Here is a 244,231-nt window from a genome sequence, read left to right as displayed (position 1 = left end):
ACATGGAACTTCCATTATACTTTATTAACCCTTCTCCGTGGCTCTTTAATTTTCCCTGTTTTATAGTTATTCTTTTAATCTTTCCATCTGGAATGTAAACTCCTTAAGAACAGGCACAGTAACATACTCTTTATAACGGTGCCTCATCAGTAATTTCTTCTTGAGAAATTCTGTGGTCTTGCCATATCAGACTATTTGTTATTCCCTGAACAACTCATGTTCTGGTGCCCTCTTTTAGCACAAGCCTGGGGGGAGTCTGAGTTCCAGGGTGACTCCAGGTGCCTGTGGGTCTACACTCACCCAGCAAGTATCCCTATGGCCAAGAGAGTATAACATTAAGTAGCAAATAAAAAACACTGTGACTGGTGGAGACACCACAGAAGAAAGGAAAATGTCTTTTTCATACTTCTTGAACAAGGGGCCTTGCATTTTCATTTTGCACCAGGCTCTGTAATTATGTAGCTAGCTCTATACGTATTCAGTTATTTGTTTCATCCCAGTAAAATAAAAGTCTGTGAGAAGAGGAGCTTTTTTTGTTTACTGCTATTCCCTAGTGAGACTAGCATAGTACCTGAACATTCTACACTCAGTAAATATTTGCTAATGAATAAAGCAGTTTATGATACTGTAAGTATCTGGTCTGTTTCTCCAAGCAGGCTGTAAGCTCTGTGAGGGTACAGGCTTCAGTATTCATCCCGGTATCCCGTCCACCTAGCCAAAATACTGGTGGACCAAAGGTGCTTAGATGTTTGTTTGGTCAGTGACTTTAACAGTGAAAAACAGACAGAAGAGTGAGTAGAACATCAAATGTCCACTTGCCCTTCCAGTCTCCTTAGGCAAAACTGAACTCGTTCTCTCCTCTGGAAAGGGATGCATCTGGCTTCACGTGAAATGTGCTCCTGGAGGACAATCTCAGATATGCTGAACTATGCAAGTGGCTTATGGAGGGACCCACCCTCTCTCTGATTCTGAAAACCTCCAAGGAGCCCATGATGGTGGCCTGCTTGGGTAAAAGAAAAAACAAATGAAGAATGGAAGTAGAATTCAATAATATTAATATTTACAGTTCATCGTCAGCAGTGTCACATTTGGTCTTTTTTTAAAGAGACAGTCTGTTGACTATGTTGCCCAGACTGGTCTTAAACTTCTGGGCTCAAGTGATCCTCCCACCTCAGCCTCCCAAGCAGCTGTGACTCCAGGCACTGCCGCCATGCCTAGCTCCATGTTAGGTCTTTCTAATTTCTGTTGTTTCATCTCTCCGTCCAAGACTGACTTATGTAACCTCTTCCAGAGTTTCCATCTATGCTGGACTTTTTTTAACCCTCAAGAAAACAAAACGAATTTTTATTGTATTCTGTCATTGTTCGCAATCACGCCTGTAATCCCAGCGCTTTGGAAGCCCAGGCAGGAGATTGCTTGAGCCCAGGAGTTCAGACCATCCTGGGCAAAGTAGTGACCACATCTCTTAGAAAAAATTTAAAAAATTAGCCAGGTGTGTTGGTGAGTGCCTATAGTCCCAGCTACTTGGGAGGCTGAGGTGGAAGGACTGCTTGAGCCAGGGAGGTCGAGGCTGCAGGAAGCCATGATCACACCACTGCACTCTAGCTTGGGCAACAGAGCCAGACCCTGTCTCAAACAAAAAAAAAAAAAAAAAAGTTGGTAAGGTTGTTCTACTTCTATAACTTTCTAAATATACATGTTCTACATATGTATCAGGATTTTCCAAATTCCTACGTAAGATACATCCTAAATACTAATGGATTATTAATGTCATAGCCAACAAAAATTTTCTTGAGCTTTTCCTCACTAGTATAAATAGTCTGGTTGCAGTATTGCTATCTTCCACAGATTCCAGGATGTTCCTCAATTTCCCTTCAGGCAGAGAATATATTAAATAAATATTCACTCTGCAAATGGAGAAATATTAAATAAAGAAATATTCACTCTGCAAATGGAGAAAACAAGCTTTATTATAATGAGATTTTGTGCATGGTAAAGAGATACACATGAATCCTGTTTCTCCTATGTTTCAAGACAGAATTAATTGAAAGTTTCATTGTAGACTAAAGCATCCAAAATACTGTGGTACGTATGTAGCTACGAACATACAAACACTTTGATGCACAGCGTTCATTCTTTTCTTTAAATAGGCAGTCAACATTTTGATTCATAAAAGAACAAATGACGAGAATATATCAGTATCAATGTCAGAGAGTGCAAGACTTAGTGTTCTATACGTAAAACATATGAAACAGACCTATAAAGATGGAATGTACAAAATCTAAAAAGAAAACAAAGCAAAAAAAAAAACCTTCATATTCATACATAGGCTTGAAAGTCTATAGAATTGAGGATGATATAAAGAATTCTATTACAAGAATACACTCCATTGATGACAGAACATTCCCATGTCATAAAGCAAAAGCATTGAGTTTAAGGCTGTGTTGCTTTCAAAAGTTAATGGAAGTGCTGTACATTCATTGGAACAACATAGCCAATTTATTAATCTATTCTAGAATATTAATAGCTTTCATACATTCTCCACAAACAGACCACACAATCACTGCCACACAATTCATCTGTAGAAAGTTTTTAAGCATCATGATTTGTAGCTTACTGTCATTGAAAACAAAACAAATAATTCTTTATTTATACCAAACAAATCTTTGATGGGCACTTAGTTTCCTTTATGGCAATACTAGATTTCTAGTTATCAAAAATATTAAAGTAATTATAAAGTTTAAAACCCTGCAACATTTACAGAAACCAACAGTATTACCACTTTCACTTTTAAGCTAAATTAGATAATGTTTGCATGAAATAGCTTTCATTTTTTCCTACCTGGAGATGTCTTGTTTTTAAATTATTAAATTATCAAACTAAAAATACTCCTCCCTTTCCAGAATCTAGTGAACAGAGAGGGTACTATAGAGTCTACAAAAAGATTTTTCCCATTTGAAGTAATCTGCAGATTACCTAATGTTTATTTACTACTTCCTCCAATTAACTAAGTAGGTATTACCAAAGCATTTCTGTTAACCCGTCAGTGCTAAGGATTCACAGATACTTGCTAGTGTACTGCTATTCCAGTTAACTCCATGTTAGGACATACCCTGTATATTTAGTAGTGGAAGCAAGTGTGTTCTAGCTGCATGGATCTGGAGTATTTATTTGCTTCAAATCTAGTCACAGTAAATTAAAATAAGGAAACTTAGGGACTTGTTTAGTTCTGGAGACTAAAGTTTGATCAAAATACTAAGTACCATTAAAAAAAATGGCAAACAGTCATAAAAAACTTGTAATCATGTATTTCTGGATGGTCAAGTGACTCTCTGCCTCCCCATGTCCAGCAAGGGGGGCTGGGGGTCTGTACTGGGAGGAAATGCGTCGTCACTGACCTTGAAATCCCAACCGGCAATATTTTGCCTTACGTGCCCAGGGGAAATTTGAATGAGTAATTTTTCAGTGCTACTTATCATGAATGTATGACAGGTTCTATACACTTGACAAAGAGAAATCAAACAATAATGGTAGCCCAGAAAAAAGCCACTTATTTTAATATGCTTCTCAGTTTACCAGAAACCATTTTCCATAGAATGTGACAAAATTTCATTTAAATTTTGTCTACTTGTATCATATCAGCAGCACTTTCCCCCAAAAATATGCTTACCAAGAAATACAGTAAATGCACATATGTATCCAAGTGTGAAATGTTATCTATACTTTAACATATATAATCACATATTTTTTGGAAAAAATATAGTGTTTCCTGGAGTGCCCATAGCATGTGTTTTAGCAACACGTAGTGGAGCAGGTCTGAATCAAACTATTCTTTCATTCCAGTTTGTGCCAATATTGACATGTAAAAAAAATTGGCTTTGTATTCAGTCTACTATTGAGATATCTAGCCTGATAGGATATGATATGATGGCTGGTTAGACTGTAAGTTAATTTCTAAGTTCACAAATATAATTGAAATGTTGTGCAAAAAAACTCTTTAAATCAACTAGTTTTAAGATCAACAGCCTGGGACAGAAAGAATCTAAATAAAAAGCCATTTTTACTTGTGAAAATAAAGTAAAATTAATGTAACCAATTTAAAAAGTTTCTTTTAAACAATCTAGACAAGAGTCTAGCCTGTCTTTTGTGCAGAACGTTAGTACATGGCAAAATGAAAATTCCCACCCCAGAATGTCAGCTCTGAGGGGGCAGCGATTTTTTACCTGTTTTGTCCATCACTGTATTTCCAGTGCCTAAAAGAGTACTTGGTACCTAGTAGGTACTCAGTAAATATGAATGTTTAAATTCAAAGATGTATCTCACTGATGTTAGGAAACAGTGTCTTCATTTAACATTCTAAAAAGTTATTGAATTTTATAGCTTTATCATGGACAGGCTCAAGTATTTTTTAAAACTCTACCTAACTAAAAAAATATTAAACCTAAATGTAAATCTTCCTGGAAAAACCTTTTTTCAGAGGTTGATTTGGGCATAATAAATTTAACAGACAATTTGAAGTAGCTAGATTTCCCTTCTAAATTTTAAGAAGTCCTATATAGAGAATGACTGAATTATAAATTAATAAGCAATAAACATCACATTCATATAATTATACATAGGGGAAATGTTTTCTTATAGTACAGTTCTAAGGTGCTTTCAGTGAAGAAGACCCCAAAGTCACTATCGAAAATGTCAAACATGACATCCTATTTGGTAGAACTGAGTAGAAAATTAAACAGTGGAAATAGACCACAGCTTATTTTACAGTACCAATGACAGATGAACGATTGACTAAATTGTTCTTAACATTTCTCAAAATGCATTTATATTTAAATTAAATGTAACTCAAGTTCAACTTTTATTTTGACCTGTCGGGTTTTTTATGTGTGTGTGTGTGTGTGTGTGTTTTTTTTTTTTGAAAGCACAGAAGGCCATTTTCTGACTAAAAGCCACCACCGTCATTCTTGGAAAATGGCAAAAATTAAATCTGCTTTAGGGCTTGCTCCACTAGGACGGCTTTAAACTGCTTAGTAAAGGAATGTGCTGAAGAATGGCTGGACGAAGCTTCTGTCTTTCAGAGTGCTGCCTATTTCAATACACCAAAGATTCAGCTATATATATGTGTGTGTATATATATATATATATGTATAATACATTCTATCTTACCCTAATCATGTATACATAGTCCCTTGACACCTCTACTATTCATTAAACAATGATAAATAACCATAACATGCCCTTACCTGTAATGCTTTCAACATAACACAACTTTGGTAACACTTGCTTTCTAAGGGGGAATCATTAATCAATCACATGCCTTTGGTTGACACCATCAGTCCTCCAAAGGGCTACTTATGGCTCTCTGTCCTAGGATACTGGTGTCCTACTACATGTGCTGACATTTGCAGGAGGTAAAGCTTTCGCTTTCAGGAAGTCGAAGAGAAGAGACACGTGTGAAAACATGGTACATAAAACATGACTAACTTTCTTGATTACATTCCAGTGCAATGATCTGGAGTTAACGGGGCAGTTTGTTTCCCAAAAGGTAGCATTACTTTTGTAATATGCTTTTCAAAGCATTAGAAATTTCAGGTTTCCCTGAAGAAGTACTTTGTTTGCTGATACAAGGTGAGCCAAAGGGGTGGTGAAAAGAACACACAAAAAAGGATCTTTGTCTAACCCAGAAAGGTTGAGAAATTTGCACTGATACTTAAGTTCTGAACTCCAGAGGCCTGCTAATCAGAGCTGGGATCATTTCGCAAGACAGCCTTACTTTTTCTAAAGTAATTTATATTTAGTTGTTGATAACCAAAAAAATGTCACAAGAGTAATACCTACTGTAAAAGTGAGGTTAGAAGATTCCCTGGGTCTTGTGACCTAGGTTAAATGAAGTATATAACTGCAATAGATTTTGTTTTTGTTTTGCTTTTGGAAGTTCTGTGCAAAAGCTACCATTCACAGGATTAACGAATACCTTTACATATGCTAGTTTTTTTAAGTGTCTGTTTGATTTGCAAAATTAGTTTAGCTACATAAATCCTGTCCCTTAAGCCATAGTTCACAGATGTAAAACTGCAGTTTTTACAGATTCAGTAGAAGAGTTTTTTTTAACCCTAAAGGTGAAATACAGAAATTGGATAAGTCATTTTTAAGGAAATTGTTACATTCAGAAATAACCTTGGAAAGTTCACCAATGATTCCTTCTGGCATAAAAACTCTAGTCATAATCTGGTCCCGCATTGAGAAATCCATTCCAGTTTATAGTGCAAGACCATGGAAGCGGGTATCCAGCTGCCCACCATTACTGTAAGTATCGATAGACTTTGAAACAGTGATTTCCAGAGTCTGCAACCACAACATGACCATCTGAAGTTAGGGCCAGGCCTTGGGGGCCATAGAGTGGGTCAGCAGATGTGTTAATGTAGGACAAAAATGATCCACTCCCATCAAAAACCTGTAAACAAATAGGAAGTCAGAATGTTATAGGAGAAGTTACAGTAATATGCTGAACATGGGTTAGAAAACTCTTGATGCTAATGTTTTTCTGTTTCTTTCTTTTTTTTTTTTTCTTTCTTTTTGACCGGGTCTTACTCTGTCACCCAGGCTGGTGTGCCGTGGTGTGAAGACAGCTTACTGTAACCTTTAATTCGTAGGCTCAAGCGATTCTCCTGATTCAGCCTCCCAAAGTGCTAAGATTATAGCCATGAGCCACCATGCCCAGTATATATGCTTTTATATTTAAAACATTAGCATAAGCCAGGTGCAGTGGCTTATATCTGTAATGCCAGTACTTAGGTAGGTGAAGGTGGGAGGATCCCTTGAGGCCAGGAGTTTAAGAACAGCATGAGCAAAATAGCGAGACCCTGTCTCTTAAAAAAAGAAGCAGAAAAAAAAAAAAAAAGCAAAATAAAAAAGCACGTAAGTAATCATCTATCCATCTATGGATATGTCTTTGTTTATGTCACTATCATATCTATAATCCTACTCTCCACTTACCTTGCTTTCTCTCCTCTCCCCATCTATTTCCAGGTGGTGGAGAAGAATATGCCATTGGCTGCTAGCTTTCACTTGTATTCCTATAGTGGTCACAACAAATATTGGGTGGGAAGGGCCCTAGATGATGCTTAAAAATGAATGAAGCTTATTGTTCATGTTAAATCTTCACTTATTCCACTTCCAGCCTCACATCCTTTTCCTCCCCCCCACTTATAAGGGGAAAAATCAGCAACTAGATGATGGAAGAATGTTCCTGAGTCATAATAGCAATGAGACAGTATAAATTATTTTTTCCTTTTTAGAAAAGAGTGGGTTGTAAGAGGTCAATGGTTCAACATGTAAAGCCATCCCCTGGTATCCCAGGAGACTGATACCAAAATCTTCAGATTCTCAAGTCCTTTATATAAAATAGCCTAGTATTTGCACCTAACCTGTGCACATCCCCCCATATATTTTAAATCATCTCTAGATTACTTCTAATACCTAGAGCATTGTAAATGCTATATAATGTAAATAATATTATGTATTTTTACAATTCGTATTATTTTTAATCATTGTATTTAACAAATTATTTTTTCTGAAATTTTTGATCTGTATTTGGTTGAATTCACAAATGTGGGATTTGGGGGTACGGGGGGCTGATCATATGTTTGGATGTGAAATCACTTTCTTTTGGTCTATCGGTTTCTGCTTTGTTACTTTTGTTAAATTTTTATTTTGAAATAATTATAGATTCATAGGAAGTGGCAAAGATAGTAGAGAAAGGTCCTGTGTACTCTTCACTCAGTTTCCTCCAATGGTCACATCTTCTATAATTATGGTACCACACAAAACCCAATACATTGACTTTGGGTTGTGTGTGTACAGTTTTATGTCATTTTATCGTGTGTGTAGATTTACCACTGCAACCAACATACAGAATTATCCCATCAACATAAAGATCTCCCTCTTGCTACATCTTTATGGTCATACTTACTCCCCTTTCCTCACATCTCTAATCCTTGCCAACCACTAATCTGTTTTCCTTCTCTATAATTTTGTTATTTTTTTGAGAATGGTACACAAATAGAATCATATAGTATGTAACCTTCTGAAAATGGCTTTTTTTACTCAGCATCATGCCCTTGAGATGCATCAGAGTTGTTAAGTGTATCATTAGTCTGTTCCATTTTAATGCCAAGTCATATTCCATAGTATAGACATACCAGTTTGTTTAGTCATGAACCTATTGAAAGATATCTGGGTTATTTTCAGTTTTGGGCTATTACAAATAAACCTTCTACGAACAACAATCAATGTACAGGTTTTTGTGTGGACGTAAGTTTTCATTTCTCTGGGACAGACAGCCAGGAGTATAATTTATGGGTTGTATGGTAAGTATATGTTTAGTTTTTAAAGAAACTGCCAAACTATTTTCAAGGCTGACTGTGTAGTTTTGCATTTTTACCAGCAATGCATGAGAGATCTGGTTTCTCTACATGCTCTCCAGCGTTTGGCATTATTAATATTTTTAATTTTAGCTATCCTTATAAGTGTGCAGTAATATCTCACCATGGTCTTAATTTGTATTTCCCTAATGTCTAATGATATTGCACATCTTTTTATGTATACATCCTCTTCGGTAAAATTTCTGTTAATGCTTTTTGCTCATTTTTCTTTTCTTTTTTTTTTTTTTTTGAGACGAAATTTCACTCTTGTCACCCAGGCTGGAGTGCAATGGTGTGATCATGGCTCACTGCAATCTCTGCTTTCTGGGTTCAAGTGATTCTCCTGCCTCAGCCTCCCAAGTAGCTGGGATTACAGGCACACACCACCACACCTAGCTTATTTTTGTATTTTTAGTAGAGACGCAGTTTTGCCATGTTGGCCAGGCTGGTCTCAAACTCCTGACCTCAGGCCATCCACCCGCCTTGGCCTCCCAAAGTGCTGGGATTACAGATGTGAGCCACAGCACCCAGCCGCCTTTTGCTCATTATTCTAATTGGATTGTTAAATTATTTTACTGCTGAGTCTTGAGAATCTTTACATATTCTAGGTATAATTCCTTTGTCAGAAATTCAGTTGGTAAATATTTTCTCTCAGTCTGTTGCCTATCTTTTTATCCTCTTAAAGAGATCTTTCACAGAGCAAAACGTTTTATTTTTTATGAAACCCAATTTGTTAATTGTTTTTCTTTTATGGATTATAGTTTGGGTATTATGTCTAAAAACTCTTCATGGAGCCCTAGGTCCCAAAGATTTTCTCTTAAATTATTCTAAAAGTTTATCTCCTCAAACATTATCTTCTAAAAATGTTATAGTTTTACATTTTACAGTTAAATCTACAGTCCATTTTGAGTCAACTTTTTGTACAAATTAATGTTCATTCTTTTTTTCCTCTGTGGTGGTCTTAGTTGTTCCAGTCCCATTTGTTGAAAAGGCCATCATTCCTCCATTGAATGCTTTTGTACCTTTGTCAAAATGCAATAGGCTATACAACTGTGGGAGCAATTTCTAGATTCTCTATTCTGTCCCACTGATGTATGTGTTTATTCCTCCACCATATTACATAGACTTGATTATGGTAACTATATAGTAAGTCATATAGCTTACTCTATGGGTTTGTAAGGGTAGAGTGATTCCTCTCAATTTATTCTTCTTTTTCAAAATTGTTTTAGCTATTTCCTTTGCCTTGCCATATAAATTTTAAAATAAGATTTATATCTGCAAAAAATCCTGCTGAGATTTTGTGTTAAACCTGTCTATTAATTTGAAGACAACTGACATCATTGTTGAGTCTTGCAATCCATGAACACAGTTGTTTCTCCATTTACTTAGAACTTCTTTGATTTCTTTTGCCAGCATTTTATAGTTTTCAGCATACAAATATTGAATATGTTTTGTTATAATATCTAAGTATATATTTTTTCAGTGATTCTAAATGGTATTGTATTTTTAATTTTGGTTTTCACTGTTAGTTGCTAGTTTATAAAAATATAATTTTTTTTGTTTTTTCTTAAGAGACAGGGTCTTGCTCTGTCACCCAGGCTGGAGTGCAGTAGCACAATCATAGCTCACTGCAGTCTCCAACTCCCAGACTTAAGGAATCCTCATGCCTCAGCCTCCTGAGTGGCTGAGCCTATAGACATGTGCCACCATGTCTGGCTAATCTTTGTATTTTTTTGTAGAGATAGTGTCGTCCTGTGTTGCCAAGGCTAGTCTCAAACTCCTGGCCTCAAGCAATCTTCCCACCTTGGCCTCCTAAAGTGCTGGCGTTACATGCATGAGCCACCGTGCCTGACCATAATTGATTTTTGTATGTTGATCTTATATTCTGCAATCTTGCTGAACTCACCTATTCTAGGAACTGTTTTTATAGATTCTTTGGGATTTTCTATGTAAACATCATGTTATCTGCAAACAGGGAGAGTGGTTAATTTCTTCCACTCTAATTTGTAAGCTTTTTATTTCCTTTCTACCTTTTGTGCTGGCTAGAACTTCTAGTATTATATTGAACAAGAATGGTGAGACATCCTTGCAGACATCCTTGCTCTGTAGGGAATGCATTCAGTCTTTTACTATGAAGTATGGTGTTAGCTATGGTTTTCATAGATGTTGTTTATCAAGTTGAGAGAGTCTTAGTTTTCTGAGAGTTTTGTCATGAATGGGTATTAAATTTTGTCAAATGATTTTTCAGTGTCAATTGATATGATCATATAGTTTTTCTTCTTTAGAATTTTACTATGGTGGATTATTACATTGACTGATTTTCTTTATTTTTATTTTTATTTTTTAAAGGGCAGCATCCCAAGCCAGAGTAGCTCAGAGACTCCCTGATTTTCTAATACTAAACCAGTCTTGCATTCCTGGAATAAACTCCACTTGGTCATGGAGCAATTTTTACATATTGCTGAATTATATTTGTTAATATATCTTTAAGAATTTTTACACACAGGAGGAATATTGGTCTGTAGCTTTCTTTTTTGTACTGTCTTAGCCTGGTTTTGGTATCAGGGCTTCAAAAGCTGATTGGAAAATGAGTTGGGAAGTATTCTCTTATCTTCTATTTTCTGGAAGAAATTGTATACAATTGTTACTAAATTCTTTAAACATTTGGAAGAATTCCATGGTGAAATCATCTCCATCTAGACATTTCTTTTTGGTGTTTTAAAATTATGAACTACATTTTCTTAATAGTTATAGGGCTATTCAAATTATTTCATACTGGAGTTGTGGAGTTGGTGTTTTTTGAGGAGTTGTCTATTTCATCTAAGTTGTCAAACTTGTGTATGTAGAGCTGTTCACAGAATTCCCTTATTATCCTTTTGATGTCTACAGAACATGTATTAATATTAGTATTTTGTGTCTTTTCTCTTATTTCCTTTGTCAGTCTTGCTAGGGTTTTGTTGGTTTTATTATCTTTTCAAAGAGCCAGTTCGCTATTTCATGGATTTTCCCTATTGCTTTTCTGTTTTGAATTTCATATTTCTTTTTTTTTTAAATTTTTTGAGACAGAGTCTCCTTCCGTTGCCCAGGCTGGAGTGCAATGATGTGATCTTGGCTCACTGAAGCCTCTGCCTCCTGGGTTCAAGCGATTCTCCTGCTTCAGCCTCCTGAGTAGCTGGGCTTGCAGGCGCCTGCCACCACACCTGGCAAATTTTTTGTATTTTTAGTAGAGATGGGGTTACACCGTGTTGGCCAGGCTTGTCTCGAACTCCTGGCCTTAAGTGATCTGCCTTAAGAGGCCAGCACTTGGCCTCCCAAAGTGCTGGGATTAAAGGCGTGAGCCACAGCGCCCAGCCTTTAATTTCGGCCTTGCTTCCTTCTGCTTGTTTGGGGTTTGCTCTTTTCTTTCTAGCTTCTTGAGATGGCAGCTTAGACCATTGATTTAAAATGTTTCCTCTTTTCTAATAGAAGCTTTTAGCGTATTAATTTCCCTCTCAGCATTGTTTTTGCTAAATTCCACAAATTTTGATACGTTCTATTTGCATTTTCATTCAGTCCAATATATTTTACAATTTTCCTTGAGACTCCCTCTTTGACTCATGGGTCATTTAGCACAATAGTGTTTTAAAATTCATAAAACAAAACACATGGGATTGTAAAAAACCATATTAAAATATAGCTATTGAAATATTACTAAATTATGATAGAGCAATATGTGTGTGCTTCTAAAAATTAGCACATTAAATAATAAGAAATAGTAATGGGTCTAATAATTACTGTAATTTTGAAGTAGTGATGAGAATAAGTGACAATTCAAGATTTTTGCAACAATATGATACGAAAATTTCTGTGATTTTTCTTGGTGACAAACTCATAGGCATTACTAAAATTACTATGATTGTTGCTTATATTCGTGATTAAGGGAAATAATAATTTTCAGCCAGAGGTTCATAAATATAGTAATGTAATATTTTTATTCAATGGCCCCCTTGAATTCTATCTTCAGATCCTTTGTGGGGGTCTGTGGGGTCCATGTTAAAACCCCAATTTAGAGGGTTTCAGTCTGGTAACATTTTTTCTACTCCATCTTGCTGAGTTTGGTCCTTCTGGTGAGAGTATCTATGGTCCTATGTCCTAACCAATGGAAAAGAGAAAACATTCCAGTTTGGGGGACAGCAAATTCTTCACTTTTAACAAATACCAAACACTCTAACCATATACATTAGCACATTGATCTACCTGGATCCTGCTGTTTCCCCAGTCGGCCACAATGATGTTTCCATTTGAATCCACTGCTACACCTGTTGGAGCATTAAACTGCCCATTTCCTTCTCCATTTGAGCCAAACTTCAACATGAATTCTCCTTCCTGATTAAACACCTGTATGAAATATTTTTAAATTATTTTGTTTTACATCAAAATACTTGAACCAACATGATGGATTAAAAAATATCTATTTGAGCAGGTTATTTATAACAAGACCTATGATTTAAGACATTCTAAAAAAAGAAAATGAAATCTACAAGACAGACTGCGTATCATTGTGGTTCCCCAAATTACTGTATAAATCTGATTTATCATTTGTTAAATCATCACTTTTTTGGCTTATATCTGGTTATTAAATCCTTATGTGAATGATACCTTTGTTGTAAAATACTGTACAAGTAAGTATGAGTAAGAAGTGCTATAATTTTCAATAATATTATTCTTCCCACCTTTAAAGAAATTGCTAAATTTCAAGAATGGGCATTGTATTTATATTTCTAACAGGATGGATGACCATTAAAAGTTGGATCAGCGAGTAGGAGTTTTTTGTTATGCCAGATGCTCAGAATTTATTATCATTTTACTACATCAACATAACTAGAAAGAGTAGGCTGGACTCCATACTTATGATGGGAGAAATTCATTGCATGTGTGTGTGCACATGTGTGGTAGCAGCAGGTGAGAAATAAGAGAAAGGCTTTTTTATTTACCCTCAGAAGATATTTTAGTTCGAGAGTTTATATGATCCTAAGGCTTTGATGAATATAAAAGTAGTTTCTATTACTGTATTTTCTATTACTCTTTTATCTCTCAGTAGAGAGACGGGAAGCTGTTAGAAGTAGGGGGCTAAACAGAACTCTTAAGCAAATTCTCTAACATCTGATATGGTCAAGCAGTGGAGTGCTGTGGTTAATTACATATTCTTATTAATAGAGTGCTACTAAATATGTATCAATACAGATCACTGATTTTGAAAAAAGTAAATGTTAATGTTTAATGATAACACTATAGTAAGCATAATTGTATCTTGATGATTCAAATGATACCTAATGGTTTTGAAATGTCTCCAGGACATTATTTTTAACTTCCATTGTCATGATGCCTAGATGCATAGAAATATTCATTGACAAATCTGAAAGTATTATGTACAAGGCACTTTGAGAGTAAGGTTTCCTCAAATGTAGAACTGAAAGAGCTCACTGTATTTGAGTATAGATCTTCATTTGGGGATGATCTCAAGACCTTTTAGAGAGCCACCTGTTGTCATCTCTGATTACAAAAGATCAAAATGACCATTACTTTTAGGTAAGTACCTTGGGAAAGTAGGACACTTCCATCTCTACAGGCTAAACTCACATTATGATAAAAAAGAAAGAGTCATGGCTACTTCCTGAATTCATTACATACTTGCCAAGAAAGCAAGCCACCTTTGTGGTTCTTTAGAAAGGACCAGGGCAAGAACAACCAGCTTTTACTAAGATGCCATATTTAAATTTTTTTTCTGACTCTTTTTGTCTCCTTTTACATAACACATTGTAGTTTTAAAGACCAGTGGGAACATGTTTATGCTGGACACAATTTATTATTCTCTATTTTTTTCCCGTATTAAGTCCTACAAATAATCATTTTGTTTATCTTTCTTTTTTTTTTTTTTTTTTTTTGAGATGGAGTCTTATTCTGTCACCCAGGCTGGAATGCAGTGGCACAATCTTGGCTCACCGCAATCTCCACTTCCTGGTTCAAGCAATTCTCCTGCCTCAACCTCCTGAGTGCCTGGGGTTACAGGCGCCCACCACCACGCCCGGCTAATTTTTGTATTTTTACTGGAGACGAGGTTTCGCCCTGTTGGCTAGGCTGGTCTTGAACTCCTGACCTCAGGTGAGCTGTCCGCCTTGGCGTCCCAGAGTGCTGGGATTACAGGCGTGAGCCACTGTGCCCAGCCTTGTTTATCTTTCTGAGTCAATATGTTTTCCTGGGCATAATCCAAATGACTCAAGTAGTTTTGCTTCATTTTGGGATAATGAAGGATGCCAAATCTAGTCTTACTTGTTTTGTGATGAAAAGAAAATATAGTCTGCAGATAGCTAAGAAGCTAACTAGACCCCTTGTTAGCACTGACCTATAGATACGCATTTTACACTTATCAACAGAGAAGTGACCTGAATTCAGAACTATTGCTAACTGCCCAGCATTACATGGGGAAGAAAAACCCAAGTATTCCAAAAAACTTATTTGGCAATAGTTGTCAAAAAGAAGAGAAACAACAACGAAAGGCTATGGTTTTTTAAAACAAGAAAATTGAGTTTAAATAAATAGCTAAAATAATCTACTTCTACCATGCTGAAAACTTGAAGAGTTTTCAGAATATTAAGAATTATAAATGTTTCATATTTTCTATTTTTCCCGACTAAAATGCCATTTAATTACTTAAAAATTATTCACATGAAAACAAATTAAGAGGCAGAAGTATGAGCTTAAATAGTTTTTACAGCTTTGCTTTTTACAATAAATATTTAAAGCAAGTTTTTTAAAAAAATCACCTTGATGATAGCCCTTTCCTGATTTCAAAATTCTGCTCATGTCAAATACCATCTCCACTTGGAAGTCTCCTCTGATCATCTTAATTAAGGAAATCTTCTCTTTTCTTTTGGAAAGTTAGGAAACTTTATATGTACCTATTATATGAAACTATTTAGTGCTACCTGCCTTGCATTTTGGCTACTTACATATGTTTTAGTTCTTTCTACAGTGTCAGCCAGGACCGGTAAATAGGAGCCGTCCCACATACCAATGCCAGTTGATTCTTAGAGGTTGCCTGGAGCACTGGACAGGAAAGGCTCTGAGATCACAGTTGCGCTTAGTAGAAAAGAGCAACTTGATTAATTATGACTGTCTTTCAGTTGGGAGTGGGCAGAACCTATGCAAGCATTTGCTGGCCTTTGTACTATTAGGATCTCATACGGGTTTCCTTCTTGCTGAATGCCCTGTAGTTATACGAATGATTCCTCTACAAAGTGAGTGAGAGTAGGAAGTATGAGAACAACCTGTGTTATCCTTTGACAGTTGTGCTCATTCTCCAGCACTGTTATAACTCCTGGGGAGGCAGTCCCCAGCCCGGTTACTGCTGCCTCTTTGCTCTCTACTTCCGTCCTTCTTTGGCTACCAACTTTTTCCACTATCCTATTCCTTTTACCAAGACACTTCCCATGGACAGTAGTGTCAGCAGAGAATGGAGATTATCTGCATTTGAGTGTAGGGGGGACCTATGCCACCATGTGAGCATCTCTGGAGAGACAATATGGCAGGGAGCAGTTTCAGAAAAAAGCAATGGTGGGCACCCTGTTCCCTTATCCTGACCCCATTTCCGCAGCCCACTGTGCGCTGTCTGCACAGGGACTTGGCACCCATCAAAAAGATCCAAGCCCTCTCCATTTACTCAGGTTAGAGGCTTTCCAGGATGCAGAAAGGACATCACAGAGAGTACCTTTGGGTGTTAAAAATCCTACCCCTTATCTAGCTATTGCAGTCATTAGCACTGATAAGTCATTATTAATTTTGGTTGCTCAGTCATTGTTTCTAAGTGCAAACTTTACTCACTGGTATACCATCCTCTGCTGTTTCCTTATCATTTTTCCTTTAAAATGACTCACCTTTTAAAATTTAGATTAATGTATTTAAAAGAAAAACTTTATTATGTCTGTAAGTGCAAAACAGCATCACTTGATGTAAACAAAAGGTAGCCCTAAAATAAATGCATAACTTAAAATAAAAATATCCACCAGTGTACTGCCTATGGCCACGGATCATACCTTCAGTGGAACATGCATCACACCTTGAGAAGCTTGATCTAGGATATTACTAAATATTTTCTCATCATTTCAGTAAGTGAGTAATGTGTTTTGAACCATTTTATTATTTCCTGATTTTCTCATAATAAAGTTCAAATCTCTCCCCTGGTACCTAGTAAGAAAGATACACTATAGGTCACTGTTTTCTAAAGAACACCAAATGTGTGAAAGCATTCTAAGAAGTATAAAATATACTGTATGAATGTATGCTAGGATTATCTCCCTCCCCATGCTGTCTGTTGTTGTAACAGAGTCGAACGTCTAATTTTTTTTTTAACAAAAAGATGCGGAAAATTGAAAAAGTGATTTTAATTGACTAGCCACAAAACATTAAGCTCCAGAAAGTTCTGCCTCTAAGTTCAACGAATTGCTTTTTAAAATTTAATTTTCAAGTTCTCTTCATTTGCACCAGTTTCAAATTAAGCAACTTATTGCCACCACATTTTATTCAATTTCCTGACTTTCCAAGGTCTGTAAGTCCAAGTTAAAACCGGCATCTTTGAGCAGAAGCAAAGTCTACTCTGCTGGTTAACTCCATTTGGTGCCATATGTAAGTATTGCATTATTTTCTCGCAGACCAATTTCTCCATAAAAGCAGTTAAAAGTTAACAACAACTCATGTGCTTGTAGTACCTTGACAGAATGATTATGGAAATCTGTAATAATAATCTCATTATTGCTATTTACAGCTGCAAAATGGGGACCTGCAATAAAGATGGAAAAAAATATGTGATGACTACAACAAAAGTGATTACATATAGCAGTTACTGTAACAAACAAACTTAATATATTAACTTAGTTATTTAAGAAAGTACAAAGAATCATAGACTCAGTCTTTGAAAGATCATTCAGCCAGACCTCCAGTTCCAGATAACATGGATCCTATATTATTCTCTACTTGCGCCAGTCTATTCTGACTCTTTCCCAAGCAGGCTGGGAGTTCTAGCAGCCCTAATGAAGTGGGAGGAGCAGTAAGCATCAGAATTCATTCTCCGTGCCACCATCTAAAAGTCACATCTGCCAGCTTCCCTGAGTATCTGTTAGTCATTTTAGAGCCCTCAGCTCCCACCGAGGAAAGACGTTGCAACTCAGCATTGGAAAAGAGACTCCAATATGTAATTTTTAAAAAATTGATTAGCTGGACATGGTGGCACATGCCTGTAGTCCCAGCTACTTGGAGGGCTGAGGCAGGAGGATCACTTGAACCCGGGAGGTCGAGGCTGCAGTGAGCTGAGATCACACCACTGCACTCCAGCCTGGGTGACAGAGCGAGACCCTGTCTCAAAAACAAAACAAAACAAAACAAAACAACAGAAAACCCACACTATAATTCTGGGTGACATTCAGAACCTTGGCAGAACTGGAGACAAAGCACAAACAAATATTATGCAAATTAACACTAAGTGCCAAAAGCATCCTTTCAAAAAGAAAATAAGCTATTTTCAGCCTCTTCTTGCAAATGCAAAAACCTAAATAAGCTTGTGATTGCAAAGTGCTACACCAAAGAGACGTAAAACAGACTGCCCTCCTTAAACCTAGCAAATATTCTAGACTCCTGTTCTCTTACAATAACCTAGAAAGGTGAAAAAAAATTCTCATTCAGTGGCTTTTTAAGCAAAGTTACAGCTAGGCTGAAACAGTAGTTATTTCTTGTTTTTCAAATATTTTTATTTTAAAATTTATACCTTATTTAATATGAATATTTCAAAGCTAGACTTCTGAGTTGTGAACTGCCACCAATCAAAACCACACATGGACTGCAGCTCAACTTACTGCCGGGTGGGTGGCGGTGACTAAGACTCAAACAACGAACCATGCTTTTGCTTAGATTTTATCCCCAGCATCTTTCCCAAAGCCAGCAAACACACTAGGGATGCGGTGTCTTCAACATGCTCCAACATCATGCAAATGTGAGCAGAAGAAGCATAAAAAAGGGGGTTTACATATTACCATCGAGTGTACCTGCAAACTGCCTGTCCCCATTTCCTCGGCTACCAAACCTGGTGACTATTTTCCCGTTTGGCTGGAAGATAAACACGCAGCACGCCTTGTTGTCCACAACAATAATGTGCCCATTGCGGTCCACAGAAACTCCTTTGGGTCCCATCAGCTTTCCTGATCCAATTTTTGTCTGTTTGAAACAAGTACAGAAATAGAAGTATAGTATAGAGTCAAAGTTTAAACCACTACAGAACATGAAGATAAACACTGTTTTGGTCAACATTTACCTGAAGGTTCAAACGGGTACACAGCTACTCATATATCACAATGAACTTCTGTCTTGGAAAACTGGCTTTGTCACATCCATTATCTGCTACTGATACCTATATAAATCCTTATTCTTTTATTTATTTATTTATTTTTGAGACGAAGTCTCATTCTGTTGTCCCAGCTGGAGTGCAGTGGTGCCATCTCGGCTCACTGCAACCTCCATCTCCTGGGTTCAAGCAATTCTCCTGCCTCAGCCTCCTGAGTAGCTGGGACTACAGGTGTGCACCACCATGCCCGGCTAATTTTTTTTGTATTTTTAGTAGAGACAGAGTTTCACTTTGTTGGCCAGGCTCGTCTTGAACTCCTGACCTCGTGATCCACCCACCTCGACCTCCCAAAGTGCTGGGATTACAGGCATGAGCCTTCGTGCCCAGCCCTTAAAATCCTTATTCTTAAAAGAGATCACCACCAAAAATAGTCTAGGATCCCCTAAACTGGGGTCACAGTTCCCTGCTGAAGAGGCAGTGTGATCTGGTGAAAGATCACTGGATTATGATTCAGAAGAATGACCTACTTCCATTGCTTGCTTTAAACACACCTGGAACAGCACATATGGATTTCATTTCCTTAAACTTCAGATTCCTTATACATTAAAAAATGTCCAAAAAATGACAACTTGACAACTCCCAATGGCATTTTTGGAAGATGTATTAAGTAAAATAAGGTAGGTAAAGGGTTTACTGTAGAGTGTAGCACACAGCAAGCAGTCACTGTAGGGAAGCCATCACTGTCATTGTTATAGATCATAATATCAAAATTGCCTGGCATCTAGCATTGAACTTTACGAGAATTAAGTTCTCCTTGGGCGGGAGTCACATCTGTTTTATTCACCATTGTGTACTCAGGGGCAACACACTTCTTGGTGCATAATAAATATTCAATGAATATCTATTGAATACATTAATTTTAAAAGTCTAGCATTATTATAGGGCAATCATAATGATTAAATTGCTCCACTTTTTATCATATTTTAAAATAGGGGAAAAGCATTTGATTTCTATCAATCATATACCATATTTTAAATTTTATTCCTGTTCCTGAGTAGACTGTGGTGTGTATTTAAATGTCTATTTGCCATGAGATACAGGTCTTGTACCTTTACTTTTCTTTCTATAGCTTCATTTTCTAGACTACATATAAAGAAGTGCTTCACTCATTCACTTATTTATTTCCTAATTCTACAAACACTGCCCAAGCACCCACTATGTGCCTGACATGGTATTCTAGGCACATGGCAAACAAACACAAATAAGACGTAGCTCTTGCCCTCAAGTATGTCTCAGTCACATTGCAGGGACAAACATGTCTACTGTATCTCTTTAAAGAGTGTGGTATTGAGTCTTCATTTTAATATACTTGGGAGAATTCAATTAGGCCATCTCAGAATGCATGTGAAGTGATAACTTGATGATGCCACAGCAGACAAGGAAGGCGAAGGACCATCCCAGGTGAGGGAACAGCAGGAAGGAATGTATGTTAAGTCAGGGAAACTATAAGAACCACAGTTCTCCCTGGCACCCAGGCTTGACGTGTTGGAGGGAAGCAGATCTATGTGTTTTTATGAAAGAACTCTTCGCCAGGCGCGGTGGCTCACACCTGTAATCCCAGCACTTTGGGAGGCCAAGGTGGGTGGATAACTTGAGGTCAGGAGTTCAAGACCAGTGTGGCCAAGGTGGTGAAACCCCATCTCTGCTAGAAATACAAAAATTAGCTGGGTGTGGTCGTGGGTGCCTGTAATTCCAGCTACTCAGGAGGCTGAGGCAGGAGAATCACTTGAACCCGGGAGATGAAGGTTGCAGTTAGCCGAGGTCGCGCCACCTCACTCCAGCCTGGGTGACAGAGTGAGACTCTGTCTCAAAAACAACAACAACAACAAAAACTCTCGGACATGCTATTAAACAAATTAAGGTAAGGAACAATGAGTGTAGTCTGAGTCCACATGTGTTATATGTGTGCATGTATGTACATAGACTTCTGGAAGGAAAAGTGAGAAATCAGCGTCTATATCTTAGAAAACCCAAAAAGTTATATTCTCATAGGTTACGCTTTAGCCTTCTTATTTTATCTCTCTATATTAGTGCTTTCTGATAGAAATATAATGTGAACCACATATGTATTTTTAAATTTTCTAGTAGCAGGATGGGACTTTGCATGATGAGAACTTTAGACTTTATATGCTCCTTTTATTCTTCTAAGTTTATAAATGATGGAGATTCAGATTTCATCTCTTTAGAGCAAAGGAACACAATTACTTAGGAAAGAAACAGTGGTTTTCTTGGCAAGAAGAACTGCTGTGTAAATTTGATTCTGATTCTCCAATCTAGCCCAAAGATCAAAGAGGCTATGGTGGGTAAAGAAATGGCATTTGTTGTTTCATGTCTAAATGGAGGGTAAGTCAGCAGAGATCAAAAGGGAGAGAAGGCACTTCAATGATTAAAACAAGAATGTCATTACTACCTAACATTATGAACACTTGTAGTTGCTTAGATGACTCAACCAAATAATATCAAATGGATAATTATCTAGAATAAAAAGAGAAAATAAAGGGTTACTTCCATTCTATCATGTAGTGATAACTAGGGCAGATCTGAAAGAATAACTTAAACATTGAACCAAAATTTCTTTCCACTTCCCTTCATCACTCCTAGTTTAGCTGCACTGGATTCAACCAAGTGAAAGGTAAGAATCCCTGCATTTCCCTGATTGTGTCAACCCCATCTTAAACAGAATAGTAAACAACAACAAAAACATATATATATATATATATATATATATATATATTTTGAGACAGAGTTTTGCTCTTGTTGCCCAGGCTGGAGTGCAATGGCGCAATCTCAGCTCATTGCAACCTCTGCCTCCCGGGTTCAAGTGATCCTCCTGCCTCAGCCTCCCAAGTAGCTGGGATTACAGGCGCCCATCACCATGCCCAGATAATTTTTTGTGTTTTTAGTAGAGATGGGATTTCACCATGTTGGCCAGGCTGGTCTTGAACTCCTGACCTCAGGTGATTTGCCCACTGCGGCCTCCCAAGGTGCTGGGATTACAGATGTGAGCCACTGTGCCCGGCCCAGCAAAAATATTTTAACCCTGCCTTTGGAATGGTTTAATCAGGGTATTTAACTCAACAAATAGTTCCTTAAATTGAACAGGAAAGAGATGAGATATTTTAGAGTAAGGTGGCCAGAGGTGTCTCCATTTGTTTGGTTAGAAAAGGTTTCTAGATGGGCTGGAAGATAGGAGGCAGTGGGGAAGATAGAATAAATTTAGAGGAGGCAGAGAGAAATAAAAATTAGGGCTAATAAATTGGTGGATAAAAGAAAAGGAGATAAGATGTTACATCTCTGGAACTACTAGGAATAAATACAAAGAGTCTACACTGGTGTTAAACGTGTGTCTTTCTCAGCACTTGTTTCATTTTACTGAGTCCCACCAAAGAAGAAAAAGAAGAAAATAAGTATCTCTGTCTATACCTGTGGATATTCCACTTGGATGAACTCCTGTGAGGGTCCTAAAGTGTTTTCACATGCTATCCTTTTACCCTTTGGGTTTTGAACACCTATCATAGAAGAGGGTATTGCTGAAACTACACCACCTCCACTCCCCCAATCCTCTAGGGGGCATGAGTGTTCTTTAGAGTTTATTCTCATTATTACCTTTAATATTCCAACTCTAAGAACCCAGTTCTTCTAAGAGTGTCTATTACAGATAGACTATTGAACCGCTGAACAAAAAATGCTTAGAGAGCCCTTCTTCCTTAGACATAAAACTCCTGTCTCCGTAAGTGAACCTATTTTAGTATTAGCTTCTGAATTTACAAAGACAGATCACGGTTTTGCTAGAGTATAAAACATAAACAAATGGGTTGCCTCCAAACTATATAAACATTTTCAAGATATTCAAGATATAAATATTCACATTAAACTTGTCATATTTGGGTATGTCTTACCACATATACAATTATTAAAATGCAAAAAAGGGGGAAGAAGTTAGAGCTACAGAAAGGCAGGAGATTTTTATGTATATGTGGTCATCATACAGAGCCATTAAATTTCTAGTGAAACCAAAAATTCAAGGGTGATTGAAGAATTGCATGCAATATTATGGAATAAAAAATGACAGTTTTTCAGTCTCCAAAATTGACAAGATGCTGCCTCACACAAAACAGAGGCTCAAATCTGAGAGTTTCACAACTACGTAACTCATTTCATTAAAACAATGAGAGGACTACAGCAGTCTGAAGACTTTAAAAAGGAAAACAGAAATTCTTCCCGTAAGAAACCAACGAGTACACTTTGAGTAATCTTTAGAATTCCAGAATGGATTATGAAAAGCAGCATCTCCAAACTCCTAGACAAAGTGATGACTACCAGGTGCCTGCGTGAGGACATGAAGCCCAGATCACAGCTGACCAAACAAGACTTCATTTTTTGGATAGGGTTACTAGTGGCATGGAAAAGAACATTCATTTCTTAGATCCTTATTTTGTATGTGGCACATAAAATCTCATTTAGTCTTTGCTTAAATCCTATGAGATAGGTCTTTTTTTTCTTTTGAGACAGGGTCTTACTCTGTCACCCAGGCTGCAGTGCACAGGTGTAGTCACGGGTGACTGCAGCCTCTAACTTCTGGGCTCAAGTAATCCTCCCACCTCAGCCTCCCAAGTGGCTGGGACTACAGGCCTGTGCAACCACACCTGGCTAATTTTATTTTTTGTAGAGGCAGGGTCTTGCCATGTTTCCCAGGCTGGTCTTGAACTCCTGGGCTCAAGCAATCCTCCTGCTTCAGCTTCCCAAAGTGCTGGGATTGCAGGCATGAGCCACCATGCCCAGGCAAGATAGATCTTTTTTTTTTTTTTTTTTTTTCTTTTTGAGACAGAGTCTTGCTCTGTCGCCCAGGCTGGAGTGCAGTGGCACGATCTTGGCTCACTGCAAGCTCCGCCTCCCGGGGTTCACGCCATTCTGCTGTCTCAGCCTCCCCAGCAGCTGGGACTACAGGTGCATGCCACCACGGCCGGCTAATTTTTTTGTATTTTTAGTAGAGACGGGGTTTCACCGTGTTAGCCAGGCTGGTCTCGATCTCCTGACCTTGTGATCCGCCCACCTCGGCCTCCCAAAGTGCTGGGATTACAGGCTGAGCCACCGCGCCTGGCCAAGATAGATCTTTTTTAAATCAACATTTTAAAAACGAGGCTATTGAAGCTCAAGGAAGTTACGATTTGCCGAAGGCCAAACAGTAATAAGCTGGGATGGCAATGTGTTGATCTGAGTTAAAACTCATGTTATCAACAGAAATAGAAGCCTCTAGTAGGCTGGACAGGGAAATATATAAGGCATAATGCGGCCAGGCGTGGTGGCTCACGCCTGTAATCCCAGCACTTTGGGAGGCCGAGGCGGGCGGATCATGAGGTCAGGAGATCGAGACAATCCTAGCTAACACGGTGAAACCCCGTCTCTACTAAAAATGCAAAAAGTTAGCCGGGCGTGATGGCGGGCACCTGTAGTCCCAGCTACTCAGGAGCCTGAGGCAGGAGAATGGCGTGAACCTGGGAGGCAGAGCTTGCAGTGAGCCGAGTTCGCGCCACTGCACTCCAGACTGGGTGACAGAGCAAGAATCCGTCTCAAAAAAAAAAAAAAAAAAAAAAGGCATAATGCAAATGGCCCTTACAAAGATCTTTGACGAGGTGTCTCACAATTTTTTAATGAGCAAATGTAGAAAATGGGCGGGCTGATACAATTCTTTGATGACACTTCATAAGAGAGATTTCTGTTATCACCAGAGGGCTCTCTACTCTTTGGCAATTAGGTGAAGACATTGAGTTAAATTTTTATTTGCAAAAAGCTGATGCTGGGAATGATAGCAAATATATCAAACAATGGGATCCCTCAAAGTGTAGCTCCACTTGCATTTTCTCTGGAAATTCAGTCTTTTTTTTTCCAAGTCCCATATTATGTACGTATGTTTTCAGATTGTATCAATGTACGACTCATTAGAGACTGACATAAATTGTTTTCTGTCATTTCTTGTGTGTGAGTCTTTTTTCCAAAATGGGCCTGTACATTTTTAAAAGGTGGAAACTATTTTTTACAATTCTGTTTCTCCCATATCATCTGTCACAGGCCTGAGAAAGTAAAAAGTACTTCCTAAGTGACAACATGTAGACTAATTTGAGAAATATAAACTGCCTCTTAATAACTCTTTTGAAAACCTTGTTGTTTTTCATTGAATTGAGGTAACAGGACCAGTTTCCCTCTAAATCTATGGTTTTAAAGAAAAAAAGTGACTGAGCAACCTAATTGCTTTAAAAAACAAAGCCACATTTAGGATATATACGAATAGATTTATGAAATTATCACTGTTACTCTCACTTCACAAACTTAGATGTCAGATATCTTTGTGTATGAAGAATTGTTGAATGTTGCACTGCATCTCAAAAAAGAAATATGCAATTTCATCTTGTATTTCCTATTCCTTCTCTCCATTGTTTAGTGAACAATTAGTAGTTAATCTTACCTTAAATTTCCCATCGGAGGAGAAAATGCTGACCCATTTATTATCATAATCGGCAATGATTATGTCCCCACTGGGATGTACAGCCACTCCTGTGGGCCGCTGCAGCTGCCCCGGAGAGCGTCCCCGTATGCCAAAACGACTTTTGAACTGGCCATCATTGGAAAATATCTGTAAGATAAATTACATTCATTGGAATGTGAACTAGTACAGGCATCGCTGAGGAAGGCATAGGCAAAAACATCTGCCATACATACAGAGATCAGAACACGCAAACTCTATTTGAAGAAAAGTCTACATAAACATAAGCTTTTTTCCTTATACCATGTATCTGAAGTCTAAAGTAGGAATATATGTAACCATATCTATTTTTATCAATATAAGTAGTTAAAGGTATATAATTAGGGGCTATACCTGCACACATTGGTTGTTACTGTCTGCAATTAGTATCTTTCCATTTGTAGATGCAGCTACCCCCTGAAGATTTGTAAACTCTCCTTTATTTCTTCCTTTGGTACCTAAAATAAATGATAAAATCATAAAAATTAAGCACTAAAGGGTTAGATTTCTCTGTTTCAGCAAGAGAATAATTCAGATTTCCACAGGTACCTGAGAATGCATTGTTTTTAAATATACTTTAAAAAAAGGGCACCCTCCCTCCCCAATGACCTAATCCATATGCTATTAAACCTCTCTTCCTGACCAACAGTCTCTGCAAAATCACTTTTTAAAGTAAATGTCAATCTTCTCTTATTAATTTGTAGCTGCATATTAACATGTTCAAAATATTCTTAGATCCCACAAAGACATCATAATAAAAACTAATACGGCCTGCCTTTATCTGACATGGCTTTCCCACTTTACCCTATGGCACTCCTATCTGCCAGGTCTGTGCTGCCTTGGGCATGGCAATAAACATTCTCAGCCCTCGTCACTCTGCCTCTGTCTTCTATCTTTGTGGATCTGGTTTGCATTTGGGGTGTGTGGGGCATTTGGGATGGTTCAGACTCAGTTTGGGTCCTGCCATTCTTGGTTTTAGTGGGAGAGGGAAACCTGGCAAAGGGGCCTTGCCCTAAGGATATGCAACAGGAAAGGGCCTTATTTTACAGTTTTGCCAAAATTCTACCCTCTCACTCGGCAGCTCTCGGAAGAAATGTGGACGCTTGGCTTTCAGTACATTTGACAAACCGAAGGCCACAGATGTTATAAAATTAGTAGGCGATTTTCATATTATGGATTTACTTATAGATTATTTTCAAAGATTCAATATCTCACAGGCTGGATACTCTTCCTGAAATTATAAAAAGATATTCTCACAGGGTGCTTTGTAGATTAAATAAGAAAGGCAAAAGGAAATTCATTAATCCAAGGAAATATTTCCACCCATACCAGATTCTTTTTTTGATTTGTTTTGTTTTGTTTTGTTTTGTTTGTTTGAGACAGGGTCTTGCGATATTGCCCAGGCTGGTCTCAAACTCCTGGACCTAAGCGATTCTCCTGTGTCAGCCTCTCAACTAGTTGGAACTATAGGTACATACCACAATAACCACCACACCTGGCCATACTAGACTCTCTTTTAAAAGAATAGATGAGGCAGCGAGAAAAACAGAAAATCATCTACAGGTTAACAGACATCTGGTTTTGTTTTAAAAGAACTTTTTATGATTTATTTCAATAGGATGATGTAAATATTAATGAATGGAAACAATGAATTTTGCTCAAAAATGACCAGGAAGAAAGATAAATTTTTCATAGAGAGAGAGAACCATTCTTCAGGTTTATAATTTCATTTATATTCAAAAGAGCAATTTGGGCCGGGAACAGTGGCTCATGCCTGTAATCCCAGCACTTTGTGAGGCCGAGATGGATGAATTACCTGAGGTCAGGAGTTCGAGACCAGCCTGGCCAACATGGTGAAACCCCATCTCTACTAAAAATACAAAAACTAACTGGGCATGGCAGCGTGTGCCTGTAATCCCAGCTACTCGGTAGGCTGAGGCAGGAGAATCGCTTAAACAAACATGGGAGGTGGAGGTTGCAGTGAACTGAGATCACACCACTGCACTCTAGCCTAGATGACAGAGCAAGACTCTGTCTCAAAAAAAAAAAAAAAAGAGCCATTGCTATTTTGTTTTTCGACATCAATGCAGTGCCTTAGGAAAGGGTAGACAAGGGTGCACTGGTGGTGGCTAATGTAAAACACCTGCTTAAGCACTGTTTGGGAATAGACTTGTCTGAAACAGATTTTTGGGTTTAGGAATTGAAATTGGTGATGGATTAAACTTAGAATAAAATCAACAACAAAATTGCTGGGCAGAATCATCATAGACGAGCTGGTTCTCACCAGACCCAGGTGGTGGTCAGTTCATTGAATCATGGACCCTATCAAGTTTACTCACTAACTCTGCATCTCATCTACTCGCACTAGCGTGAAAGAAAAATTTGAGATCCAGATACTGTCATATTTTAATTCAAATGTATCAGAAGAAACGATCTTTGGTACTTGATCCACATAGAATCCCCATAATATGCATGAATATGGAAGCAGTGAACACTCGTGAAATGGCGAGTTGTTTCTGGTAGTGGGGAGCAGGAAAGGAGTGGTTGGCCCTCGAAGGGCATATGTGCCAACATGGTTTGAAGTTAAGGAGAGCTTGAGTCTGTTTCCCACATGTAAGTTAAATCACAAGGTCGGAGGAACATCTGTTTGTCTAACGTTGCTTATATATTTCTGAAAGAATCTAGATGAAACGGGCACTGCCATTTTTATTTTATATTTGTTTTAAAACAAATATTATTTTTGGTCTTTCCCCCATGTCTGAATAATAGCTAGGTAACAGGTACAGCAAAACAGATGGGCTAGAAACAGAAACAATTCTAAAATGCTCAGCTTAGAAATAATTTTTCAAAGGTGGTATGGACAAGCCAGGGTCTCTTAAGAATAAAAACTTTGCTATTGTGAATAATGCTGCAATAAACATACGTGTGCATGTGTCTTTATAGCAGCATGATTTATAGTCCTTTGGGTATATACCCAGTAATGGGATGGCTGGGTCAAATGGTATTTCTAGTTCTAGATCCCTGAGGAATCGCCATACTGACTTCCACAATGGTTGAACTAGTTTACAGTCCCACCAACAGTGTAAAAGTGTTCCTATTTCTCCACATCCTCTCCAGCACCTGTTGTTTCCTGACTTTTTAATGATTGCCATTCTAACTGGTGTGAGATGGTATCTCACTGTGGTTTTGATTTGCATTTCTCTGATGGCCAGTGATGGTGAGCATTTTTTCACGTGTTTTTTGGCTGCATAAATGTCTTCTTTTGAGAACCGTCTGTTCATGTCCTTCACCCACTTTTTGATGGGGTTGTTTGTTGCTGCATTATTCACAATAGCAAAGACTTGGAACCAACCCAAATGTCCAACAATGATAGACTGGATTAAGAAAATGTGGCACATATACACCATGGAATACTATGCAGCCATAAAAAATAATGAGTTCATGTCCTTTGTAGGGACATGGATGAAATTGGAAATCATCATTCTCAGTAAACTATCGCAAGAACAAAAAACCAAATACCGCATATTCTCTCATAGGTGGGAATTGAACAATGAGAACACATGGACACAGGAAGGGGAACATCACACTCTGGGGACTGTTGTGGGGTAGGGGGAGTGGGGAGGGATAGCATTGGGAGATATACCTAATGCTAGATGACGAGTTAGTGGGTGCAGCACACCAGCATGGCACATGTATACATATGTAACTAACCTGCACATTGTGCACATGTACCCTAAAATTTAAAGTATAATAATAATAAATAAATAAATAAATAAAAAGAATAAAAACTTCATTTATCAAAAACATTTTATAGGCCAGGCATCAAAGCTCGTGCCTGTAATCACAACACTTTGGGAGGCTGAGGCAGGAGGATTGCTTGAGGCCAAGAGTTTGAGACAGCCTGGGCAACACAGTGAGAACCCATCTCTACAAAAAAAAAAAATTGATAAACACAAGCATGGAATTAAACAAGATGAGGAAATGAGGACCAATTAACTGAGACTGGACCATAAACCAAAGAAGTGACTATATAAAACCCAGGCTATTCTAGATTCTTGCTTATATAAAATTGAAAGTGCACCTAGGCTTAGAGGGCATACAAGTAAGGGAAAGAAATACTGAAAAACAGGAGAGAAGGGGCTAAAAAGCACCGAACAGAATAGATGAACACTGATTTACTGTCTTTGTGGTCCAGGTAGGGACAAAAACTGCCTGCTGCTCTCCTTCCTCTAACCTTCTGTCTATCCTGCTAGAATGATGCCTATTCTATTCAGAAGACCATGCAGGCAGTAGCAGCTGATAAAAGGAAGAGAAAAAAAAAACAGAGAAAATAGTGCTTTAGTACTAGTCAAGGAGGTGTCTTAGTCAAAAAGAGTCTGTTTTCCTTTTGAAAATATGGACATGATGTTGAAGGAGGCAAAATATGAGGAAAAAATACTAACACTTTTTGTTCTTTACAGAAATAAACAGACGTTTTTTCAGTGTGAGTAGAAATGGGCAATAGTTGTATTTTGGGGTATAATTTTAAAACTTGGGAAGATATTTAGTTGGATTCCATAGTAATAGACCATTCAGAGCAAGGAGAAGGAAGACTCTATGCTTAGCTTGAAATGAATGTGAGATGTTCTATACCTGCTAATACTAGGTCACAAGAGCAATGGACTGTGTTGCAAAAGACCACACTGCTGGAAAGAGGTTCCATGACCTCTGCTGAACTCAAGGGCAATGTGTTGGCCCAGCTCTTATTCTTGGTTTGAATTTAAGGAGAGCTCAAGTCTGTTGCCCACATGTAAATTAAATCACAAGGTCAGAGGAATATCTGTTTGTCTAACATTGCTTATATATTTTTGAAAGAAGCTAAATGAAACAGGCACTACCATTTTTATTTTGTAATATATGTTTTTAAAAAATCTTTTCTTTAAGCTCTATGGCTTGGTTTCTGAATGGCTGGTTGGGATTCCTGGTAACATCTCCTGATTCTTACGGTCCTCTTTTGTCGTATTGGAGATTATTGATTATTATTATTTTTTAAACTCTACCTGAAAGCACAGCAGAATCAGTGTGTTACTCCTGAAGATTAAAAGGACACCACTAGCATATACTTGGGAAGACAATTGATGCCGACTATTTTCACCAACAGTTAAACTAGAAATATCTTGATGGTGATGAAGCACTACAGCAGATTGTCATTATGCTGAAATGTTCAAGTGTTTGTAAAGTGTCTTAAGGCAATTCCAGAAGTTAGAAATAATTTGGGATCATGCCTTACTCTTCAAGCTTTTCAGTAAATTCTGTTTCATTTGTAGAAAGTCTCTTCTCTCTCTCTAAAGTATTCTAAATATATAATAAAAACTAGTTCTTTCACAACAGATATAAATAACACAAAACACATATAATACTTATAAAATATTTTTCTATCTACTTTAATGTAAAAGATTTCATTTGATGGTTACATATTAGCTAGTAAAATGAATAACAAGAATTTTTAAAGTAATTATAATCAATTTAACAATTATTCTATAATTCCATAATTAAATCATTTTGTTTTTCCAGATGCAAGTCTAGCCTATGAAGCACAAAATGAATTTTTAATTCAACAGCTTCTCACCCATATTCTTCCTGGTCACTTCCACCTACCCCTCCAGGAAGACTACATAAGGTGAACCCTTAGACTGAAATAGGGGATCAATAAATGCAGATTTCCTCTCACCACCCACTCCAACTTAATATGAAATTAATGCTGGCCGGGCACAATGGCTCACACCTGTAATCCCAGCACTTTGGGAGGCCAAGGTGGGTGGATCACTTGAGGTCAGGAATTTGAGACCAGCCTGGCCAACATAATGAAACCCCATCCCTACTACTAAAAACACAAAAAATTAGCTGAGCATGGTGGCACATGCCTGTAATCCCAGCTACTCAGGAGGCCGAGGCAGGAGAATTGTTTGAACCCAGGAGGCAGTGGTTGCAGTGGGCTGAGATCATGCCACTGCACTTCAGCCTGTAAGACTCCATCTCAAAAAAAAAAAAAAAAAAGGGAAGGTAATGCTAAATAAATCTAGATGTTTTGAATGGAATCATGCAACAAGATGAAACTGAGCCAAGTGTAAGATCTAACACAGGATCTTCAATCAAGTAGGTGCTTAACAAATGTTTGCTGGATGAAAAAGTGCATGAATAAGTTATTAATGAGTGAGTAAATTACAACCCCCATTATATCACTGGAAAACAAAATGTTCAATCATATTTATAGCACTTTCATGTACATTTTCTCACATACCATCCCATGAGATAGCAGGACAAACATTATCATCCCCATTTTATAGATGAGAAAGTTGAAGCTAGACACATTACCGAGATCATCAGAGACAGGGGGAAGAATAAAACCTGGTTCTCCTGATCCTTTACATAACACTTTTTTCCCCAATACACACATGGCTTCTTCTGGGTTTTGGGGGTGAAGATAATTACATTTTGGGCTCACATGAATCATGTTTTCTCTTTAAAATCCTTTAGAAAACCCCATCCTTTAACACATGATACTTTATTTAACTGTCTGTATCCTTCGCTACACTGTAAGTTGCTTGAGGGCAGGAGCAACATCTGTCCTGTACACCATTGCACCCTATAACACAGCATAGTGCCTAGCACTTAGTCAATATTAGTTGCATCTTTTTCCACTTGAAATGCAAGAAGAGTTCCCAAGGATGAGATTCTCAAGGATGGGGTGAAGGTCGCATAATGACCTAAGATGCCAACTTAGCATGACCTCCCTCCTCATATATTTTAGGGAGGAAAGGTGGTAGTTTGCAGAGGTGGGGCAGGGGAGAGTGGCATAAAATAATATATTTTCAGCTCAGTATCTGGGGACGCTCTCAGCTCTTGGTGCCCAGCCCAGCTTCCTTCAAAATGTCTACTGTTCATGAAATCCTGTGCAAGCTCAGCTTGGAGGGTGAACACTCTACACCCCCAAGTGCATATGGGTCAGTCAAAGCCTACACCAAATTTGATGCTGAGCAGGATGCTTTGAACATTGAAATGGCCATCAAGACCAAAGGTGTGGATGAGATCACCTCTGTCAACATTTTGACTAACCACAGCAATGCACAGAGACAGGATATTGCCTTCACCTACCAGAGAAGGACTAAAAAGGAACTTGTATCAGCACTTAAGTCAGCCTTATCTGGCCACCTAGATAGTGGCTTTGGGCCTATTAAAGACGCCTGCTCAGTATGATGCTTCTGAGCTAAAATCTTCCATGAAGGGGCTGGGAACCAACGAGGACTCCCTCATTGAGATCATCTGCTCAAGAACCAACCAAGAGCCGCAGGAAATTAACAGAGTCTACAAGGAAATGTACAAGACTGATCTGGAGGACATTATTTCAGACACATCTGGTGACTTCTGCAAGCTGATGGTTGCCCTGGCAAAGGGTAGAAGAGCAGAGGATGGCTCTGTCATTGATTATGAACTGATTGACCAAGATGCCCGGGATCTCTATGACACTGGGTTGAAGAGGAAAGGAACTGAAGTTCCCAAGTGGATCAGCATCATGACCGAGCGGAGCATGTCCCACTTCCAGAAAGTATTTGATAGGTACAAGAGCTACAGTCCTTATGACATGTTGGAGAGCATCAAGAAAGAGGTTAAAGGAGACCTGGAAAATGCTTTCCTGAACCTGGTCCAGTGTATTCAGAACAAGCCCCTATATTTTGCTGACCGGCTGTGCGACTCCATAACGGGCAAGGGGACTCAAGATAAGGTCCTGATCAGAATCGTGGTCTTCCACAATGAGGTGGACATGTTGAAAATTAGGTCTGAATTCAAGAGAAAGTATAGCAAGTCCCTGTACTATTACATCCAGCAAGACACTAAGGGTGCTGTACCTGTGTGGTGGAGATGGCTGAAGCCCGACACAGCATGAGCGTCCAGAAATGGTGCTCCCCATGCTTCCAGGTAACAGGTCTAGAAAACCCGCTTGTGACTAGCAGTCCCTGTGGCTGTTCCTGTGAGGATGACGTTAGCATTGCCCCCAACTTCATTTTAGTTGCCTAAGCATTGCCTGGCTTTCCTGTCTAGTCTCTCCTGTAAGCCAAATAAATGAATATTCCAAGGAGTTGGAAGTGAAGTCTATGATGTGAAACACTTTGCCTCCTGTGTACTGTGTCATAAACGGATTAATAAACTGAATTTGTACTTTAGAAACAAGTAAAAAAATATTTTTTTTCCTGTAAAGTCTCTGAATTCATGCTAAGCGATTTTACACATCCATTTTAAATTACACTGTTCTAGAGTAAAATGAGTGTTTCATTCAGCTTCTCATCGACTCATTAAGGTATGGTGTATAATGAATTAAATAATTTGAGACTATTCACCTGTAATTCTTTCATTCCCTCCCACATTATCTGACTTCCCCTTTGTTCAATGACTCTTTTTAGTATAATAGCTAATAAAACCATCTCATGGTTTCTAGTCAGCAAACTCTTTAACAGTCAAGGAAATATAATCCCTGTGTTTTAAATCATCATCAACAGATGCTCTAAGCTATTTCTCTAAACTCATTCAGGATTGTTTTCTAATACAATATTAGAGTAATGTAATAACTCACTCACAGTGGGCATACACTTAAGTTTTCAAGTATTAGAAGCATCAAATATATCAACTTTGGAAAACCAAATAGTTAAAGGGCATTTTCAATGAAGAGGAATCATTGTGCAATTTAAAAGGCAGGGGCTTCACTTCTCTAAGCTTCCATTTCTTCAACAGTAAGGATAATTATATGTTGTCCCAGTAATTTGGCTCTTGGCAGGGCAAGGACTGGGAGCCTGGGAGGTCAGGGGAGCTCTGATATGTAGCATTTCCCATTTCTATAGTGTAAATGCTTTCATCAAGGCCAATTGCAAGCTACCAATATGAAGTCACTGAATAAGCCAGTATGGCCTGGCTCCAGCATAACAAATATGATGCTGTAGGGTTATTGGGAATGGAAAGTATATTATATCTACTAAGAACTGTAAGTAGCAATTCTTGCCTGGCTCAGAGAATGCCTGTTCGTTTCTCCTGCTTCCATTCCCCATCTATTCCTTCTTGAACTACAACGCCTATCTTTGACATTTCACTGAAGCTCATGATTTAAAGTAATTTCTCTATACTTTTTGCTTCCAAATTGATGTCTCTAGCCCTGACTTCTTTGCTGAGCTCCAAACCTATACTGCAAACTGCCTACTATACACTTCAACCTAGAAGATCAAAACTGACACATATCTGCTCTTCATCTTGGCTTCCTTTTCTTGGTTAATAATGATAATGACAATAGCAGTCAATATTTATTGAGTCCTTACCATGTGCCTGCACTGTTCTAAGCCTTTACATGCATTATTTTAATCCTTACCATATGTGGTATACATTAATATCATTCCCATTTTACAGATAAAGAAACTAAGGCACAGAGAGGTTAAATAATTTCCCCTAAGTCATATGGCTAATAATAGCAGGCTGGGATTCAAACTGAGCAATTAAACTTTTTTTCTTTTTTTTTGAGATGGAGTCTTGCTCTGTCACCCAGGCTGGAGTGCAATGGCATGATCTTGGCTCACTGCAACCTCTACCTCCCGGGTTCAAGCGATTCTCCAGCCTCCTGAGTAGCTGGGATTACAGGCACCCGTCACCACGCCCGGCTAATTTTTGTGTTTTTAGTAGAGACGGGATTTCACCATGTTGGTCAGGCTGGTCTCAAACTCCTGACCTCGTGATCTGCCCACCTCAGCCTCCCAAAGTGCTGGGATTACAGGCGTGAGCAATTAAACTTTTGATCTCTGCTATAGTTTGAATGGGTCCCCCCAGAAAGTTACTGTTATTAGAACCTTAATTCCCAATGTGGTAGTGTTGAGAGGTGAGGCTTTTAAGGGGTTATTGTTTTGTGAGGGCAGAGCCCTCATGAATAGATCAATACCATTTTGGAGGGGTGAGTTCTCACAAGAATGAGTTGTTTTAAAAGGGAGCTGAGCTTGTTCTTGTGGTCTCTTTTGCATTTGCTCACTTATCCTTCAGCTTTTCCACCATATTATGATGCAGTACAGAAGCCCTAGCCAGAAGCTGCCACCATGCCTCTGGACTTCACAGCCTCCAGAACCATGAGCCAAATACACTTCTTTCCTTTATAAATTACCCAGTCTCAGGTATTCTGTTATAGCAACAGAAAAGGGACTGAGACAAGCTCTTTATCTACCATATTTCTATTTATGTTAACTATTAGTTCTAGACTACAACTATGAATATGCTAACTAGTACTACCTACTTTGCCTCTCTAAAATGTATTGGACACTATTTAATGCCAGGTATTGTTCCAAGCTTTTTTTGGTGTTAATTAATTTAATTCTCAAAACAAAGGAAACTTTGTAACTTTATAAAGGAAACCGAGGCACTGAGAGGCTAAGCAACTTACCAAAAATTGCACAGATAGAAAAGTAGCAGTGTTGGGGCACTCTAGCTTCAGAGTTCACAGCCTTAACTATCTACTCTACTGCATCACTTCCCTACAGCACTCAAGTCTAACAGCTGGGAGTTTAAATTGTTCACCAAATTTCTCTCTCTCCTTCCAAAACATTTTATAAACATGCTGTTTTCTGTCTACTCCATCACATCACTCTAAATCCTGGCCCTTATAATAGCTCATGTGGACTACTGCAAAAGCTTCTTAATCATCTCCCTGCTCCCTTGGGAAACATTTCCAATAGATCTCCTATAATGCCTCCAGGTTCTCTGGAAAGTAAATATCTTAGTAAGTCACTATACTACATTACACCATTCAAAGCCTTCTCACCACCTGTATAATAACTATGGTTTCCAAACCTTAGTGTGCCTAAGTAGCACTGGAGCTTGCAGAATGCAGATCCTTGGTCCATCTCAAGAGATTCTAATTCTGTAAGAGCTGTTTGGAATTCAGAGATTTAAATTATACCAGGCACCTCAAGGCATTCTCATGCATGTGTTTTATGGACCACACTTTGAGGAACACAGGTTCAAAGAACAAAGTCCCAGCTCCTTATCAAGGAAACAACCTCCTCTCTGCTTGTATCTCATTTCATTTGATGCTCCAAAATAATGGAATCATTTACAGTTCCTCAAACTACTCAGTTTCTCACTTTCAGGCCTTTGTACCTGCTTTCCCTTCCTCTAAAACACTCTTTTCCTCCTTCCATCTGACAAATTATTTCTCTTTCAAACCCAGCTTAAATTTAAATGTCATCTCAAGGGGCCGGGCATGGTGGCTCACGCCTGTAATCCCAGCACTTTAGGAGGCCAAGGCGGGCAGATCACTTGAGGTCAAGAGTTCAAGACGAGCCTGGCCAACATGGTAAAAGCCCATCTCTACTGAAAATACAAAAATTAGCCAGGTGTGGTGGTGCATGCCTGTAGCCCCAGCTACTTGGGAGGCTGAGGCAAGAGAATCACTTGAACCCAGGAGGTGGAGATTAAAGTGAGCTGAGATCATGTCACTGCACTTCGGCCTGGGCAACAGAGCAAGACACTGTCTCAAAAAAAAAAAAAAAGAAAGAAAAAAAAAGTCATCTCTAGGAACCTTCCTTAACTTCCTTCCACATGCCAGCCTTCTCCCCCCACCATCCTGACTTCTGTGCCTTGATTTATACTGAAGGCACTCCATCTTTTACATGTCTGTCTCCTTCTAAACTGTGGCCACTCTAGATCAGAGTAAGCATCTCATCGTCTTTTATAAGGATGACCTAACATAGAAGGTGCTCAAACAGCAGTCACATCCAACTAGAAGGCTGGATAATGAATGGGCAAAGATGAAAATCTGAGTTAAAATTACCCCAAAAAATATAAAGGTATTACCCAGAAAATGACAAATGTCATGAATCTATAAAATTAATACATGTATTTAGGGTTGTTGTATAAACACCAATACATGTTTTATGAAATGATGTATTTTTAAGCATAAAATTAATGCTACAAAAAGCTTAATATGTATGTTACCGGCTAAAAAGCAGAATCACCGTTGCCATCTCACATGTGTATGTGATTGGCTTTGAATGATTTCTGGATTACATGTGGCAGGCTTCAACACATGCACAAAATGATTATTCAATTCATAAATGTTCTGTTATCACATACCTAGCAGCACAAAGGCATAATTGTAGAAGAAAGTTGAACTCTTTTTTTTTTTTTTTTTCTGAGATGGAGTCTCACTCTGTCACCCAGGCTGGAGTACAGTGGCAAGATCTTGGCTCACTGCAATCTCCGCCTCCTGGGTTCCAGCGATTCTCCTGCCTCAGCCTCCCAGGTAGCTGGGATTACAGGTGCGTGCCACCATGCCTGGCTGATTTTTATATTTTTTTTTTTTTAGTAGAGATGGGGCTTCACCATGTTGGCCAAGCTGGTCTCAAACTGCTGACCTCAGGTGGTCCGCCCGCCACAGCCTCCCAAAGTGCCAGGATTACAGGCATAAGCCACCACGTCCAGCCAAAAGTTGAATTCTTTTAATGATAACATAAACTCTACTGATTTGTAGTCAAAGGTACGGATGTTGAAAAGCCAAGTTCTTAGGCCAGTGCTGTTTGATATTGCCTAGCATAGTCCCATGCGTGTGAATATGAATGATTACCCCTGCAGCTGAATGCATTGTCACCTGATCTATGTGTTCTTGGGCCTCCAAACTGGAGCGTGACAGTGGTGAGAGGGAAGTTAAATCATGAGGTAGTTCACAACTTATCCTATTCAAATGGGCTAAGTACTTATGCAAAGCATTCTTCTGGGTATTTTTTGGGAATTATAAATGATTAAAGACACCATCCTTGACCTCAAGGAATTTACCATCTTGGGTAATAAGACCCAGGCGTAAGTAACAATAATCAAAGTGGATTCTGAAAGAGAAGGTGGTTTTTGAGGGAAGATAAAATTGGGAAAAGAATTCATGCACAAAGGTGTGTGAGAGCACAGAGGGAGTTCAAGTAGCCTCCACTGCTGATTTGTCCAACCTCATTACTTTTAACTCCTTTGACGTTTTCACCCTATATGGGATGTGTCTCCAAAATAACAATCATGTCCTCTCCTCTTCACCTTTCTGTACTTCTTCACACTGGTCCCTTTGCCTGGGACACCAATTCTGCCTGCCAAACTGGTTAAGTCCTACCCATCATTAAAGTCCCGGTTTAAATTCCTTCCCATTTCTACAGCTTACCATCACCTATCTCATGCTGTTAGTTGCTCATACATCTATCATCCCAAACTGTCAGCTGAAGAGGGTGACAGAGATGTCATTTCCTTCATCTCTATATTCCCATCACCTAGAATAATGCCTGGCAGGCACTAGGTGCCCTAGAAATGTTTTTTGAGGTATATTATTGCATAGTGAGTGTTGTCTTTTGACTAGATACTGGATTTGAATGTAAAGTTAAAGAGGAATGCAAGAAAAAAAAAAAAAAACTAACAACAACAACAATGTAGGGATGAATTTAACCAAGGAGGTAAAAGATCTGTACACAGAAAACTGTAAGACATTGATGAAAAAAACTGAAGACAACATAAATAAATAAAAAGATGGCTCATGTTCACAGATTGGAAGAATATTAATAAAATGCCCATACCCCCAAGTGATCTAAAATGTAACTGTTATCAAAATATCAATGACATTTTTCACAGAAATAGAAAAAGCAATCCTAAAATTCATATGGAACCACAAAAACTCCCAAATAGCCAAAGCAATGTTGAGCCAAAAGAACGAAGCTAGTGGCATCACACCATCTTATTTCAAAATTGACTTCAAAGCTATAGTAATCAAAACAGCATGGTACTGGCATAAAAACATAGACCACTGGTACAGAATAGAGAGCTCAGAAATAAATCCATACATTTATAGTTGATTTTCAACAAAGATGCCAACAGCACACAATGAGGAAAGATCAGTCTCTTCAATAAATGGTGCTAGGAAAACTGCATGCCTACATGCAGAACAGTGAAATCAGACTTTCATCTCACACCATATACAAAAATCAACTCAAACTGGATTAAAGACTTAAACATAACACCTGGAACTGTAAAACCACTAGCAGATAACATAGGGAAAAAGCTCCATGACACTGTTCTGGGCAACGATTTTTTGAATATGAATGTGAAAGCACAGGCAACAAAAGCAAAAATGGATACATGGAATTACATCAAACTAAAGAGCTGTACAGCAAAGGATCACCAGAGTGAAGAGACAACCTACAGAATGGGAGAATATTACATCTTGATAAGAGGTTAATATCTAAAATACACAAGAAATTCAAACAACTCAATAGAATGAAAAAAATAGCCTGATTTTAAAATAGGCAAAGGTTGGCTGGGTGTGGTGGTGCATAACTACAGTTCCAGCTACTCCAGAGGTTGAGATGGGAGAACTGCTTGAGCCTATTGAGCCCAGAGTTTGTATTCAGCCTGGGCAACAAGGTGAGACCCCATGTCTATTTTTTTTTCTGAGATAAGAGTCTCGCTCTGTCACTGAGGCTGGAATGCAGTGGCGCGGTCTTGGCTCACTGCAGCCTCTGCCTCCTGGGTTCAAGTGATTCTCCTGCCTCAGCCTCCTGAGTAGCTGGGACTACAGGCATTTGCCACCACACCTGGCTAATTTTTGTATTTTCAGTAGAGATGAGGTTTCATCATGTTGGCTAGGCTAGTCTCGAACTCCTGCCCTCAGGTGATCCACCCACCTGGACCTCCCAAGGTGCTGGGATTATAGGCATCATCCACTGTGCCCAGGCCCCATGTCTATTTTTAAAATAAAAATAAAATTAAAAAAAAAACAGGCAAAGAACCTGAACAGACATTTATCAAAAGAAGGCATACAAACGGCCAACCAGTATATCAAAAATGTAATATCAGCACTTTGGGAGGCCAAGGTGGGTGGATCACAAGGTCAAGAGATCAAGACCATCCTGGCCAACATGATGAAACCCTGTCTCTACTAAAAATACAAAAATTAGCTGGGTTTGCTAGTGCGCGCCTGTAGTCTCAGCTACTTGGGAAGCTTAAAACTGGGAGGTGGAGGTTACAGTAAGCTGAGATCACGCCACTGCACACCAGCCTGGCGACAAAGTGAGAATCTGTCTCAAAAAAAAAAAATGTTGAACATCACTAATCATCACGGATATGCAAATTAAAACCACAATGAGATAATAACTCATACCTGTTAGAATGGCTATTACCAAAAACACAAACAAAAAAATTAGTCAGGTATGGCGGCACATGTCTGTGGTCCCAGCTGCTTGAGAGGCTGAAGTGGGAGGATCTGGAGGTTGAGGCTGCAGTGAACCATGACCTCGCCATTGTACTCCAGCCTGGGGAAACAGAGTAAGACTCTGTCTCAAAAAAAAGACAAAAGATATCAAGTGTTGGCAGAGATGTGGAGACAGTGAACCCTGGCACAGGTTGGTGGGAATGTAAATTAGTACAGCCATTATGGAAAACAGTATAGAAGTTCTTCAAAAAATTAAAAATACAATTATCATATGAACCAGCAATCCCAGTACTGGGTATATATCTGTTAGAAACAAATTTTCGGTGCCACAAAGAAATAGCACTCAAACATAAATTTAATTTTCTCAGCAAGGCAATTTTTACTTCTATAGAAGGGTGTGACTTGCAAACGAGTAATGGTGAGAGCACACCTGGACAAGGGAGGGAAGAGGTTCTTATTCCTGAAGCAGGTAGCTTCTACTGCTGTGTTGTTCGCCTATTGGCTAGGGTTGGACCACACAGTCTAAGCTAATTCCGACTGGCTATTTTAAAGAGAGTACGGGTATGAGCCAGAGTGGTGGGGTGAGTAGTTTGGTGGGAAGGACGGTTAGGAACAGGTAACTGAAGGTGACTTAGGTCAGAGCAGGTGACCAGGGGTGACTCGGGTCAAAGCAGGTGATCAGGATGAGTCAGGATGGAGCAGGTGACCACGGGAACAAATCTGAACTACCGATTAAAACTGATGGAAAAAGTTGTTTACTGAAACTACAAGAAGTTAAACTTTAAAATGGAGGATAAAGAACTGAACATACTGACATACTGATTCTTTGAAAAGAAATCTAGAACTCACTGTATCTAACATATCTAAAGAAAATGAAGTCAGGATGTCAAAGAGATATCTGCATCCTCATGTTTCACTGCAGCACTGTTCACAATAGGCAAGATATGGAATCAACCTAAGTGTTCATCAACAAATGAATAGATAAAGAAAATGTGGTATATATATACACACAGTCTTTCACTGTGTGTGTGTGTGTGTGTGTGTGTGTGTGTGTGTGTGTGTGTATATATATATATATATATACACACACAATGGAATACTATTCAGCTTCAAAAACTGAGGAAATCCTGTCATTTGTGACAATATGGGTGAACCTGGAGGACATTATGCCAGGCACAGAAAGACAAATAATACATGATCTCACTTATATGAGGAATCTAAAAATGTTGAATTCATAGCAACAGACAGTAAAATGGTGGATACCAGAGGCTGGGGAGGGTGGGGATAAAAGGACTGGAGAGACGTTGATCAAAAGACAGAAAAATTTAGTTAAATAAGAGGGATAAGTTCAAGAGAACTTTTGTAAATCATGGTGACTGTAGTTAATTTATTATGGCTAGGCATGGTGGCTCACGCCGGTAATCCCAGCACTTCGGGAGGCTGAGATGGGGAGATTGTTTGAGCCCAGGAGTTTGAGACCAGCCTGGGCAACATGGCGAGACCCAACCCCTAAAAAAGACAAAAACAAAAATTAGCTGGGCTTGGTGACATGCAACTGTGGTCCCTGCTACTTGGGAGGCTGAGGTGGGAGGATCACCTGAGCCCAGGAGGTAGAGGTTACAATGAGCCATGATCATGCTACTGTACTCCAGCCTGGCCAACAGAGCAAGGCCCTGTTTCAATAACAAGAAATATATTATATACACTTGAAAGTTGCTGAAAGAGTGGATTGTAAGTGTTCTCACTATAAAAAAAATGATAAATATGTGAGGTAATGCATATGTTAGCCTGATTTAGCCATTCAATAAGGTATACATATATCAAAACATCATGTTGTACACCATGAATATATACACATTTGGAGATTAGGTCTTTGAAGGGGTGATTAAATTAAAATGAGGCTGTTAAAGCGGGGCCCTAATTCAGTATGATTGGTGTTCTTATAAGAAGAGGAAAAGACAGTAGGGGCCGAGCCACAAAGGGATGACTATGTGAGGATGAGGCAAGAAGGTGGCCATCTGCAAGGACAGAGGCCTCAGAGGACACCAACCCTCCCAGCACCTGGATTTTGGACTTCTAACTCTAGAACAGTTCCAGTTTTTCAGAACTGTGAGAAAATAAATGTCTATCATTTAAGTCACTCAGACTGTGGAATTTTGTTACGGCAGCCTTAGCAAACTAAGACAGCATCTTTACTTCATTGATAAACTCAGACATCGTGCTGCATGCCAGGCACTGTTCTAAGTTCTTCACAAATGTTTACACATTTAAACACCTTTCCAGCAGTGCCAATACATCACTATGGCTGCATTTCTCAGTAGGTACGAGGGGAGAAGATATACCCCCTTGTCCCTGGGGTGGGATCTGGAGGCTCAAAACCATATAGTTTGAGCACAGGAAACCCCTGAAAGACATGTCTCTTTCCTCAAGTGGGTATCAGAGATGATGATGATGATGATGATGATGATGATGATGATGATGATGAATAACAAGAGTAAAATCTTAGTTAGCTACCATTAATTGAGCTCTTGCTGTACACAGGCACATACCAGGCATATTACAAGAATTCTCTCATTTCACCCCCAACAGCAACCTTAAGATTTAGGTAATATTTCATTCCCTTTGTTTTACAGAGGAGAAAACACTGTTCAAAAAGGGTAAGTAAGCCAGTTGTCCAGCTGGTGAGAAGAATCAAGATTCCAACCCAGATCTGCCCAATTCCAGTTCTGAGTCTTTCACTGCACATGGCCTAGGGGAGTAGCCTGGGATCACTTGGTGGGAGGTGTGGGGGATGGAGGTTTAAATGGGAAAATGAATTTGTTCGTAATGCAAGAGATCAGTGGGGAGCCAGCAAGTTTTTTGAAAAGAAAAGGTAGTAGGGATAATCTAAAAGCCTTAACAATTATATGTACAAAAACAATAGCTCTCATTCATTTAGCTCCTCCTACATGTCAGGCATTCAGCTTGGAACTTAGAATAGTTCTGATAAGCAGATATTTTTGTATTTTCATTTCATGGACATAGCAGATGAAGTACAGGGAAGCTGAAAGATTTGCCCAAGGCTCAAGTAAGTGGCTGAACCGGAGTGGCAGACCTGGGCGCCTCTCAGTCCTGCATCCACCCAAGCTCGTCCCTCTGCTCTGGTGGAGAGTCAACAACCCCTGCACCCATATCGCACATCTGGCTGTGAATGTATGAGGGCTTCCATGCTCTGAACAGACAAGTTACATATCATATCACGGTCTTTGCGAAGATTCAGCCTGAAGCATTAACATTGAGCAGCTCTGCCCAAGAACGTTCCATAGAGCCTTCATTTCCCAAGACGTTCCATGGAAATAGTTCTATGGTTGGAAGTTTGGATGTGCTGCCTGTTATCTATCTCTCTCCTGCCTCAGAGACCTACAATGCACATCAGCAGATTCTAAAGGTTTTAAGAAGTTCTGCAATTTAAAAAAGTCCACTTCCTTCATTTAGCCTAAGTTTTCCCAGATTTATTTGAACCATAGAATTGTTTTTCTACATGTGCCAGCTAATATACAGTGCAGCACTCTTTCAGAGATACTGCATTGTTAAATGGAAGAGGGAGGAAGAGAAGTCTGCTGGAGCTAGTTTTTGAAGCTAACTAAAATGCAGACTTTTCTCCCTTAAGAATCATCAAGCCCTTTGCTGTTTACGTTTAGTTGCTTTCTACTGAGAACATAGAAAGTTTAAAAAGAGAGAGACCATAAATCAGAGGAGGGAAGGGCTATTTGCATTCCTAACTCTCTTGGCTCATCAGACACCTTCTTGCTTCCACCCCAACCCCGCCTCAACCCCATTCTTTCTCCAAGTTTCCACCCCTCCTCCTCTCCTTGGGGCTGCTCTCCAGCTACACACAGCTGGAGGTGGTTGCAACTTGCAATGCACATAACCCCTCCCTCCTGCAATGCAGAAGCAGTGACAGGGAGGCATCACATGCTCTGCCAACCGTACAGCCTCAGCTCTGGTACAAGAAGACCCTCCCAGGGAAGAGGGGCGTTTCTGGTGGGGGTTAGGGGGAGGATTGCCAATTTTCCCTTTAAGATTTTCAGATTACGGGTGCTATGATTTTTCTATTTCTCTTTTTGCTTATTTTCAGCTTGTAATTTCCTACAATGAATATGCAGCACTTGTGTCTTAAGGAAGAGGAAGAAGAGAAAGGAGGGACTAGGGAGGAGACTAGAGGCGGAGGAGAAGGTAGTACCATCTTTGGAGCAGACTGCATAAGCTCGACTAACAACATATATCAAATTTTATAGCAGTACATCTCCTAACACCTGCAGGTAGAGTTCTGGGCTGCAGTGTTGCTATTTGCAATGACACGTGCCCAGTTACCCCTTAAGCAGTGCCAGCTCAGGCGTCGGGCACAGAAGCCCTCTCCTTACCCACTCGAAAGATCAAATCGTCTTCGATGGGATTCTCTTTTCGTTTTCCAGTGCTGTACATGCTTGCGGGTCTTTTCACAGCTTTCTGCTTGACGTGGCCGCTCCCCGGGGACTTAACACGCCTCTTCACGCCTTCGGTGGTGGGAGACACATCAGCGGATCGGATCACTTTCAGCTTAAACGGGCTGCCTCGGATGTGCTGGTCATAGAGTCTCAGAGACAGGGTAAAGTCCCCTTCCTTCTGGACAGTGTACAAAAACTCATAGGTGCCGTTCTTGTTGTCCAGGATCTCCCCGTCTGCCACGCTCCCGTCGGGGGTGCTCAGTTCGGCGGTGAGGTAGGCGTTGCCGGTTTTGCACAGCTCACCGTCTTTGTCCTTGGTGGTGATGGTGACGGACATGGGCTGCCCGATGATGGTCTGCCGCAGCCCCTCGCCCGTGGCCACTGTCTCTGAGGCAACGGCGTTGGTGGTTAAGATCGTCCCGAGGTTGTGGATGGACTTCTTCAGCCCCTCGGTTTCCACGATGAAATCCAGCTGGTCGTTCTCCCGCGGGTGCAAGGGGAAGTCCTGGTCGGCCAGCTCGTTCAGCTTCTCGCTCATCTGCTTCTTCACCAGTAGGACCTCGGTCTCCGTGCCATGGTTGAGGGCCTGCGCTGTGAAGTTGCTGCAGCTCTTAATGCTCTCCTGCCCCTGGAGCAGAGTATCCAGCTGCGACTGGAGGACCTGCGGGAAAACCGGAGGCCTGGTGAGCTCGTCCCACAGGGTGGGGCCTAGCCCGGGGCAGTGCCCTCCCCCGGCGAGAAGGAGACTCTACACCTGCCCACGCAGGTGGCTCTGAGCAAGCGGTGTTTGTCAACCCAGGGAACCCAGTGCTAACGCAAAGTCCTAAACTGCATTCCCAGTACCTTTTCGAGGTTTCCCTTCCGCCTAGCCCTCTCTTCCACACATGTATTTCTTGGCTCATGTGTTTTGGAGAGGGGAAAACAGAAAGGTCACTACCAAGAGCATAGCAAATTAATTGCTATGCCTGACATCTGAAATATTCATTATTCAGTATCTTTCCCCATGTCCCCATGTCCATCACCACCTAAAGGAACAGGAAGTAAAAAAATGAAAACTCTCCACACCTGAACATCAGAGGTTTTTCATCCCTGTTTTGTGAACAGACATGCAGAGTTAAACAAAGGCTGCAGTCAGGGTTCATTTTGAAGCTGACTAACAGGTTGGTGTGGGTGAGAGAGCAATTAAGAAACTATTTCATGTTATAATTGAGGAATGAAAACAATCCAGTTTAACTCTAAATCCTAAAAGCATTACATTATATTCAACCTTGCCTCTTGACAAATTATAAACTAGTACTTAAAGTCACAGAGTCATCGAATTTTGCTGAAAATAGGGAAAAAAATAGCTGGATATTACATTCAGTGAAAACTATAGTTTACTATACAATGATGACACTTAAGGACCCCTTGTTGCTATTAGGAAACAATAAGCTAGTGCCCTTGGATATCATGTATCTTCTAGGACATCTGTAATGATTCTGGTCTTACTTTGTGTTTGAGGCCATAGTTGACCTCCAATTCCATAAGCAGCACACTCTTGCGCACATTTAAAGTCTTCTGGAGCTCATCAAAGGTGGAATGAATGTCATCCACGATGCTGGCCTTTTGGTTGGTTAACTGATGAATGATTTCAGAGATGAACTGAAGAGCAGAATCTATTTCTGGGAGCCTGGTGGACAGTTGTTAAAGGTCGTTATTTAACCTCAACCCAGAAATATTCCAAAATCTATCTAAACAATTTTTTGTTTAAAAAAATTCTATGCCTTTCATCATCTTTAAAAAAACAATAACCAGAGAACAGAATAAGATATGACATAATCACTGCCTTAGAGAGAAGAGATTTTGTCTCTTCAGAGACAATCAAAATTGTCAATTTCAATCAATTGTCCAATTTTAATAATTAATTAAATCAATTGGACATCAATTGTCCAATTTTAATAATTAATTAAGTGTATAAAGACTTGAAGCTCTCTGAAAAGCCATTCTGGCCAGGTTAATTCTTCGTTGCAGGGGCCGTCTGGTGCATTGTATGATGTTTAACAGCAGCCTGTCCTCTACCAGATGCCAATAGCTCTCCCCGCCCTGCCTCCCTCTCCCCAACCCCCTGCCAAAACACACAGTTGTGACACCAAAAATGTCTCCAGGCATTGCTGACTGGCTGAGAACCACTATTCTAGATAGCTGTATCTTTTCCCTTAGCCACATAAAACATTTATCCAAACCCAGTTTCTTGAGAACTTCTCGTAAGTTTCCAAGTTCTTTGAATTACTATAGAACAACCACACTTTTCTCACTACAGCTATCAGTGGAGAGATTTATTTTGTCTGCTTTTCTGCTGGCTTCTCATTTCCTCTCTTTGGTCTTTTTCATGCACCACTCAGCTACTCTGTTCTTTCATTTCTGTGCCAAAGAAGGAACTTGGAAGCAGGAAAACAAGGAAAATTAGCAATCACTGCTCAGGACCATTTTGCAGAGCTTAGACAGAAAGGAGCCAATCACAGCCAACAAAATGGCCTGTATGTGTGTCAGGAACAGCAGATAAGGAAGGCTCCTCAGAGAGCCTGGTTTCAGGGATGAATTTCAGAACTCTCCTGAGAGCAGTTTATTTGAGTGTACTTTAATTCATATAATCATACTTAGGTACTAAAACAAAAATGCCACTCATAAGGAGGCTGGAGTTCTACCAACAGGCAGAAGACAACCTTCCTCACTCATTAGTTTATGACAACAAATCCATGATAAAAGAACTTATTTACCCACAAAGCCTGATATCTCAAGGGAAATATGAACCTACTGTTGTACCTAGACAAGAGGCCATGAGGCCAGGCCTCAAGTACAGGCAGCCAGTTGGGGGTTTGGGGAGGGGTCCCCCACCTTTTGTTGACAGCATCCAGCTGGACCTGGAGCGAGGCCTTGTGCTGTTCCACCACATCCTTGAGTGGAACTGTGGGGTGCTCCGCGTGCTCCCCCTCCGTGCACTCCCGACACATGGCAGTCTCACAGGACTGGCAGTAAAATTCCATCACCTGTGGATGACACAAGAAAAGTTCCTGGTTCTGGGCCACGGGTTGAGGGCTTACTCTACACTAAGCACTTGCCTTGCAGTCTCTCATAATTAAATGAGAGCCACCCCAGAATGTCAGCATTATTAAGTCCAGCTTCACAGGAGAAAAGGAAGGACACATTTTTATGTGACAGGTCTCAGAAATGGAGCTGACTTCTAAGCTGCTTCTATAACCATAAAACCAGCTTTTGGGTATCCACTGCCCCAAGGCAGTACAGTATAGGGCTGTGGTGCTCAAACATTTTTATATCAGGACCCCGTTATAATCTTTAAAAATTATTGAGGACTCCAAAAGAGCTTTCGTGTATGTGGGTTATATTTATAGATATTTCTTATATTAAAAATTGAAACTAGGCTGGGTGCAGTGGCGTATGCCTATAATCCCAGCACTTTGGGAGGCCAAGGCTGGAGGATTACTCGAGGCCAGGAGTTAAGACCAGCCTGGGAAACATAGCGAGACTCTGTCTCTACAAAAAATTTTAAAATTAGTATTTAATCAAATTTTTAAAAATTAGAACTGATAAAAATTTTAAAGTATTTAATTTATTAAAAGCAGTAATAAGCCCATTAAATATTAATGTGAATAATGTAATTTATGAAAATAAATATATTCTGAAAAACAAAAAAATGTGTGGGAAAAATGGTATTGTTTTCCATTTTTGTAAATATCTGTAGCGTCTGGCTTAACAGAAGATGGCTGGAGACTTGTATCCACTTCTGTATTGAGTCCATTGTGATAGCATACATCACATAGCCTGTGGAAAATTCCACTGTACACTCTTGAGAGAATGAGAGTGAAAAAAGCAAATAATGTCTTCATATGATTATGAATATAGTATTGACCTTGAAGACTGCTTGAAAACGTCTTGGGACCCACAAGCGTTCCTGGACCACACTTTGAGAACTGCTACTGTTTGGCTAAGAGACTTATCCAAATAAGAAGTCTGGACTGAGCAGTTTGTCTCCTGGCTTCACCACTTATTTAGCTGAATGACCTTGGACAAATTTTCAGCCTCACTGTGTCACAACTTCTGTCTCTGTCAAATGGAGATAGTAACAGTAACCTACTTCACAGGGCTACTATGAAGAATAAGTAGGTTAGTATGCACGAAGAACTCAGATGGCACCTGGCTTTGGTACATAATAAGTTCTTAATATGTAGTAGCTGCTGTGGGGATGATGATGATGATGATGATGACATCATCTGCTTATCTGAAAATAAAAAAATATTACCCTGACAATGACGAACTTTCAGTAACAATATAATATAAAGCCAGAAAATTAGCTTCCTTGCAGAGGTGTTACCTTGTTTTCTCAGCTGGAAATAATGTCTTCCAGTTTTCAATTCCCAAAGCACTTTTAGGAGGAACTTTTTCTTGACATATAACACAATACAGAAAAGGGCATAAATCTTAATGCAGCTTGATGGATTTTCACAAAGTGAAGGCAGTCACCAAATCACTTTTATTTATACCCAATTTATGAAATAAAAGACTTTAAATTCCTAAGCCCAGGAACTCTCCCACCCAGAGCCTAGATAATACCATACATTTAGTAGGTATTCAATAACACTACTGAATGAATAAATGAGAGGAGGCTCTTAGCCATGATTCGGGTGGCATGTGTAAGACCAACCAAGGGACACCTCCTTCCTCATTAAGACTCACTATGTTACATAGTGCTTTCTGGAGAAGATTCTCCTAGGAATAAAGCACTCAGCTTGCTCATACCACATGTGTTTTGGAAAAAACCATTTCTGGTGAACCAAATTCAGATAAAAGTCATTCAAACCATGTCCAAGATAATTTTAAATTTCATATTTATCATAGTTTCAAGTAGGTACATAGTAAGAGGTTTAGAAAGACACTTTTTTGTCATATAAAGACACTTTTTTGTCATATAAAGACACTTTTTTTGTCATATAAAGACACTTTTTTGTCATATAAAGACACTTTTTTTTTGTCATATAAAGCTGTAATTTCATGTACTTTGCTCCTCTGCAGGCCTTTTAGGAATAGGCTTGAAACATTAACTGGAAATTTCTTGTATGCATTCTCTGCTCAAAAACATTTCTCAGCTGGGTGCAGTGGCTCACACCTGTAATCCCAGCACTTTGGAAGGCCAAGGTGGGAGGATCACTTGAGGCCAGGGATTTGAGACCAGCCGGGGAACCACAGCAAAGCTCTGTCTCTACAAAAAAATTTTAAAAATTAACTGGACGTGGTGGCACATGCCTGTAGTCCCAGCTACTTGGGAGGCTGAGGTGGGAGGATTGCTTGAGCTTCGGAGTTCGAGGTTGCAGTGAGCCATGATTGTGCCACTGCACTCCAGCCTGGGTATCGGAGCAAGATCCTATTTCAAAAAGCAAAAAAGTATTCACACTTCTCATTAAAATATGTTTTAATAAACAAACTCAAATGAAAATTCAAATATCCCACAGAAAGACTATAATACTGGTCATTTGCACCTTATTTTGGTACAAGTCTGATACAATCCAGCAGAAAGCACAGCTTATAGAAGCTGTTCAATAATTATTCGCTGAGGGGCAATATGAGCTAAGGGGTACTTCCAAGGGATTTCCCCAGTGAGGGAAGACTATACTTTGGGTTGCATTTGTGTATCTTACCATATTGCTTTCCTTCATGTGTTCAGGAAATAGAATGATCTAAAACTATATGCAGTGTCAGCAAATGCTTGGTAACAATATATAAGCCTCATATCATAAATATTTTACTTGTTATTAGAAAAAAATTCTTAATCCAAGAAGTTTCCTGTTTTTCAAAGGGCTGGCAGAAGGCAGGATAAATGAGCATTCCCCACTAAATTCTGAGATTTCTTTGGAAAAATTTCATCCCCTGGGTTTTGTGAAACATAATTCCTATGAAGGCTGAGCTTCTTTATTACTTCATGGCTTCAGCCAGAGGTGGTTTACTTTTACCAGACATTTTATTTCTAGATTATATATAACTAGAGTAGCATTTACTAATATTTCATCTTCATGGTCAGTGCTCAGGAGGTCTCTTTAAAGCAGGTTGTCACTGCCAGTCACATGTACCAGAGGACAGCCCAAAAACAGAATGTGAAAAGACTTCTTCCCTCAGGTTATTTAGGGTGTTGGGGCAAATATAAGTGTACGGACTGAGGGAATATGCCACATTAACAGTGGTTAGTCAATCCAATGGCACTCTTCCCAAACCAATCTAGCCTGGGACTGAGTTCCCACATCTTCACTGGAAGAAGGGAGCATGGCCTCATGTCTAGAATGGTTCTAGACCAATGGCAAATTTTACTTGGGAATCAGTGTGCACATTGCATTTAGAAGTTGCAAATACTATATCATATTTGTTGCATTTTGTGGTCTGAGTTGAAGTTCCCCAGCAGTATAAGAAATGAGATGACAAAGAATACTCATTGGAAGACAGAAAAGGATGCAAAATAATATAGAGTCGCGAAAAATGTAAAAAATCCTCAAGACCAGAGTTCATCATGTATGAAAAAAGATCAGCATCCATTACTATTATTATCCTTCTTTTTAATTCATATTTTTAAATGGTTACAGGGAAGTGATGTTACTGAAAACAGCAGCATAAGAAAATCTATGTCAGGTCACTCGTTGGTAGCTAATCTACTGGAACAGACTTCATTAGCCACATATGACAAAACATACAAACTTTACAAAATTAGTTGCATTGGATAATAAAAGTAGGCAACGAAAAAAATATAAAATAATTAGTTTAGAAAAGTCACCAAACAACAACAGCAAAAAACTATAATAATCATCAACAAAAAACCCTAGGGAGAGGGGAGACTCTGATTTCCAGAGTTGCCACAATATAGTACTTTAAATGTTCAGTTTCCATTGGAAAAAAGTGAAGCACACAAAAAAGGACAAAGTTCACAAAGAGGAATAAAAGAAATTTATAGGCACTCTCCCTAAAGAAGCCCAGATTGGACTTACTTGACTTTAACTCTTTCATATATGCTCACAGAGCTAATGGAAACCATATATAAAGAACTATGAGAACAATGTCTCACTAAATGGAGAATATTAATAGAGAGATAAGAATTATTTTTTAAAAGCCAAATAGAAATATTGTAGGGTTAAAAAATATAACTGCAATGAAAAATTCACTAGAAAAGTTCCACAGAAAATTCAAGCAGGAAGAAGAAGGTTAACTTGAAGATGGGCCTATTGAGATTATACAGTCTGTGAGGCAGAAAAAAAAAAAAAGGAAGAAAAAGTAACAAAACCTAAGAGGCCCGTGGGACACCATCAAGTGTACCAAATATACCTAATGAGAGTCCCAGAGGAGAGGAAGAGAGAAAGGGAAAGAACCGGTATTTGCAAAAGTAATGGCTGGAAACTTCCCAAATTTGATAAAAGGCACAAATCTACACATCCAAAAAACTTAATAAACTCCAGGCAGGAAACTCAAAGACATCCAAACCAGGAAACAGTATAACCAAGCCATAAAAAGACAAAAACAAAGAGAGAATCTTGAAAGCAGCAAGAGAGAGGTGACTCATCTTGTATAAGAAATATTCCATAAGCAGATTTTTTTTTTCTTTTTTCTGAGATAAGTCTCACTCTGTCACCCAGGCTGGAGTGCAGTGGCTCAATCTTGGCTCACTGCAACCTCTGGCTCCCAAGTTCAAGCGATTCTCCTGTCTCAGCCTCCTGAGTAGCTGGGATTACAGGTGCGCACCACCATCCCTGGCTAATTTTTGTATTTTTAGTAGAGACAAGGTTTCACCATGTTGGCCAGGCTGGTCTCAAACTCCCGACCTCAGGTGATCCGCCTGCCTCAGCCTCCCAAATTATTGGGATTACAGGTGTGAGCCACCATGCCCGGCTGCAGATTTTTTAATAGCAGATATCTCATCAGAAACTATAGAGGCCAGAAATCAATGGGGTAACATATTCAAACTGCTGAAAAAAAATAAACCTGACAACTAATAATTTTTTATCTGGCAAAACTATCCTTCAAACATGAAGGAAAAATTAACACATTACCAGAAATACAAAAACTGAGTGTCTGTTGCTAGTATACCTTCCCTACAAGTCATGCCAAAGGGATTCCTGCAAGCTGACCTGATTTGATACACTACAAAGCAACTTGGGTCCACATGAAAAAAACAAGGAAAGCAGGTAAAGGTAACTACAACGATAAATATAAAGGTCAGTATTAATGTATTTTAGTTTTCTAACTCCTACATGACATAAAATAAAACTGCATAAAACAGCATAATCTATAATTACAAACCTATGTAGATGAGCATACAACATATAAATATAAGCTAAAAGAAGCAAGGATTTTACATACTATTGAAATTATGTTGGTATTAATTTGAATTAAATCATTATAAGCTAAAATGTTAATTATAACCCTCAGGGCAAACGATAAATAAAAATAAAAATATGTATAGTAAAAGAAATGAGAAGGGAATCAAAATGGTTCACTAGAAAATATTAAACATAAAAGAAGGCAGTAATGGAGGAATAGAGGAACAAAAAGATATGCCATACAGAAAAAGAATAGTAAATGGCAAAAGGAAAGAAAGCCTTTCTTTTCAGTAATTAAGTTAATTAATTTAAATGGATTAAACTCTCCAATCAAAGGGCTGATACTGGCAGATTGGATTGAAAACATAATCCAACTATATGCTCTCTATAAGAGACTAATTTTAGATTCAGAGACTCAAACAGGTTGAAAGTGACAGGATGGCCCAGATGTGGTGGCTCATGCCTGTAATCCCAGTACTTTGGGAGACAGAGGCAGGAGGATTGCTTGAGTCCAGGAGGTCAAGACCAGCTTGAAAAACATAGTGAGAGACCCTGTCTATTAAAAAAATACAAAAATTAGCTGAGCATAGTGGCGTGTGCCTGTAGTCCTGGCTACTCAGGAGGCTGAGGCAGGAATATCAATTGAACCCAAGATTATGAGGCTGCAGTGAGCTATGATCATGCCACTGTACTCCAGCCTGGGAAACAGAGCAAGACCATCTCTTAAAAAGAGAGAGAGAGAAAAAGGAAAAGAAAAAAAAGAAAGTGAAAGAATGAAAAAAATATTTCATGCAAACTGTAACCAAAAGGGAGCTAGAGTGGCTATTCTAATATCAGAAAAAATAGACTTCAGACAAAAGTTGGATAGTATATAATTGACAGAAAGGATTTTATAAAATTGATAAAACTTTAGTTAGACTGACCAGAGAGAGAGAGAGAGTGAGATGGTGGGGGGATGCGGGGCGGTGGGTGTGTGTGTGGCAGGGGTGGTGTGGGAGAAGAGAGAAAGAAGACTCAAATTACAAAAATCAGGAAGGAAAGTGGTGGGGAAATTACTACTGACATCATAGAAATAAAAAGGATTATAACAGAATACTGTGGATAGTTTTATGCTAACACATTGAATAACTTAGATGAAATGGACAAATTCCTAAAAACACACAAACTACCAAAACTGACATGAAGAAATACAAAGTCTGAATAGACCTGTAATATGTAAGGAGATTGAATCAATAATCAGGAAACTTCCAACACAGAAAAGCCCAGGACCAGACGGCTTCACTGGTGAATTCAACCAAATATTTTAAGAAGAACTAACATCAATCTTTCTTAAACTCTTAAAAAAAAATAGAAGAGGTTGAGGGGTAATACTTCCTAACTCATTCTATTAGGCCAGTATTTCCCTGATACCAAAGCCAAAGATACCACAAGAAAATTACAGACCAATAACCCTTATAAATATGGATGAAAAAATTCTTAATAAAATGCTAGCAAACTGAATCCAGCTGTATATTAAAGAGATTATACATCATGAGCAGGTGGGATTTATCCCAGGAATGCAAGGGTGGCTTACCTAGACAAATTACTGTATGTAATACATCACATTAATAGAATGAAAGAAAAAACTCATTATCATCTGAATTAATGTGGGAAAAGCATTTAACAAAATCCAATATCCTTTCATGCCAAACTAGAAACAGAAGGGAACTTCCTCCTCCTAATAAAGAGCATCTACAAAAAACCCACAGCTAACATCATACTTAATCAAGAACAAGAGGACATTCACTCTTATCACTTCTAGTCAACGGTGTACTGAAGGTGCTGACCAGGGCATTTAGGCAAGAAAAAGAAATAAAATGCATCCAAATTGGAAAGGAAGAATTAAGAATTTCTCTATACAGAGATGACATGATCTTATGTACAGAAAATCCTAACGAATACACACATACACACACACACACGCACACACATTCACACAATTAGAGCTAATAAATGAATTCAGCAAAGTTGCAGGATACAAGATTAACAAACAAAAATCAGTTGTATCTCTAAACACTAACAATGAATAATCCAAAAGTGAAATTAAGAAAACAATTCCCAGCTAGGCATGGTGGCTCATGCCTGTAATCCCAGGACTTTGGGAGGCTGAGGCAGGAAGATTGCTTGCCCCAAGACCAGGCTGGCCAAAATAGTGAGACCTATCTCTATTTTTTTAAAAAAATCCATTTACAATATTATCAAAAAGAATATAACATAGTTGGGAATAAATTTAACCAAGGAAGTGCAAGACTTGAATACTGAAAACTACTAAATAGCCAAAACAATCTTGAAAAAGAACAAAATTGGAGGACTCATAGTTACCAATTTCGAAACTGACTATAATGCTACAGTAATCAAAACAATGTAGTACTGGCATAAGAATAGGCATATAGATCAATGGAATAAAATGGAAAGTACAGAAAGAAGCCCATACATCTATGGTCAATTGATTCTTGACAAGGGTGTCAACACAACTCAATGGGAAAAATTGCCTTTTCAATATATTATGCTGAGGTAACTGGAAATTCACATGTACAAGAATGAAATTAAACCCTTCCTTCAAACCACATACAAAAATTAACTCAAGATACATAAAAGACCTAAATGTAAGCTAAAACTATAAAAATCTTAGAAGGAAACAGGGGTGAATTTTCATGACCTTCAATCAGCAATGGATTCTTAGCTATGACACCAAAAGCACAAGCAACAAAAGAAAAAAATAGAGAAATTAGGCTTCATTAAATTAAAAGTATTTTTGAATCAAAGGACACTATAAGAAAGTGAAAAGAAACCCCACAAAATGGGAGAAAATATTTGCTAGTCATATATCTGATAAGGGTATAATAATCCAGAACATATTAAAAATTCTACAACTCAACAACAAAAAGATAAACAACCCAATTCAAAAATGGGCAAAGGACTTGAATAGACTTTCTCCAAAGAAGATATACAAATGGTCAATTAGCACATGAAAATATGATCAGCATTGTTAATCATTTGGCAAATGCAAATCAAAACCGCAACAAGATACCACTGCATACTCACTAGAATCAAAAGTCAGGATCAAAAAGTCAAATAATAATAAGGGTTGGTAAAGATGCTGAGAAATTAGAACCCTTATGCTTTGCTAGTGGAAATGTAAACTGGTGCAGCCACTGTGAAAACAGTTGGTGGTTCCAGGCCAGGCATGGTGGCTCATGCCTGTAATCCCAGCACTTTGGGAGGCCAAGGCTGGCAGATCACTTGAGGCCAGGAATTCGAGACCAGCCTGGCCAACACAGCGGAAACCCCATCTCTACTAAAAATACAAAAAAATTAGCCAGGCATGGTGGTGGGCGCCTGTAATCCCAGCTACTCAGGAGGCTGAGGCAGGAGAATCACTTGAACCCAGGAGGCAGAGGTTGGAGTAAACCGAGATCACGTCACTGCACTCCAGCCTCGGCAACAGAGTGAGACTGTCTGAAAAAAAAAACAAAAAACAAAAAACAAAACAAAACAAAACAAAAAAAACCAGGCCAGGCACAATGGCTTACGCCTGTAATCCCAGCACTTTGGGAGGCCGAAGTGGGCGGATCACCTGAGGTCAGGAGTTTGAGACCTGCCTGGCCTCAGGCAGGGGTTTAGTAGAAACCCCATCTCTACTAAAAAAAAAAAAAAAATACAAAAATTAGCTGGGCATGGTGACATGCACCTGTAATCCCAGCTACTCAGGAGGCTGAGGCAGGAGAATTGCTTGAACCCAGGAGGAGAGGCTGCAGTGAGCTGAGATCGCACCACTGCATTCCAGCCTGGGCAGCAGAGCAAGTCTCTGTCTCAAAAAAAAAAAAAAGAAAAAAAAAATCAAGGCCATCCTGGCCAAGATGATGAAACCCCGTCTCTACTAAAAATACAAAAAATTCACGGGGCATGGTGGCATGCAGCTGTAGTCCCAGCTACTTGGGAGGCTGAGGCAAGGGAATTGCTTGAACCTGGGAGGCAGAAGTTGCAGTGAGCCAAGTTTCCGCCACTGCACTCCAGCCTGGCAAAAGAGCAAGACTCTGTCTCAAAAAACAGAAAAAAAAAAACAGAAAAAAAAAAAAACAGAAAAAAAAAACAAAAAACAAAAAACAGTTGACGGTTCCTTAAAAAGTTAAACATGGAATTACCATATGGTCCAGCAATTCCACTTTTAGGTACATACCCAGGACAACTGAAAGCATATGTCTACACAAAAACATGTACATGAATGCTCACAGCAGCATTATTCATAACAGCCAAAAAGTGGAAACAACTCAAATGTCCATCAACTGATGAATGAATCAATAAATTGTGGTATATCTATATAATGGAATATTATTTAGCCATTAAAAAGAGTACTAATATACCATAACATGGATGAACCTTGAAAACATGCTAATTGATAGAAGCCAGACTCTAAAACTCACATATTGTATGATTCCATTTATATCAAATGTCCATAAGTGGCAAATCCAGAGACAGAATGCAGGCTGATGGTTGCCAGGGATTAGTGGGAGGAGGGAGTAGGAGGTGACTGCTTAATGGGCATGGAGTTTCTTTTTGGGGTGATGAATACGTTCTGGAATTTAGACAGTGGTGATGTTTGCACAACTTTGTGACTATACTAAAAAACACATTAGTTGTGCTTTTCTAAATGGTTGAGACCTGGTGCAGTGGCTCACTCCTGTAATCCCAGCACTTTGGGAGGTCCAGGCAGGAGGATCCTTTGAGCCTAGGAGTTCGAGACCAGCCTGGGCAACATAGCAAAACCCATTTCTTAAAAAAAAAATTAGCTAGGTTGGTGGCATGCGCCTATAGTCCCAGTTACTCGGGAGGCTGAAGTGGGAGGATCACCTGAGCCTGGGAGATTGAGGCTGCCATGAGCCATGATCATGCCACTGCACTCCAGCCTGGGTGACAGAGTGAGACTTTTTTGTCTCTAAAAAAAATCATTATTAAAAAAAACCCAAAAAAAAACAGGCAAGGCTCAGTGCCTTAACACCTGTAATCCCAGCACTCTGGGAAGTTGAGGCAGGCAGATTGCTTAAGCCCAGGAATTTGAGACTAGCCTGGGTGACAGAGTGAGATCCTGTCTCAAAACAAAAAAACAAACAAACAAATAAAATTGTTGAAATATTAAATTTTATGTGATGTGAATTTTATTTTTTATCTTGTATTTATGTATTTATTTACTTTTGTAGAGAAAGGGTCTCACTTTGTTGCTCAGGCATGTCTCAAACTCCTGGCCTCAAGTGATCCTCCTGCCTTGGCCTCCCAAAGTGAGCCACCAAGACCAGCCTGAATTTTACTTCAGAAACAAACAAAAAAAAATTGATCACAGCTTTGAAGAGACAGCAGCAGACCTGGCTTACTATTCCTAGTTCAATATCTTAAGTGTGTCTTGGGAAGCCAAGGCCCTGAAATGATTTTGAAGTATCAATAGCTAGTCATTTTCAAAGGCTTGTGCTTCGGTTCTGACAGCTTTGGTTTAAGCTGAGAGCTAATTGTGTGGGGCGTGTAATTCTGCTGAGCTCATCCATTTCATCCATCTCCAGTGAGATGATGCTGGTGCGGCCTGGGGTGGGTGGGCAGGCCAAAAGCTAGGATGAGCTTGTTGTTGACGGATAGTCACCATTTATGTTCACCAGAAGAGACTGGCAAGATCCTATGCATTCCTAACATGCAAAAAAGATGGTCAAGGCCTTGCAGCCAACCCTGAGGCTTGGCTTCTTAAGGGCACTGACAGTTGATCCTGATATGGAAGTGGAAACTTGTTAGTGGCAGGGCAGTCTTAATGAGGACCTCTCCTTTGCACCTTTGACACCTTTGATAGTCAGGTGCCTAAGCAACCAATAACAGGGTTTAATGATCATCTGTGTTCCAGGGACCATGAGGCATGAGCTCAAGTGTCTGCTTTAAGTGCAAAGAACCTGTTAGATCACTGACCATTATTTTTCTTTTTCTTTTGTATTTGAACAATGCCACTATGGCAGTTTAATTAGAAGACAGATAGTGTCACAGCACTTAAAGTTGATGACAGGCTTTCATCCACACGTGCCAATCAGCATCAGACAGTGGGGATGGCAGCACCCTGCTTTATTGTTAATGAATTGATTTTATTAACCTTCAGATGCTTGGATTGTTTTTAAAGATCTACTCACAGCAACTAACTGCAGCAATTTATCTGGAACATTGCATGAATTTGGCTTGAATATGCAATGAAGACTTCTGTTTCAAAACAGCAGCAGTGAACTTCTACAGTCTATAATCAAACAATAGAATGATTTAAGGCACATGCTGCTAATTTGCCAAGCATTCTTGTCCCCTAATGTTGCACATTTAGATTATTTCCAATTTTTGAGCTTTATCTTCCGCTCCAGCTATTTCCTTAGAAATATTTCCACTGGTGGAATTACTGGATTAAAAGATGAGAGGTTGTGTAAAACACTCATTATATTTTGTCAAATTGATGTAAACTTTCTGAAGAGCAATTTACCCTTCCACCCACAGCATATGAAAATGTCTCACCATACATACCCTCAAGAGCACTGGTTACTACCTTTTAAAAAATTTGTAGTTAATTTGAAAGAACTGATTATCTGTGAAGCTTGACATTTTTCCATAAATGATTTTTAGGCATTTATATATCCTCTGTGGATTTTCCGAGTTATTTGCTCATTTTCTTTTATGATGCTCATATTTTTCTTAATTTGTAAGTGCTTTTACATATTAAGAATTTGCAGGCCGGGCGCGGTGGCTCACACCTGTAATCCCAGCACTTTGGGAGGCCGAGGCGGGCAGATCACGAGGTCAGGAGATCGAGACCATCCTGGCTAACATGGTGAAACCCCATCTCTACTAAAAATAAAAAAAATTAGCCAAGTGTGGTGGCGGGCATCTGTAGTCCCAGCTACTCGGGAGGCTGAGGCAGGAGAATGGTGTGAACCCAGGAGGCGGAGCTTGTAGTCAGCCAAGATCGCGCCACTGCACTCCAGCCTGGGCAACAGAGCGAGACTCCATCTCAAAAAAAAAAAAAAAAAAAGAATTTGCTGGGGGGCTGGACATAGTGGCTCATGCCTGTAATCCTAGCACTTTGGGAGGTCCAGGTGGGAGGATCCCTTGAGGCCAGGAGTTTGCAACCAGCCTAGGCAACATAAGACCTTGTCTCAACAAAAACTTAAAGAATTAGCCAGGCATGGTAGCATGCTCCTGTAGTCCCAGCTACTGTGGAGGCTGAGGCAGGGGTATCACTTGAGCCCTGGAGTTGGAGGTTACAGTGAACCATGATAGATAGTGCCACTTGCACTCTAGCCTTGGTGACAGAGTGAGACCCAGCAAAAAAAAAAAAGGAATTTGCTGGGGTATTTTAATTAATAATTTTACAGCCAATGTCATAAATTAAGCTACTAATGATTTTCTTTTTGTTCTGTCTTCATTAGGTTTTGGTATCAGGGTTATAAGCGTATCACAAATGAAATGGGAGACCTTTCTAGCTTTTCCTACAATGCAGAAATATATATACTATGTATTTAATAAACATACTGTACTATGTATAGATACTTCTGTTCTTTTCTTTCTTTGTGTATGTTCCATATGTTTATTTTATTACTCTTTTTCTAACTTGAGTTGAATTCTTTTTTTGGGGGGGTGGGGGTAGGGGCAGGGTCTCGCTTTGTCACCCAAGCAGGAGTACTTTGGCACGATCACAGCTCATTGCTGCCTCAGCCTTCTGGGCTCAAGCAATCCTCTTGCTCCGCTATCCCCCCCAACTTTTTTTTTTTTTTTTGAGACAGAGTCTCACTCTGTTGCCCAAGCTGGAGTGCAGTGGCATGATCTTGGCTCACTGCAATCTCTGCTTCCCAGGTTCAAATAATTCTCCTGCCTCAGCCTCCTGAGTAGCTGCGACTACAGTCATGTGCCACCATGCCCAGCTAATTTTTGTATTTTTAATAGAGACAGAGTTTTACCATGTTGGCCAGGCTGGTCTCGAACTCCTGACCTCAGGTGATCCACCTGTCTCGGCCTCCCAAAGTGCTGAGATTATAGGTATGAGCCACCGTGCTCGGCCTCATGTTTTGATTTTTTTGTAGAGATGAGGACTCACTATGTTGCCCAGGCTGGAATTCTTTTTAAATAAAGGAAAATACTTAAACCTATAAAATTTCCTGGGTAGAGATTTGACCCTACACATTGGATAGAAAAAGTTTCCACTTCCAATACTTTGTAAATAGTCCAATTTTCTATTATTTATATTATTTTCTATTATTTCTTTGATTAAATAATTATTAACTTTTAAAGAAGATTTGTTTTTTCCCCATAAACATGTGTTACTAATGTAATTTTAGTGCATTGTAGGGCAGGAACTTGCTTTACACAATGGGCAAATATAGTGGTATTTTCTCTGTGACCTAGTATAAGATTAATTTTAGTTGCTGAAGTTCTCACGATCTAATAGCTTAGCTTAACAGACTTTAGCACATGCCTTTTTATTTGTGGGAGGCAGATTCTTGAGTCAAAGAGTACTCTTTTCTCTGAAATTCATGCTGTCTTCCCCAGGCCCATTGATGCTATTCTAGTTCCACCTCTTATCTCTCATTTGGACAATTCAGTAAACTCAAAATTGGTTTCCCAGCCTTTAGTGTCTGCCACCCCATTCCTCCAAAATGTCAATAAAATACCTATCTCCTGTTCAGAAGGCTTTGATGCTTTTGCAATTTAAGAAATTGACGTCAAACATGTTCTTAATGATATTCACAGCTCATCCCAATCTCTCCACATCTATCTTTTCAGGCCCACCTGTGTCCCACCCTCAACTTCGCTGTCTCCATGTTCTAGCCGCTTCCTTGAGCTATAAGCTGTTGCCTGAATTTCATGACATTCTCACTTTACTTATGGAGGTAACATTTATTTATTTTTTCTTAATTTTTTTTTTTTTTTTTTGAGACAGAGTCTTGCTCTGTCACCTGGGTTGGTGCGCAGAGGCGCAATCATGGCTCACTGCAGCCTCAATGTCTGGACGCACAGGATCCTCCTACCTCAGCCTCTGAACAGCTGGGACTACAGGTGCAGCCCCATCATGCCCAGCTGATTTTTGTATTTTTGGTAGAGGTGGGATTTCGCCATGTTGCCCAGTCAGGTCTCAAACTCCTGGGCTCAAGCGATTGGCTTGCCTCAGCCTCCCAAAGTGCTGGGATTACAAGCATGAGCCACCATGTCTGGCCCTTAGAAACATTAGGAGACCTACTACAGACACTGGTGTAAATTTGGGATATGAAGGGGCTGTCATGTAGAATGAGAAATAATGACAGTTAGAAATATTAGCTTGGCCGGGCACAGTGGCGCATACCTGTAATTTCAGCACTTTGGGAGGCCAAGGCAGGTGAATCACTTGGGACCAGGAGTTTGAGACCAGTCTTGGCAACATAGTGAGACCCTGTCTCTACAGAAAATACAAAAATTAGCTGGGCGTGGTGGCATGCACCTGTAGTCCCAGATACTGGGGCAGAGGACAGGACTGAGGTGGAAAGATCGCTTAAGCCAGGAGGTCGAGGCTTCAATGAGCCATGATCGTGCCACTGCACTCCAGCCTGGATGACAGATTGAGACTCTGTCTCAGAAACAAAAACAAAAACTAAAAAACCCATAAAAAATAAAACAACCTAATGTTTCTAAGGCTTTACTCCTCTATCAAGTCACGTCTCCAGAGAGCCTCATTTTAAGGGGCACTCTTACACCTGATAGAAATACCTTCCCATAACTAGTATTTAGAGTGCAAGCTCCAGGCAAACACAGCCTCAGCATTCACTAAGCACCAGTGTGAGAAGTGGTCATGAGGAAAATACTCAACCTGCTTTCAAAAGCAGCATTTAAAAGTTCTTTTTACAAAATTTAGATGATCAATTTCCCTTGGCATAAAATGCATGGAAAACTGATAGCTATTAATAGCCTGGTGTGCTTTCAATTAAATTATTACAGATGTGTAAGCCATGGTGTCCTTCTCTTGTTTTGGCTACCAGAAAGCTCAGGATGCTATTTCTTCCAGGGCTAACTTTTACAATGTGCCCAGCAAGCTTTGTGACTTAAACTGTTCCAGCCTCAGTTTCTTCATCTTATAAAGTGAAAGTAACCAACAACTGCTTTGCAGAGGGGGGTTTAAGGAGCCAAATACGGTGTCTGGCAAATTTGTTCAACAAATATTTATTGACTTCTATGTATAAGACACTGCCCTCAGTGCTAGGGGTCTAATGACAGGTCCTTGCCCTCCCAGAGCTCACATTCTAGAGGGAAAGCCAGGACTAATAAGTACACAAATACACAGCTGATGGCAAGCAGACCACAGTGAGCACCAGGGAGGAAAGAAAGCAGGGACATGATGGAGGGTAACCAGCTGTAAGAGGCAACCTGTGTTAGATGGTACAGGTGGAGAAGACTGCTGTGTGCAGGAGAAATTTGCAGTAAGACTTCAAGGAAGAGAATAAGCTCACCACATAAAGAGGAAACAAAGAGCAACCCAGGCAGAAGGAACAGAACAGCCAGGCCCCGAGGAGGGAAACCATTTGGCAGGTTCTAGGAGGCTGGTGAAGCTCCAGCACAGTGTGCAGAGAGAATGCTGGGAGATGAGGTAAACAAACAGTAGTGTGGCTAATAAGAATTGCTTTGCTCTAATGATTGCTTGCTTGTCTTAGTGGTTTTGTTATACCTGGGCCTTTTGTTTTAAGCAGTTTCAAATACTTTTGAAGTGACCAATATACAAATGAGATGAATATAAAGTAATTAATGAAAAAATGTTAAAGCTGACATTTATCAAGATCCTACTATATGATTTACATGACTCGAACATTTAATTCTTCCAATATTCCATATGGTAAATACTATTGTTACTTTTTTTTAACTGATAAAGAAATGAGACGCAGAGAGTTTAATAAACTTACCAAAGCTGGCACAGGGAATAAGTTTAAGAGCAGGATTTGAATCAGGCAGCCTGACTCCAAAGTCAATGTCCTTAGACACTACACAATGCTGCCTCTTCAGGTTACATAGCTATTGTGAATCAGTTACTTGATGGTACCCACAGGTCCTCCTGAGCTTCTAACAGTTATTGTACTCACTAGTAGCAAGAAATATGTTTGGAATTCATAATCTATAATCTACTATCAGGGATTCACATAGCTTCAAATTCTATCTATTAATAAGGAATAAGGTCTAATGTAGCATGAGAAAATTTCCCTCCCAAGAAAAATAAAGAACTCTAATTAACATTTTAATAATCATTCTCAACTTACAGAACTTATCCATTGTTAAATCTGTATCCATAATTTATTACACAGATGTTTATGTAGGTCAGCTTGCAAATAGCTACTGGTTTGCTGTCCTGGGGATACCAACAATATGTGTGAAGGAGACACAGTGGAGATTGATTTCGTTATTTAAATAGTTCTGGTCAAAGAAAGTGAGCAGGTAGTCTGAGGGCTGGTAAAAATCTTTTTTAATTACTGATTTTTCCACATGGAGTTCTGTTTCAATGTGTAATCTCTGACGCACCCAAATCCTCCCCAAGGCCACAGTAGTCATGCTCCCGGGCAGTATCTGCCATCCCAGCCACTTACATTCCCATCGTGGTTTGGGCAAGAGAGAGGCTTTCCCGCAGCCACAGCAGTGACTGTCTCCAGGATGGAAGACTCCTCAGCGTTGCTGCCTGGAGTTCGCTGCAGCACGTCCATCAGGTTTGTGATGAAGAAATTGTTCTGGAGCGCGGCCACCCCTTTCTCGGGCAGGATGGAGGTCTGGCGGCACACTGGGCAGGAGAGGGTTAAACTGTGGGCAGGAATGTAGTTCTGCAGGCACCTGTTGCAGAAGCAGAGGTGGAGAGCTTAGCACAGTGCAGAACCTCCACTTCTCACAGGTGCCATACATGTTCTCAGTGACTACACAAGGTATTTGGCAGAAACTCCCATCCCAGTCTCCTTTACTAGGAAAATAATATTTCAGAAACCAACAGGTAAGCTGTACTCACACTAATGAGGCAAATGATTATGCTCAAGGAAATAAAAAATGTCATTGACTTTTGTAGTGTTTTCTAGTGCCTTGGCACACAAAGTGTGGTCCCTGGATGAGCAGCGTCAGCCTCCCTGGGGGGTGCATTTGGTAGAAATGCAGAATCTTAGACCCTATCGAACACCTGCTGAGTCAGCTCCCCATGTGATTTGCATACATGTTAAAGTTTGAGAAGCACTGGCCCACAATATCTAGCAGTGGGCTCATAAATGTGTAGACTTTGAAATTGAAAGAAACACATCAAATATTTTTGTTAGCAATAAAATTCTTCTTACGTACAAAATCATAATGAGATATAAAAAACACATCAAAGTGGAAATGTTTGCTTGAAGCAAGAATGGGACACCCAGAGTCAGAGCCACACCATCTCTTCTCCTTGTCTCTACTCAACAGGTATCAACTTAACTCATTTAGTTAAAGAAGTGTGTCACTAATAATGACTCACACATATGCTGCTCATTGAATTCAAAGTACTTCCAATGAGCCTATGAGATAGGTACTGTTATGATTCCTTGAGACACGTGATGCAACAGACAGAGACAGGCCAGCGTACTTGTCCAAGATACTTAGCTGGTCAGGAGCAGAGTACAAAGTACAAATTCAAACACAGGCAGTTTGGCACCATAACCTAAGCTCTCAATAATTAGACTATACAATTTTTTCCAGTACCTAGCCAAATAATTCAAAACACACCAACCTAGCCCCATTCCCCTTATTTTGCAGATGAATAGACCTGACATCAGAGACATTCATTGATCTTGTCTATATCACAGAGGTAGCTAGCCCTGAACCAATTCCAGACATGAAACAGCTTTTGCTAAGGTCATTAATGACGTCTGAATCCAGCAGATGTTTTTCAATTTTATCTTACTAGACTTCTGGGAAGTATCATTAAGCTTGATTATTGCTTTGCTCACCTTCCTTTTTATTGAAAAATTTCTCTTCCCTTGACTTTATGACACCACACTCACATGGTTCTCCTGTCTGCTCTATCTTTTCTGAGTCAATACAGTTTTGAGTTAATCAACGTTCCATTCATCATGAGACCTCTTCTCTTTCTGGAATATTATATTCATATCACAAGTGTGGCTACAAGCATCAGGCTCCCAAAATTATATTTCTTCCCACAGACATCTCCTTTGAGCCTCATTAACTGACTTCTTGACATCTTTTCTTAGATGTCTTGCAGGTCCTGAAACTCAACATGAACAAAACCAAACCCATGATCTGCCCCCCCAGACTGTATCCTCTCCCATTCCTGATGAATAGCACCTCCATCCATTTATTTAAACAAACCAGAAACTAGGAGTCATTCTTAAAACAGTAACTCCCTTACTGTCCTTCATTTTCCATATCCAACCCATCACCAAAGCATGTCCAAATGTCTACATATCTTTCTAACCTCTCCAGTTCTCTTCATGCCCTGCTATATTACCATCCTTGTACCCTCTAACAATTCTCCACATTGCAACCAGAGTGACCTTCTCAAAACTCAAAGCAAGCCATTTAAATCTCCCTCCCACACCATCTGAGATGAAAGCCATGCCATGGTTTCCACTTCCTCTGCTCTTACAACAAAGACAAAAATCCATATATGGCAACATGGATTACACATCTCATATGGCCTAGCACCTACATGCTTTCTGTCTCTTCCCCTCATTTGCTGCATACCAGCCACAGTGGACTTATTTAAGTTCTTCCCCAGTGTCGAATAACGCTCTCACGGTAGCACCTCTCACTCACTATAGCAACCTCCCACTACAGCACCTTTGCACATACCTGAAATTCTATTCACTCCCCTTTGTTTAGTTAATTTTTACTCATCATTGGGGTTTCTGCGTAATCATCACTTCTGCAAGGAAGCCTTCCCTGATTAGGGCAAATTCCTCTATTATATTGTTTCTTGTATACTTCTGGTGTACAGCACTTGTCACTGGTTTAATTTCACATTACTCTGAGCAATTAGGGGGTTAGTGACTGGCTCGTCCACTAGGCTGTGAGTTCCAAGGGGCCAGCAGCTATGTCTGGCTTTGCCCTCCTTCAAGCCCTTTGATGCTGTTTTGGAGGATGTGGGATAAGAGTGACTGTAAGGGCTGGGGGCGGTGGCTCAGGCCTGTAATGCCAGCACTCTGGGAGGCCAAGGCGGGTGGATCACGAGGGCAGGAGATCGAGACCATCCTGGCTAACACGGTGAAACCCTGTTTCTACTAAAAATACAAAAAAAAAAAAAAAAAAATTAGCCGGGCGTGGTGGCGGGCGCCTGTAGTCCCAGCTACTCGGGAGGCTGAGGCAGGAGAATGGCCTGAACCCGGGAGGTGGAGCTTGCAGTGAGCCGAGATCGCGCCACGGCACTCCAGCCCGGGCGGCAGAGCGAGACTCTGTCTCAAAAAGAAAAAAAAAAAAAAAAAGAAAAAGAGTGACTGTAAGGTGCTCACTGAGTAGCCAGTATGAATGTCCAGCAGAGGCTGAACATGGGGGTCCTAGAGCTCACTCTTGTGACAGTGAGACAAGCTGTAAAGTTTTGTCTCTGCATAAACAAAAATTTCCCCACCGGGCGCAGTGACTCATGCCTGTAATCCCTGCTCTTTGGGAGGCCGACATGGGCAGATCACGAGGTCAAGAGATCGAGACCATCCTGGCCAACATGGCGAAACCCCGTCTCTACTAAAAATACAAAAATTAGCTGGGCATAGTGGCGCATGCCTGTAGTCCCAGCTACTAGGGAGGCTGAGGCAGGAGAATCACTTAACCCAGGAGGCGGAAGTTGCGGTGAGCCGAGATCGCGCCACTGCACTCCAGCCTGGCGACAGAGCAAGACTCCGTCTCAAAAAAAAAAAAAAAAAAACTCCCATTTTAAGGAAAGTTGCCAGCACCTTCAACACCTTCAAACAGAAATCTTCTCGGCTGGACGCAGTGGCTCACGCCTGTAAGCCCAACACTTTGGGAGGCCAAGGTAGTTGGATTGCTTGCGCTCAGGAGTTTGAGACCAGTCTGGGCAACATGGAGAAACCCTGTCTCTATAGTCAGGCATGGTGGTGTGCACCTGTGGTCCCAACTACTCAAGAAGTTGAGGTTGGAAGATCTCTGGAGCCTGGGAAATTGAGGCTGCAGTGAACGGTGATTGTGCCACTGCACTCTAGACTGGGTGACAGAGTGAGATCCTGTCTCAAAATAAATAAATTAATAAATAATTAATAAAATAAAAAATAAAAGTAGAGGAAATCTGGCCAGGCGCAGTGGCTCTCGCCTGTAATCCTAGCACTTTGGGAGGCCGAGGCGGGCAGATCATGAGGTCAGGAGATCAAGACCATTCTGGCTAACACAGTGAAACCTCGTCTCTACTAAAAATACAAAAAATTAGCCGGGCGTGGTGGCAGGCACCTGTAGTCCCAGCTACTCAGGAGGCTGAGGCAGGAGAATGGCGTGAACCCGGGAGGCAGAGCTTGCAGTGAGCTGAGTTTGCGCCACTGCATTCCAGCCTGGGCAACAGAGTGCGACTCCATCTCAAAATTAAAAATAAAATAAAAAAGAATAGGAAATCATCTCAACATGCATAAGGCTGGAACAATTTTAACACAGAGCATTGTGTAAGGACTTGCTGTAGCAGAATCTCACAAATCTCTACCACCAGCTATTGGGTGGGGAGTGGAAGTGGGTTGGGCTAGATCTCCAAAGAAGATAGCAGGGGCAGACCTAGGGCAGCCAGAGTGTTGCTTCTCACCTGTCAGAGTGAGGAAGCAGGACCCAAACAATAGATAGGCTGGACACAGAATACTGGGATATGGGGCAATTCTGCCAAGTTCAGACTGAGTGGCTCTGAATGCACTTCTATAGAGAGTATCTGCCAAGATATGCCGACTGCTGCACATCAGGTAACGATCTTTCCATGTGTGCCCAGGACACATGGACGATTAGCTGGTATTCATGTTTTAGGTGCACCCATTAAGGGGATGGAGGAATCACACTCTAATTATTTTGTGATATGAATTACCAAGCACTTAAGCCAAAGTATAAAATGAATAAAGTAAAAAGTGCCCTATATACCACCACTAAAACAAACCAAAACCCATATACACAAGCACACGCACACACACAAAACCCCACAACAACCCAAAACAAACAAAAAAGCCACAACTACTAGTAACAAATCTACCTTCTCCTTCCATCCATCACCACCATGAAGGATATGGTTATTCTTTTGCAATTGAACCTTGCAAAGTAAATCAACTCAAAAAATGGTCAATCAGATAATAAAGACATGTTAAATCAGATATTTGTGTAATCAGCATAGATTTGAAGCCATTTGAAATACTGATTTCCAGTTCTATCACAGGAAGTAAAGCATTTTAAGTATGTATATTAAATAACGATAAAAATATACTTAACAAAATGCTATAAAACACAATTACCATATTTATTTTTAAGAAAGATACATAACTTTACTAGGGAAATATTTATAAGTAAGATAAACTAATTACTAACAAACTTATGCTTCATTGCTTACATGGTAAGTTAAACAATGGGGTAAAAGTATATTTTGATAACTGATTAATGCCCCTCTCCAAAAACAAATACTCTATCAAGAAGATAAATAAGGAAGTCTGTTTTCACATACAGCAAATTACATAGTCAGGTAATTTATTTAATATATATATTTTTTCTTTATCTAAAACATCATAGCATTCAAATGTGACATTAGTATGTGTCTGAAGAATCTTTGAAAAAGAAGCTATACCTTTTGAAGTAACCACTCATGTATTCAGATGTTTTACCTGATTTGTTATATGGAAGGAAATGATAGATTTTTTTAATTGACTCTCAAAGACCCTCTGTAGGGATCTGCTGTGGACAAAAATTGTTTCACAAAGAACAAAGGGAAGTTTTAAAAGATTTTTCAACTTAACATTCTTATTTAATGCTCCATCTCTTGTGTAAACGAATCAGTAGTTACCGGATTGCTTTCTCCTGCTTATAATGGTTTGAAATAAAGTAAATTATTTGCAACTCATGATTCTGTTTTTCAATGTCTGGCAGAAGCACAAGAGATTAGTTTTCTCTCAAAGGTAACTATAGAATTCTGGGAAAGAATCCTGCAGTAGGTTGTAGGAGGTCAGCCTGCGAAACTCCCTTCTCCAAGCACAAAGGAGGCTTACCTCTCGCAGAAAGTGTGCAGACAGGGGAGAACCTTGGGATTCTTGTACCGTTCCAGGCATATACTGCAAATCAGAAACTGCTTGTCAATCTGGCGCACCACAGGACTTGGGATGTTGGTGCCTTCACTGGCCATCCTAGACCACTGACATGGGGGGCCGGCTGTCTTTGACCCTGCACGCTGCTGCTGTTAGACAGAAAATCAAAACAGAAAAACATATAAAGATCTGTAGGTACAAGTCAATCACTGGCTCTTTCACCATAAGCATTGTGCTATAAATAAACTTAGAAGTCGGCCAGGCTTGGTGGCTCATGCCTGTAATCCCAGCACTTTGGGAGGCCGAGGTGGGCGGATCATGAGGTCAAGAGATCGAGACCATCCTGGCTAACACAGTGAAACCCCGTCTCTACTAAAAATACAAAAAATTAGCCGGGTGTGGTGGCACGCGCCTGTTGTCTCAGCTACTCAGGAGGCTGAGGCAGGAGAATCGCCCGAACCCAGGAGGCAGAGGTTGCAGCGAGCTGAGATCGCGCCACTGCACTCCAGCCTGGGTGAGTGCAGTGAGACTCCATCTCAAAAAAATAAAAAATAAAATAAAAAATAAATAAATAAAGGTAGAAGTCAATGTCAGTGACCTCAAAATGACCAATAAGCCAACCCTTATTGCTGTACAAGTACAGTCAGCTCCCTGGTGTTTATTTTGTAAATCAATAAAATCCTCACATGTTCGCCATGCAAACAAAACAAATTAAAAGAGGGCATGTTGTACAAAGAGGTATGCTCGCTGGGCTTCAAAGCAGTGGTAACTAAGGGGAGAAATACTTTATATAGCTATGTCTGCTTATGCCTTTAGCCATGACTATATTTAAACATATATTTACCTTTCATATTCTTATTGAAATTGAATATGTTTTTCCAACTACTGTAGTTGGAGAGGTTGGACTGTGTCACATCAAAATATGTCACTTTGATATAAGGATTATTTTGAGCTGAAAGCTATATAGAAAGAACAGACAGAAAACGACCTCTCTGCCCTTCCCCACCTGCCTAAAAGCAGAGCATAAATTTCTCTTTTGTAAAGGAAATTTCCATTTGTAAAGGTGCCTCTCTCTCCAGAGCCAGGAAGATAAGTCTCTTAAACACTGAAGACTGCAAGGAGATGATCTTGCAAAATGATTTTACTAAACAAACCTTATCTACCATACATTTCCTACAATTTACTGCCCCAGGAGTCCAAACCCCTCTTTCTTTTGTCTAGGCAGTTCTCCGCAATATATTGTCCTTTGTCAAAATGGTATATAAAACCCAAAGAGGAGGTTGTGAAGCCCTTGATAATGTAAAATTAAAAATAGTATCAAAAAAAGTGTATGCCTTTTTCTCCTGTTAATCTGTCTTTTGTCACTTTAATTTATAGACCCTAGGCACATACTCCAGGAGGGCAGAAGAAAAGTTTTTCCTCCCCTACATGCTATTAATATGCATGGGGGTGAAAATTAGAATTTTAATTAAAAATTTTGCATATGGTTCAGAGTGTTTTCTTCAGGACTAAAGGTTTATAGATTTGAAACTAAAATATATTTGCTATGGGGTAGGGACAAAGGCTAGAGGTGTTCCCTGTAATTTAAAAGAAATATCTGTTGGTATTCATGTCTGGGCATTTGAAAGACCTGGTGAAGTGAATTAATTCAGAGAAGGTTTCAAAATGTTAGGGATCATGCCAGGAAAGGAGAATTAGAAGAGGGCAACACACAAAGAGAAGACAGCAGAGAGTTTGAGAGCACAAGAGAGGAAAAAGTTACAACACAAAACACAGCTCCTTTTACCACCTTAAAGAATTCCTGGCTTCTACACCGAAGGCATAAACCAAGGCTGAGCTAAAATTTACCTCTTCATTTTCTAAATATTTGGTAAGGTGTCCAGAGCCCTCTAATTCCCTATGGAAATACTCTTTACCAAAAAGAAAATAAAAGACAGAGAGAAAGTGAAACTGCCTTTGCAAAAACTGTAACTGAGAAAATTATGGCAGTGAAAGAGATCAGACCTAATGGACTCCATCTTGTTTCTAACCTTTAAGCTGTCCTTGTTCATTCCCGGGCATAGGTTAAACTAACCTTGGGAAGGAATTGAGCTTATAGTTCGACTCTGAAACAAAATTGATAATGGCCCTTTTCCAAAAAGACCCCTTCTTGCCTGAGGACCAGTCTCCCTTTGTAGGACTAACAAATTAGCTACAAGATTAGAAATTAAGGTTTAGGGGCCATGCAGCCTCTGGCTGCAAGAGTCTGAACCTCCCTAAATTGCTCTTCGGGTTAACAAAACTATTGTAAAACCAAAGATCAGTGCTTGAGATGTTTTGCAGAGCCTGCACTCAGTGGATCAGCTGACACCACCCAGAACGGTAATCTGGCTCAACAAGCTCCGTGATCCCACCCAGGAACAGAAGGCAGCAAGAAAACCTCACTTTGACTCCTCTATGATTCCATCTCCATCCTGACCAGTCAGCACTCCCCGCTTCCCCTGCCCCTACCTGCTAAATTATCTTTAAAAACTCCGATCCCGAATGCTCAGAGAGACTGGTTTGAGTAATAATAAAACTCCGGTCTCCTGCACAGCTGGCTCTGAGTGAATTACTCTTTCTCCATTGCAATCCCCTGTCTTGATAAATTGGCTCTATCTAGGCAGCAGGCGAGGTGAACCTGTTGGGTGGTTACGAAAGAAAGGGAAGAAAGAAAAGAAAGAAAAAAAGAAGGAAAAGAAAGAGAGAGAAGGAAGGAAGGAAGGAAAGAAAAGAGGTTTAATATTTAATATGACCCTAGGCAGGAGGTCATACTATTATTCTTTATTCTTTATTATTACTATTATTTTTTGAGATGGAGTCTCGCTTTGTCACCCAGGCTGGAGTGCAGAGGCGCGATCTCGCCTCACTGCAAGCTCCGCCTCCCGGATTCACGACATTCTCTGCCTCAGCCTCCCCAGTAGCTGGGACTACAGGCGCCCGCCACCATGCCCGGCTAATTTTTTGTATTTTTTTAGTAGAGACGGGGTTTCACCGTGTTAGCCAGGATGGTCTCGATCTCCTGACCTCATGATCCACCCGCCTCAGCCTCCCAAACTGCTGGGATTACAGGCATGAGGGGTCATACTATTATTCTTATTCTATAGATTAGAAGAAACAAAACGGAGGCTCAGTCAAGAAGTTTACCAGAATGCAAATCCAAGGAGTATATGTCTCTAAAACCCATGGCCTTTTCACTACTTAAACCACAACACCGCCCTTGACCTTGTGTTTTAAAAAGGCTGCACTACAGAAGCTTGGTTTACATATGACACTTTAACTTGGCCTGGTGCCTGTTTTTAAAGCTTGGAAATACTCCATATTTACAGAAGCAACACTTCTATACTTTCTAAAGAAAACATTCTTTTCCAAATATAAATAATAGTTCTCCTTCCTACCAAGTCACCAAATTTGTAAAAAGCGTATCAACTTTTATTAGGAAAATTCGGCTGCTGGCTGGTCCAAGTGCAGTGGTGTTTCAGGTAACTGATCACAACCAGTTACAGATTTTGTTTCTCCTTCTCCACTCCCACTGCTTCACTTGACTAGTCAAAAAAAAAAAAAAAAAAAAAAAAACCCCAGAAAATTCTGCTGTTTATGTATGAGTATAGTTACAAACATGACACACCCATTTTCCAACTCTGTACCTTTTAGATAAGTTTATTAAAGATATGATTTTAAAATCAGGCTGGGTGTCGTCTCTCACGCCTGTAATCCCAGCACTTTGGGAGTTCGGGTGAACAGATCACTTGAGCCCAGCAGTTCAAGATCAGCCTGGGCAACATGGTGAATCCCCATCTCTACAAAAACAAACAAACAAAAAAAAAAGGTCGGGCACAGTGGCTCACACCTGTAATCCCAGCACTTTGGGAGGTCGAGGTTGGCAGATCACGAGGTCAAGAGATCCAGACCATCCTGGCCGACATGGTAAAAACTCCATTTCTACCAAAAATATAAAAATTAGCTGGGCGTGGTGGTGCGCACCTGTAGTCCCAGCTACTCAGGAGGCTGAGGCAGGAGAATCGCTTGAACCTGGGAGACAGAGGTTGCAGTGAGCCAAGATCGCACCACTGCACTCCAGCCTGGTGACAGAGTCAGACTCCGTCTCAAAAAAAAAAAAAAAAAAAAAAACCCAAAAATTAGCCAGGCATGGTGGCACACATACATAGTCCCAGCTGCTCAGGAGGCTGAGGTGGGAGGAGTGCTTGAGCTCGGGAGGTCAAGGCTGCAATGAGCCGTTAGCATGCCCCTGCACTCCAGCCTGGGGCACTCACAGAGTGAGACTCTGGCTCAAAATAAAATAATAAAATAAAATAACATATAGAACCTTGTGAAGCACCTGCTATACAAGAGTGTCACATTCAGGAAGAACTCACTGCATAGTTAAACGGTATAGGTATGACATCCGATCAGCCACCATTATCTGCTAGACTTTCCATAGAGTGTCTCTCTAAAGTAGCTCATCTCTCAGGGGCTCAAAATGTTGACAGCCTGTCTGTTTTCTTAACCACATCCCTATGACATCAGACTAGGGGAGGAATGGACTTGTCTGTCTTAATCAAAACCAACGCTGAGGGTTTAAATGACTGGCCCAAGGTCATTCAGTAAAATCAGTGAATCAGAAAGGTCAGATTTCAAGTTTTTTGCCTTATCTGATAAATCGATGACGTAAGTTTAACACTTCACTAGAGTGTGTGTGTGTGTGTGTGTGTGTAACTTGTAAAAATGATGAGTGCTCACTTTTGCAGCACTAAAATTTGAATGATACAGAAAATATTGCCCCTGAGCAAGAATGGCATGCAAATTGTAAAGTGTTCCATATTTTCTTTAAAAAGATGTTAAACTGGCCATGCGCGGTGGCTCAAGCATGCAATCCCAGGACTTTGGGAGGCCGAGGTGGGTGGATCATGAGGTCAGGAGATCAAGACCATCCTGGCTAACACAGTGAAACCACATCTCTACTAAAAATACAAAAAATTAGTCAGGCGTGGCGGCAGGCGCCTGTAGCCCCAGCTACTCCGGAGGCTGAGGCAGGAGAATGGTGTGAATCCAGGAGGGAGAGCTTGCAGTGAGCCAAGACATGCCACTGCACTCTAGCCTGGGCAACAGAGTGAGACTCCGTCTTAAAAAAAAATAACAACGAAAAAAAACAAAAACAAAAAACAAAAACAAAAAAAACTTTTCCGTCGAAATCAGTTAAAAATAATTTTATTTTGAATAGCTTTTGAAATTTTTCATAGTACCCTTTGAAATAATCAGAGCCATGCTGGGTATTGAAAAAAGCAGAGAGAAAGCATCATATTGGACTTTATTCCTTTTTTTTTTTTAGCCTTAGAATTTTGGATTTTTGGCAAGAAAAAAATTTGTTTTAATCAAATGATATACGTTGACTAAATGAAATTTCTTGAGCCAATATTTTATGCTCTAAAGCCAAAAATGAAAACATTTCATTCTAACTTTATGATAATTATTGTAGTGGGTGAGAGCAAGTCTCTATATTGTAGTATTGTTAATTTGCATGGTAAATTAATTAAGTTTACTCCTTAACACTAATTTAAAATCATGACAGTATCACAGATCTGTCACAAGTGACCTGTTGAAGGCATCTGGATTTTTAGAACTCCAAGAATCGACACAAAAGGTTTCCAATCCCCAAAGATCCCCAAATTTGCCAGGATAATGATCCTTCCCTGGATACCCACACTAGGAAGAACATTTGACTACTCCTAACGGGACAATGTGCTCAGAAGAACTGAGGCACAGAATGAGCTAATAAGCACTGTGGAAAGTCTGAATCAGTCCGAATATGTCATGAGGAATACACTCAATATACAACAGCCTTCAATCAAAGCGTTGGGGCACTACCACAGTTTCTGGTCTCCTTGATTAAAAAAGCAACAAATGTTTTATATACATGCTTTGCTGGTCTCCTTTCCCCATCTTGTTTTCTAAATTGTCAGAGACCCTTCTTACCCACATAACCAGTGGAAGTCAGTGCACTATAATGAAAGAAATCAGAATATAGAACTGCTCTTCTATATGCTGGAGAGCTGCAAAACTAACTTCTGAAGGGATCCGTGAGAAAACATGCCTGGGGTGGACTTTGCCTGTAAAGAAGCTCGAATGCTTTTGGATGTAGGAACTAACATCAGACACATTGACAAAAAGCCAGTAGAAAGGAAATGGTAGCAAACGCAGAAAGAACCACTTTAAAATAATACAAATGGTCAACATTAGTTTGATATTGACCTTAGCCAAAAAGAGTTTTCATATGGAAGACTAGCTGAGGTTCCCTGTCTGTTGAAAACAAACAGCAAGACCTCTTACAAAGAAGCTCACTCCCCTTTGTCCAGCTCACTGTCACCTGCTCAATCTGACCATTCTGTTCAAAATTGCATATTGCCACCAGTTACCTAGCACTGCTATCCCCAGTCCTTGCTAGGTTTTTCTCCATAGCACGGGTCACCTCCTGTTATAGACTCCATGTCTGTGTCCCTCCCAAATTCATATGTTGAAGCCCTAACCTCCAATGTGATGGGATCAGGAGGTGAGGCCTTTGGGAGGTGATTAGGTCATGAGGGTAGAGCCCTTATGATGGGATTAGTGCCCCTGTAAGAGGAGATAAGAGGGAGACTGCTTTCCCACTCTGTCTGCTTTCTGCCATGTGGGCCATCTGCCTATAAAGCCAGAAGAGGGCCTCACTAGAACCCACCATGGGGGCACCCTGATCTTAGATTTCCTAACCTCTAGAACTGTGAGACAATACATTCTTTTTGTTTAAGTCATCCAATCTATGGCATTTTTGTTATAGCAGCTGGAACTAAGCCTTCTGACATACTATGTAATTTATATATTTTGGATATTGTCTCCGCCCTCCCCCTAGAATGTAAGGCCCACAAGGGCACAGATTTGCATCTGATTATTCACTGCAGTAGTTCCAGCACCTAGAAGTGTCCTGGTACATAGTAGACATTATCTTTTGAATGAATCAAACTAGCGAAATATAACATGGAAACGGACTTATTCACAGCAGCAGCAAAGAGCAGCACTTGCTGAATTCCATGATAAAGAGTATGGTTGTTGCCGGTCATCTGAATGTTTGCACTTGACCTTGGACATTACCTGCTTCCCAATGTGATAGTCTTTTTTTTTTTTTCTTTTTGAGACAGGGTCTCTCTCTGTCACCCATGCTGCAGTGCAGTGACATGCTCACAGCTCACTGCAACCTCCACCTCCGAGGCTCAAGTGAGAGTCCCACCTTAGCCTCCCAAGTAGCTGGGACCACAAGTGGGCACCACCACGCCCAGCTAATTTTTGTATTTTTGTAGAGAAGGGGTGCCACTATGTTGCACAGCTGGTTTCGGACTCTTGGGCTCAAGTGATCCTCTCGCTTCAGCCTCCCAAACTGCTGGGATTACAGGCGTGAACCACCATGCCCAGCCTCCCATGTGATAGTCTAATGCTTAGCAACATAAACCATAATCCAGAGGGTAAACATTAGTGACATATTTTAACATGTTCATAGATGCAGAAAAAGAAACAGAACTATTGAGTACATGAAAGCGCCTTCACAAAAATTATGACAGTGAGAAACATCTGGCATAGAAAAATTATGACAGTGAAAGGAATCTGACATAGGTGACTCCATCTTGCTTCTAACCTCCATGCTGTCTTTGTTTATTCCTAGATGTAGGCCGAACTAACTTTGGGAGCAATTTAGTTTATAGTTTAACTTTAAAACAGGAATGATAACAGTCCTTTCCTGAAACAAGCCTCTCCTTGCTCAGGATCAAAACCACCTTTATAAAACTAACAAATCAGCCACAAGGTTAGAATTATGGTTCAGTAAGGAGTCATGTAGCCACAGGTCGCAAGATTCCTACCCTCCCCAGTTGCTCCTACAGATAACATCACTATTGTATTGTGCAGGGTCTGGATTTTATTGAATAAATAAATACAATAAAAAATAAAAAACATCACTATTGTAAAACCTAAGATTGGTGTTCAAGATATTTTTCAGACCCTGTATTCTGATGGACCAGCTGGCACCACCCAAACCAGTAAACTGGCTCCACGAGTTTTGTAATTCCATCCAGGAAGTGAAGACAGCCAGAAGACAGCTTCGACCTCCTATGATTTCATCCCTGACCCAAGAAATCAACACTCCCCATTCCCTAGCCCCCTGCCCACCAAACTACCCTTGAAAAACCCTAGCCTTGGAATTTTGGGGGAGTCTGATTTGAGTAATAAAGTCCAGTCTTCCACTTAGCTGGTTCTGCATTTATTAAACTCTTTCTCTATTGCAATACTGTTGTCTTGGTAAATCGGCTGTATCTGTGCACTGGGCAAGAAGAACTATTGAGCAATTACAGACACATATGCATGAAAATAAAAAGCCTAAGAGGGTTGGCACATAAATCCCTTATTAATGGGGGCTTGCCAACTAAACAGAGCTTGTTGTGGGAAAAGCAATTCAATGATCACATAACAAAATCCTTAGGCATAAAAATATCCAACTCCAGCGTTTCTTCCCTCACATCATCTCTGGTGTTTTTCCTGGCTCACTTTCTCAAATCTCCTACAGTTTGGTGGAAATTAACCACCAAATGCAAAAGAACTTGATAGGAGAAGCTGAAATGAGAGAAAAAGGCCTATGTCCACAATTCTAAGATTTAGACCACATTTTCCATCCCAAATTATACCATTTAGATCAGAAAACTATCCACACTCTTTATTGCTGACACCACAGTGAGTAAGAGCAGGAAGAAAGAATGGCAGAGAAAAGCCAAAGTTAAATCGCTCTTCTGGAGAAGGGGAGGGCGCTGGCAAAATCTTGTTTGCCTGTTGTAGGGAATGTGGTAGGGTAACAGAGGCCAAGATTCTACTGAAAAACAAAATTTTAACATGTGATTTGTGGGTAAGAGGTCGCATATTTGATTATACATCATCCTAAAGGTACTCAATTACATTCCTACAGTCTAATTTTATGGCATTCCTGCGTTATTACTTCTCTTTGGTGCCATTTTAGTTGGACTTATTTATTAAGATGCCTTTTTTTTTTCTCTCCCTAAGACAGAGTCTCCCTCTGTCTCCCAGGCTGGAGTACAGTGGTGTGATCTTGGCTTACTGCAACGTCCACCTCCCAGGTTCAAGTGATGCTCCTGCCTCAGCCTCCAGCATAGCTAGGATTACAGGTGTACCCCACCACACCCAGCTAAATTTTTGTATTTTTAGTAGCGAGAGGGTGTCACCATACTGGCCAGGCTGGTCTCGAACTCCTGGGCTCAAGCAATCCACCGGCCTTGGCCTCTTAAAATGCTGGGATTACAGGCATGAGTCACTGTGCCTGGCCCAGCCCATTTTTTATTGTTCTCATGCAGACATGCAAACATCTGCTTTCCAAGCAATTACAAATCTTCTGGTACATTTATAGAAAGGAAATCCTGAACCATTTGGATTATCTATAAATCACAGTATGCTACCCTGTACCTGCCAGAACATGTGGTATAAATTAAAACATGATGAAAAGGGTATTCTTAATTTTTAAAATTTCAGCCTATTATAATTTGCCTGCAATTGAATTGCATTGTTACTGAGGTCTCAATTAGAAGAAAAGAGGACAATCTTTAGTGAAATTAAAACACGGTGACCCATTTCCAGTTAAATCAAGCCTCTATCCCAGATGGGCCATTTTGTAAATCAGAAGGCTAGATGCATTCTCTTTCCTGATGATGATGATGATGATGATGATGATGATGATGATGATGTGTGTGTGTGTGTGTGTGTGTGTGTGAGGGGGTGGGTGTGTGTGTTTTGGGGGGAAGGCATTCAGAAGCCATCCCCTTTAACTTTTGTCTTCAGGCAGGGTGTGTCCAAGCTCTCCAAGGTTCTTTTTCTCCTTATTTTCAGAGTCAGATGTATGACAGCTTCCTCAGATGAATTGGTTTTTACCAAATGGAAGCTGATTTTTAAGCTGAGCCCCTGACTTGTCTTTATGATATATCATAAAGACATATTTCCCCTACCTCTTTCTTTAGTATATAAAGAAGGCCATTGCCTCACCTTTGGCAGCCAATTGTTAAGATTAGTCTGGGTCTGTGTGGTGGAATGTTAAGTGGTCAGCCTAACAGACATTCATCTCACAGCACTCTGGGACAGTCAAGATGCTCGGGGTCTCCTCTCTCCACACCCATCACTTTGCCAGGTCTCCTCCCTTGCTTTGCTTGGGGACTACACAAAGAGGCTAAGTATTCTGGGACCACAAAAAAGGTAGAGGTCAGCAAGGGGACTAGGTGCTGGTACCAATTCTAGGGGTTGGAAGAAACTAGCAAGAAGGGAAAAGAGAAAATTATTTCACAACAGAACTAAGAGACACAGCTCTACATAATAGGAACCTCCTGTTTGCTCCTGGTATATACGAAGCACATTATTTAATTCTGTTGTTGATTAGAATAAGTACTTAAATTAATAATGTTTAAAAACAATAATAAAAAGCACTTAATGGAAAAATGGAGGCTGTCGAGAATGTGAAGACCGAAGAGGTAAAGTAGAAGGGAATAGAAAGATTTGCATACTAAAAGCAGAAATCTGTTTCCTGCAGTGATGCTATTTGAATAGTTGGCTCATTATTTTCTCACTTTCTGGTCCAATCTAAAGCTCCAATTTCTATGAGGAAATCTAATCCGTTAAATTCAGACCATCTGCACAATAAAAATATTCAGAAAACCCTAATAGCCAACCCTATAATGGAGCAAATTCTACTCTGAACTAAAGCCTTTATATAAGTAATAAAGGGACAGAGATGGCACCAGAGATTAAAGAAAAAGGCTATCACAGGTATGTGCAAATCATCATTTTGCCATAGTAAAAAGTAATTGAAGTCATATTTTTTGAAGAAAAAACTATGACAGTAAATAATTTGGCAGCAAATTTTTTAAAATTCAAAAGTATTTCTCTTCTACACATTTCAATAATACATCAAATATTTGGGTAGTTTTAGTTTTATAAGAGAAATAATTAAAAGAGGCACAAAGGGGTCTTAGAAATTGCTACATATTTGGGATTTTCCCCTACCTAATAAAAAGAGATAAAAGAAAGGGCTAAGTATGGAGAAATTAACGCCTAAGGATACCCAGATAAAGAACATTTTCATTTCTTAGTAAGACAAAGAATGAATGTTTTAACTTTATTTCACAAGCAACAAAATCCATGAAGCTTTTGTTATAATAAAAAAAATTAAGTCATTGCAGGACTATAGCATTACCTATGGAAAAAACGTGTATAGATTTTAGTCTTCTTTTAAAAAATGTGTGGGTTATATATGCTGCATTCATATATCTTGAAACAGCACGTTCTATCAGAGAAAATTTTTACATTCAGCTGTGTTTTAACCTTTCCAATGCAAATCACTTGTGTCTTCCTAGGAGAAAATTGGACAGAAACACTTAAAGGTTTAGGAAGGGTTACTACTCCTGTCTCTGCATCCGAAAGCTGCTTTCTCATACCACAGCACACATGAAACTTCTCATTGTGTGCTGCTTGGGAGGGGCGTGCATTATTTAACATTATAGTAGGTTAGGAACAGTGGGGCTCAAGCCTCTGCCTGAAATAATGAAAGACACCAGAAAACAGATTCACACTAGGCAGAACTGAATCCTAACACTTAAGACGTCATTTGAAGAATTCTGCATGAACAAATGGCTCTCCTTACATATATATTGGAGTTTAAAACCTTCTTTTAAAACAAATTTTCATATGGAATAAAACTGCTGTAACACGATCTAAGCCAGAGAAACAATCTTTTAAACACCTCATTCTGAAAGCTATTACATTGAAACTGTCTTTTCCTTAAGACAATAATACCATTTTATCTTTTGGTTCAGAAATCCATTTATTAACATTCAATTTTTAATTTAAAACAAACTGCCTTGCTACTTGCTCTCCTATCCCCCCAAAAGAAGGAATAATGTCAGGGTGGGGCATACTTGTAGAAAAAGCTCTGACACAAAAATCATCCCCACTGTTTCAGGAAGCAAACCTAAGGACCAACCCAAAACCCAAGGGTTTTTTTTCTTTTTTTTTTTTTTCCTGTGTAATGCTATCATTGAGCTCCACCCAGATTTGACTGTACTTCAAAGGCAGGAAAAAAAATTGTCAGAAAAAAAGCAAATTATCTCCTACATGTTTGTTTGCTGGCCCTCAATGGCATTCAGAATTCGGAGGGTCGAGTCATGCATTATGAATGAATGGGTTTCCAATGGTAACTGCCAGCCATGGAACTCAACCCCAGGATTCTCTAATAGAGGACAGAGTGGGGGGAGGGTCGCACGTTCTCCTCTACCCTGGGGCAGCGAGGAAGGAATCCTGCAAATCAAATATTTCATCTCCATGTTTGCGCCCAACAGAGAGATGCAGGGGGCAAAATTCTATTTAAAACAAGCCAAGATACACACTAAAATAAAGACTGGTAAAAATACAAATCTAGTCAGATCACATTAGAACTTGATAAGAAAATCTTGCATGATTTTCTCCCCATACTTGTTAATTTGGTGCCTTTGTTTAAGCAAAGAATGGGTCTGCATTTTACAGCTACAGAGGATGCAGCATCGCCATGAGAGATGAAGGGAGAAAAAAGAACCGAGAGAGCAGGAGAAATCAGTTATCCACCTGGCACAATACTAAGCAGTCTGAACATTTAGGACCTACCCATTTCTGAAGACAAACAGACTAACCAACGAGGCAAAGAATTAAATCCTCCCAAGTCTGTCGCTGCAGCTACGCGGCAATCCAAAAGAACAACGCACGTTTCTGCTAATACTTCAAGTTGGGAAGCACCATGCAAAGAGACTGGTTAAAATTCCCTACCATGCAGTGCAGCCATCATCAGAAGCCCAGCATATCTTCTGCTCTAAGTAGTGATGTGCCAGTTCATGCACAGAACAGAGGGAGAGAAAAATGGAGGAAATGAGAGAAGGCTGGAAGTCGGCAGGAATGTTTCTGGGTCATTAACAAGTGGAAGACCCCCTTCAGTATTCACACCAATCGGTCTTGATCTTACAGGACATCTTTTTCTCACTGAGCGTCTGTTGAAAAGACTGCAGCAAACCAGGCAAGGGATTATGGGATAGGGATGCAGCAGCGAGCTGCAATGAGATTCGTGGGTGGCTTGCTTTCCCTCTGAGTCAGCAGTCAGCTGTTTCCACGCTCTCGTGCTGGGCCGCTGAGCTCCATCACCAGAAAGTGACTGCAGGATTAACCAGGGGAGAGGCGACCAGTGCAGTCTCCGCGCAACGCAGCCGGGGCAGGTACAGGGAGTGCTACAAATCAGACGAAGGGAGTGCTGGGACGCAAACGGTGAACGCAGTGAGAATAGATTCTAGGAAGAAACTGGGCATATGGTACCTCAATATGAAAAGTTCACATTTAGAGAAGAGCTTTGCGTGAGTGTGAGAGCACACACTTGCTCGTTAGAAAGAGATGACTGATTTCCTTAGATGTCTCAAGTAGCTTGAAACACATATCATAATTTTTTTAAATGCAAAAACAAACAAACAAACAAAAAACAGTCCAGTTCCACAAGCCCCTACTATTTTTCCTCTCTTGGTATTTACCCCAGGGCAGGGTCTATAAAGTACGGTTCCACAAAGTCAAATCATGCAATGACATTTCTTTGCTTTTTGTGGTTCTAATGATTCAGAGAAAAATCATATGGTACATATTTTGATTCGGGGATAACCAGACCTTCTTCTTTTTCTGATCATGAAGTTTTCAGTTAAAAGTTGAGAAACTTGACAAATAACATAACTTAATTTCCTGCCAAGTCATTAAACTTAGTTGTAAAAGGTATAAATAATGTAAAAATGATCAGCAAGTAGCCATATGATAGTGATTAGGTCTCCATATTACAAATAATAATTTAGAATAAAAAATCTTACATATCAGAGTAGAATTCACAACCGTTCCTTTTTCTACAACAATAAAGGCAGGGAACAGTATTGCATCCTATTCCTTGGGTAGTTACTAGTTTCAAAGGGATTGCTAATAATGTTTATTTTAAAAAACTGGGCATCTGCATATTTGATTACATTAATATTTATCACATTCTTTCCATGCAGTCAAGCATTACAGTGAGCCCTTGAAGGGGCCTCAGCTCTGCAGAGCAGTGGTGATTACCTTTGGTGGTAGTAGGAGGAGGGGGATCACAGAGAATACAGCAAAATTGACAGACCCCAGAAATGCACATACATGCCAACTTTGGCATGCCATTTTAGGTGATACACAGTTCTCAAAATCCCAGTTAACACCCTATTTTAGAAGTTTTGTGGATTTTTTTAAAGCTTCATTGAATTGTAATTCACATACCATATAATTCACCCATTTAAAGTGTACAGTTTAATGGCTTTTAGTATATTCATAGATGTGGGCAACTATTACCACAGCCAATTTTGGAACATTTTCATCACCTCAGACAAACAAACAAACAAACACCCAACCCATACCCTTTAGCTATCACTCTCTTCCCTCCCACATCACATCCCCACAGTCCTAAGCAATCACTAATCTACTTTCTGTCACTAAAGGTTTCCCTATTCTGGAATGGAATCATATAATATGTGGTCTTGTGTGTCTTGCTCTTTTCACTTGGCAGAATGTTTTCCAAGTTCATCCATGTGGTAGCATGTGTCAGTATTTCGTTCCTTTGTATGGCTGAACGATATTCCATTGCGTGAATTTAGCACATTTTGTTCATCTGTTCGTCAGTCGATGGACACTGGGTTGTTTCCACTTTTTGGCCATTATGAACAGTGCTGCTATAAACATTTGTGCACAAGGTTTTTTGCGGACATATGTTCTGCTTTAGAAGTTTACAGTTTAATTAGGACCCACTCCTAAAACTGGAAGCAGGCTACCCCCACTGAGTTTTACAAGCCTAAGACAGGCCATCAGACAGGTGTCTGACTTACTACAACAGGAGTCCTTTCTTCTTCTCATTCTGCTATTAAGCCTATCCCAAAGCCAAATTCATCAAATGCTGACCCCGCCCCCCCAGCACATTCTTTGTCCTGATCTCTCTCATTCTCTTCTTCCAGTCAACCCAGATTCTTGAGACCTATAACTAGACCAGGTCTCTGTTCTCTGAAGGCGGAGAAGTGGGAGAGATCTTTGGTCTTGTTGCTGGGCTTCCAGCCAGAGGATGTTAACTTACTCATTCAATCATTCATTCCAATGAACACTTGTTGAGTGTCGTGTGTTCCAAGCACTGAGTAGGCAATGAGGATACAGAGAAGAATTTAATATTTCTGAGCCCTCAGGGAGGTCACAATCTAGTGTGGGAGATGGATTAGTAAGCAGGCAATTGCAATGCAGAGTGGTAAATGCTTGAGAGCAAGAGGAAGCAAATGCTCTGGGCGCCCATAGAAGGGATACACAGGGCCAGGGAGGTGTGCAGGGTGTGCGGAGCATTTCGAGCACTGAGTGCAGCACAGTCAAAGGCATGAGATGGTTCATGGGACCTGAGAGTAATACCTAAGTACAGCTGAAGCCTGGGGTAAAGGTGGAACAAATGCAGGTGATATCTGTTTCTGATCTTTTACCTGGAATTGGGAATATTTTTCCCCTGGAAATAGCATTACATAGGATAGCTGGGTTTCAAACACCCTCACCACAATGGCTTAACTACTAAATGGGTTAAATGGGTTTTGGGGGCTCAGCTGTGAATCTAACAAACACACATAATATTGCTTATTATAGGAAAATGCAGCCTCATTTTTAGCATATATCTTGGCAAATGAATCCAACTGTTTATAAGATGGGGCTTGGGTAACCATGGGAGGCCCCCATGGAAGTGCCAAGCATCATCTCCTTGGCACTTCCTGAAAACAGGTAGGTAGATGGTAATAGTGGCTGCTGGTTATGCTTCTGAGTTGGAGTTTCCCATATTGTGGCCTCAAGTGGCCAGACTCGGGGGTCTCAAGGGCAGAGAAGAGCCCAGGATTCTTGGGATTACAGCCACTGCACACCTTATTGACTTCTTGGAGCTGTCTTGCCTCTCCCCACTGTTTCCATCCAGCTGAATGGAGATTAGAGCTAAACTGCCATCAGCCAGTCTGGCTATGATTTGTGCACTGGAGAGGTATACAGACAGTGCCTATGCATAAGAAGAGGATGTACGCTACTAAATTGGGATTGGCAGGAGCATGAGAGATAGCGATCCAGTATTTACTGACCCTGTATGATGTGCCAAGTTCAATCCAATGCACTTTATATACAGTCTGCCTATCCCTGCTCAAGAAAATTTATCCCAGAAAATAAACATCTTAGGATGGCATACAAAGTAATTTACAATCCGGCATCTGCTTCCTGATTATTTTCCACCTTCTGTCCTCCCTAGTCACACTCTGTTCATAAGAGATTCTGTTACTGGAAAGCGGTCCCGATCCAGACCCCAAGAGAGGGTTCTTGGATCTCCTGCAAGAAGGAGTTCAGGGCGAGTCCACAGTGCAAAGTAAAAGCAAGTTTATAAATAAAGTAAAGGAATAAAAGAATGGCCACTCCATAGACAGAGCAGCCCTGAGGGCTGCTGGTTCCCCATTTACATGGTTATTTCTTGATGATATGCTAAACAAGGGGTGGATTATTCATGCCTCCCCTTTCTCGAACATATAGGGTAACTTCCTGACGTTGCCATGGCATTTGCAAACTGTCGCAGCGCTGGTGGGAGTGTAACAGTGAGGAGGACCAGAGGTCACTCTGGAGGCCATCTTGGTTTTGGTGGGTTTGGGCCGGCTCCTTTACTACAACCTGTTTTATCAGCAAGGTCTGTATGTTGTGCCGACGTCCTATCTCATCCTATGACTTAGAATGGCTTAACCGTCTGGGAATGCAGCCCAGTAGGTTTCAGCCTCATTTTACCTGACTCCTATTCAAGATAGAGTTGCTCTGGTTCAAACACCTCTGACAATTCCACATGTATTTTTTTAGCAGTGGCTCTCAGCCAAGGAATGGTACCACCCCCTCCCATGGGGTAGTAGGGTGTGCATTTGGAAATGTGAAGGGGCACTATGGCTGTCATACCCAGTGTGTGGTGGGGTGGGTAACTACTAACATTTAGTGCCTATGTGTAGGGATGCCAAACCTGCTCCAATGCTTGGGAGAGTACGTTAAAAGTACATCTGTCCCCACAACACTAATGTCAGTAGCATCTCCTTTGAGAAACACTAATCTCTAGGCTCACCTACCACTTGTTCTGCCAGGAACACTCTCAGCCTCTCCTGCCTCCTGCCCCTGGTTAACTTCTTGCACTCCTTTAGAACTCAGCAAAGCCACCACTCACTTTAGGAAGGATTCTCTGAGTCTTCCTCTGATGCCCAGATCCTCCCACCCACAGTCTGGATTGAGTACCACTCCTGTGTACTCCACAGCATTCTTGCTGGAAACTGTTGAAGGTTCCATCTTTTACCTTTAACTCACTAACCCTTAGTGCAGTGCCTGTCACATACTAGGTGCCCAATAAGTAGATAGGGAATGATGAAAGTTCTATGAATGAACAAATGACATAATATAAAGGTGAAAGTTCATCTCAGAATTAGTTGGATCAGAGACCGTTATGGATAGGCAATTCTTCATATCTGGTAGTTTACGACTTAGAAAGTACCTTCATAGGCCAGGAGTGGTGGCTTACGCCTGTAATCCCAGCACTTTGGGAGGCTGAAGTGGGTGGATCACAAGGTCAGGAGTTCAAGACAAGCCTGGCCAAGATAGTGAAACCCCGTCGCTAATAAAACTACAAAAATTAGCTGGGTGCAGTGGCAGGTGCCTGTGATCCCAGCTACTCAGGAGACTGAGGCAGGAGAATCTTGAACCTGGGCAGCAGAGGTTGCAGTGAGCCAAGATCATGCCACTGCACTCCAGCCTGGGTGACAGAGTGAGACTCCATCTCAGAAAAAAGAAAGTACCTTCATAGATTTTCTCTTTGATCCTCAAAGCTAACCCAGAAACGGGTAGAGCAGGCATTGTTATTTTAGTGGAAATTGAGATTTAGAAAGGTAAAGTGACCAGCCCAGGATGGAGTAGCCATAATGTAATAGAGGTGAACTAGAGTCCAGGTCTTGTGGCTGGCACCGTTCCTCTTTCAGTATGTCACCTGCCCCAGGATGTGCAAGAACAGGAACAGTAATCAGGCAACTCCAGAGTAGAACAAAGCCAGCTAAGTAGAGAGGTGATGTGTTTCAGTGTGAGACAGCTATAACCAACTAGAAGAGGCAAACAAATCAGGAGCTTATAAACGCTGCCTAATGCAATCATTTCATTTTCTGTGTCTCTGATTTCAACAAGCTTTATTGGGGTTGGAGGAGGCAGATAGGGAGAGATTAGTCAACAGATATAAAGCTACAGTTAGATAGAAGGAATAAGTTCTGGTGTTCTATTGTACAGTAGAGTGACTACAGTTAACAATAATGTATCATAGATCTCATTTTTTAACTTGTATTTTTTGAGACAGGGTGTCACTCTGTCGCCCAAGCTGGAGTGCAGTGGCGTGACTGCCGCTCGACCTCCTGGGCTCAAGCAATCCTCCCACCTTAGTCTCCCCAGTAGCTGGGACTACAGGCGTGCACCACCATGCTCAGTTAATTTTTTGTATTTTTTTATGGAGACAGGGTTTTGCCATGCTGCCCAGGCTGGTCTAGAACTCCTGGGCTCAAGTGATATGCCCATTTCAGCTTCCCAAAGTGTTGAAATTACAGGCATGAGCCACTGCACCTGGCCTGTATATTTCAAAATAGCTAGAAGAGAGAATTTTGAATGTTCTCACTACAAAGAAATAATAAAGGTATGAGGTGATGCATATGCTAAGTACCCTGATTTAATTATTACACAATGTGCATCCATATTGAAACATCACACTGTACCTCATTAACATGTCAAGTAGAAAAAAATTTTAAAGATATAAAGAAAACAAACAAACAAAAACTTTATGAAAAGTATTGCCCAATGGTTTTATGAAAGAAGATGGTAAGAAGTAATTATTTCCAGCCTTCAGTTCAGTCACGAGCAACTGGAGAGGAAGTATTGTTATGATGGATTTCACAGTTCAGCACTCCAGGTGTGGCCCTCAAAGCCAAGCTCCTTCTGGACAGTCCAGACTCTCTGTATTCAGTTTGATTGAGTGATTTGGTTTGGACCCCAAGAGGCTGAGCCCCTTCCTCTCTACTGGCAGTAGCCTTGGTGAGGCCTCCTATGTTTAGGGGTTGGGATCATTCATTAGTGGCTGTGGGGGAGGTTTTAAGGACAAACAGGACTGTCAGGAAGTAATGGTGAATGAAGCAGAAAGGACTTTCTCTTAAGCATCCTTAAAAGAGAAAAGGTGCAAGTTGGCCTTAACCTATTGGGGTTATGTGGATAGCAGTAGATTAATTGGGAACCAGCTGACCCAGTTCCAACCCAAGAATTCACACCAGAACTGGCCTGGCCTTCAGATGACCCTTTAATGTTATACATTGCACAAGTGATTGTGTGCCAGGTGGTATACAAGGCACTGGTGATAAAAAAATAAATGACACGAACAGAACCTCTCAAAATCACTCCTGGGGACTGAGTTATCTGCCTTCAGCTCAGAGTCTCAAGGATCAGGATAGCCCTTTGCAACCGGGCTGTATTTGCAGTAAAGGTGACCCAGGTCAAGCACCCCTGACTCCCTGCCCAGTATGTTTCCCGCAGGGAGCTGCCCCAAACTGAAGACATATCCAGGTGGGATCTGCCCAGCACAGAGCAGAGCAAGACCATCACTTTGCTTGCTCCAGGCTCTATCCTTCTATTAATTACCTCTGAGGTCTTGGCACTTTTCTCATATTGACTCATATTGAACATAAATTCATGCCCAGCAACCCTATCCAAGGAGGAATTTTGGTTGGTCTGGTATCATTTATTCTTATGGAACTCAGGATGCTTTTTTTTCTAGGTACTAACAAACCATCCCATTAATATTCCTTCTCTAGCATTACTCTTGATAGGGAGTTCTGTAGTTTTGTAGAAAAGACTGAAGTAGGCCTGGTGTGGTGGCTCACACCTGTAATCCCAGCACTTTTGGAGGCCAAGGTGGGCAGATCCCTTGAGGTCAGGCACTCTAGACCAACCTGGTCAAGATGGCAAAACCCCGTCACTACTAAAAATATATAAATTAGCCAGGCATGGTGGCGCGTGCCTGTAGTCCCAGCTACTTGGGAGGCTGAGGCAGGAGAATCACTTGAACCCAAGAGGCCGAGGTTGTAGTGAGCTGAGATGGGGCCTCTGTACTCCAGTCTGGGTGACAGAGTGAGGCCCTGTCTTTAAAAAAGAAGAGAAAAGAAAAGAAAAAAGACAAGCAAAACACAAGGTTCTGCCATGCACTGATTATTAAATGCCCAAGTAATAACATGTCTATTCCTTCATTATTCTTTGTCCTGCTCTGACTGTAACAAAAAGCAAAAGCATGCAAACACAAAGCTCTTTTGTTTCGCCCATTGTTTGGCCTGGAGAATTCAAAGTTGACTCTATCTGTCTTGAGTATACCCGGAATGTAATCTCCCGGTGCTAACTATGGGTTCCTGATTGCATCCGTGTCCACATCGATGTGCACATCGGTATCAAGTATTGTTTTTCTCTTAAGCAGAGCTCCATTACCACACTTCTCATTTTAACAATTAAATTCAAGGCGGTGTCAAGTTCCTGCTTGCCTCACCAGTTTACCTTGTTTAATTAATGCAGTGGTTTTGACTACAGGGCTGGGATTTAAGAGTTCGGGAGTCTCCGTGGGCGACTGAGCTGGTGGAGGCTGAACAGAGGCCCCCAGGGCCGGGGCGGGAGCAGGGAGGTGGCCGAGGCGGGAGCAGGGAGGTGGCCGAGGCGGGCGCGCTGCTAATAATGCCTGCCTCTTCCACACATTCTTTCCTCTCGGTCCCAGATAGTGGATTACTTTTAGACCAACATGTAATTCAGAGAGAACCTCACAAATGTTCCTCTCTGCTGACCAAATCACCCGACCTCTACGATTCCATCCTGCGGTCATAACCACCGACCTGGGGAAATCTCAGACAGCCCCGGCCACGCATGCCAGGCGGAGCCCTAAGGGCTTTCACCCCGCAGGCTCTGCCGGGGGCCCGGGCTCCATAGCAACAGGCCCCGCCCCGAGGCGGGAGCCGAGCTGCGCTCAGGCGGAAGAAAAGAAGGCGGGTCCCCTCCACCCAGATGGCGATTGCGCGCCGGTATTCGGAACCTCTGTCTTTCCCCCACCCCCTCTAGGTTTCCTTTTCTGACCTTTTTGTCTCACCAGGAAACAGAACCACTTTGTAAAAGAACTGATTCAAGTGGTGGCGATGTGGGGAAGAGGAGGGAGTAAGGCCCGCGGTGACAGCATTAAAAGCTGGGAGCCCTGGGGATTGCCCCCGCCTGGCCCTCCAGCAACAGGGGTTCTCCCGACTGTGGCCTTTTCCCGTGTCCGGGGTCGACAGCTCTTTGCCTGCTAACCCTGGAGGGTTCTGAGCCGATGCGCCCATGCTGGGGGTGGGACTTTCTCCGAGTAACATGCCTGGGTTTCCATGCTTTGAAACCTGGAGGTGACACTGAAGTAGGAGCCTGGGCACCTTGGCAGAGGGAGCTAATCAGAGGACAGGGGAATCTGACACCATCCTCAGAAGGCTGCCCCTCCAACATGTTACCAGAAGAGTATTTTCCTAAGCAACCTGCCTGGCACTACAACTCAGGGTCACTTTCATCCACGATTAGAATCCTATGATGAAAGTCAGAATGCATCTGCGATTAAGGCACGGGCTCTGGAGACATATCTGGATTTGCTTTATCTGCAGGTTGCTCCTTGCCTGTCTGTTAGCTCGTTTGTAAAATGCTACCTCCTAATGCCATTGTGATGATTAAATGATCCAGTGTGTCACTGTCAGCCCCATGCCTAACACACAGTAAGTCTCAGGTGCGATAGTGGAGAAGAGGATGGGCTCTAGAGCCAAGAATGGGTTTGGATCCTGGCCCTGCCACTTAAAAGTTGTATAACCCTAGGTAAGTAATTTAACCTGTATTCCTCAATTACCTCAAGTGTACGGGGGATGACAAGGGTACTGACTACATAGCGTTGTTAGGAGAAGGAAATGGTTTGTTTAGTCTATGTAAAGAACCTGATCTAGGCCGGGCGCGGTGGCTCACGCCTGTAATCTCAGCACTTTGGGAGGCCGAGACAGGTGGATCACCTGAGCTCAGGAGTTCAAGACTAGCCTGGCCAACATGGTGAAACCCTGTCTCTATTAAAAGTACAAAAATTAGCCGGGCATGGTGGCAGGCGCCTGTAATCCCAGCTACTCAGGAGGCTGAAGCACAAGAATCGCTTGAATCCCGGAGGCGGACGCGCCAGTGAGCAGAGACTGTGTCACGGCACTCCAGCCTGGGGGACAGAGCGAGACTCCATCTCAAAAACAAAAAAAACAAAAAAAAAACAAACAAAAAAACATGATCCAATGCCTGATGCATCATAAGCAGTCAGAACATAAATTATTACTATCATTATTATGGCCACTACTAGATTTATGAGTTCCTTTAGAAATGACTGATAATTCACTTTTTTTACTCCTGGAGCTGGGCTCATTTAAGGATTCAGTAAGCATCTGTGGGGTTTTTTTGGACATAGGAATAGTTTAATAAAACACTACACTTCATCACCTTTTCATAAGCCAAATAAAATACATCAATAAATGATAGCGAGCAGAATCATGCAAAATCAGAAGAGATATGCCTATACAGTTTTTTTTTTTTTTTTTTTTTTTTGAGACAGAATCTCACTCTGTTTCCCAGGCTGGAGTGTGGTGGCGCTATCTCAGCTCACAGCAACCTCAGCCTCCTGGGTGCAAGCAATTCTCCTGCCTCAGCCTCCTGAGTAGCTGGGATTACAGGCATGTGCCACCATGTCCAGCTAATTTTTTTGTATTTTTAGTAGAGACGGGGTTTTGGCATGTTGTCCAGGCTGATCTCAAACTCCTGACCTCAAATGATCTGGCTGCCTCGGCCTCCCGAAGTGCTGGGACTACAGGCGTGAGTGACCGCGCCTGGTGCCTAGACACTTTTATCACACCAGGCTGGACACAGCCTCCCTCTGCATCCTCACCCACTTAGCACTGGTGTCTCCCTGCTGGTTTTGACACAGCTGAGAGGCTGCAGTGCTACTTTGTTACTCTTGCTGAGGTCTCACACTAACTCTAGTCCCAGGCCAGTCCCAGGAAGGAAGAGAGTCTGTTCATGCCTACCTGCCACTGGTTCTCATGAGAAAGAAACCTGGACTTTTGTGCTGGTCAGCGGCCTGTGGAAATGAGTCCTCAGTGGCCGGTCGGTATCTCTCCCTTAGAGCCAGCAGCCTTCTTAAAAAGATCAGAAGAGAAATGATTCCTTTTGGTCCCCTTCCAGCGTCAGTTTTGCCTTTTGATGTAAGTCATCGTCTCTGGACATGAGAACGGGAGGCCTCACTTCCACATCCTCCTCCAAATGAATGCACTCTAAACAAACATTGATGCGCCTCTCAAGGTTGGCATTGCATCTGGACCAGTGCCAGGAAGCCACAAGGCCACCAGAGGCAGAGGGGAAGAGCAAGGGCGGAAGAATAGAAGTCAAGCAGCAGCAGATGGAATGTGTGCACGGTCAGGTGAGGCCTGACCCGAGGGTGTTGTGCCTGGACCTGTGAGCCCTTGGTCAGGGTGAGCCCAGTGCCAAGCAGAGCCATCCATGACCTTAGGGCCAATGCTAGGCACCCTGACTCTTCCTTGATAATGTCTCTCATCCTCCATTCTTCCTCCCCCTTTCTCCCACCCTCTTTCCTACTCCCTATCCACTTCATTCAACAGGTTTTTAACTTAGCTTCTACTATGTGCTAGGCACTGTGTTAGGAGCCACAGATAGTCACTATCCTTAAGGAATGTACACATTCTCATAAGAGAGACAGATACTAAATCTCAAATAATAAACTAAATTACTTGAAACAGAAGTTAATTAAGCTTCAGACAATTAACAATTTTTATCTGTGGCCTCTACTTCAGACCCACCTAGGAAATACAGGCATGTTGGTGTTCTGTGGTGGATAAGAATCCAGGCTCTGGAATCAGACAAATGTGGGTACAAATCCCAGCTCTGATACTGCCCAACAGTGTGATTTTGGCCAAATTACACCACCTCTCCTACCCTCCTTTTCTTCATCTGTAAAAAGTAAAAGAGATACTTTTTACTTTTTAAAAGAGATACTTTTTATAGGGTTGTTATGAGGATTAAACAATGCCCAAAAGATGCTTAGCACGTTGCCTGGCACATAGGAAGACTCAAAATATGTGAACTATTGTTGCTGTTTAATTATACAAGCAAAGAGGTCAGCAAACCTTTTCTGTAAAGGGCCAGTATAGCAAACACTTTATTGACTTGTGAGTCAATACAGTATCCGTTGCAACTGCCCAATTTTATTGTAGTGTTAGAGCAGCCATTAACAGTAGGTAAAGGGGCTGGGTGTGGTGCCTCATGCCTGTAATCCCAGCACTTTCAGAGGCTGAGGCAGGCAGATTGCTTGAGCTCAGAAAATTGAGACCAGCCTGGGCAACATGGCAAAACCCTGTCTCTACAAAAAATACAAAGAAACTAGCCGTGCATGGTGGTGCACACCTGTAGTCCCAAATACTTGGGAGGCTGAGGTGGGAGGATCGCTTGAATCCAGGAGGAGAGGTTGCAGTGAGCTGTGATTGCACCATGCATTGCCATCCTGAGCAACAAAGACAGACCCTGTCTCAAAATAAATAAGTATATAAACAAACAAATAAATAACAGTTGGTAAAGGAATGATTATAACTGTGTTCAATAAAATTATATTTATAAACACTGAAACTTGAAATAATTTTCTCATGTCACAGAATATTATTTTTCTGTTGGTTTTTTCCAAATTATTTTTATTTAAACACGTAAAAACCATCATTAGCTCACTGGTTGTACAAAAACAGGCCGTGGGCCAGATTTGACTCACAGGCCATAGTTTGCCCACCCCTGCTCAAGCCTAACAAAATGGCTGACACACCTTTCATAGATTTTGCTTCAGAGGAAAATCCAGTTGGTGGGTCTGTAATACCCTAACTCACTGTCTGGACATTAAGACACAACCTGGTCTGACTAACAACATTATAAACCAACCCAAGGATAGCAAAAACCTTGTAAATGAAAAACAATACCTACAGTTTACTTGTGCATAAGCCAAGATAAGTAAGTAAACAGAACTTACCATTGGCTTGTGCAGAAGATAAGAAATGGAAAAGATAATCAGTTCCTTAGACGCATGATCACCCTGTGTTTTGCAGGTGGAGGCAAGCTGCTCCTGACAGGTGCAAGAACTGACTGTGTGTGTACTTTGCTTCTCAATGCTGTGCACAGACACGTGCAGCAAGAACCATCTCAGAGGGTCACAAGCCCCCTAGATTTTACCCACAGAAGATGGGAGAAAAAAGAACCTGTGATGAATGAAGAAAGCTGGGGAAAATGAGGGAAGGCAGGAGGAACCTGCCAGAAACAAGCCAAGTCCCACCAACATGGAAATCAGATCACAAATGATTTAGCTGTAAAACAGGTATCCCAAGTTATGCCGTATAATTCCCAATTCCATTCTTTCCTTTCCTTCTCCCTTTCCCTCTTAAGTATCTGTGGATAGAAACAGGATGTTATGTTTTACTTTCTCCTGCAATGTAGGAAGATATTTATTCTCTAGTTCATATCCAATTATTTGCAGGCCAGAAATTCTTTCTCTAATAATATTAAAATATGTACCTGTTCCAAAGACACTGCAATTAATAAAGTTGTTTCCCTCGACCCAGAGGAAATGCAAAGCTTTCTTATAAATCCATTCCAAGAATCAAATTTGTTCGTGGACATCTTCAAAAAACTATGTGTTGCTAGGTGCAGTGGTACACACCTGTAATCTCAGCTACTTTGGAGACTGAGGCAGGAGGATTGCTTGAGCCCAGGAGTTCAAGATCGGGCAACATAGTGAGGCCTCCTCTCTAATTGAAGAAGAAGAAGAAGAAGAAGAGGAAGAAGAAGAGGAAGAGGAAGAAGAAGAAGAAGAAGAGAAGAAGAAGAAGAAGAAGAAGAAGAAGAAGAAGAAGAAGAAGAAGAAGAAGAAGAAGAAGAAGAAGAAGGCGGCACAGTAGCTCATGTGTGTAATCCCAGCACTTTGGGAGGCTGAGGCAAGAGGATTGCTTGAGGCTAGGATTTCCAGACTAGCCTGGGCAACATAGGGAGACCCCATTTCTACAAAAATGTTTAGAAATTAGCAGGAAGTGATGGCGCATGCCTGTGGTCCCAGCTACTTGGGAGGCTGAGGCAGGAGGGTCACTTGAGCCTGGGAGGTTGAGGCTGCAGCAAGCAGTGATTGTACCACTGCTCTCTCTCCAGTCTGGGCAATAGAATGAGAGATCCTGTCTCAAGGGGAAAAAAAAAACAAAAAGGAGGGGGAGGAAGAAGGAGAATAAGAAACCACATATTATCCATGCCTAGCCATTTTTACTAGATAAAGAATTTGCTTATCTAGCCTGATTGACATGTTGAACTGTCCTCAAGGTCAGATGTCACAATAACACCCTCTGACTTAGTAAGGACTCTCCTCTGGGAAGAACATGGCCTAGGTACAGGTGTCTCCATCCTTAATAGTTTGAGTCATAGATAACCAGCTGGCTGCCTATCAGGTTGCCACTTGGTTTTAACTACTATCTGCTGAGGAAAGAAAGCAAGTCTATTACCTTAGACTTCTGTCAAAAGCAAAAAGTGAGGATCTGGGATCTAGCAAGGATGTAACTGCATCCAGTGCTCCCCATCCCTGTGGGCTTTGCCCACAGTCAAGGAACCTGGCACTGCTCTTCGTCTTTGCCCTGCCACATGGCACAGCACTGGTACTCTCTCAACGAAAAGAGTCACCCCATCATATGGATCTTCAGTTTTAAACCCAACAACCTGAATCAAGGGCATAAACTCCATCACCTTCTCTATCACTTTCCAATTGTGTGGGAGGCTTCAGTTCAGTTTGGTGGTGCTGATAGGAAGCTTGGGGGGCTCCACCCTAGCCTCAGGCCTACCTCCTAGTCCACTTCCCTGCTTGCCTTGGCAGGGCCTCTCCACCAGTAACGAAGCAGGAAGGCAGAAGACTGTCATCCTTTCATAGAATCAGAGGTGTGTTTGAAGTTGGAAAGGACCTTGGAGGTGACAGAGTCCTGTGGTTTTAAAGCCATGAAATCCTTTCTCTAGAGAGCTGCCCGGGCCCTGGGGCCCCTGCCAACATGCTCACCTCCCACTCATGCTGCCTCCACCCCCGCCCATCTCTTCAGGACACCTGGTGCTCAGTGGACATATCCAGTTTGATCACCATTGTATAGACAAAGAAACAGAGAGCTGGGGAGGTGATTTGATCCCAGCCCCCACCGTGCCTTACAACCAGCAAGTGGCAAAGCCATTCGCAGATCTCAGGCCTGACTCCGAATGCCTGCTGCTCTCCATCTGCCCTGGCGTCCTCTCTTTACAGGCAGACCCAGGGAGCTGGAGGTCTGTGCAGGCTGCCTGAGTTTCTTTACAATTTCAGTAGTTCTGTCGAGCCTGTTCCACAACAGACACAAATGGAAATACAACAAGCAAAGGTCTTGCTAAGTGAGACTAGAAAACGATGCTGAGGAATAGCAAATAGCTCTCATGCTGCACTGGTCTGCTTGAAGAGTTAATGGTTAAGAGTTTATAAATATGCAAACACCAAGGTCGAACAGCAGGAGTTCCCAAGACAGCAGAGAAACAGGAACCTACCACAAAGGATTGTGGTACTAAAAGGTTAAAAATCCGCCCATCCACATGGCAAAGGGCAGGGAATAAATAAACCACGACATCCTGTTAGAGGGGGATTCACAGAGAAGGCAGACTCCTGGGAATAGGAAAGCAAAAAAAAAAAAAAGATACAAGACAAAATAGACCAAGGCTAAGTACCAACTTTGTGTAGTTAAGAATCCGCATATCCTCGGATTGACCTTGACAATAAAAATCCAACACTAAAATAAACATGTAAGAGCGGAGTTACATCATTAGCAGTTGTGAAGACTGTTATGAAGCCTTTTAATCCGGTCAAATTGGTGAGCAGGGTGAAGTGATAAAAGCACACAGATTTATTCAAAGGACCCACGTGGTTGGCATCAGATGGCCATCATGTTCCAGCACCTTGCCTGCCCCCTGTTCCATAATGGGCCTCAGTAGAATTCCCATTCTATTTTTAATTAGCTATTAACACATGTTTGTTTGCCCCCAGAAATGGGAAAACCCAATCTTCATTTAAACTTAGACTATAAAAGTTATTCATTATAAAAACAGGTTTCATTTCTATTTTTCTGTTTACTCTAATGGCCAGTGCTCTCCTAGCAGCATCCTGGGACCTTTATCCGGCATACATGTGGCCTCTCCTCCATTCTCTCTGTACTGTTTCTGGCTTTTCAAGAATCTGTGCACCCGTTTCCTCAGGTCGAAATTCTGAGATAAGTTCAGAAAAGGAGGCCGCCTTGTTTTAGTTCATGGCTAAATGAATGGATCTTCATGAGCAACGAGGCTCTCTTAATGCAAGGTTCCTGCTCCTCCTAGCCCTGCTGTTCCTCCTGCTCCCTGGGTTCTCTGCTTACATGCTCAAATGCTGCCTCCTCTCTGAGGCCTTCCTAACCCTCCTGACTTAAGTGGGTGTGCCCCTTTGTTATGTATCACTCTGCCCTATTTGACTCCTTCACGGCAGTTGTCACAGTTCGTAAGGGAATATTTGTTTGTTTAGTTAGAGGTGTCTGGCCCACAAACCTGTGACCTCCATTGGGGAGGGGGCAGGACCATCCCCCAATGATGGTGCAGCACAAATGCAGTCTTGGCACATGGCTTCCAACAGTGTGCGATGAGGAAGGACTGGGTGTCCAGCCTGCCTAGACATTAGCCAAAGCTGTGTGATCAATGCTGCTCTGGGGAACACAGCCTCCTAGACCAGGTACTCCTGTGAAACACCTCAGAACTACTTGTTATGATCGGACATCAGCTAAAGATCCCTTTGAGCTCTTGTAGAAGGGATCTGTTAGGAAAATGGTGTAAGCAAGATCATCTTAACCTACTTAAGAGTGACACATACTCTACAGGAAAAGGTTTTTTTGTTTGTTTTTCTGAGAGGGAGTCTCGCTCTGTCACTCAGGCTGGAGTGCAGTGGCACAATCTCGGCTCACTGCAACCTCCGCCTCCCAGGTTCAAGCGATTCTCCTGCCTCAGCCTCCGGAGTAGCTGGGATTACAGCTGTGCATCACCATGCCCAGCTAATTTTTGTATTTTTAGTAGAGACGAGGTTTCACCATGTTGATCAGGCTGGTCTCGAACTTCTGACCTTGTGATCCGCCTGCTTCAGCCTCCCAAAGTGCTGGGATTACAGGCGTGAGCCACCATGCCCGGCCAGGGAAATGATTTTAACATACTTACTGAAAATATTCTCCTCCAGTCACTGAGGTATGCTTTATAACATATTTACATGGTTATATGGTTATTGGATACATGAAAATACTGGAAGTAATAAAATTAAAACAACTGTTTAGATATTCTGTAGTTTGCTCTTGCTTTTTCATGTATTCTGAATTCATGAGCTGTTAAAATCTGGAGAGCCCTAGAAGCATAGGTAGTAACCTTCTACTGATGGTAGAAGCAGTGTAGGAAAAGACACCATTTACCCTAAACTAAGTCCTTTCACAGTGGCTGAAGGTAGTCTAATTACTAAACATTATTTGATTTTTGTTTTAAGTAGGAGAAAAATATTTACTGCTTATGCAAATATGTAGTATAAACTGTGATACAAAACCTCTTCCTTCCAACTGGCAGTCTGAAAACAATATTGAAAAGAAAACACTACCAAATAAGATATTGTGTCTTACTTTTATTGCCTGGCTTCAGGTATTTGCAATATTATTAAAGGAAAACATTTTCAAACATAGTCTACCAATTCTTATGAACACTTTGGCAGCGATAATCTTTTGTATTTAAACCAAGTAAGGAATTTGGGTATGAGCATGATATTCAGCCTTTATTAGGGATCCTACTTACTGCTGCAGAAAGTTAGGATGCTGGCCAGGCGTGGTGGCTTATGCCTGTAATCCCAGCATTTTGGGAGGCTGAGACGGGTGGATTGTTTGAGCCCAGGAGTACGAGACCAGCCTGGGCAACATGGTGAAACCCCCTCTCTACTAAAAATAGAAAAATTAGCTGGGTGTGTGGCACATGGATGCAGTTCCAACTACTCGGGAGGCTGAGACAGGAGAATTGCTTGAGCCTGCCTCCCAAGAGGCGGAGGTTGCAGATAACGCTACTGCACTCCAGCCTGGGTGACAGAGCGAGACTCCATCTCACAAAAAAAAAAAAAAAAAAAAAAAAAAAAAAAAGAAAGAAAGAAAGTTAGGATGCTGTCATGCATAGACATTTCATATCGTTCGAAAATGTTGTTTCTTATTAAGACAAAGATGAACAAAGGAGACATGTATATACCTAATAAAAGATGTTATATGTTGAAGAGAAAGGAGAACAAGAAAGGCAAGAGAGAAGAAGACAGAACGAGAAGAAAACCTGGTGCAGGCCACTTACTTCTAACATTCATGTATTCATTCATTTATTCCACTTTCATGCAATGATGATGCAACCGCTTACTAGACACAAGGCACTTTTACACTAAAGGGGATGTGAAGCAGTATCATGGTGGTTGCATTCTTTAACACTTACAAATAGAGGATAACTTTCTTTCTTAGTTAGAAAGGAATAGAAAGAAAATAACAGAAAGGCAAAGAGAGAGAGAGAGCACTATCTTTATGATAAAATCTCCAAAACAATTCTATCAAAGCCAGAGTTCTTTTTTTTTTTTGAGACGGAGTCTCGCTGTGTCACCCAGGCTGGAGTGCAGTGGCGCAATCTCGGCTCACTGCAAGCTCTGCCTCCCACGTTCACGCCATTCTCCTGCCTCAGCCTCCTGAGTAGCTGGGACTACAGGTGCCCGCCACCACGCCTGGCTAATTTTTTGTATTTTTAGTAGAGACGGGGTTTCACCGTGTTAGCCAGGATGGTCTCGATCTTCTGACCTCGTGATCCGCCCACCTCGGCCTCCCAAAGTGCTGGGATTACAGGCGTGAGCCACCACGCCCGGCCGCCAGAATTATTTTCTAACTAAGGAGACTGAGCACTAATCCTGTCAACAAGGCCTCAGCCACCTCTCATGATCTTATCTAACCCTAATCACCTTCCAAAGGCTCCATCTCCAAATACCGTCACAGTGGGGTTAAGCCTTCAACATATGATTTTGGGGGGATTCATGAACATTCAGTCCATAATAGAGAGCCCTTAGGTTTCTGTACAAGACAGTCTGTCTCTTCTGTCTCTGTGACCCCATCTCCTGGCCTCTTGCAGTGACTTAAAGCATCCAAACCTCTTCAAGTGCTGGACGTGCTGCAATTCCATGACCCAATCACAGGACATTTAAGCACAGCAGGTTTAGTGCATGCGACTGGAGCTGGAATCGCTATATTTCTTGGCTCCAGGCTTGTTGCCTTCCAACAAGTCTTCTTTAAAAGACTTAAAATGCACTCATTCTATGCCTCCAGAGAATCCTGGGTTATTCCAGTTCTCTTTCTTAAACCATTATACCTTTATACATGCTTTTCCTCTCCCTGGAGTCAGTCCTTTCTTCCCTTGCCAGAGATTCATACGATGCTTCCCAGGGCCAACCTCAAAAGTACTTAGAAGTCAATTTTTGGTCATTGCCAATATATTCTACATGTCTCTCCTGTCTCCAGTAAAGGAATATGTGATTTTTCACAACTGCTAATTCATTACCTTTACCTCTATGAACTTCGCTTGAGTACAAATTGTGAAATGTGTGATGTCATGTGTCATGCTTTATTAATTTGGAGGTTAGTACTTAATGAAAACATGTACTGCCCTAAAAATGATGTGTTAATTGGCTTATGGACTGGTTTCTAAGCATTGCTTGGAGGGTGGACTGACACACACAGAAGCCACTGTCACCATCACCTTCAGGCCCACCCTTACCCAGGGGTTAGATAGGGAGAGGGGCAGAAGGACAAATAAACAAGAAGGCCCAACTTCCTGGGCCCTTTTTCTTGGAGGTAAGAGGTTCAGGTTCAAAGATGGAAGAAACTGAGCTTTGGTTCACCTGGACTCAGAACTGGCTCCTGAGGTCATGCCACTGCCACTCCCCACAATGGCAGGTCACTTACCACACACTCCCACAGAAGCTTTCCAATGACTAGCGAAGGTGTAAGTCACAGAGGGAGGGAGTAGGAGAACATACTACCAATGGACCTTCTGTTTTTTTGAAAAAAAGATACAATTAAGTTTTAATATTTGTATAATATTTGTATAACCATTTGTATAACCATTCATAGATGTCCTGACTTTGATAAAGTAGAAAGTATGTATGTATACAACTACCACTCATCAATGTGTTTATGTATTTACATTTTCACATTTCATATATTTTGACTCTTTTTTTTTTGAGTCAGAGTCTCGCACTGTCGCCTGGGCTGAAATGCAATGGCGCAATCTCAGCTCACTGCAACTTCCGCCTCCTGAGTTCAAGTGATTCTCCTGCCTCAGCCTCCTGAGTAGTTGGGATTACAGGTGCCTGCCACCAACCTCGGCTAATTTTTTATATTTTCAGTAGAGACAGGGTTTCACTATGTTGGTCAGGCTGGTCTCAAACTCCTGACCTCATGATCCGCCCACCTCAGCCTCCCAAAGTGCTGGGATTATAGGCATGAGCCACTGCTCCTGGCCTCTTGACTCTTTTTTTATTAGTATGCACACTCCTAAGTAACTAAGAGCCATAAACAATAGCATTAAAAGTATATTAGTTCTAAAATTAATATTAATAATCAATTAATCAAAAATGCCTACAACAATGTGGTTATAATATGGTACTAATATTTACATGCCTAATTGCTAAATGTAGCAACTCCAGCTCCAACTGCATGTAGAAGAAATATATTTAAGAGTCAAAAGACAAGTTAAACCTTAATTTCCCACACCCCAACCCCCAAAAGTTAAATTAGCAAGCAGAAAGCACAACCAAATCTAGCTGATTTTCAATTCTATTTGTTTCCTCAAACACTTATGAGAAATGACAAGCAATGTAATGTCCTTGATACTGTAAGTTTACAAAGATGTTTAAGACATAATCCTCTGGCTGTGCAAGGTGGCTCATGCATATTACATGAGCACTTTGGGAGGCCAAGGCAGGAGGATTGCTTAAGCCTAGGAGTTTGAGACCAGGCCTAGGCAACATAGTGAGACCCCCATCTCTACCAAAAATTTAAAAATTAGCCAGGTATGGTGGTACACACCTATAGTCCCAGCTACTGAGGAGGCTGAGTTGGGAGGATCTCTTGAACCCAGGAGGTCCAGGCTGCAGTGAGCTGTGATTGTACCACTGCACTCCAGCCAAGGTGACAAGAGTGAGACCCTGTCTCAAGAGAAAAGAAAAGAAAGGAAAGAAAAGAAAAGAAAAGAAAAGAAAAGAAAAGAAAAGAAAAGAAAAGAAAAGAAAAGAAAAAGACACAATCCTCAGACTCAAAGAACTTGCCATAAAAAAAACAAGTATGTAAAGAAACTGCTATATAAAGGACAATCTTCTCCACAAGAAAAGCCCATAGTGGGTTGCTGTGGGATGCAAAGCAGAATTGAGGACAACTACTACTGTTTGTTTAAAAAAAGTAGATCACTAAAGGTTCTAGAATTGTCATGTGGTAGCATTTGAGAGGGCTTTAGTGGGTTTGTGGGGCTAAACAGAAAGAGCCAGCATGAATAGGCATACAAGGAAATGAGGTATGGGGCACAGTGAAGGAGTAAGGAGCCTAGTTTTCCATGGTATGAGGTACAAGATGAGGATAAGTAGAAGAAAAGGCTAGAACATGCAATAGAAGCCATGTTGGGGATGGCCTTAACTGTATCCATGCATTCCCATGCTGCTATGAAGAAATACCCGACACTGGGTAATTTATAAAGAAAAAAAGGTTTAATTGACTCACAGTTCTGCAGGACTGGGAAGGCCTCAGTAAACTTACAATCATGGCAGAAGGCACCTCTTCACAGGGTGGCAGGAGGGAGAATGAGTGCAAGCAGGAGAAATGCGAGATGCTTATAAAACCATCGGATCTCAAGAGAACTCTCTCAGAATCATGAGTACAGCATGGGGGAAACTGCCCCCATGATTTGATTCCCACTGGATCCCTCCGACGACACATGGGGATTATGGGAACTATTAGGTTGGTGCAAAAGTAATTGCGGTTTCCACCATTACTTCCAATGGCAAAAACTGCAATTACTTTTGCACAAACCTAATACAATTGAAGATGAGATTTGTGGGGGAACACAGCCAAACCATATCACTAACTGCCAATGTTAGCAGAGTACACTCATCAGAGCATTCTGAGAAGCACAGGCAAGTGACAAAACTCCGCTTTAAGAAGACTAATCTGGCTGCAATTAATAGGATAAATTTCCTGAAAGTGAGAAAGCAGGGTCACCAGTAAGGAAATTATCACAACCATTTGCTCATTCACTCATTCATGCATGCATTATTTCATCAATATGTCAAGTACCTGCATGACCATATGTCAAGTACCTACATGTACTGAGGGAGCTTTGGATACAGTGACAAACTGTATGTCACATGGAGCCCTCAGGAGACTTAGAATCTAGGGGGAAAGAAGGTATCATAGTTTAGGTGGTCAAGAATTCTGATGGAGGTGAGCACAGGATGTTGGCAGGGTCCTGGAGGAGGTGACACTTGGGTTGAGCCTTGAGGGAGGAGTAGGGCTTGGTCAAAGGAAGAAGTGTGGAAAAGGTAATCTGACCAGAAGGAATAGCTGGTGCAAAACTGCAAAGCTCTTCAACAACCTGACAAATTCAGGTCTGTAAGAAGCTCTAGAAAGAGGTGAATTGAGCCTTCTTTAAAAATGAAAAAGAATCACAGCCATTTATTAACTACTCTGTATGTGCTGGGTACTATTCTATACACACAATAATTCATTTAATTATCTTAACTTGGTGGGGCACCATGGCTCACACCTGTAATCCCAGCACTTTGGGAGGCTGAGGCAGGTGGATCACTTAAGTTGAGGAGTTCGAGACCAGCCTGGGCAACATGGTGAAACCTCATCTCTATGAAAAATACAAAAAATTAGGCAGGTCCTGCCTGTAGTCCCAGCTACTTGGGAGGCTGAGGCAGGAGAATTCCTTAGGCTCAGGAGGTCAAGGCTGTAGTGAGCCGTGATCATGCCACTGCACTCCAACCTGGGCAACTGAGCAAGACCTTGTCTCAAAAAAAAAAAAAATTATCTTAACTCTATGAAGCAGGCACAGCTTTTCCCATTTTACAGAGGCACAAACTGACTTTGAGTGCTTCAGAAATTTGCTTCTCAGAGTCACACAGCTGTCACCAATGATTAGTGACTTCAAGCCTACATCTTTCTGACTGGAAAACCAATTTGTATTAAGCCCTGAAGGATGGGAAAGAGTGAGTCATACAACAAAAAAGTGGAACAAGCATTCAAGGCAGAGGAAACCTGAAGACATATGTCTGTTAGTGGAGGAAGACCAACTAGAAGCAGTTTGGAAGCACCACATATGAAGTACACAGCCGGGGGCAGCAGAGGGGTCTGTGTGCTCGAGGGTGGGACAGGGCACTGGGAAGGTTAAGAATTGGAGAGAGAAAGTGGCAATGAATTGAGTTGAACTTTGGACATGCTGAGTTGGAGATGCATGTAGAACAACTGCCTGGAGATGTCAAATAGCTGCTGAGTTATAGTTCTAGGCTCAGAAGAAAGGTCTGGGTATTGAATAAAAATTTGACCTATAGATCCAGGCAGGAAAACAAATCATCATCATAAGCATTGACTGTTAACCAGGCACAGCACCTAATGCTACCTATGCATTTTCTGTTTAACACTCTCAACAGCCATACAGAGTAGGTAACTTATGAGCCTCATTTTACAGACAATGACTCTAAGCCACAAGGACATTCAGTAGCCTGCCTAGGGTCATAAAGGATCTGCATACTTCTACATTCAGTTTCCAAACTTTTGTGACTGAGATCCGCAGCAGAAATGTATTTTATGTTGCAGTCCAGTAATAGATACATATATTTCACTGAAACAAAGGTTGCATGAGATCACATTTAGCCCGATGCCCTCTGCTATTTCCTATTCTATTTCATTTTTCAGTAAACTGGCTGCAACTCACTAACTTGATTCACAACCCGCTCATGAAGCCCACAGTTTGGGAATCGCTATCCAACACCTTCTTTCCTCCCACCCCTGTATCACAGCGCGACTGCAAGGATGAGGGAGATGCAAGCGACATCATAGATGTCAAGGAGAAAACTGCACTTCTGAGTGGTTGTGAGTCTTGAGCATAAAATGATGAGAATTTAATCTCTTCTGCCAAATAATGCCCCAAGGACATGTCTGTGGAAGCTAGCTCTTCCGCAGTGACTCATTTACACCTGTCAGGAGTATTTATGGGGATTGAAGCCATTATTGCTGCCAAGCTTTCTCACTGTATGGTGCAGGAAAAGATGCAGATGCACTTAACTTTGAAGAATTTTAAAGTTGTTAGTTCTAAAATTGCTATGGTATTACATTGGAGCAGGATTTGGGCACATATCCCAAAGCAAAGCAGCCCGGTGCCTGTACTCCCCTTGCATGTAATTCCTGCAAACAGTGATTGCAACAGGAAATCATACCTCCATGGCAGAAATTACGCAATGCAACATTTAACATCTCTCTCAGCAGGAAATGGTTTTGCTGGCAGGAGTTTTGGAATTAACCATAAAAAGATATCATAGACCCTGAATGTATGCATCCATCCTTCCTTCTACTTCGTAGGAAGAGAGGAAATGTTCCTTCCCACCAAAATTGAAGCATTCTCAGTGGCCCACCTGCCTCCCTACCACCTCCACGCCTCACTCCTTCAACCCTTTCCTCTTTAACACCATCATTTCCTCCCTTCCCATGGGTTTCTTCCTTTCTGACTTCAAATACACATTGGTTTCCTCTAAAAAAACAAAAAAGCACCTCAGCAACAAAGAATTTTGGGGGTGATATAATTGGTCCTATCTCAACAGTAGTCATGGTTACAGAACTATATTCATTTGTCAAAATTCACAGAATTGAACACCAGAAAAGGTGAATTTGACTGTAAGTAAAGTAATCAATATCTCAAAAAGAAAACCCCACAACTTTCCAATAAAAGCCCCCCACACCATTTTCTAAATCCTGCCACGCTGTAATTATCATCTGACTTCCTTCCTTCCTTTCTTTGGCACTTTCTTTTCCCCATGTCCTCATTTTAGCTAAATCAAAGTCTTCTCCCAGTCGTCCCTCTTCTCCTCCGACCTTCTACTGGAAACTCTTTTTCTTTGGCTTTGGAGGTAGAGAACTTTACCATTTCTCCTCTACTTTAAATGCTTCTTATCCTCATTCTTAGCAATCTTCTAACTCCAGGAATTTGCCAAAACATCAAGCCATTGCTCTTCTCCTACATTCACTCACTCAGAGACCGCACCCACTCTTGTGATTAGATGACTGCTAGAATGCATTTGACTTCCAAATCAATGTCTAGAGAGAGGGCAGCTGGCTTAGGTTTCCAGTGGCCCAGGGGACAGCTCCACCCGGCTCTGTCACCACCTCCAATTCAGCACCTGCAGCTCTGAGTCTCCCCCTGCTGCCTTTGCTAGCCACTCTTACTGGAGTGGATGATCTCATCACTGGAGCTTCTCCCAGGGCCAGAAACCCTGAAGACACCACTCAGCCCCTAAGTCAGGTACAAAGGAGGCAGGAGACATGGGAATGTTCTGTAAACTGTTATGTTCTAGACTTAACGACACATTACCATTGCTACTACTTAAATCTTTTCAACTCTTCCTTTGAAATGTGTCTTGATTTTACCTACTTTTCTCCACCCCCGCCTCCACGTATGGCCTCTAGTTCCCTCCCTTCCCTCCAGCATATTCTGCATGCTGGGGTCAGTCCACTCTCACTAAAACACCTCTTTCCCTCTCACTGTGCCGGTCACGACTCAATTTTTTTTATTTTTGAAAATTTATTATTTATTTATTGTTTTGAGATGCAGCCTCACTCTGTCACCAGGCTGGAGTGCAGTGGCATGATCTAGGCTCACTGCAACCTCTGCCTCCCAGGTTCAAACGATTCTTCTGCCTCAGCCTGCCGAGTAGCTGGGACTACAGGCGTGCACCACCACGACCAGCTAATTTTTGTATTTTTAGTAGAGACGGGGTTTCACCATGTTGGCCAGGCTGGTCTTGATCCATCTGCCCGCCTCAGCCTCCCAAAGTGCTGGGATTACAGGCGTCAGCCACCTCGCCTGGCTACTCATGACTCTTTAAAGGTGGCTGTTAGAGTTGAATTGTGTCCCCCTCCCTCCAAAAAGATATATTGATGTCTCCCAGTACCTCAGATTGTGACTGTATTTGGAAATACTACAAGTTGAGTATCTTTTATCCTAAATGCTTGGGGCCAGAAGTATTTTTGGATTTTGGATTTTTTTTCCTATTTTGGAATATGTGCAGATACTGACTGGTTGAGCATCCGCAATCCAAAAGACTGAAATCCGAAATGCTCCAATGAGCATTTCCTTTGAGCATCATGTCAGCACCCAAAATGTTTTGGACTTGGAGCATTTCAGATTTTTGGATTTGGGATGCCTAACCTGTACAGTGTAGGTCTTTAGGGAGGTAATCAAGTTAAAATGAAGTCATTAGAGTGGGCCCTAATCCAATATGACTGATGTCCTTACAAAAAGGGGGAATTTGGACACAGAGACAGGCATGGAGGGATGATTATGTGAAGACACAGAACACTATTTACAAGCCAAGGGAAGCGTGGGACAGCCGGACGCTAGGACAGAGGCATGGAGCAGATTCTCCTTCATGCCACCACCCTTTAGAGCACCTAAGCATCAAGTCTGTATTTCTCCAATAGGCACTGAAGATCCTCTTTGATTCCACCTCCTTATTTCACCTCAATGCCCACGACTTCCTTGCCTAGACCTGCTCAGTCCCTCCTCCCATCAGATGTGTCTGGCTCCTAATCCCTGTCTGGAAAACGACTCTCCACCTTTGCTTGGGTTGTTCCCAATGCCCATTGTGCCCTTCCCACTTCCCTCTTCCATCTAAATCTTGCACATTCTTTAAGTTCTAACTTTAGTCCCTCTTCCTCAATTATATTATCTTTGATTTGTTATCTTATTGTGTTCTCTCTCTTTTCTGAACCATCATTATACTTAATGTCTGTATCATATGAGTTGACACTTGATTGTCTTGTTCACATGACTCCCTAATGGTTTCTTATGTGATATTCTTGGGTCTAGAGTTAAATTTAAAGTAAACAATCTCTATTGAAAACCACTTTTCCAGACACTTTCCTAGATTTGTTTTCTCAACAAAACATCCTTTCTTCTAGAGCTTCCCACAATTCTTGTATCCATTTATCATATGTCAACCAATCAAGTATACTTGAGCGTGTGTTTTAGTGAGAAAGACATCCTAGGTGTGAGTCCTGACTCCCCCTTTACTGGAAAAGTCACTTGACTTCTTGGAAACTTAGTTTCCTCGCTTCTAAGATGTTACCACTCAGGGACATTGTCAAGATAAGATGGAATTATTTCTGTGAAAGTGATTTTTAAATAGTAAAGCCTTGCTCAAATGAGAGGTTAAATCATTATTATGATCTCAGTTCCAAGTGAGCTCAGCTAGTTACCTGCTATGCTGATGAAATTATAGGCTTGAACCAAGTGAGCTGGTTCTTCTAGATTTGTGCCACAGGGGCCAATAAATTTCATAACTAATAAAAATTGATAGGATGGATGGAGAAAACTACAAAGCATATCCTGGTGGGTCAACAGGGTTATCTTCATAAATAAAAGACAGATAGCATACTGTCACCTCAATCTGCCTTAAGGCATGCAGTATCCCAGGTTCTCAGGAGAAACTGACAGTCCCCATATTTCCAGCTGTGGTACAATAAATCAACAAGGTAATATGTTATGCCTGAGACAAGTGTTTGTTTGGTGTGTTTTTTGTTTTTGTAACTGAATTCTACTGGTTTTAAGACTGAACATGGGCTGAGTGCAGTGGCTTATGCCTGTAATGCCAGCACTTTGGGGAAGTGGAGGCAGGCAGATCGCTTGAGCCCAGGAGTTGGAGACCAGCCTGGACAACATGTCAAAACCCTGTCCTGCAGAACATATACAAAAAGTAGCCAGTCATGGTGGCGTGCACCTGCAGTTCCAGCTAGTCGGGAGGCTGAGATGGGAGGATCACTTGAGCTCTGGAGGCAAAGGCTGCAGTGAGCCATGATCAAGCCACTGCACTCCAGCTTGGGCAGCAGAGCAAGACCTTGTCTCTTAAAAAAAAAAAAATAGTGTGGATGGCAAACGTATTGAGACTGTAAGTACTGTAGCAGTCATCATGTGTAAAATTCAGAAAGCCAGGGCCTAGGCCCCTAGAGACTGAAAGACAGATCTAGGACACGGGCAGGGGTGTATGTGCCTTGCCTTCTTCTCTCGGGTTAGCCTGTGAACTCCTGTCCCCCTCGGCCCCCATCAACAGATAGTAGCTGAATGAACTGGTTGAATAAGGAAGATTGAAGACTAAACTCTGCAGAGGTAGAAAGACCTGGCAGTACTTGGTGAATGCATTTATCCAAGGGACTTGAACAAGAGAAAATGCTTAGAAAAAAAATCTAACGAAAGAAATGTATTTAGTTCTATCGAGATTTAGTTTTAGCATGGAGTATACTGTGTGCAATAAGCCCCAAAGATGCCAAGAATATTTTGTACTGCATTACAAATGAAAACCAGCTTCCGTGCAGATGGGATTCAGAATTTCATACCCTGGCAAATCTGTCTTCCTTCTATTACAGAAACTACTTCAACTGTTCCAAGCAAATGCTTAATAATTATTTCCCCTTCTTGATGTTTAAAGGCTTTTTAACAAGAAAAATGAATTTGATTTCTAATAGATACTGTTTGAAAATTCAGAATCTGGCCAGGTGCGATGGCTCACGCCTGTAATCCCAGCACTTTGGGAGGCCCAGGCAGGCGGATCACCTGAGGTCAGGAATTTGAGACGAGCCTGGGCAACATGGCAAAACCCTGTCTCTACCAAAAAATACAAAAATTAACCAGGCGTGGGACCTGTAGTCCCAGCTACTTGGGAGGCTGAGGCAGGAGAATGGTTTAAACCCGGGAGGCGGAGGTTGCAGTGAGCAGAGATGGCACCACTGCACTCCAGCCTGAGTGACAGAGTGAGACTCTGTCTCAAACAAAACAGAACAAGACAAACGAAACAAAAAAATTCAGAATATTTGTTTAAGTGAAACAATATATGTGGACTACAAGAAAAATGCTTATAGAGGAAATCCCTAAGAAATCAAATTTCTTTGTCCTTTAATGAAATTGTGTTAAAAATGAGTAAAATATACTTTCTTCTCCAAGGTCTGTAGCTTAAGCAGAGACTTTAGAGTAAATGTCACAAGAAAAAGCAGCACTTTGCACAGGGCCCCACGTACCCTCACTCCCACCTCTTCCCTTTCCAGGCTCCCAGATCTTTTCCTGTTGTTTTAGTGGGTGGTTTGTGGTCTCTGAGTGGGCTTTCAGTCATCGGTTGCTTTATACGTGAGGTTACTAGATTGAGACACCATTTGTGGAGGGAAAAGGATGAAGGATACTCAAAGGCTAATTGCTACTTGAAGGCAGAAAATAGGGAAAAACAGCAAAAAGACTGCAGTTAGCCTCTGCTCATCCTACCTCTAAATAAATGGTCACTTGATTATACATGACTATGACTGCCGCGTGACCTGGGGCAAAAGAGAGCATTTATCATTGAAGGCTCATTTGCTGTAAAGCATGTGTGCCACAACAGATGGACAAAGCATTGTTTTTATAAAATGGAAAGCAGCTTTGTAAGAAAGAATTCTGTTTAATGGTGGCAGGAGTCTGGAGACCATATTCTGTAACTGTTGAATTGAGTTTTGATTGCTGGCTTCGTTATTGGCTAAGATTGAGAAGCTAAAGATACCCAGTTATTGCCATTTGTTTTCTGCAGCAACCCAGATCCGAACATCCAGAATACCCTCTACAAAACTGTATAGATTAAGTGTTATCTTTTAGCGAGCCACATTAATTTTTCTCCCTGGAGTTACTTTTAAAGCTATTCAGGACAGCTCATCTTAGCCATCAGACCCACACATGGGGTAAAGTGGCTGAGGACCCATGGGTATTTCTGTTCTAGAGGTCTCAGGAAGTACTAAGTATATGGCCAGGATTTGGGTGGTGAAGGAAATGGAGTGACAAGGATGATTCATACTTGGAAGGAGAGGAAGGACAGGGTGTCAGATGAAGCATCCACACAGTTGACAAGGGTGTTTATGGATAGAGAGTAGCTGATCCTGTGGCCTTCAGCCCATTTGGGTACCCTTTTATCCACTTTCTGTGGGTGACATCTCATTGGTCACGCTAAAGAAGGGGATATCCAAAATGTTTACCTCGCATAAGAGGTTCACTTTTATAATCTCTTTCTTGGACTAACATGGTAATTATTTTGCCTTCCATAAGCAGAATCCAGTGCATTGGAGGGAACCCTGGACATACGCTGAACAATAAGGAGAGCCAGCTGCCCAATATCTGCAAGGAGATTGTTCACAGCCAATACCAAGGAGAGTACTAAACACTGAGATAGATTTTGCTGCTGCTAAGGCAAACTATTATAATCTTGAACTACAAAAAGCGTGGGAGGATGTGGTCAGACAAGTTCCAGCCCTTCCCCTTCCCCCACCATGCCAGTTCACAATTTTAATTCCCAGGAGAATCACAACTGAAGCAGACTACCCAGCTGAAAAGAGAGACGTGCACCCTCCATTGTGTCCAATAGCCGAGGACATACAGGCAAGCTAACGAGATGCAAATCCCATTCAATATGGCTAATGCTTTTTTTATCCCTAACCAAAGACCTAGAAAACTCATTCAATTTGGTGGTTTTCTAATATAGCTTCCACACCATCGTTGAATGTGCAACACTAATTTAAATAAATTGCATGTAGTCAGCAAAAGACAGTTCTGTCTTTGTTTAGTCTGAGAGGCTATTTTGGCGATTAAAGAGACCCGATCTCATCCTCTTAATTAAGGCAAAGCTCAAGCCTGTCTACTATTCACCCTCAAGCAGTGTTTCTATGATGGGTTATTTTGGCGCTACCCAGGGCCACTGTTGAATTGTCTGGTAGCTGAAGAGAGGACATTTTAGGAATAGAACCGTGCACTGAATAAGAGTCTTGGGGTTAGGTAGCAAATGCCACTTCACCCAGGTAATGCTGAAAGAGCCTTTTACCGACACACCTTTCACTGCCAAAGGAAACAAATTTTAGGTTGGGGCCAACTTGATTCTCTCAGAAAGTGTTTGTAGCTGAACCACTGCAGAGGGTTCTACCACAGCCAGAGCTGATTTCCTCACTGAGGAAAGACTTGAGGAGCTCAGAGAACAGGAGGGAGAAGGATGCTCACTAATGCCTAAAGGTACCACCAGGACTTGAAAATTCCTTCAAGACTTGTTCTTTGCCTTTGAGGCTATTGTACTTTCCACATCATAAGCAGGGGGCTCAGAACATAGTATTTGCTCAATAAATCCTTGTTGGCTAGCAGACTGGGGCATGCGCTTGAAAATTATCTTTCCTTTCTTCTACCTGACTGGGCAGAACATTCTAAAAGGAAACTTGTTCTAATCTTTCACATTTTTGGTCTTAGATCTCTCTTTTCAGGAGTCTTAATCTGAGAGACTTTCCATTTTGTTTGCTTCCTGGTCCTCAGAGTCATCATCCCCGAAGGTCAGCAATGAGAGTACTAAAATGCTAGTCCTCATCCTAATGAGAGATAAGTAGGTCAGCAACTCTGTGCCTCTCTGAATATTTTAGGTTGGACCAATGACTGCATTAAACTAAAAAAGGCGTCCCTCAAACAGCAGACATTCTGAAACCTGAAAAACACTTACACTGAAGAGATGTCAGTTTAAAAGCGTATTCATCTCTCAAAACTCCAACTGCCTGCAGCATATTTCTACAAATTGCCCTTGTTCCAGAAGTCAGCATGTCTTAGGTTACTTCGTTTTACTGCAGTTAAGACAGAAGCAAAACCTGTATCCACAGCTTCTATTTGAGCACTTCTAAACAGTCTTAAATTAATAAAGATGCTGACATATATGGTATTTTTTTTAGACTCAAGAACACATTTTAGTCTCTTGGGCCAGCCCTTCTGCATAGACAAATTTCATCTACATATACAGTATATTATGAAAAAGGAAAATATTGAAAATTCTAGGGAGAGGATATTTCTGTTCAAGGATTAAGATGAGATTCAAAGGCAGGACATAGGCCAGGCACAGTGGCTCGAGCCTATAATTCCAGCACTTTGGGAGGCCAAAGCAGGAGGATTGCTTGAGGCCAGGAGCTCAAGGACAGCTTGGGCAACACAGTGAGCCACTGTCTCTACAAAAAATTTAAAAATTAGTCGGGTGTGGTGGCACATGCCTGTAGTCCCAGCTACTCGGGAGGCTGAGGTGGGAGAATAGCTTGAGCCCAGGAATTGGAAGATGCTGTGAACCATGATTGTGCCACTGCACTGAAGTTTGGGTGACAGACTCTCTAAAAAAATTAAAAAAGTAAAACCACAAACAACCAAAGGCAGGATATGCAAAAATAATATAGCGTTACATACGAAATAACTATATTAGTAATACAAAATATTTGCCAACAAAAGCTCACTTTCTGAGATTGAATTTCCAGTAAACCCTCTAACCAGACATAAAAGCTGAGTGTCTAGTAAATAGTGGCTCAAGGTCATGAAATTCACTCCCCTTAATTTCCTCTCTACCTATTTATCTCAAAGGTTGCACTTGCCAATTCTTTTAACCCTTAAACCAAATACTACCCATTTCAAAAGACCTGTCATTTTCTTCCAGAGAAAATACTAAATTAAACTCATGGATGGACTTTTTCAGACATGCCAACTAACAGGTCAGGCTGAAGGTCTAAAATGTAAAAGTATAAGAAATAATGTTGGGACTAAGTATGATATTATGCCAGCCTTTGCCTCAAGCCTTTTAAGATAACATTCACAGAATAGCCTCTCAAACAGACATTCTAAGCAGGAAGTCTTTTCTCAAGAAACCAAAAAGGAAAAGCATCACTGTTCCTGTCTTCATCATTAGTAGCAGCATCAAAAGCATTTGCCAGTTGCTGACCCGCCAGCATAAACTTTTAGTACCTGTACAAATCAAGCTAAAGCTGTCTTTGGGAATTTACAATCTAAGACATATTTGATATAAACCAAGCAGTGTCATTTTTCATGGAGTGGTGAAAGAAGGAGAAAGTTCTGATAATGTTATTGCACCAGGATTTCAGGGCTTCAAGATGTCATTTTCAAAGCTTCCTAGGGCCTTGCTATATTACCCCGTTGAGTTATCATCATTGAATAGGCCAAATTCTTACCAATCAGCACTAGGAGAGGTAGTGAGTAACTGCTGCTCAGAAAAGGCCAAGTAAACAGATCATTCCTGACACACAAAATAACTATCCAACCTCTTTCTAGAGTAGTCAATGGTCAGAAATTGAAAGGATAGAATTCAACCCAAGGACAGACTAAAGAAAAGGTCAGAGAATAAGATGTTAATTCTCACTGAGACTATCTAACCCATTTATATTTAGTGTCTTATAACAACTTCCTTCCATTTGTATTTAAATTTGAAGTAGAAATCAGGAAGCCGTGCACGTCAGCATTAAAATGATGATGCAAGAAAAATATTCAAGATGTGAGTGTGATGCTTATTTTTGACAGATACAATGGAATTTCTAGTGGAGGATTTAATCGACATAGAATTTTCCAGGAAAATAAAGGCAGGAATTGGAAAAATGTTCTCAGGGAATACTGGTAAGGGACAGTCATCTAAACAAACCTTGTCAGTGATGGTATCCTAGATTCCACGATCCAAAGTAGAGTTATGGTGGGTAGCTAAATGGGATTATATAGAAAAGGATAGAAAGAAAAGGGAGGCTGCCAGGAAAAGAATGAGTTAAAAGAATGAGTTAATGAGGGCAAATGGGATGTGGTGTTCTGTACCTAGCCCAGAACAGGCCAGATTACCTCACCTAGACGACTTTTCGTTAGTGTAGATGGCCCTGCCCAACTCAGCCCTAAGGGAATCCATATTTACCCTAAGGGAGAAGGGAGGTGGAGTTCATTTTAATTGATCCTTCATTGTTATATGAACCTAAGTTGGAAAGGGAAGGAAATGCAATGTGTATCACAAAGAATTTAATCAAGTACTTTCTATCTCTAGTTAAGGGTGAGGTAGTCAAAGCCTTCTGACTCACCCCTGCTCTTTTGTTTCTTGGAGCTGAAGGGCAGGTACCAGTTCTGCCAAAGATGAAATCAAGTGGAAATTTGAGAGGAAAGGTCACGTGGAGCTGGGAAGCAGTGGACCCAGCACAATACCTCCTCCCACCCCCTGGGAAAGGAACCCTCAACACAAGTTGTCAGGCAACAACTCTTAACTACATTCTAAAAATATTGATGTAAAATTTAATCTCCATTTTTAGAAGAAAACAATGAAAAAAGGCATAGATGTGCATACTGCTACAAGAACAACCTCTCACACCCTAAGGGGCTAGCCTAATCTTTGGATGGCTGGAATTCTAAGTGCTCTAAAATTAACTCTTTAAAAGTCTTTGAATCTAAAGCTGTCTCTGTTCCATAAATTAAAGCTGGTGATTTCCCGGGAAAGCGAAGGGGCCTGGTGGAAGGCATCAGTTGCTCCATGGGGTTGGATTACAGGTCGGAACGAATTTGGGGTTCACAGAATGCTTTGGATCTGACAGGCATTTAGTGAGACGAACCGTCCTCCACACTCCCAGCTTTTTATCTACTTTGTCAGCGGCATGCAGCTTTCAACGCCGGGCAAGTATTTTCAGAATACATACACCAACCAGAAAGAGCCCTGCAAACCCTCAAAAGTCACCATCTCCCTGCTCTAATAAGCCCGAACTGTAGTACGAGCTAGGGCAGAGGATAAAAGAGGAGGCTAAAGGAAGGAAAGTAGTTTTAGGAAAATGACCAAACATGTTTTTAAAGAAAAAGAGGAAGCCGATCTTTTCAAAATTACTACAGTCCTGCTTTCAGATTGCTCAGTATCTTTTTTTCTCAGTGCAAAATGACTTTGAAAGCTATCCTGCATGACGCGGGTGACTGAGGACGGCAGAGGTCCGCGACTCCCGGGAGAGCTCCGCGGGCAGGGCCTGGGAGCCGCGCCACGTCCAGGTTCTGCAGCTCAGCGGCCCTGTTGCTGACAGCTCTGCGCCGCGCCGACCCACTGCACCCGCTCCAGGCCGGCTGCCAGCCCCGCAGCGCCCGTCCGGAAATGGACTCTGGGCAGGCTTCCCGCACGCTCCGGCCACCGGACCTTGCCCGGGCGGGAGGGTTCCCAGGGCACAGCCCGAGCCACGACTTACTACGAGACGGCGACTCGCTTCGCGGGAACAGCGCGCGCTCCGGAGTGGCCTCGGCCTCACCCCTCGGGCCTGGGCCTCGCTGCGCCCCCAGCCAGGGCCGAGGTGCCCTAGCTCACGACATCAGGCAGCGGGCAGGCGACCCAGGACTTCGCACCCGCTCCTCTCCGCCTCCTCCTTCCTCCCCCGCAGCCGCCCTTCTGCAGCCTCAGGCGATCTGAAGGTGAAACTGCTTTATCCAAGGCCGTTTTCTGAGCGAGCGGCTCAAGTAGTAAAAACAGACCCGAGGAGGAAAGTCGGCCTCCTGGCTGGACTCTGAATGGCTTTCACCGGGTGTCCTCGGCTCCAAATGGCTCTCTGGTCGGTCATTTCCATTCTGTGCTCAGGCCCAGAGCAGTGAGACATCTGTTTTCCATCAACCGCGAGGCAGAGGCAAATCCTGGATTAGATGTCGCCCGGCGCTCGCAGCATTTTCAGGCCCGGCACGACAGCTAATCCCCGCACAAAGAGCATGAAAACAAACACGCAAGTTGGTGCCCGGTTCCAGAAAGATTTCCCTGTGCGATGACTAAAGGCTCCTGCAGCCAGCCTCCAAGATGGGCCAATCGCAGCACAGGGGGGCAGGAAAAGGGGGTTGGCTCGGTTTTCAGGTCTCCTGAAAACGCATCCTCTTCCCCAGTCCCGTAAACACAAATGCAAACACTGTCCTTTCAGGGGAAGTGAGTTCAGCTTGACGGGGCTGAGAGAGCTGAAATGGGCCGGCCTCCATCATGACAGTTCATTATAAGCAAGCACAGCTCCCGAATGTGAGCGAAGAAAAAAATCTCTGCGTTTCCTTCAAGTGAATGTTAATAAATGAGTCAAGTATGATACAATCAGTCCTGAAAATGATAAGCCATGACTGTCTCTATAGGTCTTTTTACTCCGTAAAAGAAGTTGGAGTAGGGACCCTTCCTTCTCTCTCTCTTTCCTTCCTTCCTTCCTTCCTTCCTCCCTCCCTCCCTCGCTTTCCTTCTTTTCTCCCTCCCTTCCTTCCTCTCTCGCTCCCTCCCTCCTTCCCTTCCTTCCTCCCTCCTTTCCTTCCTTGCTCTTTCTTTCCTTCCTTCCTCCTTCCTTCCTCCCTCGCTCCCTCCTTCCTTCTTTCCTCCCTCCCTTCCTCGCTCTTTCCTTCCTTCCTTCCTTGCTCTTTCCTTCCTTTCTTCCTTCCTTCCTCTCTCCCTCCCTTCCTTCCTCCCTTTCTCCCTCTTTCCTTCCTTCCTCGCTCTTTCGTTCTTTCTTTTCTCCCTCTCTCCCTCCCTTCCTTCCTCCCTTGCTCCCTCCCTCCTTCCTTCCTCCTTCCTTTCCTTCCTCTCTCCCTTCTTTCCTCGAGCTTTCCTTCCTTCCTTATTTCCTCCCTCCCTCCCTTCCTCGCTCTTTCCTTCCTTCTTTTCTTCTTTCCTTCCTCCCTCCATCCTTCCTTCCTTCCTCCTTCCTTACCTTCCTCCCTTCCTTCATCTGTCACAAGGCTGAGAATACAAAGCTTGAAAAAGCATGAGTCTACTTTCAAGGGCCTTATCTTCTTTGGGGGGCAGGGGGGAAGGTGGGGAGGGACGACCTACAATTTCAAAACACTATAAAATGATAGAAGTGTATGGCCAGAGGGTTATAGGAACATAGAAGCAGGAAACGAAGAAAGGCCTCCCAGAGGAGGCTGCATTTGTTCGGTTTTTTTGTTTGTTTGTTTTGAGACAGGGTCTCGTTCTGTTGTCCAGACTGGAGTGCAGTGTCACGAACATGGCTCACTGCAGCCTTGACTTCCTGGGCTCAAGCGATCTTCACATCTCAGCCTCCCGAGTAATTGGGATTATAGGCACACCACCACACTCGGACATTTCATATAAATGAGATCATATAATATGTGTGGGCTTTTGTGTCTGGCTTCTTTCACTCAGCAAAATTTTTTCAGTTTACTCAGGAATCCACGTAGCATGTGTCAGTAGTTCATGACTTTTTATTGCCAAAGAATGTTATATTATATAAATACACCACATTTTGCTTATCTGTTCAACATTTGATAGACATTTGGATCGTTTCCACTTGTGGCTAGTATAAATAATGCTGCTATGAACATTTGAATGCAAGTTTTTGAGTGGACATATATTTTCATTTCTCTTGGGTATTTACCTAGGAGTGAAATCGCTGGGTCATACACTAATTCTATGTTTAACATTTTGAGGAACTGCCAGACTGTTTTCCAAAGCAGTTACACCATTTTACACTACCACAAGTAATGTATGAGGGTTTCAATTTCTTGGTGGGTGTGAAGTGGTATTTCATTGTGGTTTTGCTTTGCATTTCCCTAATGACAAATAATGTTAAGTATATTTTCATGTGCTTGTTGACCATTTGGGTATCTTCCTTGTAGAAATGCCTACTGAAATGTTTGCCCATTTAAAAAAATGTATTTTTAAAATTAGGGTTAAATATATATAACGAAACTTACTATTTTGTTATATCAAAATGTATATATACTGTGAACAGTACATTTACATTGTGGTACAACCAACACTATTTGCCCATTTTAAATTGTCCTTTTAAACTTGTCTTTTATTGTTGAATTCTCACATTCTGGATGTGAGTTCCTTATCAGATGTGTGCTTTGAAAATATTTGTTCTTATTCTATGGGCTGTCCTTTCACTTTCTTGATGGTGTCCTAATAGTCTTTAATAAATTTCTTTTACTTTCAGACTAACTAGAGTTAGTCTGTTGTCAGAAGCTAAGAACACTCACAGATGCACTGTGTCCTGTTAAATGCCATCCTTTTCTATAACAACCTGTCTCTTATCATATCTTCTATCCAATATTGCCTTAGAACTTTGATTTTTTTTTTCCTAAAGCTTTTCTCATTCTATCTGAATCCCACCTACGTCTTATATTTACTGGGCACAGACTCAAAGCATCAGCAGTCACCACCAACACAATTATGAGCAGTTACCAGTGGCCTTCCTATTTATTTCCCACTTCTAACCCAATTCTGGCTCAAAACCCTGCAGTCAAGGGCAATGACCTCCCCATCTCTTGACTCCTTTTACACTGTTCCTCCCTTTCCTCAATTACATTGCCATAGCCACATGGGATCTTATGGGATCAACGTCCTATTTAATCTCTGGATCATCATTAGTGCCCAGGACAAGGCTTTGCAAAATCCTGGATTACAATAAATGTGTATTAAATGGAAATGAATCTTGTGCTCTATTTCCTTCATTTTATTTTATTTTACTCATTTTATTTATTTTTATTTTTTCGAGACAGGATCTGGCTCTGTCACCGAAGCTAGGGTGCAGTGGCACAACCTCGGCTCACTGCAACCTCTGCCTCCCAAGCTCAAGCCATCCTCCCACCTCAGCCTGCCGAGTAGCTGGGACCAGAGGCATGTGCCACCTCACCTGGCTAATTTTTATATTTTTCAGGGAGACAGGGTCTTACTTTGTTTCCCAGGCTGGTCTTGAACTCCTGAGCTCAAGTGATCCACCCATCTTGGCCTCCTAAAGTGTTGAGTTACAGGCGTAAGCTACCGTTCTAGGCCCATTTTTAAAATTCTAAAATAATATTTATGCAGTCCTTGATTTTAAACTTTTCTCTCAATGGCCACATGTGGAAGATGAGGGCCTGAAACTGGGTTTCAGGGCAAATCTGTGGTGTTCAATTTAGGAATGAAAAGGTGGAATTCTTTTGGGAAATAATTTTTAGAAGTTTGTGAGATGGTGAAAGAAGGTAGGGCTTCACAGATAAAGTTCTCAGGACCCATAAAGGCACTAAGTAGCAGTATTTGGGGCATCAGAAGTCTAAGGTGAATTCATTTCCTGGTAGATTTTTTTCTGGCGGATCGGGCTTTATGACTGCCACTCCTCAACAGTTGGGTCTACTTCTTGCATGGCACTCTGAAACTTTGGATTCCAGACTAACTGAAATGCACCTCTTTGAAATAGCTGGAAAGAGCCAGTTTCATTCTGTCATAAGATCAACCAATGTTTACTGAGCACACACCTTATGTAAAACACTACCCTGGGCACACAGAGATATGAGATTCGTTTCCTATAGTAAGGAGTTGGATGACTAATGGGTGCTATGGTTAAGATAAACACAATTAACTATAATCCAAAGCAGAATGGGGGGTCAGGACAAGGACAATCATCTGTAATCCAAAGCAAAGCAGGGTGTTTTACTCTGCATAATAGAGGCATAAAGAACTGTTTTGAGAATTCAGGGAAGAAGTAATCACCTTTTTTTTTTCTTTGAGTAGTAGAAAAGGCTTCATGGAGAAGGTAGGGAAGGAGAACTAGTCTTTTGCCTAAAAATTTACGATTTCTACACCACAATCCTTACTCTTCAGTAACTCCCTTACTAGTTGGGAAGAAAGTCATACACACAAGTGGCTACAACTCAAGACCATACATGAAAAGACTCATTTGGAAGGGTCACAGAAAAATGAGAGAGCACTTCCTAAAGTCCAGGAAATACTATATGGAAAGGGTAGACTTGGAGACTTGACTTGGGACCTAAAAGATGGAAAGGATTTATTAAAATGCATGTTTTTGATAAAAGGCAATTAAATATTCTAGAAAATTTGGAAAACCCATAAAAGTATAAAGAATAAAATAGGTCGGGCACAGTGGCTCACACCTGAATCCCAGCACTTTGGGAGACCAAGGTGGGAGGATCACTTGAGCTCAAGAATTGGAGGCCACCCTGGGCAACGTAGAGAGACCCTGTCTCTACAAAAAGAATAAAATAATTAGCTGAGTGTGGTGGTGCATGCCTGTAGTCCCTGCTACTCGGGAGGCTGAGGTGGGTAGATTGCTTGAGCCCAGGCGCAAAAGTCTGCAGTGAGCTGTGATTGCACCACTGCACTCCAGCCTGGGTGACAGAGCAAGACATAAAATAGAAATCATTTACAGATCCACTGCCTACAGATAAATCCATTGCCAGACATACAATATGCTTGATAAATATTTGCAATTGAATAGGTGAATAAATTATATTACCATTTATAGTCTCTATTTTTTCTTGTACACAACTGCTTTTTACAAAGGTGGTACCAATTTACATTCTCATTAGCAATGCATGAAATTAAGATACACATATTCACCAGCAGTGTTATTTTTAAATATTTGTGAATGATAGGAAGAAAATAATAACTTCCTTCTGAAATTTAGATTTCTGGGATCATTGGTGATGTTGAACATTTTACATATGATCATTAACCATTACTATTTCCTTTAAATTGCCTATTCATGATCTTTGTACATTTTTCTTTGGAGAACTTGGAGAAAATCTGAAATTTTCTCAATCTTGGTTCCCCTGTGGCTATGACTGTGTGAACATCCTGCCATGGTAAGTGTGATTTACTTTCTAAAAATACATTCTTATCCTTATTCTCTGTCTCTCCCTGCTCTCCGACATAGCCTCTAAACACAGCCAACTGCTTCATCTGGTGATCAATCAAAGAAATCATGATTTGTTGCAACACTGGAAGGACATCTTGGTGGTGTGAGAATTACTGAGAGGCAGTATGTTCAGATTGTCAAGCATCACTGAGTCACCATGACTCTCTTTTTTAAGTGCTGGTTTTAGAACTTAACTTCCTCCTATGCTGTAAAATTAAACTTCACAGCAATTCTTGCACTGACTCCCTCAGTTTCAACTGACCTGCACCTTCTTGCCTTTGAAGTGTCTGTTCCTGCTGAGTCTGGGGTGGCCTTTTCTTCATCTTCCCCTGTCCAAATCTTGCCCGTTCCTGATGAAGTTCAACTGGTACCCATGGATGAGAATGACCTCTGCCTCTGAATCCCATATATTTTGTATTTCAGTGACAGCACTTCCAGCCTCCTGGATACTTGGGTTATCTGTACATGTACAGATATCTCATCTGCTTATTACCCTGTATATTCCTTGGAGAGTTGATGTCTTCTTTATGTCTAGGGTCCCATAATTCAATTGGCAGAAACCCCAAAACATTTTACAAATTAAAAAATAAAATCATGTCATTTAACAGAAACATGAGCAGAAAAAAAGAGCCACTTTGAAAGGAAAATCAAAGCTTAATTTTCAGTTGTATTGACTGTGCTCATGGTAAGATGTTGGGGAGAAATAAAAGTTCATCTAAACAAAGTTCATCTAAATCAAAGAACTCACAGAATCTCATTGCTGTGGCCTGAATGTGTGCCCCCAACTTCGTATGTTGAAACTTAACTGCCAATGTGATAGTATTAAGAGGTTGGTGCCTTTAGGAAGTGTTTAGATCATGAGGGCTCCCCTTTCATGAATGGATTAATGCCTTTATAAAACGACTTGAGGGAACTAGCAAGCCCTTTTGTCCTTCCATCCCCTTCGCAATGTAAAGACGCTCACGGCACCACCTTGGAATCAGAGAGCAGCCCTCAGCAGACATCAAACCTCCTGGTGCCTTGCTCTTGAACTTTCCAGCCTCCAGAACTAAAAATAAATTTCTATTGTCTATAAATTCGCCAGCCTCAGGCATTTTGTTATAGTAGCACAAATGGACTTGGACATTCATCTTGAGAACTTCTGGGGATAGAAACTAAGGGAAGAATTGAGAGACATGCCTCCTTTTGTCAAAAGAATGTACAAGCTGCCCTCTTATTCTGTAGCCCTTTAAACCCTCTGCAGGAGAGGAACAGAATATCATGAAAGTTGCAACTGGAGTCTAGGGACTAAGAAAGTGAACTGGGACAAACAATTAATTTTAGATTGAACACAGAGTCAGCACAGGAAAGTAAGTACTAAAATAATATTTAAAAATAGCTGGGAAATTGACAAGGAAATTGCTACTGGCTTCCATTAGAGTAAGAGCATACTTTCTTGTAATATTTTCTTGAAATGATGATACATTGATCTTCTTTGACTAATCCATTAGCATAGAAAGATGTTTCTTAGTCTCCAGGGATGCTTACTCAATAGAGGCTCCAGGTCACATTACAGAACCATACACTGCTTCAAACCAAATATTAAGAAAGAGCACATGACAAAGCCAAGACAGAAAGAGAACAACTCTCTTTGGAGTCTTGGTGATTTTTCTCAATTGCTTGCCAAAAATCCCACTCATCATAAATCTGCTTATTTTTAATATGTGTCAGGCTTTTGAAGTTTCCAGCTAAAAACCTCATTTGCATAAACCAGCAACAAAAAAATAAAAACAGGCAAAAAAGTTTTTTGAACTGTATTGCTTGGGACTAGTGTGACTGAATGTTTAATTCTCAAATTACAGATGAAAAAACAAATAAAAGGAACCATGAAAGAGTTTCTTTTGAAATCTTCTATCCAAAGTGTGAAAAAAATATGATAATTGATTTATTTTCTTATTCTTTATATTAATCATATATTTCAATGCCTGTTTTTAATTTCCAAAAGGCTATATTCCATATGGAGGGGTGTTATTTAAGAAACCTTTTTTCTTGCAAACCCCCATATGTTGAAATTTTTAATAAATATAATTTAAAAACAGAGAAGTTCACAAATCCTAAGGCAACAGCTCAACGGAATATCACAAAGGGATGGTAACAGGGTAAAAACACCATCCAGAACAAGAATTGGGATATTTCAAACACTCCAGATGCACCCCTCCCTAATGTAGTTTTGAGCTTGATTTTTTTTTATAGAAATATTATAAATGGCAGCAAGTGCCCAGATCAGCTCACAAAAACCAGAAAATGTACTTGGACTCTAGCAAAATGGCACCACATCAACATCAATGTTTCCATGGGGAAATGCATTTTCAGCTCTGAACAGTGATCCCAGGGGGCGTGCCCCAGACTCATGATCCTTGAACCCCAAGGGTTTCCAATGTAGGGATTCTTGGTGGGTGGGCCTATGTGGAGGAGAGGAGGAGGTATGTCTAGATCTCAGTAATCAGTTCCCAGTCTACATCGGCTTCAGGGTCTAAACAAGAGAAAGTGGCACTTTAGCCAGGCATATGCCAGGTATACTGACTTAGGAAAAAGATGCCAGTTAGGGGTTCTAGTGAGGCACTGAAGTGTATGTTTGAGTTAGTGTGATTTGCAAGTTGCATCTGCCTGTATAATAGACATTCAAGAGAATTAAGAAATGTACATTTAGGGAACCAGTGTGGGTGAAGAATGCTAAGTGAGTCTAGTATACAATCGTTGCTTCTGTTGCAATGACTGATCGTTGTAGATTTTCTCTTTAACACCTGATTCCAATTAAAAGCAAGCATTCTAATGTTAATAGCTTAACGTTGAAAAAAGAACCTACTACAGCAATTTTATTGTGTTCTCTAGTAGTTTCCAAAATCCTCAGAAAATAAAAAACACCTAGTATGCTTGTCAAAACACAGATTTAAGGCTCCAACCCAGACCTCCTAAATCAGAACTTACCTAGGGGAAGCCTGATTATTTATGATGATCTAGCTAACAACACCTCTTGGTATTTCTTATCATCAGGAAAGTACAAGAAACACTGGCTTGGTCTAAGAAATATGAAAGAGGCATGTGTTCAGTCAAAAGTGCAATATAAACCTTAGTTGCTGTTGTCGTTATTCATAATGATGAAAATGATGTGGAACGCTGAGAGGCTGCTTTGGACAAAAGTTTTCCGTAGGGTAAACAGTTCTGGTTCCAAATTTTCTTTATTGTTTCTTTTGTTCCAAGATTCTGAGTTACAAAAAGCAATTTTACAGATACCTGATACTGTCTTCAGCGTATTAGATAGTTCCTCTTAAATAAAACTTGTATTTTAAAATGGACAGAAAAGAGTTTGACCCTCTTAATCTCTTAAATCCAAGCTCTCCTCAACACTATGCAGGTTATTGGAGGCTATGCTGGTCAGGTTTTACTGCCCAGGGACTTAGAGGGGCATCTCCATTTATCAGTGGCTTATCTAACTTTTAGAGTCCTTGATCAATTACACAGTGCTCATGGAAATGCAAATGAGCATGATCAACCAGTGTTATTGAAAAGCACTTTTGTAAGATGTATCAAAAACCTTTTAAATGTTTATATCTTATGCTCTAGTAATTTCACTTTAAAAATCTTTCTTGAGGCACAATCAGAGGTGTGGTCACAGATATTGTCTAGACACTATCATAAGAGTACCAGCTCTGGGTTTCAATGCCAGCCCATCCACTTTTTTTTTTTCTTTTTTCCTCACTATGTCTTATGGTGCTAAGCTGCCACTTTCTAATTGTGCAATCTGGAACAAAATATGTAGCCAACTGTCCTGTGCCTCATTTCCCTCTTCTGTTAAATGGTAATAATAGTAGGTTTGTTACAAAGATTAAATTCGTTAAATAGTAATAATAGTAGGATTTGCCAGGCACAGTGGTTCACACCTGTAATCCCAGCACTTTGGGAGGCCGAGGCGGGTGGATCACCTGAGGTCAGGAGTTCGAGACCAGCTGGCTAACATGGTGAAACCCGTCTCTACTAAAAATACAAAAGACAGCCAGGCATGGTGGCATGCACCTGTAATCCCAGCTACTTGGGAGGCTGAGGCAGGAGAATTGCTTGAACTTGGGAGGCAGAGGTTGCAGTGAGCCAAAATCGTGCCACTGCACTCCAGCCTGGGTGACAGAGCGAGACTCTGTCTCAAAAAATAAATAAATAAATAAAAAATAATAGTGGGATTGCTACAAAGATTAAATTAATTAAGATGCATAAAGAACTTGAAACAGAGCCCATCACATTGTTAGCGATTCAACAAATGTTAACTATTATAAGCTATTATTGCAAAAACATTCATTGCTGTATTATTTGTGATAGAAAAAAATTGAAACAAGTTAAAAGAACAGAAATAGAAGCATGAGGACATATTTTTGCACATTCATGCGAAAGAATATAATGTACCCTGGAGGCATCACATAATGGTTAAAAACACAGGCTCTGGAACCTGAATGCTGGCCTGCCCCTGACCAGCTGTGCGGCTTGGGACAATTTTCTCAACAATCTGAGCCTCAGTTTCCTCACCTGAAAATGGAGAAGTAATAGTGGGCTGACTGGCTCATACACATAAAGCACTTAGAACAGTTCCTGGCACACAGTCATTGCTTCATCAGTTAGTCTCTCCACTTACAGTCAAGTTGGTAGCCTGGCAGACCGGTGATATCTCATGCACACAAAGCTTCCCAGGCAGTAGCTGTGAAAGTACATGCCCTGGTAGGAGATGAACTGAACAAAGCCTAAATTTCCCTTTGTATGAATAGACAAAATGACTGATGCAAGCCCAGGCCTGGGGGCTACGTGCACAACCACTATGCAAAGGAACTGGAAAGAGTTGTTTCACTGCAGTACCAGAACAGACTGCTTTGATTAACAGAAAAAAGAAAAGGGAATAAAGAAGACAGGCCCCCAAACAAAACCACCCACCAAAGCCACAAACAAGACTTGGCAAGAGAAAGGAGCTGAAAAGGCTTTCCTAAATCTCCAGTCTGCATCCACCTCTTTTCTTTTTCTTTCTTTTTCTTTTTTTCCTAGAGACAGAGTCTCACTTCGTTGCCCAGGCTGGAGTGCAGTGGTGCAATCACAGCTCACTGCCTTGAACTCTCAGGCTCAAGTAATTCTCTCTCCTCAGCCTCCTGAATAGCTGGGACCACAGGCATACACCACCACAAGTGCAGCTTTCTTACATGGAAATATTGCGTAATGGTGAAGTCTGGGCTTTTAGTGTACTCATCATCTGAGTAATGTACATTATACCCAATAGGCAATATTTCATCCTTTATCCCCTTCCATCTTCCCACCTTTTGGAGCCTCCAGTGCCTATTATTCCACTCTCTACGTCCACATATACCCACTGTGTACCTCCCACTTATAACTGAGAACATGCAGTTTTTGGCTTTCTGTTTCTGACTCATTTCACTTAGGATAATGGCCTCCAGGTTCATCCATGCTGCTGCCAAAGGCATGATTTCATTCTTTTTATGGCTGAGTAGTATTCCATGGTGTATATGTACCACACTTTAATCATCATCTGTTGACAGACACTTAGCTTGATGACTTTGCTAAAGGACAGCTTTATTTCTCATAAGGGTTGAAGCCTGCAGAGAGGCCATTCTGACAGGCTGGGAAATGTAGCCTACTGCCAGAAGCTAGAAGCAAGCACTTCCTCCTCACTCTGAGTTTTTGAAAGACTAAGGGAAAGAGAATAGAGAAGGGATATTTCCATCTACCGGGGAAAAGATGTGCAGTAACAAACCATCTTGGGAGACAGCCTTCTCACAGATTTAGAAAAGTATATTTAAATTTTGATGAACCTTTTCAAGTATTAAAGTTTGAGTTACAAGCACAAGAGAGGATAAAACAAATCCAAGCAGAGATTCAAACTGTCATACAAGAATTTGTAGGCTGGGTGAGGTGGTTCATGCCTGTAATCCAGCACTTTGGGAGGCCCAGGTGGGCAGATTATTTGGGCCCAGGAGTTCAGAGACTAGTCCAGGCAACATGGTAAAATCCCATATCTACAAAAAAACAAAAAATAATTAGCCAGGCATGGTGGTGCATGCCTGTAGTCCCAGGTACTTGGGAGGCTAAGGTGGGAGAATCACCTGTCTGGGAGGTGAAGGCTGCAGTGAGCCATGATTGCACCACTGCACTCCAACCTGGGCAACAGTGTGCAACCCTGTCTCAAAAAAAAGGAAAAAGAAAAAACAAAAAAGCAAGCAGGCAAGCAAAAACAAACAAACAAATGAACTAAGATCTGCTCCCATGTTGCCCCACCTTGCTCCTAAAGGTTGGATGTGGTTTCTTTTATCAAGGAGCAGGTTTACAACCAGCCTCGGAAGCCTGGAAGGTATTGAGATGTTTCTCTGACCCAGTAACCCCAATTCCTAGAAAGGACAGGGATCAGCAGTCACTACACTCTTCTTCCACCCAGCCCTGTCCAGAGCTGACCTCAGGTTACCTCACTGTCAGCAGCACCCCCTTCCCCAAGGAACCTGCCCCCAAAACCACACCTGGAAGCTTGAGACACCACCAGGTCGGTGTGCAGATGGCCACTATGGATTCCTGGTGAGCATGGCTTGTGAGAAAAAAAGGCAGCCTCATATTGGAAGCCTGTGTTTCCTGAATGCCCCTGGACAGTGATGAGGAGGGGTGGGTAGGCTGCCATTGCCCCATCCCCTGTCTCCTCCCAGCCCTCCAGTAACAGCTCAGACAATGGTGCCCTGCATGTCTGGGTTTACTGCATGTGTTGAGTGTGGGAAGAGAGCTGCTTTTTTCAGATCTTGTCACTATCTTTCCTTGTCACAGTTCCAACAAGGCTTCTGGGGCTTCTAGGGTCACTGCTGCCTTATGGGGTCTTTTCATTTTCTTTTTGTAATGGCCAGCATTAATATTTATGCTGTGCCTCCAGTATGTCCAGAACACACAGAGTGTCCAGGAAACACAAGAGCTAGCTTCACTGAAGGTGTATTTAAATGGGCCACATTTCTAAGAAATCACTGATTGCTGCTGTTTCGTTAAAAATGCTCTCAAGAAAATAGAATCATCCAGTGAAGAGCACAAATCAAGAATCAAATATTTTGAGAGCTCTAGTTCCTTCCTTTTGGTCCCCAGTGGAATAACCTGCATGTCAGTGAGCTATTAAAAGGATTTGCCTCCATTTGGCATTCCTGGAAATGCAATTATTGCCCGGTTGCCTGTGAAACATTTGGGGACCCATGAAAAAGATGGCCTTGCAGATTTCACAGGACTTTTGCTGCGAAAGAGACTCCTCAGCAACATTTTGCTTGATGTCCCTACATTTAAAATTAAGTCACCCAGGCCAGGCACGATGGATCACACCTGAAACCCATTACTTTGGGAGGTCAAGGCAGGCAGATCACCTGAGGTCAGGAGTTTGAGACCGGCCTGGCCAACGTGGCAAAACCCTGTCTCTACTAAAAATACAAAAATTAGCCATGCGTGGTGGCAGGTGTCTGTAATCCCAGCTACTTGGGAGGCTGAGGCAGAAGAATCGCTTGAACCTGGGAGGTGAAAGTTGCAGTGAGCAGAGATCTTGCCACTGCTCTCCAGCCTGGGTGACAGAGTGAGACTCCATCTCAAAAAAATATATATATATATATATATTAAATCACCCAATGTGGCAACTAGGAATATCTTGGAAAACTATATGGATTTGGAAGTATCTTGAAAAGCACAAATGCTCTTTATGGTGCATGATTCTGAGATCAGGTTACAGCTTCAAAGTTCAGTTGAAACTCTATTTTATTCTCCTGCAAAGAGTGAGAGAAGTCATATGGAGGAAAAAAACCCATCCTTGGAAGGTCTCTGGTGGGATATACTTAACTACTTACCATATGAAAGAACACACATTGAAAAGTGCCAGACCAGGTTTAGAGTGAGGCTTTGAGGGTGCTACAGATTTAAATGTCTTCCTCCCACACACTAAGGAATAAATCTCATTTTTCAAGTTGGTAACGTTCGTGAAGTCAGACACTGACCCTTTGTCTCCCACGGTTTCTAGAGTCAATAGTTTGAGGAATTTCATTGAAGTTCTATTTGCATAACAGTTGCAAAATGTGAAGTGTGCCATTCCCTCAGTTCCAACTTGTTAAGTACGGTACTCGAAGGCACAGGTGGACAGTGGGCAAATACACCTGGTAGTTGAAGACCTATATATCAGGAAATGCTCCCTTAAAAAGCTGAGCAGGACTGGAGGTGTGATAAGGGATCTTGTTCCCAGCAGGTGTCTTGAGGTGAGACTATGCATATCTAAACAACTCCCAGGGCCCCTCTAGGGAGTGCAATTCCAGTTGAGTTTTCTGATTCATCTTCCATCTTTTATGGGGGTGGGTCCCTTGAACATATCGGAGTGATTAAACAGCATGCTAATAAGTGTGGGAGGTGGTGTGAGTGTCCCTTGTTTGAAAATTTAAGTAGATTTAAAAATTCTCAAATGCAAGGGATTATGAATGTAAACCACATTGGTGTTCCATTACTCTAGTTAGGGAGGCATTGGGTGCACCAAGGTCACCAGGCTCCCTGCTCCTTACGTGCCTTCAGGGGCCTGTCCACCATTTTTCCTGATTCCGCTGTGTTAGATCTTTGGCTGCTGGACCTCAGTTTTCCCAGGGTTTTTCATAAAATGGGCCTGGTGAAGAAATGACTCCAGTCTTGTCAAATCTTAGGAAGAAGGAATTGATGCTGGATCTTCTAAACGAACACATTTCTTTGTGTGTGTGGATATGGTTCTCAGTACCCACCCACCGCTCCAGATGTGCTCCCAGTTCCAGACCTTGCTTTGCAGGCTCACACTTTTGTAATGTACGGAAATTGTAAATGTTCTCTGCTTGGAATCCTCTGGAGCATCATCTAGAAACCTCCATCAGGATGGATACGGTGTTCCATCTGGGAGGGAAAAGGAACGACCCCATGCCAAGCACTATGGAGGGCAGTCTACATGTTCTAGCTTTCCATTCTCATCATAGCCCGATAAGGCAGACAATATCGTTCCCATTTTCAGGTGAGGAAAACAAGAACTGGAGAGGGTAAGTGACTTGCCCAAGGTCACTAGCAGTCAACCAGCAGACCTGGGACTCAAGTTCAGCTCTGTTTGACCTATGTTCTGGTCTTGACACATCTATGGGATATTATATTTTCCATACAATTTACTATGAAAATTTTAGATAATGACAAATTTTACATAAATGAGTTTTAGATTTATTTATTAAATAATAAAATTATTTATTACAATTTTAGATAAAGATAAATTTATCTAAAATTGTGTAATTTCTTTGTGTAAGAAATTACACAAATTTCTTCTTGTGTAAAGTAACCAACTTGAATGTATCATTACCTCCTGTGAAAATAAAAAGTGTACTTTCCTTTTGAGACGAGGTCTTGCCCAGGCTGGAGTGGACTGGCACAATCATAGCTCACTGCAGCTTCCACCTCCCAGGCTCAAGTGATCCTACCGCCTCAGCCTCCTGAGTAGCTGAGACCACAGGTGTGTACCACCATGCCCAGCTAATTTTTATTTTTATTTTTTAGAGACAAAGTCTCACTGTGTTGCCCAGGCTGGTCTTGAACTTTCGGCCTCAAGCGATCCTTCCACCTTGGCCTCCCAAAGTGCTGGCATTACAGGGTGCACCACTGCACCTGGCCAGAAGTGAACTTTTCAAACCACACACAAGACCCATCTATTATTCCTGGATGAGCCTTCAACATGGATAAGCATGATCAGCAAGGAGCTCAAGGGTGATTTCAAACCATGTTTAACTTACGACTCATGAGTTCCTCCGGGGAGATTTCTGTCAGATCTAAAGTCATAGATAGAAGCTAGAATGGACTTTGAAGATCATGCCTCAGGACAGATAGAAAACCGTGACCCTGAGGGACTCCCTTTTCCAGAGCCACCTGCTGGCCAGTCCCGGATGGAGACCAGAACGCTGATGTCCAGCCCGCCCTTCTTTCCACTGCACTGCATTCTCTTAGCATTTCCTTTATCCAATGTCACCACTAAATCAGAGAGACATTTGGTAAACTTAGACGGTATTTAGGACTGTTGTTAGATGCTGGTAGCAGTCATAATAAAGTAATTAATGTTCACGGAATATTTGCTGTGCACTGAGTGCTGTATAAGGAACTGTGATGCATGACCACATTTAAACCTCACAATCATCCAGTGAAACAGATTGTCATCCCATTCTTTGGCTGAAGGAATACAGACTTAGGGAGATTTGGTAACTTGCCCAATAACATATAAGTAAAACAATGAAAGTGAGGCTGGACTCCAGGTTCGTCTGAATCAAAGCTCTTGCTCTTAACCCCTTGTTTTTAAACCTGTGTTCTTTGGCTTCTGCCTCTGTGTGTCGTCTGTCCCCCATCGGCCACTGCACCGCATAGGCCTACCAGTGTGGCTGGCCCTTCCTGGGATTTAGCGAATTTTACAGATAAGGGAACTGGGGCACAGAGAGGTTAGGGAACTTGCACAGAGTTCCACAGTGAGTAAGTGACCTGAAGTGTGAATCATGAGGAAGGTGTGATATTGTGATTTATAATAAGAAATATATATTTGGTCTTGTCTCTGCTTCCTGGCATATAGTTCTTAAAATCCTTGCAATTGGCTGGGCATGGGGGCATGCACCTGTAATCCCAGCACTTTGGTAGGCTGAGGCGGGAGGATCTGGAGGATCGCTTGAGCCCAAGGGGTCAAGGCTGCAGTGAACCGTGATCATGCCACTGCACTCCAGCCTGGGTGACAGAGCAAGACCCTGTCTCAAATTTAAAAAAGAAAGACAGAAAGAAAACCCCTTGGAATGTACAAAGTGAAAAAGAGCCTTTTTGTATGCTAATGAGATGATTGACAACTGAGGGCTCCCGGATTGCCTCTGGAGGGGGCAGGTTGCCAGGGGAACCAAGCAAGTGATTAGAGAGTTGGAACTTTCAGCCCCTTTCTCCCTACTCCACCCATACACACCCCCGACCCTGTTTCCAGGGAGCAAAGAGGGGCAGGAGGTTGACTCAACCACCGATGGCCAATGGTTTGATCAATCATGCCTTTGTAATGAGGCCTCCATAAAAACCCAAAGGAGCGGGTCTGGAGGGCTTCTGGATAGCTGAACACATGGAGACGCTGGGAGAGTGGCACCCGGAGAGGACATGAAAGCTCCAAGACCCTCCCTAGCCATCTCTTCACCTGGCTTTATGTATTCATTCAACTGTATCCTTTGTAATATCCTTTATAATAAACTGGTAAATGGAATTAAGTGTCTCCCTGAGTTCCGTGAGCTATGCTAACAAAACAGTGACCCCAAGAAGTCAATCTCTGACTTACAGCACAAAGTCAGACAAAGTTACACAGCTTGTAATCTACCTGAGGAAGGATCGTGAGAACTTCTCATGGATAGCCAGCTAGTCAGAAGCACAAGTGACAACCTTCAGCCTGCAACTGGCCTCTGAGGTCGGGGCAGCCTGGTAGGACTGAGCCCTTAAACCTCAGGGTCTGTACTCACTGCAGTTAGTGTCAGAATTGAGTTAAACTGTGGGACACCTAGTTAGGTGGGAAGGTGAGAATGCATTGACCTGACCAAATGGGATTTGTGAGGCCTGCGGTGGGCCTGGAGGGTGAATGATGCACACCTGTCCTTTCCCTTTGGGGCCTCCACCCCACCTGGGAGAGTCAAAAGTTCACTGGCAGAGTCAGAATTTCCATTCCTTGTCAGGACCTCCTCGTGGGGTGACTCATCCCTCTCCAGGGCTCTAGGACCGCTCCAGGAGAACCTGGCCTCACTTAGAGACTGCCTGTTTTCACACAATGGGTTCAAGCATTTATGTTGCTTGGCATCAAGTTCATTTGAAAAACACCCTTTGTATTCTGACTTAATACCTCCAGGATCCGCAAACAGCATGGTGGCTTTAAACAAGGTGTACCTAGATAATAGATACAAGTTGTGGGAATTTGGAGAGGTGGGGAGACTTTCAAAGCATTAAATGTATTAAAGTCCCATGGTTCACCTCTAGCTTTATCTAAAAATTAAACCTCACCTTTTCATTTTATCAGGCTCCTGTCGATAACAAACACAAACCGCAAGTTCACTGACTCCACACCACGGGGCTCACCAGAAACTTATCTGATCAAAGCTGCCATAGGTGATTCTTTTCTTCAGCAGGAGGAGGAGGAGGAGGACTTTCTAAAGCAACTCCCAGGACTCGAGATGTTGTAGCCCCCTCCCCACCTTACAGGTCGTAATGACAGCACAACCCTTTCCTTGCCCTTTGCGCACCCTGTGAGCTACGACAGGTGCCTCACTGAGCACCGAATGGGCCAGCCAAGAGATAAAGCAGGCACCAAAGACCGGTGCCTGAGTGGTTTTCCACCCTCACCCATTCACACCCCGGAAACCAGCAAGCACCCCGAGGTGTGGCTGGCTGAGCCCACATCAGGCTTCACCCCCGACTCACATGGCGTCCCCAGGCTCTGCTGACTTCTCACTTGGGTAGTCAAGGACAAACGCTCTGTTCACCTGGGGCTATTTCTTCATTCCACAGCCCCACGGCAGAGGGACATAGTACCCTTTGAGCACTTTTATGGGGCAGTAAAACTTTAGTCTCCTGTCTGCTCTAAACTGTTCCCACATTTCTGAATAGACCTATTTATAACATGCAAGACTACTACAGTTTGCCCTTTGAAAATACTAGCAGATACTAGGTCCTTTCAAATGGGGTCGACTGAGTTACATCGGCTAGCAGCTGGCTTACAGAAACCCCGGAGAGGCCCAGCTAAGCTCCTGACTGTGACTACCTATGTTAGGAAATAAAACAGCATTTGAGTCTCACAACATCACTGGAACTGGCCTTATGCTTTGCCACATTCATGTTGCTTTGGTGTCAAATCCAGCTGTGTCTCTCCCTCGATTTTTTGCTTCCTTACTCCCTTCCTGCCTGGATTAACAGAGCTCACTGTGAGCTTTGTCAGCAAATCCCAGTCTTTTCCTTCCCTCTTCTGCAGGGAAAAAATTAAAACCAGGAAAAAGTAGCAACTCAATCACAACTTGTTTCTCCCAGCCCCGGATTAACCAGCTGGCCCAGAAAAAGAATTATAACACATTGAGAAGCGTCCTTACCTGCGTTCCATAACGGCCACTCCTGTGTATCGAAGACCAGAGCCAGCCTCCTCCAATCTGGGGACTCAGCTCCCCGCAGCCCGCAGACAATTGGGCCCATTATAGTCATCAAGCTGCCGAGTTAAAGGGTAGCCCTTACTAAAATATAAACAGCTAGTCAGCACAAGCCAAAGGGGCGGGGCTGCAGTATCAGGGGACAATGAGAGCCAATGATCAGCCTCTTTGGGCTCTGTTTGCTTAAGATATTGTGTTTCATTCCGAAGTAGGGGAGACGGGAGTGAGAAACACTGAAGAGTAAGGGCTGAGTTATCATCTTTACAGCCCCCAGTAGGAAAAGCGTCCAAGTTGAAAAGTTTAAATCACTGCCCAAAAAAGACCAATTTCAGGAAAGTGTTTGTAGACTGCACACATAATAATATGTATTTTTAAAGCCACAGATATTTATGTTGCATTAGCTATCTGTTGTCTTCCGGGGTTAATAAATGTGGTATTCATGAGGTCAACGGGAGTTTTTCAACCAAAGAACAAAGGCCAAGAAAGTTAGTTTGATGACATGCTTATTTTATTGAATATACTATCTGATCAGGAGCACTCACCTCATCTACAGAGCAAACACTTGTTTGATTGGCACATCTTTATTTTATTTATTTATTTATTTATTTATTGAGATGGAGTCTCGCTCTGTTGCCCAGGCCGGAGTGCAGTGGCACAATCTCGGCTCACTGCAACTGTAGCCTCCTGGGTTCAAGTGATTCTCCTGCCTCAGCCTCCTGAGTAGCTGGAATTACAGGAATGCACCACCACGCCTGGTGAATTTTTGTATTTTTAGTAGAGACGGGGTTTCGCCATGTTGGCCAGGTGGGTCTTGAACTCCTGGCTTCAAGTGATCCGCCCGCCTTGGCCTCCCAAAGTGCTGGGATTACAGGAGTGTGCCACTGCGCCTTGTCTACTATTTTTTTTTTTTTTTTTTTTTTGAGACAGAGTCTTGCTGTGTTTACCAGGCTGGAGTGCAGTGGTGTGATCTCAGCTCACTGCAAGATTGGTACATCTTTAGAACCCAGAGATATGGACTTATTGTATGCCCAAGTCAGCAAAATGGCTCACATTTGATGTGTTTATGTTCTTCTTCGTGTGTGTGTGTGTGTGTGTGTGTGTGTGTGTGTGTAGAGAGATGTGGGTCTCACTATATCACCCAAGGTGGAGTGCAGTGGCTATTCACAAGCACAATCATTGTGCACTGTAGCCTCAAACTCCTGGGCTCAGGTCATCCTCCTGCCTCGCCTCCCTAGTAGCTGGGATTACAGGCTTGCACCTATAATCATGCCAGACCATGAGCATTTCATTTGATCAAACATATCAGAAGTTCAGTATATTTGGAAGAAGGCAGGAGAGCCGTGGCTTCTTTCTGTCTCCCAAACTTAACTAAATTCCACTCTTTTTTTTTTTTTTTTTTTTTTGAGACGGAGTCTCGCTCTGTCGCCAGGCTTGAGTGCAGTGGCACAATCTTGGCTCACTGCAACCTCCACCTCCCAGGTTCAAGTGATTGTTGTGCCTCAGCTTCCTGAGTAGCTGGGACTACAGATGCGCACCACCACGACCAGCTAATTTTTGTATTTTTAGTAGAGACAGGGTTTCATCATGTTGGCCAGGCTGGTCTCAGTCTCTTGACCTCGTGATCTGCCCACCTCGGCCTCCCAAAGTGCTGGGATTACAGGTGTGAGCCACCGCGCCCGGCCTTAAATTCCCCTTTTAAAGCTACTACAGCAGCTTAACCTTCCAATGCCCTTTGATAATAACCAAGAACCAGAAAGTAAACTGTAGGGCTTTTTTTCCTTATATAATTTCTTTTTTTTTTTTTTTTTTTTGAGACAGAGTCTCGCTCTGTCACCCAGGCTGGAGTGCAGTGGCGTGATCTCGGCTCACTGCAAGCTCCGCCTCTCGGGTTCAGGCCATTCTCCTGCCTCAGACTCCCGAGTAGTTGGGACTACAGGCGCATGCCGCCATGCCCGGCTAATTTTATTTATTTATTTATTTATTTTTTAGTAGAGTTGGGTTTCAGCCAGCATGGCTGGATCTCCTGACCTCGTGATCTGCCCGCCTTGGCCTCCCAAAGTGCTGGGATTACAGGCATGAGCCACCGCGGCTGGCCTCCTTATATCATTTCTAAATAATACACTGAAGTAAAAATAAAGTTAAGAGTTGTTTGGTTGATTGTGTGGCATTGCATAAATTATAGGCATACAAACTGTGAAAAGTACAGTCATTACATTTGAAATAGTTTCATCATTTATAAAGTGATATAGTAGTTATCAAAATGAACACAGTAGTTGTCAAAATGAATTATCAGAGAAAAATGTTGAAATGTATTTATTTTCTGCAAACTTTTTCTCAAGCCCTTCTGATATGATTATAAAAATAATAATCCCCAAATGCCATCCTTTCTAATCTATCTTAGTTTCAAAATGTTTATGATTCTGTCACTGGTGTTTAATTTGTATTAAAGTAAAATTCCTCCATAACCTTTTCTAAATGATGTATGAGGCTCCTTCTGGCCCTTGTATCCTTCTAATTATTTCAAAAGAGCTGTTACATCCATACTTTCACAATTTTGACTTTAAGGTACAGGTTACCTTCCTGAAATAATCTAGTTTTCTTCTAAGGTGTGTGAACCCAGAAAACCTGAGACAGCTCTCAATTAACCTAGAAAGTTTATTTTTCCAAGGTTGAGGACACGCCCGTGACATAGGCTTCACAAGTGTTAGGATCCTGTCATTTTAAAAAGCTTCAGGACACCATGAGCAGCCAAAGGAAAAAAATCGATAAATTGGACTTCGTTAAAATTTTAAATTTTTTCTTTCTTTTTTTCTTTCTTTAGAGACAAAGTCCTACTCTGTCACCCAGGCTGGAGTGCAGTGGCCAGATCATAGCTTCATAGCTCACTGCAGCTTTTACCTCCCATCCTCAAGCTATCTTCCTGCTTCGGCCTCCCTAGTGCTCAGAAACCACAGCACATAACCAAAATTAAAACCTTTTGTGCTTCAAAAGACATTATCAAGAAAGTGAAAAGACAACCTATAGAATGGGAGAAAATATTTGCAAATAATATATCTGATAAGGTTCTAGTATCCAGGATATATTTTTAAAACTCCTTCAATTCAACAACAAAAAGACAAACAACCCAACCTAAAGATGGGCAAGGTCTTAAATAGATATTTCTCTAAGAATAATACATAAATGTCCAACAAACACATGAAAAGATGCTCAACATTAGTCATTAGGGAAGTGCAAATCAAAAACACATTGAGGCTGGGCACGGTGGCTCACGCCTGTAATCCCAGCACTTTGGGAGGCCGAGTTGGGTGGATCATCTGAGGTCAAAAGTTCGAGACCAGTCTGGCCAACATGGCAAAATTCTGTCTCTACTAAAAATACAAAAATTAGCCAGGCGTGGTGGTGCATGCCTGTAATCCCAGCTACTTGGTAGGTTGAGGAAGGAGAATTGCTTGAACCCAGGAGGTGGAGGTTGCAGTGAGCTGACATCATGCCACTGCACTCCAGCCTGGGCAATGGAGCAAGACTATGTCTCAGAAGAAAAAAAACCCAAAAAACCAAATGAGACCAGGTGTGGTGGCTCATACCTGTAATCCCAGGAATTTGGGAGGCTAAGGCAGGAGGATCACTTGAGCCCAGGAGTTAGAGATTAGCCTGGGGAACATGGTGAGACCCGGTCTCTAATAAAAAATAATAACAATAATAAGGAAAAGAATAAGAAAAAAAACACAATGAGGTGCCACTTTACACCTACTAGGATAGCCATATATATACATATTTTTTTCTTAATAAAAAGGAAGAAAACAAGTGTTGAGGAGGATGTGGAGAAACGAGAACCCTTGTATATTGCTGGTGGAATGTAAAATGGTTCAGCTGCTGTGGGAAACAGCTCTACAGTTCTTCAAAAAGCTAAACATAGAATTACCATATGAGCAAGCAATTCTACTTCTGGATAGATACCCAAAACAATTGAAAATGGGGGCTCAAACAAATACGTGTACATCCCATATTCGTAGCAGCACTATTCACAATAGCTAAAGGATGGAAACAGCCCAAATGTCCATCAAAAGATGAATGGATAAACACATTGTGGTATATATATACAGTGGAATATTTTTCAGCCATAAAAAGAAATGAAGTTCTACAACAAAGATGAATCCCTAAAACATTATGCTAAGTGAAAGAAGCCAGACACAAAAGGTTGCATATTGTATGATTATGGGCAACACAGGGAGACTCCCTTTTCTAAAACGATTTTAAAAATTAGCTGGCCGGCTGAGCACAGTGGCTCACGCCTGTAATCCCAGCACTTTGGGAGCCCGATCACTTGAGGTAAGGAGTTCGAGACCAACCTGGCCAACATGGAGAAATCCCATCTTTACTAAAAATTCAAAAATTAGGTGGGTGTGGTGGCGGTGCCTGTAATCCCAGCTACTCAGGAGGCTGAGGCAGGAGAATCGCTTGAACCCAGGAGGCGGCGGTTACAGTGAGCCAAGATCATACCACTGCACTCCAGCCTGGGCGACAAAGTGAGACTCCATCTCAAAAAAAAAAAAAAAAAAAAAATTAGCTGGCCATGGTGGTGCCTGCCTGTAGTCCCAGCTACTCCAGAGGCTGAGGCGGGAGGATTACTTGAGAACAGGAATTTTAGGCTTCAATGAGCTATGATGGTACCACTACACTTCAGCCTGGGCAACAGAGCAAGACCCTGTCTCTAAAAAATATGATAAAAATAAAAAATAAATAAATAAAAAGAGGATTTATTAAATGAAGTCATCCATTATATTTGTGCATCACTCAGCATGTATTAAGCTCCAGGCACTGTGAGGCAGGTGGGTGCCAGTAGACCTGCTTGCACCCTTTCTATGGAAGGTAAGGAAGAATGCTGTTTTTCAATGCAAATGAAAATAATAATAATAATAACTGACTAAGATTTATTAAAAAGCATTTTAAATGTCAAAAAGTGTAAGTGTGGAACAGGCACAGGCTGGCAGCAAGTCAGAAAGCCACTCTGCAAGCAAACAGATTCGTTATAGTATTAATAGATATCATTCCTACCCTCTGTAAACTCTGAGTATATAATGACCTGCAGATTATGTTTGACATTCTCTGTGAGTTTCCTACTTCTTTCAGCATATATTTCATTAAAATCAATCAAGAAAAGAGATAGTCACGAGTTTTTATCTGGGAAGGACTATATTTGAACTCAGTTCATTTTAACATAGGTAAACCCCTTGGAAGGTTGAAACAGGAAATGAACTGACAACGAGGAGGAAGAGGAGACTTTGAAAACATGGAAAGAAGACTTTGCCAGAAATTTCATCAAGAAAACACAATTCTGTAGAGCTGAAACTGTCTGACAAAGCTGTTTCACATATCCCTGGGGCCTATTTCTTTCCTGATCATCATATCACTTAGCATTGGCCTATTGCTGTTATTAAAAATAATAAACAAAATGATTACAGAGGCAGATGTGTGTTCTTTTAAAAGATGGAGAGATGACATCACTACTTTCTAAATTTCGAACCATTAGATTATGCAGTTCAGAAAATTGCTACATGCCCTTTGAGAATGCTCATCATCTAATTAAAATTTTACCCTTGATCCAAAACAGCTACCTCTTAGTCACCCAATTCCTGGCAACCTGAAGCCTCAATTACCCATAAGCAGAGCTTCACCAAACCCTTCTAAAGAGCCAAAGCCCAATTAACTGACTTAGCTCAATATCCAGTACCGCACTCATTATCAAGTCCCTGATTTGCCAACATACAAAACACTTTACCAGGGGAAAATATTAAATTGCTTACTGATTTTTTAAAAAATGATATACACATAAAACCGTATTCTCATGTCAAGAGACCATATAAATATGGTGAATGGAACTGGGTGAAGTCACAACAGAGGCCCTTTGGATAATACATAGATGAATGCTGTACTAGTCCGTTTTTACGCTGCTGATAAAGACATACCTGAGACTGAGAAGAAAAGGAAATTTAATTTGACTTACAGTTCCACATGGCTGGGGAGGTCTTGTAATCATGGTGGAGGGCGAAAGGCATGTCTTACATGGTGGCAGCAAGAGAGAATGAGGGGGAAGCAAAAGCAGAAACCCCTGATAAACCCATGAGATCTCATGAGACTTATTCACTATCATGAGAATAGCACACTAAAGACCAACCTCCATGATTGAATTACCTCCCCCTGGGTCCCTCCCACAACATGCGGGAATTCTGGGAGATACAATTCAAGTTGAGATTTGGGTGGGGTCACAGCCAAACCATATCAAATGCTCAGACCTCCTAAGTCTCAGATGATTCTGGAAATCACAAATCTCTAAGCTTAAATTATGTGTTTTAGAATCCTTTAATTTCTTTTTTAAAATAATAAAAATAATATTATCTTAGTCTATTTGGGCTGTTATAACAAAATGCCATAAGCTGGGTGGCTTATAAGCAACCGGAATCTATGTCTTACAGTTCTGGAGGCTGGAAGTCCAAGATTAAAGTGCTGGCAGATTCCACATTGGTGAGGGCCTGTTTTCTCATTAAGAGACAGCTGTCTTTTTGCCGCCCTCACAGGGTAGAAGGGGCAAAAGAGCTCTCGGGTCTCTCATTTATTTATTTATTTATTTTGAGACAGAGTTTCGCTCTTGTTGCCCAGGCTGGAGTACAGTGGTGCAATCTTGGCTCACTAGAACCTCTGCCTTCTGGGTTCAAGCAATTCTCCTGCCTCAGCCTCCTGAGTAGCTGGGATTACAGGCGCCCGTCACCACGCCTGGCTAACTTTTTGTATTTTTAGTAGAGATGGGGTTTCTCCATATTGGCCAGGCTGGTCTCGAAATCCTGACCTCAGGTAATCCACCCGCCTCGGCCTCCCATAGTGCTGGGGTTACAGGCATGAGCCACTCGGTCTCTTTTATAAGAGCACTAATCCCATTCATGAGGGTTCTGCACTCATGACCTAATCACCTCCCAAACGCCCCACCTCCTAAGACCATCACCTTGGGGGCTGGGATTTCAGTGATGGATTAAGGGAGAACACAAACATTGAGTCCACAGCAAATGCACAGGCAGCATGGCTTGATAAAGAGGGGAGCTAGAGACTTAGCCTTCAGTGACACTGAAGGGCTTTGTAAATAGAAGGAATGAAAGCTGCAATCTTTCTTGGCTTTGATGAAGCTTTTGATTTTGTTTTGCTTACCTGTTCCTCAGTGCATTGTAAATTATGGATAAAAAATACTCTTAGGTTAACTCACAACCCATTAAGGAGGTGAAAAGTTCTAAACTCATTCCATTAAACTTACTACCTGGAAGCTCCATATTTATTATTCTACATAATTTCTTCGTATTTCTTTGAGAAAGAAAGTGGTGGCAAGGCCTAACGTCAGTTTCATATGTAGTCAGACAGTGAAGAAGATGCTGCTAACCACACATCAACACAGTGTGGACTTCTGTCTTTCCAAACATGCCAATGGGTTTTTAATAAGCCTCCTACATTTTTTTGCTCGGTCTGCATATGACCAGTGGCCCATACATGGAAAAGGATGCCTAAAGTTAGGCTGAAGCTGTGGAACAAAGAACAGTAAATTGGCTTCGATGGTGGACCAAGCAATGGCCTGGGAGCCCTTTGCTCATCTCCAACCATTGAGGTAAACCATGACTAATTTTAACACCACTGAGGTTTTCCGTTTGTTGGGAGAGATCATAAGGGGATTTGCTGAAAACCTAGTTCAGAATTAATCCCAGGACCCATGCAAAGACTTTCTCACACCATCACCCAAGATCCAAGACTAATGCAACATTTCATCAATAACCCTGATGGAAGAAAATGTACCATTAATTTTGAAGAAGCTACCAGCAGAGCCACCCCTTGGAAAGTGTGAGCAGTACCTAGTAATAATGGTAATGACATGAATACAGCATTTGTTATGTTCTGGGTACTGTTCTAAAGCATTTACATGTATGGACTCATTTAATCCTCACAACCAACCCCAGGCATAGGAACTCACACTCATTCTGCAGACAACGAAATGGAAACTTTGTTTACTTTTTTATTTTTATTTTTTTAAGAGACAGGGTCTTGCCCTGTCCCACAGGCTGGAGTACAGTGGTGTGATCATAGCTCACTGCAGCCTTGACCTCCTGGGCTCAAGCAATCCTCCCGCCTCAACTTCCTGAGTACCTGGAACTACAGGCATGCACCACTGCACCCAGTTTGTGTGTGTGTGTGTGTGTGTGTGTGTGTGTGTGTGTGTGTGTGTGTGGTAGGAATTGGGTCTTGCCATGTTGCCCAAGCTGGTCTCAAACTCCTGGGCTCAAGCCATCCTTCTGCTCAGCCTCCCGATGTGCTGGGATTACAGGTGTGAGCCACCCTGCCCGGCCAATGTTCATTAACTTCTCAAAGTTTCCCTTTTCTGGCCAGGCACAGTGGCTCACGCCTGTAATCCCAGCATTTTAAGAGGCCGAGACAGGTGTATCACTTGAGGCCAGGTGTTCAAGACTAGCCTGGCCTACATGGCAAACCCCCATCTTTACTAAAAACACAAAAATTAGCCAGGCATGATGGTGCACGCCAGTAATCCCTGCTACCTGGGAGACAGGCATCAGAATTGCTTGAATCTTGGAGGCGGAGTTTGCAGTGAGCTGAAATTGCCCCACTGCACTCCAGCCTGGGCGACAAAGCAAGAATCCATCTCAAAAAATAGTAAAAAAAAGAAGTTAATGAACATGTTCAGCTAGGTAGAAATGGTCAAATACTAAGAGAATAAAATTCTAACAGGATTAGTTCAGAGAATGAAGAACAAACAGCGGAAACAAAATACAGTGGTAGAACTAAGGACAGTAGCAACAAAAGTACCTAGTGGCCTGATTTCCTGAGCTGCCATAACATATTACTATGAGCTTAAAACAACACAAATGTAGGGCTCCTGCTGGAGGCTCTGAAGGAGAATCCGCCTCTCTCCTAGCTTTGGTGGCTGCCAGCAATTCTTTCTTTTTCTTTTTTTCTTTTGAGACTGGGTCTCACTTTTTCTCCCAGGCTGGAGCGTAGTGGTGTGATCTCAGCTCACTGCAACCTCAACCTCCTATGCTCAGATGATCCTCCCACATCAGCCTCCTGAGTAGCTGGGACCACCACAGGCACATGCCACCACACCCAGCTAATGTTTGTATTTTTCGTAGAGATGGGGTTTTGCCAGTTTTCCCAGGCTGTTCTCCTGGGCTCAAGTAATCCACCAGCCTCAGCCTCCCAAAGTGCTGGGATTACAGGCCTGAGCCACCGTGCCTAGCTGCCAGCAATTCTTAGTGTTCCTTGGCTTGCAGGAACTCCCGTCTCTGTCTCTGTCTTCACATGGCCTTCCCTCTATGGTGTCTCTGTCGTTTTCTATCTCTCATGAGGACAATCACCATTGGATTTAAGGCCCACCCTAATCCAGGATGATTTTTATCTTGACATCCTTACCTTAATTACAATGGCAAAGACCCTTATGCTAAATAAGGTCTGGCAAAGACCTTTATTCTAAATAAGGTCACATTTTGTGGTTCTACGTAGACATATCTTCTGGGGACCAGAATTCAATCCACTTAGAAGCCCCAAGAAGTTGCTCCAGGGCTGGAGAGGTTTCCTCACACAGGCAAGGGAGACAGAAATAAGTGCAATCAATCCCTAAAGGGAAAATAAGCTAAGCAGGAGTTTTTAACCACCAGCCCTCATCTCCAACTTAAGAAGAAAACCTAGAAGAAAAGAAATTATTTATCAAATCTTAGGAGAAGATGAGAGTTCCCAACTTAAAAACCTTGGGAAAACAGTGTAAATTTGGATGCATTTTGACACTAGTGAACACCTGTGAAACCATCACCACAATGAAGATAGGAATATACTTATCACCCCAAAAATTTCCTTGGACCCCTTTGTAATCCCTCCCTTCCAGTCCTTCCTGCATCCCCCAGCTCCATCCCCAAGCATCCACTGACCCGTTTTCTGTCACTATCAATTGGTTTGCATTGCCTAAAATTTTATGTAAATGGAATCATACAGATTATACTTTTTGTTTGGTTTCTTTCATTCCACTTAATCATTTTGAGGTTGATCCATGTTGCATCAACCAAAATGATTAAGTGGAATGAAAATGATTTCATTTTGATTAAGTGGAATAAAAGAAACCAAAATGTTGTTCATTCTCTTTATTTCTAAGCAGTGTTTCTTTATATGCACATACCACAATTGGTTTATCCACTCACTTCTTAAAGAAGTTTTAATCGATGAATATATTTGATAATCTAAGATTAGGGGAGAGATGAGAGATTATGAATGCAAATTTCTGAGAATCTGTGTTTCCTCTCTCTTTCCTTCTTCACTCTTTCCCCATCTCACTCTTAAATTACATATACTTAGGCTCATGCCCACACTTGCGTCCCCAACCCTTGTTTTGCATAAGCCACTGGCTGGATGCTGGCTCCTGAATTCCAGGCCGTAGTGAAGGGTCCCTGGGGGCCACCAGTGGACGCCTCATTCAGTTTGTCCAGGCTTCTCAGTCAGTCTCTCCTAGTGCCTGTGCTTCTCTCTGTATATCCTGGGGGCCCCGCATCCCTGTTCTCACTTGCACATCCTTCTCTCCATTTCTTTTGCCACTTCTGAGTCTCCCAGTTCGTCTCTCCCACACTTGGATTTGATTCACTGCCTCCTCTGCAGCATCTGTGCTCAATTCACCTTGCCCAGAAAGCTCTCCGTGGCTCGCCCCAGCCCAAATCTGTCCAATTTTGTGTTTCTGCTATATTTCAGTTATTTAATTAATAAAGGCAGCATGGTAGTGTTTGAGAGCAGACTCAGAATAGGCCACACGCCCACTGTGATTCATGACTGTGCCTATGTTTCCTTATCCACAAAATGGGGAAGATAATAGTCCTACCCCACATGATTGTTGTGAGGATTAAATGAGATATAGTTGTCAATCATTTAGAATAGTGTTTAGCACATAGCAAGCATTATATACATTCTCCATAAAATAAATAAATAAAAATGTTCAAGTGCTCTTCCTCACCACAAAGAATTCTACTTGCATTCATAGATTTCTTCACTTAAAGATAATTCATGGGCCAGGCGCGGTGGCTCATGCCTGTAATCCCAGCACTTTGGGAGGACAAGGCGGGTGGATCACGAGGTCAGGAGATCGAGACCATCCTAGCTAACACAGTGAAACCCTGTCTCTACTAAAAATACAAAAAATTAGCCTGGCATGGTGGCAGGCACCTGTAATCCCAGCTACTCAGGAGGCTGAGGCAGGAGAATGTCATGAACCTGGGAGGCAGAGCTTGCAGGGAGCTGAGATCGCGACACTTCATTCCAGCCTGGGCGACAGAGTAAGACTCTGCCTCAAAAAAAAAAAAAAAAAAAAAAAAAAAAAAAAAAAAGATTATTCACTAAGGGTCCCTCTGTGGTAGGCAGGCATGCTCCTAAGAGATGAGGAATAAAGCAGTGAACAAAACATACAGAAGTTACATTCTACTAGGGTAGACAGACAATTACAGATAGACAACTAAAACTATAGACCATGTCCAGTAAGTGCTGCCAGGAAAAATAAAACAGCTTTAAAAGAGGATTGGGAACGACTGATGGTGGACTTGGGTGGGCTGGTCTGAACCAGAAAGCCACAGTTTTAAATAGGATGGTCAAGGAAGGCCTCACTGAGAAACACTTTCTGTGAGAAGATCTCGATGGGCCCATCAAGTGTGCCATGGGCTGTCTGGGAAAACAGCATCCTTGGTAGTGTTTGGAACAGTGGGTGCAAAGGCCCGGGGACTCCTGGATCTAGTGCTTAGTGGCTGTTTCGGATCTGCTGACTGTGATGGGCACAATATATCGAACTGTCATCATTAATTCCATTTGTTCTACTTGCTGTTAGAATCTTTTAACTTTCTTTTTTTTTTTTTTGAGATAGGGTCTCTGTCACTCTGGCTGGGATGCAATGGCATGATCATGGCTCACCGTAAACTTGACCTTCCAGGCTCAGGTGGTCCTCCCACCTCAGCCTCCTGAGTAACTGGGACTACTGGCGCCCACCACTATGCCCAGCTAATTTTTGTATTTTTTGTAGAGATGGGGTTTTGCCATGTTTCCCAGGCTGGTCTCAAACTCCTGAGCTCAAATGATCCACCTGCCTTGGCCTCCCAAAGTGTTGGGATTACAGGTGTGAGCCACCACTCCCAGCCTAGATTCTCTTAACCTTGATGTACATTTTCTCCCCCACTGTTTAGAGATTGATGCTTTGATTGTAATGTAGAGACTTGACACTTTTTAGAATACAGATACAATGCTGGTTATAGTGGAATTCAAATGCAACAAGTTGGCCTGTGGCCCTGTGCTTAAACAATCACTGTGGTGCGGGATGCCTGGGGAAGGGTGTGGGGTGAGGAATTGTCTTTGTTGCTCTGGGGTTTCACTAAAAGACTGACCAATTAGATCTGGGCTTGGCAACAAAAAGGGGTACGTGGAGATGGCAGAGGAGTTTCACAGAGAGTAACTGAGATAATAAAAGGGCTGACTGGACAATAAACCCAGAGGGGACATGCTAGGAACTGAGGATGCAACTACGTGGTTTGATGAAGGGAAGCTTCTATGCTCATACCCATTTCTTCTGAGAACAAACTCAAAGAAAACAGGCTTAACTTGCGGCACGATGACTTTAGGGATGTTTATGAAAAGGAGCTTCTATATACTATAGGAAGGCTTGTTAAATATTGCAGACTGTGTGACTCCCAGTCTCTGAAATTACTGAAATGAAGAAGCTTATGAAAACAAAAATCCTTTCAACCTTGTCATCAGGCTCACTTATTTTCAGAACTATATCATCATGAAGGAAATCCACTGTTTAAAAAATAAATAAGAATTACCAAACAATAGCTTAGAATGCCTCTCCAGAATTGTGCCTAAGAACAAAAAATCTGGGTACATTTTCTGAAAGCACAGCCTGTCTGATTTCTGGTGAATCCCCATACATCTCAGTTACACAGCTATGCATTTCTCACTTAAATATTTTACGTTTAAAGTAACCTGTGTTCCTCATTATTGTATTTTTAAGCATCCACTGGGGGATGGCTGTTCAATTTAAAGTGTTATCTCTTTCTCCGGGATTGTCCGGGACACAGGGATGGCCCCCAAGGCCGTGTTTGTGCTATATGCTCTTGCTCATGATTAATCCAAGCTAAGCCAATAATTTTTCTCAGACTGTTTAGCCATAGATGACTGATCTGGTAAAGGGGGGCTGGGGAAAACAAGGGAGGCCCCAACTCAAACTAAACCCATCATTGGACTTTTTGAACTAAAACTAAGGGAAAAGAAGCAATCCTTCTCTGCTGCTTGACTCCATAAGATAGGAGGTCACCAGCTTTAATCATCTGTATTCCTGCCAAGTGAAAAAAGCTAAGCTTCAGGAGAAGAGAATAAAGCTAAAAGGCATAGAGAAGGAGAAATAAGAGACAGAGAAAAAGAATAGCATTCCAGGCTGGGCGTGGTGGCTCACGCCTGTAATCTCAGCACTTTGGGAAGCTGAGGTGGTGGATCGCTTGGGGTCAGGAGTTCGAGACCAGCCTGGCCAACATGGTAAAACCCTGTCTCTACTAAAATACAAAAATCGGCTGGGCATGATGGCGGCCACTTGTAACCCCAGCTACCCGGGGTGCTGAGGCAGGAGAATTGCGTGAAACCAGGAGGCAGAGGTTGCAGTGAGCTGAAATCGTGCCACTGCATTCTGTTGCCTGGGCAACAGAGTGAGACCCCATCTCAAAAAATACAAAATAAAAAAAAAGAATAGCATTCCAGACCCTGGTTGCAGCTGTCCCTAATGTCCAAATGCATCTCTGAGTCTTGTCAGATGCCCTAGTATTCCCCCCAATGACATCCATCTTTTTTCTGAGTTAGTTTGAGTTTTGTTTCTATTTCTTGTCATGAAAAGATGGTTAACAGTAGATTCTGGAGTCAGGCCCCATAACTTATATTCTTTGAGATTTTGGGCCGCTTTAAAAAAAAATCTTTAAGCCTCAACTTCTTCATATGTAAACTGGTGATAATATTAGCATCCTCCCCTAAGTCCTGTGAAGAATACAGAGATAAATCATAAAATGCACTTAGCACAGTGCCAGGCACAATGTAGGTGCTCAGTAAATGTTACTTACTGTAATGAATGGCACTAAAAATCAAGTCATACCCACCACTATCTGCTATTCTGTTTGTTTCCATCTGGCTATTATTTAAGGTACAGCCTCTTTTTCCTGCTGTCATTCCCACATCTTCTCTTACATGTCTTTGGATACAGAATTCATCTTCTCTACAGTACTTCCTTTCTAGCAGAAAAACACCCTTCATTCTTGAATCACTAGTTTTCCTGAGAAAGTAACTGTAACTCACCAATGTCAACTGTTTTTCCCAACTCCATCTGCAAGCCGAAAGGAATTTGCTGAGCTTTAAACTTAGATTTTATTACAGGGTTCTATTATATGCCCATCTGTTATAAACATTTCTCCCTTCCAAGATGGATTTGATTTAAATCAAATCTACATAAATATTAATTTAAATCACTAGTTAGGATAAGTTGAACCCCCACCAAGATATTCATATTGCCTCATACCATCATTCTCTACACCCCACTTCAATTCAAAACTACATTCTTTTGAATCTTGAAATGTCACTTCTAAAGAAATGTCTGTTGTGTATACTTTAGAGGAAACAATAGAAATGATAAATCTTCAATTTGCATATGCTATTGTTACTGATTCATTAAATAAACCGCAGGTGGCTACAGTGTTCCAGGCATTGTTCTGGGTGCTGGACATACAAGGATTAATCAATGATTAAACAAGACACAGCGTGAGTGCCATCACAGGGAGGCGTGAGCTTGAGAGTTACAGCAGCAGAGGAAGGGGCCTCCCTCAGTCGAGCTGGCGTGTAGGGTGGAATAGTGGACAGGGGATATTAGGCAGGAGAATTTCCCAGACACCATAATCCCCATTCGAGTGCCTCACAGCCACATCACAGACAAGTACACACCGTGATCCAGATGCGGCCACAGCAGGTCACCTTCAGCCAGCTCTGTGGTTTCCTAATCAACAAGCCCAGATATCAGTCACCAATTAGAACATGCCAAGACTTTGCTCTCCTAAAATAGGATAGAGACAGTTCAATACGTTTTGGCTTTTAAAGACCTACCCCATTTCCTCTCCCTTGAATCTCATCCACCAGGGAAACTAGACTCTGTTTTGGATTAGATTTCCTGCTTGGCAGCGAAACTTTTCCCCTCTTCTCTCAATCATTGGTCTCTCAGTCTTCATTTTATTCTTTACCGAAGTACAAGAAGCCAACAGCATTCGAGTTAGAAATGGCCTCTCCAGGCCGGTGTGGTGACTCATGCCTGTGATTACAGCATTTTGGGAGGCTGAGGTGGGAGAGTTGCTTGAGCCCAGGAGTTCGAGAACAGTCTGGACAACAGCCCCATCTCTATTTGATAAAATTAATTGTTTTTTTTTAAAGAAAGAAATGGCCTGTGCAAAGCCATGGAGATGTAAATGATTATCCACAAATGAAGGGAGTATGGGGAGTGGTAAGCAGGGGCCAGGTTATGAAAGACTTTGGATTTTCTGGGTATAAAATGTACAGTTTGAGAAATAAAATTAAACTTCTTCTGAAGGTAAAATGTTTTAATGTAAAACAAGATTCCTTATGTGAACACAGGACAGGACAGAAAATGATTTGGATGACTGTTTCCTCATCCTTCCTTTTTTTTTTTTTTTTTTTTTTTCAGGGAAAGGCTGGTCTCAAACTCCTGGCCTCAAGTGATCCTCTCACCTCAGCCTCCCAAAGCACTGGGATTATAGGAATAAGCCACTGTGCCAGCCCCTCATCCCTTCCAAGGATGCTCAGAGAACCATTCTAACTGCAAAAGAGAGGAGTGAATTCAGAAATGGGTGCCTTGGGGCATGGGTTTATATCCCTCAGGGAACCCCACGGAAGAACAAGGCTAATAGACTGACTGAGGAGCCATCAGTTTTTTGCTTTTGTTTTTTATGGGGTTGTTGTTGTTTTGAGACAGAGTCTCACTTTGTCACCTAGGCTAAAGTGCAGTGGTATGGTCTCAGCTCACTGCAGCCTCTACCTCTCGAGCTCAGATGATCCTCCCACCTCAGCCTCCTGAGTAGCTGGGACTACAGGTGTGCGCCACCATGCCCCGCTAACTTCCGTATTTTTTGTAGAGAAGGCGTTTCACCATGTTGCCCAGGCTGGTCTCAAACTCCAGGGTTCAAGCAATCCACCCACTGAAGACTCCCAAGGTGTTAGGATTACAGGCGTGAGCCACCGCGCCTGGCCCTCGCTTTTACAAGTATTCTGTGCACTTTAAAAATGTTCCTTCCAGTGTTAGAATAACAACTCCAGCTTCTTATGATTTAGAGCTTCTGTGCTTTCGTCCTAGGAACCTGAAGGGCAGATATGGGAAAGCTTGGCTGCTTCTTTCTCTTTCTTCTAGATTCTACTTCCTCCTCCTGTAGCCTGTGAGGTCCTCCCAGAGTTGGCCTATGAAGGGGACTTAGGAAAAAATAGTCATAGTCTTTGGGTTATATAATAGGACCAGATATAATAGGACGTTGTGCACTCAGGACTTGGCGGATGTCTGAAGCTGGCATTTGTCTCCAGGAAAGCTTGTGTGGGGCCTTGGAGATGGCTCTGCTGTGAATCCCCCATTGAAACACCTATGATGCGGCCGCCATTTTTCTGCCTGTTACTGAACCTCAGTGCCGGATCATCCAGGGGTCTACCTCACACAGACGTCCCCTTTGTCAGGGCCCAGTCACTCCTCCATGCAGCCCACCTGGGCGAGGCTCTGTGACAGGCTCCCCACTGGACCCTCAGGAGAGGTCTGGTCGGCCTACTGAAAAACTGCATTCTTGCCCCAACAGCTGGGGTACAGCAGTGGCTCTCAACGCAGCCTTCTTCCTCTCTCTCTGCTCTTATCCATTCCTGCACTCTTCTAACCTGCGGATGAGCATCAAGCTCTCTCAGTATTCCTCTTGATCTCTCCCTTGTCACTTGGTGAGAAGGAAGCACCTCTTCCCTCTGCCATGGCCCTGGTGGGTCAGAGAAGCTGACACATTGACAAAACCTTTCCAAAGATGCAGAGTAACCCTCCAGGTTGGTAAATGGGCTTAGGGTTGCAAAACAGCTACCGGCTGGCCCCTTAGTAAGTCCTTGACGGTGGACTTACCTTGCTTTGTAATATGAGAGTAATGGGCATCTACAAATTTTTTTTCATCCTTTGGGGCCCCAGTTTACATTGATAGAAAAAATGTGCTGTTTTAGCATTCTAATTACACATACATGGTTCGTGACTGTAACGAAATTCCTGACACTTCATGAAAACATTGCCAAACATTCTGAAATTTAAAATTATCATACGTATGACCTGGTGATAGATCCTTCATCAGGGTTGTCTTCCTGTGGAATTTTCTCTTCATAAACAGCATGCTTTACAAGGATGATTTGAATTTTTAACATTGGATTTTTAAAATAGTTCATTAAACAGCCTTTACTATTTTGTGGCAAGGGGATTCTATTGGAAGCAATTGCTTTTTCTGGAAAGTCCCAGTACATGTAATAGCATCCCTCTGTCCTGGCAATTCTGGCAATCTGTGCTCCCTTTAGGCTGGCTTCCCCACACAGGTAGAGCTTGTTTTTTTTCTCATATTCTCCCTCTGGTCATTTCTTAAGGTCTAGAGGAGCAGGCTTTTTTTCGATATGAACAGAGACAGGTATCAGGTGAGGGTGTGGCTCAAATTCAGCCAGAGGAGGTGGAATAATGGTGCAGGCGTGGGAAAGGCTTCCCCTTTCAGGGACTTGGCAGTGGGGACAAGACTTGAAAAGGGGCCCTCAGGTGCCCTTGGCTGGCATCTTAGTCCTGTGTAACTCGAGGAGAAGATTCTGCTCTGGGCTGTCCCTTGAGCGCCAACAAAAATTCCTTCCTTAGAGACAAAGCACCAGAACGAGGCCCTTTCAGCTCCTTTTACAGCTCCTTAAGAGGGTGAAATGGTTCAAAGTTTTAAGTATTTACCTGAGGTTAAGCGCTATTTCCTAGAAAGTCTCTTAAATGCCCTCCATATTTCTTCTGATTTTTTTAAAGCGCGATATTCTAAAGACATTCACATCCCACCTTTAATCTCTAGTTAAAATTAGCTTCACCAAATCACAGAATGTTAGGGCTGAATGTAACCTAAGAGATCATTACGTCACAGATAAGTAAACTGAGACCCAAGGAGGAAAAGTGACCCAGTTCCCAGCACTCAGACCACACCCCGACGCTCCCTCAGGCTGCCATGAGGTTTTTCAGCCTGGGCACTGCTGATGTTGTGGGACAGATGATTCTCTGTGGCGGGGGTCTGTGCTGTGCATTGCAGGATGTGTACCAGCCTCCCTGGCCTCTACCCACTCGATACCAGTAGCATTTCCCCCACCTTAGTTGTGAGAACCAACAATGTCTCTAGACATTGCCAAATTTTCCCTTGGGGGCAAAATCACCCCTGGTCTAGCAATTTCCTCAGCCCCCTGCCCACAGGAGCAGTCAGCAATAGTTGTCTGGAAAGTGCACTTTACCTAATTAGCTGCTAATTGAACTCAGTCTTTCTTATCAAACTCCTCCTCAGGGAGAGAGAAGCCCTGGCAGGTTAACTGGCCCCCAGGAATCATGAAACCATCTTCTGGTTTCTCATGGAACCTCTCATGTGTATGTCCTGTCTCCCCAACTCCTTCCTAAGCTCCCCAGAAGTAGAGGCATCTCCTCCCTGATGGGCACAATTTATCCCAGGGTTCCTACTGCTTACGTGGAGGGACAAAGCAGAAACTCAATAAATGCTACTGGCTACACAGCTCCTCAGTGAGACCTGGCTCTTTTCAAACACAAAGGCACAGCTGCTGAGATCACACATGAAAATATCAGAGCCAATAAAAAAGGAGTATTCCTCAGAAAATGACAGATTGGCAGTCCCTGCTGTGGCTCAAGATCCACTCATCACACCGAGACATGCAGTAGGCTGTGCAGAGTATGATCAAGCCTCTGCTTTATTGAAGTAAGGTTGGAACTGAGTAAACATGGTGTAAAAAGGCCAATGCAGTGAAAATCAAAATATTCCTGAGATTTCCAAATTTATGAACTGAGTGAATAGCTCTCTGACAGGGAGCCTGTCATGTAAGAAGCTAACACTTATTGGGTGATCTACTGGCCAGTAGGGTTTCTTTGTGTGCATGGAAAGAAAGAATAAACTCTGCTCTTGGGGAACCACAATCACAATGAAAACAACTCATTCATTCATTCATTCACTCACTCATTTGTTTTGGAATTCATTCAATACATACACAGGAAGAATGTGTTAAAAAGAATACAAAGGGCAAATCACTGTGGAATGATGCTGCTGAAAGAATGTCGAGATTCCTGTCTGGGGAACTTGTCCTAGAAAACGGTATTTGGAAATGGAATAGGACACAATTTGACTCTAAAAAGAAGAAATGGCATTCCCCATAGGGAAAACGTTGTTGTCGTTTTGAGACAGAGTCTCACTCTGTCACCCAGGCTGGAGTGCAGTGGTATGGTCTCAGTGGTATGGTCTCAGTGGTATGGTCTGTGGCTGCTCTGGATGGAAATGTGTCACCAGGCATGAAGGTGGCAGCAGGATATGTGCTTTCCTTCTGATGAGGTTTCTCGTATCTGAGAGACCCTACTCCACTTCCCAAAGACAGGATAAAAGCAGCAGTATTGATGGTGATTTCCCAATGAACTCTGAAGACTGAGTTTTCCAATACGCACAGTGGAATATCACTTTAAGGACAATTCCAGGTGAGCAAAACTGAATTCAACCATTCTCACATCTGGTATGAAAAGCCAGGCCACACTGGGGAGACTGGACTGGGGCTCTGTTCAGAGTGCTCAGAGGACTTCTTGTCACTTAAGCTACCCTTTACCCTACTTGTTATGAACCGAATGTTTGTGTCAACTCTAAATGCATCCATTGAAACCCTAGCCCCCAATGTGGCTGTATTTGGATATGAGGCCTCTAAGGAAGTAATTAAGTTAAACGAGGTCATAAGGCTGGACCCTGGTTCGACAGAATTAGTGTCCTTATAAGAAGAGCCATCAGAGCATGTGTTCTCTCTCTCTCCACGTGTGCACATCAAGGAAAGGCCATGTAAGCACATAGTCAGAAGACAGCTGTCTGCAAGCCAGGAAATGAGCCCTCATCAGGAACCAACCACACTGACACCCTGACCTTAGACTTCCAGCCTCCAAAACTGTGAGAAAATTAATTTCTGTTGTTGAAGACACCCAGTCCATGGTATTTTGCTATGGCAGCCCGAGCAGACTAAGACACCCTGTCTCCCCCATGAGCTAGAATCCCTGCCCAAGGTAAAGACCCTTGGTTCACCCATGCCCTTCAGGAAGCTCATCCCCATGCAGCTTAGCCTTCCACTGCTGCAGACATTACATTCTTGGGTAGTGCTACATGCTTCACCTTTGTCCTCCCATTTAATCCCTATAAGGTAGGCAATATTACCTTAATTTCTCAGAGGAGGAAGCCAAAGCTCAGAAAAGTTAAGACACTTACCCAGTTTAAGACTGACTAAGTAGAGGAGCTAGAACTGGAACACAGGTCTGCAAGGAGATTGTCTCCCTTACACCTACAAGGGATCCTAATCTCTGTTCAGTGTGGTCTAGCTTTTCCTTCGGTGGGTCCCCTGGGCTCTTTCTAACCCTTAGCAAAGCCCCTGCACTCCAGGCATCCTCCTTTGGCCAAACTTCTTACACACTGGTACAAACTCAGATACACTGATCTGATGTCTTGAACCCAGCCCGTCCTCTCATATGAGTTTCAGCCTCTGCTCATCCCTGCACAACCATGCCTGGGGATATTATCTGCTTGCTTCTCAGGTTCAGCTGTGCTCCAGAACCTGGTCCCATAGCACCCTTCCCCCTTTGTCTATGGCCCTCTGGACAATCATGCCCCACTCCGTGGGTGTCGCTCAGGTTCCCACACCTGTGCTCAGAGCTGGAGCCTCAGACATGCTCCACATCGCTGCTCCAACCCTTGTCACTCTCTTAAAGCAGCTGTTCTCCGCCCCTCAGCAGAGGACTTTTTCTTCTACTTCACAATACATGCCTTCAAGGAACATTTATCATTCAGCTGGGCACTGGGCCTTATCACGGGGAATGTGAAATAATGCAACTGTCAAATCATCAAGGCAGGTACAAGGAGGAGAAGCAGCCCATGCATCACTGCCCAGTGGTGGTGCAGACCATGACAGCTGTGTGTTCAGAGGAGAAAGGCAGCTCTGCACTGGCAAGACAGGAGAGGCCCTGGAGGAAGTGGACTATGGCAGGGTCAGTCAGTGGATCACAGGCTTTGAGGCTAAACACACCAGCCCACACTTCCTATTCAGCCACTCATTCATTCATTCATTTATTCATTCTTTCATTCATCAAATCTTTAGTATGTTCCAAGTGCTATGCTAGGTGATACAGCAGTGAACAAGCACCCGGGGGAAATTAGACAATAAACAAATAAGGTCATGGCCTGGGACAGTGGCTCTGAAGGAATAACTGGGGTATTGGGATAGAGGGTCCCAGGGAAAAGGCATTTGAGAAGGTGGGTAGAGCATCTTAGACAGGGGAAAGGAACAAGTGCAATAGCCCCCAGGTAGGGAAGCACTTTTAGAGACTAAGGAACAAAAAGGGGAATGACGGGGCTGGGAGAATCTAAGTAACATTTTAAATAATTTAACCCAAGTATTAGGTTATTCTGAAACACCTAACAGATTTTAGGAGAAATCCATAAGATCATAAAATGAGCCATTCCATATTTGTGTGCACCCTAAATACTGAAATGAACTCTTGTTTATGGTTCGAATACTGAGTGGTTCCTGCTGCAGGGCAGGCACTGTGCTCACAGCTTTTATTCATATGAATCAGCTCACTTAGCCCTAATAACAATCCCATGGGGTGTGTACTATTTATAAATGAGGAAACTGAGTCACGGGCAACATGTTGCCCAAGGTCACAGAGCTGAGAAGTGGGGTCAGTGGGCGTGAGCTGTGCAGGTGGACTCTACCTACGGTGGTGTTCAGCCGAGACACCACACACCTCTCAGGACTCTTTTTCCCAAGGTCCCATTTGTGGGCAATTACATCAAGGAGCCTGGCTGGACCCCAGTCTCTTCACTTGCCATTTCCAGGCACTACAGTAACAAAAATACCTAGCATCTGCGGATCCAATGGTATCTGGCTACAGCCTTAGGAGGTGCCCCTCCTTGGCGCTCTTACCCCTTCTGGCTTCACTTCTGGTTCTGATTCTGAACCAAAGAGCTTCTTCCTCACCTCCCTCTACCACATCTTATCTCTCTGAGGGCCTCAGTTTCCTCATCTGTAAAATGGGCTGCTTGGGCACTCGGTAGACTGAGATGGGTGGGGAGCCTCATGCATCCTGTTCCCTTAAAATATGAAGAAAGCATCAGAGTTGAGGGTGGAGTAAAGCTGTTCATTAGGACCCAGTCACATCTTTTTCTAGAACACACCCATTTCTAAAAGCAAAGTGCTCCATTGCCAGGCCCTCAGGGTAGGAACCTCTGTCTTCTGACTCCTGTGAGGCACCCGCCCCGGCACGCAGCCCCCTCCTGAGTCATCTGGGGAGACATGAGCTGGGCCAAGAAAGGGGCAAGGCAGGGAACGGGCACCCAACGATCCTGAGTAGAGGGGATGCCTTTCACCTGCCCACCTCCAGCCCAGGTGTACAAGGCTGCTGGGATGAGTCCACATGAGACAAGAAGGGCCCTGGGGACTCATCGCTGCCACATCCCACCTCCTGTGCTCTGAGCGTGTCTAGCCCTATGCCCTGTACATACATCTCATCCCTGGTGCATGAGGGAAGGTTGAACGCCAGAGCTGTCTTCAGCCTGGGAGGTGGCAGCATGTGTGGTCATGAGCCTCTCATGGCCTAGAAGGTCTCTGTGTGTCTCCCTGGCCTGTCCCCTGGGGCAAGGAGGGCAAGTGAGCCTTCATTCTGCTCAAATGATGACTCAGCCTGACACAGAACCTGGCCATCACATGGTCGCTGCCTTGTTTATTGGAACCATTCCCCTCTCCTGAAACTGTGACCAGGGCCCACAGGGCCTCCAGAACTGTCTTCGTTTCCTGCCTGCCTTTGAAAGGCTTTCTAGAGAGCAGGAGAGCACAGTTAAATGCTAAATGCCTGCACTGAATCCCACCTGTTCTGTGAGACCTGGACAAGTCATGGAGCTGCTATGGGCCTCAATTTCATCATCTGAAAAGATGGATTCAATAATGGTATCCACATCAAAGAGGTGTTAGGAGAATACATAAGTTCGTACTTAGAATCATGCCAGCTCATCCTGTGAGAGTTCGCTCTTTTTATCATTATTATTGGAATTACAAACACCCACCCTGAGGTCCCACTCCTCAGCCCTTCTCACTTTTCTATATGCAAGGTGGGCTCACCAACCCCTGCTGGGGCTCTTTGTGACACTTGGGACAAGTGTATAGGCAATCTCTTTGAGGGCAGGGGCTTCCCCAGCACTCAGGACAATGCCTGGCACAAGCAGGCACTTAATAGATATTTATAGTATGAATGGATGGGTGGATGGAGTGCTCTGTGGGATGCCCACAGGAGTTGGCAGAGGAGTGTTAGTACTTTTCCCAAGGGACTCTAAAAAATATTTCTAGGTGGCCGGGCGCTGTGGCTCAGGCCTGTAATCCCAGCACTTTGGGAGGCTGAGGCGGGCAGATCACTTGAGCTCAGGAGTAAGAGACCAACCCGGCCAACATGGCGAAACACCCTCTCTACCCAAAATACAAAAATTAGCTGAGCGTGGTGGCACACGCCTGTGATCCCAGCTACTCGGGAGGCTGAGGCAGGAGAATCACTTGAACCCGGGAGGTGGAGGTTGTAGTGAGCTAAGATTGCGCAGCAAGACTCCGTCTCAAAAAACAAACAAATAAACAAACAAAAATATTTGTAGGTAAGATGGCAACTGGGAAAACGTGCCTTTCACAGGCTGTGTGCCCTGACAGCTAAGCCTCAGGACCAGGGGGTTCAAGGCTCTGTCTCTGGCAGGTCCTAATTAGCTGCATGACCCCAGGCTGTCGAGAACCTTGTTCTTCCTGGCAAAAATACTAACACCTTTATCCTAGGAGTATTGTAAAAATTAATGAGACAGCATGTGAAATGTGCCATGAGCGTCACAAAAGAGAGCCTGACATTACTACACAGCAAAATAATGAAAAATCTACCCAAAATGAGTAGAGTTAATGGGGCTGTTGATCTCTTGAAGACAAATCATTCTGCCTGTGCAGTTAGCATCAGAGGCCAGGCTGCAGTGTTATCACTTGACTCTCCCAAGAGAAAGCAAATACATTTCATTCACTGCGGGTTGCATATGGAAAGTGAAAATATCTGTCCTCATCTTCTCACCAGCTCACATAAAACTCACTTGAGTACTGAATTCTGATAACTTGACATGGTTTAGACGAAAACTCCAGGCCTCCAATGCTTGGCCAATTAACCGTATAGATTTAGCAATAAAAATCTCACCATTAAAGATTGTCCTCCATCTGGAGGGGCATCTTCAACACAGTGGCTGGATATCTAAATAGAGGCTGCCGTTGTGAGCCTCAGGAGGGCCACGATGGCCCAAGGGTCACACACACAGTGACTGCAGTCTAGCCTTGCCACAAATAAGGTGCTGATTTTCTAAACACCCCTTTAAAAACTCTCAGGTGTCAATACACCTCCCCCCTTGAGAGTGCGGCTTCCATTTGCTTTCACATTCAGCCACGTGAAAAAAATCTTGTCATTATGCGTAAACAGTGACTTAAGTGCCTGTTCTGTGAAATACCCAGAATCCCTGCTCCAGAATAAAAGCTAAAGTCTGTGCAGTGCGGGCTTCAAGATCCAAAAGCATGTCTTGGTACAGCATTTTCCAAGGGAGGCTCCTACTTGCAGGAGTGAAGCAGGTAGGTGGCAACAGAGGAAAAAAGTTGGGGAAATAAGTCTGGGAGGCTGTGAATTAAATAGACATCTTTTTGCAGGACTTCTCAGAGCTTTTATTTTATTAATAATAAAATAATAATATTTAACATTAAATATTAATTTTAATATCAATAAAGTAATTTATTAAATACTTTAATTAAAATTTAATTTATTTTAACATAAATTTATTTTAAGTATTAATATTAATAAATTAATTTTATTATTAAATAAGTACTTAACATTATTTATTTTAAAAATAAATTAATGTATTAATATCAAAATTGCTATTAATAAATTACTGTTAATATTTAATTGATATTAATTAAAAATTAATTAATGGCTGGAGTGCAGTGGTGAGATCATGGCTCACTGCAGCTTTGACCTTCACCCGCCTCAGTCTCCCAAGTAGCTGGGACCACAGGTAAGTGCCACCATACCCGGGCTAATTTTTAAATTTTTTGTAGAGATGAGGTCTCACTGTGTTTGTTGCCCAGGCTAGTCTCAAACTCCTGAGCTCAAGCAATCCTCCTACCTTGGCCTCCCAAAGTGTTGGAGCTTGAGACCTGACAACTTTCAGAAAACTTCTGGCAGATTCCTTTTACTTGAAGAGAAGTAAATTTTACTCTTGATTAAGCTACTGTCATGTGTTTTCTGTGACAGCTGCATTAAGTCTTAACTAATATAATAAATAGCACATAAAATTTTTCTTATTGGGAAATAATTTTAAACTTACAGAAAAGTTGCAGGAACAGAGGGCCTCTCAGAGCCTTTAAAGTATTAATGTGCATTGTGAATCTCTAAGAGAAGGCTACAGGATGCATGAGTCTCAAATTTTTTTGACCAGGAGTCATTCTGTATTATCCCCTGCCTTAAAGCCAACATCTCAAGGAACCAAAAACACTGTTTATTAGCTAGCATAGTGAGCTTTTCAACAAAATAGGCATTTTTACCCTCTCTCAACTGCAAAATAAGTGTGACTTCTGTTTCACTATAAGCACAGGAGGCAGCCAGAAGGCACTAGAGCCTTCATTCTGACTCAAGGTGTTCTCTTCAGTTTTGTTTTCTTTTTTAATCGTTTGTTCTCTTACACAAAAGCCACGTGAGGGATTAATCTTCAAGTACAGTAACTGGTCATCGACGAGTGGATCTCCTACAGTCCACAGAGTTCGGCGTGGGGTTGGGGCGCTGGGGGTGCATGCTTGAGATGGCAGGAGGTTACGGAACCTACAGCCTGCACATCACCCCCTGTGCTAACCGAGCTGCATTACGAGACAGGGCCAGCCTGACCTCTCAGTGGGGCTCTTGGGTCCCAGATTTTATGGAGGCTGCCAGGAGCCAAACTGTCTTCTGAAGAGAACTTGATTTGATAGAAACTGCTAATCATGGCCAGGTGTGGTGGCTCCCAGCTGTAATCCCAGCACTTTGGGAGGCCGAGGTGTGCAGATTGCTTGAGCCCAGGAGTTTGAGAGTGGTCTGGGCAAACTGGTGAAATCCTATCTCTACAAAAAATACAAAAATTAGCTAGGCATGGTGGTGTGCACCTGTAGTCCCACCTACTCGTTAGGCTGAGGTGGAAGGATCACTGGAGTCCTGGAGGTGGAGGTTGCAGTGAGCCAAGACCACCCCACTGCACTTCAGCCTGGGTGACAAGATCGAGACTCCATCAAGGAAGAGAGGAAAGAGAGAAAGAAAGTAGAGGAAGGAAGGAGGGAGGATGGGAGGCAAGGAAGGAAGGAAGGAAGGAGCGAGCCACCATCCATTCTCCCTTTCTTCCATATTCTAGGACTCCTATTTTTTTTTTTTTTTTTTTTTGGAGAAGGAGTCTTGCTCTGTTGCCCAGGCTGGAGTGAAGTGGCATGATCTCAGCTCACTGCAGCCTCTGTCTCCTAGGTTCAAGTGATTCTCCTGCCTCAGCCTCCCAAGTAGCTGGGATTACAGGCATGTGCCACCATGCCTGGCTAATTTTTGTATTTTTAGTAGAGACAGGGTTTCACCATGTTGACCAGGCTGGTCTCAAACTCCTGATCCACCCACCTTGGCCTCCCAGAGTGCTGGGATTACAGGCATGAGCCACTGCGCCCAGCCAGACTCCTGTTTTTTAAGTGGGCCTAGGAATACCCAGAATAAAGACTTCATTTCCTGGTTGCTGTGCAGCTATCTGTGGTCATGAGACTATATTTTTGCCAATGGGGTGTACGTGAAAATACTGAGTGACAACTTTCAGGGAACCTCGTCTTATGACAAGAGCCAGCAGAAGCCCTTTTGTTCCCTTCCCCATTTTCTTCAAGCCTTTCCCTTCCTGCCAGCTGGAATGTAGGAAATGGCTGTTACTTAGCCATGCTAGCTCCTGAGGCGGAAGCCAGTTGCTGGGGATTCTCCAACAACAAAAGAGATGCAGCTGAGACCTGGCAACTTTATGAACTAGACTGCTCATCTGGAAGATTCCTTCTACTTGAAGAGAAGTAAACCTCACTCTTGATTAAGCTATTTTCATGGGTTTTCTGTCACAGCTGAATTAAGTGTTAACTAATACAATAAATAGCATGTAGGCTAGGTGCGGTGGCTCACGCCTGTAATCACAGCAATTAGGGAAGCCGAGGCGGGTGGATCTCCCGAGGTCAGGAGTTCGAGACCAGCCTGGCCAACATGGCAAAACCCTGTCTCTACTAAAAATTCAAAAATTAGCCGGGTGTGGTGGCACACACCTGTGGTCCCAGCTACTTGGGAGGCTGAGGCTCGAGAATCTCTTGAATCTGGGAGGTGGAGGTTGTGGTGAGCCGAAATTGTGCCACTGCACTCCAGCCTGGGCAACAGAGTGAGACTGTCACAAAAATAAAATAAAATAAAAATAAGCAATAAGTAGCACATGAAATTTTTCTTATTGGGAAATAATTTTAAACCTATAGAAAAATTGCAAGAATAATACAGAGAACTCTGGTATACTCTTGACTTAGATTTACCTGTTGTTAACATTTTGCCACATTTGCTGTATCATTCCTTTTTTTTTTTTTGAGACAGGATCTCACTCTGTCGCCCAGTCTGGAGTGCAGTAGTTTAACCAGAGCTCAGTGCAGCCTCAACATTTTGGACTCAAACAATCCTCCCACCTCAGCCTCCCTAGTAGCTGGAAATACAAGTGCACACCACCGCACTTGGCTAATTTATTATTTTTTGTAGACATGAGGTCGCACTATGTTGCTCAGGCTGGTCTCAAACTCCTGGGCTCAAGTAACCTGCCTGCCTCCGCCTCCCAAAGTGCCAAAATTATAGGTGGAAGCCACTGTGCCTGGCCCTGCTTTATCATTCTTAATATATTTCTCTTCACACACACATATAAAAATTTTAACCATCTTAGGGTGAAGTGCATATATCGTGCCCCTTTACTCTTAAAAAAAAGTTTTTTTTTTTAGAGGTGGAATCTCACTATGTTGCCCAGGCTGGAGTGCAATGGCTATTCACAGGCACGATCAGGGTGCACTATAGCCTCAAACTCCTGGGCCCCACTGATTCTCTCGCCTCAGCCTCCTAAGTATGAGACTACAGGTGCATACCAGAGCACTCAGCGGCCCCTTTACTCTGAAATACCTTAATGTGTATTTCCTAAGAGTTCCCACATAACCAGTTATCAAATTCAGGAATTTTCACAATACAGCACTGTTACCTAATCTATAGTCCATATACCAACTTCACCAATTATCCCAATAATGTCCTTTCCAGTCCAGGATCCAATCAGGATCACACACTTAATTGTCATGTCTCAGATATCACTTTTTAAGAGAGTATTTTGTAAAAAGAAAGAGGAGAAAACTCCAAATTAAAAAGACATCATGTTGCATATGTAGCCTATTGCCACTTTGACCTCCTTACTCTTCTAAATTCACCATCCGCCTTCCTCCTGCTATTCAACTCCACCCAGGCCCTGTCCATGGAAGCTTCCTGAGTGTGTTTTCCTAGATCTGCCATGCACCCCCTCCCCCCGCTGTTTCCCAATCCAGTTCTGAGAGTCCAGTCTCGGTGAAGGCCACCGTCACAGCAGTGTGAGAGTTCTTGCATTGCTCAAGGATAGGGAATATCCGGCTGTGCACATCACTTCCGATAACTGCCCAAGGAAATCAATACGCCGGAAAAAAACTGCACCAGTTGGGGCCGGGCTCGGTGGCTCAGGCCTGTAATCCCAGCACGTTGGGAAGCCGAGGCGGGTGGATCACGAGATCAGCAGTTCGAGACCAGCCTGACCAATATGGTGAAACCCCGTCTCTACTAAAAATACAAAAAAAATTAGCTGGGCATTGTGGCAGACGCCTGTAATTCCAGTGACTTGGGAGGCTGAGGCAGGAGAATCGCTTGAAACCGGAAGGCAGAAGGCGGAGGTTGCGGCGAGCCGAGATTGCACCACTGCACCCTAGCCTGGGCAATAAGAGCAAAACTGTCTCAAAACAAAAACAAAAACAAAACAAAACAACAACAACAACAAAAACTGCACCAGTTGACAAAGATGTGGGAACTTGGATCATCTAAGCCTCCCGAATGGAAGCAGCCATTAAACGGTTACTTGTGTTCTGTTCACATACAGTGGCAATCTTGCCATGTATTTGATAAAGATGGCTGAGGAGATGTGATTTACTCATCCTTGAGAGTTTATTTTCCTCTCACCTGTCTTTATGGCAAGAACTAGGCTTGTTAATGGCCTTTTATTCATACTGCAGAGCTCTCTCTAGCGTCACTGAGTTTGTTCTTCAGGCAGTAGTCAATTGCCTGCCTTTATAATAAAGAGAAACATAATTTTTTAAACTAATGAAATTCAGTGAGATGAATAATTGGTGAGTATATTGCTGCTGAAATCACCGCCCTGCTCTCAGGAAACTGTTCTGGAAGAATCCTGGTGCTGGCAGGTTGGCCGCAGCCCTGGGAAAGGGCAGCCTGTCTGATCTGTGGGCAACAAGGCCCTGCTCCTTTGCACACCCGGTGGGGGCAGGGGGCCTGACCAGGAGCCAGAGAAGCCCACACACTAACAGCGGGTACTGGGAGGCCTGGGAGGTGCTTATGTCCTTCTCTCTCTGTTCACCCTGAGTCTCAGGACTGATTCCTGGATCTTATACCACGAGAGGAAAGAAAGAGGGAAGGGATGGAAAGGTCTGGCTTTCCTGGCAAATGGAATGCATCAGCCACACTTTCAGGGAGGGCCACCGTTCTTACACTTCTGGTGACTCTAAGTCAATGGCACTGCCACATCTTCAAACTGCAGTGCCATTGACTTAGAATCACCAGAAGTGTAAGGAGAAGGAGAAATAAAACCCATAGGCAATGCAAGGGTTTCCACTGAAAACGGTGCTGTCATTAAGATGACAGCCCTTGGATGCTAGACCTCAGACCTTCGCTGCTGGGTGGTGCTCTGCCATCGGGCACTTCAGGCACCCACGAGGGCTACTCCCACCTGGGGGCCTGGGGCTTCTGCTGCTGTCCCTCCTGTGGCCACCTTGAGAATGTGTTGCTTGCATTTCCTTTTGTTTTTATGTATTTATTAATTATTATTCTTATATTTTGAGACACAGTCTCACTTTGTCACCCAGGATAGACTGCAGTGGCGCGATCTTGGCTCTGCAACCTCTGCCTCCCAGGTTCAAGCGATTCTTCTGCCTCAGCCTTCTGAGTAGCTGGGACCACAGGCGTGTGCCACCACACCTGGCTGATTTTTGTATTTTTAGTAGCGATGGGGTTTTTCCATGTTGGTCCGGCTGGTCTTGAACTCCTGACCTCAGGGATCCACCCGCCTTGGCCTCCCAAAGTGCAGGGATTGCAGGTGTGAGCCACCACATCTGGCCTTATTATTATTATTATTATTATTTTGAGACAGAGTTTTGCTCTTGTCGTCCAGGCTGGAGTGCAATGGCGCGATCTCAGCTCACTGCAACCTCCGCCTCCCGGGTTCAAGCGATTCTGCTTGCCTCAGCCTCCCAAGTAGCTGGGACCACAGGCGCCCACCACCACGCCCAGCTAATTGTTTGTACTTTTAGTAGAGATGGGGTTTTACCATATTGCCAGGCTGGTCTCAAACTCCTGACCTCGTAATCCACCCCCCTCGGCCTCCCAAAGTGCTGGGATTACAGGTGTGAGCCACTGTGTCTGGTCTATTTTTTAATTTAAGAAAATTTAAATAGAGGTAGGGGCTCACCATGTTGGCCAGGCTGGTCTCAAACTCTTGGCCTCAGGCAATCCTCCAGACCCCAAAGCATTGGAATTACAGGCGTGCGCCACTCCATGCCTGGCCTTTCTGGGCTTTGAACCTGATAGTGCAGACACCAGTGCTCTGCCTTCTGGGCCCTTCCAGCACTCCCTCCTCAACACCTAAGCCTTGAGTGTGCGATGGCACAAGTGCAGGTGAGGGCGATTAGAGACACCTAAACCCAGGCCGAAGGGTGTCACTTTGCACTCCAGCCACATCCCCATGCCATTAGCTGGTAAGGAAATTTTTGAAACCTGGTTAAATCAGGGGTGATAACATGACATCAATCATTTTGCACTGTGCGCAGGTTAAAATCCATTCTCTTCCCAAGCCCCTGGGGATGTGGCCCCAAGGAGCCCTTCTACCTCCCACATTCATGCAGTATGCTTGTTTCTCTGGCTGTAACTCACTGAGCTCTTTGCTGTCTCTGTCTTGAGCCCTTGTTCCTTCTGCCTGGAACACTGCTCTCCAGATCTTCATTACTGAGGTCTCAAAATGTTACTGCTTCAGTCCTTCTCGAACTACCCCCTCTAAAGCCACCACCTCCCTCCCCTGATCCTGGTTATTCTCTATGTTCCTATCCTGTTTTATGGCCTCTCATCACTTTCCAGCAGACAGGGCACTGGGATACCACTGTATCTCTGGCATCGGGCACAGGGTGGGCACACAGTGGGCATTCAGTACACATTTGCGCTGAATGAACAATTATGATCTAACCGAGAATTCCCAAATCTCCTGAAAACTGAGCATCAACTCCCTTCCAGGAAGTGTTTCCAGAGTCAGTTAAAAATCACTGTAATAGGCTGGGTGTAGTGGCTCATGCCTGTAATCCCAGCACTTTGGGAGGCCAAGGCGGGCGGATCACGGGGTCAGGAGATCGAGACCATCCTGGCTAACATGGTGAAACCCGTCTCTACTAAAAATACAAAAAATTAGCCGGGCACGGTGGCGGGCGCCTGTAGTCCCAGCTACTCGGGAGGCTGAGGCAGGAGAATGGCGTGAACCCAGGAGGTGGAGCTTGCAGTGAGCTGAGATAGCACCACAGCACTCCGGCATGGGTGAAAGAGCAAGACTCTGTCTCAAAAAAAAAAAAAAAAAAAAAGAAAAAATCACTGTAATAAATGCCGTGGTTTCTAAAAAAAAAAAAAATTACTATCATAAAAGGGGAGGTGAAACTATGAGAGAAAATACAAGAGACATAACCAAATACACTGTGCACATAATTTCCATTCTGATTCCACAAACTAACTGCAGAAAGACACCTTTGAGGTAATCAATTTGAATATGGTCTAGGTATTACATTATATTTAAAAATTATTGTTAATATTAGGTATAATAATTCCATGGTGGTTACTTTTTAAAAACCCTTATCTGTTAGTTATCCATAGTGACATATGAATCAAAGTATCTGAGATTTGCTTTAAAATACATTAGCAAAAAAAAAAAAAAAAGCCCCAAAACGAAAATATGGCAAAAAGCTGGGATGCGGGGAGGGACAAGGCTGGCAAAATGTTGGTAACTGTTGACACTGAATTTGGATTCATGGAGGTTTCATGCTCTTTCTACTTTTGTGTAATTTTCCAATTTTCCAAAAGAAACATATTTTAAATGTCACTGAAGCCCTTAAACCAGGACGTACTATCTTTTTTTTCCATTAACCAATCCAATTCATATATATATATATATATTTTGTTTTGTTTTATTTTGTGTTTTTGAGATGGAGTCTCGCTCTGTTGCCTAGGCTAGAGTGAAATTATGTGATCTCAGCTCACTGCAAACTCTGCCTCCTGGGTTCAAGTGATTCTTCTGCCTCAGCCTCCCAAGTAGCTGGGATTACAGGCACCCGCCACCATGCCTGGCTAATTTTTGTATTTTTAGTGGAGACGGGGTTTCACCATGTTGGTCAGGCTGGTCTGGAACTCCCAGCCTCAGGTGATCTGCCTGCCTCAGCCTCCCAGATTGCTGGGATTACAGGCGTGAGTCACCACGCCTAGCCTCAATTCATACTGATTGAAACTTTGCTGTGTTAAAGTGTGCTGGTAGGATTTGTGAGGGGTGCAGAGCTACATCAGACATGATCAAATATCAAATATATACAGGATAAGTATCTATAGTAGTTTACATTTGGCCACCTGGGCATGGAAAACGCTGACCCTTCCCAGGTGCTGGATATGCTGATTCAACAAACTCTTGGGACCTGCTGTCCCACAGCCTTGGTCCTAAGGCTAACAACCCATCCTTACTAAAAAAGGGAAGGTGGGACTATGAAAGCTATCTTGGGAAAGCCACTTACTTTTTCTAGATCTCCATTTCCTCATTTATAAAAAGCAGCTAATGGTAGTTATGAGTGTAAAGTAAGATAATAATAGTCTTAGCCTGGTGCCTGCCAAGTCTACTGATCAGGTGTCAGTGGCTATAGCTAACATCACATCTAGTTGGGCAGCCCACCAGTAGCCCTTTGTGTGATTAGAAAAAGGTGTCCTTTTCTCAGGGCTGGCATAGCCCTCAACAGGGTGAAGGGCTTGATGAGCAAAGGGACAGCTGTTTTTACCCCCTGGCTGAGCTCCCTGGCATAGGGTTCAATCTGGACATCATATACAGGGCCTCTGAGTAGGTTTCCCAGGCTCACCTCATCCCCACCAAATTTCCCAAGAGGAGTAAAAGCTCCAGGGCTTGCCTACAATTTAGCTTGTGGGTGAATGTGCTCAGCATTCAAAAAGCAGTTGTGTGGTACTAACTAGCTTGTGTTTGGGGGTTGCTGTGGCATAACTGCAGAGTTTTTTTAAAAAGCAACCATGCGGCAGATGCTTTGCAACTAATCTGCTCCCTGCCGCCACCCCCAATACCACCCCTTTTATAGCCACAATGCCCTGCACCATCAGCCTGAAGCTCACTAGGCTGGGGTCCGGTTAAATATGCCATTCCTAGTGTTCAAGGGATACCAGACAATTATATTGATTAGTTTAAAAACATATTCTAATGAACATATTCATACTCACTGAAAAGTGGTGATAGAGATGGTAACGAATTTGTCAATGTAGATTAACTTGTTTGTTACAATCAGAATGAAAGTTACTGTATAACTGAGGTTGATTAAACCTTGTCTTGTCTCTTAGCCTTCATTCTCCTTCTCCTCCACCTCCCTTTTCCCCCTCTTCCTCCTCCTTCTCCTTCTTCTTCAGTAAAAAGGCTAACACTGTTATCCTCGACAATCAGGCCATTCACTTCAGCATGTATTTTGCTATGCAGTGGATTGAAATGTACCATCCACATCCCAGCTGCAGGCGCCATGAATACATCCATGGATGGCCACACAAGTGCACATCTGTTCTTTAGATGCAGATGAAGTTAGAATGTGCCTGATCGTGTAGACGGCCATTGTGGAGAGACACGCGTCTCACTCACACGAAGTGCTGTGCTATAGAGGAAAATGAACATGGTTCACGTATCCCATATTTAGGCATGGAAAGATGCCACACGTAGACATTTGGAAATCTTGAAAATTCAAGTACATTCCAATTATAGACTATGTGCAAGTCTGGAGGAATATTTCACAAGGTTGATTCTTTTGTCAATGTTAGAGTGAAGAATCACAGAGAGCTTTCATCAATATTAAAATCTTTACAAATTCTATGGCTTAATTTTTTTGTTTTTTAGTAAAACATCATATAAATACATATACATTCATATATACAATATACACACACATACAGTTTTATATATTTACAAAACTTGAAATATGCCAGAAAAATGATAGGTCAAAAAAATGCTACCTGAAATAGGCAAGTGAAATTAAATCAAAAGTCACATACCCAGGTAGATCATAATAAGAAGAGCATATTACACAGTTTATCTTGGAATAATCTGATAACTAAGCCTGCTGTCTCCCAGAAAACAAACGCAGGGAACTGTTAAATAAAGCAAACTGGATAGGTTCAATGTGTACATTAAAGCATCGTGTGGGAGTCTAAGTTTTCTGAGGCGGGTCAGTCACAGCAAAGTTTCTTTCAAGACTCTGCCTGAAATATTGGCCCCAAGTGTGTCGTAAGTAACAGCCTCTCCACTCTTCAATATGTATCAAGTTCTTGAAGAGAACAAGATGCCTCCACTGTGGAAGGATTTTTTAATCAAATGAAACTCTTAAAGAATTTTGAATAAGTGTTAGGTTAGAGCTGAGAAGAATCAACACTATGAGAATGTATTTTAAAGACTTTTTTTTTTTGAGATAAGTCTCGCTCTGTCATCCAGGTGGGAGTGCAGTGGTACAATCAGCTCACTGCAGCCTCAGCCTCTTAAGCTCAAGTGATCCCCGCACCTCAGCCTCCTGAGTATCTGGGACTACAGGCATGTGCCACCATGCCCAGCTATTGATTGATTGATTGATTGATTGATTGATTGATTAGTAGAGACGGGGTCTTGCTATATTGCTCAGGCTGGTCTTGAACTCCTAACCTCAAGTAGTCCCTCCCAAAGTGCTGGGATTACAGGTGAGTGCCAATACACCCAGCCTTAGAGAACTTCTAAAAATGCAATTAAACCAACTGCTATATACAAATATACTTCCTAATTTAAGAAACACTATTTTATACCTTTAAGCCTACTCAATTGATTTTCTTTGATTTTTTTTTTTTTCAGAAAAACTTCTTTGACACTCCCTTGCTTCCCCACCCAACTGGTTTTATTTGAGAAAATGAAAAAAATGTTTCGAGTTATTTCCCATAAAGTCTCTACAGTGTTAATCCCAGGCAATCATGATTATCTAATTTGTTGTTATTAAGATCATTTTCATCTAACTCTGTGGTTCCCAGTGCCTGCCTTTGGTCACTGCCTGTCTTTGGTCACTTTTTTCTCTAGTTCCAAAGCAATAAATGCTCTTTGCAAAAATTCATATAACATCCTACCACAGAGAAATCATTACTTAACAATTTAGTATCATGCAAGATGGTTTCCTAGGAAAACATATTATCAAAACAGTGCCTATTAAAACAAAACAATTTATGTAATTTATTATTTATTTTGCCTTCTTACCAAGAATATATCATGGATAACTTTCCTTATAGAAATATTTAGTTCTATATGCTCATTTGTGTGTGTGTGGTTGCGTAGCATGCTATTTTATGAATGTAGCACAATTTATTTAACCAATTCCCTAATGTAGGTAAATGAATATAAACAAATGCAAAAAAAAAAATCCTTGTACACACACCTTTGTAAATTTTTCCTATTTAAAATGTTTACTTATAAGTAGCTGGCTACATTTTCTCTATTTTTAAAAATCACAAATAAACCAAGAATTAATTAATGGCAAATAAACTGGCAAATGAGCCTCAGAAAGTACATGTTTTTATATTTCATGTTATCCAACACTTATGTGTTTTACCATTTCCTGTGCTTCCAAGTCAGAAAGTCTGCAGAAGAGAAATTCTGGACAGAGGGATTCAGGATCACTTTCAGCAACCCCTGGAAGCCTAGGACCACTGGTGGACAGAACCTCATGCCTGTGTCCTTTAAATTAGGCGCTGTTTGTGAAGGTTTGACCTAAGTCTGCGCTCTTTTCTCCTGCACTTTTCTCCAGGCAATTGTTCTTCTCCTTCCAGTTACTGTGGAGGGTGTAGGATTCACTGCACTCCCATAGTTTTATACTTGTCCCAGGGGCAAAGGGAATTAAGAGCTGAGAAAGATCCCATGCTATTTGTAAGTATGGTGGTAAACTGAAAATAAATAACTTGGTAAGACTGCGAGAGTAAAGTCAAACATGAAAACTGAGTAAGACTTCAAAATAAACATTGTCTCTTTGCCATTTTGTTGGACAGTTTTTGATCTTTTTGTAATATAAAATTTTCATTCAGGACTTCTTTCCATGTTGCAATTTGCCATTGCATCATCTTCAAATCATGGTATGTTTTTCAATGGGTTATTTGTTTAGAGACTTTGTTCCTTTTCTTATTGCCAAATTCTGTGAACAATGAATTACTTCAGTGGGAAACACCATACCATCTTCGCGGCAAGATCATGTGTGCAATTGTATTCCTTTGTGCTTTCATTGGTTTGGTTATGTGTTATAAAAGAAAGCATTCTTACCGTACAAAACTGATAGACCGTGAAGAAAAGAAATAAAATCCAAATGTGTTCTTTACCTCCCTGGACACTGTGGTATTCACCTTTAGTGTGGAGTCACCAACTGCAGGGCTTAGGGAACTTGACCAAGGTCATGCAACTAGTAACTACCAGAGCCAGGATTTAAACTCAAACATTCTGGCTATAGGGTCCATACTCTTGAGATCATTATGTGGCTAATTTTACCACACACACCCTGCCAGCCCTGTGGTTAAGTAAAATGCTGAAAAATTAACAGCCTCTATTCAAGAGGAGAAATTTAATCTGAGGTCTCCAGACAGACCCCTGGGAGGTGGAAGCATACCAAACTGAAAGCTGGAGATTAAAGTGAAGTCTATATACTGAATGGTAGGCATTCCAGATTCTGTTCCATTTCATGCTCCTAGAATGGTGGAAGTCACTTTTATCTACCCAAAGCAGAAGTATTCTTAGGAGGCTTCTTAGTCTTAGAAGAAACTAAATGGTCCCATTAAAGAAAAATACATCTGGGCATGGTGGCTTAAGCCTCTGTAGTCCCACCTACTAGGGAGGCAGATGCAGGAGGATCACATGAGCCCAGGTTGAGGGTAAGGTTGCAATGAGCTATGATTGTGCCACTGCACTCCAGCCTGGGTGGCGGAGTGAGACCTCATCTCCAAAAAAAAAGAAAGAGAGAGAGAGAAAAGGAAGGAAGGAAAGAAGGAAGGAAGGAAGGAAAAGAAAAGAGGGAGGGAGGGAAGGAAGGGAGGGAGGGAGGGAAAAATCCTTCCAGCGCTGCCTTTTGGGATCACCCAAAGAAAAACCTAGATTACTGCCAGATCACCCTACAAAGGTCTTGTCCCAATTACCAAACCCATCAATCACACAAAGACTCCAATCAAGTGTTATAGAACCTCACTCTTAAATACGAATGGACAGTCAGAGATCACTAGACATTTGTGAAAATAAGAAGTCTGAAACAAATAAACAAAAAAAACAAATGGAAAAAAGGAACTCAAAGGACAAAGAAACAATACAAGGGGTAGAAGAAAAGTTTTTTAAAATTCACTATATTTAGTATCTTCAGAGCAAAAAAAAAGATATTGCATCCATGAAATAAGAACAGGATATTTTTTTAAAAAAGAACAAGGAGTGAGCCCTTGGAAATTGAAAGTTTGAAAAGAAAAGATTTCAATGGCATTAAAGATAAGAAAATTAGAGGATCAATCTAAGTGGTGCAGTTTCCAGCCAACTGGAGTTCCAGAAGAGAGAACAGAGAAAATAAAAGGAAGAAGATTAGCAAAGATAAAAATAGAAGACATCTTCCCATAAATGAGAGGCATACATTTCCATATTTAAAAGAGCCAAGTGATAAAAATAATTAATAGAAAAACCCCTCAAATCATGGCAAGTCACCAGGAAATATGAGAATACACAGTAAGAAAAAATAGTTCACAAGGAAGGAAAAGGAGAGTGAGGGTGGCTATGGAGGACCCAGCAGCAATGGTAGAGACTAGAAGGAACACAGGGCATAGTGGAGAGTGGTACAGAATCATGGAGTCACCCACAAAATTCTGAAGAGAAACAATTTTTTACCTGAGGATTCTATATCTAGCCAAACTAAGAAGCGTCAGGGTAGAATAAATAAATTTTGAGACTTTGGGAGGCTTAGATGGGAGGATGGCTTGAGCCCGGGAGTTCAAGACCAGCCTGGGCAACACAGTGAGACTCCATCTTTATAAACAAACAAACAAAAATAGCCAGGCATGGTGGCATGTGTTTGCAGTCCCAGTTACTTGGGAGGCTGAGGCAGGAGGATCACTTGAGCCCAGGAGGTTGAGGCTGCAGTGAGCCATGATCATGCCACTACACTCCAGCCTGCGCAACAGAGTGAGACCCTGTCTCAAAATAAGTAAAAATTTAAAAACTAAAAAGCAAGGGGCTCAAAAATTACCTTCAACGTATCCTTTCTTAAGAAACTACTGGAGGATTTATTTAAGAAAAACAGAATTAAACCAAGCAAGGAAAAGATATGGGGTTCTAGGAAAAGAGAATCTAATATAGAAGAATTACAAAAGCAAGCCCCAAACAATAGCATCTTGGGGCAGAAATAAAACCAGTCCAAATTGGGGTGGGATTGAGAACTAAGAGAGGAAAATCCCAGAGGGAGTGGAGAAGTGGAAACCATAAAGTGTCGGGAACGTTTTGAATTAAACAAAAAACTTTAATAATCGTGACATATCTGTTGGAGCATTTGAAGAAGACTAACAATAAACCCATAGAAAATCTAGTAGAAAAAAATGAAGTAATAATGAGCTCTGGATAAAACAAAACAAAACAAAATCCAGCCTATAAAAGGAAACACAACTATAGTAAACTACTTGACTCAGCAGTGACAATATTTACATGGTCCTAGTAATATAAATACAGATGTAATCAAGACTTGTACTATAAGTAAGTTATAGGAAAGGAAAGACAGAAAGTAGAGTGTAGAAGAGAAAGCTAAGTTCTCATCTACTATAAGTGAGAGTCAACAGATAATACAAAAAATTGATCAATAATCAGTAGTATATGTATATCCAAGGACATTTCAGGAAGGATATGGGAGAGGCTGGTAATACTGGTTGCCTGCCAAGAGAAAATTCGGGAGGCTGGGGACCAGGGTAGGAAAGAGACTTTGATTGTTTTTATCTTTTTTTTTCTTGAATGTTGAACTATGTAAATATATTACTTACTTGAATAAAAGAAGGAAAAATGTAAGAGAAATAGCAGAAAGAAGACAATTTTTAGAAACATGGAAGCAACTAGCAGAAGAATGGCTAAGAATGTTGAAAGGGGCTGTCTTTAGGGAGGAAGCCTCTTTTAGTAAGGAGAAAAGAGACTGCTGTATTTAGATATAAGCTTTTAAAAGTACCATCTTATTTTTAAAAATTAAGTGCATGTGAGCTGAGCATGGTGGTATATGTCTGTAAATGTAATCCCAGCACTTTGGGAGACTGAGTTAGGAAGATTGCTTGAGGCCAGGAGTTAAAGGTTACAGTGAGCTATGACTGCACAACTGTACTTCAGCTTGGGTGACAGAGGGAGACCCTGTCTCAAAACAAAACAAAACAAAACAATAAGTACATGTGTTTATATAAGTAAAAAGTTATTAAAACAAAGTTAGAATATGAGAACTGCTTCTTTTCGGGGAGAAGTTAGCTTAATTGTACAGATAAACTAAATTAGATAAACAAAAACTTGCCACAATAAGAAATCTGTGCAGTCCCAAGCCAAGTGAGCAAAATGCTAATATCACTAATAACAGTTTTTTTGTTTTCCCACAACATTGTCTTAAAAGGTACAGTCTAAAATGGATTTGTATGTGAATAACAAAAATACAGCTTAAATCACAAAGCAGGGATATGTTTCCTAGGCTTCTTTAGTTTGCAGCACGTTTTAAGATGTAAATCGGCTGAGCACGGTGGCTCATGCCTGTAATCCCAACACTCTGGGAGGCCGAGGCGGGCAGATCACCTGAGGTCAGGAGTTCGAGACCAGCCTGGCCAATCTGGTGAAACCCCGTCTCTACTAAAAATACAAAAATTAGCCAGGCATGGTGGCACGTGCCTGTAATCCCAGCTACTCCGGAGGCTGAGGCAGGAAAATTGCTTAAACCTGGGAGGCGGAGGTTGCAGTGAGCTGAGGTCACTCCATTGCACTCCAGCCTAGGTGACAGAACAAGACTTTGCCTCAAAAAAAAAAAAAAAAAAAAAAAAAAAAAGAAAATGTAAATCTAGGTTTACACTGGGTGCAGTGGTTCATGCCTATAATTCCAGCACTTCGGGAGGCTGAGGCAGGAAGATAGCTTGAGGCCAGGAGTTTAAGACCAGCCTGGACAACATAGTGAGACCTCATCTCTACAAAAAATAATAAATTAGCCAGGCATGGTGGCTCATGCCTGTAGTCCCAGATACTCAGGAGGCTGAGATGAGAGGATTGCCTGAGCCCAGGAGTTGGAGGCTGTAGTGGGCCAAGATTGCACCCTTGCACTCCAGCCTGGGCAACAGAGCAAGACCCTGTCTCAAAGAAAAAAAAATGATGTAAATCTAGAAATGGATCCCATTATAATTTTAGAGAAGCAATAATCTACAAGTTTCAGATATTTACAGTAACCACTGAGTTGCATTAAATCAACTAAACAAAGTAGTCAAATGTGGCTACATACACTCAGGTAAAGGTTATCTTTTTCCCACAAATTCTTAGAAAAACTAGGGTCTTACATGATAGGATTCCACTTCCAAAAAATCTTACCTCTTAGAAAGACACCCTTTTCACCCTCAGTTCTGGAGAGCATGGTACATGTCCCAACCTGTTTCTTTAATTCACATAATTCAGTGGTAACTGATCACTTGGGCACAAGTGGCCACATGAGAATTCCCCTCAGGTGGCATCTTGGGTTCAAGCCCTATAGTCTGTTGGTGCTGCCTCACTGGAAAGAAGAGCTCTTCCTATTACTGAGGTGTGGTGTAACTCAAGGCTACAACAGAGGCCAATGCCTGAAGTCCACTTGCTCTGCCACAGTTCAGAAACTACTGTTTCTCATTTACTCATTCACTCATTGTAATGGCTAATTTTATGTGTCTATGTGCCTGAGCCATGCAGTGCCCAGATATTTGGTCAAACATTATTCTGGGTATTTCTATGGGGGTCTTTTTGCCTGAGATTAGTGTTTTCATCAGTAAAGCAGATTGCCCTCCATAATGTGGGTGGGTCTTATTTAACTAATGCAGGTGTCACTAGAACAAAAGGATGAATGCTTTCCTGTGTAAGAGAGAACTTTCCAGCAGATGGTCTGTGGACTTCAGCTGAAGCATCAGCTCTTCCTGACTGAAGGCCTTGGAATTGGAACTCTGGCTTTCCTTGGGTCTCTAGCATGCTGCCCCATCCTACAGATTGGACTTGTCTATCTCCATAATCATATGAGCCAATTCCTTGTAATAAATCTCTGTATATATCAATATCCATATCATCTATATCTATATCATCTATATATCTATATGTATATATCTCCCACTGGTTCTGTTTTTCTGGAGAACCCTGATACACTCAATCCAAACAAGTATTTCTTGAAGATGTACTATATGCCAAGCAGTAAGCTAAATGACTAAATGCCAGAATAAAGAGTTAAAACTACAGTCCTTACCCTTGAAAGTTTAGAAATTTGGCAAGAATGCAGACAACAAAAAGCTTTTCCTTAAAGTAAGCTGGCCAAATTGGTCCCACGCAGACAGAATGTACACACGAATTTCATTTAGGAGGTTTATGCTTAATCATAATCAGAGTCTGGCCAAATTTGCTTAAGCACTCATTTTTTTCTAGTGGATGGAAGTTTCCAGTGAAATATTGCAACTTTTTGTTCCCTAATAAGTTAGCTGCAGAGGACAATTGTACATTGATTTGCTCTTGATCCATGGAGCAATCCTTGCTAATGCTTTTGTGTGAGTCTTAGACATAATTGACCACCTTGGAATACTGCCCAATATTCAGTCATCTAGGAAATCTGTTGGACCTGCCTTGTAGCAGTTGGCCTGTGAGAACCAAAGGATACAAAGAAAACTAATAAGTGTACTAGCATTGTCTGTGAGAGTTCTTTGAGCATGAAGCACTCACTAAGCAGGGAACTCCAAGGGGAGCAGAATATTCCCAAGGATTCTGCTGTGCATCACGTCATATGCAGAGTATATCAGGAAAAGCAATGGCTTTAAAGTCAGACAGACATGACTCCAACTCCTGCACCTGCTTTTTAATAGCTAGCGACTTTGCAAAATGTACTCAATCTCTCTAAGTCTCAGTTTTCTCATCTCTAAAACGAGGATAATAACTTTTCATAGGATAACTGTTAAGGCTGAATGGGATCATGCATGCACAGTGACAAGAATGATGCCTACCATATAGCACGTACGTTCAATTCATGGAGGTTCTTTCTAGCACAAAGCTTTTGTGTATATTTGATTCATCTCTGTGCTTGTAAAAGCAGTAGGGGCTGGTTATAAACATTTGCTTGCAAAGTGTTTCTGTATAAATACAGTCTCCATCTCAAAATTTAGTATTGCGTTCTTAGAACAAACAAGCTATTTTAGTTTAAAGTACAACAAAATCTTTGTTCCTCGGAATACTAGAGAATGAGCAGTAAATGGATGTCCGAAGAGGCTGGCCAATGAAGAGTTAATCACATTGGCAAGAGGAGCATGCCTGGTCTTCCTCTCCCTCCCAGGGAAACATAAAAATGCAATTGAAAGAACAGAAATTGAAGTCATTATTGTTTGTGAGCCGGAGAGCTAGCTCCCAACCCTCCCCTCCCCTTTTTAAAAATGAAGCCTGGCCAGGCATGGTGGCTCACTCCTGTAACTGCAGCACTTCGGGAGGCTAAAGCAGGAGGATCAGATCACTTCGGCCCAGGAGTTTGAGATCAGCCCCGGGCAACATACAGAGACCCTTGTCTGTATGAAAAAAATAAATTTTAAAAATTAGCCAGGTGTGGTGGTGCATGCCTATAGTCCCAGCTACTTGGGAGGCTGAGGTATAAGGATTGCTTGAGCCTGAGAGGTTGAGGCTGCAGTGAGCCATGATCACACTACTGTACTCCAGCTTGGGCAACAGGGTGGGAACCTTGTCTCCAAACAAACAAACAAACAAACATCCCTTGAAGCCTAGATGGCCAGCATGGTGGCTCATGCCTATAATCCCAGCACTTTGGGAGGCTGAAGTGGGAGGATGCCTTGAGGCTAGGAGTTCAAGATCAGCCTGGACAACACAGTGAGTCCCCATCTCTTTAAAATGAGGCCTGGAAAACTCTAAAAATCCCAGTAGTAGCTCACAAGACTTATTTGTTTCCTTTGGAGAAGCTAATGAGATTGGTGATTTTTGCTTGCCTGTCTCAAAAGCGCTTATTTCTAGAACCTTGAAGCTTTGTTGAATCTCCGATTCATGTTTGTGCTTGTAAAAGCAGTAGAAAAGTGTTAGATAACACAGCTTACTCTACTCAATTATAATGCTTAACAAAGACTAACTCAAGGGAATTAAGGAAAGGGGAGAGGGAAAGCAGGGGAAATTTTCAGAGAAATATTTCACTTAGAAGGTCATAAAAAGATGGTTCAAAACTGCAGTGTAAAGATTGTAACTGACTCATATTCTAAAAATTGCACTAAACAGTTCAGGGAAGTTGTAAAATAGAGATATAACAATGGAAACATTACTCATCACCAAACCACAAGCATAGCAAAGTTGTAACTCTTACTTAAAATAGCTAAAAATAATGGGTTGTGGGAAAATATTCAAGAATAATATACTAATGGAAATAGACGATCCTACGTATTTGATAAATATTTTCAAGTACTGAATTTTTTCAAAGTTTATTTCTCATGGCATCAAATAGTAGGCATAGCTTATTACATAATTAAACTCGGAGCTACTGTTAGCTCTTCAGAAAGGCTGGAGATAACACAATGCTGACCATAAACCACATGGTTTACTGACAAACCATCTTGGGAGACAGTCTTCTTACAGATTTAGAAAAGTATATTCAAATTTTCATGAATCTTTTCAAGTATTAAAGTTTGAGTTACAAGCACAAGAGAGAAGAAAAAAAAATCTAAGCAGAGATTCAAAAGGTCATATAAGAATTTTTAGGCTGGTGTGGCTCATGCCTGTAATCCTAGCACTTTGGGAGGCTGAAGCTGGAGGATCGCTTGAGCCCAGGAGTTCAAGACCAGCATGAACAACATGGAAAGACCCTGTCTCTTCAAAAAATAATTTAAAAAAATTAGCCGGGTGTGGTAGTGCACACTTGTGGTCCCAGCTACTTGGGAGGTTGACGCGAGAGGATCACTTGAGCCCAGAACCAAGCAGTAGTGACCCATGATCATGTCACTGCACTCCAGCCTCAGCGAGAGAGTAAGATACTGTCTCTCCAAAAAAAAAAAAAAAAAAAGATTTTGTAAAAATTCAATGAACTTCTAATGTAAAGTGGTATAAAAAAGCTTTCACTTCCTAAAGCCACCATAGGGTGGCTTCATATGGTCTTGAGAACAAGTTCAAAGTCCTCATTCTGATATTGAAGTAAAATAGAGTTCCATTTTATGTCTTTGTCCTGAAAAAAATACTCATCACAGATTAATCATCTGTATGCAATGAACAGTGCCAGACACTTTATATCAATTTTCTTTAATCCTTAGAACAACCTGCAATGGCTCAGTTGTTCATTTACAGATAAGAAAACTGAGACACTGCATCTTAAGCAAATTGCTCAAGGTCACACACCTTTGAAATACAAACCCCAACCACTGGTCTCCAAGAAGAAAGCCTGTCTTCTTTCTCCCCATATCAAATGAGTTGCCAAATCCATGCTCCTGCAGCCTTTTGAGCCACTGCTCAAACTGTTTGCCTTTAGGTGAAAAGTATTTCCACCTTCTCTGCTTACCTTTCCAGTTCTAGATCACCGCTCAAAGCCCTAGAGCCAGCACTCATAACCTAATTGCGTCCAAGAATATCAGTTTCCCCTCTTCTAGCCTTGGTGTAGAACAGGCTATCCGCACCACTTGTCCCAGCATTTGATTAGCCAGTCTAGCACTCCACCTGACACTGTCTTTGTTTTATTTTTTATCTGTTTTTTTTTTAATTGTGCAAATCTTTCTTCTAAACATGATGGCAAGAGCTAATGTTTTAAAATTGTCACATGCTTCCTTTTCTTTTTTTCATTCTCAGTAGGAACAAGAGTGATTATTTAACAGACTTAAAGTTTCCTGCATTTTTGTTGCCCATTACATATCACTATACCTTAGGAGGAGAATTTACTTTTTGATTTGCCACTATACAATGATCAAAATAATCTACTTTAAATAAAATTTCCAATGAAATTGTTTTTACAAACTAATTATAGTTCATAGGATTGCATAATTGAGCTTTCCTAATATTCTTACTAATTTCATATAACAAGAATTATTGATCAGGACGGGGATGAATTGAATAGTTGCATTTTAGCCAACAGTATGAAATTTCCCCTTCGTTGATTTTTCTGCTACCACCACAACAAGGTTCGAAGCAATAGACTGGGGTTTTACCTTCTCTCTCTGTCCCTGGACACACTTAAGTAGATCTTCCATTAAGTAGTCAATTTGTCAAAAAGAAAGAGCCAACAGGAAAGCTCTAGAATAGAGAGGCAACCGGGTAAACTACCTCAAGAAAAAACACAAACTGACTGTGTAAACCCTGGCTGACAAGCTCATCGGCCAAAATTCTCCATAGGGAACCTGTCATTATCAAGCCAGAAATAGTCAGAGCCTGGCATTCCAGGTGCCAGTGCAAAGCAGTGGATGGTATTTAACCACTGCCCTGGAAAAGAGGACAGGAATACTGATCCCCAAGGTTGGTCTCATGCCTGAAAGGAGCATGTAGGAAGAACTTTGTGTGCAGCCCATTTTGGGGCACAGCTGTGAGGCTGCTTAGTGGCTCGAAGCAAGGCACTATGAGACTGTTAAATGGGTGTCAGAGCACCCCACTATTCATCCCCTGCTCCTCAGGATCTGGTCTAGCTGGGGGCAGAGGGTAATGCAGTGGAATGTGCTAATCTATGATTCCAGGAAAAGAATCAACCACATTTTTTACGCAGTCACGAAGAGAGAGGGAGAGAGATTATTCCAGGGTAGAGCATCTCAGCCCAAGCCTATGGTTTTGGCAACTCAAAATTGGGGCTGATGTGGCTTCTGCTCCTCCAAGAAACATATTTCTGTGTTTGACAACCAGAATCCAACCAAACAGCTGGATCTTACTTCCTTTCCTTTTCCCTGGGCCATTTACACATTCTAACTTCAAAACTCCCCTTACCTTCTCATTGATAGTGAAATCTTTGGACCACAAGCCAAAGATTTGACTTTGGAGAACCAAGAGGCTGGCAAAAGGACTGGAGACAGCATGGCCATGGCTTTGGGGTTTTTTTTTTTTTTTGTGACCTTTGGAGGGGAACCTGACACCTGCTCATAGTCACTCTGGTTTTGCCTGCTTAGCCTGTGGGAACTGAAAACAGGCAGCTGCTTAAGGATGTTGATTTAATTTATATACAGTGCAACCTTGCTAAACAACGCTGTTTTGAACAAAGCTGGCTTCTGTGTATCAGCACTGGAGTAAGTGCCCATCTCTTCTGCACCACATCTCTGCCACCTTGCACACACAGGTCTCTCTGCCACCCTGGAAGGCTGTCAATGCCTCATGATTGGGAAGGAAGAGAGGTGTCACCCTGGTCTTAGCACTACAGCAGGGTGGGCAGGCAGGGGCGGGGAATGCTAGAGAGGCAGGTGATCTGCCTTCCTGTTACTTCACCACCTGGCCCCACCATCCAAAGTACAACAGCCCTAACCCACAGGGGAGAGGCAGGGAGAATCCAGTCAACTCTCAGTGCTAGTCCGCCTGGATTTGTTGTACCTCTGGTTAAGATATTCTTGTCTGTGCAGAGAGGTGTCGATTGCTCCTCTTTGGTGATGGAGACATACTATACTCCATGGCTTGTGTGGCTTAGAGAAGGCTAGAGGGAAATTCAAGAGATGAGCGAACTGGGAATTTTAGAGTCTCATTTGTAAGAATCATACTTCAACAATGGTGCTGCTTATAAGCTCATATATATGATCAATCCATACTCCTCCCCTCCCCTGCAAGAGATGGGGCACCAGGAGGCAGCTTCAGGACACTTCCCAGGCCTCCTGAACCCCATTCACCCCATCTCCATCACCAGTGGAGGGAGCAAGGGAGCTGTGAGTGGCGGATGTCAGGGAGGTGGCAGGCGTGGTTAAGAATGGTTAGAATTCTCACTGTCTCAGAATCTCCAGGGGGCAGCCTCCTTAATGTACAGCCAGGGTAAGATTAGGGAACTAGAAACGTTCCTTTATTCAAACAATCCAGAGAGATCTATGGAGGGGTAGACACTCGGCCAGGAAGACATGACATGCCTTTAAAAAGACTGAGGCCAAGAGATGTTTCTTCAGGTTAAAAAGAAAGCATCAAATAATAAAACTGAAGCTAGAAGAGGCCCCGGGAGAGCTCCCATTCACACCCGTTACCCACAAAGAAGGCAAAAGTCTGGTTGCAGTTGCCTATCTGGACGGGGGGCCAGCTTCGGCTGGGGTGTTTTGTTCAGCAAGCACGAAACATTTTAAAATGCTTTACCCTTAATTAGTTGCCAACCTCTAAAGATCTGGAGATGTCATATTCACAAATTTAAAAACCAAAAATTCCAGCTTCCCTTGGCAAATCAGAAGATCTGGCAAACATTGAGTGTGGCTCACAGCTGCCTCCTCAGCAAGTGAACCCCAGCAGGTCCTGGCCCTCCTCGGATATCTATGCTCCCTGCCTGGCCCTGCAGTGGTAGACTTTGTCCTCTTAGGCATGGACCAATGTTTCTCTACCTAGTGTTTTGCCTAGGGAGCTCCTAGAACATATCCATACCTGGGCTTATACCAGTTAAGTCAGAATCTTGGAGTCTGGGGAAGGATCCAGGCTCAGAGGAGTTTTTAAGTCCGCAGGTGATTCTAGCCTGCAGCTAGGGTAAAGAATGGCTGGGCTGGGGCCATGAAAGGCAGATGATAAATTGTTCACTTCTAGACGCCTCTTGGTGGTTAATTTTACTTTTTCGCCATTTTGTAAGTTTTTCATTATATCCAATCAAAATCTGGTTTTCTCTTACTCCATCCTTCTCAGCCCCTCACACATTTGACAGTAACGAAGTCGCCACTCCACCTTCTCTCCCTAAAACAGCCTCAGTTCTTTTAGTCTCTCCTCTTTCCACCTCATTATTTGATTTCCCCATTCTGAACCCCTTCCCTCCAATTTCTGCGTATTCTTTTTAAAGTACAGTGGACAAAATTAAGAACAATACCCTAACCATTATTTTACTAGAGTAGAATTCAGTAGAAGTATTTATTTCTAGTTTTGATGTCATATGTAATATTTCAGAATCACATTTCTTTCTTTTAACAACACTTCTACTTAATCATCATCTGGTTTTTATTAACAAGAAACTCATGTGCAAAACTCTGAGAAACCCCACTCCGAGATGGAAAACCAAAATTTGGGACAAATTTTTTCTTTCTTTCTTTTTTGAGACGGGAGTCTCACCCTGTTGCCCAGGCTGGAGTGCAATGGTGCGATCTCGGCTCACTGCAACCTCTGCCTCCTGGGTTCAAACAGTTCCCCTGCCTCAGCCTCTCTAGTAGCTGGGATTACAGGTGCCCACCATTACGCCTGACTATTTTTTGTATTTTCAGTAGAGACGGAGTTTCACCATTTTGGCTAGGCTGGTCTTGAACTCCTGACCTCACGTGATCCGCCTGCCTCGGCCTCCCAAAGTGCTGGGATTACAGGCGTGAGCCACTGTGCCTGGCCAATTTAGGGCAAATTTAAGCACCAAATGTCAAGCATTATTTTTGAGGCAGACAGACATCAATCTTTCCCCAGGGCCATAACCTGATAAATAAAATTAAAGAGACCATATGTGTCCATATGTACACCATATGTGTACAAGCAATTGGTTAGTGTGTTTTTAGGCAAATTCTAAGCTATACTGATTACTACTTTTCTGAGGATTATTATATTTTAATTTTTCCACTTTCTAGTCTTTCTGTCTTTTCTACTTGCTCTCATTAAGCCAATCCTCCAATGTCAGGTTAAAAGAAAAGCTGCTTGGTGGGAGATGGAAGACACGCAGAAATCGTAGCCTATCTCTTAGGCTAGGAGTTAGATATTACTTTGATGGATATCTGATATTATCCTGTTACACCCATTATATGGATGAGGAAACGGAGACCTGGAAAGTTTAAGTAGTTGTTCACTGTTCATTGCTCACACTCCCAACACAGGGTCCTGGCTCTGGTAAGCCCCTCTGGGGAAGGTGAGGTCTTCCATTGGCTATCAGCCCCTGACCGTGGAGGCCAGACATCACATCAAGAAACCTGAGCCTCAGAGACTGCAGTAGTTAGACTTCAGGTCCCCTAAGAGAAGAGCCTGCCTCTGTATCACATATTTGGGCCTCAGCCAAATCAACACAGAAATGCACTTGAAACATTAAACAGGACGTTCTGAAACCACGTGACTCTGTGAAACGCTCCTCGGAACCTTTAGGGAAGGGCCAAGTTTCTTTAAGAAATGTGTAAACGACAGAGACACACACCCTTGCATGATGCCAGTTCTGTAAAATTAAAACCTTGTCTGGAATTAAATATAAAACTGAGTTGAACTTCAAGATTCCTTTTAGCAATCTATAGTAAGGAAAAAAAAAAAAAAACCCACACCCCCTCACACTCGTATTTTGGGGAGAAAGGAGGGAATTGAGGTCTTTTCACTTCATGTCTGCCCTGTTAAACCCCTTGTGCGAAGAGAAGGAAGAAACGAGTTCTGGGCGCGGCGAGAGACTGAGGCCTGCAGTGCTCTGAAATCCCAAAGGCGCTGAGATCTCAAAGAAACCCGGACGCGCCCCCTCCGGGGCCCGGACTCAGCGACGCGCGCTGCTCCCTGAGACGCCGCCACGCCCGTGTCCCTGCAGGACCGGCCGCAGCCGCCACTGCGCAGCGCACAAAGGTCCCCACGGGCTGGAACGCTGGCCTCATCTCGTTTCGAGCCAACCGTAAAACGCGCCTTCTCTCCATCTTCAAAAAGGGCCGGAAAGATCGGGGGCGGGACGGGGCTGCCTGCCCTGGCTGCCTAGGCCAAGGTTATTTCCTTTGTGTGTGGATCCCCAAAGCATAGGGCGGTTCCAAGCCCGGCGCTGGCAACCCTGCACTCAACGCCCCCGTCTGCAGCCTTCCGGGCTGTCGCCTCCTCGCCAGCGCGCACCACCTCCAGACGAGGCGTGGCGACGCGCGTCTCGGGGCCCTCCTGCAGCCCCGCAGCACGCGCGCCCGCCTCTCCTATCCCTGCCTTTCCGTCCCCGCCACCGGTCTGGAAGCTTTAAGCGCCTAGCCGCCTGCCAGCAGCGCGGGGGACACAGATACTCACGTTTCCAATTGTGTCCCGAAGCGCGCACTGCCCCCGCCGCTGTAATTAGAAGGACAGGAAAGCGCTCTGAGAGCTGCCTTTCAGGCAGCGAGAGGTGACAAGCAGGAGACCAGCTGAAAGCCCCTCATTTTCTGCAAGCTCACTCAAAATGCTCCTCAGTGCCGCCAGCGCAGCTGCCAGGTTTAATAACTGTGTCAGACCGCCCGCCCCTCCCCCACAAGGAGCCACAAAGATGACAGGCGGGGAACTAAATCCGCATGCCCAGCCGCAGTCTCCCGGCCTCAGCCCCAGCGACGCCGCCGCTGGAGTGACTGTGCAGGGAAAGACCATGAAAAGGTGCAAATGCCAGCCCTGACCTAGGAATTCTCCAGAGACCACTTCCTTCACTCCGAGCAGAAATCGGATCCTTTTCCCAACAGTATTTCTGAAACAAAACAAGAGGCAGGCGCCTTTCCAGTTAACCTAACATGCATTTCAAATGCAAAAGGCTCTTTCGCAGCAACACTCGTCCCTATTTCTACTGGATTTCTGGGTATCGGTGGGATATTCTGCGCACCATGCAAAGCGTAAGAAGCTCATTCAACTGCTCTGCTCCCGTTTTAGTCGCGCGCACCAACGCTCGTGTCTGTCCCCAGGACCCTGGCCAACAGAACCTTACTGTCTGAGGGGGCTCCTTGGCAGTTCCTCGTCGATTTGGACCATTTCCAAAGCACGGGCAGCTCCTCGATAGCGACTCAATCTTGTCAAGCAGGAAGGAATCAGTGGTTCTGTTTTGCAAGTGGAATATCAAAGTACTCCACCGAAGTTAGAATTTTATAACATATATATGTATGTATATATATATATATATATATGTATGTATAAAAAGACTGATCCCGAGCGCACGGCAGCCCGGCGACCACGCCCCAGGCCCCGAATGCCCCGACTCCGCCCAGAGAGCCCTTCCCCGCGAGGCCCAGCCAGCCGCACCTGCCTCTGCGGGGGGTGGTTTCCCTGGAAACTCCGGAGAGCCTGTTCTCCCTCCAGACACGCGGTTCCCTTGACAACTGCGACTTAGCACTAGGCCTTCTAAGAAGAATGTCCATGAATGCCTGTTTTAAATCACAGATTCAAAGAGATTGACGAGGGTGGTTGGGCAGGAATAAGACAGCAGTGATTTGGGGGAATGGAAGAGGGGCCGCGCGAGCCTGAGTGGGGTCAGTGGCTATCGCAGGCGAGGGACTGCGTCGCTCGCCCTTCCCTACCAGTGAGTTAATACCTGGCTTTAGAATGAATTCCATCATTCGCTTCGGCTTATTTCCTTTTCTCTATTTATTTTCCTTAAGATACTATTTAAACAGTTATTTTGCACTGACAGAGCACTAGCTGGCTCCAGGTAGGAGTGAGGAGAAGCCCATAAAGATGTATGAAACAGAGGTGAGACTTCGTGGGAATAATATTTGGCTATAGATGATCTCGTGCACAGAAATTCAAGAATTGTTTCAAATACAGTCTTGCATCATCAGGCCATGATGCTTATGAAATTTCACTCATGATTTCAGTCGGTTTCTATGGAGAAAAGAGGAAGTGTAGATGAGACTATGCATATTTATTAAACATTTAAATGTTCACATGCCACCTGGTTCCTTTTGTTTTGGTTTTGTTGTTGTTGTTTGTTTGTTTGTTGAGACACAGCTTCACTCTGTTGCCCAGGCTGGAGTGCAGTGGTGCCATCTTTGCTCACTGCAACCTCCGCCTCCTGGGTTCAGGTGATTCTCGAGTCTCAGCTTCCCGAATAGCTGGGAATACAGGCGTGAGCCACCAAGCCCGGCTAATTTTTGTATTTTTAGTAGCGATAGGGTTTCACCATGTTGGCCAGGCTGGTCTTGAACTCCTGGCCTCAAGTGATCCGCCCACCTTGGCCTTCTCAAGTACAGCTATTACAGGTGTGAGCCACTGCCTGACCTCTATCTTGTTACTTTTGGTTACAGACATATCATACTAATTACACCACAAATAGGCGCTAAAAGGTAAAATGAAACAAGTTAATGAGCTTGCATCTAAGGCATAAGAAGGTTGTATATAAAAAAAATTACACATGCCCCGTACTGGTTTCTCCTATGATCAATTATGTATTCCGTATTTGAGCTATTAAAAGTTAAAGATCAGTGGCATGTTTGAATTAATGAGATTTTACTATACACATTATGGTAATATGATTATATTAATCTCTGGGTTGAGACTGAAATATGTACATACAAATGCATCCTTTAAAAAGTCATAAATTCATTTCTGAAAAGTTTCACATGCATCCAATTTTCACAAAGCAAGTGATATTTCCATATTCTAGGGAAACGGTTTATGCAAAATAAAACACACAAGAAAATTTCTTCATAAAGCAAAAAAAACTTTTTGTTAAGAAAAATCATGCCTGTAATCCCAGCACTTTGGGAGGCTGAGGCGGGCGGATCACGAGGTCAGGAGATCAAGACCATACTGGCCAACATGGTGAAACCCTGTCTCTACTACAATACAAAAAAAAAATTAGCCAGGTGTGGTGGTATGCGCATGTAGTCCCAGCTACCCGGGAGGCTGAGGCAAGGGAATCGCTTGAATCTGGGAGGCAGAGATTGCAATAAGACAAGATCGCACCACTGCACTCCAGCCTGGCGACAGAGCGAGACTCCATCTCAAAAAAAAAAAGAAAGAAAAATCATCTAATTTCTGTTTTTAAATTTTATTTATTTATTTATTATTTTGAGATGGAGTCTCACTCTGTCACCCAGGCTGGAGTGCAGAGGTGTGATTCTGGCTCACTGCAACCTCTGCCTCCCAGGTTCAAGCCATTCTCCTGCCTCAGCTTCTCAAGTAGCTGGTGCTCACCACCAAGCCTGGCTAATTTTTGTATTTTTAGAAGAGTCGGAGTTTCACCATGTTGGCCAGGCCTGTCTCGAACTCCTGACTTCAAGTGATCCACCCATCTCAGCCTCCCAAAATGCTGAGATTACAGGTGTGAGCCTGTGCCTAGCCTAATTTCTGTTTTGAAAATTCACATGCTGTATCCTGAATCTGCTTTGAAGCACAAATTTTGTAAACATGTGACACACATGTTTATTTGCAAATGGAGATCCCTGAAGCAGAAATATGTATACCCAGCAATAGAATAGACATCCCTACATAGGCATCTCCTAATACATTTCATGTTTGAGAAAACAGAAAATTCTAAACAGATCATCTTCACTTTTAACAAAAATTAACAATGAACATTGTAGAAGTCAGTTAAAAGATACTAAGAATGCAGTCATTGAAAAATGTCTTTCTAAAGGATAATTAAGAGCAGGACGATTATATTCAGAATATTATATTAACTGATAATATTAAGTGAGATTCAAAACAGTAGATAGTTGTGATTCCAATCTTTTTCAAAATTATATGTGTGTATACTTACGACTATGATGATTTGAGGGAATTCTTGGCTTTATACTTGCCAATTTTTTTTCTTTTTCCTTTCATCTTTTTCTTTTTTCTTTTTTTTTTTCTTACTCTGCCCCCCAGGTTGCAGTGCAGTGGTACAAACATGGCTCACTGAAGCCTTGATCTCCTGGGCTCAAGTAATCCTTCTGCCTCAGCCTCTCTGAGTAGCTGGGACTACAGGTGTGTACCACCATGCTTGACTAATTTAACAAATTTTTTTTTTGTAGAGACAGGGTCTTGCCATGTTGCCCAGGTTGGCCTCAAACTCCTGGGCTCAAGCAATCCTCTCACCTTGGCCTCCCAAAGTGCTGGGATTACAGGCATGAGCCACCATGCCTGGCAATATTTTCTATTTCATTTTATTTTCTATTTTATTTATTTTAGAGACAAGGTCTCGCTATGTTGCCCAGGCTGGTCTTGAACTCCTGGCCTCAATCAATCCTCCTGCCTTGACCCCTATATTTTCCATGACAAACATTTCCATGGAGAGCAGTGTGGTAGAGTGGTTAAGATGGTAGATTCAAAGTCAGAGGCCAGGTGCAGTGGCTCATGCTTGTAATCCCAGCACTTTGCGGGGCTGAGGTGGGAGGATTGCTTGAGGCCAGGAGGTTGAGACCAGCCTGGACAACATAGGGAGATCCTGTCCTACCAAAAATAAAAAAATAACTGGGTGTGGTGGTGGGTGCCTGTAGTTCCAGCTACTCGGGAGACTAAGATGGGAAGATCCCTTGAGCCTAAGAGATTGAGGCTGCAATGAGCTTTGACTGCATCACTGCATTCCAGCCTAAGTGGCAGAGTGAGACTCTCTAAAAAATAAACAAACAAACAACCCCCCCAAAGTTGGATAGATCTGGCTTTAAATCTCAGCTGCTACTTCCTGTGTGTTCTCATTTGAAAAATGGGATTAATAATAGCACGTTACTCAGCATGGTTGGAAGGATTAAGTGAGATAATGCCTGAAGAATACTCAGCACAGGACCTGGCACATGGAAGAATGTGCTCATTTTGGCAAATGTGTTTATCCTAATTTGTAGGCTTTTTTTTTTTCCAGGATTTTAGTTCTACATTGCACATTTTTGACCCTTCAATTAGAGCTTCTTTTTCTTCTTCTCCTTTGTCTTTGTCTTTCTTCTTCTGACAGGATCTCACTGTGTTGCCCAGGCTACAGTGCAGTGGTGAGATCACAGCTCACAGCAGCCTCCACCTCCTGGGCTCAAGTGATCCTCCCACCTCAGCCTCTTGAGTAGTTGGGACCACAGGCACATGCCCCCACTCCCAGCTAATTTTTAAAATTTTTAATAGAGAAGAGGTCTTGCTATGTTGTCAAGTGGGTCTCGAACTCCTGAGCTCAAGCAATTCTCACCTTGGCCTCCCAAAGTGCCCAGCCCACTATTACTAATATTTTATAAATGCAACATTGCTTATATTTGTACACAGTTTTTACCTATATTTCTCATCATTCCTTTTTGCTTCTCAGAATGTCCTTCTGGGATCATTCTCCTTTTCCTTAAAGTACATCCCTGGGAAGATTCATAGAGTGTTTTATTACTGAATTATCTCAGCTTTGGTTTGATAATGTCTTCATTTTGGTTTTGTTCTGATATACAGTTTCACTTGACATGATTTTGGGGTTCACGGTTATTTCTTTTTCTTTTTCTTTCTTTTTTTTTTTGAGACAGAGTCTCACTCATCGCCCAGGCTGGAATGAATGCAATGTTGTGATTATGGCTCACTGAAGCCTCTATCTCTTGGGCTCGAGTGATCCTCCCACCTCAGCCTCCAGAGTAGCTGGGACTATGGGCGCATGCCACATGCCTGGCTAATTTTTTGTATTTTTTTTTGTAGAAACGGGGTTGCACCATGTTGCCCAGGCTGGTCTCAAACTCCTGGCCTCAAGCAATCCACCTACCTTGGCCTCCTAAAGTGCTGGGATTACAGATGTGAACCACCACGCCCAGTCTCATGGTTATTTTCAAGTAATACTTTGAAATATAATTCCGCTGTCTTACAGCTTCACTGTTGCTATTGAGGAATCAGCTGCCATCTAATTTTTGCTTCTTTTTCTAGTTAATCTGTCAACTTTAGGTGTTTTGCTTCATGTTATGCTTGTATTCCATTATATTATTTTTACAAAATGTCAAACACACTTATTTAATATTCCATACCAATCACTCTAGTATTCAGCCTTTGCAGGTTTAACTCAGCAGCTTTTTGTCTCAGCTGACACTTACTCATGTCTTATTTTCCTGTTTATTTAGTGGTTTTTATTTATGGTGAATTCTTGTATCTGGAAGCTTTATCCTGTGGGAACTCTGTGTTAAAGTGCAATGCCCAGGTAGGTGAATTAGGAAGATTGAGACACTTCCCACATGAAACCACTTTAAAATAAATTTTATGTTTAAAGTTTTCAAGCCCAGTAGCAAGTGTACATTTCAGGTTCACACACTTGTGAGTTGGAGCATATGGTTGGGCAGTTCTGAGCATTTCTCCATACTTCACCCAGAGCCAAGCCTGAGATAGGTAACATGGTGTTATGTAGGTACATTTTTCCCTTGTATAATCATTGTGTTCCTTTTCAGGGGTTCTGGCTTCAGATTGGGCATCTCTTATCTGGCCTCCAGCCCTGCTCAAGCCCCAGGCTTTTTATCTTCTTCCCTTGTATGTGGCTCATTCAAATTCAAACCGTAAGCCATGGAGGGCTGGCAGACATTCTCCACCCCCACCCATAAAAAGGCCTGCTCTACCCTGTTTCCCTCCTGCAATCAAGCTTTCTTACAGTTCGGCCTTCTTCTTCTTCTTCTTTTTTTTTGGAGATAGAGTCTCGCTCCGTCGACCAGGCTGGAGTGCAGTGGCGTGATCTCAGCTCACTGCAACCTCCATCTCCCAGGTTCAAGCAATTCTCCTGCCTCAGCCTCTGGAGTAGCTAGGATTACAGGTGCATGCCATCATGCCCAGCTAATTTTTGTATTTTAGTAGAGACGGGGTTTCACTAGGTTGGCCAGGCTGGTCTCAAACTCCTGACCTCAGGTGATCTACCCACCTCAGCCTCCCAAAGGACTGGGATTACAGACGTGAGCCACCGCGCCCAGCCAGTTCTGTCTTTTATTAACTTTACCATCAGCCAAGCAGAGCTTTGAAATAATAAGACAAATAATCCAATTTAAAAAGTGGGCTAAAGATTTGGACAGACATTTTACTAAAGAATGAACAGGCATGGTGGCTCATGCCTGTAATCCCAGTGCCTTGGGAGGCTAAGTCAGGGTGATTGCTTGAGCCCAGGAGTTTGAGACTAGCCTAGGCAACATAGTGAGGCTCCGTCTCTACAAATATAAAAAATAAAATTAGCTGGGCCTTGTGGTGCACGGCTGTAGTTCCAGCTACTAGGGAGGCTGAGATGGGAAGATCTCTTGAGTCAGGGAGTTCAAGGTTACAGTGAGCTATGATCATGCCACTGCACTTCAGCCTGAGCAACAGAGCAAGACTTGTCTAAAAAAAAAAAAAAAAAAAAAAAAAGATATACAGGGATAGCAAATAAGCATATGAAAAGATGCCTAACACTATTAGTCATTAGGGAAATGCAAATTAAAACCACAATGAAATGCCACTACATGAGAATGGTTAAAAATCAAAAAGACTGACAATATCAAGTGTTGTCAAGAATGTGGAACAACCGGAACTCTCCTACATCGCTGGTAGAAGTGTAAAATGGTGTAGCTGCTTTTGGAAACAATTGAGCAGGTTTCTTATGAAGTTAAACATACACATACCATATATATTAGTTTTCTATCGTTGTAACAAATCATCACAAACAGTGGCTTATAACTACATTTATTTGTTAGCTCACAGTTCTCATGGTTCTATAGGTCAGCAGCCTTGAACATTGTGGCGGGTTTTCTGCTCTTGGTATCACAGGATGGACTTGAAGGTGTTGACTGGGCTGAATTACCTTCTGGAGGCTCTAGGATGAAATCCACCTCCAAGTTCATTCAGGCTGTTGGCAGAATCCAGTTCCTTGAAGTTGCAGGACTGCAGTCACTATTTTCCTTTTTTTTTTTTTTTTTTTTTTTGAGATGGAATGTCACTCCTGCTGCCCAGGCTGGAGTGCAATGGCACGATCTCGGCTCACCACAACTTCCGCCTTCCAGGTTCAAGTGATTCTCCTGCCTCAGCCTCCCAAGTAGCTGGGATTACAGACATACGCCACCATGCCTGTCTAATTTTGTATTTTTAGTAGAGATGGGGTTTCTCCATGTTGGTCAGGCTGGTCTTGAACTCCCGACCTCAGGTGATCAGCCCGCCTTGGCCTTCCAAAGTGCTGAGATTAAAGACGTGAGCCACTGCACCTGGCCTGCAGTCATCATTTTCTTGCTAGCTGTCAGCTGGGGCCTCTCTCAGCTGCTAAGGCCACCCACATTCCTTCTTAGGGGAGTCCTTCATCTTCAAGCCAGTACGGACGCATTGAATCCCCCTGTGCTTCAAATCTCTCTGACTTTCTTTTTTGCTTGCCAGCATTTAAAGGGCTCACATGATTAGATTAGACCCCCTCAGATAATCTTGCTTTACCCTGTAAGATAATCATGGGAGTGATAGCTTAAGTTTTATAATCATAAATTTTACCCGTAATCAAAGAGGTAGTGATTATCAAAGGGCTAGGTCACTAGGAGTCATTTTTAGAGCTCTGCTTACCATACCCAGCCATTCCACTCCTAGGTATCTACCTAAGAAAAGTAAAAACATATGTCTACCCAAAGATTGTAGGTGAATATTTATATCAACTTTATTCATAATAGCTAAAAACCAGAATGAACTCAAATGTCCATTAATTGGTGAATTAATAAAACAAATCGTGGTATATCCACTCTAGAATACTACTTACCAAGAGAAAGACACAGACTCCTGACATGCATCACAAGAAGAAATCTCAGAAGCACCATGTTACATGACAGACTACATATGATTTAATTTATAGGAAATTTTAGAAAAAGCGAAACAGGAGGCAGATCAGTGGATGCCTGGGGTCAGAAGGTAGCGGGAAGGGACTGGCCGTAAAGGGGCACGAGGGAACTTCAGGAGTGATGGACGTGTGCTATGTCATGATGTGGTGGCAGTGACAGGACTCTATACATTTGTCAATACTCATTGAATCGTACAGTTAAAATCAGTGAATTTCATTGTATGTAAATTATAGCAACAAAATTGGCAAAACAGTCTTTTTTAAATACTTTATTCAGCAGTATAAGATGCTCTATATTGGGAGTTTCTCTACACATTTAATTCACAAAATTCATGTGAGACTTCTTAACATGCCTAAATATGTCTATGTTTTAACCGATAGCACTTACTGTAGGTGGGCTTGCATAGGTATTTGATGATTACCTAGCTCCCTTGCGCTAGACCGTAAACCCAAGTGGACAAGCCACGCATGTCTGTGCTCACCATTGTACCCATACCTGGCACATACTGGGCCTTTAAGAAATATTTGTTGAATAAATGCATAACCCCTCCCCCAGAGCAAATTTGAACACTGGAAAATCTGATTATACATCTTTCCTCCAGCTGATCTCTGATTACCTTCGATTTCATTACTAAAATCTTTTCTGAGCCACAAATGAAAGTGGGAGAGTTAGAAATCTTTCATTTAACCCCATTACGTTATAGAAACCACTTATCCTGGCTGCATTTATCTGGGCTGCAAGCCCAGTGTGCACTCAAGAGTGTCACCATATGGGCTGAGAGGGAGGACATTCAGCAGCCAAGGGCTGCGTCTGTGGGCTGCTGTGTCTGACCTCGCTGATCTCCTTCCATTTCCAGTCTTCTTTTGTTACCACAGACTAAGCATCCTATTTCACCTCAAGGCTTAAATCCAAGGTTTTCCTTTTAATGCAGACATAATTCGTCTAAGCATTAAAAAATAATATTAGTCAGAGGGCAATGTGATTGGAATCAGGTGAGAAATCAATGGAAGCCAAAGAATGCAGAGGCCTTTGGGCTGGAGCCAACAGCCCCTTCGGAGAGGACTGAGGCCAGGAAGGCACCAGACGTTTCTCTGTTTAGGGAATGAATTACATCATCCATTCATTTGACCTTGGTCTTCAGTTACTTATCTGTAAATGCCACACCCTCCTCCTTTCCAGGTCAGAACCAAGGTGCAAAAATGCCAAGTGCCAAAATCCTTCCTGGTTATTGTGATCGATCAACAGGAAAAAAACAAAACAAAAAATAACAACAACAAAACACACAGACACACACACACACACACACACACACACACACACAAGAATCAGGCATTTCTCTTGTCTTTGTTCTTTGTATAGAAATCTGTAAGCACAAATTGTATAAATTTGGTGGCTTCTCTTAAAATGTAATGTAGTACACATTGGCTATTTGATACCCTGCATCTATATTCTCTCCTGGCTACAAGAACACAGATTTCCAGAGTGAATTTGGCTTGAGTGGGACTGAACCCTCCCCAAGTGCCTGGAGTGGTTTCTGGCTGGCTTAAACCAATGGGCACACCCACCATGGCCCCAAGCCAAATGGACTGGTTTGGAGACTGGCACTACCAAATCAGAGGCAACAAGCCAGGAGGACATTTGCTGGGGCTTTTGGGAAAAATAAACCTATTTTATAGTAGCTCTGAAAAAGAGACCATCCTTTTTACCCGAATGGTGAATTTTGGAGCAGCTACAGCCTTTTTCCAGTAATCGAGATCCTGGAGCGGCCTCTGGGGCCACCTTGTGGAATCTGTGGATAAAGCCAACACCATATAAAGCAGATTGAGGACAGAAGGCAGGCTGTTGGTGACATTTTTTGAGCTGCTGGATCAAATGTCACCTGAAATTATTACCTTTAGAGTTTTAGTTACCATTAAGTCAATAAACTACCTTTCTCTTATAGGCCAGCCTAGTTTCAATTTCCTTTTGTATTTTGTGCAAATCACTTTCATTTGTAATTTTTAAAAAAAATTTTTATTTATTTATTTATTTATTTATTTATTTATTTTTTGAGACAAGGTCTTGCTCTGTTGCCCAGGCTAGAGTGCAGTGGCGCCATCTCAGCTCACTGCAACCTCCGCATCCCAGGTTCAAGCAATTCTTGTGCCTCAGTCACTGAGTAGTGGGGATTACAGGTGTGTGTCAATACACCTGGCTAATTTTTGTGTTTTTAGTAGAGACGGGGTTTCGCCATGTTGCCCAGGCTGGTCTTGAACTCCTGAACTCAAGTGATCTGCCTGCCTCGGCCTCCCAAAGTGCTGGAATTACAGGCGTGAGCCACCATGGCTGGCCAAGTCTGTTCTTAACCAATTCTCCATACTCTTCTCAAGTCAAACCTGTCTACCACAGTTGAAATCATTCCAGTATTTCATCCAAACAACAGCCATTCATTACTACCTTACCCTAATCCAACCGGAGATCATGAAAGCTCTTTTCTATAAATGAACCACCCTCCACCTGCCCTGAAATTCCTGCCACTCTTTGTCTCTCAGGGCTGACACAGAGGAGGAGAGAGCTCCTTGCAGAAGTGGGAAAGTTGTGGGTTTGGAGATTCACACTTTGCTTTCCCACCCATCAGTTAAAATCTTAGGCACCCTCAGTCGGAAATCTCCCTTTCGCAGACCAAAGCAGGCAGCTCCTTTGGAGAAGCCTAGAGCCCTTCCACCTCCTCTTCATTTCTGTGGCTGCCTGGCAGCTGCTGGCTGCACACCTGTGCACAGGGCTCCATTGTTTTCCCTGTGCACTTGTCTCATGCTTTCTCTTAAAATGTTGCCCCTTCTCATTCTTGAAGCACAAAAGCACATAGCATGGGTCTAATATATTGTCAACAATTTTTTTTTTTTTTGAAATAGAAAGAAAGAGGCTGGGCATGGTGGTTCATGCCTGTAATCCCGGCACTTTGGGAGGCCAAGGCGGGTGGATCACCTGAGGTCAGGATTTCGAGACTAGCCTGGCCAACATGGCAAAACCCTGTCTCTACTAAAAATACATATTAGCCGGGCATGGTAGCACATGCCTGTAATCCCAGCTACTCTGGAGGCTGAGGCAGAAGAATCACTTGAACCCAGGAGGCAGAGGTTTCAGTGAGCTGAGATGCATCACTGCACTCCAGTCTGGACTACAGAGCAAGACTCTGTTAAAGCAAAAAAAAAAAAAGAAAGAAAGGGAAGGGAAGGGAGGGGAAGGGAAGGGAAGGGAGGGAGGGAGGGAAGGTAGGAAGGAAGGAAAGGAGGGAGGGAGGGAGGGAAGGAAGGAAGGAAGGAAAAGAAGAAAGAAAGAAAAAGAAAGAAAGAAAAAGAAAGAAAGAGAAAGAAGGAAAGAAAGAGAAAGAAAGAAAGAAAGAGGAAAAGAAAGAAAAGTATTTGAACAGCAGTGTGATCTGTCACTGGCTGGCTGGTTCCTCAAGGGGAACTGGGATTTTTGCAAGAACCTACCCAGCTCCTCTATGCATGTCTTTTTTTTGAGCTGCCCCACACTCTAGTAGGCAGGTATCTTATTCCCATTTTACAGATGGGGAGACAGGGGGACTTGCTCAGGGTCACAGAGCAGTGGTGGGGCCACTCTTTGAACCAGGCTGTGTGGTTCTAATGCTTAGGCTCTCATACTGCACCACCCAGGGAAAAGCCAGGACTGTGGGCTGGGGGCAGCTGGGCTTTCAGGTTGAGAATGAGAAGCACTGCCATACCAAAGGCCACCAGGTTTGCTAATCAAAGCAGGAATTAAGGCCCCACGTGGCACCTAATAAAAGGCTGAGGAGAGCATGGCCCTAGAGTCAGGAGCAACAGGGAGGCCAGGCACAGTGGTTCGTGCCTATAATTCCAGGACTTTGGGAGGCTGAGGTGGGAGGATGGCTGGAGCCCAGGAGTTTGAGACCAGCCTGGGCAACATAGGGAAACCCTGTCTTTAAAAAAAAATTAAAAACTAGCTGGACGTGATGGTATACACCTGTGGTCCCAGCTACTCAGGAGGCTGAGCTGGGAGGATCATCTGGGCCTAGAGGCAGAGGTTGCAGTGAGCTGAGATTGCACCACTGTGCTCCAGCCTGGGTGACCCTATCTCAAAGAAAAGAAAAGAAAAGAAAAAGAACGTCAGGGAAGTGGGGAAGGACAAGGGACAAGGAGTGTGGCAAAGGACCAGAAGCAAAAACCCAACTTTTTGTTCCCTTCATTTTGCCCAAAGTAGCCACAGCTTTAACGGGGAGTGCAGGCAGCAGCGGCCTGGTGAGGGCTGCCGCATCCCGGGGGACTGAGGTCACAGTCTCACTGTTGCTCAGAACTCCATGGTAGCTTCTTTCTGCTGAGCAGGGCCTTCCCCTGAATTCCTGTTAAACCTCAATCTTTCCTGGTCATATGAACATTCATTATGTGGTTTTATGACATTTTGTCATCCTCTATTCCCTGTCTCCAACAACCCCAACAAAAACGTGCCTTTCTGGAGATGGATGGTGATGATGGTTGCACAACAATGTGAACGTATTTAGTGCCATGGAACCGTATGCTTAAGAATGGTGAAGATGGTAAGTTTTATGTATATTTTACCACCATTAAAAACTGTGATTAAAAACGTGCTTATCCAAACTTTTCACTGACTTATATATATATATATATACTTAGGTACTGTGACTTTATGGCCACACTGAAACATTCTAGAGGCTTGTACCAAATGTTCCCCACCCATTCCATCCCCCACTTCAGGCTCATTCACACTTCTACAAGCTGAGGCCAGTCTGGACTGGACAAGAGGGTTCAGGTGGGTGGGCATGAGGGGAGGGGGCCTGTATTAGGGTTCTCTAGAGGGACAGAATTAATAGGATAGATGTATATATAAAAGGGAGTTTATTAAGGAGTATTGACTCACACAATCACAAGTTCCCACAATAGGCCATCTGCAAGCCGAGGAGCAAGGAAGCCAGTCCGAGTCCCAAAACCTCAAAAGTAGGAAGGCTGACAGTGCAGCCTTCAGTCTGTGGCCAAAGGCCCAGTAGCCCCTGGCAAACCACTGGTGTAAGTTCAAGAGTCCAAAAGAACTTGGAGCCTGATGTTCAAAGGCAGGAAGCATCCAGCAGGGGAGAAATATGAAGTCTGGAAGACTCAGCCTGTCTATTCCTTCCATGTTTTTCTCCCTGCTTTTATCCTAGACACACTGACGGCTGATTAGATGGTGCCCACCCACATTGAGGATGGGTCTACCTCTCCCAGTCCACTGACTCAAATGTTAATCTCCTTTAGCAACACCCTCACAGACACACCCAGGATCAATACTTTGCATCCTTCAATCCAATCATGTTGACACTCAATATTAACCATCACAAGGTATTTGCCGTCAAAACAGAGCAGTGGTCCCTGCTCCTCTTGGCCTGGTGAAGCTTTGGTGCCAGTGTCTGCAATTTTAGACACAATATAAATCAAGGCATGCATAGAATTCACTGGCCTGAGAAGGCACAGTGCACGCATATGTAGAGCTTTTGGCAGCACTGGCGTTTCTAAGGCAGGTACTGGGCATAAAATCTCCTTTCCTGCAGGTACTAGAGACAAAGTGTATTCTCCAACACATGGTACAGGAGAGGCCCCGGGGTATGGAAACTTCTGGGGGTGGAGCCAGGGACCCCTTTCTGATGTTTTATAGTGTCTAGTTTCTTCCTTGATTTCAGCGAGCATAACAATGTTCTCTGTTCACATTGCCTATATTAGCATTGGCTGGTTTGTAAAATTCAGAAATTGACTCAAAATAGGCAGCGTATTAAAGTGCCACAGGTATGACTCTATGTTATATTACAAAGGAGTGGGGAGAAAATTAGTTATTAAAACATGATAATAACAGCTAACATTACTGAGTGTTATTCTGTACCAGGCACCGGGCTAATTGTTTTTCATGTTGTAGGTTACGTAATCATCCCAGCCCTATGTGGCAGGCTGGTGGCACAGATGAGGAAGTTGTGGCACAAAGCGATAATTTAGCTTACTCCAGATCCCAGGGGACAATAAATGGCAAAGCCATTGCAGGCGGCCTAATATCAGAGCCCCTCACGCTTTCTGTTACATAAAAGCACAGTGGAACCTGCTGTATATGAGGTTATTGATGCATCCCTTTTTAAAAAACAGAAACATTAAGTACTGAAGACAATCGCACCATAAATCTTTCCATTTTGTTTATTCAGATTTTCATTTATCAGATTTTATTTTTATTTTATCCGATTTTAAGTGCAACACACTTTCATATAGTTCACTCAAGATATTTTGAGGCAAATTTAACATTGTATTGTCAAAGCCATGATCACAATTCAGTAATTGTTATGCCCTGCAGCGATTAAGACAGAAATGAACATTTCTACTACCAATGGCTTTCGTTTAAAAGAAGAAAAAGGGCACTTAACTCTCTAAGGCATAGAAGGCTTCTGTCATTTTAGATAAGCCACCAGCCACCAACCAGAACCCACAGGCCAGGGGTGGGTGTCCCCATTCAGATAAGGACTGCGTATGACCAAGGCAGGAAATAAAATAAAACCCAAACAGCAGTTGTGAGGAGGATAAAGATGCTAATGCCAATGAGGTCCTTGGGTGCTTTCTCCTTTTCAACCAATGCCAGCCTGAGCTGTCTCCCAGGAATGCCAGACCCCCTGATGTGTGTGGTCAGTGATTCTTGGCTCACACTGGATCGGGGTTGTTCAGGGCTGGTGGAATCCAGTGCCCGACCCCTGGAACCTGAGAAGCAGATTTCTCCCTCGGGAGCCTCTTGGGCTGCTTCGGCTTGAGAAACAGCTGCTAATTCTGGTAATTTCTGGCCTCGCTCTCCTTTTTTGGAGTGACAGGGTCTTGCTCTGTCACCCAGGCTGGAGTACAGTGGCACAATCATAGCTCACTGCAGCCTTGAACTCCTGTGCTCAAGGGATCCTCCTTCCTTGGCCTCCCAAGTAGCTGGGAATACAAGTCCCCACCACCATGCCCATTTTTTTTTCCACTTTTGCAGAGATGGGGTCTTGCTGTGTTGCCCAGGCTGGGCTCCAGTTCGGGCCTCAAGCGATCCTCCCACCTCTGCCAGTTAAAATGCTGGGATTACAGGCTAGAGCCACTGCACCCAGCCATGCTTTTATTTTTCATCCTCCCACACAGCATCCTCTGCCCTTTCTCCTACAGTGCTCCTTCTCAGTAACTCAGACTGAAGGATCCTTGGTGTTAAACACCTGCCATGCATCTATCGCTGCCACTGAATAATAATAATAGTAATAATAAAAACCCACCTCTTTTAGAAAGCGCAATAAAGTAATGGGGGGAACCATCCTCTTGAGACCTTCCCTTCCCTCTTTCTCATATTGAAACATTTAAAAAAAAATAGAGAGCTCCCCTAAGACATATTAAATACAATTTAACTTGGAAAGATTCCATTTATCAGACACACAGCAATTCTTTCACTGTAATTTGGCAAGTTCGATGCCAAGTTAACACCGCCCTCCGTCTAGCAGTCTCCTGAAGATTGTGAGTCATCTGCAATTCTGCATCCTCGGCCTGGGGGAGGAGTGAGAAGCATGCCAGGAGAGGCAGTACTTGGAGAGTGTGACTCCTGAAACTTCCAGACCTTCATTTATGGTTTTCAGATATGGTCCAACTCAATAGAGAGGGGCGTTACCTGCTTTTGTTATTCTGCAGTTCCTGACACTGCTCAGATGTAAGGTTATCTGTCCCACCGTGGCTGACATGGGACCAGGCACTGGATGCAGAAGGAGTTGGGTTCCAGGGAACCGATTCCTCATGGTACTTTAATGGCCACCGCAGATGTATCTTCTGGCACCTGGCTGACAATCTCCCATGAGTAATCTAATGTCTCTCCCTTTCTTGCACAGCTCAGACTCTCCTATTCTGTCTGCATGAAAAATGCAAGTGGGTCATTTTCTCCAAAACGCAACTTTACTTCCACCTCTGTTAAAATCCCCATGCTCCTCCCAGCCAGGTGTAGCCAGCGGGGCCTGTGGACTTTTCGGGGGAATGACATCAGCTAGTCAGCGCCCACCATGAAGTGCCAGAGTATTCTCAGCTGCAGCTCTTCACGCATAGGGCCGTTTCCCCAGTGCCTCTCTATCAGCAAAGATGCTGCCCTGCCTGCAGAAAGTCTCATTACAATTCTGGAAACACTCACTTGGCATCTCCCTTCTGGAGTATCTGCTTCGAAACCATTCTATCTGGGATTTACACCGCAATCATTGTCCTAGTCAGCTTTTTCTACTTTTCACTTTTGAAAATCATAATGAGGGTGACACATGTGAAATCCCACAGTATTTTCCAACTAGTACATATGGCGAGGGAAAGAGCATGAAAACCCTCACAGGTGTCTACCACAGGGCCAGGAGATTTGCTTTATCAATCATGTGAAAGCACATCAAGAAAATAGCTGTGTGTCTATGTATGCAAGTATATATCCGTGTACTTACACATAAAACAAAATTATTATTAAAAAGTAACTACAGGCTGGGCGTGGTGGCCCACGCCTGTAATCCCCGCACTTTGGGAGGCCGAGGCAGGCGGATCACAAGGTCAGGAGATCGAGACCACCCTAGCTAACATGGTGAAACCCTATCTCTACTAAAAATACAAAAATTAGCCAGGCATGGTGGCACGCGCCTGTAGTCCCAGCTACTCAGGAGGCTGAGGCAGGAGAATTGCTTGAACCCGGGAGGCGGAGGTTGCAGTGAGCCGAGATTGTGCCATTGCACTCCAGCCTGAGTGACAGAGTGAGACTCCATCTCAAAAAAAAAAAAAAGTAACTACAATAAAATACATTTTGACAAGGAAAAAAATCACCCACTATTCTTTCATTGATACAACAATGATTTTCCTTCCTTCCTTCCTTCCTTCCTTCCTTCTTTCCTTCCTTCCTTCCTCTCTCTCTCTCTCTTTCTTTCTTTCTTTCCTTTTTTGAGACAGGGTCTTACTCTGTTGCCCAGGCTGGAGTGCAGTGGCACGATTATAGCTTACAGCAGCCTCAGACTCCTGGGCTGAAGTGATCCTCTTGCCTCAGCCTCCTGAGTACCCAGGACTACAGGAGCATACCAGTACACCCAACTAATTTTTAAATTTTTTGTAGAGATGGGGTCTCACCATGTTGTCCAGGCTGGTCTTGAACTCCTGGGCTTAAGCAATCCTCCCGCCTGAGCCTCCCAAAGTGCTGGGATTACAGGAGTAAGTAAAAATTATATTCATAATGGTGTATTCCATTCCCACCTTTGCCAAATACATACGTTTTGTATGTTGGATCACAGAACACATGCAGTTTTATTTTCTGATATAGGAATTACAGTTGACAGCTGTGCTTTTCTTTGCATCTGCCCTCATAGCATATCATATAATCTGTATTTCTATTCTAGCAATGATTTCCCTGCACCACAATTAATATTTGTGCACCAATCTCCCCCTTTCCTGGAGGAGAGAGAAAGGGTCATATTTATCTTTATGTTCCTAGTGTGTGGCATAGTGTCTGCACACAGTAGGTCTGTGTTCTTAGTGTGCGGCACAGTGGCTGGTACACAGTAGGCACTTGATAAGTGCCTGTTGAATGAGTGATTACAAGTACAGTGTAATCAGACAAGATGAGTCTAGCCTGGAATTTTTGCTGTTCAAGGGGCTGTTTGTACAGAGTCCAGAGTCCATGGGAGCCTTGACATTTAGCACATGGGATTAGAGGGGAGAGCCTGACATTTGCAAGAAGCATTCCTGTAGTAACTTCTCAGTAAGATAGAATCTAGCAGCAAGACGCTGGGTAGACATGCAAAGGCACGGGGCGAAAAGAGCCACAGCTTGACGTGGAGTGGCTCAGGCCTTGGGTGGACCTGCTGAGTCACAGGCCTTGAGGATTGCTGATTGCCTAATGAGATTTCAAAGTACCCAGAGCTCCCATAGCGTTCAGATCTAGTTTGCCAGAGTAATAAAGAACATACACTTTGGCCAGGGGTGGTGGCTCACGCCTGTAATCCCAACAGTTTGGGAGGCCAAGGTGGGTGGATCACCTGAGGTCAGGAGTTCGAGACCAGCCTGACAAATATGGTGAAACCCCGTCTCTACTAAAATTACAAAAATTAGCCGGGCATGCTGGCATGCATCTGTAGTCCCAGCTACTCAGGAAGCTGAGGCAGGAGAATCGCTGAAATCCGGGAGGCAGAGGTTGCAGTGAGCTGAGATTGTGCCACTCCAGCCTGGGCGACAGAGCGAGACTCTGTCTCAAAAAAAAAAGAACATACTCTTTTTGAGGTAACTAATGATGCTTGATATGATTAATAACCCCAACCTGAATCTGCATGATTCAAATGGATCAGGTTCAAAGCAAATAGCAAAATGAAAGGCAAATTGAATTTTCATTGTCAAGGAAGTGGTCTGAGAAGGATTCTGGAAAGGCAGCAGTGGTGACAGCGTAGTCTTTGAATCACACCAATTCCCCCATAAAACCAGAAGAGCAACCAAGTAGCAAAACCAAAAACCCACAGACCTTTATAATGAAACTGGAAGTTAGGCTGTCCCCACAACTCCCAAACTATAAGCAACAAAGAGCAAACCACCAACACCTACAAGGCCCGCATGGTAATCAGTATCAGTGCGGAAGAAAGGTGAGGGAGGCAGTGGGGCATCAGCACAGGAGACCCCCGAGGCAGTCATCAGGTGTTCCCTGGAAAGCAAGATGGAGCCATTTGAGAAGAGCAGCCGAAACCAGAAGGGCCTTGCCCAGGCTCATGGTGGGTGCACGTGAGAAGTCCCTGGTAGCTCAGAGGAGGCCAGAGCTGTCTAACCCCGATGAGCTCTCTAACCAGTCCAGCCAGGGCACCCTTCAGGCACAGAACTCCACTCTGAGGACAAATTGTGGGAGCACAGTCAAAACAGATCAGGATATGGACTGCTCAGACAGGAAAAGACAAGTTCCAGATAAAAGTGGTGGAGGGGACCAGCGTCAGGAAATCTCAGAAAGCAAGTTACACACACACACACACACACACACACACACACTCACACATTGAAAAACCAGAGGGTGCTCTGTAAGGACAGAAAATTCACACTGCCTCCTTCTAAACTTAAGGACAATTGATTTTGCTTATAAATGAATAATAGGAAAATAAAACCAAATTCCATGGAAAAGTCTTAAAAAAAAGAATAAATGCAGAATAACAATACTACAGACATTGTAAGCACACCAGGAAAAAAAGTCCACAGAAAAGATCGCAACTATAACTTTCTCTTTGAAAATGAGCTAAGAGACATTAAGAAAATGATATGACTGGACAGACATTTCTCCAGAGAAAACATACAAATGGCCAATAAGCATATACAAATATATTCACCATCATTAGCCACCAGGGAAATGCATGTCAAAACCACAGTGAAAAACCACTTGAGTAGGCCAGGCGCTGTGGCTCACGCCTGTAATCCCAGCACACTGGGAGGCCGAGGCGGGTGGATCATGAGGTCAGGAGATCGAGACCATCTTGGTCAACATGGTGAAACCCCATCTCTACTAAAAATACAAAAATTAGCAAGATGTGGTGGTGCATGCCTGTTGTCCCAGCTACTCAGGAGGCTGAGGCAGGAGAATCGCTTGAACGCAGGAGGTGGAGGCTGTAGTGAGCCGAGATCGTGCCACTGCACTGCACTCCAGCCTGGGTGACAGAGTGAGACTCTGTCTCAAAAAAAAAACAAAAAAAAAAAAACAAAAAAAAAAACCCAATTGAACACTCAGTAGAATGGCTATAAAAGACAGGTAATAACAAGTGTTGACAAGAATGTGGAGAAATAGAAACCTTCATACACTGCTGGTGGGAATTTAAAATGGTTCAGAAACTCTGGAAAACAGTTTGGCAGTGCCCCACAAGGTTAAACACAGAGGACCATATGACCCAGCATTTCTACTCCTAGTTTTATACCCAAGAGAACTGAAAACATGTCTACACAGAAACTTGTGCATGAGGCTGGGCACGGTGGCTCATGCCTGTAACCCCAGCACTTCCGGAGGCTGAGGCAGGAGGATCGCTTGAGCCCAGGAGTTTGAGACCAGCCTGGGCAACATGACAAGACCCCGTCCCTAAAAAAATTCAAAAAAATTAGCTGGCTTGGTGGTGTGCACCTGTAGTCCCAACTACTTGGGAGGCTGAGGTGGGAGGATTGCTTGAGCCTGGGAGGCAGAGGTTGCAGCAAGCCATGATTGTGCCACTGCACTCCAGCCTGGGCAACAGAGGAAGGCTCTGTCTCAAAAAGAAACAAACAAAAAACATGTACATGAATATTGATAGCAGTGTCATTAATAAAAGCTGAAAAGTGGAAATAATCCTAATGTATATCAACGAATGAATGGGTAGACAAATATTATGTCTATACATGGAATGTTATTTAGCCATAAAAGGCAATAAAGTATTGTTACATGCCATAACATGGATGAACCTTGAAAACATTGCACTAAAAAGCCAGACACAAAAGACCACATATTGTATGGTTTTATGTATATGAAATGTCTGAATAGACAAATCTATAAAGACAGAAAGTGGATTAGTGGTTGCCTTGGGAGCGGGGAAAGACATAGGTAGTGACTGCTAATTTCTAATTTTTTCTGAGTTCTATCACCGCAGTTTTGAATTTGTCTAATTCTGATTTGTGTTATTTTGTCTTTTGTAATTGCCTTCCCTTAAATAAGAGCTTTTCGATAAAAAAAATTTACATAGCATACAGTTCACCTACTTAAAGTATATAATTCAATGTTTTTTTGTGTATTCATAGAGCTATGTCAAAAGGACTCAGAATCCAGTATGAAGAGGTGCCATTGATCAAATAAGGGACAATTTGAGTGTCAAGAAGCATAATGAATCCATTGATTGAAATCATGAAATATTTTTTAAATTCATGAGTTTACAATGATATAAATAAATCTCATTGGTCACCTTTAGAGGGCGATGAGGAACCGTTATCATATAATTATTATGTATGACAAACTCCCCCCAAGACGAAGCAGTGTAAACACCAGTTCTATCATGCATATGGATTCTGTATTTCAGGACTTCAGATAGGGCCTGGTGGACCTGGCTCTGTGACATCTGGGACCTCAGCTGGAAAGACCAAATGGCTGGGACTGGAGTCATCTGGAGGCCACTTCACTTGCACATTTGGCTCTGGGTTGGGATGACGGAAGCCTGTGCTCAGCTGGGCTGCTATCCAGAGTGCCCATATGCAGCCTTTCTGAGGCAGTGTTCTCAGCGGAGCTGGATTTCTCACAGGGCAGCCACGGGCTCCATGAGCATGTGTCCGAGGAAACAAGGTAGAAGCTGTGTGGCCTTTTATGATGTAGGCATGGAAGTCACAAATTGTCTTTTTTTTTTTTTTAAACAGAGTCTTGCTCTGTCACCCAGGCTGGAGTGCAGTGGCACAATCTTGGCTCACTACAATCTCTGCCTCCTGGGTTCAAGCAATTCTCCTGCCTCAGCCTCCTGAGTAGTTGGGATTACAGGTGTCCACCACCACGCCTGGCTAATTTTTGCATTTTTGGTAAAGACAGGGTTTCACCATGTTGGCCAGGCTGGTCTCAAACTCCTGACCTCAGGCGATCTGCCTGCCTCAGCCTCCCAAAGTGCTGGGATTACAGGCAGGAGCCACTGCACCCGGCACAAATTGTCATTTTTAATGCTCTCCTCTGCCCCTCCAGATTCAACAAGCGGGATGTAGATCCCATCTCTTGAAGGCAGAAGCGCCGCAGAATTTGCAGTCAAGTTTTACAACCACCACGGGAACACATTCACTTTCTTGAAAACTGGGTAATTAAAGCAAAGAAAATCAAGTTTTTTTTCTGTGTGAACTGTACCGTGGAGAAATCAAATACAGCATGAAGGGCAGAAATGCTTACTATAAGTATTTTAACTAAAGGATGAAAAATAAATGGTGACATTAGAATATCGTCATTTTGCAGACCACATAAATGTAGCCACTGAGCTGATGAAAGGACACAGCACTACCTAGAATCTTGCCGAAGAGACAACACGAGTCTAGGGATAGAACAGGAGTCTGACGCAGCCTCTGGCCCCAGCTTCCAAGTTGGCAGGAAAGACAGACAGAGGAACATGTTGAATTGCACCATGAGCCTGCAGTCACCTCAGAGCCAGACTCTGAGATGTCCTACACATCAAATACCCCAGCTTCTTCAGCAGGCAAACTGCAAGGAATGGAGAGAAACCTATACATTATAATAAACTTAAAAGACATAAGGTAGAAAAATTGGGGGAGGTACAGACTAAACTAAAGTGTCTAGTCAGGCACATTTGGGTCCTAAAACCAAAAAGAAACAGGAAAGTCACTACAGTAAAAGGACAGTGGTTCCTTTTTGGGGAAGGGAGGGAGTTGAGGCTGGAACAGCACAATGGAGCGTTCTGGGGTGACTGGCTCTTTTGGTTACATGGGCGTTCACCTTATTATGACTCATTAAGTTCTACTTTTATTTTGGAAGGTTTCTATATGTTTTATTTTACAATAAAAAGTAAAAGAGGAGCAGAGAAATACAGAAAGAAAGTGATTTTGATGGTGGTGGTGATTGAGGCAGTGGTGGTGATGGCGGTGATGGCAGTGGTGATGCTATTGGTGGTGGGGGTGGTGGTGGTAGTGATGATGGTGGTGGTGGTGGGGTGGTAATGGTGGTGGTAGTGATATGGTAGTGGTGGGGGTGGGGGTGATGGTGGTGGTGGTGGTGGTGGTGGTGGTGATGGTGGTGGTGATGGTGGTGGTGATGGTGCTGATGGTAATGGTGGTGGTAGTGATATGGTAGTGGTGGGGGTGGTGGTGATGGTGGTGGTGGTGGTGGTGGTGGTGGTGGTGATGGTGGTGGTGATGGTGGTGGTGGCGGTGGTGGTGGTGATGGTGATGGTGGTGGTGATGGTGGTGGTGATGGTGCTGATGGTAATGGTGGTGGTAGTGATATGGTAGTGGTGGGGGTGGTGGTGATGGTGGTGGTGGTGGTGGTGGTGGTGGTGGTGATGGTGGTGGTGGTGGTGGTGGTGGCGGTGGTGGTGGTGATGGTGATGGTGGTGGTGATGGTGGTGGTGATGGTGCTGATGGTAATGGTGGTGGTAGTGATATGGTAGTAGTGGGGGTGGTGGTGATGGTGGTAGTGGTAGTGATATGGTAGTGGTGGGGTGGTGGTGATGGTGGTGGTGGTGATGGTGGTGGTGATGGTGGTGGTGATGGTGCTGGTGGTAATGGTGGTGGTAGTGATATGGTGGTGATGGTGATGGTGGTGATGGTATTGGTGGTGGTAATGGTGGTGGTAGTGATATGGTGGTGATGGTGATGATGGTAGTGGTGGTAGTAATGGTGGTGGTAGTGATACGGTGGTGATGGTAATGGTGGTGGTAGTGATATGGTGATGGTGATGGTGGTGGTAGTGGTGGTGGTAATGGTGGTGGTAGTGATATGGCGGTGATGGTGATGGTGGTGATGGTGGTGGTGATGGTGGCAATGGTGGTGGTGGTGGTGGTGATGCTGGTGGTGGTGATGGTGGTGGTAGTGATGGTAATGGTGGTAGTAATGGTGCTGTTGGTAATGGTGATGGTAGTGATGTGGTGATGGTGATGGTGGTGATGGTGGTGATCGTAGTGGTGGTGGTAGTGGTGGTGATGGTGGTAGTGGTATGGTGGTGATGATGGTGATGGTGGTGGTGATGGAGGTGGTGGTGGTGATGGTGGTGGTGGTGGTGATGGTGCTGTTGGTAATGGTGATGGTAGTGATGTGGTGATGGTGATGGTGGTGATGGTAGTGGTGCTGGTGGTGGTAGTGATGTGGTGGTGGTGATGGTGGTGATGGTAGTGGTGGTGGTGGTGATGGTGGTGATGGTAGTGGTGGTGGTGGTGGTAGTGATATGGTGATGGTGGTGATGGTGATGGTGATGGTGGTGGTGGTGATGGTGGTGGTGGGGGTGGTGATGGTGATGGTGATGGTGGTGATGGTGGTGGTGGGGGTGGTGATGGTGGTGATGGTGGTGATGCTGGTGGTGGTGGTGGTGGTGATGGTGATGGTGATGGTGGTGATGGTGGTGGTGGTGGGGGTGGTGATGGTGGTGGTGGGGGCGGTGATGGTGGTGATGCTGGTGGTGGTGGTGGTGGTGATGGTGGTGATGGTGGTAGTGGTATGGTGGTGGTGATGGTGGTGGTGGTAGTGGTTATGGTGGAGGTAGTGGTATGTTGGTGGGGGTGGTGATGGTGGTGGTGATGCTGATGGTGGTGATGGCAGTGGTGACAGTAGTGGTGGTGGGGGTAATGGTGGCAGTTGTGGTGGTGGGGGTGGTGATGGTGGTGATGGTGGTAGTGGTGGTGGTGGTGGTGGTGGTGGGGGTGGTGATGGTGGTGATGGCGGTAGTGGTGGTGGTGATGGTGGTGGCTAACATTTATTGAACATTTATTAAATGCAAGGCACTGTGCCCAGCACCTACCACAGGTTAGCTCATTTAATTCCCCCCACTATTATCCCCCTTTTTCATATAGTGAGACTGAGATTTACAAACTTTAAGTAATCTTCCCAAGGTCTTATGTTACTGAGTGATAGACCTGAAATTTGCTGATGATCCACAAACTGAACAGTCCCACAAGTGAGGTTAAGGGAATGGCAAGGCCATGGGGATTCTATTCCCCTCTTCTCGGCTGAGTGAAAAAAAAAAAAGTAAATACAGAATATTTTGCTCTGTAATCTTCAGTCTGGAGAGACTGAAATAAATGTTTCACTTTTGATAAACAGGACTTTAGGGGAGTAGAGAATATTGCTCTAAGCACTTTGTGATAAATTATTGATTTTATTTGGGATTTACATGGAATAATTGATCTTCATGTAGTGATTTTAAAGATCCAGTTATCTTTACTGAAAACAAATGTCCTACACACCTTTGCTATTTATCTTGTTTCTACTCTTTTAAAAGGAAGGCTTTGTTTGTTTGTTTTTTAGGGATAGGGTCTTGCTCTGTTGTCCAAGCTGGGGTGCAGGGGTGCGATCACAGTGCCCTGCAGCCTGGAACTCCCAGGCTCAAGGGACTCTCCCACTTCAGCCTCCTGAGTAGCTGGGACTAGAGAAATGGCCGCCATGCCTGGCTAATTTTTGTATTTTTTGTACAGACAGGGTCTCTCTATGTTACCCAGGCTGGTCTGGAACTCTTGGGCTTAAGCGATCCTTCTGCCTCAGCCTCCCAAAGTGCTTGGATTACAGGTGAGAGCCATTGCGCCAGGCCAGGAAGCCGTTTAAATCATATAAATTCAAAAATAATTCAAATAGAGAAAGAAAATAAATAGTTAGATTTTTAAAATGAAATTTTGGCTATAAAAGAAAGTCATACCTTTTTAAGAAACACGATTAAAAGAATAGATTCTCTGGGCTCTCCAAATCACACTGAAAATCCCAAAGCAAGCTGTTTAATCTTCTAACATAAAAGCAGGCCCTTTGAATGCAGGGAACATGTCATAATTTCTTTTGTGTTCTCTACCAAGAACATTCAAATTCAGGGCCTGCTTGATAACCAGACCAATGCTTTACAGAATTTGCAATTAGTGGATTGTCCAGAAGAGGGCGCGCGTTGCCCATGTTACTCAAAGGCGCCGCCAGACCCGGCTGAAGATGAGTAGCTAAGAACAAAACATGCACATTCCTCTCTGAGGACAGAACAAAAGGGTGGATTTTAAAAAGCAAAAGAAACGCAACATTTAACGCTGCCTCCCATAATCTCCACGAACACCCTACAACTCAGCCACAATTGGTCACAGGCAGGCTGAATATTACATTGTAAAAAAACAAACTGGAAAGCAGCTGTTTTTAAAACAGATATCGTTTGCTTGGTGTAATTCCATCCGGGTAATGCCTATTTATTCAACAGTCAATTCTGCCTGAGTTGTGTTTTCCCGTTATGAGATGCAGGTAGGCATCGCTGAATCCAAAACCAGTACATAGTAGAGACAAAAGTATAGATGCTCCATTTTGTAAGATCGTGGTGGGACACTGCATTCCCCCAAATAATGCCTCGTATTCTCACCCCTCACTTTGTTTGCTCTCATTACCAGTGAAAAACGCATCTCATCCACATGAATAGCTCCACTCAAATGATGCTTTTTTTTTTTTTTTTTCTGAGACAGAGTCTTACTCTGTAGCCCAGCCTGGAGTATAGTGGCGCAATCTCGGCTTACTGCAACCTCCGTCTCCCGGGTTCAGGCGATTCTCCTGCCTCAGCCTCCCGAGTAGCTGAGATTACAAGCGCGCACCACCACGCCCAGCTAAGTTTTCGTATTTTTACTAGAGATGGGGTTGCTCCATGTTGGCCAGGATGGTCTCGAACTCCTGACCTCAAGTGATCTGCCCACCTCAGCCTCCCAAAGTGCTGGGATTACAGGCGTGAGCCATGGCGCCCGGCCTGATAAAGCTTTTTAAAACTTAGTTATAGCCACTTTCATGGTCAGCTTTTAAGAAAGCAGTAAATATTCCTCAGCAAAGGCAAAGATAGCAATATCTCAGAGCAGGCAACTCAAAGCAAACACACAAAAGGAAAACCCAGCCCCCTTGTTTACTTACGGGTCTTCAAGCTCCTAATATTGACATGAGTTTCTGAGGTCTCCTGTGCATTTTCTTTTCTACAGCAAACAACAGGGCTTTTAACCTATAAAGAGGTAGATCTGGCTGCCCCAGAAAGGTGGGTTAACTGTCCCCCAACAGACTAAAGGAGAGTGAACGGTGCTGAAGAGCAACAGGCAAGAAGTCTTAGGAAAATAAGCTCCTCTGCATGAGCTATAGTGAGGCATTAGCGAATTTGGGGCAAAGACCCAGAAACAGCCATCAGATTCGCGTTTGAGAAGTATTCAGCTACAGCTTTTTCTTAGGGTCTGTTTGAAAGTATTACATTTAACTTCAGCATGCCTTTCCAAAAGGTATATTTAGAAGCAATTAGGTTAAAAGCTTTGAGCTCCTTGGAGTTCTATCTATACAGATATCTACTGGCCTAGGGGACCTTAAGGTATTGAATTAAATGAGTCTCCCCAGGCTTTTTGTTGAGACAGGGTCTAGCTCTGTCACCCAGGCTGGAGTGCAGTGATGCATGATCATGGTTTGCTGCAGCTTCGAATTTCTGGGCTCAAGTGATCCTCCTACTTCAGCCCCCCGAATAGCTGGGACTACAAATGCGAGACACCATGCCCAGCTAATTTTTAAATTTTTTGTAGATATGGGGGTTTGCCATGTTGCTCAGACTGGTATAAAACTCCTGGGCTCCAGTGAACTTCCCACCTCGGCCTCCCAAAGCATTGGGATTATAAGTGTGAGTCACCACTCCTGGCCAAGTCTCCTTTTAAGATGCAAGAGCCTCCATATATAAAGAAAGCAGCTAGACTTGGAGCACGCAAGCTTTAAGGCATTTGGAAAAGATCAGGTGCACCTCAGTATGAGGGCTACTAAGGAGTTGAGAGCTGTTGCTCTCAGCAGTCATTTTCCCTATGGGGCAGATTGCTCAGGTAGGAGCCCTCTGAAGGTGTGAGACAGGACTCAGGTGTGAGACAGGACTCAGTTGTATCTCTGCCTGCCCACACCCAGGAGGGTCTCCACGAGCAGAATCAGGGGACAGGCAAATGAGAGAGCCCTCCCCAGCATGCCTTCCCCACACCTGCTGCCTGGCTCGCTGAGCTGTCTTGACTGCCTACTTTTGGCTTAGGAAACCAGGCTGAGGCCTAGGCAGCCTGCAGACCCTCTGCAGACCCAAGCCCTATTCAGCCCAAGCTCACCCTTCCCTCTGATCACATCTTCCCTTGGTGCCATTTTTAACTTCAACTCCAGTTACTTCCTGCTCGTTTTCAAGTGTGGGAGTTTTGATCCTGGGGCCTTAAGGATGGACCCTTAAGGGGGCTGAAATGCTCTAAAGTCATGTGCAAAATGTGTGGTTATAAATATGTTTCCTTTTTCCTGAGAGGTGACCCTTTGCTTTCACCAGATTATCAAAGGAATTTACAGCCACCAAAAGGCCATAGAAACCAATCCAAGGGGATTGTGAATGAACCGAGGTTGGAGACACTGCACTGGGTCAGCGACAAGCCACAGCTGTCAAGTCGTGACAGGCAGAAGAGTCTAAGGAGCTCACTGGGCCAGGTGCCGTGGCTCACGCCTCTAATCCCAGCACTTTGGGAGGCTGAGGTGGGCAGATCACCTGAGGCCAGGAGTTCGAGACCAGCCTGGCCAGCATGGTAGAAACCCTGTCTCTACTAAACTACTAAAACTACAAAAATTAGTTGAGTGTGGTGGCGGGTGCCTGTAATCCCAGCTGCTTGGGCGGCTGAGGTGGGAGGATTGCTTGAGCCCAGGAGGTGGAGGCTGCAATGAGTCAAGATCGCCTCACTGCACTCCAGCCTGGGTGACAGAGTAAGACTCTGTCTCAAGAAGAAGAAGAAAAAAAGAGCTTGCCAGATCCTTCCCTAGCATTTAGATGACATATAGGGACCTTGGAGATCACCTAATCCAAACCCTTTATTGTATAAATAAGGAAACTGAGTCTCAAAGTCACACAGGGCAGGTGTCAGGCCCAGCATCTGAATCTCCTCTCAACCGTGCTTCTTGTAAAATCACTCATGAGGGTCAAGTTCTTCTAGTTCTGATCCTGGAAACGGTGGCAAGATGTGGCAGGAGAGAGACGAGTCGCATATCTTCAGAGTTGTTGTAGAGTAGACTTTATAGAGTTCATATAAGCAGCATATCATTAGGAGTGTGGAGTCTGGAACCTGAGTTTGCATGTTGACTCTGCCTCTTACTACGTGACCTTAGGGAAGCCATCTTGCCCTATGCACCCAGTTTCCTTAGTGTAGAGAGGGAGTGAGAGTAGCAGGCACCCCGCAAGACTGCTGTGAGGATTACATGTGTGCACTCACAGTCACTCAATACATACAGAGCTGAGAATAAGGTCTGACATATATTAAGCACTCATCCTTCTCCTCCTCGGCCTCATCTGTTGGTATATTTCAACAAGCATTTATCAAGCACTTGCTGTATTCAAAGCATTGTGCCAAACACCAAGGATATAAAGATAAAAGATTCAGTTTAGTCCCTCCTGTCAGGAGCAGGCGGTGGGGAGCCACAGTTAATCAAAATATATTGTGACATGAGCTTCGAGAGTGGTCAGCCCCATGCCCTTGGTAACTGGAGAGGCACTGATTAACATCCAGTCTCTTAAATTTTCCCTGAGACTCAAAATGCAAACCTACACAGATAAAACGTAGTATGCTCTCTGGACCTACCTACCAAGGCACTCTGGAGCGACTGGAGGGTATCTGATGTACCACCACACAGACATTAGTTATCTGGCAACCCCAAGGACAGGGCTGACAGGTATTGCCAAGTGACAGATTGGGATTGGAGATAAGAGGGAAGTTGGGGCTAAAGGTATGGGGCTGGGAAGTGGCTGCCTGAAGACTAAATACAGCAAAAGCGGCCAGGAGAGCCCGGGATCTAATTATGCCCAGAGTTTGTGGACCCACAGGAGCAAAGACACAGAGAAGCAGAGATGGATTAAGACATGAGTCGCCTGGGCTCATTTACTCCATACTGGCTGTGTGTTCTGTGTCCCTTTTTGCAAGCATGAGGGTAGGGCCCCAAGCTGACCAACTCTAAGGGTTAAATGCAAAGCTCTCTCTATTAGTCAAGGGTCTCCAGAGAAACAGAACCAGTCGAATGCATACATAGATATATAAAGAGAGATTCATTTTAAGGAATTGGTGCATGCTGTTGTGGGGGCTGGCAAGCCTGAAATTTGTAGGGCAGGCCAGCAGACCAGAAGCTCAGACGGGACCTGATGTTGCAGTCCTGAGTCCAGAGGCTGGAAAGTCGGGCAGAATTTCCATGTTACCATATCAGGAACAATGCCTTCCTCATTAGGGGAGCCTGTCTTTAACATGTTCAATGTGTAATGGGTGAGACCGCTATGTCCGTTACATCCACCTTATGGTATGGAGTGATGTGCTTTACTCAAAGTCTGCTGGTTTAAGTGTTAATCACATCTAAACACTACCTTCACAGCAACAGTGAGACTGGTGTTTGACCAAACAACTGGGCTGGCCTAGCCAAGTTGACACATAAAATTCACCATCTGACTCCATCATTGACCAGACTGTGACTCTGTAAGGGCACATTAAGTCAGGAGGGAAGGGAGAGGCTTTTACATTTAAAACCGTAGCATATCTGAACCTTTTCTTCCGAACTCTCGGTTCACCTGTCACCTCCCCTAGAAAGTGCCCTCTGATCACTGCTGTGAGTGACACGCCCCTCTTCTGTGAACCTGTCTGCCCACTGCCTGCCTCTGTGACCCTGTTAGTACTGTGTTGTAACTGTGTGCTCATTCTTCCAACTCTGTCTTTTATCCTTGCAATCCGGGCCTAGCTTTCATTGTACCTACTGTGCACAGTTAGTACTTAGGATATGTGTATTTGGTGATGAAATTTCTGCTTTTGGGATTCCACCTGAGCCTCTACGCCAATAAAAAAAGGAATTCAAGTTGCCTGACAAATCTTGATGCCAAGAGAGCCCAGCATCTGAGATGGCAGACGGCCTGTATATTTGTGTTGACATTGAACTTATGGAAACACATGGCCCAGAAATGAGTACTATTCTTCTACGTAATGTGCTCATAGAAACCTGTATTTTTCTCACTCACCATCACATAGCAGGCATGAGTCACTTTCTCAGGAGCGGGAGTTCAAATTAAGGATCTCGATAAGGAACATTCTAGACCCAGTCCTCTTGGCCTATTTTGCCTTTCTTCCCCCACCGATAAGTATTGATTAGGGGCCGACCATGTGCTAGGGTCATGGTCCCAGCACTCATGGAATTCATGGCCTAGGGCTCAAGATTTCACTTATATTTTGTTTTAAAAAGGCCAGATTCATTTGATATTTTGCAATAAGGAAAGGTAGTAGATCTTAGGTTTAAAATGACCTTATTTTTAAATCTGACAGCAAGTCAAAGCTTTGGGCTCTGTGAGGCTCTGGGTCACTTCAAATTTTGTTCCATTTTTTTTTCTCTAGCAGAATATGATATATAAGAGTACCCCACATAAGGCTGTAAGTTCTGACCCTGTAACTACTGCCAACTTAGAAAAACCAAAGGCAGCTGAAAAAAAAACGTTCTTTACTCCCTCTTTCTCTGGCCCAAACTTCAAAACTGAACTTGGAAAACCAGAGGGGAAATAAAGGCTTCCTCTGTAATTATCACAAAATTAGCATACTGTATAATTTTTAAATTTATTTAATTTAATTTTATGAGACTGGATCTTACTCTGTTGCCCAGGCTGGAGTACAGTGGGGCAATTGTGGCTCACTGCAGCCTCAGCCTCCCAAAGTGTTGGGATTACAAGTGTGAACCACCGTGCCCAGGCTTATTTTTTCTTAGAGGCAGGATCTCTCTCTGTTGCCCAAGCTGAAATGCAGTGGTGCAATCATAGGTCACTGCAGCCTCAAACTCCTGGGCTCAAGAGATCCTCTCACCTCAGCCTCTTGGGTAACTGTGACTACAGGTGTGTGCCACCATGCCCAGCTAATTTTTATTTTTATTTTTTGTAGAAATGGGGTCCTCTATGTTGCCCAGGCTGGTCTTGAACTCCTGGGCTTAAGTGATCCTACCACCTCAGCCTTCTGAGTAGCTGGGACTATAGACATAAGCCACTGCATCTGGCTAATTATTTTTATTTAGAGATGGGGTCTCGCTAGGTTGCCCAGGCTTGGTCTCCAACTCCTGGCCTCCAGTGACCCACCTGCCTCAGCTTCCAAAAGTGCTGGGATTACAGGCATGAACCACCACACCTAGCCAGCATATTGTGTTATTTTAGATTACAAACTAGAAAAGAAATTTGTCCAGAGTGATGCTTATAAAACCGAATACACTTCAAGGTACAAAAAGTCAGCCAGTAGCATTTTGTATTAATAAACCCATCTGTGCAAAGACCCCTCTGAGGCAGCCCTCTTCTCCTGGCCGGGTGCCAAAGAAGTGTTGGAGGTGAGTGTTTCTTGACATTGGCTTTATTCCACATGGTGAAATGAAGACATTAACCAGGAGGTTTCCACCTCCATTCTGCTGTTTTCATTCCTATGTTTGGCTCAGGAAAACACAGCCACATGCTGCATACAATATACACTATAAAGGAAAGAAACTAGATGACAGATTTTCTTAAGTAAGGTACAATATGAAAATATCTAGATATTTCAAGAGCATTCTAGCTGTAGGTGTTAGATTTATCTGAACTTTTTTTTTTTTTTTTTTTTTTTTGAGACAGAGTCTCGCTCTGTCGCCCAGGCTGGAGTGCAGTGGCGCGATCTCGGCCCATGCAAGCTCCGCCTCCCAGGTTCATGCCATTCTCCTGCCTCAGCCTCCCAAGTAGCCGGGACAACAGGAGCCCGCCACCACGCCCTGCTATTTTTTTTTGTATTTTTAGTAGAGACGGGGTTTCACCTTGTTAGCCAGGATGGTCTTGATCTCCTGACCTCGTGATCCGCCCGCCTCGACCTCCCAAAGTGCTGGGATTGCAGGCGTGAGCCACCGCGCTCGGCCTATCTGAACTTTTAAGTCAACAGAATTTGGAAAGCAGTTTTGACAACACGGCAGACTGAGCTAAGATGACCACTTCCCAGTGGTGTGCTGGTAAATGTTTAACAACCAGCTCTTCCAAAATAATGCCATATATTTGTGTGTGTGTGTGTGTGTGTGTGTGTGTGTGTGTGTGTGTGTGTATCATACATTTTATTGATGTAAAGGATGTATATAACATACAATTTACAAATAATAATTAAATACATAATCTTTTTTATTGTAAATTCTGTATAGCCAATTGATTCTCACAGAATATTTTTGTTGAATTTTGCAGAACGTTTACTGTAGCCAACCTATGGTTGCAATTTAACCATAATTTGACAAATAGACCTGCATTGTAATCTGTTAACTCTCTTCCCAATAAGTTTATTGTTATAAAATCTGATATGTGATCTACTGTTAAACTATTTCTTATGCTTATGTAAATTATATTCATTAAGCTGAAACCTCTTTAAGCTTCAGCACTAGATATGACCTACTTTTAACTTTAATCTGAATTATTAACATTTTCTCATCACTTTCTTAATTCTAGACCAGGGTTGACAAACTATGGCCAGTGGGCCAAATCAGGCTCACAGACTGTTTTGCAAATAAAGTTTTATTGGCAAACAGCTGCACCCATTTATTTACCAATGGTTTGTGGCGGCTTTTGCACTACAAGGGCAGAGTTGAGTAGTTATAACAGAAACTGTATGGACCACAAAGCCTAAAATATTTACTATCTGGCCCTTTACAGAATAAATTTGTCGACCCTTAATCTAGTTGATCACCAAAACAACAAATCAAGCCCTGATCCACTGTGTTAGTAGGAAATACTCTCATCATGGCCAATTTCAAGTTACCGGTGTGAACTCCAGTCAGGGAGAGGTGCTCAGTAGAACACCATTACACACACAGACACAGAACATGCTAATAACCTTCAGAGCAGAGAGAACAGAAAAATGTAGTACAAAAATTTGGAGTGACAAGTTTTGAGTTCTTTTTACCTTTGTTATTATGATAATTTATTGATTTTTGAGTTTATACAATTTAATTTTTAGTAATGGCTATGTTCAGCAACTGCCTCCTTGTGGGGACAAAAGTGACTCCATCTTGGATGCTAATCTGCCATCTTGACTTCTGATTAGCCCCAGTCCCGTGAATGACTCCTGATTCCTACTTTATTTACTGTCCATAGCATAGGAACATGCAACCTTGATGTTATCACACAAATTATAGGCTGTGATGCACATAGCATTCTTGCCTGTTCCAAAGGATTGCCTTTAATTGTCTCACTGGAGCACGCATACCCTTTCCCTATAGTACATAAGCCCTCAGTGTGGGGAGGATCAGTGTGGAAATCCACCTGTCTTGTGGCCACCCAAGCCCACGCTTCTGTCTGTAAGTTCCCCAATAAAACAAACTGAATTTGTCTGCCTTGTTCTTTGGTTTCTTGGCTCCGTCAGCATTTGAGGACCACTTTGCAAATGCAGCCCTTTCATCGAACACTCACAACATTCCTAAATATTTAACAGTTGGTTCCTGTGAACTGATACTGGCCAATCCCAGTACACCACCGCCACCTCCCAGATAAAAAAATCCACGGCAATGCTGGTTAAACGATAACATGAATTCATAACATTCATTTCTGAGCTTGAAGGAAATAAGATGTGTGACACTGTGATATAATAACGAACACATATTTCGTCTTTGTAATATGGTTCCTGGCTCAGAGCCCCTAAAACCCCTGTAATTCCCTGAGCATTAGTGGTGACAGCGCTGTGTTTTTTCACTTATAATAAGCCCCCTTTCAACCACACCTTATTATGCTGATAAAGCGACTCTCAGTGGGGCCCTAGATAGCTTCTGGATGGGGGCTGGTGTCAGAGGAACCAACCATAGGATTAGAAGGTTGGAACTTTCAGCTGGACAGGAGGGGAGAGGGACTGAAGATTGAGTCCATCACCAGTGGCTGATGATTTAATCAATCATGTCTATGTAATAAATAGAACCTCCAATAAAAACCCCTACATAGAGGGGTTCACAGAGTTTCTGGGTTGGTCAATACATGCACGTGCCAGGAGAGTGATGCACCCCAACTCCACAGGCGAAGTTACAGACCGGGAGAAGATATTTGCAATTTGTGTAACTAGTGAAACATTTGACTCCAGAAAAATTTTAAATCCTGCAATTCAATAAAGAAAAGAACAAATTAATGATTAACAGAAGAGAAAATGTGTATGGCTATTAAAAAATGAAAAATAGGCGGGGTGCAGTAGCTCACGCCTATAATCCCAGCACTTTTGAAGACTGAGGCAGGCAGATTGTTTGAGCCTAGGAGTTTGCAACCAGCTTGGGCAACATAGTGAGACCCTCTTCTCCAAAAAAATGCAAAAAATAGCCAGACCTGGTAGCAGGTGCCTGTAATCTCAGCTGCCCAGGAGGCTGAGGTGAGAGAGTTACAGGAAAGGGGTCCTGATCCAGACCCCAAGCGAGGGTTCCTAGATGTCACGCAAGAAAGAATTCAGGGTGAGTCCATAGAGTAAAGTGAAAGCGAGTTTATTAGTAAAGTAAAGGAATCAAAGAATGGCTACTCCATAGACAGAGCAGCCCTGAGGGCTGCTGGTTGCCCATTTTGTGATTATTTCTTGATGATATGCTAAACAAGGAGTGGATTATTCATACCTCCCCTTTTTAGACCATATAGGGTAAGTTCCTGACGTTGCCATGGCATTTGTAAACTGTCACGGCGCTGGTGAATGTGTAGCAGTGAAGACGACCAGAGGTCACTCTCGTGGCCATCTTAGTTTTGGTGGGTTTTAGGCGGCTTCTTTACTGCAAAATTTTATCAGCAAGGTCTTTATGACCTGTATCTTGTGCCGACCTCCTATCTCATTCTGTGACTAGATATGCCTTAACCCTCTGGGAATGCAGCCCAGTAGGTCTCAGCCTCATTTTACCCAGCTCCTATTCAAGACAGAGTTGCTCTGGTTCAAAGGCCTCTGACAGGAGGATCACATGAGCTTGGGGAGTTGAGGCTGCAGTGATCCTAGATCGCACTACTGCATTTTAGCCAGGGGGGACAGAGTGAGACCCTGTCTCAAATTTAAAAAAAAAAAAAAAAAGGAAAAAATGAAAAATATGTTCTACCTCATTAGTAATCAAGGAAACGCAAATCAGCATAACCATGAGATGGCATTTCATCCCTATCGAACTGGCAAAAATGTTAAAAACCTAAAACCAAGCACAGTATTGGCAAGGATGTGGGTAAATGTGGAACCTCATTCAGCTCTGGTGGGAATATAAATGGCGCCATCACGTGGGACAGCAATTTGTCATCTAAACAGCAAACATGGAAAATGGAAAGTGCTAATCAGTAGGAAACTGGTTAAATAAATCGTGGTGATGTTCATATATTGGAATGTCATACAAATGAACAAAGTAGATGTACATGTATCAATACAGATAGATTTGAAAATACTGCAAAATAGGTATAAAAGGCACATGATGGATATATATAAACTATATATGTGTTTATAAAAACACTGAACAACAGTATATATTTTGAAATTATAAAACCATTGGTAAAAGGCACATACCAGTTTCAGGATCATCACTTCTGGAGAGAAAGGAAGGGAAGGAGATAAATGGGTTGAAAGTGAGGACTTCAACTGTATCTATAAAGATTTAGATTGATTGAAAAATGTTAAAGTGTGTTCAATGTTGGAGGTTGAAACATGGGCATCTGTGTTTTGTTTTTGTTTTTGTTTTTTAGTGCTTTTTTGTGTGTGTTTGAAGTCTTTTTTTTTTTTTTAAGAGTGTCTAGGAAGTGGTCAGGGCTAATTCCAGCCACTTCATAAATTGTAGGAAATTGGAACTAGAAGACCCTTCAGCTCCATCTATTCAGCTCCCTTATCTTAGAAGACAGAAAACAGTAGGGCTAACGTTTATGTTTATCTATCTTCTGCCTGTCTATCTATCTATCTATCTATCTATCTATCTATCTATCTATCTATCTATCTATCTATCTATCTACCTAATGCAATTTATAGATGGAAAATTTCCTGATTATTTTCTGGCATACATTTTGCACATAGTAGGCAGTCATTCAAATACTTGTGAAATGGAGGCTGGGCGGGGTGGCTCATGCCTGTAACCCTACCACTTTGGGAGGCCAAGAGAGGCAGATAACATGAGTCCAGGAGTTCAAGACCAGCCTGGGCAACATAGCGAGACCTTGTCTATATAAAAAATACAAAAATTAGCCGGGTGTGGTGGCATGCACTTGTGGTCCCAGCTACTCAGGCGGCTAAGGTGGGAGGATTGCTTGAGTCTGGGAGGTGGAGGTTGCAGTGAGCTGAGATCCTGCCACTGCATTCCATCCTGGGTGACACAATGAAACCCTTTCTCAAAAAAACGAAAACAAACTTGTATAATGGATTGGCACCCCCAAAAGTGTCCACGTGCTGCCTATTGCATTCATTTGCTCATCACTTACCTTGCAGGTGCATAGACTGAGGCCTGTGGCTTCAAATCATGTCACTGCTGTGATGCCTACGTCTACTCTGAACTAGTGGTTTTTAAATTAGAGTGTCATCTGGGAACTTAATAAAACTGCAATTTCTTTGGTTTTAATGCCAAAGACACTGATTTGGTGGATGGAGGTGGGGTGGAGGGAAGTGGGGGGAGGTGGGCTGATTTGGGAGGTGGTGATGGAGTTATTTTAATGTGCACTTCAGATGTTGCTAATGTGCTGGCCTGCAGACTGCACTCTGAGAACAACAGCTCCAGCGTCTTGGCCACCTTCACTAAATACTTGCCTTGGTTTCCTCTTCTTTAAAAAAAAAAGAAAAGAAAAGAAACCAGGGGAAAAAGGAGGCCTGGCTTACTGCTGGTGAACATGAAACCTCAGAAACCAGGGCAAGGCTCATCACCCAGCTTCGTGGAAAAAAATACCAGCCTAGTCGCCAAAATGAAAGTAGATTACCTCTGTGGCTAAAAACGGAAGCGGCAAGTTTCCATTGCAAGTGCCAGGGGTGGTAGAGAAATGGTAAGGTAGTGCTTAAGAAAAAGGAGTCCAGTCTTTCTCCCCCCTACCACCCCACCTCCCATCTTGATGGGCAGAGGGAGAAAAACAGGAGGAATACAGCTGAGAAAGTCCCTGATTTATTAACAACTGTGTACTGATGACTAATCACTTACTAATGTTTGCAAAGTGCTTGGAGCCTTTCTATAAAAAGGGGACAAAATGTGGGCAACATATTCATAGTTATGACATCAAAGAAGAGGCCCAGCAGGAACATGAAGATGGCCGCTGACATGCCACATGCAGAACTTGCTAGCAGGACAGACAGACAGGACGGACTGGTGGCCAGAACTTTGGAATGGCATAATTAAACATTGTGCCACCCTGCCTCCCTCCCCTGCTCCATTCATGTTCCGTTCCCAAAGCCCCAGAGTCTGTAACAGCCAACAGGTCCAGTGTTATCTTGCTGAACAGCAATGAGAGCTGCGGACCCTCAGGATGAGCACCATGGGCAGTCGTCATCTCTGCAGCCACCCAGAGTGACACTTGATAAGTCTAAAGGGTGCAGTCAAAATGGCCCATTGCCTTTCCCCCTCCTGGGAAGCCAGGGCACAGGCACCGACCCTAGTGAAGCAGAGTCAGGGATGAGAGGAGGAGGCTGTTTTTCAGGCGGTGACAACGATGGCAGCAGGCAGTGATGACGTCCAGAGTCTGGTGTGCACAGGTTCTAGGGTATGGTTTTGGTTGAGGCTGACCTCAGGGCTCCCTTTAGTCTCGCAGTTTTTCAGTCTTCCAGTGGCCCTGTGAGCTACCCAGTACTCTTTCAGTCCATTTTTTCTACTTGTATCAGCCAGAGCTTGGTGTCCATTGCTTATATCTACGAGCCCCAGCTGACTCACCAACGCCTCAGAGGAGGGAAGAGTTCCAGGCAAAGCAAACTACCCAGTTAAAAAAAAATCCTCACAGTTTCAGAGACGATAACGTCAGGAGCTTCAAAGCCTCGTTTGTTGTTGTAGTGAATGGGCATCAGAGCTCTCTATACTTTTAAGAAATGGCACACGCCTTTTGGCACAGCATTTCCCGGTCTATGACTTTGTCTCCAGAGACACTCCCACAAGGACTATGCTAGCTGTTGTGCGTGACTGCAAGTGAGATGGTGGCACCATTTTCTGAGGACCGATGGAGGGAACCAGTTGGGTGGTGGGGAGGGGGTGGGGGAGATCAAAGGTGACATTTAGGAAATGTTAAATTTCAGATGCCCCTGAAATACCTAAAGAAGTCACCAAGGAAGGATACGGAGGGCTTAAGAGTCTAGATTCAAATGAAAAAATAAATTTGGAATTCATCAGCAAATGGATGGTGTTTAAAGCTAAGAATGAAAAATACATCGACAGAGAAGAATAAAAGGTCGTATCTAGAGGTCAGGGAGAGGGGGACCTAGTGAGGAAGGTTGATTAGAAGTGTCTGGTGGGATAAGAGAAAAATCTGTTTGCTGTATCATGGGCAATGAGAGAAGAGAGGGGTCTAAGAAGAGGGGGTGGGCAGCTGTGTTTCACCTTACAGCCTTCTCCTCTGTCAATTTCTTTTTTCTAGGTGTTTTTATAATAGACAAAGTTGGGTTTGACAGCATGGAGCTTAACGATGCCCTTGACACAGAGGTCACTGACACCCTTGACAAAAGGAGTTTCGGGGGAGCGGAGAAGCCAGAAGCCAGACTGGAGGAGACTGAAGAGTAGGTGAAGAAGCAGAAGGAAGGATGGGTGAAGCCAAGATGTTAGTGTGCAGACCGCTTGTGGGAGAAGTTTTGTTATGAAACAGGATGGGGAACGGGAGGGAACACTGAGAGTCTGTCGAGCCACAGAAAGACTTTTCTTCTAATGAGAGATTCCAGCACGTCTTTGTGTGTGAGTGGAAATGATTCAGTGGAGAGGAGATCGAGGGTGCAGGAGGAGACAACTGGAGGAAGGAAGTCCTCCTTCATTCAACCAACACCAAGAGCTTCCCATGCCAGCCATCGTTTGGGTGTGAGCCACAGAGCACCAAGTGGCCTGGACAAGGCTGCCTCTCTCAAGAGCGCCTGTGCTGGAGTGAGTTCAGGTCGGGGAGCAGGGTGCTTGGGGTGTGACAAGACAGATGTAGCTGTGAGTCTACCTGTGCATTTGGAGATGAGAAGAGAATTGCGCTCCCCTCTGATATGTGTATTTACTCAGCTCCATGTGGGGCAGGTCATGCATTCACCATGGGAGATGTGAAGAGAGAGATGCTGCCGGGGAAAGTCAACTCACAATGGAAATGGACAGAGTAGCTAAGCAGTGCCCATTAGAGGTTTGTGGCCATGAACTTAAAGTGAAACCAGTCAGCCCGACGGTGTGACTTTTCCTGTTGTGGTCAGCTGTGCATCCAAGTCAATACTAGAATCAGCCAAGGTTGAGGTTTTGCAGGATAAGTATGACTTAGAGAAGACAGAATCAAGGGGTTGAGGAATTCTGCCAGGGAGAGGTTGTAATGAGGCATCTTGCAGTCTGAGCTGAGTAAGGAGGGCAGCAATGAGGGAAGGAATGACAGAAAACGCACAGGCAGGGACGTCAGTGAATGAGAGCCCTTGGGCTAGAGTCCTAGAGCACAAGAGAGCTGGGAGGATGTCTGAGATCGATAATTTAAAGGTGGCTGAGATGCCTGTTATGACAAGGTCTACGGTGTGACCATGAGACTAGAGTGGCTCAGGTGGGAAACAGGATAAGGCACTGAGTTCAGTTGAATGGTGGGCTCCAAAAAGATATGTCAGTGTCCTGGAACTTGCGACCCTGTGACTATAATCTTATTTGGAAAAAGAGTCTTGGCAGATTTAATTCAATTAAAGATCAATGGATGAGATCATCCTGGATTAGCCATGTGGGCCCTAAATCCAGTAAGTGTCCTTGTAATAGAAAGAAGGGGAGACAGACACACAGACACAGGAGAAGACCAAGTGAAGAGATTGGAGTTACACAGTCACAGGCCAAGGAACCACCAGAAGCTGGAAGAGGCCAGGAAGAGTTCGCCCAAAGCCTCCAGAGGCACTGTGGCCCTGTCCATGCCTTGATTTTGGATTTCCAGCCTCTAGATCTGTGAGAGAATCAATTTCTGTTATGCTAAGCCACCGATTTAAAGCAATTTGTTTCAGCGGCCCTAGGGAACTGCTACTGAGACTTAGAAGCTCTAGTGTTGGTCGGCTCCTCCATACGGATGTAAAAATCAGGGGAAATGTGGAGGAGAAGGTAGTGAGGCAGAACTAGAGTTTTTAACGAATGGGATAATCAGAGGTTGGTAAGGACCGTGATGAGGAAAGGCAGGATGTGGTGGAGCTGAATGGCACAGCTTCACATAAGCTGTGGGTTCTAGAGAAAAAAGAAAGAGATGTAATTTGGAAATGGCAGTAGGGGTGGGGGCTCCAAGGTGACCAGAGACCCAGGGAACAGTTGGCCTTCAGTCCACACAGACACCAGGGCCAAGCAAGGAAGGGGCCGAAGATGTGGGAGCGTGCGGATCACAGCAGGGCTGGGTGTGGTGAGAAGGGGCTATGCTCCATGGGGTGGGGGTATGGAGAGAGCAGAGTGGAGCAGGGTGTGGGGACAGCTGGATGGAAGCTATAGGACCTCTCCTGGGACCCCACCAGTAGGCGCGTGAGGCCTGCTGCACCCAGTTCTTCTGTCCTGAGAGGGCTGCGGGCCATGTGCAGGAGCTGTGCTTCCTGGCACTAAGCTTGATTGTTGGCCTTTGAAGACTGCTCCCTCTGACAGCTGATGACGCCTCTGGGGCCACCACAGGCTTTCCCGGCACACCTGCATGCGGGTGCCTCGGGACTGCTCCAGCTCACAGCTGTCTTTACAGCTTCCAATACTGCCCTAAGGGCAGAGCTAAACTAAAGCTTTGGAGCTCGTTTGTCTAGATTTATGCCCAGATTATATCACAGGATTTATATTAATGCAGTCTAACAATAAGCAATCTGTTAAATAAATTACAATACATTCATATGATGGGAAGCTATGCGACCATTACAAATTATGCGGTTGAAAACCACGGGAAAATGCTCACAACAGATAGTGTCTTGGTTTGTCTGGGCGGCTGCCATGACACCGTGCCATAAACAAGGGGGCTTATAAACAACAGAAATTTATTTTTCACAGTTTTGGAAGGGGTGGGGGCCAAGATCAAGGTGTCGGCTGATTCAGTGTCTAGTGAGGACCTTTTTCCTGGTTCACAGGTGACACCTTCTCCCTGTGTCCTCACCTGGTAGAAGGGGCCAGGGGTTCTCCAGGGCCTCCTCTCGAGGGACACTAAACCCATGCTTGAGAGCTCTGCCCGCATGACCTAATCACCGCCCAGTAGCACCCACTCCTAATACCACCACCTTGGGGGTTAGGTTTCAACATATGAATGTGGCGGGGACGCAAACATTCTGACTATAGCAGGTAGTTAAGTGCAAAAATCCTACCAGATGATCCCAACCCAGCTAACTAATGAACAAACGTTTATCCACAGGCATACAGACACCTGGAAATAGACTATACATGAAAAGAACAACGGTCCTGTGTGGATACGAGTAAGGGAAATCTGTATGTTCTTCCTACTTTACTGTATTTTCCAAAAGGATGATAAATGTCTGTCACTTTTATGATCTGAAGAAAAAAAGGAAGAAAATTGGTCCTAACGCGCTTCTCAAATACTTGTTTCCCCTCTCTCTGATAGGAGTATTTGGAGAGATTCTCATGGTTGCCTCTGGCTCCCAGTAGGTGTGAGACCCCATTCCCCTCCAGCTCAGCCTTCTCATCTCCCAGCTCCCTTCCCACTCCTGCACTCTGCCCTGCTCAAGGCAGGTGCCTCTCCAATGTGAGCCCTAACTGTCCCCGCAACACCGAATCCAAGGATCTGGGCTTGGAATGACTGTGTGCTCATCTGGCCCAACCTGGGTCAGTGAATCTTTTCTACAATGTCCTAGACCTCCTGGACAAGGTCTGTTGCTTTTTGGGTGTGACACCCACCACGTGTGCAGCTTTTTTTTTTTCTTCTAAGACTTCCGGCCTTCACCTGGTGCCTTTAAGGGTGTCCAGGGCACTCAGCCATCATTCCTCTGGCTGCTCCTCAGTGGGTGGTGCAGTGACCCACTGGGCCCTCCCTTCCTTCCCAGCACCCTCCACTCCTCTCCAGCTCCCCTATCTCCTCTTGATCCCTGGCCTCAGATGCCCTTTCTGGCACTTCCCCTGTTCTTGGGTCTCAGCCGGTATTAACTTGTCTTGCTCCCTTGCGTTCATCCTTAGTGTCCGGTTCCTTCTGCTCCATCCTACCCCCCACAGGATGCCCCAGCCTCTCTTGGACTCTTTGGGACTGTCTATTTCACCTCCTCCCTGATTGGTCTTTGGAATCAGAGAGATGACCAGGGAAGATTTGGAGAGACAACTTCTTTTTTTTTTTTTTTTTTTTTTGGGACAGAGTCTCGCTCTGTCACCCAGGCTGGAGTGCAGTGGCGCAGTTTCGGCTCACTGCAAGCTACACCTCCCAGGTTCACGCCATTCTCCTGCCTCAGCCTCCCGTGTAGCTGGGACTACAGGCACCTGCCACCACACCCGGCTTATTTTTTGTATTTTTAGTAGAGATGGGGTTTCACCGTGTTAGTCAACTTCTTTTGTTGCTCCAGGAATTTGCATTCAGTTCGAACCAACCTACCTTAAAAACTTTTTAAATCTTAATTGGTTTCAAGCCATTTATAAATATGTTTGCGTGTTATCTCTGCTTTTTGTAACTTTTATTTTCAGTTCAGGGATATATGCGTAGGTAGTTATGTAGCTAAACTTGTGTCACGGGAGTTTGTTGTACAGATTATTTTGTCACCCAGGTACTAAGAGTAGTACCCAATAGCTGTTCTTTCTGCTCCTCTCCCTTCTCTCACCCTCCACCCTCAAGTAGGCCCCAGTGTCTGTTGTTCCTCTCTTTGGGTCCATGTGTTCTCATCATTTAGCTCCCACTTATAAGTGAGAACATGTAGTATTTGGTTTTCTGTTGTTGCGTTAGTTTGCTAAGGATAATGGCTTCCAGCTCCATCTATGTTCCTGCAAAGAACATGATCTCATTCTTCGTTATGGCTGCATGGTACGCTACGGTGTATATGTACCGCATTTTCTTTATCCAGCCTGTCATTGATAGACATTTAGGTTGATTCCATGTCTTTGTTATTGTGAGTAGTGCTGCAGTGAACATTCATGTGCATGTGTCTTTATGGTAGAATGATTTATATTCCTCTGGGTGTATACCCAGTAATGAGATTGTTGATTGAACAGTAGTTCTATTTTTAGCTTTCTGAGGAATCACCACACTGCTTTACACAACGGCTGAACTAATTTACATTCCCACCAACAATGTGTAAGTATTCCCTTTTCTCTGCAACCTTGCCAGCATGTGTTATTTTTTGACCTTTTAATAATAGCCATTCTGACATGTAAGATGGCATCTTATTGTGGTCTTGATTTGCATTTCTCTAATGATCAGTGACGTTGAACTTTGTTTTATATGCTTGTTGGCCACATGTATGTTTTCTTTTGAAAAGTATCATGTCCTTTGCCCACTTTTTTTTCTCTCTCTCTCTTTTTTTTTTTTTTTTTGACAGTCTCACTCTGTTGCCCAGGCTGGAGTGCAGTGATGTGATCTTGGCTCACTGCAACCTTCACCTCCCAGGTTCAAGAGATTCTCATGCCTCAGCCTCCCAAGTAGCTAGCATTACAGGTGTGTGCCTCCACACCGGGCTAATTTTTGTCTTTTGTGTGTTTGTGTGTGTGTGTGTGTGTGTGTTTTTTTTTTTTTTAGTAGAGATGGGGTCTCACCATGTTGACCAGGCTGGTCTCGAACTGGCCTTAAGTGATTTACCTGGCCTCCCAAAGTGCTGGGATTATAGGCGTGAGCCACTGTGCCCAGCCTCCTTTGCCTACTTTTTAATGGCTTTTTTCTTGTAAGTTTAAGTTCCTTATACATGCTGGATATTAGACTTTTGTCAGATACATAGTTTGCAAACATTTTCTCCCATTCTGTAGGTTGTCTGTTTACTCTGTTGATAGTTCCTTTTGCTGTATAGAAGCTCTTAAGTTTAATGAGAGCCCATTTGTCAATTTTTGCTTTTGTTGCGATTGCTTTCGGCCTTTTCGTCATGAAGTCTTTGCCCATTCCTATTTGTAGAATGGTATTGCCAAGGTTGTCTTCCAGGGTTTTTAAGTTTTGGGTTTTACATTTAAGCCTTTTATCCATCTTGAGTTGATTTTTGTATATGGTGTAAGAAATCTTCAGCATATGTCTAGCCAGTTATCCCAGCACCTTTTATTGAATAAGGAGTACTTTCCCCATTGCTTGTTTTTGTAAGCTTTGCAAAGATCAGATACTTGTAGGTATGTGGCCTTATTTCTGGGCTCTGTATTCTATCCCACTGATCTATGTGTCTGCTTTTGTACCTGTACCATGCTGTTTTGGTTACTCATCCATGTAGTACAGTTTGAAGTCAAGTAGCGTGATGCCTCCAGCTTTGTTCCCTTTGCTTGGGATTGCCTTGGCTATCTGGGCTCTTTTTTGGTTTCACATGAATTTTAAAATAGTTTTTTTCTAGTTCTGTGAAGAATGTTGTTGATAGTTTGATGGGAATAGCATTGAATCTGTAAATTGCTTTGGGCAGTATGGCCATTTTAATGATATTGATTCTCCCTGTCCATGAGCATGGAATGTTTTCCATTTGCTTGTGTCATCTCTGATTTCTCTGAGTGGTGTTTTGTAATTCTCATTGTAGAGATCTTTCACCTCCCTGGTTAGCTGTATTCCTGGGTATTTTATTCTTTCTGTGGCAATTGTGAATGGGATAGTGTTCCTGATTTGGCTCTTGCCTTGGCTGTTGTTGTGTATAGGAATGTTAGTAATTTTTGCACATTGATTTTGTATCCTGAAACTTTGCTGAAGTTGTTTATCAGCTTAAGAAGCTTTTGGGAATGCTCGGACATCCAGGATCATCATGGCAGCAAGAGGCAGGACTAGATTGCAGCTTTGATTTGGATGGACAGAGCAGCATGAGGAGGCTCACATCGTGAATTTTAGCTCCAGAAGAACTGCAGGAATAAACCAGGAATCTCGAGAGGACCCACAGATCCTCTGAAGGAAGCAGACTGCTCCTGCAGGACCCAGGAGACACTCTAAATACTGCGAATGCCCACACTGTGGAAGTGGGAAGGAGACACCCTCCTTTCCCGAACACACACCCCCACTCAGGAAACTGAAGGTCTAGTTTGCAGGAGAAGATTCCGACCTTACCTGGAGCCGAGTCAATTTAGAGAGCCGAGTGAAATACAGGGGTGGAGGAAGCAGTGGGAAAGGCCCTGGGAGCTCGCTGGGTCCCAAGCAGGCCATTCCTGCCTGGCACCACAGGGATCCTTTGGGAGGATGGCCAGCAGTGCAGGGAAAATGCCACAGGGAGAAGGAAGTCTCCAGCTGAACTTTGTAACCTGTTGAGAAGCCTCCTGGCCAGAACTCGGGGGAGGGCACGAATCTGGTGTGCAGACCTGGGGGTGGGGGGCGGGGGGACCTAAATAAAGCCTTTTTCTTTTGCAGCCTTGAGGCATGTAGCCTGAGGCAAGTTCTCAGTTCTGCTTGCCCACTGCCCACTGCCTGGAAACAGACTTGTGCTGCTGGTGGGGACATGATGGAAGTGAGACTGGCCCTTTGGATTGTGTGGGAGCTGGGTGAGGCCTGTGACTGCTGGCTTTTTCCAGTTCCCTGATAACCTGTAGGACTCAGCAGAGGCAGCCATAATCCTCCTAGGTTCACAACTCCATTGACCTGGGAACCTCACCCTCATCCCCTACAGCTGCTGCAGCAAGACCTGCCCAAGGAGAGACTGAGCTCAGACTTGCCTAGCCCTGCCCCCACCTGCTGGTCCCGCCCTGGTAGCTGAAGACAAAGGGCATATACTCTTGGGAGTTCCAGGACTCTGCCTACTGCTGAGCCCTCACCACACTACCACGCAGATGCTCTCTGGAAAGCGCCATCTCCCAGCAGGAGGCCAACCAGCACAAAAATAGAGTATTAAACCACCAAAGCTAAGAACCCTTGCAGAGTCCATTTCACTCCCCTGCCACCTCCACCAGAACAGGTGCTGGTATCCATGGCTGAGAGACCCATAGATGGTTCACATCACAGGAATCTGTGCAGACAAATGCCAGTACCAGCCCAGAGCCTGGTAGACTTGCTGGGTAGCTAGACTCAGAAGAGAAATAACTATCACTACAGCTCAGCTCTCAGGAAGCCACATCCATAGGAAAATGGGGAGAATACTACGCATCAAGAGAACACCCCATGGGACAAAAGAAGCTGAACAACAGCCTTCAGCCCTAGACCTTCCCTCTGACAGAGCCAACCCAAAAGAAGCTGAACAACAGTCTTCAGCCCTAGACCTTCCCTCTGACAGAGCCAACCCAAATGAGAAGAAACCAGAAAACCAACTTTGGCAATATGGCAAAATAAGCTCTTTAATACCCCTAAAAAAATCACACTAGCTCACCAGCAATGTATCCAAACCAAGAAGAAATCCCTGATTTACCTGAAAAAGAATTCAAGAGGTTATCAAGCTAAACAGGGAGGCAAAGCCCAATGGAAGGAAATCAAAAAAATGATACAAGAAGTGAAGGGAGAAATATTGAAGCAAATAAATAGCATAAAGAAAAAACAATCAAAACTTCAGTAAACATTGGACACACTTGTAGAAATGCAAAATGTACTGGAAGTCTCAGCAACAGAATTCAACAAGTAGAAGAAAGAAATTCAGAGCTTGAAGACCAGGTCTTTGAATTAACCCAATCCAACAAAGACAAAGAAAAGAGAATAAGAAAATATGAACAAAGCCTCCAAGAAGTCTGGGATTATGTTAAATGACCAAGCCTAAGAATAATCAGTGTTCCTGAGGAAGAACAGAAACCTAAAAGTTTGGGAAACATATTTTGGGGGAAAAATGGAGTAAAACTTCCCTGGTCTTGCTAGATACCTAGACATCCAAATACAAGAAGCACAAAGAACACCTGGGAAATTCATCACAAAAAAGATCATTGCCCAGGCTTAAGAGCTGTGAGACCAAAGTACCAGGTAACATATAAAGGAAAACCTGTCAGATTAACAGCAGATTTCCCAGCAGAAATCCTACAAGCTAAAAGAGATTGGGGCCCTATCTTCAGCCTCATCAAACAAAACAGTTATCAGCCAAGAATTTTGTATCCAGCAAAACTAAGCATTACATATGAGGGAAAGATACAGTCTTTTTCAGACAAACAAATGCTGAGAGAATTTGACACTACCAAGCCACCACTACAAGAACTGCTAAAAGGAGCTCTAAATCTTGAAGCAAATCTTGGAAACACATCAAAACAGGACCTCTTTAAAGCATACATCTCACAGGACCTATAAAACAAAATACAATTTAAAAAGCAAAAGGTACACAGGCAACAAATAGTATGATGAATGGAATGGTACCTCACATCTCGATGCTAACATTGATGTAAATGGCCTAAATGCTCCACTTAAAAGATATAGAACTGCGGAATGGATAAGACTTCACCACCCAACTATCTGCTGCCTTCAAGAGACTCACCTAACAAGTAAGGACTCAGATAAAGTAAAGAGGTGGAAAAAGGCATTTCATGCAAATGGACACCAAAAGCAAGCAGAGGTAGCCATTCTTATGTCAGACAAAACAAACTTGAAAGCAACAGCAGTTAAAAAAGACAAAGAGGGACATTATATAATGGTAAAAGGCCTTGTCCAGCAGGAAAATATCACAATCCTAAACATATATGCAGCTAACACTGGAGCTCCCAAATTTATCAATTACTGATAGACCTAAGAAATGAGATAGACAGCAACATAATAATGGGAGGACTTCAATACTCCACTGACTGCACTAGACAGGTCATCAAGACAGAAAGTCAACAAAAATAATGAATTTAAACTATACCTAGGAACAAATGGACTTAACAGATACATGTAGAACCTCCCATCCAACAACCACAGAATACACCTTCGATTCAACAGTGCATGGCACTTTCTCCTAGATAAACCATATGATAGGACACAAAATGAGCCTCAATAGATTTGAGAAAATAGAAATTATATCAAGCACTCTCTCAGACCACAGTGGAATAAAACTGGAAATCAAACCCAAAAGGAACCCTCAAAACCATGCAAATACTTGGAAATTAAATAACCTGCTCTGGAATAATCATTGGGTCAAAAACAAAATCAAGATAGAAATTTAAAAATTCTTTGAACTGAATGACAATGGTGATACAACCTATCAAAACCTCTGGGATACAGCAAAGGTGGTGTTAAGAGGAAAGTTCATAGCCCTAAACACCTACATCGAAAAGTCTGAAAGAACACAAACTGGCAATCTAAGGTCACACCTCAAGGAACTAGAGACACAAGAACAAACCAAACCCAAACCCAGCTGAGGAAAGGAAATAACCAAGATCAGAGCAGAACTAAATGAAATAGAAACAACAACACCAAAAAAAAAAAAAATTAAAAAACATAAATGAAACAAAAGCTGGTTTTTGAAGAGATAAATAAAATTGATAGACCATTAGCATGATTAACCAAGAAAAGAAGACAGAAAATCCAAATAATCTCAATAAGAAATAAAACAGGAGATATTACAACTGACACCACTGAAATACAAAAGATTCTTCAAGGCTTCTATGATCACCCTTATGCACATAAACTAGAAAACCTAGAAGAGATAGATAAATTCCTGGAAAAATACAATCCTCCTAGCTTAAATCAGGAAGAATTAGATACCCTGAAAAGACCAATAACAAGCAACAAGATTGAAACAGTGATTTAAAAATTACCAACAAAAAAAGTCCAGGACCAGACGGATTCACAGCAGAATTCTACCAGACATTCAAAGAAGAATTGATACTAATCCTACTAATACTATTCCACAACATAGAGAAAGAGGGAACCCTCCTTAATTCATTCTATGAAGCCAGCATCACCCTAATACCAAAACCAGGAAAGGACACAACCAAAAAACTACAGACTGATATCCCTAATGAACATAGATGCTAAAATCCTTAACAAAATACTAGCTAATTGAATCCAAAACATAACAAAAAGATAATCCACTATGATCAAGTGGGTTTCATACTGGGGATGCAGGGATGGTTTAACATACACAAGCTAATAAATGTGATATACCAACTAAACAGAATTAAAAACAAAAATCACATGATCATCTGAATAGATGCAGAAAAAGCGTTAGACAAAATCCAGCATCGCTTTACGATTAAAACTATCAGCAAAATTGGCATACAAGGACATATCTTAATGTAATAAAAGCCATCTATGACAAATCTACAGCCAACATAATGGAAAAGTTGAAAACATTCCCCCTGAGAACTGGAACAAGACAAGGATGCTCACTCTCACCACTCCTCTTCAACATAGTACTGAAAGTCCTAGTCAGGGCAGTCAGACAAGAGAAAAAAATAAAGGGCATCCAAATTGGTAAAGAGGAAGTCAAACTGTCACTATTTGCTGATGATATGATCGTTTACCTCAAAAACTCTAAAGGCTCCTCCAGAAAGCTCCTAGAACCGATAAAAGAATTGAGCAAAGTTTCTGGATATAAGATTAATGTACACAAATCAGTAGTTCTTCTATACATCAACAACAATCAAGCAGAGAATCAAATCAAGAACTCAACCCCTTTTATAATAGCTGCCAAAAAAGAAAACACTTAGGAATATACCTAACCAAGGAGGCAAAAGAGCTCTACAAGGAAAACTACAAAACACTGCTGAAAGAAATCATAGATGACACAAACAAATGGAAACACATCCCATGCTCAGGGATGGGTAGAATCAATATTGTGAAAAAGACCATGCTGCAAAAGCAATCTACAAAGTCAGTGCAATCTCCATCAAAATACCACCATCATTCTTCACAGAATTAGACAAAACAATTCTAAAATTCATATGGAACCAACAAAAGAGCCCACATAGCCAAAGCAAGACTAAGCAAAAAGAACACATCTGGAGGCATCACATTACCTGATTTCAAAGTATACTATAAGACGTCACCAAAACAGCGTGGTACTGGTATAAAAATAGGCACATAGACCAATGGAACAGAATAGAGAACCCAGAAATAAAACCAAATACTTACAGCCAACTGATCTTTGACAAAGCAAACAAAACATGAAGTGAGGAAAGGACACCCTTTTCAACAAATGGTACTGGGATAATTGGCTAGCCACATGTAGGAGAATGAAACTGGATCCTCATCTCTCACCTTATGCAAAAATGAACTCAAGATGGATGAAGGACTTAAATCTAAGACCTGAAACTATAAAAATTCTAGAACATTGGAATAACCCTTCTAGACATTGGCTTAGACAAGGATTTCATGACCAACAACCCAAAAGCAAATGCAGTAAAAGCAAAGATAAATAGCTGGGACCTAATTAAACTAAAGAGCTTTTGCACAGCAAAAGGAACAGTCAGCAGAGTAAACAGACAACCGACAGAGTGGGAGAAAATCTTCACAATCTATACGTCTGACAAAAAGCTAATATCCAGAATCTACAATGAACTCAAACAAATCAGTAAGAAAAGAACAAACAATTCCACCAAAAAGTGGGCTGAGGACATGAATAGACAATTCTCAAAAGAAGATACACAAATGGCCAAGAAACATATGAAAAAATGCTCAACATTACTAATGATCAGGGAAATGCAAATCAAAAACCACAATGCAATATCACCTTACCACTGCAAGAATGGCCATAATAAAAAAATCAGAAAACAGTAGATGTTGGTGTTAACTAGTACAGCCACTATGGAAAACAGTGTGGAGATTCCTTAAAGAACTAAAAGTAGAACTACCATTTGATCCAGCAATCCCACTACTGGGTATCTACCCAGAGGAAAAGAAGTCATTACATAAAAATATACTTCATTCATGTTTATAGCAGCACAATTTGCAATTGTAAAATCGTGGAACCAACCCAAATGCCCATCAATCAACGAGTGGATAAACTGTGATATATATATACACACACACACACACACAATGGAATACTACTTAGCCATAAAAAGGAATGGATTAACAGCATTTGCAGTGACCTGGATGAGACTGGAGACTATTATTCTAAGTGAAGCAACTCAGGAATGGAAAACCAAACACCATATGTTCTCATTGATATGTGGGAGCTAAGCTATGAGGATGCAAAGGCATAAGAATGATACAATGGACTTTGGGGCTTTGTGGGGAAGGTCGCGAGGAGGGCAAGGGATAAAAAACTATAAATATGGTGCAGTGTATACAGCTTGGGTGATAGGTGCACCAAAATCTCACAAATCACCACTAAAGAACTTACTCATGTAACCAAACACCACCTGTACCCCAATAACCTATGGAAAATTTTTTTTTAAAAAAAGCTTTTGGGCTGAAACAATGGGGTTTTCTAGATACAGGATCATGTCACTGCAAAGAGGGATAGTTTGACTTTCTCACTGTTTGAATGCCCTTTATTTCTTTCTCTTGCCTGATTGCTGCGGCCAGGGCTTCCAATACTATGTTGAATAGGAGCAGTGAGAGAGGGCGTCCTTGTCTTGTGCAGGTTTTCAAGGGGAATGCTTCCAGCTTTTGCTTATTTAGTATGATGTTGACTGTGGGTTTGTCATAGATGGCTTTTATTATTTTGAGGTATGTTCCTTCAATACATAGTTTATTGAGAGTTTTTAACACGAAGGAATGTTGAATTTTATCAAAAGTCTTTTCTGCATTTATTGAGATAATCATGTGGTTTTTGTCTTCAGTTGTGTTTATGTGATGAATCACATTTATTGATTTGTATAAGTTGAACCAACCTTGCATCCCAGGGATAAAGCCTACTTGATTGTGGTGGATTAGGTTTTTAATGTGCTGCTGGATTCATTTGGCAAGTATTTTGTTGAAGATTTTTACATCTACGTTCATCAAGGATATGTACATCGATGTCCATCAAGGTCTGAAGTTTTCTTTATTTGTTTTGTCTCTGCCAGCTTTTGGTATCAGGATAATGCTGGCCTCACAGAATGAGTTGGGGGAGGAGCCTCTCCTCCTCAATTTTTTGGAATAGTTTCAGTAGGAATGCTGCCAGCTCATCTTTGTACATCTGGTAGAATTTGTCTGTGAATCCATTTGGTTTTGGGCTTTTTTCAGTTGGTAGGCTGTTTATTACTGATTCAATTTCAGGCTCATTATTGGTCTGTACAGTGAATCAATTCCTTCCTGGTTCAGTCTTGGGAATGTCTCTGTGTCCAGAAATTTATCCATCTCTTCTAGGTTTTCTAGTTTGTGTATATAGAGGTGTTTGTAGCAGTCTGATCATTGTTTGTATTTCTGTGGGGTCAGTGGTAACATCCCCTTTGTCATTTCTCAATGTATTCATTTGGATCTTCTCTCTTTTCTTCTTTATTAATCTAGCTAGTGGCCTATCTTATTAACTTTTTGAAAAAAACAGCTCGGGTTTGTTAATCTTTTAATGGTTGCTTGTGTCTTGATCTCCTTTGGTTCAGCTTTGATTGTGGTTATTTCTTGTCTTCTGCTAGCTTTGGGGTTGGTTTGCTCTTGCTTCTTTAGTTCTTTTAGTTGTGATATTAGCTTGTTTATTTGAGATCTTTTTAACTTTTTGATGTGGCCATTTAATACTATAGATTTCCCTTTTAACACTGTCTTAGCTGTGTCCCAGAGAATCTGGTATGTTGTATCTTTGTTCTCCTTAATTCCAAAGAACTTCTTGATTTCTGCCTTAATTTCATTTCATTATTTACCCAAAAGTCATTCAGGAGCCAGTTGTTTAATTTTCGTGAAATTTCATGGAGACCTGTGTAAAAAAGCAGTCTGACCACATTTTTGTAGAACAGCTGTGCTGTGCTGGGGGCCTGCACCAGCCCCCAGTTGCCTCAGACTCTCCAAAGCCCGAAGGCAAAAACAGCTAAGGCTGCTAAACAGCTAAGATGGCTGCCACCTCTCTCCCTGGGAGCTCCATCCCAGGGAGATGTAATGTTGTTGTTACCCATGGCTGGCTGGAGTTCCAAACTAGTGGGTCTTATCCTGCAAGGTGCAGTGGAAGAAGGGTCTGCAGACCATCGCTGCTCAGTCCTCTGGATTCAGCCCCTTTCTTAGGGGTATGTACCAGGTTCTAACCTCCCATTTTACTGGGGTTGCAGTCACTTTTGCCAGGAAGCCCAGATATCTAAAGCTCCTGGGGCTCCACATGTGCCTAGGCAGCTGCTCTCCCAAGACTCCACATAGCTCCACATGTCAGACTGCAGGCCCTGGTGGAGTGGGTTCACAAGGGGATCTTCTGACCTTAGGGTTGCAAAGATCCGTGGGCAAAGGTGGGTCCCTGGGGTTGCTCATTCACTCACCACTTCCCTAGGCAGGGGAGGTTCCCCTGGCTCCATGTTGTTTCTGGCTGTGCTGTCATCTTGCCTTGCTTTTCTCAGTTTTCTATGGGTTGAGTTGTTTTCGTGACGAATTCAAATGCATGTACCTGGGTGTTTCATTTGAAGGTGCTGTATTTACTCCCCCCATCTATTTCTCCTCATGATAGTGGCATACACACACACTAGTTGCTTCTTTCAGCTATCCTGTGTTTTATCCCCAACTCCCCTTTTGCTTTTGACATAGGGCCTCACTCTGTCAGTCAGGTTGGAGTACAGTGGCACAATCGTGCCTCACTGCTGTCTCAACCTCCTGGGCTCAAGGGATCATCCCAACTCAATGTCCCAAGTAGTTGGCACCACGGGCGTGTGCCACCACACCCTACTTTTTTTTTTTTTGTACAGACAGGTTCTTGCTATGCTGCCCAGCCTGGTCTCAAACTCCTGGGCTAAAGCAATCCTCCTGCCCTGGCCTCCCAAAGTGCTGGGATTACAGGCGTGAACCACTGTGCCCAGCCTTGTCTCTGCTTTCTAAGAAGACATTGGTGAGCTTACTGACTAGATCAGAACAGAGCCCAGGTGCAGGTCTCTAGAAAATTCTTGTAAGACCAACACTCACAGAACACAGTAACTGTACCCATCTAATGTCTATGATTCAGTCCACAATTCTCCACATGTTGACAACACCAAGGTTCAAGGCCTTGCTGAAATTGTAGCACAGATACATCAGCACTCCCTGGTCTACCAGGCCAGGCTGCTTCCTCATTCACTGTGCTGCTGGGTAACTTAGAGCCTCACTCTTCTTGTCTGTAAAATAAAGATGAGGATGATAGCAGGCTCAGAGGCTGCTGTGAGATGATGTATGTAAGCACTTTGTGGCTCATAATTTAAGAGTGTCACCCAGATGGCGGTGGTTGGAAGTTGAAATCCTACCAAGGCAAGGCTGAGAGTCTGGAATGACCTGTTTGTCATTTGGGTCTCTCCCAGTGATCACGACTTTCCATTCTCAGTGCTCACAAATCATCCACTTAATAATCTGTTCTAGAATTTTGCTAGAAATTTATTACAAACTCAATGGCCTATAGCTCATAAAACTAATCCTCTTCCCTCTTTGGAGAACTGAAGTAAAGCACCACACCTTGATCTATAACTGACATGAGAATAATACCCAGATTATATAGAGAACCCCTGTAAATCAAGAGGAAAAAGAGAAACAACCCAATAGAAAAACTGGCAAAGGACGTGAATAAGCAATTCACAGAAGACGAAAACTGAACAGCCCGTAAAAATACAAAAACATGCTCAACTTCATTTGTAATCAGGG

The 244,231-nt window shown here is 42.5% G+C and overlaps 1 protein-coding gene, 1 long non-coding RNA gene and 1 pseudogene across 12 annotated transcripts; 2 read left to right on the top strand and 1 right to left on the bottom strand.

Annotated features, from left to right (window-relative positions):
• Nucleotides 1–1,952: 1,952 nt before the first annotated feature.
• On the bottom strand, nucleotides 1,953–189,204 carry TRIM2 (tripartite motif containing 2). 10 transcript variants are annotated; one of them, XM_019025647.4, is made up of 12 exons: nucleotides 189,049–189,204; nucleotides 70,668–70,852; nucleotides 65,067–65,304; nucleotides 47,951–48,102; nucleotides 46,565–46,745; nucleotides 45,014–45,737; nucleotides 25,727–25,830; nucleotides 25,316–25,483; nucleotides 18,485–18,665; nucleotides 17,168–17,238; nucleotides 12,660–12,800; nucleotides 1,953–6,454 (listed from the first exon to the last, which is right to left on the bottom strand). In XM_019025647.4, the coding sequence occupies exons 2-12, from the start codon at nucleotides 70,799–70,801 to the stop codon at nucleotides 6,302–6,304; spliced, it is 2,247 nt and encodes a 748-aa protein (XP_018881192.1). In that variant the 5' UTR covers nucleotides 70,802–70,852; nucleotides 189,049–189,204; the 3' UTR covers nucleotides 1,953–6,301. The 10 variants fall into 10 exon arrangements, with proteins under 10 accessions (XP_018881192.1, XP_055241072.1, XP_018881189.1 ...); XM_055385097.2 differs by lacking the exon at nucleotides 189,049–189,204 and adding an exon at nucleotides 136,960–137,069 and having other exon boundaries at nucleotides 70,668–70,849; XM_019025644.4 differs by lacking the exon at nucleotides 189,049–189,204 and adding an exon at nucleotides 136,960–137,058.
• LOC109026457 (annexin A2-like) lies at nucleotides 32,234–33,296 on the top strand (annotated as a pseudogene).
• Nucleotides 92,662–113,884, top strand: LOC115934304 (uncharacterized). 2 transcript variants are annotated; one of them, XR_004070128.3, is made up of 4 exons: nucleotides 92,662–92,765; nucleotides 94,158–94,392; nucleotides 96,077–96,342; nucleotides 113,451–113,884. It is a non-coding gene; the product is annotated as an uncharacterized lncRNA (long non-coding RNA). The 2 variants fall into 2 exon arrangements; XR_004070129.3 differs by having other exon boundaries at nucleotides 113,448–113,884.
• Nucleotides 189,205–244,231: the final 55,027 nt, after the last annotated feature.

Source organism: Gorilla gorilla, chromosome 3, assembly GCF_029281585.2.
Source record: "Gorilla gorilla gorilla isolate KB3781 chromosome 3, NHGRI_mGorGor1-v2.1_pri, whole genome shotgun sequence".
Taxonomy (NCBI): Eukaryota; Metazoa; Chordata; class Mammalia; order Primates; family Hominidae; genus Gorilla; species Gorilla gorilla.
The sequence above is the reverse complement of the archived record's forward strand: the minus strand, read 5'-3'. Positions and strand labels throughout refer to the sequence as shown.

Coding starts and splice junctions, on each gene's coding strand:
- TRIM2 (XM_019025642.4), bottom strand. Junction 45,738..46,564: donor ACTATGGCCTCAAACACAAA/GTAAGACCAGAA, acceptor GTTTTCCCGCAG/GTCCTCCAGTCGCAGCTGGA. Junction 12,801..17,167: donor TCCATAATCATTCTGTCAAG/GTACTACAAGCA, acceptor TATTTCATACAG/GTGTTTAATCAGGAAGGAGA.